The sequence below is a fragment of the Mustelus asterias genome, chromosome 3, assembly GCF_964213995.1.
Source record: "Mustelus asterias chromosome 3, sMusAst1.hap1.1, whole genome shotgun sequence".
Classification (NCBI taxonomy): Eukaryota; Metazoa; Chordata; class Chondrichthyes; order Carcharhiniformes; family Triakidae; genus Mustelus; species Mustelus asterias.
Genome location: NC_135803.1, coordinates 164062 through 452419, shown reverse-complemented (window position 1 = coordinate 452419; position 288358 = coordinate 164062). Strand labels below are relative to the sequence as shown.

General features: G+C 47.0%; 2 protein-coding genes across 7 annotated transcripts; both read left to right on the top strand.

Annotated features, from left to right (window-relative positions):
• The first annotated feature begins 64784 nt into the window (after positions 1-64784).
• On the top strand, positions 64785-154715 carry lrrc34 (leucine rich repeat containing 34). Its single transcript, XM_078203762.1, has 7 exons — positions 64785-64838; positions 65683-65811; positions 95571-95666; positions 111096-111250; positions 128497-128652; positions 137608-137734; positions 154434-154715. Exons 1-7 carry the CDS (start codon positions 64785-64787, stop codon positions 154713-154715), a joined length of 999 nt encoding a protein of 332 aa, XP_078059888.1.
• Positions 154716-160791: 6076 nt separating this feature from the next.
• LOC144482556 (leucine-rich repeat-containing protein 31-like) lies at positions 160792-281077 on the top strand. 6 transcript variants are annotated; one of them, XM_078201519.1, is made up of 11 exons: positions 160792-160972; positions 196432-196493; positions 205554-205769; positions 206519-206665; positions 228436-228603; positions 231177-231344; positions 251701-251868; positions 261153-261317; positions 263814-263981; positions 271211-271378; positions 280392-281077. In XM_078201519.1, exons 2-11 carry the CDS (start codon positions 196481-196483, stop codon positions 280709-280711), a joined length of 1701 nt encoding a protein of 566 aa, XP_078057645.1. In that variant the 5' UTR covers positions 160792-160972; positions 196432-196480; the 3' UTR covers positions 280712-281077. The 6 variants fall into 6 exon arrangements, with proteins under 6 accessions (XP_078057645.1, XP_078057646.1, XP_078057649.1 ...); XM_078201520.1 differs by lacking the exon at positions 160792-160972 and adding an exon at positions 160983-161056; XM_078201518.1 differs by lacking the exon at positions 160792-160972 and adding an exon at positions 173873-173940.
• Positions 281078-288358: the final 7281 nt, after the last annotated feature.

Here is a 288358-nt window from a genome sequence, read left to right as displayed (position 1 = left end):
CCCTCCCTTTCTGTCTCTCTCTGTCCCTCCCTTTCTGTCTCCCTCTCTGTCTTCCTCACTCCCTCCGTCCCTCTCTCGATCTCTCACTCCCTTTCTCTGTCTCTCCCTCCTTCTGTCTTCCCCACTGTCTCTCTCTGTCTCACTCCCTTTCCTCTCTCACTCCCTTTCTCTCTCTGTCTCTCGCTCCCTCTCTCTCTTTCTCTATCTCACTCCCTTTCTTCTCTGTCTTCCCCACTGTCTCTCACTCCCTTTCTCTCTGTCCCCCCTTCTCTGTCTCTCCCTCCCTCGCTCCCCCGGCAGTGTGCAGTGTTCTTGGTTCTGGGTTGTTGCTAGGGGTATTTGTTGCTGTTTGTCGGTCGCTGTGGGAACGGGGCAGGCAGAAGTGCGAGGATGGAGTTCGCAGCAGAGCGATCAGAATTACAGGTGAGAGAGGGAGAGACTCGGGGTGGAGGGAGAGAGGTGAGAAATGGAGAGAGGGGGAGAGAGTCAGAATGGAATAGAGACGGGAATGAGAAAGGAGAGGGAGTGGCAGCAGAGAGGATAGAGACAGGGCTTCGAGAACGAGAGGAGAGAGAGAGAAAGGGTGGAAAGAGAGAGAAAGGAGGAGAGAGAGAGAGAAAGGGGGGAGAGAGAGAGAAAGGGGGAGAGAGAGAAAGGTGGGGGGAGAGAGAAAGGTAGGAGAGAGAAAGGGAGAGAGAGAAAGGGGGCGAGAGAGAGAAAGGGGGGAGAGAGAGAGAAAGGGAGGAGAGAGAAAGGGGGAGAGAGAGAGAAAGGGAGGAGAGAGAAAAGGGGGAGAGAGAGAGAGAAAGGGGGAGAGAGAGAAAGGGGGGGAGAGAGAAAGGGAGGAGAGAGAAAGGGAGAGAGAGAAAGGGTGTGAGAGAGAGAAAGGGGAGAGAGAGAGAGAAAGGGGGGGAGAGAGAGAAAGGGGAGAGAGAGAAAGGGGGTGAGAGAGAGAAAGGGGGGAGAGAGAGAGAAAGGGAGGAGAGAGAAAGGGGGAGAGAGAGAGAGAAAGGGGGAGAGAGAGAGAGGCGGCGGGGGGGGGGGGGGGGGGGGAGAGAAAAGGAGAGAGAGAGAAAGGGGGGAGAGGCAGCAGGGACAGCCATTGAGGTTGCCGGCCTGTATCAGGTGATTGATATTTGTTGTGTTTTAGTCCAGAGTGAACAGCCCAGGACATCTGGTGGATCACTATCTCCATGCCTGTTATGATATGAAGCTACCCATCAACCAATACATTCATCAAGTGGCGCTCCAGATTGACCAGTTCCCACCAGGGTCAGTCTGCAGAATATTTACCCAAACAACTCGAACAAACTTGCAAGTAATATTCGGGCTAACAGTAAAAGCTTTCTAAATATGGATGACTAAACTGCATTATGGTCTAGCCCTAATGAAGTGAAGTTGCCCTGGAGTTCCAGTGACATAATATTACTGTACAACTAATCCAGAGGGTTGAACTAATAATTGAGAGTCAGCATTTCAGGAACTTAAATTCAATCAATTGAATAAATCTCAAATAAAAAGCCAGTCTCCCTAATGATGATGTACATAGAACATAGAACCATAGAACCATAGAAAATTACAGCTCAGCAACAGGCCTTTTGGCCCTTCTTGTCTGTGCCGAACAATTTTTTGCCCAGTCCCACTGATCTGCACTTGGACCATATCCCTCCACACCCCTCTCATCCATGAACCCGTCCAAGTTTTTCTTCAATGTTAAAAGTGACCCCGCATTTACCACTTTATCCGGCAGCTCATTCCACACTCCCACCACTCTCTGCGTGAAGAAGCCCCCACTAATATTCCCATTAAACTTTTCTCCTTTCACCCTTAACCCATGCCCTCTGGTTTTTTTCTCCCCTAGCCTCAGCGGAAAAAGCCTGCTTGCATTCACTCTATCTATACCCATCAAAATCTTATACACCTCTATCAAATCTCCCCTCAATCTTCTACGCTCCAGGGAATAAAGTCCCAACCTATTCAATCTCTCTCTGTAACTCAGCTTCTCAAGTCCTGGCAACATCCTTGTGAACCTTCTCTGCACTCTTTCAATCTTATTTACATCCTTCCTGTAACTAGGTGACCAAAAATGTACACAATACTCCAAATTCGGCCTCACCAATGCCTTATATAACCTTACCATAACACTCCAACTTTTATACTCGATACTCCGATTTATAAAGGCCAATGTACCAAAGGCACTCTTTACGACCCTATCCACCTGTGACGTCACTTTTAGGGAATTCTGTACCTGTATTCCCAGATCCCTCTGTTCAACTGCACTCTTCAGAGTCCTACCATTTACCCTGTACGTTCTTCTTTGGTTTGTCCTTCCAAAGTGCAATATCTCACACTTGTCTGTGTTAAATTCCATTTGCCATTTTTCAGCCCATTTTTCTAGTTGGTCCAAATCCCTCTGCAAGCTTTGAAAACCTTCCTCACTGTCCACTACACCTCCAATCTTTGTATCATCAGCAAACTTGCTGATCCAATTTACCACATTATCATCCAGGTCATTGATATAGATGACAAACAACAATGGACCCAACACAGATCTCTGCGGCACACCACTAGCCAGAGGCCTCCACTCAGAGAAGCAATCCTCCACAACCACTCTCTGGCTTCTTCCATTGAGCCAGTGTCTAATCCAATTTACTACCTCCCCATATATACCTAGCGACTGAACCTTCCTAACTAACCTCCCATGAGGGACCTTGTTAAAGGCCTTGCTGAAATCCAGGTAGACAACATCCACCGCCTTCCCTTCATCCACTTTCCTGGTAACCTCCTCGAAAAACCCTAATAGATTGGTCAAACATGACCTACCACGCACAAAGCCATGTTGACTCTCCCTAATAAGTCCCTGTCTATCCAAATATTTGTAGATCCTATCCCTTATCACACTTTCCAATAACTTGCCCAACACCGACGTCAAACTTACTGGCCGATAATTTCCCGGATTTCTCTTGGAACCTTTTTTAAACAACGGAACAACATGAGCCACCCTCCAATCATCCGGCACCTCCCCTGTGAATACTGACATTTTAAATATGTCTGCCAGGGCTCCTGCAAGTTCAACACTAGCTTCCCTCAAGGTCCGTAGGAATATCGTGTCCGATCCTGGGGATTTATCCACTCTGATTTGCCTCAAGACAGCGAGCACCTCCTCCCCTTTAATCTGTAAAAGGTTCCATGGCCTCCCTACCAGTTTGCCCTATTTCCGTAGACTCCATGCCCGTTTCCTCAGTAAATACGGATGCAAAAAAAACATTTAGTATCTCCCCCATCTCTTTTGGTTCCATACACAGTCTACCACTCTGGTCTTCAAGAGGACCAATTTTATCCCTCACTATCCTTTTGCTCCTAACATACCTATAGAAGCTCTTTGGATTTTTCTTCACTCTGTCTGCCAAAGCAACCTCATGTCTTCTTTTAGCCCTCCTGATTTCCCTCTTAAGTAGCTTCTTGCACTTTTTATACTCCTCGAGCATCTGATCTGTTCCTTGCTGCCTGTACATTTCATACGACTCTCTCTTCCTCTTAATCAGTGTTACAATCTCCCTCGAGAACCAAGGTTCCTTAGTCCTATTTACTTTGCCTTTAATCCTGACAGGAACATACAAACTCTGCACTCTCAAAATTTCTCCTTTGAAGGCCTCCCACTTTCCATTTACATCCTTACCAGAGAACAGCCTGTGCCAATCCACACTTCCCAGATCCCTTCTCATTTCATCAAATTTGGCCTTTTTCCAGTTCAGAACTTCAACCCGAGGACCAGATCTATCCTTATCCATGATCAGGTTGAAACTAATGGCATTATGATCACTGGATCCAAAGTGTTCCCTCACACTCACATCCATCACCTGCCCTAACTCATTTCCCAATAGGAGATCCAATATCGCAACCTCTCTAGTTGGCACCTCTATATACTGATGTAGAAAATTCTCCTGAACACATTTTACAAACTCTACCCTGTTTAAACCTTTAACAGTATGCGAGTCCCAATCTATATGTGGAAAATTAAAATCCCCCACTATCACAACTTTGTGTTTCTTGCAGTTGTCAGCTATCTCTCCGCTGATTTGCACCTCCAATTCTCGCTGACTATTGGGTGGTCTATAATACAAACCCATTAATGTGGTCATACCTTTCCTGTTTCTCAGCTCCACCCATAGGGCCTCTGAAGACAAGCTCCCTAATCTATCCTGCCTGGGTACCGCTGTAACATTTTCCCTGACCAACAATGCCACCCCCCCACCTTTTATCCCTCTGCCTCTATCCCGCCTGAAACATTGGAACCCTGGAACATTGAGCTGCCAGTCCTGCCCCTCCTGTAGCCAAGTTTCACTAATGGCTATAATGTCATATTTCCATGAGTCTATCCACGCCTTCAGCTCATCTGCCTTCCCCACAATACTCCTGGCATCGAAATAGACACACCTCAAAACATAGAACAGTACAGCACAGAACAGGCCCTTCGGCCCACGATGTTGTGCCGACCTTTATCTGAAACCAAGATCAAGCTATCCCACTCCCTATCATCCTGGTGTGCTCCATGTGCCTATCCAATAACCGCTTAACTGTTCCTAAAGTGTCTGACTCCACTATCACTGCAGGCAGCCCATTCCACACCCCAACCTGCGTGAAGAACCTACCTCTGAGATCCTTCCTATATCTCCCACCATGAACCCTATAGTTATGCCCCCTTGTAATAGCTCCATCCACCCGAAGAAATAGTCTTTGAACGTTCACTCTATCTATCCCCTTCATCATTTTATAAACCTCTATTAAGTCTCCCCTCAGCCTCCTCCGCTCCAGAGAGAACAGCCCTCGCTCCCTCAACCTTTCCTCATAAGACCTACCCTCCAAACCAGGCAGCATCCTGGTAAATCTCCTCTGCACTTTTTCCAGCGCTTCCACATCCTTCTTATAGTGAGGTGACCAGAACTGCACACAATATTCCAAATGTGGTCTCACCAAGGTCCTGTACAGTTGCAGCATAACCCCACGGCTCTTAAACTCCAACCCCCTGTTAATAAAAGCTAACACACTATAGGCCTTCTTCACAGCTCTATCCACTTGAGTGGCAACCTTTAGAGATCTGTGGATATGAACCCCAAGATCTCTCTGTTCCTCCACAGTCTTCAGAACCCTACCTTTGACCCTGTAATCCACAATTTAAATTTGTCCTACCAAAATGAATCACCTCACATTTATCAGGGTTAAACTCCATTTGCTATTTTTCAGCCCAGCTTTGCATCCTATCTATGTCTCTTTGCAGCCTACAACAGCCCTCCACCTCATCCACTACTCCACCAATCTTGGTGTCATCAGCAAATTTACTGATCCACCCTTCAGCCCCTTCTCTAAGTCATTAATAAAAATCACAAAGAGCAGAGGACCAAGCACTGATCCCTGTGGCACTCCGCTAACAACCTGCCTCCAATCCGAAAATTTTCCATCCACCACCACCCTCTGTCTTCGATCAGATATGATGTGGAGATGCCGGCGTTGGACTGGGGTAAGCACAGTAAGTTGTGAGACTTCTTACTTCGATCAGATAGCCAGTTACCTATCCAATCGGCCAACTTTCCCTCTATCCCACACCTCCTCACTTTCATCATCAGCCGACCATGGGGGACCTTATCAAACGCCTTAATAAAATCCATGTATATGACATCAACTGCCCTACCTTCATCAACACACTTAGTTAACTCCTCAAAAAATTCAATCAAATTTGTGAGGCACGACTTGCCCTTCACGAATCCATGCTGACTATCCCAGATTAATCCGCATCTTTCTAAATGGTCATAAATCCCATCCCTAAGGACCTTTTCCATCAATTTACCAACCACCGAAGTAAGACTAACCGGTCTATAATTACCAGGGTCATTTCTATTCCCTTTCTTAAACAGAGGAACAACATTCGCCATTCTCCAGTTCTCTGGCACCATCCCCGTGGACAGTGAGGACCCAAAGATCAAAGCCAAAGGCTCTGCAATCTCATCCCTTGCCTCCCAAAGAATCCTAGGATACATTTCATCAGGCCCAAGGGACTTATCGACCTTCAGTTTATTCAAAACTGCCAAGACATCCTCCCTCCGAACATCTATTTCCTCCAGCCTATTAGCCTGTAACACCTTCTCTTCCTCAAAAACATGGCCCCTCTCCTTGGTGAACACTGAAGAAAAGTATTCATTCATCACCTCGCCTCTCTCTACTGACTCCATACACAAGTTCCCACTACTGTCCTTGACCGGCCCTAACCTCACCCTGGTCATTCTTTTATTCCTCACATAAGAGTAAAAAGCCTTGGGGTTTTCCTTGATCCGACCCGCCAAAGACTTCTCGTGTCCCCTCCTGGCTCTCCTAAGCCCCTTTTTCAGCTCATTCCTTGCTAACTTGTAACCCTCAATCGAGCCATCTGAACCTTGTTTCCTCATGCCTACATAAGCTTCCCTCTTCCTTTTCACAAGACATTCCACCTCTTTCGTGAACCATGGTTCCCTCACTCGGGCATTTCCTCCCTGCCTGACAGGAACATACCTATCAAGGACACCCAGTATTTGTTCCTTGAAAAAGTTCCACTTTTCATTAGTGCCTTTCCCTGACAGTTTCTGTTCCCATCTTATGCCCCCTAATTCTTGCCTAATCGCATCATAATTACCTCTCCACCAATTGTAAACCTTGCCCTGCCGTACGGCCCTATCCCTCTCCATTGCAATAACAAAAGACACCGAATTGTGGTCACTATCTCCAAAGTGCTCTTCCACAACCAAATCTAACACTTCGACCGGTTCATTTCCCAGTACCAAATCCAATGTGGCCTCACCTCTTGTCGGCCTATCCACATATTGTGTCAGGAAACCCTCCTGCACACACTGCACAAAAACTGCCCCACCCGAACTATTTGACCTACAAAGGTTCCAATCAATAGTAGCTAGCAAATTGTCCCCATCTCATTGGTGAACGTCCTCTCAAGAATGAAACCTGCAATCCTTACTCTGGATACGTGGGACATGTGGTTGGATATTAACGGCCTCCTGAAAAGCCACTCGACTATCAGATGACTATAGAAAAAATAAGAATAAAACTGGGTGACTAACTCAACATTGACCAAGGCACCAGGAATGTTAGATTCTCTGTGACAGTATTCCTCAGGAAGAGGAATCTAACAAATTATCAGCAGAAATGGAGATAGTGGACAGCGTGAAAATTGAGAATTGGAAAGGCTGGCTATGTTTAAATTGGATAAATCACCGAGTCCTCATCTTCTGATTAGACATGTTACAGCCTTCTGGACAGGTCATTAAGTTCAACAACTTTAGGCTGTGAGCTTTCTCCTCCATCTTAAGCCCCTTTTTTGTCACATGTTCATTAGTTTTGTTTTCTCTGAGCATTGACCTTTGTTCTGCTGTTAACATTCTGATATCTTAGCTTTCGGCCACTCTCAGTACCTTCTTCAATCCTTAATGCCACCAGTAACGCTCCTTTTGTCTCTGTCAAGCTCTCCTTGACTCCAACCTATCGCTGACCTTCTATTCTGCCCTACCTGGAGTCATAGAGGTTTACAGCATGGAAACAGGCCCTTTGGCCCAACTTGTCCATGCCACCCAGTTTTTACCACTGAGCCCCAATTGCCCGCATTTGGCCTATATCCCTCTATACCCATCTTACCTATGTAACTATCTCAATGCTTTTTACCCTAGAACCATAGAACCATAGAAAATTACAGCTCAGAAACAGGCCTTTTGGCCCTTCTTATCTGTGCCGAACCATTTTTTGCCTAGTCCCGCTGACCTGCACTTGGACCATATCCCTCCACACCCCTCTCATCCATGAACCCATCCAAGTTTTTCTTAAATGTTAAAAGTGACCCCCATTGACCACTTTATCCGGCAGCTCATTCCACACTCCCACCACTCTCTGCGTGAATTGGAAATATTCCCTTTAAACTTTTCTCCTTTCACCCTTAACCCATGCCCTCTGGTTTTTTTTCTCCCCTAGCCTCAGCGGAAAAAGCCTGCTTGCATTCACTCTATCTATACCCATCAAAATTTTATACACCTCTATCAAATCTCCCCTCAATCTTCTACGCTCCAGGGAATAAAGTCCCAACCTATTCAATCTCTCTCTGTAACTCAGCTTCTCAAGTCCCGGCAACATCCTTGTGAACCTTCTCTGCACTCTTTCAACCTTATTTACATCCTTCCTGTAACGAGGTGACCAAAACTGTACACAATACTCCAAATTCGGCCTCACCAATGCCTTATATAACCTTACCATAACACTCCAACTTTTATACTCGATACTCCGATTTATAAAGGCCAATGTACCAAAGGCACTCTTTACGACCCTATCCACCTGTGACCTTTTAAAAGACAAAATTGTACCCATCTCTGCTACTACTTCTGGCAGCTTGTTCCAGACACTCACCACCTTCTGTATGAAATAATTAACCCTCTAGCCCTTTTTCTATCTCTCCCCTCTCACCTTAAACCTATGCCCTCTAGTTTTAGACTCCCCTACCTTTGGGAAAAGATGTTGACTATCTACCTCATCTGTGCCCCTCATTATTTTACAGGCCTCTATAAAATCACCCCAAAGCCTCTTACGCTCCAGGGGAAAAGGTCCCAGTCTATCCAGTCTCTCCTTATAACTCAAATCATCCAGTCCCGGTAGCATCCTAGTAAATCTTCTCTGCACTCTTTCTATTTTAATATTATCCTTTCTATAATAGGGTGACCAGAACTGTACACAGTATTCCAAGTGTGGCATTACCAATGTCTTGTACAACTTCAGCAAGACCTCCCATCTCCTGTATTCAGTGACCTGACCAATGAAACCAAGCATGCGGAATGCCTTCTTCACCACTCTGTCCACTTGTGACTCCACTTTCAAGAAGCTATGAGCCTCTATCCCTAGATCTCTTTGCTCAGTAACTCTTCCTAACACCCTACCATTAACTTAGTTAATCCTGCCCTGGTGCGATCTACCAAAATGCATCACCTCACATTTATCTAAATTAAACTCCATCTGCCATTCGTCAGCCCACTAGCCCAATTGATCAAGATCCCGTTGCATTCGGAGATAACCTTCTTCACTGTCCACTATGCCACCAATCTTGGTGTCACCACACACTGTCCCCCCCCCTCAGCTGGTGAATCTGTACTCCTTCATGTTGAATAACATTTGGAGGAAGCACTGAGAGGGGGAAGGGTGCAGAGTGTACTCTGGGTGGGGACTTCAATGTCCATCACCAAGAGTGGCTCAGTAGCAGCACCAGAGACCGAGCTGGCCGGGTCCTAAAGGACATCGCTGCTAGACTGGGACTGCGGCAGGTAGTGAGGGAACCAACAAGAGGGAAAAACCTACTGGACCTCATCTTTACCAATCTGCCTGTCACAGATATTTCTGTCCATGACAGTATCGGGAGGAATGGCCACCGCACAGTCTTTTTGGGGAAGCAGTCCCAACATTGCGGTCAGGACGTCCTTCATCATGCATTGTGGCATTACCACTGTGCTAAATGGGATAGATTTCAAAAGATCATAGCAACTCAAGACGGGAGATCCATGAGGCGCTGTGGGCCATCAGCAGCAGCAGAATTGTACTCGACCACAATCTGTAACCTCATGGCCCGGCATATCCCCCATTTTACCATTGCATTTTTCTACCATTACCAAAGGGTGGCACATTGGCATAGTGCTTAGCGCTGCTACCTCACAGCGGGTTCAATTCCTGGCTTGGGTCACTGTCTGTGTGGAGGTTGCACGTTCTCCCCGTGTCTGCGTGGGTTTCCTGCGGGTGCCCCGGTTTCCTCCCACATTCTGAAAGACGTGCTGGTAAGGAGCGTTGACCCGAACAGGCGCCGGACTCTGGCGACCAGAGGAATTTCACAGTAACTTCATTGCAGTGTTAATGTAAGCCTTACTTGTGACTAATAAATAAATTTTAACTTTAACTTTACCACTAAGGCAGGGAATTTTGATTTGATTTAAAAGGGGTCATGAAAAAGCATTGGCCAGCAGGATTAAGGAAAATCCCAAGGCTTTTTATACATATATAAAGGGCAAGAGGGTAGCCAGGGAGAGGATTGGCCCACTCAAGGACAAGGGAGGGAATCTATGCATGGAGCCAGAGGAAATGGGCGAGGTATTAAATGAGTACTTTGCGTCAGTACTCACCAAAGAGAAGGCGTTGGTGGATGATGAATCAGGGAAGGGGTGTGTAGATAGTTTGAGTCATGTTGAGATCAAAAAGGAGGAGATATTAGGGCTCTTGAGAAACATTAAGGTAGACAAGTCCCCAGGGCCTGATGGGATATACCCCAGAATATTGAGAGAGGCAACGGAGGAAACTGCTGGGGCCTTGAGAGAAATCTTTGTATCCTCACTGGCTACAGGGTAGGTATGATGTGGAGATGCCGGTGTTGGACTGGGGTAAACACAGTAAGAAGTCTCACAAGTCCAACAGGTTTATTTGGTAGCTCAACATATTCTCAACTTGCGCTAAGGATGCAGACCAGCTGCGAAACTCTGCCGAGCAGACAAGACAAAGGAACTCCGCCATCTACATGCACACCAAGAACAGGAAACTTGAGAAACTCGGCATCATCACCAGCAGCAACCAAGCCTCCCCCGTTACCACAGTAGAAAACAGTACCACTGCAGGGAAGTCCATTGTCAACTTGTCGGATTACACACTTCAACCAGATGAAATCAAAGTTCTCAGCCGAGGGCTCAATTTCTGCCCCACCACCAAAATAGACCCCATCAGTCTCGCAGCGGACACAGAGGAATTCATCAGGCGAATGAGGCTGCAGGAGTTCTTCCACAAACCCTAAGAGGCCAACAACGAACACAATGAGACAGCCAATGAACCGGAACAGCTGACAGAGAGGTCCGCGGTGCAGCAATCGAAGAGGAAAGAGTTGAATTGGACTCCTCCGGAAGGCCACTGTCCTCGACATGTATGCCCAAGCCGTCAGGAGGTGCGTCAATGCCAGATTCATCAGCCGCACTCACAAGACAGCCCCGAACATCACCCAAGCACAACGTAACGCCATCTGCGCTCTCAAGACCAATCGCAACATTGTCATCAAACCAGCAGACAAAGGAGGGGCCATCGTCAAACTGAACAGAATGGATTACTGCAAAGAAGAGTACCGACAACTGAACAATGAGGGACATTACAGACAGTTACCCGCAGATCTGACCAAAGAACACACCCGTCAAGTCAACAGACTGATCAAGACCTTTGATCCGGACCTTCAGATCACCCTCCGTGCTCCCATCCCACGTACTCCCCGCATTGGAGATCTCTACTGCCTCCCAAAGATACACAAGGTAAACACACCCGGCCGTCCCATCGTATCAGGCAATGGGACCCTGTGTGAGAACCTCTCCGGCTACGTCAAGGGCATCCTGAAACCCATTATACAAAGAACCCGCAGCTTTTGTCGCAACACTACGGACTTCCTACAGAAACTCAGCACACATGGAGCAGTTGAACCAGGAGCACTCCTCGTCACAATGGATGTCTCGGCACTCTACACCAGCATCCCCCACGACGATGGCATTGCTGCAACGGCCTCAGTACTCAACGCCGACAACTGCCAATCTCCAGATGCAATTTTACAACTCATCCGCTTCATGCTGGACCACAATGTTTTCACCTTCAACAACCAGTTCTTCATCCAGACACACGGAACAGCCATGGGGACCAAATTCGCACCTCAATATGCAACATCTTCATGCACAGACCTCTTCACCGCACAGGACCTTCAACTGATGCTATACACTAGATACATCGATGACATTTTCTTCCTTTGGACTCATGGTGAACAATCACTGAAACAACGATATGATGACATCAACAAGTTCCATCCCACCATCAGACTCACCATGGACTACTCTCCGGAATTGGTTGCATTCTTGGATACATGCATCTCCATCAAGGACGGTCACCTCAGCACTTCACTGTACCGCAAGCCCATGGATAACCTCAAGATGCTCCACTTCTCCAGCTTCCACCCTAAACACGTTAAAGAAGCCATCCCCTATGGACAAATCTTCCGTATACACAGGATCTGCTCAGATGAGGAGGATCGCAATAGACACCTCGAGACGCTGAAAGATGCCCTCATAAGAACAGGATATGTCGCTTGACACATCAATCGACAATTCCGACACGCCAAAACGAAAAACCGCACCGACCTCTTCAGAAGACAAACACGGGACACGGTGGACTGAGTACCCTTCGTCGTCCAGTACTTCCCCGGAGCGGAGAAGCTACGGCATCTCCTCCGGAGCCTTCAACATGTCATTGATGAAGACGAACATCTCGCCAAGGCCATCCCCACACCCCCACTTCTTGCCTTCAAACAACCGCACAACCTCAAATAGACCATTGTCTGCAGCCTTTAGGAGAACAGTGACCACGACACCACACAACCCTGCCACAGCAACCGCTGCAAGACGTGCCGGATCATTGACACGGATGCCATCATCTCACGTGAGAACACCATCCACCAGGTACACTGTACATACACTTGCAACACGGCCAACGTTATCTACCTGATACGCTGCAGGACAGGATGTCCCGAGGCATGGTACACTGGGGAGACCATGCAGACGCTACGACAACGGATGAATGAACACCGCTCGACAATCACCAGGCAAGAGTGTTCTCTTCCTGTTGGGGAACACTTCAGCGGTCAGGGGCATTCAGCCTCTGATCTTCGGGTAAGCGTTCTCCAAGGCGGCCTTCACGACACAGAGTCGCTGAGCAGAAACTAATAGCCAAGTTGTACACACATGAGGACAGCCTCAACCGGGATCTTGGGTTCATGTCACACTATCTGTAACCCCCACGACTTGCCTGGGCTTGCAAAATCTCACTAACTGTCCCAGCTGGAGACAATACACATCTCTTTAACCTGTGCTTAACCCTCTCTCCACTCAGTGTCTGTACCTTCAAGACTTGATTACCTGTAAAGACTTGCATTCCAACCATTATTTTGTAAATTGAGTTTGTGTCTTTATATGCCCTGTTTGTGAACTGAAATCCCACTCACCTGATGAAGGAGCAGCGCTCCGAAAGCTAGTGGCTTTTGCTACCAAATAAACCTGTTGGACTTTAACCTGGTGTTGTAAGACTTCTTACTACAGGGTAGGTCCCAGAGGATTAGAGAATAGCCAATGTTGTTCCTTTGTTTAAGAAGGGTAACAAGAATGATCCTGGTAATTACAGACCGGTGAGCCTTACATCAGGGGTAAGGAAATTATTGGAGAGGATTCTTCGAGACAGGATTAATTCCCACTTGGAAATAAGTGGATGTATTAGCGAGAGGCAACATGGTTTTGTGAAGGGGAGGTCGTGTCTCACTAACTTGATCGAGTTTTTCGAGGAAGTGACGAAGATGATTGATGAGGATAGGGCAGTGGATGTTGTCTACGTGGACTTCAGTAAGGCGTTTGACAAGGTCCCTCATGGCAGACTGATGCAGAAGGTGAAGTCGCATGGGATCAGAGGTGAGCTGGCAAGGTGGATACAAAACTGGCTCGGTCAAAGAAGACAGAGGGTAGCAGTGGAAGGGTGCATTTCTGAATGGAGGGCTGTGACAAGTGGCATTCATCAGGGATCAGTGCTGGGACCTTTGCTGTTCGTAATATGTATAAATGATTTGGAGGAAAATGTAACTGGATTGATTAGTAAGTTTGCAGACGACACAAAGGTTGGTGGATTTGCGGATAGCGATGAGGACCATCAGAGGATACAGCAGGATATAGATCAGTTGGAGACTTGGGCGGAGAGATGATAGATGGAGTTTAATCCGGACAAATGTGAGGTATTGCATTTTGGAAATTCTAATACAGATAGGAAATATACAGGAAATGGCAGAACCCTTAGGAGTATTGATAGGCAAAGGGACCTGGGTGTACAGGTACACAGGTCACTGAAAGTGACAATGCAGGTGGAGAAGGTAGTCAAGAAGGCATACGGCATGCTTGCCTTCATCGGCTGGGGCATTGAGTTTAAAAATTGGCAGGTCATGTTGCCGCTTTATAGAACCTTAGTTAGGCTACACTTGGAGTGTAGTGTTCAGTTCTGGTGGCCATACTACCAGAAGGATGTGGCGTTTTGGAGAGGGTGCAGAGGAGATTTACCAGGATGGTGCCTGGTATGGAGGGCATCAGCTATGAGGAGAGGTTGAAGAGGCTTGGTTTGTTCTCACAGGAACGACGGAGGTTGAGGTGCGACCTGATAGAAGTCTACAAGATCATGAGAGGCATGGACAGAGTGGATAGTCAGAAGCTTTTTCCCAGGTGGAAGAGTTAATTACTAGGGGGGCACGTGTTTAAGGTGCGAGGGGCAAGGTTTAAAGGAGATGTACGAGGCAGATTTTTTACACAGAGGGTGGTGGGTGCCTGGAACCCGTTGCCGGGGGAGGTAGTGGAAGCGGATACGGTAGTGACTTTTCAGGGGCGTGTTGATAAATACATGAATAGGATGGGAATAGAGGGATATGGTCTCCTGAAGGGTAGGGGGTTTTAGTTAAGTCGGGCAGCATGGTCAGTGCAGGCTTGGAGGGCCGAAGTGCCTGTTCCTGCGATGCAATTTTCTTTGTTCTTTGTTCTTATTATTGTCACATGTATTAGTATACAATGAAAAGTATTCTTTCTTGCGCGCTATACAGACAAAGCATACCATTCATCAAGAAGAAAAGGAGAGAGTGCAGAATGTAGTGTTAGTCATAGCTAGAGTGTAGAGGGTCTCGAGATCAACTTAATATGAGGTAGGTCCATTCAAATGTCTGATGGCAGCAGTGTTGAGGATGATTGTGGAGGAGGTGTTGTTGCTTATCCTTACTGATTGTAATCTGTGGGTTAGGAAGTCTGGGATCCAGTCGCAGAGGGAAGAGCCAAGCCCCTGGCCACGGAGTTTGGAGAGGAGTTTCGTAGGAATAATGGTGTTGAAGGCTGAGCTGTAGTCGATAAATAGGAGTCTGACACAGGTGTCCTTGTTATCCAGGTGTTCCAGGGTTGAGTGCAGACCAGGGAGATGGCATCTGCTGTGGACCTGTCGCGGCGGTAGGCAAACTGTAGTGGATCCAGGTCGTCCAGGAGGCTGGAATTGATTTGTGCCATGACTAACCTTTCGAAGCACTTCATAATGATGGATGTCAGAGCCACCGGCCGATAGTCATTAAGGCACGCTGCTTGGTTTTTTTAAAGTTTATTTATTAGTGTCACAAGTAGGCTTACATTAACACTGCAATGAAAATCTCCCAGTCATCACATGCCTGTTCGGGTACAATGAGGGAGAATTTAGCATGGTCAATTTACCTAACCAGCATGTCTTTTGGACTGTGAGAGCAAACTGGAGCACCCAGAGGAAACCCATGCAAAGACGGGGAGAACATGCAGACTCCACACAGACATAGAACATAGAACATAGAAAGCCACAGCACAAACAGGCCCTTCGGCCCACAAGTTGCGCCGATCACATCCCCACCTCTAGGCCTATCTATAGCCCTCATTGCCCCAAGCTGAGAATCGAACCCGGGTCCCTGGAGCTGTAAGGCAGCAATGCTAACCACTGTGCCACCTTCTTTTCTTTGGTACCGGGATGTTGGATAGGGGCATAGAAACATTGAAGATAGGAACAGGAGGAGGCCAATTAACCCTTTGAGCCTGCTCTGCCATTCATTATGATCATGGCAGATCATCCAACCCAATGGCCTAATCCTGCTTTTTCCCCATAACCTTTGATCCCATTCGCCCCAAGTGCTATATCCAACCGCAATGTTTTAGAACATAGAACATAGAACATTACAGCACGGTACAGGCCCTTCGGCCCTCGATGTTGCGCCGACCAGTGGAACCAATCTAAAGCCCCTCTAATCTACACTATTCCAATATCATCCATATGTTTATCCAATAATCATTTGAATGCTCTTAATGTTGACGAGTCCACTACTGCTGCAGGCAGGGCATTCCACGCCCTTACTACTCTCTTGAGTAAAGAACCTACCTCGAACATCTGTCCTATATCTCTCACCCCTCAATTTAAAACTGTGTTCCCCTGTGCTAGCCATCACCATCTGAGGAAAAAGGCTCTCACTATCCACCCTATCTAATCCTCTGATCATCTTGTATGCCTCTATTAAGTCACCTCTTAACCTTCTTCTCTCTAACGAAAACAACCTCAAGCCCCTCAGCCTTTCCTCATACAATTTTCCCACCATACCAGGCAACATCCTGGTAAATCTCCTCTGCACCCTTTCCAACACTTCCACATTTTTCCTATAATACGGCGACCAGAACTGTACGTAATACTCCAAATGCGGCCGCACCAGAGTTTTGTACAGTTGCAACATGACCTCCTGGCTCCGAAACTCAATCCCTCTACCAATAAAAGCTAACACACCGTATGCCTTCTTAACAACCCTATCAACCTGGGTGCCAACTTTCAGGGATCTATGCACATGGACACCCAGATCCCTCTGTTCATCCACACTACCAAGTATCTTACCATTAGTCCAGTACGCTGTATTCCTGTTACTCCTTCCAAAGTGAATCACCTCACACTTTTCCACGTTAAACTCCATTTGCCACCGCTCATTCCAGCTCTGTAGCTTATCTATGTCCCTCTGTAACCTGCCACTTCCCTCCGCACTGTCTACAACTCCACCGACTTTAGTGTCATCCGCAAATTTACTAATCCATCCTTCCACGCCCTCATCCAGGTCATTAATAAAAATGACAAACAGCAGTGGCCCCAAAACAGATCCTTGCGGTACACCACTAGTAACTGAACTCCAGGATGAATATTTCCCATCAACCACCATCCTCTGTTTTCTTACAGCTAGCCAATTCCTGATCCAAACCACTAAATCACCCTCAACCCCATGTGTCTGTATTTTCTGCAAAAGCTTACCATGGAGAACCTTATCAAATGCTTTGCTGAAATCCATATACACCACATCAACCGCTTTACCCTCATCCACCTCTTTGGTCACCTTCTCAAAGAACTCAATAAGGTTTGTGAGGCACGACCTACCCTTCACAAAACTATGCTGACTATCCCTAATCAAATTATTCCTTTCTAGGTGATTATAAATCCTTGGCATTAACTACTTCCTGAGGTAATGAATTCCACAGGCTCACCACTCTTTGGGTGAAGAAATGTCTCCTCACCTCCGTCCTAAATGGTCTACCTTAAATCTTCAGACTGTGACCCCTGGTTCTGGACTTCCCCCACCATTGGGAACATCCTCCCTGCATCTACCCTGTCTCGTCCTCTTAGAATTTTATAAGTCTCTATGAGATCCCACCTCATTCGTCTGAACTCCAGCGGAAACAATCCTAACCGAGTCAATCTCTCCTCATACATCAGTCCCGCCATCCGGAATCAGCCTGGTAAACCATCGCTGCACTCCCTCGAGAGCAAGAACATCCTTCCACAGAAAAGGAGACCAAAACTGCACACAATACTCAAGGTGTGGCCTCACCAACGCCCTGTATAGTTGCAATAACACATCCCTGCTCCTGTATTCGAAACCTCTCGCAATGAAGGCCAACATGCCATTTGCCTTCTTTACCGCCTGCTGCACCTGCATGCTTACCTTCAGTGACTGGTGCACAAGGACACCCTGGTCCCGCAGCACACTCACCTCTCCCAATTTACAGCCATTCAGGTAGTAATCTGCCTTCTTGTTTTTGCTGGTCACCCTGCAGCCATGTCTCCGTAATCCCAATTATATCGTACCCGTTTACATCTATCTGCGCGATTAGTTCATTTACTTTATTGCGAATGCTCTGCGCATTAAGGTACAGAGCCTTTAAGCTTGTTTTTAACATTGTTTGCCTTGCTCCCAGTACTTTTCTCTATAGCCCTGTTTGAACTTTGTCCTTGGTTTCTCTGCCTATCATTTTTCTTATTCCCTTTTCTACCTTTTGTTTTTGTCCTTGCTCATCCTCATCCACCTCTTTGGTCACGGGAGCGGGCAGTGGAGTGAGTGGGAAGCAGAGTGTGAGCTATAAGGCTTTGGCTCACAGGGCTTAGGCAGAAAGGGCGAGCAGGGGTTAGTTTAATTCATTTCTGCACTTTCTACCTGGTACTGGCAAGGTATCTAGAGGGGATGGGTGTGCAGGCAGTGCTATGTTCCTCTTGCACTATGTTTGAGGTGAGGGACGACGACAGTGTCCCTGCTGATTACACCTGTGGGAAGTGCACCCATCTGCAGCTCCTCCAAAACCGTGTTAGGGAACTGGAGCTGGAGTTGGATGAACTTAGGATCATTAGGGACGCAGAGGTGGCCATAGACAGAAGCTTTAGGGATACAGTTACTCCGAGGAATGAAAACAGATGGGTGACGGTGAGAGGGGCTGGGAGGAAGCAGTCCTTGCAGGGATCCCCGGTGGTCGTTCCCCTTAGCAACAAGTATTCCGCTTTGGATACGGTTGAGGGGGATGACATACCAGTGGTGAGCCGCAGTGAGAGGATCTCCAGCACTGTGTCCGTCTCTGTGGCTCGGGAGGGTAAGGGGCAGAGCGGGAGGGCAATAGTTATTGGGGACTTGCTAGTTAGAGGGATAGATAGGAGAATCTGTGGCAGCAAAAGAGACTCACGGATGGTATGTTGCCTACCGGATGCCAAGGTCTGTGACGTCTCGGACCGTGTTTTCCGGATTCTGAAGGGGGAGGGGAAACAGTCACAAGTCGTGGTACACATTGGCACCAATGACATAGGTAAGAGAAGGGACGGGGATTTAAAGCAGGAATTTCTGGAGCTGGGCTGGAAGCTGAGAGCCAAGACAAAACATGTGGTCATCTCTGGTACGTTGCCGGTGCCACGTGATAGTGAGTTGAGGAACAGGGAGAGAGTGCAGTTAAACATGCAGTTGCAGGGATGGCGTAGGAGGGAGGGTTTCAGATACGTGGATAATTGGAACACATTCTGGGGAAGGTGGGACCTGTACAAACAGGACGGGGTGCACCTGAACCAGAGGGGCACCAATATCCTAGGAGGGAAATTTGCTACGGCTCTTCAGGGGGGTTTAAACTAATTTGTCAGGGGAGTGGGAAAAGGAGTTGTAGTCCAGAAGTCAGTGAGGGTGGTGAGGTATTGGGGAAGGTATCAGGGTCAAGGGTGGGTACCGGTAGACAGGAAGGTGGGTTGAAGTGTGTCTACTTCAATGCAAGGAGCATCCGGAACAAGGTAGATGAACTTGGGGCATGGATTGGTACTTGGGACTACGATGTTGTGGCCATTACGGAGACGTGGGTAGAACAAGGACAGGAATGGTTGTTGGACGTTCCGGGGTATAGATGTTTCACTAAGTGTAGGGGAGCTGGTAAAAGAGGTGGAGTGGTGGCATTGTTAATCAAGGATAGTTAACGGCTGGGAAAGGCACTTCGAGGGGGATCTGCACACTGAGGTAATATGGGCTGAGGTTAGAAATAGGAAAGGAGCGGTCACGTTGCTAGGAGTTTACTATAGGCCCCCAAATAGTAATAGAGATGTGGAGGAAGAAATTGCGAAGCAGATTATGGATATGTGTGGGGGTCACAGGGTAGTTGTCATGGGGGACTTTAACTTTCCAAATATTGATTGGAACCTTTGTAGGTCAAATAGTTTGGATGGGGCAGTTTTTGTGCAGTGTGTGCAGGAGGGTTTCCTGACACAATATGTGGATAGGCCGACAAGAGGTGAGGCCACATTGGATTTGGTACTGGGAAATGAACCGGGCCAAGTGTTAGATTTGGTTGTGGGAGACCACTTTGGAGATAGTGACCACAATTCGGTGTCTTTTGTTATTGCAATGGAGAGGGATAGGGCCGTACGGCAGGGCAAGCTTTACAATTGGGGGAGAGGTAATTATGATGCGATTAGGCAAGAATTAGGGGGCATAAGTTGGGAACAGAAACTGTCAGAGAAAGGAACTAATGAAAAGTGGAACTTTTTCAAGGAACAAATACTGGGTGTCCTTGATAGGTATGTCCCTGTCAGGCAGGGAGGAAATGGCCAAGTGAGGGAACCATGGTTCACGAAAGAGGTGGAATGTCTTGTGAAAAGGAAGAGGGAAGCTTATGTAAGGATGAGGAACCAAGGTTCAGATGGCTCGATTGAGGGTTCCAAGTTAGCAAGGAATGAGCTGAAAAAGGGGCTTAGGAGAGCTAGGAGGGGACATGAGAAGTCTTTGGCGGGTCGGATCAAGGAAAACCCCAAGGCTTTTTACTCTTATGTGAGGAATAAAAGAATGACCAGGGTGAGGTTAGGGCCGGTCAAGGACAGTAGTGGGAACTTGTGTATGGAGTCAGTAGAGATAGGCGAGGTGATGAATGAATACTTTTCTTCAGTGTTCACCAAGGAGAGGGGCCATGTTTTTGAGGAAGAGAAAGTGTTACAGGCTAATAGGCTGGAGGAAATAGATGTTCGGAGGGAGGATGTGCTGGCAGTTTTGAATAAACTGAAGGTCGATAAGTCCCCTGGGCCTGATGAAATGTATCTTTGGATCCTTTGGGAGGCAAGGGATGAGATTGCAGAGCCTTTGGCTTTGATCTTTGGGTCCTCACTGTCCACGGGGATGGTGCCAGAGGACTGGAGAATGGCGAATGTTGTTCCTCTGTTTAAGAAAGGGAATAGAAATGACCCTGGTAATTATAGACCGGTTAGTCTTACTTCGGTGGTTGGTAAATTGATGGAAAAGGTCCTTAGGGATGGGATTTACGACCATTTAGAAAGATGCGGATTAATCCGGGATAGTCAGCACGGATTCGTGAAGGGCAAGCCGTGCCTCACAAATTTGATAGAATTTTTTGAGGAGTTAACTAAGTGTGTTGATGAAGGTAGGGCAGTTGATGTCATATACATGGATTTTAGTAAGGCGTTTGATAAGGTCCCCCATGGTCGGTTTATGATGAAAGTGAGGAGGTGTGAGATAGAGGGAAAGTTGGCCGATTGGATAGGTAACTGGCTATCTGATCGAAGACAGAGTGGTGGTCGATGGAAAATTTTCGGATTGGAGGCAGGTTGCTAGCGGAGTGCCGCAGGGATCAGTGCTTGGTCCTCTGCTCTTTGTGATTTTTATTAATGACTTAGAGGAAGGGGCTGAAGGGTGGATCAGTAAATTTGCTGATGACACCAAGATTGGTGGAGTAGTGGATGAGGTGGAGGGCTGTTGTAGGCTGCAAAGAGACATAGATAGGATGCAAGGCTGGGCTGAAAAATGGCAAATGGAGTTTAACCCTGATACATGTGAGGTGATTCATTTTGGTAGGACAAATTTAAATGTGGATTACAGGGTCAAAGGTAGGGTTCTGAAGACTGTGGAGGAACAGAGAGATCTTGGGGTTCATATCCACAGATCTCTAAAGGTTGCCACTCAAGTGGATAGAGCTGTGAAGAAGGCCTATAGTGTGTTAGCTTTTATTAACAGGGGGTTGGAGTTTAAGAGCCGTGGGGTTATGCTGCAACTGTACAGGACCTTGGTGAGACCACATTTGGAATATTGTGTGCAGTTCTGGTCACCTCACTATAAGAAGGATGTGGAAGCGCTGGAAAGAGTGCAGAGCAGATTTACCAGGATGCTGCCTGGTTTGGAGGGTAGGTCTTATGAGGAAAAGTTGAGGGAGCTAGGGCTGTTCTCTCTGGAGCGGAGGAGGCTGAGGGGAGACTTAATAGAGGTTTATAAAATGATGAAGGGGATAGATAGAGTGAACGTTCAAAGACTATTTCCTCGGGTGGATGGAGCTATTACAAGGGGGCATAACTATAGGGTTCGTGGTGGGAGATATAGGAAGGATATCAGAGGTAGGTTCTTTACGCAGAGAGTGGTTGGGGTGTGGAATTGACTGCCTGCAGTGATAGTGGAGTCAGACACTTTAGGAACATAGAACATAGAACAGTACAGCACAGAACAGGCCCTTCGGCCCACGATGTTGTGCCGAGCTTTATCTGAAACCAAGATCAAGCTATCCCACTCCCTATCATCCTGGTGTGCTCCGTGTGCCTATCCAATAACCCTTAAATGTTCCTAAAGTGTCTGACTCCACTATCACATGAGTGTTGTTTTGCCTCCAGCAACTTGAGATTGTTGTTGACTCTCTACTCTCTCCGAAACGTTTGGAGGTAATAACAAATCAAACAAAGTTCTTGACTTTCTCTTGAAGAGAGTTAATGCAGGTGAGCTTGGGTAGTCACATGATTGGTGTTTCTATAAGATGCCAACAGTCTATTCACACAATGTGATAATGAACCTTGTTCTTTTGAAGCTTTTAAAGAATGTATTTCGGTTTGTGCATATCTTTGGTTGGTGGATGATTAGGTACAGGCTTTCTCTGCTGAATAACATTTACTTTTGAGATAGTCCTCAAACCCTTGTGAAATAAACTGTGAACTATTATCACCAACAGTCTTCTCTAGTTTACCAAATCTTGCCAAAGTTTTTCAATGGGTTGTTCAGTTGTAGCGCGTTGAATGCACATCAGTTATGATGATGTGGAGTTGCCGGCGTAGGACTGGGGTGGGCACAGTAAATCATCTCACAACACCAGGTTAAAGTCCAACAGGTTTATTTGGAATCACGAGCTTTCGGAGTGCTGCTCCTTCATCAGGTTCTGGTCACTCTATTATAGAAAGGGTAGCAAGGAGTAAGAAGGGCTAAAAGGGGTCATGAGAAAGCATTGGCCAGCAGGATCAAGGAAAATCCCAAGGCTTTTTATATATATGTAAAGAGCAAGAGGGTAGCCAGGGAGAGGATTGGCCCAACCAATCCCCTTTGTTCTGTAACTCTCCCCAATGCCCTACCATTAACTGAGTAAATCCTGTGAAGATAGTTTGAGTCATGTTGAGATCAAAAAGGAGGAGGTAGTGGGGTTCTTGAGAAACATTAAGGTAGACAAGTCCCCAGGGCCTGATGGGATATACCCCAGAATACTGAGAGAGGCAAGGGAGGAAATTGCTGGGGGCTTGAGAGACATCTTTGTATCCTCACTGGCTACAGGGGAGGTCCCAGACGATTGGAGAATAGCCAATGTTGTTCCTTTGTTTAAGAAGGGTGGCAAGAATAATCCAGGTAATTACAGCCGGTGAGCCTTACATCAGTGGTAGGGAAATTATTGGAGAGGATTCTTCGAGACAGGATTTATTCCCACTTGGAAATAAGTAGACGTATTAGTGAGAGGCAACATGGTTTTGTGAAGTGGAAGTCGTGTCTCACAAACTTGATCGTGTTTTTCGAGGAAGTGACAAAGATGATTGATGAGGGTAGGGCTGTGGATGTTGTCTACATGGACTTCAGTAAGGCCTTTGACAAGGTCCCTCATGGCAGACTAGTGCAGAAGGTGAAGTCGCATGGGATCAGAGGTGAGCTGGCAAGGTGGATACAAAACTGGCTCGGTCAAAGAAGACAGAGGGTAGCAGTGGAAGGGTGCATTTCTGAATGGAGGGCTGTGACAAGTGGCATTCCTCAGGGATCAGTGCTGGGACCTTTGCTGTTTGCAATATATATAAATGATTTGGAGGAAAATGTAACTGGATTGATTAGTAAGTTTGTGGACGACACAAAGGTTGGTGGATTTGCGGATAGCGATGAGGACCATCAGAGGATCCAGCAGGATATAGATCAGTTGGAGACTTGGGCGGAGAGATGGCAGATGGAGCTTAATCCAGACAAATGTGAGGTAATGCATTTTGGAAGGTCTAATAGAGATAGGAAATATACAGTAAATGGCAGAACCCTTCAGAGTATTGATAGGCAAAGGGATCTTGATGTACAGGTACACAGGTCACTGAAAGTGGCAATGCAGATGGAGAAGGTAGTCAAGAAGGCATACGGCATACTTGCCTTCATCGGCCGGGGTATTGAGTTTAAAAATTGGCAAGTCATGTTGCCGCTTTATAGAACTTTAGTTAGGCCGCACTTGGAATATAGTGTTTAATTCTGGTCGCCACACTACCAGAAGGATGTGGAGGCTTTGGAGAGGGTACAGAAAAGATTTGCCCAGATGTTGCCTGGTATGGAGGGCATTAGCTATGAGGAGAGGTTGGAGAAACTTGGTTTGTTTTCACTGGAGCGACGGAGGTTGAGGGGAGACCTGATAGAAGTCTACAAGATTATGAGAGGCATGGACAGAGTGGATAGTCAGAAGCTTTTTCCCAGGGTGGAAGAGTCAATTACTAGGGGGCATAGGTTTAAGGTGTGAGGGGCAAGTTTTAAAAGAGATGTACGAGGCAGATTTTTTACACAGAGAGTAGTGGGTGCCTGGAACCCGTTGCCGGGGGGTGGGGGGGGGGGGGGGGGGGGGGTGGTGGTGGGGGAGGATAGTGGAAGCAGATACGGTAGTGACTTTTAAGGGGCGTCTTGACAAGTACATGAATAGGATGGGAATAGATGGATACGGTGCCCGGAAGGGTAGGGGGTTTTGGTTGACTTGGGCAGCATGGTCGATGCAGGCTTGGAGGGCTGAAGGGCCTGTTCCTGTGCTGTAATTTTCTTTGTTCTTTTTTCTTTGTCCTTCATGTTGTTGTTCAAGAAGTCTTCCACGCTGACTAGATGGAATGACCACTCAGATTCCCCACAATAGGCACCCACCTTGGACAGTCAACTCAAACTTTCTTGACACAAATGGTTTCAAAGCAGAATGCGGATGATGCATTCTGGCTATCGTTCCTTTCAATACCATATCCATAACCTTCCCCATTACAAGATCATTTCTGGTATGTTTCTGAACTTGAGAAGCTGTTACAGGCAAATAATCTACTCGTGAAAAATAAAGAACATTAGCAAAATCAGTTGTGGCATCTACTGAATAGGTAAAGGTAAGCGTGATAATGCATTAGCATGGTCCTTTGATGATATCTTATATTGTAAGAATGTGCAGATAAGATCAGTGACCATCTTTGCAATCGACTAGCAACTAATGGCAATATACCTTTATATGGCCTAAAAATAGTAGTTAAGGGTTGATGATCAGTCAATAATGTGAAGTAACAACCATATGATGAAACCTTTGTCCACCAAAAATTATACCCAATGATTCACTTTCTAACCGAGCATTATCTGGATGATAATGTGGTAAATTGGATCAGCAAATTTGCTGATGATACAAAGATTGGAGGTGTAGTGGACAGTGAGGAAGGTTTTCAAAGCTTGCAGAGGCATTTGGACCAACTAGAAAAATGGGCTGAAAAATGGCAGATGGAGTTTAATGCAGACAAGTGTGAGGTATTGCACTTTGGAAGGACAAACCAAGGTAGAACATACAAGGTAAATGGTAGGACACTGAAGAGTGCAGTAGAACAGAGGGATCTGGGAATACAGATACATAATTCCCTAAAATTGGCGTCACAGGTAGATAGGGTCGTATCGAGTGCTTTTGGCCTTTATAAATCAAAGTATTGAGTATAAGAGTTGGAATGTTATGGTGAGGTTGTATAAGACATTGGTGAGGCCGAATTTAGAGTAGTGTGTGCAGTTTTGGTCACCTAATTACAAGAAGGATATTAATAAGGTTGAAAGAGTGCAGAGAAGGTTTACAAGGATGTTGCCGGGACTTGAGAAACTGAGTTACAGAGAAAGGTTGAATAGGTTAGGACTTTATTCCCTGGAGCTTAGAAGAATGAGGGGAGATTTGATAGAGGTGTATAAAATTATTATGGGTATAGATAGAATGAATGCAAACAGGCTTTTTCCACTGAGGCTCGGGGAGAAATAAACTAGAGGACATGAGTTAAGGGTGAAGGGGGAAACGTTTAAAGGGAATATTAGGGAGGGCTTCTTCACACAGGGAGTGTGGAATGAGCTGCCAGATGAAGTGGTGAATGTGGGCTCACTTTTAACATTTAAGAAAAACTTGGACAGATACATGGATGAGAGGGTTGTGGAGGGATATGGTCCATATGCAGGTCAGTGGGACTAGGCAGAAAAATGTTCGGCACAGGCAAGAAGGGCCAAAAGGCCTGTTTCTGTGCTGTAATGTTCTATGGTTCTATGGTTCTAATCAAATTGACAAGAATGGGACCGGTTCTGGGGGAGGTGGGACCTGTACAAACAGGACGGGTTACACTTGGGCAGGATTGGGACTGATGTTCTTGAGCGGGTACTTGCTAGAGTGGTTGGGGATATGGCAGGGGGATGGGAACCATTGCAAGGATTAAGAACATTCTTTATCAAGGTGGATAGTGAGATGGATAGCTCTGAGAACAGGGTCCTGAATCTCAATAAAGGTAACTATGATGGTATGAGGCATGAGTTGACCATGATGGACTGGGAAACATTACTGAATGGAAAGGCAGTGGACAGGCAATGGCGGGCATTTAAAGAACGAATAGGTGAACTCCAGAAGTTGTTTATTCGCAAGAGTGGTAAGGGAATTGTGGCCAAATCATGGCTTACAAGGGAAATTAGAGATAGTATCAGATTCAAGGAAGAAGCACACAAATTGTCAAGAAAAAGCAAAGGCCTTGGGAGCAGTTTAAAATTCAGCAAAGGAAAACCAAGAGATTGGTTAAGAATGGGAAAATAGAGTATGAAAGTAAACCAGCGGGAAACAAATAAACTGATCATAAAAGTTTCTGTAGGTATGTAAAGAGAAAAAAAAAAAGATTGACAAAAACAAATGTAGGCCGCTTACAGTCAGAAACAGGAGAATTCATAACGGGGAATAAAGAAATGGCTGAGGAATTAAATTTGTACTTTGCTTCAGTCTTCACAAAGGAAGACATGAATAATGTGTCAAAAGTGCTGAGAGAAACATGTTTTAGTGAGGAGCTGAAGGAAATCAGCATTAGTAGAGAAATGGTTTTTGGGAAATTGATGGGATTGAAGGTGGATAAATCTCCAGGTCCTGATAATCTTCATCCCAGAGTACTTAAGGAAGTTGCCCTGGAAACAGTAGATCCATTGGTGGTTATTTTCCAAAATTCTTTGGACTCTGGACTGGTTCCTACAGATTGGAGGGTAGCTAATGTAAGCCCACTATTCAAGAGTGGAGGTAGAGAGAAAACAGGGAACTATAGACCAGTGAGACTAACGTCGGGACTGGGGAAGTTGCTAGAGTCTATTATCAAGGATTTCATAACTCAGCATTTGGAAGGCAGTGGTATAATCAGACAATGTCAGCATGGATTTGCAAAAGGGAAATCATGCTTGATGAATCTATTGGAATTTTTTGAGGAGGGGAGAGTTCCAGATCTATTTTTTGGGTGAGTTTTCAGGCCCAAACTTATGCACTCTGTCTCTGAAAAGATGGTAAGAAGTCTAACAACACCAGGTTAAAGTCCAACAGGTTTATTTGGTAGCAAAAGCCACTGGACTTCTTACTGTGTTAGAGTTCTTACTGTGTTTACCCCAGTCCAACGCCAGCATCTCCACATTCTGAAAAGATGGACAGGTCAGTTTCTAGCCAGAGAGGCTGTAGGTGGGGCCTAGCTCACCAGGGAGGCTGTGGGCAGGGTTTAGCTTGCCAGGGAGGCTGTGGGTGGGGCTTAATCACCAGACAGCCTGTAGAGGGAGGCATTGCGCATGTGCAGACCTCTAATGCTGCACATGCGCATTAACAGTAGCAGGGGTCTGACAGACAGAGAGAGAGCTGTCAGGCCCCTGCTACGGCAGGCAGCCTCAACAGCCTCAAACAGCAACCCCCCCCAACAATCGCAGGGGCCCACGGCCTGAGATGCAGCCCCTGCTGCACCTCCCACCGCTCCCCCGCCGCCCAAACTGATCGCGGTCCCCCTCCCTCCTCCACTGATTGCATGCAGAGTGGCAGCGGACCCCCTCCCCCATTGGCCCCCTGGATTGCACCCATTGGCCCCGCCCCCTGGCACTTCCCAGTGGGCATTACCCAGTTGCCAGAGTGCAACTGACCAAGGAGCACCCCTGCCTTGCCCTTAGCCTCCCCGGAGGGGCCTCAATGGTCTCCGGTTCCAATGGCGAGGCCAACACGACTGTTCCCGCTCATGGGGAGCAGGTGTTTTCCTCTCCAGAGAGACCCTCTCCCGGCGAGGCCATACAGGCAAGTGAGCCCTGACGATTGAGCGCCGGGTTCACTAAACACACGCAAATCAACATTGAAACAAATTTAAATAAATTAACCAGCATCTCGCCCATTTCCGGCGAGAGGCTGACTGCACCGGAAATCCAGGTGTCGTAAAAACCAGCGCCCTTCACACTAAGCGCTTTATGTCCGATTTTACATTTTCCTGGCGCAGAACGGGTGTAAAGTGGCAGTAAAATTCCACCCAAAGAGTGATGGTAGAAGGCTGTTTGAGTGACTGGAGTGACTGGAGGTCAGTGTCCAGTGGCGTAGCACAAGGATCAGTGCTAGGAGCCTTATAGAAACATAGAAAAACTACAGCACAAAACAGGCCCTTTGGCCCCACAAGTTGTGCCAAACATATCCCTACCTTTTAGGCCTACCTATAACCCTCCATCCTATTAAGTCCCATGTACTCATCCAGGAGTCTCTTAAAAGACCCTATTGAGTTTGCCTCCACCACCACTGACGGCAGCCGATTTCACTTGCCCACCACACTCTGTGTGAAAAACTTCCCCCTAACATCTCCCCTGTACCCACACCCCAGCACCTTAAACCTGTGTCCTCTCGTAGCAGCCATTTCCACCCTGGGAAAAAGCCTCTGAGAGTCCACCCGATCTATGCCTCTCAACATCTTATATACCTCTATTAGGTCTCCTCTCATCCTACATCTCTCCAAGGAGAAAAGGCCGAGCTCCCTCAGCCTATCCTCATAAGGCATGCAACTCAATCCAGGCAACATTCTTGTTATATTGTTATATTGTTATATATATAAATTATATCGATGAGAATGTGGGGGGACTGATAAGTAAGTTTGCAGATGACACCAAAATCGGTCAGTTGGCTAACAGTGAAGAAAGTTGTAGGCTACAGGATTGGTCAGATGGGCAGAGCAGTGGCAGATGGTATTTAACCCTGATAAGTGCGAGGTGATGCACTTTGGAAAACTAGGAAGAATTTAATGAATGGCAGGACACTATGTGGGTCAAGACTTCAGTCAATCCAGTTGAAAGACAGGCGCAGTCACTCCGGGGAGAAACCATGGAAACTTGGAGATTGTGGAAAGGGACGCAGAACCCCATCTGAACTGGCAACTCATCGACACACTCACTCTGGGGACAAACCACTCAGCTGCCCAGAACTTCCGACCTGCTGACACACAGAGAGTTCACACAGGGAAGAGACCATTTACCTGCGCTGAGTGTGGGAAGCACTTCACTTCTTCATCCACCCTGCTGACACATCAGTGAGCTCACAATGGGGGGATACCTTTTAAATGTCCAGACTGTGGGAAGTACTTTAAAAGTTCCTGGGAGCTGATGTCCCATCAATGTGTTCACAGTGCCCAGTGTCTATTCATGTGCTCTCACTGTGGGTCTGGGTTCAAGACATTATCTGATCTCACTGTACACTAGTGCGCTCACACTGTGGAGAGACCGTTCACCTGCTCTGAGTGTGGGAAGAGATTCACTCAGTTATGTAACCTGCTGACACATCAGCAAGTTCACACTGGGGAGAGACTTCATCTGCCCTGAATGTGGAGAGAAATTTGTTTATTTATCCAATCCACTGAGTCACCACCAAGTCCACAAGTAACTACATTGGGCAGGATTTTGCTGTTTGTCATATCCAGCACTGAGCAATGTTTATTGGGCCTGTTTCTACTGATATTAATAACTCCAGCCTTGCTTTAGGTATTAATATTTGGGATAAAGGTCACATAGATCATCTTTGTGTTAAATGCAATGTATTAAGTGTTTTAAACATCTCTTTATGCCAGTCAAAAAAAGGAAGCTCAGAGGAATAGATGAATCTTGGGGTAATTGTTCACAGCTCCCTGAAGGCGGCAGAGCAGGTGAATAGGATTGTGAATCAGGCATATCAGACACTGGCTTTTATCAGTCATGGTATAGAGATAAGAGCGAGGAGGTAATGTTGGAGTTGTACAGGGCGTTGGTTGGGCCACAGCTGGAGCACTGTGTGCAGTTCTGGTCACCTCACTATAGGAAGGATGTGATTGCACTGGAGGGGGTGCAGAGGAGGTTCACCAGGATGTTGCCTGGCCTGGAGCGTTTGAGCTATAAGGAGAGACTGGATAGGCTGGGATTGTTTTCTCTGGAGCAGAGAAGGCTGAGGGGGGACACGATCAAGGTGTATAAGATTATGAGGGGTATGGGGAGGGTGAGTAGGGAGCAGCTGTTCCTCTTGGTTGAGGGGTCAATCACGAGGGGGCAGAGTTTTAGGGTAAGGGGCAGGAGATTCAGAGGGGATTTGAAAAAAAACGTTTTGACTCAGACGGTGGTGGGAATCTGGAATGCGCTGCCTGGGAAGGTAGTGGAGGCCGGAAACCTTACAACCTTTAAAAAATATATGGATGAGCACTTGAAACTTCATAACATTCAAGGATATAGACTCATAGAGTCATAGAGGTTTACAGCATGGAAACAGGCCCTTCAGCCCAACTTGTCCATGCCACCCTTTTTTTTAAATCCTCAAGCTAGTCCCAATTGCCCGCATTTGGCCCATATCCCTCTATGCCCATCGTACCCATGTTACTATCTAAATGCTTTTTAAAAGACAAAATTGTACCCGCCTCTACTACTACCGCTGGCAGCTTGTTCCAGACACTCACCACCCTCTGTGTGAAAAAATTGCTTCTCTGGACACTTTTGTATCTCTCCCCTCTCACCTTAAACCTATGCCCTCTAGTTTTAGACTCCCCTACCTTTGGGAAAAGATATTGACTATCTAGCTGATCTATGTCCCTCATTATTTTAGAGACCTCGATAAGATCACCCCTCAGCCTTCTACGCTCCAGAGAAAAAAGTCCCGGCCTACCCAGCCTCTCCTTATAACTGAAACCATCAAGTCCCGGTCGCATCCTAGTAAATCTCTTCTGCACTCTTTCTAGTTTATTAATATCCTTTCTATAATAGGGTGACCAGAACTGCACACAGTATTCCAAGTGTGGCCTTACCAATGTCTTGTACAACTTCAACAAAATGTCCCAACTCTTGTATTCAATGTTCAATGATATGGGGCAAGTGCTGGAAAATAGGATTAGTATAACCATAGTAGTTATTGTTGCTGCAGACTCGATGGGCCAAAGGGTCTTTTCTGTGCTGTATGACTCTTGGGGGGCTGTCGCGGGATCCCTCTTTTTAACTCCACTGGGCTTATTTTAGGTTTGGTCCTCCGTCACCCAAAACCCCACCAATGCCCGAGTGATTCTCTCTCTTGCCGATGGAACAATGGCCACCTTGCGTCTACTTCACTAGAGTAGCGCTCCCAAGAGAGAGAAAAGGAAACTGCTGCCTATCCACTACCTGGCAGCCTTTCCTGAGTGGGCGGTTTCGAAGCGCCCAGGGTACCCTCAGTTCTAGACTCCGGAATTATGGTAAGGAATATTTCATATTGTGACTTGGTCAGAGATCATTGGTGAGAAATTGAAAAGATCAAAACGGACTCCAACGGAAGTCAAAGATATTAAAACATCAAGGTCAAAGGTCACCAAACACCAGGAAAACAACACACAATGCCTTATGCTCTATAAGACTATAACTATGGAAGGAATACTAAAATGGACACCACGAAATTCTTACTTTATACAAGTTTACCACGTCTTAAACTATGAAAGGTACATGCAAAAGCCCCCCCACTTTCCCCAAAGCCTCATCCACTATGATGATCTCGGGAACTTCGCGAATTACCAGGGGATACTCACGATCCTAGTTTAAATTGCTCAGTGGGCTTCGGGCTGCGTGCTGGAGACGAACGAGAGGCAGGAAACAGGAGAGGAGTGCTGTCATGCTGGTCCGAAGAGAAAAGAGGAAGAAATGGCCGGCCTGACCATCCTTTTATATTGTAAAACTTGAATTCTTTTCCTGCCAACTCCGCCCCCCTTCCAGCCGGCAGTTCCACAGACAAAGGCTTGCTCGTGTTATCTGCAGCTGCGATCTTACAGTCCATAGAGACCAGATGGTCCCATCCCAGGTGATAGGTCTCTTGCTGTCCTTTATTGTTCCATCGGAGATCGTTTAATTGTTTTCTCATTATGGAAATGGGCTTCTCCTCGCTCTGGGACAAGGCCATTATCACCTGTATTGAGTCCAGACCAGGTGTATTGTCTTGCTGCCGGCCTAGTCTGGTGATGTCGTCAGGTCCTTTTTGTGCTGCTGATAACCTAATCAGCAGTCTGTCTGGTTTCTGGCTGCTTGCAATTTTTGGACTGGGCCCCTTCACACACACACACACACACACACAGACACACAGGCTGGCTGGGCTCCCTGGGACATTTTTGGTCAAGTCCTGCGGCCAAGTGGGGCCACTTTCACAGTTCTTTAGGGTTCAAGTCCTTTTCCCAGCTCATAAAAAAGGCCTGAGTGGCCCGAAAAACTTACAGGGCACAGCCTCAGAATAAGGGGTAGGTCATTTAGGACTGAGGTGAGAAAGTTTTACTTTATTCAGAGGGTGGTCAATCTTTGGAGTTCTCTGTCCCAGAGCAGTATGGAAGCTCAGGCATTGAATATGTTAAAGACATGAATTGATAGATTTTTGCCAACATTGTACTCCACCTGCCAGACCCTTGCCCATTTACTTAGACTATCTCGATCCCTTTGCAGATTTTCAGCGTCCTCTGCACACTTTGCTCTGCTACTCATCTTAGTGTCATCTGCGAATTTTGACACATTACACTTGGGGCCCGATTTTACCATTGCAACGGGCGCAAAAATGGGTAAAGTCAGGCATGAGGCCATTAACGCGATTCGTGCCCACGTCCGCGCAGATGCCCACTTTACCAAGGCCCGAAAATGACCGTGATTTGCATGCATTTAAATTGAATTATTGGGCTGCCCGCCCAACTTCACCAACATTTCCCCCTTTACCATCGCGTTCGCACGTCCAGATTGGGCACAAAACAGACATGGTTCGCAAAGGTCTGTTTCGGGTGCTCCAGCTTCTGAGGAGGTAAATTCAGCGCTTCCAATGGCTCTTTGATTCAGATCGGTGGTTGCAGGGGGGGTGGGGTGGAGGGAGGCGGGCCAGATGTATCTCTGGTGGGAGTTTGGGGTGGGAGGGAGACCAGATCATTGTCTGATTGTGGGGTGGAGAGACAGGGGAGGGCAGGGGCAGAGGGGTCCGCTGCCACTCTGCGGGCGATCGGTGGGTGGGGGGAAGAGGGGCAGAGGATCGCAATTGGTCTGGGTAGCGGGGAGGTGGTGGGTGGATAAAGGGGAAAGTTATGTTGTGGGGTGGGGCAGTGTCTGTGGGTGCCATCGCTCCCGGGCCGCTTTAACCACTTTCTGTGGCCCGGGAGCGATGTGACAGCGGCATGTTTTTAAAAAATGTTTCTCACTGTGCACACGCAGTTCAGAGCTCCGATCGTTCCGGGCACTCTAAGCTCTATTCACAGCGCGATTCAGACTCGCGATTTGTTTTTCAGGCTAAGTGCGTATGGGGACGCCTGAAAGCAGATTTCCAAGTCGGATCTGAATTGCGCCCAGATTCAGCACTCAGAATGAAAATGGTAAAATCAGGCCCTTGGTCCCCAACTCCAAATCATCTATGTAAATCGTAAACAATTGCAGTTCCAACACTGATCCCTGAGGCACACCACTAGTCACTGATCGCCAACCAGAAAAACACCCATTTACCCCCACTTTTTGCTTTCTGTCAGTTAACCAATCCTCTATCCATGCTAATACATTACCCGTAACACTGTGCACCTTTATCTTAGTTGGGTTCGGTAAATAGCAGCATGAGGTTGAATTCCAAGTGGCTGGTAAACAGCAGAGCCAATAACCAATCACCCAGGGCCATTGGCTGAATTGTGTATCCTTTTCCTTCAGGACGATGTACGGGGGCTTCACAATGAATCTCAGTGGAAACACACGGCTTTTCAAAGCCCAGAAACTAACCGATGATGATGTTGCAATTCTGGTTCATCTCCTACAACGAAACACATACGTCACAGGTCAGTCCTCCTCAGTCTGAGCCAACTAACATTTGACCTTAATTTTATTTAAAACAGTTTACTTTATTCCATAAATTCCTCACCCTGCTTTCTTGACTGTATCATGGGGAGGTGGAGGAGTAGCATTGTTAATCAAGGATAGTTTAACGGCTGCGGAAAGGCACTTCGAGGGGGATCTGCACACTGAGGTAATATGGGCTGAGGTTAGAAATAGGAAAGGAGCGGTCACGTTGTTAGGAGTTTACTATAGGCCCCCAAATAGTAATAGAGATGTGGAGGAAGAAATTGCGAAGCAGATTATGGATATGTGTGGGGGTCACAGGGTAGTTGTCATGGGGGACTTTAACTTTCCAAATATTGATTGGAACCTTTGTAGGTCAAATAGTTTGGATGGGGCAGTTTTTGTGCAGTGTGTGCAGGAGGGTTTCCTGACACAATATGTGGATAGGCCGACAAGAGGTGAGGCCACATTGGATTTGGTACTGGGAAATGAACCGGGCCAAGTGTTAGATTTGGTTGTGGGAGAGCACTTTGGAGATAGTGACCACAATTCGGTGTCTTTTGTTATTGCAATGGAGAGGGATAGGGCCGTACGGCAGGGCAAGGTTTACAATTGGGGGAGAGGTAATTATGATGCGATTAGGCAAGAATTAGGGGGCATAAGTTGGGAACAGAAACTATCAGGGAAAGACACTAATGAAAAGTGGAACTTTTTCAAGGAACAAAGACTGGGTGTCCTTGATAGGTGTGTCCCTGTCAGGCAGGGAGGAAATGGCCAAGTGAGGGAACCATGGTTCACAAAAGAGGTGGAATGTCTTGTGAAAAGGAAGAGGGAAGGTTATGTAGGGATGAGGAAACAAGGTTCAGATGGCTCGATTGAGGGTTCCAAGTTAGCAAGGAACGAGCTGAAAAAGGGGCATAGGAGAGCTAGGAGGGGACATGAGAAGGCCTTGGTGGTTCGGATCAAGGAAAACCCCAAGGCTTTTTACTCTTATGTGAGGAATAAAAGAATGACCAGGGTGAGGTTAGGGCCGGTCAAGGACAGTAGTGGAAACTTGTGTATGGAGTCAGTAGAGAGAGGCGAGGTGATGAATGAATACTTTTCTTCAGTGTTCACCAAGGAGAGGGGCCATGTTTTTGAGGAAGAGAAGGTGTTACAGGCTAATAGGCTGGAGGAAAAAGATGTTCGGAGGGAGGATGTGCTGGCAGTTTGGAATAAACTGAAGGTCGATAAGTCCCCTGGGCCAGATGAAATATATCCTAGGATTCTTTGGGAGGCAAGGGATGAGATTGCAGAGCCTTTGGCTTTGATCTTTGGGTCCTCACTGTCCACGGGGATGGTGCCAGAGGACTGGAGAATGGCGAATGTTGTTCCTCTGTTTAAGAAAGGGAATAGAAATGACCCTGATAATTATAGACCGGTTAGTCTTACTTTGGTGGTTGGTAAATTGATGGAAAAGATCCTTAGGGATGGGATTTACAACCATTTAGAAAGATGCAGATTAATCCGGGATAGTCAGCACGGATTCGTGAAGGGCAAGTCGTGCCTCACAAATTTGATTGAATTTTTTGAGGAGGTAACTAAGTGTGTTGATGAAGGTAGGGCAGTTGATGTCATATACATGGATTTTAGTGAGGCGTTTGATAAGGTCCCCCATGGTCGGCTTATGATGAAAGTGAGGAGGTGTGGGATAGAGGGAAAGTTGGCCGATTGGATAGGTAACTGGCTGTCTGATCAAAGACAGAGGGTGGTGGTGGATGAAAATTTTCAGATTGGAGGCAGGTTGCTAGCGGACTGCCACAGGGATCAGTGCTTTGTCCTCTGCTCTTTGTGATTTTTATTAATGACTTAGAGGAGGAGGCTGAAGGGTGGATCAGTAAATTTGCTGATGACACCAAGATTGGTGGAGTAGTGGATGAGGTGGAGGGCTGTTGTAGGCTGCAAAGAGACATAGATAGGATGCAAAGCTGGGCTGAAAAATGGCAAATGGAGTTTAATCCTGATAAATGTGAGGTGATTCATTTTGGTAGGACTAATTTAAATTGTGTATTACAGGGTCAAAGGTAGGGTTCTGAAGACTGTGGAGGAAGAGAGAGATCTTTGGATCCATACCCACAGATCTCTAAAGGTTGCCACTCAAGTGGATAGAGCTGTGAAGAAGGCCTATAGTGTGTTAGCTTTTATTCACAGGGGGTTGGAGTTTAAGAGCCGTGGGGTTATGCTGCAACTGTACAGGACCTTGGTGAGACCACATTTGGAATATTGTTTGCAGTTCTGGTCACCTCACTATAAGAAGGATGTGGAAGCACTGGAAAGAGTGCAGAGGAGATTTACCAGGATGCTGCCTGGTTTGGAGGGTAGGTCTTATGAGGAAAAGTTGCGGGAGCTAGGGCTGTTCTCTCTGGAGTGGAGGAGGCTGAGTGGAGACATAATAGAGGTTTATAAGATGATGAAGGGGAGAGATAGAGTGAACGTTCAAAGACTATTTCGTCGGGTGGATGGAGCTATTACAAGGGGGCATAACTATAGGGTTCATGGTGGGAGATATAGGAAGGATATCAGAGGTAGATTCTTTACGCAGAGAGTGGTTGGGGTGTGGAATGGACTGCCTGCAGTGATAGTGGAGTCAGACACTTTAGGAACATTGAAGCGGTTATTGGATAGGCACATGGAGCACACCAGGATGATAGGGAGTGGGATAGCTTGATCTTGGTTTCAGATAAAGCTCGGCACAACATCGTGGGCCGAAGGGCCTGTTCTGTGCTGTACTGTTCTATGTTCTATGTTATTATTTGTTAAACCAACTAGGGATAAAGGTATATTAGATTGAATATTATGCAGTGTGGAAGTCAATTTGGGGTGGCACGGTGACACAGTGGTTAGCACTGCTGCCCCACAGCACCAGGGACCCGGGTTCGATTCCCCATTTGAGTCACTGTCTGTGTGGAGTCTGCACGTTCTCCCCGTGTCTGCGTGGGTTTCCTCCAGGTGCTCCGGTTTCCTCCCACGGTCTGAAAGATGCTTAGGGAGTTAGGTAGAAAGTTAAAAAGCAGGACCTCCAATGTTGTAATCTCAGGATTACTCCCTGTGCTAGTGAGGCTAGGAATAGGGAGATAGTGCAGCTCAACACGTGGCTAAACAGTTGGTGTAGGAGAGAGGGTTTCAGATGTCTGGACCATTGGGGTCTCTTCCGGGACAGATGGGACCTGTAAAAGAAGTTTGGGTTGCATCTAAACTGGAAGGGCATAAATATTCTGGCCGGGAAGTTTGCTGGTGTCACACAGGAGGATTTAAACTAGTTTGCCAGAGGGGGCTTGGAGGGGGGGGGGGGGGGGGGGGGTGGGGGGGAACCAAAGCAAAGGTGAATTAGCTGAAGGGGAACCAGAGAGTAGGGCCAGTAAGACTCAGAAACAGCAGGCAGGGTGGGATTGCTAATCAGAGAGGGTCTGGTGGACTGAAGTGCATTTGTTTCAATGTGAGAAGTGTAACAGGTAAAGCAAATGAACTTAGAGCTTGGATTAGTACTAGGAACTACGATGTTGTTGCCATTACAGAGGCTTGGTTAAGGGAAGGACAGGATTGGCAGCTTAACATTCCAGGATACAGTGCCCCCATACGCACTTAGCCTGAGAAAAAAAATCGCGAGTCTGAATCACGCTGTGGGCGGGGCTTAGTGCGCCCGAAACATAGAACATAGAACATAGAACATTACAGCGCAGAACAGGCCCTTCGGCCCACGATGTTGCACCGACCAGTTAAAAAAAAAACTGTGACCCTCCAACCTAAACCAATTTCTTTTCGTCCATGAACCTATCTACGGATCTCTTAAACGCCCCCAAACTAGGCGCATTTACTACTGATGCTGGCAGGGCATTCCAATCCCTCACCACCCTCTGGGTAAAGAACCTACCCCTGACATCGATTCTATAACTACCCCCCCTCAATTTAAAGCCATGCCCCCTCGTGCTGGATTTCTCCATCAGAGGAAAAAGGCTATCACTATCCACCCTATCTAAACCTCTAATCATCTTATATGTTTCAATAAGATCCCCTCTTAGCCGCCGCCTTTCCAGCGAAAACAATCCCAAATCCCTCAGCCTCTCCTCATAGGATCTCCCCTCCATACCAGGCAACATCCTGGTAAACCTCCTCTGCACCCTCTCCAAAGCCTCCACATCCTTCCTGTAATGTGGGGACCAGAACTGCACACAGTACTCCAAGTGCGGCCGCACCAGAGTTGTGTACAGTTGCAACATAACGCTACGACTCCTAAATTCAATCCCCCTACCAATAAACGCCAAGACACCATATGCCTTCTTAACAACCTTATCTACTTGATTCCCAACTTTCAGGGATCTATGCACACATACACCTAGATCCCTCTGCTCCTCCACACTATTCAAAGTCCTCCCGTTAGCCCTATACTCAACACATCTGTTATTCCTACCAAAGTGAATTACCTCACACTTCTCCGCATTAAACTCCATCCGCCACCTCTCGGCCCAACTTTGCAACCTGTCTAAGTCTTCCTGCAAACTACGACACCCTTCCTCACTGTCTACCACACCACCGACTTTGGTGTCATCAGCAAATTTGCTAATCCACCCAACTATACCCTCATCCAGATCATTAATAAATATTACAAACAGCAGTGGCCCCAAAACAGATCCCTGAGGTACACCACTTGTAACCGCACTCCATGATGAATATTTACTATCAACCACCACCCTCTGTTTCCTATCCGCTAGCCAATTCCTGATCCAATTTCCTAGATCACCCCCAATCCCATACATCTGCATTTTCTGCAGAAGCCTACCATGGTGAACCTTATCAAACGCCTTACTAAAATCCATATATACCACGTCCACTGCCTTGCCCCCATCCACCTCCTTGGTCACTTTCTCAAAAAACTCAATAAGGTTAGTAAGGCACGACCTACCTGCCACAAAACCATGCTGACTATCACCTATCAATTCATTACTCTCCAAATAACTATAAATCCTATCCCTTATAATTTTTTCCAACATCTTGCCGACAACAGAAGTGAGACTCACCGGTCTATAATTCCCGGGGAAGTCTCTGTTCCCCTTCTTAAACAATGGGACAACATTCGCTAACCTCCAATCTTCTGGTACTATACCAGAGGCCAACGACGACCTGAAGATCAGAGCCAGAGGCTCTGCAATCACTTCTCTTGCCTCCCAGAGAATCCTTGGATAAATCCCATCCGGACCAGGGGATTTATCTATTTTCAGACCCTCCAGAATATCCTGCACATCCTCCTTATCAACTGTAATACTGTCTATTCTACTCCCTTGCAACCCAGTGTCCTCCTCAGCTATATTCATGTCCCCTTGCGTGAACACCGAAGAGAAATATTGGTTCAATGCTTCACCAATCTCCTCCGGTTCCACACATAACTTCCCTCTGCCATCTATAACTGGCCCTAAACTTGCCCTAACCAACCTTCTGTTCTTGACATACCTATAGAACGCCTTAGGATTCTCTCTAACCCTATCCGCCAAAGTCTTCTCATGTCCCCTTTTAGCCCTTCTAAGCTCGCTCTTCAACTCCCTCTTAGCCAATCTAAAGCTTTCTAGTGCACTACCCGAGTGCTCACGTCTCATCCGAACATAAGCCTCCTTTTTCTTTTTAACCAACAAAGAAACTTTTTTGGTGCACCACGGTTCCCTAGCCCTACCAATTCCTCCTTGCCTGACAGGGACATACCTATCACAGACTCGCAGTAGCTGCTCCTTGAAAAAACTCCACATGTCAGACGTTCCCAGTCCCTGTAATCTCCTAGTCCAACCTATGTTTCCTAATTCTCTCCTAATAGCCTCATAATTACCCTTCCCCCAGCTAAAACCACTGGCCCGAGGTTCATGCCTATCCCTTTCCATCACTAAGGTGAACGTAACCGAATTGTGGTCACTATCACCAAAATGCACACCAACTTCCAAGTCTAGCACCTGGTCTGGCTCATTTCCCAGCACCAGATCCAATATAGCCTCACCTCTAGTTGGCCTGTCTACATACTGAGTCAAAAAACCTTCCTGCACGCTTTGAACAAAAACTGACCCCTCTAACGAGCTAGAGCTATAACAATTCCAGTCAATATTAGTCAAGTTAAAATCCCCCATAACAATTGCCCTATTACTTTCACTCCTAAGCAGGATTGACTCCGCAATCCTTTCCTCAACCTCTCTAGAACTTTTAGGAGGTCTATAAAAGACCTCCGAAACAATCGGAGCTCTGAACTGCACATACGCAGTGGGAAAAATTTTTTTAAAACGTGCCACTGTCACATCGTTCCTGAGCCGCAGAAAGGGGATAAAGCAGCCCGGGACCGATGGCACCCACAGACACTGCCCCATCCCCACAACATAACTTTCCCCTTTATTCGCCCACCCCCCCCCCCGCTACCCAGACCAATTGCGACCCTCTGCCCCGCTTCCCTCCCCCACCGATCGCCCGCAGAGTGGCAGCGGGATAGAGGGGGATGTAAAAGGGGTGGGAGAGTTGCACTACTGGTTAAGGAGAATATCACAGCTGTACTGCGGGAGGACACCTCGGAGGGCTCATACAGCGAGGCAATATTAATGATTTGGATGAGAATGTAGAGGGTATGGTTAGTAAGTTTGCAGATGACACCAAGATTGGTGGCATGGTGGACAGTGAGGAAGGTTATCTCCAATTGCAGCGGGATCTTGATCAATTGGGCCAGTGGGCTGACGAATGGCAGATGGAGTTTAATTTAGACAAATGCGAGGTAATGCTTTTTGGTCGATTGAACCAGGGAAGGACTTACTCAGTTAATAAGAACAAAGAACAAAGAACAATACAGCACAGGAACAGGCTCTTCGGCCCTCCAAGCCAGCGCCGCTCCCTGGTCCAAACTAGACCATTCTTTTGTATCCCTCCATCCCCACTCCGTTCATGTGGCGATGTAGATAAGTCTTAAACGTTCCCAGTGTGTCTGCCTCCACCACCTTGCCCGGCAGCGCATTCCAGGCCCCCACCACCCTCTGTGTAAAATACGTCCTTCTGATATCCGTGTTAAACCTCCTCCCCCTCACCTTGAATCTATGACCCCTCATGAACGTCACCACCGCCCTGGGAAAAAGCTTCCCACCGTTCACCCTATCTATGCCTTTCATAATTTTATACACCTCTATCAGGCCACCCCTCATCCTCCGTCTTTCCAGTGAGAACAACCCCAGTTTACCCAATCTCTCCTCATAACTAAGCCCTTCCATACCAGGCAACATCCTGGTAAACCTCCTCTGCACTCTCTCTAAAGCCTCCACGTCCTTCTGGTAGTGTGGCGACCAGAACTGGGCGCAATATTCCAACTGTGGCCGAACCAACGTTCTGTACAACGGCAACATCAGTCCCCAACTTTTATACTCTATGCCCCGTCCTATAAAGGCAAGCATGTCATATGCCTTATTCACTACCTTCTCCACCTGTGACGTCACCTTCAAGGATCTGTGGACTTGCACACCCAGGTCCCTCTGCGTATCTACACCCTTTATGGTTCTGCCATTTATCGTATAGCTCCCCCCCTACGTTAGTTCTACCAAAATGCATCACTTCGTATTTATCTGGTTTGAACTCCATCTGCCATTTCTTTGCCCAAGTTTCCAGCCTATCTATATCCTTCTGTTGCCTCTGACACTGTTCCTCACTACCTGCAAGCCCAGCCATTTTCGTGTCGTCTGCAAACTTACTGATCACCCCAGTGACACCTTCTTCCAGATCGTTTATATAAATCACAAACAGCAGAGGTCCCAATACAGAGCCCTGCGGAACACCACTACTCACAGGCCTCCAGCCGGAAAAAGACCCTTCCACTACCACCCTCTGTCTTCTGTGACCAAGCCAGTTCTCCACCCATCTAGCCACCTCCCCCTTTATCCCATGAGATCCAACCTTTTGCACCAACCTACCATGAGGGACTTTGTCAAACGCTTTACTAAAGTCCATATAGACGACATCCACGGCCCTCCCCTCGTCAACCATTCTGGTCACTTCTTCAAAAAACTCCACCAGGTTAGTGAGGCATGACCTCCCTCTCACAAAACCATGCTGACTATCGTTAATGAGTTTATTCCCTTCTAAATGCGCATACATCCTATCTCTAAGAATCCTCTCCAACAACTTCCCCACCACGGACGTCAAGCTCACCGGCCTATAATTTCCCGGGTTATCCTTCCTACCCTTCTTAAATAACGGGACCACATTAGCTATCCTCCAATCCTCTGGGACCTCACCTGTGTCCAGTGACGAGACAAAGATTTGCGTCAGAGGCCCAGCGATTTCATCTCTCGTCTCCCTGAGCAGCCTTGGATAGATTCCATCAGGCCCTGGGGATTTGTCAGTCTTTATATTCTCTAAAAAACCTAACATTTCCTACCTTGTAATGGAGATTTTCTCTAACGGGTCAACACTCCCCTCCGAGACACTCCCAGTCAATACATCCCTCTCCTTTGTGAATACCGACGCAAAGTATTCATTTAGGATCTCCCCTACTTCTTTGGGCTCGAAGCATAATTCCCCACTTTTGTCCCTGAGAGGTCCGATTTTTTCCCTGACAATCCTTTTGTTCCTAACGTATGAATAAAATGCCTTGGGATTCTCCTTAATCCTATCTGCCAAGGACATTTCGTGGCCCCTTTTTGCCCTTAAAATTCCTCGTTTGAGTTCTTTCCTACTTTCCTTGTATTCCTCCAGAGCTCCCTCCGCTTTTAGCTGCCTGGACCTAACGTACGCCTCTCTTTTCGTTTTGACCAATCCCTCAATTTCCCTGGTTATCCACCAGGTAGGGCGTTGGGGAGAGTTACAGAAAAAAGAGATCTCGGGGTACATGTTCAGAGCTCCTTGAAAGTAGAGTCACAGGTGGACAGAGTGGTGAAGAAGCCATTCGGCATGCTTGGTTTCATCGCTCAGAACATTGAATACAGGAGTTGGGACGTCTTGTTGAAGTTGTACAAGACATTGGTAAGGCTGCACTTGGAATACTGTGTGCAATTCTGGTCACCCTATTATAGGAAGGATATTATTAAACTAGAAAGAGTGCAGAAAAGATTTACTAGGATGCTACCGGGACTTGATGGATTGAGTTATAAGGAGAGGCTGAATAGACTGGGACTTTTTTTTCTGCAGCGTAGGAGGCTTTGACAAGGTCCCTCATGGGAGGTTAGTTAGGAAGGTTCAGTCGCTAGGTATACATGGGGAGGTAGTAAATTGGATTAGACACTGGCTTAATGGAAGAAGCCAGAGAGTGGTTGTGGAGGATTGCTTCTCTGAGTGGAGGCCTGTGACTAGTGGTGTGCCGCAGGGATCGGTGTTGGGTCCATTGTTGTTTGTCATCTATATCAATGATCTGGATGATAATGTGGTCAATTGGATCAGCAAGTTTGCTGATGATACAAAGATTGGAGGTGTAGTGGACAGTGAGGAAGGTTTTCAAAGCTTGCAGAGGAATTTGGACCAACTAGAAAAATGGGCTGAAAAATGGCAAATGGAATTTAACGCAGACAAGTGTGAGATATTGCACATTGGAAGGACAAACCAAAGAAGAACGTACAGGGTAAATGGTAGGACTCTGAAGAGTGCAGTTGAACAGAGGGATCTGGGAATACAGGTACAGAATTCCCTAAAAGTGACGTCACAGGTGGATAGGGTCGTAAAGAGTGCCTTTGGTACATTGGCCTTTATAAATCGGAGTGTCGAGTATAAAAGTTGGAGTGTTATGGTAAGGTTATATAAGGCATTGGTGAGGCCGAATTTGGAGTATTGTGTACAGTTTTGGTCACCTAGTTACAGGAAGGATGTAAATAAGATTGAAAGAGTGCAGAGAAGGTTCACAAGGATGTTGCCGGGACTTGAGAAGCTGAGTTAGAGAGAGAGATTGAATAGGTTGGGACTTTATTCCCTGGAGCGTAGAAGATTGAGGGGAGATTTGATAGAGGTGTATAAGATTTTGATGGGTATAGATAGAGTGAATGCAAGCAGGCTTTTTCCGCTGAGGCTAGGGGAGAAAAAAACCAGAGGGCATGGGTTAAGGGTGAAAGGAGAAAAGTTTAAAGGGAATATTAGGGGGGGCTTCTTCACGCAGAGGGTGGTGGGAGTGTGGAATGAGCTGCCGGATAAAGTGGTAAATGCGGGGTCACTTTTAACATTGAAGAAAAACTTGGACGGGTTCATGGATGAGAGGGGTGTGGAGGGATATGGTCCAAGTGCAGGTCAGTGGGACTGGGCAAAAAATGGTTCGGCACAGACAAGAAGGGCCAAAAGGCCTGTTTCTGAGCTGTAATTTTCTATGATTCTATGGTTCCATGGAGGCTGAGGGGTGTCCTTATAGAGGTCTATAAAATAATGAGGGGCATAGACAAGGTAGATAGTCAATATCTTTTCCCAAAGGTAGGGAGTCTAAAACTAGAGAGCATATATTTAAGGTGAGAGGGGAGAGATACAAAAGTATCCAGAGGGGCAATTTTTTCACACAGAGGGTGGTGAGTGTCTGGAACAACCTGCCAGAGCTAGTAGTAGAGGCGGGTACTATTTTTATCTTTTAAACAGCATTTAGATAGTTACATGGGTACGATGGATATAGAGGGATATGAGCCAAATGCGGGCAATTGGGATTAGTTTAGGGGTTTAAAAAAAAAAGGTCGGCATGGACAAGTTGGGCCGAAGGGCCTGTTTCCATGCTGTAAACCTCTATGACTCTATGACTCTAATATGGGTAGAGCTCAGGAATAGGAAAGGTGTAGTCACAATGTTGGGGATTTACTATAGGCTGCCCAACTGCCAGCGGGAGATTGAGGAACAGATATGTAGGCAGATTTTGGCAAGGTGTAAAAGTAACAGAGTTGTTGTGGTGGAAGATTTTAATTTCCCCGATATTGACTGGGACTCACTTAGTGCTAAGGACGTGGATGGGGCAGAGTTTGTAAGGAGCATCCAGGCGGGCTTCCTGAAACAGTATGTAGATAGTCCAACTAGTGAAGGGACCATACTGGGGAATGAGCCCGGCCAGGTGGTTGATGTTTCAGTGGGGGAGCAGTTCAGGAACAGTGACCACAATTCAGTAAGCTTTAAGGTACTGATGGATAAAGATAAGTGTAGTCCTCAGTTTAAGGTGCTAAATTGGGGGAAGGCTAATTACAACAATATTAGGCAGGAACTGAAGAGTGTAGATTGGGGGCAAATGTTTGAGGGCAAATCTACATCTGGTATGTGGGAGGCTTTCAAGTGTAAGTTGATGGGGATTCAGGACCGGCACATTCCTGTAAGGATGAAGGATAAGTATGGCAAGTTTTGGGAACCTTGGATAATGAGAGATATTGTGAGCCTAGTCAAAGAGAAAAAGGAAGCATTTGTCAAAGCTAGGAGGCTGGGAACACACAAAGCAAGTGTGGAATACAAGGAAAGTAGAAAGAAACTTAAGCAAGGAGTAAGAAGAGCTAAAAGGAGCCATGAAAAAACATTGGCCAGCAGGATTAAGGAAAATCCCAAGGCATTCTACAAGTATGTTAAGAGCAAGTAGATAAGATGTGAAGGAGTAGGACCTATCAAATTTGATGGTGGGAAAGTCTGTATTGAACCGGTAGAAATAGCAGAGGAAGTCAATGAATACTTTGCTTCAGTATTCACAGTGGAAAATGATCTTGGTAGTTGCAGTGCAGACTTGCAGTGGACTGAGAAGATTGAGCATGTGGACATTAGGAAAGAGGATGTATTGGAGCTTTTGAAAAGCATCAAGTTAGATAAATCGCCGGGACTGGATGGGATGTACCCCAGGTTATTGTGGGAGATGAGGGAAGAGATTGCTGAGCCTCTGGCGATGATCTTTGCGTCACCAATGGAGACGGGAGAGGTTTTGGAGGATTGGAGGATTGTAGATGTGGTTCCGTTATTCAAGAAAGGGAGAAGAGATAACCCGGGAAATTATAGACCAGTGAGTCTAACCTCAGTGCTTGGTAGTTGATGGAGAAGATCCTGAGAGAGGCAGGATTTATGAACATCTGGAGAGGAATAGTATGATCAGAAATAGCCAGCATGGCTTTGTCCAAGGCAGATCATGCCTTAAGAGCCCACTTGAATTTTTTGAAGATGTGACTCGACACATAGATGAGGGGAGAGCGATACATGTAGTTTATATGGATTTCAGCAAGGCGTTTGATAAGGTGCCCCATGCAAGGCTTATTGAGAAAGTGAAGGGACATGGGATACAAGGGGACATTGCTTTGTGGATTCAGAACTGGCTTGCCCACAGAAGGCAAAGACTGGTTGTAGATGGGCCTTATTCAGTATGGAGGTCGGTCACCAGTGGGGTGCCCCAGGGATCTGTTCTGGGACCCTTGCTCTTTGTGATTTTTATAAATGACCTGGATGAGGAAGTGGAAGGATGGATTGGCAAGTTTGCTGATGACACAAAGGTTGGTGGGGTTGTGGATAGTGTAGAGGGATGTCAGCAGTTGCAACGAGACATAGATAAGATGCAAGACTGGGCGGAGAAGTGGCAGATGGACTTCAACCCAGATAAGTGTGTGGTGGTTCATTTTGGCAGGTCGAATAGGATGGAAGAATATAATGTTAAGGGTAAGACACTTGGCAGTGTGGAAGATCAGAAGGATCCTGGGGTCCGGGTTCATAGGACGCTCAAGGCAGCGTCGCAGGTAGAGGCTGTGGTTAAGAAGGCGTATGGAATACTGACCTTCATCAATAGAGGAATTGAGTTTAGAAATTGGGAGATAATGCTGCAGCTGTATAGGACCCTGGTCAGACCCCATCTGGAGTACTGTGCCCAGTTCTGGTCGCCTCATTACAGAAAGGCTGTGGAAGCCATAGAAAGGGTGCAGAGGAGATTTACAGGGATGTTCCCTGGATTAAGTGGCATGCCTTATGAGGATAGGTTGAGAGAGCTAGGTCTTTTCTCCTTGGAGAAGTGAAGGATGAGAGGTGACCTGATAGAGGTGTATAAGATGTTGAGAGGTATTGATAGAGTGGATTCTCAGAGGCTTTTACCCAGGGCTGAAATGGTTGCCACGAGAGGTCACAGGTTTAGGGTGCTGGGGAATAGGTACAGAGGAGATGTTAGGGGTAAGTTTTTCACTCGGAGGGTGGTGGGTGCGTGGAATCGGCTGCCGGTAGTGGTGGTGGAGGCGGATTTGATAAGGTCTTTTAAGACACTTTTGGATAAGTTCATGGAAGTTAGTAAGTTAGAGGGTTATAGGTAAGCCTAGTAGGTAGGGACATGTTTGGCGTAACTTGTGGGCCGAAGGGCCTGTTTGTGCTGTAGCTTTTCAATGTTCTATGTTCTATTTAAAGAGCAAGAGGGTAGCCAGGGAGAGGGTTGGCCCACTCAAGGACAAGGAAGGGAATCGATGCGTGGAGCCAGAGGAAATGGGCGAGGTATTAAAAGAGTACTTTGCGTCAGTATTCATAAGAACATAAGAAATAGGAGCAGGAGTAGGCCATCTAGCCCCTCGAGCCTGCCCCGCCATTCAATAAGATCATGGCTGATCTGATGTGGATCAGTACCACTTACCCGCCTGATCCCCATAACCCTTAATTCCCTTACCGATCAGGAATCCATCCATCCGTGCTTTAAACATATTCAGCGAGGTAGCCTCCACCACCTCAGCGGGCAGAGAATTCCAGAGATTCACCACCCTCTGGGAGAAGAAGTTCCTCCTCAACTCTGTCTTAAACCGACCCCCCTTTATTTTGAGGCTGTGTCCTCTAGTTTTAACTTCCTTACTAAGTGGAAAGAATCTCTCCGCCTCCACCCTATCCAGCCCCCGCATTATCTTATAAGTCTCCATAAGATCCCCCCTCATCCTTCTAAACTCCAACGAGTACAAACCCAATCTCCTCAGCCTCTCCTCATAATCCAAACCCCTCATCTCCGGTATCTGGTTATTCACCAGAGAAGGACTTGGTGGATGATGAGTCTGGGAAAGGGTGTGTAGATAGTTTGAGTCATGTTGAGGTCAAAAAGGAGGTGGTATTGGGGTTCTTGAGAAACATTAAAGAAGACAAGTCCCCAGGGCCTGATGGGATATACCCCAGAATACTGAGAGAGGCAAGGGAGGAAATTGCTGGGGCCTTGAGAGAAATCTTTGTATCCTCACTGGCTACAGGGGAGGTACACACAGTAAGAAGTCTCACAACACCAGGTTAAAGTCCAACAGGTTTATTTGGTAGCAAAAGCCAGGAGCTTTCGGAGCGCTGCTCCTTCGACAGGTGAGTGGGAGTTCTGTTCACAAACAGGGCATATAAAGACACAAATTCAATTTACAAAATAATGGTTGGAATGCAAGTCTTTACAGGTAATCAAGTCTTAAAGATACAGACAATGTGAGTGGAGAGAGAGTTAAGCACAGGTTAAAGAGATGTGTATTTTCTCCAGACAGGACAGTTAGTGAGATTTTGCAAGCCCAGGCAAGTCGTGGGTGTTACAGATAGTGTGACATGAACCCAAGATCCCTGTTGAGGCCGTCCTCATGTGTGCGGAACTTGGCTGTCAGTTTCTGCTCAGCGACTCTGCGCTGTCGTGTGTCATGAAGGCCGCCTTGGAGAACGCTTACCCAAAGATCAGAGGCCGAATGCCCGTGACCGCTGAAGTGTTCCCCAACAGGAAGAGAACACTCTTGCCGACAACACGACAGATAGTTACCCACAGATCCGACCAAAGAACACACCCGCCAACTCAACAGACTGATCAATACCTTTGATCCGGACCTTCAGTGCACCCTCCGTGCTGTCATCCCACGTACTCCCCGCGTTGGAGAGCTCTACTGCCTCCTGAAGATACACAAGGCCAACACACCTGGCTGTCCCATCGTATCAGGCAATGGGACCCTGCGCGAGAACCTCTCCGGCTACGTCGAGGGCATCCTGAAACCCATTGTACAAAGAACTCCCAGCATTTGTCGCAACACTACGGACTTCCTACAGAAACTCAGCACACATGGAGCAGTTGAACCAGGAGCACTCCTCGTCACAATGGATGTCTCGGCACTCTACACCAGCATCCCCCACGACGATGGCATTGCTGCAACTGCCTCAGTACTCAACGCCGACAACTGCCAGTCCCCAGATGCAATTTTACAACTCATTCGCTTCATCCTGGACCACAATGTCTTCATCTTCAACAACCAGTTGAATCCCAGGGGGACCAATATCCTGGCGGGAAGGTTGGCTGGGGCCACTGGGGAGAGTTTAAACTAGATAGGTTGGGGGGAGGGGATCGAGACGAGGTGACTGGGAGCGAGGAGGTTAGCTCGCAAACAGAGAAGGATTATAGACAGTGGAAGAGGGAAGATGGACGGGGGATAGAGAAGGGGAGAGCTCAGACCAAAGGATTGAGATGTGTTTACTTTAATGCCAGGGGTACAGTGAATAAAGGGGATGCGCTCAGAGCGTGGATCGATGCCTGGAAGTGTGATGTGGTGGCCATTACGGAGACTTGGATATCTCAGGGTCAGGACTGGATACAACAGGTGCCGGGATTCAGATGTTTCAGGAAGGACAGGGAGGAAGGCAAGAGAGGGGGTGGAGTGGCACTGCTGATCAGGAATAGTGTCACGGCTGTAGAGGAGGTGTATGCTGTGGAGGGATTGTCTACAGAGTCTCTGTGGGTGGAAGTTCGGAGTGGGAAGGGGTCGATCACTTTGCTGGGAGTTTTCTATAGGCCGCCCAATAGTAGCAGGGAGGTGGAGGAGCAGATAGGGAAACAGATCCTGGAGAGTTGCAATAATAGCAGAGTTGTTGTGATGGGAGACTTTAATTTCCCAAACATAGATTGGAATATCCCTCGGGTAAGGGGATTGGATGGGGAGGAGTTCGTTAGGTGTGTTCAGGAGGGTTTCCTGACACAGCATGTGGACAAGCCTACAAGAGGAGAGGCTGTACTTGATCTGATACTGACCAATGAGCCAGGACAGGTGTCAGATCTCTCGGTGGGAGAGCATCTTGGGGATAGCGATCATAACTCTATCTCCTTTATGCTTGCATTGGAAAAAGAGAGGATCAGGCAAGCTAGGAAAGCGTTTATATGGAGTAAGGGGAAATATGAAGACATAAGGCAGCAAATTAGAGGAGTAAATTGGAAGGAGGTATTCTTGGGGAAATCTACTGAAGAGAGGTGGCAGTTTTCAAGGAATGTCTGTTTAGGGTTCTACAGGACAACGTTCCGAGCAGACAGGGAGGAGTTGGTAGGTTAAAGGAACCGTGGTGCACGAAAGCTGTGCGGGACCTAGTCGAGAAGAAAAGGAAAGCGTACATAAGGTTCAGAGAGCTTGGCGAAGATAGGGATCTGGATGAGTATACGGCTTGTAGGAAGGGACTAAAGAAGGAAATTAGGAGAGCCAGAAGAGGTCACGAGAAGGCCTTGGCAAGTAGAATATAGGAAAACCCTAAGGCGTTCTATAAATATGTGAAGAGTAAAAGGATGAGACGTGAAGGAATAGGGCCTATAAAAGGTGAAGGCGGGAAAATCAGTACGGAACCAGTAGAAATGGCAGAGGTGCTTAATGAGTATTTTGCCTCGGTTTTCACAGAGGAGAAGGACCTGGGTGGATGTACTGTGGGCTTGCGGTGGACTGAAAAGATTGAGTATGTGGACTTTAACAAAGAGGTTGTGCTGGAACCTTTGAATGGCATCAAGATAGATAAGTCGCCGGGTCCGGATGGGATGTACCCCAGGTTACTGTGGGAGACGAGGGAAGAGATTGCAGAGCCTCTGGCGATGACCTTTGCGTCGTCAATGGAGATGGGAGAGGTGCCGGAGGATTGGAGGATTGCGGATGTGGTTCCTATTTTCAAGAAGGGGAATAGGGATAGAACATAGAACATAGAACATTACAGCACAGTACAGGCCCTTCGGCCCTCGATGTTGCGCCGACCAGTGGAACCAATCTAAAGCCCCTCTAATCTACACTATTCCAATATCATCCATATGTTTATCTAATAACCACTTGAACGCTCTCAACGTTGACGAGTCCACCACTGCTGCAGGCAGGGCATTCCACGCCCTTACTACTCTCTGAGTAAAGAACCTACCTCTAACATCTGTCCTATATAGTTTACAATTGGGGTAGAGGTAATTATGATGCAATCAGGTGGGAATTAGGAAGCATAGGATGGGAACAAAAATTGTCAGGCAAAGGCACTAATGATAAGTGGAACTTTTTCAAGGAACAAATACTGCGTGTCCTTGATAGGTATGTCCCTGCCAGGCAGAGAGGAAATGGCCGAGTGAGGGAACCATGGTTCACAAAAGAGGTGGAATGTCTTGTCAAGAGGAAGAAGGAAGCGTATGTTAGGTTGAGAAAACAAGGTTCAGTTGGCTCGATGGAGGGTTACAAGTTAGCAAGAAATGAGCTGAAAAAGGGGCTTAGGAGAGCTAGGAGGGGGCATGAGAAGTCCTTGGCGGGTGGGATCAAGGAAAACGCCAAGGCTTTTTACTCTTATGTGAGGAATAAAAGAATGACCAGGGTGAGGCTGGGGCCGGTCAAGGACGGCAGTGGGAATTTGTGCATGGAGTCAGAAGAGATAGGAGAGGTGATGAATGAATATTTTTCTTTGGTGTTCACCAAGGAGAGGGGCCATGTTTTTGAGGAAGAGGAGGTGTTACAGGCTAATAGGCTGGAGGAAGTAGATGTTCAGAGGGAAGATGTACTAGCAATTTTGAATAAACTGAAAGTTGATAAGTCCCCTGGGCCTGATGAAATATATCCTAGGATTCTTTGGGAGGCAAGGGATGAGATAGAAGAGCATTGATCTTTGCGTCCTCACTGTCCACGGGGGTGGTGCCAGAGGACTGGAGAGTGGCGAATGTGGTTCCTCTGTTTAAGAAAGGGAATAGAAATGACCCTGGTAATAATAGGCCGGTTAGTCTTACTTCGGTGGTCGGTAAGTTGATGGAAAAGGTCCTTCGGGATAGGATTTACGACCATTTAGAAAGATGCAGCTTAATCCAGGTTAGTCAGCACGAATTTGTGAAGGGCACGTCTTGCCTCACAAATTTGATAGAATTTTTTGAGGAGGTAACTAAGTGTGTAGATGAAGGTAATGCAGTTGATGTCATATACATGGATTTCAGTAAGGCGTTTGATAAATTCCCCCACGGTTGGCTTATGAAGAAAGTAAGGATGTGTGGGATAGAGGGAAGTTTGGCCGATTGGATAGGTAACTGGCTATCTAACAGAAGACAGAGGGTGGTGGTGGATGGAAAATTTTTGGACTGGCAACCGGTTACCAGCGGAGTGCCACAGGGATCAGTGCTTGGTCCTCTGCTATTTGTAATTTTTATAAATGACTTAGAGGAGGGGGCTGAAGGGTGGATCAGTAAATTTTCTGATGACACCAAGATTGGTGGAGTAGTGGATGAGGTGGAGGGCTGTTGTAGGCTGCAAAGAGACATAGATAGGATGCAGAACTGGGCTGAAAAATGGCAAATGGAGTTTAACCCTGACAAATGCGAGGTGATTCATTTTGGTAGGACAAATTTAAATCATAGAAACCTTACAGTGCAGAAGGAGGCCATTCGGCCCATCGAGTCTGCACCGACCACAATCCCACCCAGGCCCTACCCCCACATATTTACCCGCTAATCCCGCTAACGTACAGATCTCAGAACTCTAAGGGGCAATTTTTAACCTGGCCAATCAACCTAACCCGCACATCTTTGGACTGTGGGAGGAAACCGGAGCACCCGGAGGAAACCCACGCAGACACGAGGAGAATGTGCAAACTCCACACAGACAGTGACCCGAGCCAGGAATCGAACCCGGGACCCTGGAGCTGTGAAGCAGCAGTGCTAACCACTGTGCTACCGTGCCGCCCCTAATGTGGATTACAGGGTCAAAGGTAGGGTTCTGAAGAATGTGGAGGAACAGAGAGATCTTGGGGTTCATATCCATAGATCTCTGAAGGTTGCCACTCAAGTGGATAGAGCCGTGAAGAAGGCCTATAGTGTGTTGGCATTCATTAACAGGGGGTTTGAGTTGAAGAGCCGTGGGGTTATGCTGCAACTGTACAGGACCTTGGTGAGACCACATTTGGAATATTGTGTGCAGTTCTGGTCACCTCACTACAAGAAGGATGTGGAGACACTGGAAAGAGTGCAAAGGAGATTTACCAGGATGCTGCCTGGTTTGGAGGGTAGGTCTTATGAGGAAAGGTTGAGGGAACTTGGGCTTTTCTCTTTGGAGCAGAGGAGGTTGAGAGGAGACTTGATAGAGGTTTATAAGATGATGAGGGGGATAGATAGAGTGAACATTCAAAGACTATTTCCTCGGGTGAATGGAGCGGTAACGAGGGGGCATAACTATAGGGTTCATGGTGGGAGATATAAGAAGGATGTCCGAGGTAGATTTTTTACTCAGAGAGTGGTTGGTATGTGGAATGGACTGCCTGCAGGGATAGTGGAGTCAGAAACTTTAGGAACATTTAAGAAGCTATTGGATAGGCACTTGGAGTACTTTGGGATGATAGGGAGGAAATAGCTTGATCTGGGTTTCAGACAAAGCTCGGCACAACATCGTGGGCCGAAGGGCCTGTTCTGTGCTGTACTGTTCTATGTTCTTGTTCTATGTTCTAAGAGGATAAGATGTGAAGGAGTAGGACCTATCAAATGTGACGGTGGGAAAGTCTGTATTGAACCGGTTGAAATAGCAAAGGTACTCAATGAATACTTTGCTTCAGTATTCACATGGTAAAGGATCTTGGTAGTTGCAGTGCAGACTTGCAGTGGACTGAGAAGATTGAGCATGTGGGCATTAGGAAAGAGGATGTGTTGGAGCTGTTAAAAAGCATCAAGTTAGCTAAATCGCCGGGACCGGATGGGATGTACCCCAGATTACAGTGGGAGGCGAGGGAAGAGATTGCTGATCCTCTGGCGATGATCTTTGCGTCATCAATGGAGACGGGAGAGATTCCAGAGGATTGGAGGATGGCGGATGTGGTTCCGTTATTCAAGAAAGGGAGAAGAGATAGCCCAGGAAATTATAGACCGGTGAGTCTAACCTCAGTGGTAGGTAAGTTGATGGAGAAGATCCTGAGAGGCAGGATTTATGAACATTTGGAAAGGAATAGTATGATCAGAAGTAGCCAGCACAGCTTTGTCCGAGGCAGATCATGCCTTACGAGTCTGATTGAGTTTTTTGAAGATGTGACTAGACACTTAGATGGGGGAAGAGCGGTAGATGTGGATTATATGGATTTCAGTAAGGCGTTTGATAAGGTGCCCGATGCAAGGCTTATGGAGAAAGTGAAGGGGCATGGGATACAAGGGGAGGTTGCTTTGTGGATTCAGAACTGGCTTGCCCACAGAAGGCAAAGAGTGGTTGTAGATGGGTCTTTTTCAGAGTGGAGATCGGTCACCAGTGGAGTGCCCCAGGGATCTGTTCTGGGACCCTTGCTCTTTGTGATTTTTATAAATGACCTGGATGAGGAAGTGGAAGGATGGGTTGGCAAGTTTGCTGATGACACAAAGGTTGGAGATGTTGTGGATAGTGTAGAGAGATGTCAGCAGTTGCAATGAGACATAGATAAGGTGCAAGACTGGGTGGAGAAGTGGCAGATGGACTTCAACCCAGATAAGTGTGTGGTGGTTCATTTTGGGAGGTCGAATAGGATGGAAGAATATAATATTATGGGTAAGATGCTTGGCAGTGTGGAAGAACAGAGGGATCTTGGGGTCCGGGTTCATAGGACGCTCAAAGCGGCGTCGCAGGTAGAGGCTGAACACCGCTCGACAATCACCAGGCAAGAGTGTTCTCTTTCTGTTGGGGAACACTGCAGCGGTCACGGGCATTCGGCCTCTGATCTTCAGGTAAGCGTTCTCCAAGGTGTCCTTCACGACACACGACAGCACAGAGTCACTGAGCAGAGACTGATAGCCAAGTTCCGCACACATGAGGACGGCCTCAACCGGCATCTTGGGTTCATGTCACACTATCTGTAACCGTCATGACTTGCCTGGGCTTGCAAAATCTCACTAACTGTCCTGGAACATAGAACATAGAACATAGAAAAGCTACAGCACAGACAGGCCCTTCAGCCCACAAGATGCTCCGAACAATTTCCTTACTCTCGAGGCTCATCTATAACCCTCTATCTTACTAACCTCCATGAACCTATCCAAAAGTCTCTGAAAAGACTCAATCGAATACACTTCCACCACCACTACCAGCAGCCGATTCCACGCACCCACCACCCTCTGAGTGAAAAACTTACCCCTCACATCTCCTCTCTACCTACTCCCCAGCACCCTAAATCTGCGGCCTCTCGTGACAACCATTTCAGCCCTGGGTAAAATCCTCTGAGAATCCACTCTATCAATACCTCTCAACATCTTATACACCTCTATCAGGTCACCTCTCATCCTTCACCTCTCCAAGGAGAATAGACCAAGCTCTCTCAACCTATCCTCATAAGACATACCACTTAATCCCAGCAACATCCTCGTAAGTCTCCTCTGCACCCGTTCTATGGCTTCCACATCCTTCCTGTAATGAGGCGACCAGAACTGGGCACAGTACTCCAGGTGGGGTCTGACCAGGGTCCTATACAGCTGCAGCATTATCTCCCGATTTCTAAACTCAATTCCTCTATTGATGAAGGCCAGTATTCCATACGCCTTCTTAACCACAGCCTCTACCTGCGACGCCGCTTTGAGCGTCCTATGAACCCGGACCCCAAGATCCTTCTGTTCTTCCACACTGCCAAGCATCTTACCCTTAATATTATATTCTTCCATCCTATTCGACCTGCCAAAATGAACCACCACACACTTATCTGGGTTGAAGTCCATCTGCCACTTCTCCACCCAGTCTTGCATCTTATCTATGTCTCGTTGCAACTGCTGACATCCCTCTACACTATCCACAACATCTCCAACCTTTGTGTCATCAGCAAACTTGCCAACCCATCCTTCCACTTCCTCATCCAGGTCATTTATAAAAATCACAAAGAGCAAGGGTCCCAGAACAGATCCCTGGGGCACTCCACTGGTGACCGACCTCCACTCTGAAAAAGACCCATCTACAACCACTCTTTGCCTTCTGTGGGCAAGCCAGTTCTGAATCCACAAAGCAACCTCCCCTTGTATCCCATGCCCCTTCACTTTCTCCATAAGCCTTGCATCGGGCACCTTATCAAACGCCTTACTGAAATCCATATAAACCACATCTACCGCTCTTCCCCCGTCTAAGTGTCTAGTCACATCTTCAAAAAACTCAATCAGACTCGTAAGGCATGATCTGCCTCGGACAAGGCCGTGCTGGCTACTTCTGATCATACTATTCCTTTCCAAATGTTCATAAATCCTGCCTCTCAGGATCTTCTCCATCAACTTACCTACCACTGAGGTTAGACTCACCGGTCTATAATTTCCTGGGCTATCTCTTCTCCCTTTCTTGAATAACGGAACCACATCCGCCATCCTCCAATCCTCTGGAATCTCTCCCGTCTCCATTGATGACGCAAAGATCATCACCAGAGGATCAGCAATCTCTTCCCTCGCCTCCCACAGTAACCTGGGGTACATCCCATCCGGTCCCGGCGATTTAGCTAACTTGATGCTTTTTAACAGCTCCAACACATCCTCTTTCCTAATGCCCACATGCTCAATCTTCTCAGTCCACTGCAAGTCTGCACTGCAACTACCAAGATCCTTTACCATGTGAATACTGAAGCAAAGTATTCATTGAGTACCTCTGCTATTTCAACCGGTTCAATACAGACTTTCCCACCGTCACATTTGATAGGTCCTACTCCTTCACATCTTATCCTCTTAGAACATAGAACAAGAACATAGAACAGTACAGCACAGAACAGGCCCTTCGGCCCACGATGTTGTGCCGAGCTTTGTCTGAAACCCAGATCAAGCTATTTCCTCCCTATCATCCCAAAGTACTCCAAGTGCCTATCCAATAGCTTCTTAAATGTTCCTAAAGTTTCTGACTCCACTATCCCTGCAGGCAGTCCATTCCACACCCCAACCACACTCTGAGTAAAAAACCTACCTCGGACATCCTTCCTATATCTCCCACCATGAACCCTATAGTTATGCCCCCTAGTTACCGCTCCATTCATCCGAGGAAATAGTCTTTGAACGTTCACTCTATCTATCCCCCTCATCATCTTATAAACCTCTATCAAGTCTCCTCTCAACCTCCTCAGCTCCAAAGAGAAAAGCCCAAGTTCCCTCAACCTTTCCACATAAGACCTACCCTTCAAACCAGGCAGCATCCTGGTAAATCTCCTTTGCACTCTTTCCAGTGTCTCCACATCCTTCTTGTAGTGAGGTGACCAGAACTGCACACAATATTCCAAATGTGGTCTCACCAAGGTCCTGTACAGTTGCAGCATAACCCCACGGCTCTTCAACTCAAACCCCCTGTTAATGAATGCCAACACACTATAGGCCTTCTTCACGGCTCTATCCACTTGAGTGGCAACCTTCAGAGATCTATGGATATGAACCCCAAGATCTCTCTGTTCCTCCACATTCTTCAGATCCCTACCTTTGACCCTGTAATCCACATTTAAATTTGTCCTACCAAAATGAATCACCTCGCATTTGTCAGGGTTAAACTCCATTTGCCATTTTTCAGCCCAGCTCTGCATCCTATCTATATCTCTTTGCAGCCTACAACAGCCCTCCACCTCATCCACTACTCCACCAATCTTGCTCTTCACATACTTGTAGAATGCCTTGGGGTTTTCCTTTATCCTGTCTGCCAAGGCCTTCTCATGTCTCCTCCTGGCTCTTCTAATTTCCCTCTTTAGTTCCTTCCTACTAGTCGTATACTCTTCTCGATTTCTAACATTACCTAGCTCCCTGAACCTTTTGTAGGCTTTTCTTTTCTTCCTGACTAAATCTGTTGCAGCTTTCGTGCACCACGGTTCCTGTAACCTACCATAACTCCCCTGTCTCATTGGAACATTGCCGTGCAGAGCTCCAGACAAATTTTCCTTGAAAATTTGCCACATTTCTTCCATACATTTCCCTGAGAAAACCTCCTTCCAATTTATGCCTCTAATTTTCTGCCTGATAGCATCATAGTTGCCCTTACTCCAGATAAACACTTTCCTAGCTCAGCTGATCCTATCTCTCTCCAATGCTGGTATAAAGGAGATAGAGTTATGATCACTATCCCCAAAATGCTCTTCCTCTGATAGATCTGACACCTGCCCAGGTTCATTCCCTAATATCAAATCAAGCACAGCCTCTCCTCTTGTAGGCTTATCCACATACTGTGTCAGGAAGCTCTCCTGAACACACCTAACAAACTCCTCTCCATCTAAACCCCTTACCCTCGGGATATTCCAATTGATATTTGGGAAATTAAAATCTCCCATCACGACCACTCTGTTGTTATCACATCTCTCCAGAATCTGCTTCCCAATCTGCTCCTCCACATCTCTGCTACTATTGGACGGCCTATAGAAAACACTCAGTAACGTTACCGTCCTGTCTGGAGACAATACACATCTCTTTAACCTGTGCTTAACGCTTTCTCCACTCACGTTGTCTGTACCTTTAAGACTTGATTACCTGTAAAGACTCGCATTCCAAACGTTATTTTGTAAATTGAGTTTGTGTCTTTATATGCCTTGTTTGTGAATGAAGGAGCAGCAAGCGCTCCGAAAGCTAGTGGCTTTTGCTACCAAATCAACCTGTTGGACTTTAACCTGGTGTTGTTAAACCTCTTACTGTGTTCACCCCAGTCCAACGCTGGCATCTCCTCATCATGACTACAGGGGAAGTCCCAGAGGATTGGAGAATAGCCAATGTTGTTCCTCTGTTTAAGAAGCGTAGCAAGAATAATTCAGGTAATTACAGGCTGGTGAGCCTTACATCAGTGGTAGAGAAATTATTGGAGAGGATTCTTTGAGACAGGATTTATTCCCACTTGGAGATAAGTAGCCGTATTAGTGAGAGGCAACATAGTTTTGTGAAGGGGAGGTCATGTCTCACGAACTTGATTGAGTTTTTCGAGGAAGTGACAAAGATGATTGATGAGGGTGGGGCAGTAGATGTTGTCTACATGGACTTCAGTAAGACCTTTGACAAGGTCCCTCATGGCAGACTGGTGCAGAAGGTGAAGTCGCATGGGATCAGAGGTGAGCTGGCAAGGTGGATACAAAACTGGCTCGGTCAAAGAAGACAGAGGGTAGCAGTGGAAGGATGCGTTTCTAAATGGAGGGCTGTGACAAGTGGTGTTCCTCAGGGATCAGTGCTGGGACCTTTGCTGTCTGTAGTATATATATAAATGATTTGGAGGAAAATGTAACTGGATTGATTCATAAGTTTGCGGACGACACAAAGGTTGGTGGATTTGCGGATAGCGATGAGGACCATCAGAGGCTACAGCAGGATATAGATCAGTTGGAGACTTGGGCGGAGAGATGGCAGAGGGAGTTTAATCCGGACAAATGTGAGGTAATGCATTTTGGAAGGTCCAGTGCAGATAGGAAATATGCAGTAAATGGCAGAACCCTTAAGAGTATTGATAGGCAGAGGGATCTGGGTGTACAGGTCGACACGTCATTGAAAGTGGCAATGCAGGCAGAGAAGGTAGTCAAGAAGGCATACGGCATGCTTGCCTTCATCGGCCGGGGTGTTGAGTTTAAAAATTGGCACGTCATGTTGCAGCTTTATAGAACCTTAGTTAGGCCGCACTTGGAATATAGTGTTCAATTCTGGTCGCCACACTACCAGAAGGATGTGGAGGCTTTGGAGTGGGTACAGAAAAGATTTGCCAGGATGTTGCCTGGTATGGAGGGCATTAGCTATGAGGAAAGGTTGGAGAAACTTGGTTTGTTCTCACTGGAGCGACGGAGGTTGAGGGGCGACCTGATAGAAGTCTACAAGATTATGAGAGGCATGGACAGAGTGGACAGTCAAGTGGAAGAGTCAATTACTAGGGGGCACAGGTTTAAGGTACGAGGGGCAAGGTTTAAAGGAGATGTACAAGGCAGATTTTTTCCACAGAGAGTAGTGGGTGCCTGGAACTCACTGCTGGCGGAGGTAGTGGAAGCGGTTACAGTAGTGACCTTTAAGGGGCATCTTGACAAGTACATGAATAGGATGGGAATAGAGGGATATGGTCCCCGGAAGGGTAGGGGGTTTTAGTTAAGTTGGGCAGTATGGTCGGTGTAGGCTTGGAGGGCCGAAGGGCTTGTTCCTGTGCTGTAATTTTCTTTGTTCTTTGTTCGATGTGCTGGTTAGGGTGCATTGGCCATGCTAAATTCTCCCGAACAGATGCCAGAGTGTGTTATAAATCAGACAAAGTCAGTATGGATTTACAAAAGGGAAATCATACTTGACGAATCTATTGGAATTCTTTGAGGATGTAACTAGTGGAGTTGATCGAGGAGAACCAGTGGATGTGATTTATTTAGACTTTCAGAAGGCTTTTGACAAGGTCTCACATAACAGACGATTATGTAAAGTTAAAGCAATGGGATTGCAGCTAATGTCTTGAGGCCAAACCGTTGTGTGATTTCAAGAAGAAATTAGATATCGCTCTTGGGGCTAAAGGGATCATAGAACATAGAACATAGAAAGCCACAGCACAAACAGGCCCTTCGGCCTAAAAGTTGCGCCGATCACATCCCCACCTCTAGGCCTATCTATAGCCCTCAATCCCATTAAATCCCATGTACTCATCCAGAAGTCTCTTAAAAGACCCCAACGAGTTTGCCTCCACCACCACCGACGTCAGCCGATTCCACTCACCCACCACCCTCTGAGTGAAAAACTTACCCCTGACATCTCCTCTGTACCTACCCCCCAGCACCTTAAACCTGTGTCCTCTCGTAGCAACCATTTCAGCCCTTGGAAATAGCCTCTGAGAGTCTACCCTATCCAGACCTCTCAACATCTTGTAAACCTCTATCAGGTCACCTCTCATCCTTCGTCTCTCCAGGGAGAAGAGACCAAGCTCCCTCAACCTATCCTCATAAGGCATGCCCCCCAATCCAGGCAACATCCTTGTAAATCTCCTCTGCACCCTTTCAATGGCTTCAACATCTTTCCTGTAATGAGGTGACCAGAACTGCGCGCAGTACTCCAAGTGGGGTCTAACCAGGGTCCTATAAAGCTGCAGCATTATCTCCCGACTCCTAAACTCAATCCCTCGATTAATGAAGGCCAGTACGCCGTACGCCTTCTTGACCGCATCCTCCACCTGCGAGGCCGATTTAAGAGTCCTATGGACCCGGACCCCAAGGTCCTTCTGATCCTCTACACTGCTAAGAATGGTACCCTTCATATTATACTGCTGCTTCATCCCATTGGATCTGCCAAAATGGATCACCACACACTTATCCGGGTTGAAGTCCATCTGCCGCTTCTCCGCCCAGTCTTGCATTCTATCTATGTCTCGCTGCAACTTCTGACATCCCTCCAAACTATCCACAACACCACCTACCTTGGTGTCGTCAGCAAACTTACCAACCCATCCCTCCACTTCCTCATCCAGGTCATTTATGAAAATGACAAACAGCAAGGGTCCCAGAACAGATCCCTGGGGATCAAGGGATATGAGAGGAAGGGGGGATCAGGATATTGAATTTGATGATCAGCCATGATCAAAATGAATGGCAGAGCAGGCTCGAAGGGCCGAATGGCTTCCCCTTGCTTCCAGTTTCTATGTTTCTATGTTTCTATATTGACTTTTATTGCAAGGAGACTGGAGTAAAAGAATAAAAGAAGTCTTGCTTTGCTGCGGCCACATCTGGAGCACCGAGTACAGTTTTAGTCATCATTTTTTAAGGAGGGATATACTTACACTGGAGGTTTCCTTGGATAAGAAGATTGACCTTTGATAAGAGGTTGAATAAATTCCCCCCATAATCCCTGGAGTTTGGAATAATGAGCAGTGATCTCACAGAAAAATAGAGGATTCTGCTGGGTTTTGGCAGGGCAGGTGCTGAATGTTTCCCCTGCTAGGGGAATCTAAAATATGGGGGCACAGTCTCAGGCTAAGGGAGTAGGGGGGCAATCATTGTGGACTGAAATGAGGAGAAATGTTTTCTTTCAAAGGGTTGTGAATCTTTGGAATTCTCTACCCCGAGGGGTGTGGATGCTCCATTGCTAAATGTATCTCTAGCTGAGGTAGATCATCAGTCTCTCAGAGAATAGGGGATATGGAGAGTGGTGGAAGTGTGGAGATGACACAGATGGCCAGCCAATGGTGGAACATGATTCGTGTGCCAAAGACCTGCTGCAGTTTCCTATCTTCTCAAGTTTGCTTCATGCTAAATGGTGACCTAGAAATCCAAAATGGCGTCACATGCATTATCAAAACTGAAAAATGGGGAATTAAGGTTAGTTAGTGGATTGATGCAGGGCTATGGGGAGAGCAGGTCACTGGGATTAGTTTGAGGATTGACACAGGGCTATGGGGAGAGAGTGGGGCAGTGGGATTAGTTTTGGGATTGATGCAGGGCTGTGGAGAGAGAGCGGGGCAGTGGGATTAGTTTGGGGATTGATATAGGGCTATGGGGAGAGAGCAGGGCACTGGAATTAGTTTGGGATTGATACTGGGCCATGGGGATAGAGCGGGGGTAGTGGGATTAGTTTGGGATTGATACAGGGCTATGGGGAGTGAGCGGGGCAGTGGGATTAGTTTGGGATTGATACAGGGCAATGGGGAGAGAGTGGGGCAGTGGGATTAGTTTGGGATTGATACAGGGCTATGGGGGGAGTGGGGCAGTGGGATTAGTTTGGGATTAATACAGGGCTATGGGGAGAGAGCGGAGCAGTGGGATAGTTTGGGATTGATACAGGGCTATGGGGAGAGAGCAGGACAGCGGGATTAGTTTGGGATTGATACAGGGCTATGGGGAGAGAGCGGGGCAGTGGGATTAGTTTGGGGATTGATACAGCGCTATGGGGAGAGAGCGGGGCAGCGGGATTAGTTTGGGACTGATACAGGGCAATGGGGAGAGAGCGGGGCAGTGGGATTACTTTGGGGATTGATACAGCGCTATGGGGAGAGAGCGGGGCAGCGGGATTAGTTTGGGATTGATACAGGGCAATGCGGAGAGAGCGGGGCAGTGGGATTAGTTTGGGACTGAAACAGGGCAATGGGGAGAGAGTGGGGCAGTGGGATTAGTTTGGGATTGATACAGGGCTGTGAGGAGAGAGTGGGGCAGTGGGATTAGTTTGGGGATTGATACAGGGCTATGGGGAGAGAGCGGGGCAGTGGGATTAGTTTGGGGATTGATACAGGGCTATGGAGAGAGAACGGGATTGTGGCATTTTTTGGGGATTCCTTCAATGATTTGATGATCTTTCTGAAACTGCAACTTGAAAAGGTCAAGGATGGTTTTAGATTCACTTGGAATTGGGGATTGAAGATGGAAATATCTCACAAAAGATCCTGAACTTTTTCCATTTTGATTGTATTTTTCAGGCCTTGATTTAAGATACAACAACATAACAAACTGTGGAGCAGAAATGATTAGCAAAATGCTTCTGGTATGTGTTAGGACTTTACAGGGATTAGTTTGGGGATTGATGCAGGGCTATTGGAAGAAAGCGGGGCAGTGGGATTAGTTTGGGGATTGATACAGGGCTGTGAAAAGAGAGTGGGGCAGTGGGATTAGTTTGGGGATTGATACAGAGCTGTGGGGAGAGAGTGCGGCAGTGGGATTAGTTTGGGGATTGATACAGGGCTGTGAGGAGAGAGTGGGGCAGTGGGATTAGTTTGGGGATTGATACAGGGCTGTGGGGAGAGAGTGGGGCAGTGGGATTAGTTTGGGGATTGATGCAGGGCTATTGGAAGAAAGCGGGGCAGTGGGATTAGTTTGGGGATTGATACAGGGCTGTGAGGAGAGAGTGGGGCAGTGGGATTAGTTTGGGAATTGATACAGGGCTATTGGGAGAAGGCAGGGCAGTGGGATTAGTTTTGGGATTGATACAGGGCTGTGGGGAGAGAGTGGGGCAGTGGCATTAGTTTGGGGATTGATGCAGGGCTATGGGGAGAGGGCGGGACAGTGGCATTAGTTTGGGGATTGATACAGGGCTGTGGGGAGAGAGCGGGACAGTGGGAATAGTTTGGGATCGGTACAGGGCTATGAGGAGAGAACGGGACATGGGGATTAGTTTTGGGATTGATACAGGGTTATGGGGAGAGAGCGGAGCAGTGGGATTAGTTTTGGGATTAATACAGGACTATGGGGATAGAGCGGGGCAGTGGGATTAGTTTGGGATTGATACAGGGCAATGGGGAGAGAGCGGGGCAGTGGGATTAGTTTGGGCATTGATACAGGGTTATGGGGAAAGAGGGGGCAGTAGGATTAATTTGGGATTGATACAAGGCTATGGCAATAGAGCGGGGCAGTGGGATTAGTTTGGGATTGATACAGGGCAATGGGGAGAGAGCGGGGCAGTGTGATTAGTTTCGGATTGATACAGGGCTATGGGGAGAGAGCGGAGGCAGTGGGATAGTTTTGGGATTAATACAGGGCTGTGGGGAGAGAGCGGGAGAGTGGGATTAATTTGGGATTAATACAAGGCTATGGGGAGAGAGTGGGGCAGGGATACTATTTTGGGATTGATCTAACAGAAGTAATGATTTGAATCTGCTCATCTGTTGCAAATATCTGTGGATAAATCATCTTTGTGTGGCTGTGTCTGGGGATTCTGTCCTGATTGTTATCCTGTTAATATCACACCTGAATCTTCACCTCCTAGGAATCCAGCACATTTACTGATCTCAATCTGATGTGCAATGACATTGGCCGTCATGGAGCTGAATGGTTGGCCAAAGGTTTGCAGGTGAGTATCTGAACTATGAGGATGGGTTTGGAACCAGTCCTGCCCTGGGGGCTCAATGGACACTTTGTCAGCCACAGCCAGACTGTGCATGTCACACAGCAGCCACTGATCCAACCCACTGGAAACAGCAGTTAACATCTAGAATCATATCATGGAATCCCTACACTGCAGAAGGAGGCCATTCAGCCCATCGAGTCTGCACCGACTCTTAAGCAGGTTTACCCAGTAACCCCACATATTTATGCCACTAACTTATATATCGAGGGACACTAAGGGGCATTCAGCATGGCCAATCCACCTAACCTGCATATCTTTGGAGTCTAGGACAATACCAGAGCAGCCAGAGGAAACTCATGCAGACACGGGGAGAACGTTCAAACTCCACAGAGTCACCCAAGCTGGAATTGAACCCAGGTCCCTGGTGCTGTGAGGCAACAGTGCTAACCACTGTGCCACTGTGCCGTACTGTCCAATGAAAACCCATGGCAGGAGGACAGGTTGTAGCTGGTTTGGGTGAGTTAGCCTTTCAATGGGGTCACAGGAAATAGAGCCGGTGTTTTGGGGATTATGTTTCTTTCTCTCTTGAGTGTTCCTCTGCGTTCCTTGTAAGGTTGGGAGAGGGAGAGATGGGGATGGATATTTTCCAAGCGAGCGAGGGATTTGAGCTGATTTGGGATTGGATGGTTCTTTCAAATGAGGTTAAAAGTGAAGATGTGCTGGGATTGGTGGGTAGTTTGGGTCCCAGAGTTGCATTGAGGGAGATAAAAAAGCTTTGAATTTAAATCTGTTGATTAAACTTTATTCCGAATCGCAAGGCCACAATCTCACTCCAATCTTAATGCAGTTGAACAGATCACTGAAGACTCTGAGGATGAATGGGAATAAAATTGGCAACTCGGGTGGAATGCACTTTGCAACAATGCTTCAGCTAAACAAGACATTGGAATCTCTGGATCTCGGTGACTGCGATTTGGTGAGTCGCTCAGTAAGATTTGTTAACACAAGCCAATCACTAATGGCCAGCAAGCAGTTTCTCCCAATTGCTGAGTCAGTGATGGTGTTTGGATTGTGTGATCGATGGATCACTGTGGAAACAGCCAGTGAAGCAAAAGTTGTTTCTGAGACCGAGGATGGTCCTATATAGGGGTATAAAAAGTGCAAGAAACTACTTAAGAAAGAAATCAGGAGGGTTAAAAGAAGACATGAGGTTGCTTTGGCAGACAAGGTGAAGGATAATCCTAAGAGCTTCTACAGGTATATTAAGAGCAAAAGGATAGTAAGGGATAAAATTGGTCCTCTTGAAGATCAGAGTGGTCGGCTCTGTATGGAACCAAAAGAAATGGGGGAGATATTAAATGGGTTTTTTGCATCCGTATTTACTAAGGAAACTGGCATGGAGTCTATGGAAATACGACAAACAAGTAGGGAGGTCATGGAACCTATACAGATTAAAGGGGAGGAGGTGCTTGCTGTCTTGAGGCAAATCAGAGTAGATAAATCCCCAGGACCGGACAGGGTATTCCCTCGGACCTTGAAGGAGACTAGTGTTGAAATTGCAGGGGCCCTGGCAGATATATTTAAAATGTCGGTATCCACGGGTGAAGTGCCAGATGATTGGAGGATAGCTCATGTTGTTCCGTTGTTTAAAAAAGGCTCAAAAAGTAATGTGGGAAATTATGGGCCGGTAAGTTTGACGTCAGTAGTAGGTAAATTATTGGAAGGAGTACTAAGAGATAGGATCTACAAATATTTGGATAGACAGGGACTTATTAGGGAGAGTCAACATGGCTTTGTGCGTGGTAGGTCATGTTTAACCAATCTATTAGAGTTTTTCGAGAAGGTTACCAGGAAAGTGGATGAAGGGAAGGCAGTGGATGTTGTCTACATGGACTTCAGTAAGGCCTTTGACAAGGTCCCGCATGGGAGGTTAGTTAGGAAGGTTCAGTCGCTAGGTATACATGGAGAGGTAGTAAATTGGATTAGACATTGGCTCAATGGAAGAAGCCAAAGAGTGGTTGTGGAAGATTGCTTCTCTGAGTAAATGTCAAGGTTCGTTTTCAGAAACCCTTATGTACTTGATACAAGAGCAAAACACTGATCTTTATAAGAAAGCCTAGTCCTTTATTTTCAAGCAAGTACAAGCTTTTTTGGAGGATCGCTTTTCTAACTCAGCAAAGTGTTCTGAGTCTAGCCGAGCGATATTCTCCGAAGAAAAGGGGCAGTCCCTCGTTTTATACTCTTTTTACAGCAGTCACGTACACAGTATTACTTCAGTATTACTTCAGTATTACTTCAGTATTACTTCACCCAAATCACGTGCTGAGCAACAGCAAGAAAAAAATACAGAGACAGTTAAAGAAAAAACATAAATATGTCGAATCCGCCCCCCCACCCCCAGTTGCCATAGAAACTACACGTCCATTGTTCCAGTGTGAGATAATAAACGTTTCCCATATATCTTGGGACTCTATTTTGCACATAGAACGAGTTTTATCTTTCAGAAACAAGGACACATTAGGAGTTGATATAGGGAATATGCTACCAGCACAAATTGTTCCAGACAACAAATGAATCAGTTTTTAGCTAAGAACTTACTTCACCTTATCTTGCAACAACCAGCTGTGTTTGCAAAGCTCAAAAGTACAAGCACACATTTCTTATATAAAAAAACCCCAAAATCATAGGCAATTCATGGGATGTTAACCCTTTAACATCTCATGGAGGCCTGTGACTAGTGGTGTGCCACAGGGATCAGTGCTGGGTCCATCGTTGTTTGTCATCCATAATCAATGATCTGGATGATAGAACATAGAACAGTACAGCACAGAACAGGCCCTTCGGCCCACGATGTTGTGCTGAGCTTTATCTGAAACCAAGATCAAGCTATCCCACTCCCTATCATCCTGGTGTGCTCCATGTGCCTATCCAATAACCGCTTCAATGTTCCTAAAGTGTCTGACTCCACTATCACTGCAGGCAGTCCATTCCACACCCCAACCACTCTCTGCGTAAAGAACCTACCTCTGATATCCTGCCTATATCTCCCACCATGAACCCTATAGTTATGCCCCTTGTAATAGCTCCATCCACCCGAGGAAATAGTCTTTGAACGTTCACTCTATCAATCCCCTTCATCATTTTATAAACCTTTATTAAGTCTCCCCTCAGCCTCCTCCGCTCCAGAGAGAACAGCCCGAGCTCCCTCAAATAATATAATGATAATGTGGTAAATTGGATCAGCAAATTTGCTGATGATACAAAGATTGGAGGTGTAGTGGACAGTGAGGAACGTTTTCAAAGCTTGCAGAGGGATTTAGGCCAGCTAGAAAAATGGGCTGAAAAATGGCAGATGGAGTTTAATGCAGACAAGTGTGAGGTATTGCACTTGAGAACATAGAACATAGAACATTACAGCGCAGTACAGGCCCTTTGGCCCTCGATGTTGTGACGACCAGTGGAACCAATCTAAAGCCCCTCTAATCTAAACTATTCCAATATCATCCATATGTTTATCCAATAACCATTTGAATGCTCTTAATGTTGATGAGTCCACTACTGCTGCAGGCAGGGCATTCCACGCCCTTACGACTCTCTGAGTAAAGAACCTACCTCTAACATCTGTCCTATATCTATCACCCCTCAATTTAAAGCTATGTCCCCTCGTGCTAGCCATCACCATCCGAGGAAAAAGGCTCTCACTGTCCACCCTATCTAATCCTCTGATCATCTTGTATGCCTCTATGAAGTCACCTCTTAACCTTCTTCTCTCGAACGAAAACAACCTCAAGCCCCTCAGCCTTTCCTCATACGATTTTCCCACCATACCAGGCAACATCCTGGTAAATCTCCTCTGCACCCTTTCCAACACTTGCACATCTTTCCTATAATACGGCGACCAGAACTGTACGCAATACTCCAAATGCGGCTGCACCAGAGTTTTGTACAGTTGCAGCATGACCTCCTGGCTCCGAAACTCAATCCCTCTACCAATAAAAGCTAACACACCGTACGCCTTCTTAACAACCCTATCAACCTGGGTGCCAACTTTCAGGGATCTATGCACATGGACACCCAGATCCCTCTGTTCATCCACACTACCAAGTATCTTACCATTAGCCCAGTACTCTGTATTCCTGTTACTCCTTCCAAAGTGAATCACCTCACACTTTTCCGCATTAAACTCCATTTGCCACCACTCAGCCCAGCTCTGCAGCTTATCTATGTCCCTCTGTAACCTGCCACTTCCCTCCGCACTGTCTAAAACAAGTGGACTTTAACAAAGAGGTTGTGCTGGAATCTTTGAATGGCATCAAGATAGGTAAGTCGCCAGGTCCGGATGGGATGTACCCCAGGCGGGTAACTATAGGCCGGTCAGCTTAACGTCTGTAGTAGGGAAAATGCTGGAATCCATTATTAAAGAGGAGATAGCAGGGCATCTGGATAGAAATGGTTCGATCAATCAGACGCAGCATGGATTCATGAGGGGAAAGTCGTGCTTGACGAACATGTTGGATTTTTATGAAGATGTGACTAGGGCGGTTGATGGAGGAGAACCGGTGGATGCGGTGTTTTTGGATTTCCAAAAGGCGTTTGATAAGGTGCCCCATAAAAGGCTGCTGAAGAAGATTAGGGCACACGGAGTTGGGGGTAGTGTGTTAAAGTGGATTGGGGACTGGCTATCCGACAGGAAGCAAAGACTCGGAATAAATGGGTGTTTTTCTGGTTGGAGGAAGGTAACTAGTGGCGTGCCGCAGGGATCGGTACTCGGGCCGCAACTGTTTACCATTTATATAGATGATCTGGAGGAGGGGACGGAGTGTAGGGTAACGAATTTTGCAGACGACACAAAGATAAGTGGAAAAGTGAATCGTGTGAAGGACGGAGAAGATCTGCAGAGAGATTTGGACAGGCTGAGTGAGTGGGCGAGGATATGGCAAATGGAGTATAACGTTGATAAATGCGAGGTTATACACTTTGGAGGAAATAATAACAAATGGGATTACTATCTCAATGGAAACAAACTAAAACATGCTACCGTGCAAAGGGACCTGGGGGTCCTTGTGCATGAGACGCAAAAGCCCAGTCTGCAGGTACAACAGGTGATCAAGAAGGCAAATGGGATGTTGGCCTATATTGCGAGGGGGATAGAATATAAAAGCAGGGATGTCTTGATGCACCTGTACAGGGCATTGGTGAGGCCGCAGCTGGAATACTGTGTGCAGTATTGGTCTCCTTATATGAGGAAGGATATATTGGCATTGGAGGGAGTGCAGAGAAGGTTCACCAGGTTGATACAGGAGATGAGGGGTTTGGATTATGAGGAGAGGCTGAGGAGATTGGGTTTGTACTCGTTGGAGTTTAGAAGGATGAGGGGGGATCTTATGGAGACTTATAAGATAATGCGGGGGCTGGATAGGGTGGAGGCGGAGAGATTCTTTCCACTTAGTAAGGAAGTTAAAACTAGAGGACACAGCCTCAAAATAAAGGGGGGTCGGTTTAAGACAGAGTTGAGGAGGAACTTCTTCTCCCAGAGGGTGGTGAATCTCTGGAATTCTCTGCCCACTGAGGTGGTGGAGGCTACCTCGCTGAATATGTTTAAAGCACGGATGGATGGATTCCTGATCGGTAAGGGAATTAAGGGTTATGGGGATCAGGCGGGTAAGTGGTACTGATCCACGTCAGATCAGCCATGATCTTATTGAATGGCGGGGCAGGCTCGAGGGGCTAGATGGCCTACTCCTGCTCCTATTTCTTATGTTCTTATGTTCTTATGTTCTTACTGTTGGAGACGAGGGAAGAGATTTCAGAGCCTCTGGCGATGATCTTTGCATCGTCGATGGAGACGGGAGAGGTGCCGGAGGATTGGAGGATTGCAGATGTGGTTCCTATTTTCAAGAAGGGGAATAGGGATAGCCCAGGAAATTACCGACCGGTGAGTCTAACCTCAGTGGTTGGTAAGCTGATGGAGAAGATCCTGAGGGACAAGATTTATGAGCATTTAGAGAGGTTTAGTATGCTCAAGAATTCTCAACATGGCTTTGTCAAAGGCAGATCATGCCTTACGAGCCTGGTGGAGTTCTCCGGAAATGTGACTAAACACATTGACGAAGGGAGAGTGGTAGACGTGGTTTATATGGATTTTAGCAAGGCGTTCGACAAGGTCCCCCATGCAAGGCTTCTAGAAAAAGTGAGAGGGCATGGGATCCAAGGGGCTGCTGCCCTGTGGATCCAGAACTGGCTTGCCCAAAGGAGGCAGAGAGTGTGTATAGATGGGTCTTTTTCTAAATGGAGGTCGGTCACCAGTGGTGTGCCCGGGGATCTGTTCTGGGACCCTTGCTGTTTGTCATTTTCATAAATGACCTGGATGAGGAAGTGGAGGGATGGGTTGGTAAGTTTGCTGACGACACAAAGGTTGGTGGGTTTGTGGATAGTCTGGAGGGATGTCAGAAGTTACAGAGGGACATAGATAGGATGCAAGACTGGGCAGAGAAGTGGCAGATGGACTTCAACCCAGATAAATGCGTAGTGGTCCATTTTGGCAGGTCAAATGGGATGAAGGAGTACAATATAAAGGGAAAGACTCTTAGTACTGTAGAGAATCAGAAGGACCTTGGGGTCCGGGTCCATAGGACTCTAAAATCGGCCCCGCAGGTGGAGGAAGTGGTTAAGAAGGCGTATGGTGTGCTGGCCTTTATCAATCGAGGGATTGAGTTTCGGAGTCCGGGGATAATGATGCAGCTATATAAGACCCTCGTCAGACCCCACTTGGAGTACTGTGCTCAGTTCTGGTCGCCTCATTACAGGAAGGATGTGGAAAAGATTGAAAGGGTGCAGAGGCGAGTTACAAGGATGTTGCCTGGATTGAGTGGCATGCCTTATGAGGATAGGCTGAGGGAGCTCGGTCTTTTCTCCTTGGAGAGACATAGGATGAGAGGAGACCTAATAGAGGTATATAAGATGTTGAGAGGCATAGATCGGGTGGACTCTGAGAGGCTTTTTCCCAGGGTGGAAATGGCTGCTACGAGAGGACACAGGTTTAAGGTGCTGGGGGGTAGGTACAGGGGAGATGTTAGGGGGAAGTTTTTCACACAGAGGGTGGTGGGCGAGTGGAATCGGCTGCTGTCAGTGGTGGTGGAGGCAAACTCAATCGGGTCTTTTAAGAGACTCCTGGATGAGTACATGGGACTTAATAGGATGGAGGGTTATAGATAGGCCTAAATGGTAGGGATATGTTTGGCACAACTTGTGGCGGCCGAAGAGCCTGTTTTGTGCTGTAGTTTTCTATGTTTCTATGTTTCTAACTCCACCGACTTTCGTGTCATCCACAAATTTACTAATCCATCCTTCCACGCCCTCATTTTATACACCTCTATCAAATCTCCCCTCATCCAGGTCACCAACTGCCAACCAGAAAAGCACCCATTTATTCCGACTCTCTGCTTTCTGTTAGATAGCCAATCCTCAATCCACGCTAACACTTTACCCCCAACTCCGTGTACCCCAACCTTCTGCAGCAACCTTTTGTGAGACACCTTATCGAATGCCTTCTGGAAATCCAAAAACACCACATCCACCGGTTCCCCTCTGTCAACTGCACTCGTTACATCTTCATAAAAATCCAGTAAATTTGTCAAACACGACTTTCCCTTCATGAATCCATGCTGCGTCTGCTTGATCAAACCATTTTTTTCCAGGTGTCCTGCTATTTCTTCTTTAATGATGGATTCCAGCAATTTCCCAACTACGGACGTTAAGCTAACCGGCCTGTAGTTACCCGCCTTTTGTCTACCTCCTTTTTTAAACAGTGGCGTCACATTAGCTGTTTTCCAATCAGCCGGCACTTCCCCAGAGTCCAGCGAATTTTGATAAATTGCAACCAACGCATCTGCTATTACTTCTGCCATTTCTTTCAGTACCCTGGGATGCATTCCATCCGGGCCCGGGGACTTGTCTACCTTTAGTCCCATTAGCCTACCAAGCACTACCTCTTTAGTAATAGTAATCGTTTTAAGGACCTCACCCCCTACAGTCCCACGACCGTCAATTTTCGGTAAGCTATTTGTGTCCTCTACCGTGAAGACCGACACAAAAACTTGTTTAAGGCCTCGGCCATTTCCTCGTTTCCCATTATTAAATCCCCCATCTCGTCTTCTAAGGGTCCAACATTTACTTTAGCTACTCTTTTCCTTTTTATATATTTGTAAAAACTTTTACTTTCAGTTTTTATATTTTGTGCTAGTTTAGTTTCATAATCTATCTTTCCTTTCTTTATTGCTTTCTTAGTAGTTCTTTGTTGTTTTTTAAAGCTTTCCCAATCTTCTAATTCCCCGCTAGTTTTGGCCACTCTGTACGCATCGGTTTTTAATTTAATACTCTCCTTTATTTCCTTAGTTATCCACGGCTGGTTATCCCTTTTCTTACATTCCTTCTTTATCACAGGAATATATTTTTGCTGATATACATGGATGAGAGAGGTGTGGAGGGATATGGTCCAGGTGCAGATCAGTGGGACTCGGCACAGGCAAGAAGAGCCAAAAGGCCTGTTTCTGTGCTGTAATGTTCTATGGTTCTATATGTGAGTGTGTCTCAACATGAGTATGTCTGATTGTCAGTGCGTACATGTTAGTGTGTGTTAGAGCATGTCAGTTTGCGGGGTAGAGCATCTCTGTGTATGAGTTAGAGCGTGTCAGTGTGTTACTGTGTGCATGTCTGTGTTCGTATGAGCATGTGTCAGATTGTGCCCAGGTGCATGTGCACGTCAGTTTGCATCTAATTGCATTAGTGGGTATTCATACATGTGCCTTAGAACATAGAACATAGAAAAGCTACAGCACAAACAGGCCCTTCGGCCTACAAGTTGCGCCGAACATGTCCCTACCTACTAAGCTTACCTATAACCCTCTATCTTACTAACTTCCATGAACTTATCCAAAAATCTCTTAAAAGACCCTATCAAATCCGCCTCCACCACCACTACCCGCAGCCGATTCCACGCACCCACCACCCTCTGAGTGAAAAACTTACCCCTGACATCTCCTCTGTACCTACTCCCCAGCACCCTAAACCTGTGACCTCTTGTGGCAACCATTTCAGCCCTGGGTAAAAGCCTCTGAGAATCCACTCTATCAATACCTCTCAACATCTTATACACCTCTATCAGATCACCCCTCATCCTTCGCCTCTCCAAGGAGAAAAGACCTAGCTCTCTCAACCTATCCTCATAAGGCATGCCACCTAATCCAGGCAACATCCTTGTAAATCTCCTCTGCACCCTTTCTATGGCTTCCACATCCTTTCTGTAATGAGGCGACCAGAACTGGGCACAGTACTCCAGGTGGGGTCTGACCAGGGTCCTATACAGCTGCAGCATTATCTCCCGATTTCTAAACTCAATTCCTCTATTGATAAAGGTCAGTATTCCATACGCCTTCTTAACCACAGCCTCCACCTGCGATGCTGCTTTGAGCGTCCTATGAACTCGGACCCCAAGATCCTTCTGATCTTCCTTTCTGGTCTTGTGCGTGGGTCTGTGTGACAGTGTGTGTGTGTAAGTCAGTGTCTGTGCATCTCAATGCATGTACATGTATCAGTAGTGTGGGTGTCAGTGAGTGTGCATGTTGGTGCAAATCTAATTGTGTTAGTACATTTTATGGTGGTGCATGCACTCACACTTGTGTAACCCAGAACACTCCACCTCACTGTTAACCACCCGGTTAATCTTTGTGTCATCCGCAAACTTACTAATCCTCACCCCCACTGCTAAGTGAGGTGGTTGAGACAGACACATTAGTGACATTTAAGATTTATCTGGATAGACATATAAACAGGCAGGGAATAGAGGGATACAAGCGGTTGGTCTCGATAGGACGACGTGATCAGCGCAGGTTTGGAGGGCTGAAAGGCTTGTTCCTGTGTTGTACTGTTCTTTGTTCTGTGTTCTGTTGTCATCAATGTCATTTATATAAATGATGAATAATAGGGGGCCAACACAGATCCCTGTGGTACGCCACTGGACACTGGCTTCCAGTCACTAAAGCAGCCTTCTGTCTTCACCCTCTGTCTCCTACCACTAAGCCAATTTTGAATCCACCTTGTCAGATCATCCTGTATCCCATGTGAATTTACCTTCTTTACAAATCTCCCATGTGGGACCTTGTCAAAGGCTTTGCTGAAATCCATATAAACTACATCGACTGCACTACCCTCGTCTCCACACCTGATCACCTCCTCAAACAATTCAATCAGATTTGTTGGGCATGACCTCCTTCTGACGAAGCCATGCTGACTATTCCTGCTCAAGCTTTGCCCCTGGAGATAGATGCTCTCCTTCAGAAGTTTCTCTAATAGTTTTCCTACCACTGACATGAGACTCACTGGTCTGTAGTTCCCTGGTTTGTCTCTACAACCCTTCTTAAATAGCGGAACCACATTAGCTGTTCTCCAGTCATCTGGCACCTCCACCGTGATGTGGAGATGCTGGCGTTGGACTTGGGTAAACACAGTAAGAAGTCTCACAACACCAGGTTAAAGCAGGTTAACACCAGGTTTAACCTGGTGTTGTGAGACTTCTTACTGTGATCTCCCCCGTGGCCAGAGAGCAACACCCTTTCCTGCGCACCAAAGGAAAGTGCCGTGCCAGCGGCGTACACTCAGGTAGCCTTCACCTCGGGACTTACAACATCGGGTCGGGCAAACTACTCCCACTGGCTCCCTCCCATTGGACAAGCTTTCATTCGCTCAGTAAGGAAGCTCATACTGTACCAAGCCCATGGGTAGATCTATTGATGATCCCCCGTGGCCTTTGTAATCATCATAACAGGCCAGATCCTGCCTTATTTTAATAAAATCTGCCTTCCCCCAATTTTGCAATCCATTTTTCCCTTTTTCCTAATAAACATAAATGACAATGTGCTGTGGTTTCTATGACTAAAATGCTCCCCACGGTCACATCAAATAACTGTCCAGCTTTGTTCCCCAGAATTCCCCTGCCCGTTTTGCCTAGGACACACACTGAGTGCTGTGCAGAGTTATACATGGTGCTGTTCAGATGATCCCACTTTGACACCACTCTCCAGCCATGGGCATTGTTGTCTGTAAGAGTCTGATTAATTCCTGGGTCAGTGGTATGCAATCCCAGATGATCTTTCTTCTGGGAGTGTAATAATTTCTTTGAGTGTAGCCTGATCTTGCTACACACCAGCAAGTGGTCAGTATCAGAGTCAAACCTGTGATAGCATTGAAGATGAAGACATTGTTGAGGGGGTGACTGTTGATGATCAGGTCGAGTAAAGCGAGTGACATGATCTTGGATGTGTCCAGGATATCTTTTGGCATAGCTGGATTTAGAAGTATCTGTACATCACAGTTCATGGTAACAGCATAACTCCCGCAACCTCTGTCCATTTTAATTTATGTTGCTAATTCCCTGATGCCTTGTGCACATTGGCTAAGCTGTGTAGTCGGTACCCATCCTTGCACAGACACATAGAAAACAGAAGCAGGAGGAGGCCATTCAGCCCCTCGAGCCTGCTCCACCATTCATTCTGGTCATGGCTGATAATCTAACTCAAAGCCTGATCCCACATTCACCCCCTGATCTCCTTCACCTCAAGTGCAATTTTTTTTAAATTCATTCGTGGGACATGGGTGTCACTGGCTGGCCAGGATTTATTATCCATCCCTAGTTGCCCTTGAGAAGGTGGTGGTGATGCGCTACTCAAACACGAGGCCTGAAGCTCAGTAAATGAAAGGCTTTTATTTACTGTAATGAAGCTGCCAGAACTTATATACACTATCCCAGACTGAAGGGGTCCCGGCCAGAGCAGGGACTCTTATACCTCTCCCAGGAGGCGGAGCCCGACTGGGATGTGCCACAACACTACAGTACAAAGGTGTAACAACCCCACCCTAACCCCAACAGCAACAATAGCACAACCCAACAGTAACATATGTACATCCTTGTAGTACTGGCCAGCCCCTGGCTCAGTACTATCCAGTGGGAACCAAAGATGGTTCACCACAGGTGGTGAGCTGCCTTCTTGATTCGCTCCAGTCTATGTGCTGTGGGTTGATCCACAATGCCATTAGGAAGAGAATTCCAGGATTTTGAGTTAGCGACTGTGAAGGAACAGATATTTCCAAGTCAGAAATATCTAACTCCTTCTTGAAAGTATTCAATGTTTTGGCCTCAACTGCTTTCTGTGAATTCCACAGGCTCACCACTCTCTGGGGGAAGAAATTTCTCCTCATCTCTGTCCTAAATGGCCTACTCCGTACCTGCAGACCGTGACCTCTGGTTCTGCTCTCCTCCACCATTGAAAACACCTTTCCTGCATTTACTCTGTCTAGTCCTGTTGGAATTTTATCGGTTTCTATGAGATTCCCCTCACTCTTCTGAACTCCAGTGAATATAATCCTAACCAACTCAATCTCTCCTCCCGCCATCCCAGGAATCAGCCTGATAAACCTACTCTGCACTCCCTCCAGAGCAAGAACATCCTTCCTCAGATAAAGAGACCAAAACTTCACATGATATTCCGGGTGTGGCCTCACCAAGGCCCTGCATAATTGCAGCAAGACTCCTGTACTCGAATCCTCTCGCTATGAAGGTGCACATACTATTTGCCCTCTTTATCTCCTGTGGCACCTGCATGCTTACCTTCAGTGACTGATGTACGAGGACATCCAAGTCTCGTTGCACATTCCCCTCTCCTAATTTATGGCCATTCAGATAGTAATCCGTCTTCCCGTTTTTGTTACCTCACATTTATAGAATAGAACAGAATATAAAGGTAAGGAAGTATCGTTGCAACTATACAAGACATTGGTGAGGCCGCACCTGGAGTATTGTGCACAGTTTTGGTCCCCGTATTTGAGGAAAGATGTAGTGGCATTGGAGGCAGTTCAGAGGAGGTTCACTAGATTGATTCCAGAGATGGGTGATTTGTCGTATGAAGAGAGATTGAACTGTTTAGGCCGATACTCTCTGGAATTTAGAAGAATGAGGGGAGATCAAATTGGGGTATACAAGATGATAAAAGGTTTGGATAAAGTAGACATGGGACGGATGCTTCCTCTGGTAGGGCATTCTAGGATGAGAGGTCATAGTCTTAGGATAAGGGGCAGCAAATTTAAAACAGAGTTGAGGAGAAACTACTTCTCTCAAAGGGTTGTGAATCTGTGGAATTCGCTACCCCAAAGTGTGGTGGATGCTGGGACAGTGAGTAAATTTAAGGAGGGGTTAAACAGATTTTTAATTAAGAATGGATTGAAGGGTTATGGGCAGAAGACAGGAAAACGGGGATGAGGAGCATATCAGACATGATGGAATGGCGGAGCAGAATCGATGGGCCGAATGGCCTAATTCTGCTGCTATGTCTTATGAACTTATTTATCCAAATTATACTGCATCTGCCATAGAGTCATAGAGGTCTACAGCATGTAAACAGGCCCTTCGGCCCAACTTGTCCATGCCACCCAGTTTTTATCACTAAGCTAGTCCCAATTGCCTGCGTTTGGCCCATATCACTCTACACCAATCTTACTCATGTAACATCTAAATGTTTTTTAAAAGACAAAATTGTACCCGCCTCTACTACTACCTCTGGCAGCTTGTTCCAGACACTCACCACCCTCTGTGTGAAAAAATTGTCCCTCTGGATCTTTTTGTATCTCTCCCGTCTCACCTTAAACCTATGCCCTCTAGTTTTAGACTCCCCTAGCTTTGGGAAAAGATATTGACTATCTAGCTGATCTATGCCCCTCATTATTTTATAGACTTCTATAAGATCACCCCTCAGCCTCCTACGCTTCAGAGAAAAAAGTCCCAGTCTATGCAGCCTCTCCTTATAACTAAAACCATCAAGTCCCAGTAGCATCCTAGTAAATCCTTTCTGCACTCTTTCTAGTTTAACAATACCCTTTCTATAATAGGGTGACCAGAACTGTACACAGTATTCCAAGTGTAGCCTTACCAATGTATTGTACAACGTTAACAAGACGTCCCAACTCTTGTATTTAATGTTCTGACCAATGAAACCAAGCATGTCAAATGCCTTCTTTATCGCCCTGTCCACCTGTGTCTCCACTTTCAAGGAGCATGTACCCCTAGATCTCTTTGTTCTATAACTCTCCCCAAAGCCCTATCAAAAACTGAGTAAGTCCTGTCCTGGTTCAATCGACCAAAATGCATCACCTCGCATTTGTCTAAATTAAACTCCATCTGTCATTTGTCAGCCCACTGGCCCAATTGATCAAGATCCCGTTGCAATCCTAGATAACCTTCTTCACTGTCCACTATGCCACCAATCTTGGTGTCATCTGCAAACTTACTAACCATGCCTCCTAAATTCTCATCCAAATCATTAATATAAATGACAAATAACAGTGGACCCAGCACCGATCCCTGAGGCACACCGCTGGTCACAGGCCTCCAGTTTGAAAAACAACTCTCTACAACCACCCTCTGTCTTCTGTCATTAAGTGGTAGTCATGATGGTAGTCGGGGCTTGGGGCTCCGAAAGCTTGTGTGGCTTTTACTACCAAATAAACCTGTTGGACTTTAACCTGGTGTTGTTAAGTGGTGGCATTATTTAAGAAGGGTAGGAAGGATAACCCAGGTAACTATAGGTCGGTGAGCTTGACGTCCGTGGTGGGGAAGTTGTTGGAGAAGATTCTTAGAGATAGGATGTATGCGCATTTAGAAAGGAATAAACTCATTAACGATAGTCAGCATGGGTTTGTGAGAGGGAGGTCATGCCTCACTAACCTGGTGGAGATTTTTGAAGAAGTGACCAGAATGGTTGACGAGGGAAGGGCCGTGGATGTCGTCTATATGGACTTTAGTAAAGCGTTTGACAAAGTCCCTCATGGTAGGCTGGTGAAAAAGGTTGGATCTCATGGGATAAAGGGGGAGATGGCTAGATGGGTGGAGAACTGGCTTGGTCACAGAAGATAGAGGGTGGTAGTGGAAGGACCTTTTTCCGGCTGGAGGCCTGTGACTAGTGGTGTTCCGCAGGGCTCTGTATTGGGACCCCTGCTGTTTGTGATTTATATAAACGATCTGGAAGAAGGTGTAACTGGGGTGATCAGTAAGTTTGCGGACGACACAAAATTGGCAGGACTTGCAGATAGTGAGGAGCATTGTCAGAAGCTACAGAAGGATATCGATAGGCTGGAAATTTGGGCAAAGAAATGGCAGATGGAGTTCAATCCAGATAAATGCGAAGTGATGCATTTTGGTAGAAATAATGTAGGGAGGAGCGATACGATAAATGGCAGAACCATAAAGGGTGTAGATACGCAGAGGGACCTGGGTGTGCAAGTCCACAGATCCCTGAAGGTGACGTCACAGGTGGAGAAGGTGGTGAAGAAGGCATATGGCATGCTTGCCTTTATAGGACGGGGCATAGAGTATAAAAGTTGGGGTCTGATGTTGCAGATGTATAGAACGTTGGTTCGGCCCCATTTGGAATACTGCATCCAGTTCTGGTCGCCACACTACCAGAAGGACGTGGAGGCTTTGGAGAGCGTACAGAGGAGGTTTACCAGGATGTTGCCTGGTATGGAGGGGCTTAGTTATGAGGAGAGATTGGGTAAACTGGGGTTGTTCTCCCTGGAAAGACGGAGGATGAGGGGAGACTTAATAGAGGTGTATAAAATTATGAAAGGCATAGATAGGGTGAACAGTGGGAAGCTTTTCCCCAGGTCGGTGGTGACGTTCACGAGGGGTCATAGGTTCAAGGTGAAGGGGGGGAGGTTTAACACAGATATCAGAAGGACATATTTTACACAGAGGGTGGTGGGGGCCTGGAATGCGCTACCAGGCAAGGTGATGGAGGCGGACACACTGGGAACGTTTAAGACTTATCTAGATAGCCATATGAATGGAGTGGGAATGGAGGGATACAAAAGAATAGTTTGGACCAGGGAGCGGCACGGGCTTGGAGGGCCGAAGGGCCTGTTCCTGTGCTGTATTGTTCTTTGTTCTTTGTTCTTAAGCCAATTTTGTCTCCAATTGGCTACCTCATCCAGGATCCTGTGAGATTTAATCTTATGTAACAGCCTATATATCGTACCTTGTCAAAGGCCTTGCTAAAGTCCATGCAGCCAACTTCAACTGCACTGCCTTCATCTACCTTCTTGGTTACCCCTTCAAAAAACTCAATCAAATTTGTGAGACATTATTTTCCATTCACAAAGCCATGCTGACTGTCCCGAATTATTCCTTGCCTCTCTAAATGCCTGTAGATCCTGTCTCTCAAAATACCTTCTATCAGCTTACCCACTACAGATGTGAGGCTCACCGGCTGGTAGTTCCCAGGCTTTTCCCTGCAGCCCTTTTTAAACAAAGGCACAACATTTGCTACCCTCCAATCTTCAGGTACCTCACCTGTGGCTGTTGATGATTCAAATATCTCTGCTCGGGGACCCGCAATTTCTCCCTAGCCTCCCACAACGTCCTGGGTTACACCTCATCAGGTCCCGGGGATTTATCTACCTTGATGCTCTTTAAGACTTCCAGCATCTCCTTCTCTGTAATGTGTACACTCCTCAAGACATCACTATTTATTTCCCCAAGTTCCCTAACATCCATGCCTTTCTCAACAGTAAATACTGATGAGAAATATTCATTTAGGATCTCACCCATCTCTTGTGGATCCGCACACAGATGATCTTGTTGATCCTTAAGAGACCCTATTCTCTCCCTTGTTACTTTTTTGCCCTTTATGCATTTGTAGAAGCTCTTTGGATTCTCCTTTGCCTTATCTGCCAAAGCAATCTCGTGTCCCCTTTTTGCCCTCCTGATTTCTCTCTTAACTCTACTCCTACACCCACTATACTCTTCAAGGATTCACTTGATCCCAGCTGCCTATGCATGTGCCTCCTTCTTCAATATCCTGAGTCATCCCGGGTTCCCTACTTCTACCAGCCTTGCCCTTCACTCTAAAAGGAATGTGTTTATCCTGAACCCTGGTTAACACACATTTGAAAGCCTCCCACTTACTGTTATGTTCGTTTTCATGAGACTCTTCTGTCCCTGATGCAAAGGCAAACACCAACTGTTGTCCGATTCAAAAGTTCTTTATTCTTCTTACATATGCAAGCTGGCAAACCTTTGCTACGTAACCTCCACTCAGTGCTGGGAGTCAGGTAGCAAAGGCATGCTGAATAATGGGACAGTCCCCCTTTATGTAGTCTTACAATCTTCATGGTCACATGCGGTCTGATACAATATAGCTAATCACAAGACACCCTTTGTTCGAGTCAGGTTAACCATATCTAAGGTCGTAATGTGGTTATGTTGAAAGAAAGAGAACTGTTAATGGGTAAGTTCGTTAATCACAGATGTCTTAAGCTTGTCATTTCAAAATCAACTCACAACAGCATGCGATATTTAACCCCATAATATCTCATTATCAGATGTCCCTTTGCCTGCCAACAGACTCCCCCAATCAAGTTTTGAAAGTTCCTGCCTGATATGATCAAAATTGGCCTTGCCCCAATTTAGAATTTTAACTATTGGGCCAGACCTATCATTTTCCATAGCTATCTTTAACCTAATGGAATTATGGCCACTGGTCCCAAAGTGATCCCTCACTAACACTTCTGTCACCTGCCCTTCCTTATTTCCCAAGAGGAAGTTAAGTTCTGCCCCCTCTCGAGTCAGGCTATCCACATACTGAATGAGAAATTCCTCCAGAATACACTCAACAAATTTCTCTCCATCCAATCCTCTAATACTATGGCTGTCCCAGTCAATGTTGGGAAAGTTAAAATCTCCGACTATTACCACCCTATTGTTCTTGGAGCTGTCTGTCATCTCCTTACATATTTGCTCCTCAATTTCCCGCTGACTATATGGGGGCCTATAGTACAACCCTATCAAAGTGATTTCCCCCTTCTTATTTCTCAATTCTACCCATATAGACTCATTAGGCAAACCCTCGGATATATCCCCTCTCAGTATTGCAATGATGTTCTCCCTAACCAAGAACACAACGCCCTCTCCTCTCTTACCTCCTGTTCTATCTTTTCTATAGCATCTGTACCCTGGAACATTGAGCTGCCAGTTCTGAACCCCCCCTTAGCCATGTTTCAGTAATTGCTATAATGTCCCAGTCCCACGTACCCATCCATGTCCTGAGTTCATCTGCCTTGCCCGTCAGTCCTCTTGCATTGAAATAAATGCAGTTTAATCAGGACTTCCCTTGCTCTCTGTCTTGCTTGGAGGTTAGCGAATGTTGTCCCATTGTTTAAGAAGGGGAACAGAGACTTCCCCGGGAATTATAGACCGGTGAGTCTCACTTCTGTTGTCGGCAAGATGTTGGAAAAAATTATAAGGGATAGGATTTATAGTTATTTGGAGAGTAATGAATTGATAGGTGATAGTCAGCATGGTTTTGTGGCAGGTAGGTCGTGCCTTACTAACCTTATTGAGTTTTTTGAGAAAGTGACCAAGGAGGTGGATGGGGGCAGGGCAGTGGACGTGGTATATATGGATTTTAGTAAGGCGTTTGATAAGGTTCACCATGGTAGGCTTCTGCAGAAAATGCAGATGTATGGGATTGGGGGTGATCTAGGAAATTGGATCAGGAATTGGCTAGCGGATAGGAAACAGAGGGTGGTGGTTGATAGTAAATATTCATCATGGAGTGCGGTTACAAGTGGTGTACCTCAGGGATCTGTTTTGGGGCCACTGCTGTTTGTAATATTTATTAATGATCTGGATGAGGGTATAGTTGGGTGGATTAGCAAATTTGCTGATGACACCAAAGTCGGTGGTGTGGTAGACAGTGAGGAAGGGTGTCGTAGTTTGCAGGAAGACTTAGACAGGTTGCAAAGTTGGGCCGAGAGGTGGCGGATGGAGTTTAATGCGGAGAAGTGTGAGGTAATTCACTTTGGTAGGAATAACAGATGTGTTGAGTATAGGGCTAACGGGAGGACTTTGAATAGTGTGGAGGAGCAGAGGGATCTAGGTGTATGTGTGCATAGATCCCTGAAAGTTGGGAATCAAGTAGATAAGGTTGTTAAGAAGGCATATGGTGTCTTGGCGTTTATTGGTAGGGGGATTGAATTTAGGAGTCGTAGCGTTATGTTGCAACTGTACACAACTCTGGTGCGGCCGCACTTGGAGTACTGTGTGCAGTTCTGGTCCCCACATTACAGGAAGGATGTGGAGGCTTTGGAGAGGGTGCAGAGGAGGTTTACCAGGATGTTGCCTGGTATGGAGGGGAGATCCTATGAGGAGAGGCTGAGGGATTTGGGATTGTTTTCGCTGGAAAGGCGGCGGCTAAGAGGGGATCTTATTGAAACATATAAGATGATTAGAGGTTTAGATAGGGTGGATAGTGATAGCCTTTTTCCTCTGATGGAGAAATCCAGCACGAGGGGGCATGGCTTTAAATTGAGGGGGGGTAGTTATAGAACCGATGTCAGGGGTAGGTTCTTTACCCAGAGGGTGGTGAGGGATTGGAATGCCCTGCCAGCATCAGTAGTAAATGCGCCTAGTTTGGGGGCGTTTAAGAGATCCGTAGATAGGTTCATGGACGAAAAGAAATTGGTTTAGGTTGGAGGGTCACAGTTTTTTTTTAACTGGTCGGTGCAACATCGTGGGCCGAAGGGCCTGTTCTGCGCTGTAATGTTCTATGTTCTATGTTCTATGTTCTATGCTTTTTCCTGATCTGTCTGGTACTTCGATTACTGTGATGTGAGATGCCGGCGTTGGACTGGGGTAATCCTGATAAGAAGTCACACAACACCAGGTTAAAGTCCAACAGGTTTATTTGGCAGCACAAGCCACTAGCTTTCAGAGCACTGCCCCTTCATCAGATGAGTGGGAGATGTGTTCAGAAACAGGGCTTATACAGACACAAACTCAATTTACAAGATAATAGTTGGAATGCGAGTCTTTACAGGTAATCAAGTCTTAAAGGTACAGACAATGTGAGTGGAGAGAGGGTTAAGCACAGGTTAAAGAGGTGCGTATATTCTCCAGCCAGGACAGTTAGTGAGATTTTGCAAGCCCAGGCAAGTCGTGGGGGTTACAGATAGTGTGACATGAACCCAAGATCCTGGTTGAGGCTGTCCTCATGTGTGCAGAACCTGGCTATTAGTTTCTGCTCAGCGATTCTGCGTTGTCATGTGTTGTGGAGGCCGCCTTGGAGAATGCTTTCCCGATGATCAGAGGCTGAATGCCTGTGACTGCTGAAGTGTTACCCGACTGGAAGGGAACACTCCTGCCTGGTGGTTGTCGAGCGGTGTTCATTCATCCGTTGTCATAGTGCCTGCATGATCTCCCCAATGTACCATGCCTCGGGACATCCTTTCCTGGAGCATATCAGGTAGACAACATTGACCGAGTCGCAAGAGTATGTATCATGTACCTGGTGGATGGTGTTCTCACGTGAGATGATGACATCCGTGTCGATGATCCAGCACGTCTTGCAGAGGCTGGATTGTGGCAGGATTGTGTGGTGTCGTGGTCACTGTTCTCCTGAAGGCTGGGTAGTTTGCTGCGGACAACGGAATATAGGAGGCATGGTTAGTAAGTTTGCAGATGACACTAAGATTGGTGGCATAGTGGACAGTGAAGAAAGTTATCTCCAATTTTTTTCTCTGGAGCGTAGGAGGCTGAGGGGTGACCTTATAGAGGTCTATAAAATAATGAGGGCATAGACAAGGTAGATAGTCAATAACTTTTCCCAAAGATAGGAGAGTCTAAAACTAGAGACATAGGTTTAAGGTGAGAGGGGAGAGATACAAAAGTGTCCAGAGGGGCAATTTTTTCACACAGAGGGTGGTGAGTGTCTGGAACAAGATGCCAGAGGTAGTAGTACAAAGAACAAAGAACAGTACAGCACAGAAAACAGACCCTTCGGCCCTCCAAGCCTGTGCCGCTCATTGGTCCAACTAGACCATTCGTTTGTATCCCTCCATTCCCAGACTGCTCATGTGACTATCCAGCTAAGTCTTAAACGATGCCAGCGTGTAGAGGTGGGTACAATTTTATCTTTTAAAAAGCATTTAGACAGTTACATGGGTACGATGGGTATAGAGGGATATGGGCCAAATGCGGGCAATTGGGATTAGCTTAGGGGTTTTTAAAAAAAAGTGCGGCATGAACAAGTTGGGCCGAAGGGCCTGTTTCCATGCTGTAAACATCTATGACTCTATGACTCTAATTGCAACGGGATCTTGATCAATTGGGCCAGTGGGCTGACGAATGGCAGATGGAGTTTAATTTAGACAAATGCGAAGTGATGCATTTTGGTAGATTGAACCAGGGCAGGACTTATTCAGTTAATGGTAGGACGTTGGGGAGAGTTATGGAACAAAGAGATCCAGGGGTACATATTCATAGCTCCTTGAAAATGGAGTCACAAGTGGACAGAGTGGTGAAGAAGGCATTCGCCATGCTTGGTTTCATCGGTCAGACCATTGAATACAGGAGTTGGGAGGTCTTGTTGAAGTTGTACAAGACATTGATAAGGCCACACTTGGAATACTGTGGGCAATTCTGGTCACCTATTATAGAAAGGATATTATTAAACTAGAAAGAGTGCAGAAAAGATTTACTAGGGTGCTACCGGGACTTGATGGATTGAGTTATAAGGAGAGGCTGGATAGACTGGGACTTTTTCCTCTGGAGCGTCGGAGGCTGAGGGGTGATCTTACAGGGGTCTATACAATAATGAGGGGCATAGATCAGCTAGATAGTCAATATCTGTTCCCAAAAGTAGGGGAGTCTAAAACTAGGGGGCATAGGTTTAATGTGCAAGGGGCAAGGTTTAAAGGAGATGTACAAGGCAGATTTTTTACACACAGAGTGGGTGCCTGGAACTCATTGCCAGGGGAGGTAGTGGAAGCAGATACGGTAGTGACTTTTAGGGGGCATCTTGACAAGTACATGAATAGGATGAGAATAGAGGGATATGCTCCCCGGAAGGGTAAGGGATTTTAGTTAAGTCAGCCAGCATGGTCGGTGCAGGCTTGGAGGGCCAAAGGGCCTGATCCTGTGCTGTAATTTTCTTTGTTCTTTGTTCTTTGTTCATAGATTTGAGGTGAGAGGTGAGAGAATCAAAAGTGTCCAGAGGGGCAATTTTTTCACACAGAGGGTGGTGAGTGTCTGGAACAAGCTGCCAGAGGTAGTAGTAGAGACGGGTACAATTTTATCTTTTAAAAAGCATTTAAATAGTTACATGGGTATGATGGGTATAGAGGGATATGGGCCAAATTGGGATTAGCTTAGGGGTTTTAAAAAAAAGGGTGTCATGGACAAGTTGGGCCGAAGGGCCTGTTTCCATGCTGTAAACCTCTATGACTCTATGATTCCATAGTCTGTTTGAGGTTGTGCGGTTGTTTGAAGGCAAGAAGTGGGGGCGTGGGGATGGCCTTGGCGAGATGTCCATCTTCATCGATGACATGTTGAAGGCTCCGGAGGAGATGCCGTAGCTTCTCCACTCCAGGGAAGTACTAGACGACGAAAAGTACTCTGTCCACCGTGTCCCGTGTTTGTCTTCTGAGGAGTTCAGTGCGGTTTTTCGCTTGGCGCGTCGGAACTGTCGATCAATGAGTCAAGCGCCATATCCTGTTCTTATCAGAGCGTCTTTCAGCGTCTGTAGGTGTCTGTTGCGATCCTTCTCATCTGAGCAGATCCTGAGAGTACGGAGGGCTTGTCCGCAGAGGATGGCTTCTTTAACGTGTTTAGGGTGGAAGCTGGAGAAGTGGAGCATCGTGAGGTTATCCATGGGCTTGCGGTACAGTGAGGTGCTGAGGTGACCGTCCTTAATGGAGTTGCATGTGTCCAAGAATGCAACCGATTCTGGAGAGTAGTCCATGGTGAATCTGATGGTGGGATGGAACTTGTTGATGTCATCATATCGTTGTTTCAATGATTGTTCGCCATGAGTCCAAAGGAAGAAAATGTCATCGATGTATCTAATATATAGCAACGGTTGAAGGTCCTGTGCGGTGAAGAGGTCTTGTTCGAACCTGTGCATGAAGATGTTGCATATTGAGGTGCGAATTTGGTCCCCATTACTGTTACGTACTTCTGGACAAAAAACTGGTTGTTGAAGGTGAAAACGTTGACCCGATTTTACCAAAATTTCACGCCCGTTTCCGGGCGCGAAATCGTGGTAAAGTTGGGCGTTGGGCCTAAAATGCGGTCCAGACCCGACCCAAGGCCAATCGCGCCATTACCAACGGCTGATCCGGGCGCCGATCCGGCGCGTGCAAGAATCGGCCAGCGGGCCGATTTAAATGCATTTGCATGCATTTAAATCGGCATAATGAAGCCCGCGCCCAACTTACCCAAGGATTCCCACTTTACGAGGCTCCGATCCGATCGGCGCCCACGCATTTACCGTGTTGCTGAATTCAAGTCCGATAGGGCTTCAACACAGCAACTGAACCGCCGAATCTCTTCCTTGAGGGGGGGGGGGGGGGGGAGCGGGGGGGGGGGTGTAGGGGGGGGATGTGACATCTCTTCCCTGAGGAGGGGGGGGGGGGGGGATGTGACGTCTCTTCCCTGAGGGGGGGTGGGGTAGGGGGGATGTGACGTCTCTGCCCCTGAGGGGGCGGAGACGTCACATATTTCCCCCCTCCCCCACCCCCCCAGGGAAGAGACGTCACATCACCCCCTGCCCCCCCCAGGGAAGAGACGTCATATCACCACCCTGCCCCCCCTCCCCCCAGGGAAGAGACATCACATCACCCCCCCCCCCCCCCTCCACCCCCAGGGAAAGTCAAAGGCAGCGCAGACAGCAGTACTGTCAGTGCTGCCTTTGACTTTCGCGCTCGGGCGCACTGAGTGCTGTCGGCTCCGGGCTGCGCATGCGCAGTTCGGTGCTCCGACAGATGCAAATGCGCTAGGCCCTGCCCCTGGACCCACGCCGAAAAAAGGCATATGGGGGCGCTGGAGCGCGGCTGCCGGGCACGGGTCTGATTTACGACCACACCCGGAACTTAGAGCCGATTTGATAAAATCGGCCCCGTTGTGGTCCAGGGTGAAGCGGATGAGTTGTAGAATTGCATCTGGAGGTTGGCAGTTGTCGGCATTGAGTACTGATGCAGTTGCAGCAATGCCGTCTTCGTGGGGGATGCTGGTGTAGAGTGCCGAGATATCCTTTGTGATGAGGAGTGCTCCTGATTCAACTGCTCCCTATGTGCTGAGTTTCTGTAGGAAGTCCATAGTGTCACAACAGGAGCTGGGGGTTTTTTGTACAATGAACATAAGAACATAAGAACATAAGAAATAGGAGCAGGAGTAGGCCATCTAGCCCCTCGAGCCTGCCCCGCCATTGAATAAGATCATGGCTGATCTGAAGTGGATCAGTTCCACTTACCCGCCTGATCCCTGTAACCCCAAATTCCCTTACCGATCAGGAATCCATCTATCCGTGATTTAAACATATTCAATGAGGTAGCCTCCACCACTTCAGTGGGCAGAGAATTCCAGAGATTCACCACCCTCTGAGAGAAGAAGTTCCTCCTCAACTCTGTCCTAAAGTGACCCCCCTTTATTTTGAGGCTGTGCCCTCTAGTTCTAGTTTCTAGTTTCCTTTCTAAGTGGAAAGAATCTCTCCACCTCTACCCTATCCAGCCCCTTCATTATCTTATAGGTCTCTATAAGATCCCCCCTCAGCCTTCTAAATTCCAACGAGTACAAACCCAATCTGCTCAGTCTCTCCTCATAATCAACACCCCTCTTCTCTGGTATCAACCTGGTGAACCTTCTCTGCACTCCCTCCAAAGCCAATATATCCTTCTGCAAATAAGGGGACCAATACTGCACACAGTATTCCAGCTGCGGCCTCACCAATGCCCTGTACAGATGCAGCAAGACATCTCTGCTTTTATATTCTATCCCCCTTGCGATATAGGCCCACATCCCATTTGCCTTCTTGACCACCTGTTGCACCTGCAGACTGGGTTTTTGCGTCTCATGCACAAGGACCCCCAGGTCCCTCTGCACAGCAGCATGTTGTAATTTCTTTCCATTTAGATAATAATCCAATTTGCTATTATTTCTTCCAAAGTGAATAACCTCGCATTTGTTAACGTTATACTCCATCTGCCAGATCCTCGCCCACTCACTCAGCCTGTCCAAATCTCTCTGCAGACCTTCTACGCCCTCCACACGATTCACTTTTCCACTTATCTTTGTGTCATCTGCAAACTTTGTTACCCTACAGTCAGTCCCCTCCTCCAGATCGTCTATATAAATGGTAAATAGTTGAGGCCCCAGTACCGATCCCTGCGGCACGCCACTAGTTACCATCTGCCAACCAGAAAAGCACCCATTTATTCCGACTCTCTGCTTCCTGTCGGATAGCCAATCCCCAATCGCCACGCTAACACCCGACCCCCAACTCCGTGTGACCCAATCTTCTTCAGCAACCTTTTGTGAGGCACCTTATCAAATGCCTTTTGGAAATCCAAAAACACCGCATCCACCGGTTCCCCTCCGTCAACTGCACTAGTCACATCCTCATAAAAATCCAACAAGTTCGTCAAGCACGACTTTCCCCTCATGAATCCATGCTGCGTCTGCTTAATCAAACCATTCTTATCCAGATCGCCTGCTATTTCTTTTTAATGATGGATTCCAGCATTTTCCCAACTACAGACGTTAAGCTAACTGGCCTGTAGTAACCCGCCTTTTGTCTATTTCCTTTTTTAAACAGCGGTGTAACATCAGCCGTTTTCCAATCTGCCGGCACTACCCCAGAATCCAACGAATTTTGATACATAACCACTAACGCATCCGCTATTACCTCTGACATTTCTTTCAGTACCCTGGGATGCATTCCATCCGGGCCCGGGGCTTGTCCACCTTCAGTCCCATTAGTCTACCAAGCACTGCCTCTCTGGTAACATTAATTGTATTGAGTACCTCTCCTCCTACCAACCCTCTATCGTTAATATTCGGTAAACTATTTGTGTCTTCCACCGTGAAGACCGACACAAAAAACTTATTTAAAGTTAAAGCCATTTCCTCATTTCCCACTATTAAATGGATTTCAGGATGCCCTCGACATAGCCGGAGAGGTTCTCACACAGGGTCCCATTGCCTGATACGATGGGACAGCCGGGTGTGTTTGCCTTGTGTATTTTTGGGAGGCAATAGAGATCTCCAATGTGGGGAGTACGTGGGATGAGAGCACAAAGGGTACTCTGAAGGTCCAGATCAAAAGTTTTGATCAGTCTGTTGAGTTGACGGGTGTGTTCTTTGGTCGGATCTGCGGGTAACTGTCTGTAGTGTTCCTCGTTGTTCAATTGTTGGGACACTTCTTTGCAGTAATCCATTCTGTTCAGTATGACGGTGGCCCCTCCTTTGTCTGCTGGTTTGATGACAATGTTGCGGTTGGTCTTGAGAGCACGGATGGCATTGCATTGTGCTTGGGTGATGTTCGGGGCTGTCTTGTGAGTGCGGCTGACGAATCTGGCATTGACTCACCTCCTGATGGCTTGGGCATGCATGTCAAGTCGAGGGCAACGAGCTTCCGGAGAAGTCCAATTCGACACTTTCCTCTTCAGTTGCTGCACTGCGGATCACTCTGTCGGCTGTTCCGGTTCATTGGCTGTCTCATTGTGTTCGCTGTTGGCCTCTTGGGGTTTGTGGAAGAACTCCCACAGCCTCATTCGTCTAATGAATTCCTCTGTGTCTGAGACCGATGGGTCTATTTTGGTGGTCAGGCAGAAATTGAGCCCTCGGCTGAGAACTTCGATTTCATCTGGTTGAAGTGTGTAGTCCAACAAGTTGACAATGGACTTCCCTGCAATGGTACTGTTTTCTACTGTGGTACCGGGGGAGGCTTGGTTGCTGCTGCTGGTGATGCCAAGTTTCTCAAGCTTCCTGTTCTTGGTGTGCATGTAGATGGCGTAGTTCCTTTGTCTCGTCTGCTTGGCAGAGTTTCGCAACTGGTCTGTGTCCTGAGCGCAAGTTGAGAATATGGACTCTATCTTGGTTTCCAGGCTGCGGCGTTTGCTATAGAGCTGGTGTATGAGGTGGTTGAGGAGTGTGAGAGATGTGCAATGGCAAAGTCTTTCAGCATAGTCTGTGTTGTACATTGACCTGAGTGATCTGTAGTCCTTTCAGAATCTTTTCTGCTTTCTTGCATCTTTGTAGAAACTTGATGTCTGTATCGATATGTGCGATATAGCCAAGGCCATCCCCACACCCCAACATAGATAGGATGCAAGACTGGGTGGACAAGTGGCAGATGGACTTCAACCCAGATAAATGCGTAGTGGTCCATTTTGGCAGGTCGAATGGGATGAAGGAGTACAATATAAAGGGAAAGACTCTTAGTACTGTAGAGGATCAGAAGGACCTTGGGGTCCGGGTCCATAGGACTCTAAAATCGACCCCGCAGGTGGAGGAGGTGGTTAAGAAGGCGTATGGTGTGCTGGCCTTTATCAATCGAGGGATTGATTTTAGGAGTCCGGGGATAATGATGCAGCTATATAAGACCCTTGTCAGACCCCACTTGGAGTACTGTGCTCAGTTCTGGTCACCTCATTACAGGAAGGATGTGGAAAAGATTGAAAGGGTGCAGAGGAGATTTACAAGGATGTTGCCTGGATTGAGTGGCATGCCTTATGAGGAAAGGCTGAGGGAGCTCGGTCTTTTCTCCTTGGAGAGATGTAGGATGAGAGGAAACCTAATAGAGGTATATAAGATGTTGAGAGGCATCGGGTGGACTCTCAGAGGCTTTTTCCCAGGGTGGAAATGGCTGTTACGAGAGGACACAGGTTTAAGGTGCTGGGGGGTAGGTACAGGGGAAATGTTAGGGGGAGGTTTTTCACACAGAGGGTGGTGGGCGAGTGGAATCGGCTGCCATCAGTGGTGGTGGAGGCAAACTCAATAGGGTCTTTTAAGAGACTCCTGGATAAGTACATGGGGCTTAATAGGATGGAGGGTTATAGGTAGGCCTAAAAGGTAGGGATATGTTTGGCACAACTTGTGGGGCCGAAGGGCCTGTTTTGTGCTGTAGTTTTCTATGTTTCTATGTTTCTTGCCTTCAAACACCCGCACAACCTCAAATCGACCATTGTTTGCAGCAAACTACCCAGCCTTCAGGAGAACAGTGACCACGACACCACACAACCCTGCCACAGCAACCTCTGCAAGATATGCCGGATCATCGACACGGATGCCATCATCTCACGTGAGAACACTATCCACCAGGTACACGGTACATACACTTGCGACTCGGCCAACATTGTCTACCTGATACACTGCAGGAAAGGATGTTCCGAGGCATGGTACATTGGGGAGACCATGCAGATGCTACAACAACACCGCTCGACAATCACCAGGCAGGAGTGTTCCCTTCCAGTCGGGGAACACTTCAGCAGTCACGGGCATTCAGCCTCTGATCTTCGGGTAAGCGTTCTCCAAGGCGGCCTCCACGACACACGACAACGCAGAATCGCTGAGCAGAAACTGATAGCCAAGTTCTGCACACATGAGGACAGCCTCAACTGGGATCTTGGGTTCATGTCACACTGTCTGTAACCCCCACGACTTGCCTGGGCTTGCAAAATCTCACTAACTGTCCTGGCTGGAGACAATACATATCTCTTTAACATGTGCTTGGCCCTCTCTCCACTCGCATTTTCTGTACCTTTAAGACTTGATTAGCTGTAAAGACTCACATTCCAACCATTATTTTGTAAATTGAGTTTGTGTCTTTATATGCCCTGTTTGTGAACACAAGTCCTCACTCACCTGAAGACGGAGCTTGAGGCTCTGAAAGCTAGTGCTGCCAAATAAACCTGTTGCCCTTTAACCTGGTGTTGTGAGACTTCTTACTAGGATTACTGACACTGCCTTTACTGTTTAATGTGCTCTCTTTAACTTCTATGCTGTCTTCGACCTTTTCTTCTGTCACCCTACTGCTTTGGGTTCCATCCCCCTGCCAAACTAGTTTATCCCTACACACTCAGCCTGTCCAAATCACACTGAAGGATCTCTGCATCCTCCTCTCAGCTCACCCTCCACAAAGCTTTGTGTCATCTTTAAATTTGGAGATATTATATTTAGTTTCCTCATCGAGTCATGAATATATATAGTGAATAGCTGGGGTCCCACCACTGACCCCTGCGGTATCTACCAGTCACTGCCTGCCATTTGGAAAGAGACCCATTTATTCCTACTCTTTACTGTTTGCCAACCAGTTTTCTGTCCATTTCAATGCACCACCCTCAGTCCCCTCATTCACAATGTTTATACACTGGCCAGCAATGAACACTGACACAGTGAACAAGAGGCAAAGAGCAGATTGGGCAGAACGGTTAAACATTTAGTGCACCATCGAACAGAGAGACACAGCTAGGATTCTCCAACCCTCCTCCCACCCCCAAAACTAATCTAATCTTCTCCACCTTCCCCCACCCTCCCCCACCCTCTCTCCCCAACTTCCCAAAACTAACCTAATCCCCCCACCCTCCCCCATCCTCCCCTCACCCCCAAAACTAACCTAATCCCCCTTCACCCTCCCCCACCCCCAAAACGAATCCCCCCCCCCTCCCCCCGCCGCTCCCCTGGCATTGTTTTAAACTTTTGGCCAGATGAACAGTATTCACTCATTTCAAATTTGGCTGGAACAGAGACCTGGAGATAGGGCGGCACAGTGGTTAGCACTGCTGCCAAACAGCGCCAGGGAGCCAGATTCGATTCCTGGCTCGGGTCACTGACTGTGTGGAGCTTGTACGTTCTCACCGTGTCTGCATGGGTTTCCTCTGGGTGCTCCAGTTTCCTTCCACAGTCCAAAGATGTGCGGGTTAGGTGGATTGGGCATGCTAAATATTCCCTTACTGTCAGGGCGACTAGCTCGGATAAATGCATGGGGTTATGGGGATAGGGCCTGGGCGGGATTGTGGTCAGTCCAGATTCGATGGGCTGAATGGCCTCCTTCTGCACTGTAGAATTTTATAATATATTACACAAATCACTGAAGGTGGCAGGGCAGGTTGGGGAAGTAATTAAAAAGACATTTAGAAACCCCAAATTTATAAATAGAAGAATAGAGAACAAAAGCAAGGCAATTAAGCTAAACCTTTATAAGACAAGGTCTTCAGTCCGAGGCATGACTTTACAGAAGGGTTGTCAATATCTTGGAGATGGTGCAGAGAAGATTCAACAGATTCTTTCCAGATATGAGGAACTTTACACATGGAGCGACAGCAGCATCTCTGATTATTCTACTTGATCAGTGAAGGTTGAAGAGAGACTCAGTTGAGGTGTTCAAAGTTATGAATGATTTGATAGAGTAATTAGAAATTGTCCAGAAGACAAAAATTGAAAGATAATTGGCAAAAGAGCCAGAGGGAGATTTTCACTGTAAATTATTGTCACCTGGAATGTTCTGTCTGATTGAAGATTAACATTCAGAAGGGAAATGGATAACGAGATAATGATGAGAAACTTGCAGGACTATTGGGCTAGGGAATGGAGTGCAACTAATTGGGGAGTTGGCAGAGGAACAGAACGACCTTCATGTGAACTCTCTTTTTCTAGAATCTCTTCTAACATTTCCAAACTGCTCATTTCTCACTGAAATATAAAAATTTAAATTAAATTCAAACCTTCTGACAAATATTTTGTCATAAAAACCATCAATCTTTAAAGTCGGTTCAAGTGCTTTTTCTCTCGGTTTGAGTTACAGGACAGTTTTGGTATTTTTCCTGCAGAATTTATGATATTTTTCAATGTGTTTTCAGGAAATTCAAAGCCTGATTGCTTTTGCAACGGTTCTACACAACAACAAAAGTCTCAAAGCCCTTGATGTTGGTCGGCCTATCCTTTACACCATTCAGGTACTGATTGGAGAATAGCCAATGTTGTTCCTTTGTTTAAGAAGGGTAGCAACAATAATCCAGGTAATTACAGGCCGGTGAGCCTTACGTCAGTGGTAGGGAAATTATTGAAGAGGATTCTTCGAGACAGGATTTACTCCCACTTGGAAATAAGTGAACTTATTAGTGAGAGGCAATCTGGTTTTGTGAAGGGGAGGTCGTGTCTCGCTAAGTTTTTCGAGGAATGTGATGAAGATGATTGATGAGGGTAGGGCAGTGGATGTTGTCCACATGGACTTCAGTAAGGCCTTTGACAAGGCCCCTCATGGCAGACTGGTGCAGAAGGTGAAGTTGCATGAGATCAGAGGTTAGCTGGCAAGATGGATTCAGAACTCGCTCAGTCATAGAAAGAAGCCTAACAACACCAGGTTAAAGTCCAACAGGTTTATTTGGTAGCAAAAGCCACTAGCTTTCGGAACAGGCTGTCCCTTTCACCCACCTGACGAAGGGACAGCCTGTTCCGAAAGCTAGTGGCTTTTGCTACCAAATAAACCTGTTGGACTTTAACCTGGTGTTGTTAGAGTTCTTACTGTGTTTACCCCAGTCCAACGCCGGCATCTCCACATCATAAGAACATAAGAACATAAGAAATAGGAGCAGGAGTAGGCCATCTAGCCCCTCGAGCCTGCACTGCCATTCAATAAGATCATGGCTGATCTGATGTGGATCAGTACCACTTACCCGCCTGATCCCCATAACCCTTAATTCCCTTACCGATCAGGAATCCATCCATCCGCGCTTTAAACATATTCAGCGAGGTAGCCTCCACCACCTCAGTGGGCAGAGAATTCCAGAGATTCACCACCCTCTGGGAGAAGAGGTTCCTCCTCAACTCTGTCTTAAACCGACCCCCCTTTATTTTGAGGCTGTGTCCTCTAGTTTTAACTTCCTTACTAAGTGGAAAGAATCTCTCCGCCTCCACCCTATCCAGCCCCCGCATTATCTTATAAGTCTCCATAAGATCCCCCCTCATCCTTCTAAACTCCAACGAGTACAAACCCAATCTCCTCAGCCTCTCCTCATAATCCAAACCCCTCATCTCCGGTATCAACCTGGTGAACCTTCTCTGCACTCCCTCCAATGCCAATATATCCTTCCTCATATAAGGGGACCAATACTGCACACAGTATTCCAGCTGCGGCCTCACCAATGCCCTGTACAGGTGCATCAAGACATCCCTGCTTTTATATTCTATCCCCCTCGCGATATAGACATCAGTCATAGAAGACAGAGGGGTAGGAAGGTGGAAGGGTGTGTTTCTGAATGGAGGGCTGTGACAAGTGGCGTTCCTCAGGGATCAGTGCTGGGACCTTTGCTGTTTGTAATATATATAAATGATTTGAAGGAAAATGTAAGTGGTTTGATGAGTAAGTTTGCGGACAACACAAAGGTTGATGGATTTATAGATAGCGATGAGGACCATCAGAGGATACAGCAGGATATAGATCGGATGGAGACTTGGGCGGAGAGATGGCAGATGGAGTTTAATCCAGACAAATGTGAGGTGATGCATTTTGGAAGGTCTAATACAGATGGGAAATATACAGTAAATGGCAGAACCCTTAAGAGTATTGATAGGCAGAGGGATCTGGGTGTACAGGCACACAGGTCACTGAAAGTGGCACCGCAGGTGGAGAAGGTAGTCAAGAAGGCATATGGCATGCTTGCCTTCATCGGCCGGGGCATTGAGTTTAAAAATTGGCAAGTCATGTTGCAGCTTTATAGAACCTTAGTTAGGCCGCACTTGGAACATAGTGTTCAATTCTGGTCGCCACACTACCAGAAGAATGTGGAGGCTTTGGAGAGGGTACAGAAAAGATTTTCCAGGATGTTGCCTGGTGTGGAGGGCATTAGCTATGAGGAAAGGTTGGAGAAACTTGGTTTGTTCTCACTGGAGCGACGGAGGTTGAGGGGTGACCTGATAGAAGTCTACAAGATTATGAGAGGCATGGACAGAGTGGATAGTCAGAGGCTTTTTCCCAGGGTGGAAGAGTCAATTACTAGGGGGCATAGGTTTAAGGTGCGAGGGACAAGGTTTAAAGGAGATGTACGATGCAAGTTTTTTACACAGGGAGCAGTGGGTGCCTGGAACCTGCTGCCAGGGGAGGTAGAGGAAGCAGATACAATCGTGATTTTTAAGGAGCGTCTTGACAAATACATGAAACATAGAAACATAGAAAAACTACAGCACAATACAGGCACTTCAGCCCACAAAGTTGTGCCGAACATGTCCCTACCTTAGTGATTACTAGGCTTGCCTATAACCCTCTATCTCACTAAGTTCCATGTACTTATCTAAAAGTCTCTTAAAAGACCCTATCGAATCCGCCTCCACCACCGTTGCTGGCAGTCCATTCCACGCACCCACCACCCTCTGAGTGAAAAACTTACCCCTGACATCTCCTCTGTACCTACTCCCCAGCACCTTAAACCTGTGTCCTCTTGTGGCAACCATTTCAGCCCTAGGAAAAAGTCTCTCACTGTCCACTCGATCAACATCTTATACACCTCTATCAGGTCACCCCTCATCCTTCGTCTCTCCAAGGAGAAAAGACCGAGCTCACTCAACCTATCCTCATAAGGCATGCTCCTCAACCAGGCAACATCCTTGTAAATCTCCTCTGCACCCTTTCTATGGCTTCCACATCCTTCCTGTAATGAGGCGACCAGAACTGAGCACAGTACTCCAAGTGTGGTCTTACCAGGGTCTTATATAGCTGCAACATTATCTCATGACTCCTAAACTCAATTCTTTGATTGATGAAGGCCAGTACACCATATGCCTTCTTAACCACAGCCTCAACCTGCTCAGCTGCTTTGAGCGTCCTATGAACTCGGACCCCAAGATCCATCTGATCTCCCACACTGTGTCATCAGCAAACTTACCAACCCATCCCTCCACTTCCTCATCCAGGTCATTTATAAAAATCATAAAGAGTAGGGGTCCCAGAACAGATCCCTGGGGCACTCCACTGGTGATCGACCTCCATGCAGAATATAACCCATCTATAACCACTCTTTGCCTTCTGTGGGCAAGCCAGTTCTGGATCCACAAAGCAATGTCCCCTTGGATCCCATGCCCCCTCACTTTCTCAATAAGCCTTGCATGGGGCACCTTCTCAATTGCCTTGCTGAAGTCTATATATACTACATCTACTGTTCTTCCTTCATCAATGTGTTTAGTCACATCCTCAAAAAGTTCATTCAGGCTCGTAAGGCATGATCTGCCTTTGACAAAGCCATGCTGACTATTCTTAATCATATTATACCTCTCCAAATGTTCATAAATCCTGCCTCTCAAGATCTTCTCCATCAACTTACCAACTACTGAGGTTAGACTCACTGGTCTATAATTTCCAGGGCTATCTCTACTCCCTTTCTTGAATAAAGGAACAACATCCGCAATCCTCCAATCCTCCGGAACCTCTCCCATCTCCATTGATGACGCAAAGATCATCGCCAGAGGCTCAGCAATCTCCTCCCTCGCCTCCCACAGTAGCCTGGGGTACATCTCATCCGGTCCCGGCGACCTATCTAACTTGATGCTTTTCAAAAGCTCCAACACATCCTCTTTCTTAATATCTACATGCTCAAGCTTTTCAGTCCGCTGCAAGTCTGCATTACAACCACCAAGATCCTTTTCCATAGTGAATACTGAAGTAAAGTATTCATTAAGTACCTCTGCTATTTCTTCCGGTTCCATACAAACTTTCCCACCGTCACACTTGATAGGTCCTATTCTTTCACGTCTTATCCTCTTACTCTTCACATACTTGTAGAATGCCTTGGGATTTTCCTTAATCCTGCCTGCCAAGGTCTTCTCATGACCCCTTCTGGCTCTCCTAATTTCCTTCTTAAGATCCTTCCTATTAGCCGTATACTCTTCTAGATCTCTAACATTACCTAGCTCCGTGAACTTTTTGTAAGCTTTTCTTTTCTTCTTGACTAGATTCATTACAGCCTTTGTATACCATGGTTCCTGTAACTTACCATAACTTCCCTGTCTCATTGGAATGTTGCTATGCAGAACTCCAGACAAATAGTCTCTGAAAATTTGCCACATTTCTACCGTACATTTCCCTGAGAAAACCTCTTTCCAATTTAAGCCTCCAATTTCCTGCCTGATAGCCTCATAATTCCCCTTACTCCAATTAAACACTTTTCTAACTTGTCTGATCCTATCTCTCTCCAATGCTATTGTTAGAACTTTGATCAAAGAATAAAGAACAAATAACAAAGAACAGTACAGTACAGGAAACAGGCTCTTCGGCCCTCCAAGCCTGTGCCGCTCCTTGGTCCAACTAGACCAATCGTTTGTATCCCTCCATTACCAAGCTGCTCATGTGACTATCCAGGTCATGTCACTATCTCCAAAATGCTCTCCCACTGAGAGATCTGACACCTGACCAGGTTCATTTTCCAATACCAAATCAAGTACAGCCTCTCCTCTTGTAGGCTTATCTACATACTGTGTCAAGAAACCATCCTGAACACACCTAACAGACTCCTCCCCATCTACACCCCTTACTCTAGGGAGATTCCAATCAATATTTGGGAAATTAAAATCTCCCATCACGACATTTCTGTTATTATCACATCTCTCCAGGATCTGTTTCCCTATCTGCTTCTCAACATCCCTGTTACTATTGGGCGGCCTATAGAAAACACCCAGTAAAGTTATTGACCCCTTCCTGTTCCTAACCTCCACCCACAGAGACTCCGTAGACAATCCCTCCATGGTGTACATCTTTTCTGCAGCTGTGACACTATCTCTGATCAACAGTGCCACTCCCCACCTCTTTTGCCTCCCTCCCTGTCCCTTCTGAAACATCTGAAACCCGGCACTTGAAGTAACCAGTCCTGTCCCTGAGATAACCAAGTCTCTGTAATGGCCACCACATCATATTTCCAAGTAGTGATCCACACTCTAAGCTCATCCACTTTGTTCACAACACTCCTTGCGTTAAAATAGACACATCTCAAACCTTCGGTCTGAGGGCTCCCCTTCTCCATCACCTGCCTGTCCTCCCTCTCACACTGTCTACAAGCTTTCTCTATTTGTGAGCTAACCTCCTCTCTCCCAGTCACTTCAATTTGATTCCCACCCCCCAACCTGAATGAATAGGATGGGAATAAAGGGTTATGTTCCCCAGAAGGGTCGGGGGTTTTAGTTCAGTCGGGCAGCATGGTCAGTGCAGGCTTGGAGGGCCGAAGGGCCTGTTCCTGTGCTGTAATTTTCTTTGTTCTTTGTTCTTCTTTGTTATTAGCAAGGCTATAAAGTCACATGACCAGAGGATGGAGAGAGAGAGAGAGAGTTCTATGTCGAGCCTCATGCTAAGACTGTATAGTGTTCAATTAAAAGCAGGGTTTACCAAAAGCCTTTCTCCCAGTATTATCTGCATAAGTCAGTGCAGTCAAGATGAGGACAGTAATTAGCCGCTTGAAGGCTTCCAGAGGCCCAGTGATGAGCGAACTGCCCGATCCCTCCACTGCCCAGATAAAGGAGCTTTTATCTAGACTATAAAGATGATGTAGGAAATAATTTCCCTTCCTATCCAATACTTTTTGTCAGTACTTCAGACTGGAGTTTTGTCACATTAGCTGATGCAATCTTCATGGGTACCAGGGACAAACTCTCCGCTGGAGTCATACCTGGTACATAGGAAGATGGTTGTGGTTGTGGAGGGTCAGTCACCTCAGCTCCAGGATATCTCTGCAGGAGTCCCTCAGGGTAGTGTCCTCGGCCCAACCATCTTCAGCTGCTTCATCAATGACCTTCCCTCCATCATTAGGTCAGAAGTGGGGAAGTTCGTCAATGATTGCACAATGTTCAGCACCATTCGCGACTCCTCAGACACTGAAGCAGTCCATACAAAGAACAAAGAAAATTACAGCACAGCAACAGGCCCTTCGGCCCTCCAAGCCTGCACCGACCATGCTGCCTGACTGAATTAAAACCCCCTACCCTTGCAGGGACCACATCCCTTTATTCCCATCCTAGTCATGTATTTGTCAAGACACCCCTTAAAAATCACTATCGTATCCGCTTCCACTACCTTCCCCGGCAGCGGGTTCCAGGCACCCACCACCCTCTATATCAAAACTTGCCTCGTACATCTCCTTTAAACCTTGCCCCTCGCACATTAAACCTGTGCCCCCTAGTAATTGACTCTTCCACCCTGGGAAAAAACTTCTGACGATCCACTCTATCCACTCAATGCCCCTCATAATCTTGTAGACTTCTATCAGGTCGCCCCTCAACCTCCGTCGTTCCAGTGAGAACAAACCAAGTTTCTCCAACCTCTCCTCATAGCTAAATCCCTCCATACGAGGCAACATCCTGGTAAATCTTTTCTGTACCCTCTCCAAAGCCTCCACATCCTTCTGGTAGTGTGGCGACCAGAATTGAACACTATATTCCAAGTGCGGCCTAACTAAGGTTCTATAAAACTGCAACATGACTTGCCAACTTTTAAACTCAATGCTCCGGCTGATGAAGGCAAGCATGCCGTATACCTTCTTGACTACCTTCTCCACCTGCATTGCCACTTTCAGTGACCTGTGTGCCTGAACGCCCAGATCCCTCTTCCTATCAATACTCTTAAGTGTTCTGCCATTTACTATATATTTCCTACCTTTATTAGATCTTTCAAAATGTACAGCCTCACATTTGTCTGGATTAAACTCCATCAGCCATCTCTCCGCCCAAGTCTCCAACCAATCTATATCCTGCAGTATCCTCTGACAGTCCTCATCGCTATCCGCAAATCCACCAACCTTTGTGTCGTCCGCAAACTTACTAATCAAACCACTTACATTTTCCTCCAAATCATTTATATATATATTACAAACAACAAAAGTCCCAGGACTGATCCCTGAGGGACGCCACTTGTCACAGCCCTCCATTCAGAAACACGCTCTTCCACAGCTACCCTCTGTCTTCTATGACTGAGCCAATTCTGTATCCATCCATCCACTGAGCAAGCTGAGAGGGGTGATTGAAGGCAGCAGTGCTGGTGAGAGATTAATTGAATTGTTTATTTATTTAATTAGTCAGCTAGTGTGTGTATTTTTTTGGCCTTTACTTTAACAGCAGTTTTTCAAGTTTAAAGTGAAAACTAGAAGTGGGCAGCAAAGGAGTCTGGGAAGGGTTTTTATTTTAACTTTAAAAGTCAGTTACCTGGGAGGTTCCCCCTCATTGATCCACTGGAGCAAGCTGAGAGGGGTGATTGAAGGCAGCAGTGCTGGTGAGAGATTAATTGAATTGTTTATTTATTTAATTAGTCAGCTAGTGTGTGTATTTTTTTGGCCTTTACTTTAACAGCAGTTTTTCAAGTTTAAAGTGAAAACTAGAAGTGGGCAGCAAAGGAGTCTGGGAAGGGTTTTTTAAGCGCGTGAAGTATAAAAGGTAGGCTGCAGTATACAGCGGGCAGCGTCGGGAGCGGGCAGTGGAGTGTGTGGGAAGCAGAGTGTGAGCTATAAGACTTTGGCTCACAGGGCTTGAGTGTGTGGGAAGCAGAGTGTGAGCTATAAGACTTTGGCTCACAGGGCTTAGGCTGAAAGGGCGAGTAGGGGTGAGTTGAATTCATTTTTGCACTTTCTACCTGGTACTGGCAAGGTATCTAGAGGGGATGGGTGTGCAGGCAGTGCAATGTTCCTCTTGCACTATGTTTGAGGTGAGGGACGACGACAGTGTCCCTACTGATTACACCTGTGGGAAGTGCACCCATCTGCAGCTCCTCCAAAACCGTGTTAGGGAACTGGAGCTGGAGTTGGATGAACTTAGGATCATCAGGGACGCAGAGATGGCCATAGACACAAGCTTTAGGAATACAGTTACTCCGAGGATTGAAAACAGATGGGTGACGGTGAGAGGGGCTGGGAGGAAGCAGTCCGTGCAGGGATCCCCGGTGGTCGTTCCCCTTAGCAACAAGTATTCCGCTTTGGATACGGTTGAGGGGGATGACATACCAGTGGGGAGCCGCAGTGAGAGGATCTCCAGCACTGTGTCCGTCTCTGTGGCTCGGGAGGGAAAGGGGGAGAGCGGGAGGGCGATAGTTATTGGGGACTCGTTAGTTAGAGGGATAGATAGGAGGTTCTGTGGCAGCAAAAGAGACTCACGGATGGTATGTTGCCTACCGGATGCCAAGGTCCGTGATGTCTCAGACCGTGTTTTCCAGATTCTGAAGGGGGAGGGGAAACAGTCACAAGTCGTGGTGCACATTGGTACCAATGACATAGGTAAGAGAAGGGACGGGGATTTAAAGCAGGAATTTCTGGAGCTGGGCTGGAAGCTGAGAGCCAAGACGAAACATGTGGTCATCTCTGGTACGTTGCCGGTACCACGTGATAGCGAGTTGAGGAACAGGGAGAGAGTGCAGTTAAATATGTGGTTGCAGGGATGGTGTAGGAGGGAGGGTTTCAGATACGTGGATAATTGGAACACGTTCTGGGGAAGGTGGGACCTGTACAAACAGGACGGGGTGCACCTGAACCAGAGTGGCACCAATATCCTCGGAGGGAAATTTGTTACGGCTCTTCAGGGGGGTTTAAACTAATTCGTCAGGGGAGTGGGAAAGGGAGTTGTAGTCCAGAAGTCAGTGAGGGTGGTGAGGTATTGGGGAAGGTATCAGGGTCAAGGGTGGGTACTGGTAGACAGGAAGGTGGGTTGAAGTGTGTCTACTTCAATGCAAGGAGCATCCGGAACAAGGTAGATGAACTTGGGGCGTGGATTGGTACATGGGACTACGATGTTGTGGCCATTACGGAGACGTGGGTAGAACAAGGACAGGAATGGTTGTTGGACGTTCCGGAGTATAGATGTTTCACTAAGTGTAGGGAAGCTGGTAAAAGAGGTGGAGGAGTGGCATTGTTAATCAAGGATAGTTTAACGGCTGCGGAAAGGCACTTCATGGGGGATCTGCACACTGAGGTAATATGGGCTGAAGTTAGAAATAGGAAAGGAGCGGTCACGTTGCTAGGAGTTTACTATAGGCCCCCAAATAGTAATAGAGATGTGGAGGAAGAAATTGCTAAACAGATTATGGATATGTGTGGGGGTCACAGGGCAGTTGTCATGGGGGACTTTAACTTTCCAAATATTGATTGGAACCTTTGTAGGTCAAATAGTTTGGATGGGGCAGTTTTTGTGCAGTGTGTGCGGGAGGGTTTCCTGACACAGTATGTGGATGGGCCGACTAGAGGTGAGGCCACATTGGATTTGGTACTGGGAAATGAACCGGGCCAAGTGTTAGATTTGGTTGTGGGAGAGCAATTTGGAGATAGTGACCACAATTCGGTGTCTTTTGTTATTGCAATGGAGAGGGATAGGGCCGTACGGCAGGGCAAGGTTTACAATTGGGGGAGGGGTAATTATGATGCGATTAGGCAAGAATTAGGGGGCATAAGTTGGGAACAGAAACTGTCAGAGAAAGGAACTAATGAAAAGTGGAACTTTTTCAAGGAACAAATACTGGATGTCCTTGATAGGTATGTTCCTGTCAAGCAGGGAGGAAATGGCCGAGTGAGGGAACCATGGTTCACAAAAGAGGTGGAATGTCTTGTGAAAAGGAAGAGGGAAGCTTATGTAGGGATGAGGAAACAAGGTTCAGATGGCTCGATTGAGGGTTACAAGTTAGCAAGGAATGAGCTGAAAAAGGGGCTTAGGAGAGCTAGGAGGGGTCATGAGAAGTCCTTGGCGGGTCGGATCAAGGAAAACCCCAAGGCTTTTTACTCTTATGTGAGGAATAAAAGAATGACCAGGGTGAGGTTAGGGCCGGTCAAGGACAGTAGTGGGAACTTGTGTATGGAGTCAGTAGAGATAGGCGAGGTGATGAATTAATACTTTTCTTCAGTGTTCACCAAGGAGAGGGGCCATGTTTTTGAGGAAGAGAAGGTGTTACAGGCTAATAGGCTGGAGGAAATAGATGTTCGGAGGGAGGATGTCTTGGCAGTTTTGAATAAACTGAAGGTCGATAAGTCCCCAGGGCCTGATGAAATGTATCCTAGGATTCTGTGTGAGGCAAGGGATGAGATTGCAGAGCCTTTGGCGTTGATCTTTGGGTCCTCGCTGTCCACGGGGATGGTGCCAGAGAACTGGAGAATGGCGAATGTTGTTCCTCTGTTTAAGAAAGGGAATAGAAATGACCCTGGTAATTATAGACCGGTTAGTCTTACTTCGGTGGTTGGTAAATTGATGGAAAGGGTCCTTAGGGATGGGATTTACGACCATTTAGAAAGATGCGGATTAATCCGAGATAGTCAGCACGGATTCGTGAAGGGCAAGTCGTGCCTCACAAATTTGATAGAATTTTTTGAGGAGGTAACTAAGTGTGTTGATGAAGGTAGGGCAGTTGATGTCATATACATGGATTTTAGTAAGGCGTTTGATAAGGTCCCCCATGGTCGGCTTATGATGAAAGTGAGGAGGTGTGGGATAGAGGGAAAGTTGGCCGATTGGATAGGTAACTGGCTGTCTGACCGAAGACAGAGGGTGGTGGTCGATGGAAAATTTTCGGATTGGAGGCAGGTTGCTAGCGGTGTGCCGCAGGGATCAGTGCTTGGTCCTCTGCTCTTTGTGATTTTTATTAATGACTTAGAGGAGGGGGCTGAAGGGTGGATCAGTAAATTTGCTGATGACACCAAGATTGGTGGAGTAGTGGATGAGGTGGAGGGCTGTTGTAGGCTGCAAAGAGACATAGATAGGATGCAAAGCTGGGCTGAAAAATGGCAAATGGAGTTTAACCCTGATAAATGTGAGGTGATTCATTTTGGTAGGACAAATTTAAATGTGAATTACAGGGTCAAAGGTAGGGTTCTGAAGACTGTGGAGGAACAGAGAGATCTTGGGGTCCATATCCACAGATCTCTAAAGGTTGCCAGTCAAGTGGATAGAGCTGTGAAGAAGGCCTATAGTGTGTTAGCTTTTATTAACAGGGGGTTGGAGTTTAAGAGCCGTGGGGTTATGCTGCAACTGTACAGGACCTTGGTGAGACCACATTTGGAATATTGTGTGCAGTTCTGGTCACCTCACTATAAGAAGGATGTGGAAGCGCTGGAAAGAGTGCAGAGGAGATTTACCAGGATGCTGCCTGGTTTGGAGGGTAGGTCATATGAGGAAAGGTTGAGGGAGCTAGGGCTGTTCTCTCTGGAGTGGAGGAGGCTGAGGGGAGACTTAATAGAGGTGTATAAAATGATGAAGGGGATAGATAGAGTGAACGTTCAAAGACTATTTCCTCAGGTGGATGGAGCTATTACAAGGGGGCATAACTATAGGGTTCGTGGTGGGAGATACAGGACGGATATCAGAGGTAGGTTCTTTACGCAGAGAGTGGTTGGGGTGTGGAATGGACTGCCTGCAGTGATAGTGGAGTCAGACACTTTAGAAACATTTAAGCGGTTATTGGATAGGCACATGGAGCACACCAGGATGATAGGGAGTGGGATAGCTTGATCTTGGTTTCAGATAAAGCTCGGCACAACATCGTGGGCCAAGGGCCTGTTCTGTGCTGTACTGTTCTATGTTCTATGTTCTATCTTGCCAGCTCACTCTGATCCCATGCGACTTCACCTTCTGCACCAGTCTGCCATGAGGGACCTTGTAAAAGGCCTTACTGAAGTCCATGTAGATAACATCCACTGCCCTACCCTCATCAATCATCTTCGCCACTTCCTTGAAAAACTCAATCAAGTTAGTGAGACACGACCACCCCTTCACAACACCATGTTTCCTATCACTAATACGTTCACTTAGCTCCAAGTGGGAGTAAATCCTGTCTCGAAGAATCCACTCCAATAATTTCCAATAATTTCATGTTCAAATGCATCAAGATCTGGACAATATCCAGGCTTGGGCTGACAAGTGGTAAGGAACATTCACAACACTCGAATGCCAGGCAACAACCATCACCAATAAGAGACACTCTAACCACTGCCCCTTAACATTCAATGGTGTAACCATCACTGAATAAATGTGAGATTATTCACTTTGGAAGCAAAAACAAGGCGGCAGATTACTACCTGAGTGGCTGTAAATTGGGAGAGGGGAGTGTGCAGCGGGATCTGGGTGTCCTTGTGCACCAGTCGCTGAAGGTAAGCATGCAGGTGCAGCAGGCGGTAAAGAAGGCAAATGGCATGTTGGCCTTCATTGCGAGAGGTTTCGAATACAGGAGCAGGGATGTGTCATTGGAATTATACAGAACCTTGGTGAGGCTACTGTGGTGAACCATCGTTGGTTCCCACCAGGTAGTACTGAGCCAGGGTCTGGCCAGTACTATGAGTCTGTATATATGTTGCTGTTGGGGTTAGGGTTGGGTTGTTCTACTTGTTACTGTTGGGGTTAGGGTTGGGCTGTTCTACCTGTATTATAGTTATTATGGTACATCCCAGTCGGGCTCCGCCTCCTGGGAGAGGTATAAAGGTCACTGCTCTGTCTGGGACCCCTCAGTCTGGGATCGTGTACTATATATGGTAGCTCTATTGTAATAGTTAATAAAATTGATGCGCGATATAACTCACGAGGCTAGGGATGCTCGAGGAAATAAAGGCTTTTATTAACTATTACAATAGAGCTACCATATATAATACACGATCCCAGACTGAGGGGTCCCAGACAGAGCAGTGACCTTTATACCTCTCCCAGGAAGCGGAGCCCGACTGGGATGTACCATAATAACTATAATACAGGTAGAACAGCCCAACCCTAACCCCAACAGTAACAAGTAGAACAACCCAACCCTAACCCCAACAGCAACATATATACAGACTCATAGTACTGGCCAGACCCTGGCTCAGTACTACCTGGTGGGAACCAACGATGGTTCACCACAGCTACACCTAGAGTATTGTGTGCAGTTTTGGTCTCCTTTTCTGAGGAAGGATGTTCTTGCTCTCGAAGGAGTGCAGCGAATGTTTACCAGGCTGATTCCGGGGATGGTGGGACTGATGTATGAGGAGAGATTGACTAGGTTAGGATTGGTTTCACTGGAATGAATGAAGTGAATGAAGGGGGATCTCAGAGACTTGTAAAAGTCTAACAGGATATATAAATGATTTGGAAGAAGGTGTAACTGGTGTTATCAGCAAGTTTGTGGATGAAACGAAGATGGCTGGACTTGCGGATAGCGATGAACATTGTCGGACAATACAGCAGGATATAGATAGACTGGAATATTGGGCGGAGAAATGGCAGATGGAATTTAATCCAGATAAATGCGAAGTGATGCATTTTGGAAGAAATAATGTAGGGGGGAGTTATACAATAAATGGCAGAGCTATCAAGAGTATAGAAACACAGAGGGACCTAGGTGTGCAAGTCCACAAATCCTTGAAGGTGGCAACACAGGTGGAGAAGGTGGTGAAGAAGACATATGGTATGCTTGCCTTTATAGGATGGGGTATAGAGTATAAAAGCTGGAGTCTGATGTTGCAGCTGTATAGAACACTAGTTAGGCCACATTTGGAGTACTGCGTCCGGTTCTGGTCGCTGCACTACCAGAAGGACGTGGAGGCTTTAGAGAGAGTGCAGAGAAGGTTTACCAGGATGTTGCCTGGTATGGAGGGTCTTAGCTATGAGGAGAGATTGGGTAAACTGGGCTTGTTCTCCCTGGAAAGACGGAGAATGAGGGGAGACCTAATAGAGGTGTACAAAATTATGAAGGGTATAGATAGGGTGAACAGTGGGAAGCTTTTTCCCAGGTCGGAGGTGACGATCCTGAGGGGTCACAGGCTCAAGGTGAGAGGGGCGAGGTATAACTCAGATATCAGAGGGACGTTTTTTACACAGAGTGGTGGGGGCCTGGAATGCGCTGCCAAGTAGGGTGGTGGAGGCAGACACGCTGGCATCGTTTAAGACTTACCTGGATAGTCACATTAGCAGTCTGGGAATGGAGGGATACAAACGAATGGTCTAGTTGGACCAAGGAGCGGCACAGGCTTGGAGGGCCGAAGGGCCTGTTTCCTGTGCTGTACTGTTCTTTGTTCTTTGTTCTTTGTTCTAGGACTAGACAGGGTAGATGCAGGGAGGATATTCCCAATGGTGGGGGAGTTCAGAACCAGGGGCCTGAGGATTCAAGGTAGACCATGAAGGACGGAGGTGAGGAGACATTTCTTCACCCAAAGAGTGGTGAGCCTGTGGAGTTCATTACCACAGGAAGTAGTTGATGCCAAAACACTGAATGTATTCAAGAGGCGGCTGGATATAGCACTTGGGGCGAATGGGGTCAAAGGTTAAGGGGAGAAAGCAGGATGAGGCTATTGAGTTGGACAATCAGCCATGATCGTGATGAATGACGTAGCAGGCTCGAAGGGCCAATGGCCTCCTCCTGCTCCTATCTTCCATGTTTCTACCAATCCCCCACTGTCAGCATCCTAGGGGTTACCATTGACCAGAAACTCAACTGGATCCACTGCATAAACCTACACGAGCAGGTCAGAGGCTAGGAATACTGTGGCAAGTAACTCACCTCCTGACTCCCCAAAGCCTATCCACTATCTACAAGGCACAAGTCAGGATTGTGATGGAATGGTTGCCACTTGCTTGGATGTGTAAAGCTCCAACAACACTCAAGAAGCTTGACACCATCCACTTGATTGGCATCACATCAACCAACATTCAATCCCTCCACCACTGACGCTCAGTAGCAGCAGTGAGTACTGTCTACAAGATGCACTGCAGCAATTCACTAAAGATCCTTAGACAGCACCTTCCAAACCCACGACCACTTCCATCAAGAAGGACTAGGGCAGCAGATACATGGGAACACCACCATAGAATAGAATAGAATTCCTACAGTGCTGAAGGAGGCCATTTGGCCCACCAAGTCTGCACCAACCACAATCCCACCCAGACCATATCCCCGTAACCCCTGTATTTTTCCTGCTAACCCCCCTGACACTAGGGTCAATTTAATATGGCCAATCCACCAAACCCGCACATCTTTGGACTGTAGGAGGAAACCTGAGCACCCAAAGGAAAACGACGCAAACACGGGGAGAACGTGCAAACTCCACACAGACAGTGACCCAAGCTGGGAATCGAACCCAGGCGCTGTGAGTCAGCAGTGCTAACCACCGCCTGCAAGTTCCCCTCCAAGCCACTCATCATTCTGACTTGGAAATATATCGCCGTTCCTTCCCGGTCTCTGGGTCAAAATCCTGGAATTCCCTTCCTAACGGCATTGCGGGTCAACCCACAGAACATCGACTGCAGCGATTCAAGAAGGCAGCTCACCACCACCTTCTCAAGGGCAACTAGGGATAGGCAATAAATGCTGGCCAGCCAGCGACGCCATGTCCAACAAATGAATAAATAAAAATGTGCAGTAATTTACAACTGTCAAATGTCATTGGCATCAGACACAAATGCAGATTTTGTTGTTCATGCTTTTTTAGGAAGAGGCAATTGTGCACATGTCCTACATGCTTCAGGCCAATCAAACTCTTCAGGAGCTGCACCTGGCGAAAATGGCAATGGGAAACTTTGGCGTACAGCGACTCTGTGAAAAGTTAGCTCACAACCAGAGTCTCTGCCTCCTCGATCTCCACTGGTAAATAGTATTTATATTATTTCATTCTGTTACCAAGCTTCATGATGGGCTGAATGGCCTCCTTTGCTGGATGCTTCTATAATTTGGGTTTGCAGAATGGTGATGGAAGGCAGTTAAGAAAAGAAGGGGGGGGAGGGGGGGAGGAAGCGGGGAGGGGGGGGAGGGGGAGAGGGGGGGAGAGGGGGGGAAGAGGGGGGGAGAGGGGAGGGGGGAGGGGGGAGGGGAGGGGGGAGGGGGGGAGAGGGGAGGGGGAGGGGAGAAGGGGCGGGGGAGAGGGGGGGAGAGAGGGGGAGAGGGAGGGGAGGGGGAGAGGGGAGGGGAGGGGAGGGGGGAGGGGGGGAGAGGGGAGGGGGAGGGTAGGGGGGAGGGGAGGCGGAGGGGAGGGGGGAGGGGGGAGAGGGGGGAGGGGGAGAGGGGAGGGGGAGGAGGGGAGGGGGGAGGGGAGGGGGGAGGGGGGAGAGAGGGGGGGAGGAAGGGAGAGGGGGGAGGGGGAGAGGGCGGGAGGGGAGGGGAGGGGGGAGGGAGGGGGGAGAGGGGGAGGGAGGGAGGGTGGAGGGGGTGAGGGGGGAGGAGGGGAGGGGGAGGGGGGAGGGAGGGGGAGGGGGGAGGGGGTGGGAGAGGGGAGGGGGGAGGGGAGGGGGGGATGGAGGGAGGGGGGGAGAGGGAGGGGAGGGGAGGGGGGAGAGGGGGGGAGGGGGAGGGGAGGGGGGAGGGGATGGGGAGAGGGGGGAGAAGGGGGGAGGGGAGTGGGGGAGAGGGGGAGAGGGGGGCAGGGGAGGGGGGAAGGGGGGAGGGGAGGGGGGGTGGGGGGAGAGGGGGGGGGAGAGGGAGGGAGGGGGGGGGGGGGAGGAGCGGGGGTGGGGGGGAGGGAGGGAGGGGAGGGGAGGGGGAGGGGAGGGGGGGAGGGGAGGGGGGAGTGCATCTGCTTCAATGCGAGGAGCGTAACGGGTAAAACAGACGAACTTAGGGCCTTAATGCTTGTGCGGAATTTGGATGTGGTTGCGGTGACGGAAACTTGGTTAAAAGAAGGACAGGACTGGCAGCTGAATATTCCGGGGTATAAGTGTTTTAGGCGAGACAGAGGAGGGGCTAAAAAAGGTGGGGGAGTAGTGATATTAGTTAAGGAGCATATTACCGCGGTGCAGAGGGTAGACAACTTAGAGGGGTCATGTACTGAATCACTGTGGGTGGAACTCAGAAACAGGAAGGGTGCAGTCACTATGCTGGGGGTGTACTACAGACCACCCAACAGCCCACGGGAAGTGGAGGAAAGGATATGTCAGGAGATTCTGGATAGGTGCAGAAAACATAGGGTTGTTGTAGTGGGGGACTTTAATTTCCCTGGCACAGACTGGAAAGTGCTTAGAGCTGGGGATCCGGACGGGGAGGAATTTGTAAAATGCATACTGGAAGGTTCTTTGGAACAGTATGTAGATAGCCCGACTAGAGAGGGGGCTATACTGGACCTAGTTCTGGGAAATGAGCCCGGTCAGGTCGTCAAAGTTTCGGTAGGGGAACATGTGGCAAATAGTGACCACAACTCTGTTAACTTTAGGATAGTAATGGACAAGGATGAGTGCTGTCCTACGGGCAGGGTGCTAAATTGGGGGAAGGCTGACTATAGCCGGATTAGGCAGGAATTGGTGGATGTTGATTGGGAGAGGATGTTCGAGGGTAAGTCCGCGTCTGGCATGTGGGAGTCTTTTAAGGAACTATTGATAAGGCTGCAGGATAGGCATGTGCCTGTAAAAAGGAAAGATAGGAAAGGTAGGATTCGAGAGCCGTGGATAACCAGGGAAATTGAGGATCTGATTAAAATGAAAAGGGAGGCGTACGTTAAGTCCAGGCAACTGAAAACTGATGGAGCTCTAGAGGAATACAGAGAGATTAGGAAAGATCTCAAACGGGGAGTTAGAAGGGCAAAAAGAGGGCACGAGATGTTCTTGGCAGGCAGGATTAAGGAGAATCCTAAGGCATTCTATTCATACGTTAGGAACAAAAGAGTTGTCAGGGAGAAAATCGGACCTCTCAGGGACAAAGGAGGGGAATTATGCTTAGAACCCAAGGGAATAGGGGAGATCCTAAATGAATACTTTGCATCGGTATTCACGAAGGAGAGGGGCGTGTTAACCGGGAGTGTCTCGGAGGGAGGTGTTGACCCGTTAGAGAAAATCTCCATTACAAGAGAGGAAGTGTTAGGTTTTTTAGGGAACATTAAAACTGACAAAGCCCCAGGGCCTGATGGCATCTATCCTCGACTGCTCAGGGAGGCGAGAGATGAAATTGCTGGGCCTCTGACAGAAATCTTTGTCGCTTCTTTGGACACGGGTGAGGTCCCTGAGGATTGGAGGATAGCGAATGTGGTCCCGTTGTTTAAGAAGGGTCGCAGGGATAACCCAGGAAATATAGGCCGGTGAGCTTGACGTCCGTGGTAGGGAAGTTGTTGGAGAGGATTCTTAGAGACAGGATGTATGTGCATTTAGAACGAAACAATCTCATTAGTGACAGACAGCATGGTTTTGTAAGAGGGAGGTCGTGCCTTACAAATTTGGTGGAGTTTTTTGAGGAAGTGACAAAAACGGTTGATGAAGGAAGGGCCGTGGATGTCGTCTATATGGATTTCAGTAAGGCATTTGACAAAGTCCCACATGGCAGGTTGGTTAAGAAGGTTAAGGCTCATGGGATACAAGGAGAAGTGGCTAGATGGGTGGAGAACTGGCTTGGCCATAGGAGACAGAGGGTAGTGGTCGAAGGGTCTTTTTCCGGCTGGAGGTCTGTGACCAGTGGTGTTCCGCAGGGCTCTGTACTGGGACCTCTGCTATTTGTGGTACATATGAATGATTTGGAAGAAGGTGTAACTGGTGTAATCAGCAAGTTTGCGGATGACACGAAGATGGCTGGAATTGCGGATAGCGAAGAGCATTGTCGGGCAATACAGCAGGATATAGATAGGCTGGAAAATTGGGCGGAGAGGTGGCAGATGGAGTTTAATCCGGATAAATGCGAAGGGATGCATTTTGGAAGAAATAATGTAGGGAGGAGTTATACAATAAATGGCAGAGTCATCAGGAGTATAGAAACACAGAGGGACCTAGGTGTGCAAGTCCACAAATCCTTGAAGGTGGCAACACAGGTGGAGAAGGTGGTGAAGAAGGCATATGGTATGCTTGCCTTTATAGGACGGGGTATAGAGTATAAAAGCTGGAGTCTGATGATGCAGCTGTATAGAACGCTGGTTAGGCCACATTTGGAGTACTGCATCCAGTTCTGGTCGCCGCACTACCAGAAGGACGTGGAGGCATTGGAGAGAGTGCAGAGAAGGTTTACCAGGATGTTGCCTGGTATGGAGGGTCTTAGCTATGAGGAGAGATTGGGTAGACTGGGGTTGTTCTCCTTGGAAAGACGGAGAATGAAGGGAGATCTAATAGAGGTATACAAGATTATGAAGGGTATAGATAGGGTGAACAGTGGGAAGCTTTTTCCCAGGTCGGAGGTGACGATCACGAGGGGTCACGGGCTCAAGCTGAGAGGGGCGAAGTATAACTCAGACATCAGAGGGACGTTTTTTACACAGAGGGTGGTGGGGGCCTGGAATGCGCTGCCAAGTAGGGTGGTGGAGGCAGGCACGCTGACATCGTTTAAGACTTACCTGGACAGTCACATGAGCAGCCTGGGAATGGAGGGATATAAACGATTGGTCTAGTTGGACCAAGGAGCGGCACAGGCTTGGAGGGCCGAAGGGCCTGTTTCCTGTGCTGTACTGTTCTTTGTTCTTTGTTCTTTGTTCTATGTTCAACACAGACAGTGACCCAAACCAGGAATCAAACATGGGTTCCTGACGCTGTGAGGCAGCAGTTCGAACCACTGTGCCACTGTGCCGTTCATAAAGAAGGAAATGAGAGAGTGCAGAATGTAGTGTTACAGTCATAGCTAGGTTGTAGAGAAAGATCAGCTTAGTGCGGGGTACGTCCATTCAAAAGTCTGATGGCAGCAGGGAAGAAGCTGTTCTTGAGTCAGTTGGCACGTGTCCTCAGATTTTGTATCTTTTTCCCGACTGAAGAAGGTGGAAGAGGGGATGTCCAGGGTGCGTGGGGTCCTTGGCTGCTTTTCCGAGGCAGCGGAAAGTGTAGACAGGGTCAATGGATGAGGCTGGTTTGAGTGATGGACTGGACTTCGTTCACGACTCTTTGTAGTCTCTTGCGGTCTTGGGCAGAGCAGAAGCCATACCAAGCTGTGACACAACCAGAAGAAATGCTTTCTATGGTGCATCTGTAAATGTTGGTGAGAGTCGTAGCTAAGTTCTTTGAAAATGTGACTAAACACATTGACAAAGGAAAAGCGGTAGATGTGGTTTACATGGACTTCAGCAAGGCGTTCGATAAGGTCCCCCATGCAAGGCTTCTCGAGAAAGTGAGAGGGCATGGGATCCAAGGGGCTGTTGCCTTGTGGATTCAGAACTGGCTTGCCTGCAGAAGGCAGCGAGTGGTTGTAGATGGGTCTTTTTCTGAATAGAGGTCAGTCACCAGTGGAGTGCCCCAGGGATCTGTTCTGGGACCCTTGCTGTTTGTCATTTTCATAAATGACCTGGATGAGGAAGTGGAGGGATGGGTTGGTAAGTTTGCCGATGACACGAAGGTTGGTGGTGTTGTGGATAGGTTGGAGGGATGTCAGAAGCTGCAGCGTGACATAGATAGGATGCAAGACTGGGCGGAGAAGTGGCAGATGGACTTCAACCCTGATAAATGTGTAGTGGTCCATTTTGGCAGGTCAAATGGGATGAAGGAGTATAATATCAAGGGTAAGACTCTTAGCAGTGTAGAGGATCAGAAGGACCTTGGGGTCTGGGTCCATAGGACTCTTAAATCGGCCTCGCAGGTAGAGAAGGTGGTTAAGAAGGCGTATGGTGTGCTGGCCTTCATCAATCGAGGGATTGAGTTTAGGAGTCGGGAGATAATGATGCAGCTTTATAAGACCCTCGTCAGACCCCACTTGGAGTACTGTGCTCAGTTCTGGTCACCTCATTACAGGAGGGATGTGGAAATGATTGAAAGGGTGCAGAGAAGATTTACACGGATGTTGCCTGGATTGGTTGGCATGCCTTATGAGGATAGGCTGAGGGAGCTGGGTCTTTTCTCCTTGGAGAGACGAAGGATGAGAGGTGACCTGATAGAGGTGTACAAGAGGTTGAGAGGTATAGATGGGGTGGATTCTCGGAGGCTTTTTCCCAGGGCTGAAATGGCTGTTACAAGAGGACACAGGTTCAAGGTGCTGGGGAGTAGGTACAGAGGAGATAGAACATAGAACATAGAACAGTACAGCACAGAACAGGCCCTTCGGCCCACGATGTTGTGCCGACCTTCATCTGAAACCAAGATCAAGCTATCCCACTCCCTACCATCCTGTTGTGCTCCATGTGCCTATCCAATAACCGCTTAAATGTTCCTAAAGTGTCTGACTCCACTATCACTGCAGGCAGTCCATTCCACACCCCAACCACTCTCTGCGTGAAGAACCTACCTCTGATATCCTTCCTATATCTCCCACCATGAACCCTATAGTTATGCCCCCTTGTAATAGCTCCATCCACCCGAGGAAATAGTCTTTGATGTCAGGGGTAAGTTTTTCACTCAGAGGGTGGTGGGTGAGTGGAATCGGCTGCCGTCAGTGGTGGTGGAGGGAAACCCGATAGGGTCTTTTAAGAGACTTCTGGATGAGTACATGGGACTGAATAGGATTGAGGGTTATAGGTAAGCCTATATATAAGAACAAAGAACAAAGAACAATACAGCACAGGAACAGGCCCTTCGGCCCTCCAAGCCCGTGCCGCTCCCTGGTCCAAACGAGACCATTCTTTTGTATCCCTCCATTCCCACTCCGTTCATATGGCTATCTAGATAAGTCTTAAACGTTCCCAGTGTGTCCACCTCCACCACTTTGCCTGGCAGCGCATTCCAGGCCCCCACCACCTTCTGTGTAAAATATGTCCTTCTGATATCTGTGTTAAACCTCCCCCCCTTCACCTTGAACCTATGACCCCTCGTGAACGTCACCACCGACCTGGGGAAAAGCTTCCCACCGTTCACCCTGTCTATGCCTTTCATAATTTTATACACCTCTATTAAGTCTCCCCTCATTCTCCGTCTTTCCAGGGAGAACAACCCCAGTTTACCCAATCTCTCCTCATAACTCAGCCCCTCCATACCAGGCAAAATGCTGGTAAACCTCCTCTGTACTCTCTCCAAAGCCTCCACGTCCTTCTGGTAGTATGGCGACCAGAACTGGACGCAGTATTCCAAATGCGGCCGAACCAACGTTCTATACATCTGCAACATCAGACCCCATACTCTATGCCCCGTCCTATAAAGGCAAGCATGCCATATGCCTTCTTCACCACCTTCTCCACCTGTGACGTCACCTTCAAGGATCTGTGGACTTGCACACCCAGGTCCCTCTGCGTATCTACACCCTTTATGGTTCTGCCATTTATCGTAATGCTCCTCCCTACATTATTTCCACCAAAATGCATCACTTCGCATTTATCAGGATTGAACTCCATCTGCCATTTCTTTGCCCAAATTTCCAGCCTATCTATATCCTTCTGTAGCTTCTGACAATGCTCCTCATGATCTGCAAGTCCTGCCAATTTTGTGTCGTCCGCAAACTTACTGATCACCCCAGTTACACCTTCTTCCAGATCGTTTATATAAATCACAAACAGCAGAGGTCCCAATACAGAGCCCTGCGGAACACCACTAGTCACAGGCCTCCAGCCGGAAAAAGATCCTTCCACTTCCACCCTCTGTCTTCTGTGACCAAGCCAGTTCTCCACCCATCTAGCTACCTCCCCTTTTATCCCATGAGATCCTACCTTTTTCACCAGCCAACCATGAGGGACTTTGTCAAACGCTTTACTAAAGTCCATATAGACGACATCCACGGCCCTTCCCTCGTCAACCATTATGGTCACTTCTTCAAAAAACTCCACCAGGTTAGTGAGGCATGACATCCCTCTCACAAAACCATGCTGACTCTCGTTAATGAGTTTATTCCTTTCTAAATGCGCATACATCCTATCTCTAAGAATCCTCTCCAACAACTTCCCCACCACGGACGTCAAGCTCACCGGTCTATAATTTCCCGGGTTATCCTTCCTACCCTTCTTAAATAACGGGACCACATTAGCTATCCTCCAATCCTCTGGGGCTTCACCTGCGTCCAGTGACGAGACAAAGATTTGCGTCAGAGGCCCAGCGATTTCATCTCTCGTCTCCCTGAGCAGCCTTGGATAGATTCCATCAGGCTCTGGGGATTTGTCAGTCTTTATATTCTCTAACAAACCTAACACTTTCTCCCTTGTAATGGAGATTTTCTCCAACGGTTCAACACTCCCCTCCGAGACACTCCCAGTCAACACATCCCTCTCCTTTGTGAATACCGACGCAAAGTATTCATTTAGGATCTCCCCTACTTCTTTGGGCTCCAAGCATAATTCCCCACTTTTGTCCCTGAGAGGTCTGATTTTTTCCCTGACAACCCTTTTGTTCCTAACGTATGAATAAAATGCCTTGGGATTCTCCTTAATCCTGTCTGCCAAGGATATTTCGTGACCCCTTTTTGCCCGTCTAATTCCCCGTTTGAGTTCTTTCCTACTTTCTTTGTACTCCTCCAGAGCTCCCTCTGTTTTTAGCTGCCTGGACCTAACATACGCCTCTCTTTTCTTTTTGACCAGTCCTTCAATTTCCTTGGTTATCCACAGTTCTCGAATCCTACCTTTCCTATCCTTCTTTTTTACAGGCACATGCCTGTCCTGCAGCCCTAACAACTGTTCCTTAAAAGACTCCCACATGCCAGATGTGGATTTCCCCTCAAACAGCCTCTCCCAATCAAGAGCTGCCAATTTCTGCCTAATCCCACTAAAGTTAGCCTTCCCCCAATCCAACACCTTACCCTTGGGACACCGCTCATCCTTTTGAATCACTATCCTAAAGCTAACAGAATTGTGGTCACTATTTGCTACATGTTCCCCTACCGAAACTTTGAAGACCTGACCGGGCTCATTCCCCAGTACTAGGTCCAGTATAGCCCCCTCTCTAGTCGGGTTGTCTACATATTGTTCCAAAGAACCCTCCTGTACACATTTTACAAATTCCTCCCCATTCAGAGTCCCTGCTCTCAGCGATTTCCAGTCTATACCAGGGAAATTGAAGTCTCCCACGACAACAACCCTATTTTTTCTGCACCTATCCAGTATCTCCTGACATATCCGTTCTTCCACTTCCCTTGGGCTGTTGGGGGGCCTGTAGTATACCCCCAACATAGTAACTGCGCCCTTCCTGTTTCTAAGCTCCACCCAGAGTGACTCATTACACGACCCCTCTGAATTGTCCTCCCTCTGTACTGCTGTAATATGCTCTCCAACTAATACTGCTACTCCCCCACCTCTTTTGGCCCCTCCTCTGTCTCACCTAAAACACTTGTACCCCGGAATATTCAGCTGCCAGTCCTGTCCCTCTTTCAACCAAGTCTCTGTCACCGCAACCACATCCAAATTCCTCGTGAGCATTAAGGCCCTAAGTTCGTCTGTCTTACCTGCTACGCTCCTTGCATTGAAGTATAAGCACTCCAGGCCTCCAGGCCCAGTGAGGTCATCCTCCCCCAGAGTGCTCTTCTTCTTTGCCAGCCTTGTCCCAGCCCCAAGCTCGTCCCCAGCTTCTACACTTGTCGACCTAATGTTTTGATCCCCACCCCCCTGCCATACTAGTTTAAACCCCCCCGAACTGCACTAGCAAAACTCCCAGCCAGGATATTCGTGCCCTTCCAACTTAGTTGTGACCCGTCCTTCTTGTACAGGTGCCATCCTCTCCTGAAAACTTCCCATTGATCTAGGAAAATGAAGCCCTCCCTCCTGGACCAGTCCTTTAGCCAAGCATTCAATTGTACTAACTCCCTATTCTTAGCCTCACTGGCACGAGGCATTGGGAGCAGCCCAGAGATGGCCACCCTGGAGGCCCTACTTTTTAGTCTATTTCCCAACTCCCTGAATTGCTCTCGTAGGATCCCCCTGCTCTTCCTATCTACGTCATTTGCACCAATGTGTACAATGACATCCGTTTCTTTATCTTCCCCTTTTAAGATGCCTCCTATCCGCTCGGTGACATCCATTACCCCAGCACCAGATAGGCAGACTACCATCCTGGAGTCCCGTTTGCACCCACAGAATCGCCTGTCCGTGCCTCTAACCGACGCATCCCCCACCACTATTGCTCTCCTAACCCCTCCCTTTCCGGGCCACAGAGCCTGACTCTGTGCCAGTGACCTGGTCACTGTGGCTTACCCCTGGAGAGTCATCCTCCTCCACACTATCCAAAACAATATACTTGTTTTGGAGTGAGACAACCACAGGTGACCCCTCCACTAATTGCTCACTCCCCTCCCCTCTCACGCCTGTCGCCGAGCCCTTCCTATTATGAGAGACAGCCACTGGAGTACTCTCTGGTACATTACCCTTATATAAGCATAGGTAGGTACGGACATGACCGGCGCAACTTGTGGGCCGAAGGGCCTGTTTGTGCTGTATTTTTTCGATGTTCTATGTTCTAACATGCCAAATTTCCTTAGTCTTCTGAGAAAGTAAAGGCGTTGGTGAGCTTTCTTAACTATAGTGCCGGCATGGGGGGACCAAGACAGGTTGTTAGTGATCTGGACACCTAAAAACTCGAAGCTCTTGACACTTTCTACTTCATCCCCACTGATGTAGACAGGGACATGTCCTCGACTATGCATCCTGAAGGCGATGACTATCTTCACACCTGGAAACTTGAAGCTCTCTATTAATGCTTGTAACAGTTTAAGTAAGATTAATTTGAGAAGTTAGGAGCCAACTTGAAAGTCGAGGTGTAAAAGGCAGAGTTTGTTGAAGCATTGACGTAGAACTTCTACCTGGTGGAGGGAGAGGTGCGGGGCGGGGGTGCCGGGAGACTCAAGCAGAGGCCATTTAGTGGGCTTCCCGCTGGACGTTACGGCCTCCGTGAGAAATCGGACCGGAGCCGCAAAATTAGGATTTGCTTCCTATTCGTGGGCCCAGGACTGAAGTCTCCTGGCCCGCTAGCCCCCGCCCCCACCCCGCCTGCCTGGAGTGTCTCACTCCAGACGGGTTTACTATAGCTCCCCACTCGCGGGGATCCAGTGGTCCAATCCCACTGGAGTGAAGGTGGGCCATTGAGAACCTCCAGGACTAATGGGGGGGTGACCCTTGGGCATTGCCAGCTTGGCAGTGCCAGCCTGGCTTCCGGCACTGCCCGAGGGGCAAGGTGCCAATGCCCAAAGGGCACCTTGGCACTGCCCACTGGGCATCAGGCACAGCCAAGGGGGCGGTGCCAAGGGGGATGGGGCCTATAGGGGAGAGGCCGTGGGGGGACATAATTGTGGGGGTAGGGAGTCCCGCTGCTACTCTGCACTGGGACCAGTGACAGAGGGAGGGAGGCCATCGTTTGGGGTTGGTCATCTGGGTGGGGGGGAGTTCAGCCTGCCGGGTAAGTCGTGACTGCAGTGGGGGGGGTGGGGGGGATATGGGAGTGGGAGTGCTTGGGACTAGGGGGGGTGGTCAGGGCTGCTGGTGGGGTGGGGGGGGGAAGATCTGGACTGCCGGGGCAGGGGTGCCGGGGGGGTCACCGGGGGATCCAAGGCTGGCCCAGACATGTCCGGGAGACCAGTGATCAGAGAGTCGGGGAGGGGGTGGTAACATGGCCAGCGATGCAGGGTCATGGGGCTGGCCAGTGATTGGGAGCCGGCAGTGTGGGGCTATTGCGCATGGACTGTTCTTGGCTCAGTGGCTCGCTCAGCGCTGTGCTGCCGATCTCTCCAATGGGAATAGGCTCTGCCCTGTGACGTTTCAGTGGGATTCACATTGGGACACTCTGCAGCACTCAGAGTGTGGGATATTCATTCTGAAAATCCCACTGAAAAAACAGCGCCAGTTACTCCAGCTTTTGTGTGAATTCGACACACTGGATTTGTTTGGGAGAATCCCACTCGCGAGGTCTGTAATATTCACATTCAATGAATTGGACTTCAAATACAAATGAAAAGATTTGACTTGGAGAGTCGAAAGGTCAATTACCCGGGGGCAGAGGTTGAAAGTGAGAGGGGAAGAAAATTTAAAAGTGATGTAAGGGGCAAGTTTTTCACACAGAGGATGGTGAATGCCTGGAACGTGCTGTCGGAGGAGGTGGTGGAAGCAGATTCTATAACAACGTTCAGGAGGCATCTGGATAGATACATGAATAGGCAGGGAATAGAGGGATATAAGAACATAAGAACATAAGAAATAGGAGCAGGAGTAGGCCATCTAGCCCCTCGAGCCTGCCCCGCCATTCAATAAGATCATGGCTGATCTGACGTGGATCAGTACCACTTACCCGCCTGATCCCCATAACCCTTAATTCCCTTACCGATCAGGAATCCATCCATCCGCGCTTTAAACATATTCAGCGAGGTAGCCTCCACCACCTCAGTGGGCAGAGAATTCCAGAGATTCACCACCCTCTGGGAGAAGAAGTTCCTCCTCAACTCTGTCTTAAACCGACCCCCCTTTATTTTGAGGCTGTGTCCTCTAGTTTTAACTTCCTTACTAAGTGGAAAGAATCTCTCCGCCTCCACCCTATCCAGCCCCCGCATTATCTTATAAGTCTCCATAAGATCCCCCCTCATCCTTCTAAACTCCAACGAGTACAAACCCAATCTCCTCAGCCTCTCCTCATAATCCAAACCCCTCATCTCCGGTATCAACCTGGTGAACCTTCTCTGCACTCCCTCCAATGCCAATATATCCTTCCTCATATAAGGGGACCAATACTGCACACAGTATTCCAGCTGCGGCCTCACCAATGCCCTGTACAGGTGCATCAAGACATCCCTGCTTTTATATTCTATCCCCCTCGCAATATAGGCCAACATCCCATTTGCCTTCTTGATCACCTGTTGTACCTGCAGACTGGGCTTTTGCGTCTCATGCACAAGGACCCCCAGGTCCCTTTGGGGGTCCTTGTGCATAATATGGACCTCATTACAGGAAGGATGTGGAAAAGATTGAAAGGGTGCAGAGGAGATTTACAAGGATGTTGCCTGGATTGAGTGGCATGCTTTATGAGGATAGGCTGAGGGAGCTCGGTCTTTTCTCCTTGGAGAGACGTAGGATGAGAGGAAACCTAATAGAGGTATATAAAATTTCTTTCTTTTCCCAACTCTCCAAGTCAAATGAAGTCCAATTAATTGAACGTGAATATTACAGAACTCGCAAGTGGGATTCTCCCAAAAAATCCAATGTGTCGAATTCACACAAAAGCTGGTGTAACTGGCGCTGTTTTTTCAGTGGGATTTTCAGAATGAATATCCCACACTCTGAGTGCTGCAGAGTGTCCCAAAGTGAATCCCACTGAAACGTCACAGACCAGAGCCTATTCCCATTGGAGAGAACGGCAGCACAGCGCTGAGCGAGCCACTGAGCCAAGAACAGTCCATGCACAATAGCCCCACACTGCCGATCACTGGCCAGCCCCATGACCCTGCATCGCTGGCCGCGTGACCACCTCCTCCCCGACTCTCTGATCACTGGTTTCCCGGACATGTCTGGGCCAGCCTTGGATCTCCCGGTGACCCCCACTCGGCACCCCCGCCCCGGCAGTCCCGATCTTCCCCCCCCCCACCAGCAGCCCAGACCACCCCCCCACAGTCCCAAGGACTATCCACTCTATCCAAGCCTGTTATAATCTTGTAAACCTCTATCAGGTCCCCCCTCATCCTCCGACGCGCCAAGGAAAATAATCCAAGTTTACTCAACCTTTCTTCATTGTCCATATCCTCCAAACCAGGCAACATCCTGGTAAATCTCTTCTGCACCCTTTCCAATGCATCAATATCCTTCTGGTAGTGCGGCGACCAGAACTGTACACAATACTCCAAATGTGGCCTAACCAAAGTCTTATACAGCTGCAACATGATTTTCCAATTCCTATACTCAATGCCCCGACTGATGAAGGCCAGCATGCCATATGCCTTCTTGACCACCTTGTCCACCTGAGTTGCCACCTTCAGAGAACTGTGGATCTGCACACCTAGATCCCTCTGTATGCTAATATTTCTCAGGGCTCTACCATTTACTGGATGCTTTCCTTCTGCAGTAGACCTTCCAAATCGCATCACCTCACATTTGTCCGAGTTAAATTCCATCTGCCATCCTTTGGCCCAGGTCTCCAGCCGATTTATATCCTGCTGTATCCTCTGACAATCCTCCTCACTATCTGTACTCCCCCAATTTTTGTATCATCTGCAAATTTACTAATCAGGCCACCTACATTTTCCTCCAAATCATTTATATATATTACAAACAACAGAGGCCCCAGCACTGATCAAAAGAACAAAGAAAATTACAGCACAGGAACAGGCCCTTCGGCCCTCCAAGCCTGCACCGACCATACTGCCCGACTTAACTAAAACCCCTTACCCTTCTGGGGACCATATCCCTCTATTCCCATCCTATTCATAGAACATAGAACATAGAACATAGAAAGCCACAGCACAAACAGGCCCTTCGGCCCACAAGTTGCGCCGATCACATCCCCACCTCTAGGCCTATCTATAGCCCTCAATCCCATTAAATCCCATGTACTCATCCAGAAGTCTCTTAAAAGACTTCATGTACTTGTCAAGACGCCCCTTAAAAGTCACAATCGTATCCTCTTCCACTACCACCCCCGGCAACGAGTTCCAGGCACCCACCACTCTCTGTGTAACAAATCTGCCTCGTACGTCTCCTTTAAACCTTGCTCCTCGCACCTTAAACCTATGCCCCCTAGTAATTGACTCTTCCACCCTGGGAAAAAGCTTCTGACTATCCACTCTGTCCATGCCTCTCATAATCTTGTAGACTTCTATCAGGTCTCCAGTGGGAACAAACCAAGTTTCTCCAACCTCTCCTCATAGCTAATGCCCTCCACACCAGGCAACATCCTGGTAAGTCTTTTCTGTCCCCTCTCCAAAGCCTCCACATCCTAAATAGTGATGTCTTGAGGCGTGTACATATTACAGAGAAGGAGGTGCTGGAAGTCTTAAAGCGCATCAAGGTAGATAAATCCCCAGGACCTGATGAAGTGTATCCCAGGAGATTGTGGGAGGCTAGGGAGGAAATTGCGGGCCCCCGAGCAGAGATATTTGAATCATTGATAGTCACATGTGAGGTGCCTGAAGATTGGAGGGTGGCAAATGTTGTGCCTTTGTTTAAAGGGGCTGCAGGGAAAAGCCTGGAACTACAGGCCGGTGAGCCTCACATGTGTGTGCGTAAGTTGTTGGAAGGTATTTTGAGAGACAGGATCTACAGGCATTTAGAGAGGCAAGGACTGATTAGGGACAGTCAGCATGGCTTTGTGAGTGGAAAATCATGTCTCACAAATTTGATTAAGTTTTTTGAAGAGGTAACCAAGAAGGTAGATGAGGGCAGTGCAGTTGATGTTGTCTACAGGGACTTTAGCAAGGCCTTTGACAAGGTACCGCATGGTAGGTTGTTGCATGAGGTTAAATCTCACAGAATCCAGGGTGAGGTATCTAAATGGATACAAAATTGGCTTGATGACAGAATAACAGTTTTAACAACACCAGGTTAAAGTCCAACAGGTTTATTTGGTAGCAAATGCCAATCGCTTTCGGAGTGCTGCTCCTTCGTCAGATGGAGTGGAAATCTGCTCTCAAACAGGGCACAGAGACACAAAATCAAGTTACAGAATACTGATTAGAATGCGAATTTCTACAGCCAACCAGGTCTTAAAGATACAGACAATGTGAGTGGAGGGAGCATTAAGCACAGGTTAAAGAGATGTGTATTGTCTCCAGACAGAACAGCTAGTGAGATTCTGCAAGTCCAGGAGACAAGCTGTGGGGGTTACTGATAATGTGACATAAACCCAACATCCCGGTTTAGGCCGTCCTCATGTGTGCGGAACTTGGCTATCAGTTTCTGCTCAGCGACTCTGTGCTGTCGTGTGTCGTGAAGACCGCCTTGGAGAACGCTTACCCGAAGATCAGAGGCTGAATGCCCGTGACCGCTGAAGTGCTCCCCCACAGGAAGAGAACAGTCTTGCCTGGTGATTGTCGAGCGGTGTTCATTCATCCGTTGTCGTAGCGTTTGCATGGTTTCCCCAATGTACCATGCCTCGGGACATCCTTTCCTGCAGCGTATCAGGTAGACAACGTTGGCCGAGTTGCAAGAGTAGGTACCATGTACCTGGTAGATGGTGTTCTCAGGTGAGATGCTGGCATCCGTGTCGATGATCCAGCACGTCTTGCAGAGGTTGCTGTGGCAGGGTTGTGTGGTGTCGTGGTCACTGTTCTCCTGAAGACTGGGTAGTTTGCTGCGGACAATGGTCTGTTTGAGGTTGTGCGGTTGTTTGAAGGCAAGAAGTGGGGGTGTGGGGATAGCCTTGGCGAGATGTTCGTCTTCATCAATGACATGTTGAAGGCTCCAGAGGAGATGCTGTAGCTTCTCCGCTCCGGGGAAGTACTGGACGACGAAGGGTACATTGATGACAGAAGCCAGAGAGTGGTTCTCAAGGGTTGTTTTACAAACTGGAGGCCTGTGACCAGTGGTGTGCCTCAGGGATCAATGCTGGGTCCACTGTTATTTGTCATTTCTATTAATGATTTGGATGAGAATTTAGGAGGCATGGTTAGTAAGTTTGTAGATGACACCAAGATTGGTGGCATTGTGGACAGTGAAGAAGGTTATCTAGGGTTGCAATGGGATCTTGATCAATTGGGCCAGTGGGCTGACGAATGGCAGATGGAGTTTAATTTAGATAAATGTGAGGTGATGCATTTTAGTAGATTGAACCAGGGCAGGACTTACTCAGTTAATGGTAGGGCGTTGGGGAGAATTACATAACAAAGAGATCCAGGGGTACATGTTCATAGCTCCTTGAGAGTGGAGTCACAGGTGGACAGAGTGGTGAAGAAGGCATTCGGCATGCTTGGTTTCATTGGTCAGAACATTGAATACAGGAGTTGGGACGTCTTGTTGAAGTTGTACAAGACATTGGTAAGGCCACATTTGGAATACTGTGTACAGTTCTGGTCACCCTATGAGAGAAAGGATATTATTAAACTAGAAAGAGTGCAGAAAAGATTTATTAGGATGCTACCGGGACTTGATGGATTGAGTTATAAGGAGTGGCTGGATAGACTGGGACTTTTTTCTCTGGAGCATAGAAGGCTGAGGGGTGATCTTATAGAGGTCTATAAAATAATGAGGGGCACAGATCAGCTAGATCGTCAATATCTTTTCCCAAAGTTAGGGGAGTCTAAAACGAGAGGGCATATGTTTAAGGTGAGAGGGGAGAGATACAAAAGTGTCCAGAGGGGCAATTATTTCACACAGAAGGTGGTGAGTGTCTGGAACAAGCTGCCAGAGGTAGTAGTTGAGACGGGTACAATCTTATCCTTTAAAAAGCATTTAGACAGGTACATGGGTACGATGGGTATAGAGGGATATGGGCCAAACGCAGGCAATTGTTACTAGCTTAGGAGTTTAACAAGGGCGGCATGGACAAGTTGGGCCGAAGGGCCTGTTTCCATGCTGTAAACCTCTATGACTCGATGCCAGCTCATCTGCTGCTGAAATCTTCATCCACGTTTTCTTTCCCTGAATGTCTCCTGTCCAAGTGCTCAATTTGCACCTTCTGTAAATTGAAGCTTATCTAAAGCTCTGCTGCTTACACAACAACACGCAGCATTCCATCTGGTCACTGAGTCAAATTGGCTTCTGATCTGACAACACTTCAGATTTAAAGTATTTTCATTGTTGAGGTTGAATTGCTCCAAGCTCTCACTCCCCCCCTGTCTTTGTAACCTCATTCCATTCTCTAACACTCTGAGATATACACGCTCTTCCAAATTTGGCTTATCAGGCATCCTCATTTTATTCTCTGCATCCTTAGTGGCCAAGACATCAGCTGCCTGGGCCCAATGCACTGGATCTCCCTCCCTCTACCTCCCCCTCTCTATCTCACTCTTCCTTGGGCTGGCTAAGTAGGTAATGGGGTGAGGGGGTGGTGTGGGGTGGCGGTGGCAGAGCAGCGGGGGGGGGGGGGGGGGGGGGGTGGCGCAGAGGTGGGCACTTGCCCTAAGACTGATATGAAAGAATATCCTGTGAATTTATCTGAATGTGCAATGAAGACAAATGATTGGATGTGTTGTGTCAGTAACCAGATCTCCTCAGACGGAGCAAAGTCATTGGCTGAGCTGCTGAAACTAAATACTCCATTGAAGATTCTGGATCTGGCGGCAAACAGAATTGAAGATGATGGATTGGTTTACATCAGTGAAGCCATTCGCTACATGAATGACCAGCTGTTAGCGTGAGTCCCTGAGCTCTCTGATCTAATCTCTGCAAACTCTAATGTGATAAACAGAATGATTCGGGACAAATGGGAAGCAGTGGTGAAGAGGTATTGTCATTGGACCAGTAATCCAGGGCAAGATCTGGGGGCCAGGGTTTAAATCCTGCCAGGGCAGATGGTGAGATTTGAATTTAATAAAAAATCTGGAATTTAAAGTCTAATGATCGTTGTCATAAAAACCCATCTGGTTCACTGATGCCCTTTTGGGAAGGAAATCTGCCATCCTTACCTGGTCTCCTTATATGTGATTCCAGACCCACACCAATGTGGTTTACTCTGAAAGGGAGGGCAATTAGGGATGGGCAATAAATGCTGACCCAACCAGCGATGCCCATGTCCCATAAAAATAATTCTTAAAACCCTCCGATTCACAATTCACTAACTTAGGAAAATAATTTTTCCCACAAACCACTAATAAATGTTTGTTTTAACACCTGGAGCTTATTCCAGGAAAAGTAAACCAGCTAGGTTTTACATGTTTCCCTTGCCGAGGGATCACTCTCACCAACTGCAGAACTGAATGTAAAACTCCCAAGGACAGGGTGAGTGGGCGAGGAATGGGGTTTGCGAGGAGGGGATTGCCAGCAATGTCGGGGCATTGGGGGGGGGGGGGGGGGGGGGGGGGGTGGTGCAGTGTGATTGGAGGCAAAAATGGGATGTTAAACAATGCCAGCTATGACAATAGGGTAGAGAATGCTCACCCTGCGTGGCCACAGGTAAAGCTGATAGGGTTTGGTGGGTGGTCTTCAGGAGGAGTGGAGAACCCTCAGTAACTCAGAACATCCTGAATTCTGGTGGGTTTGGATAATTGGTGTGAAATGACTCACAGAATCATCGAGGTTTACAGCATGGAAACAGGTCTTCCAGCCCAACTTGTCCATGCTGCCCCTTTTTTTAACCCCTAAGCTAGTCCTAATTGCCCGCATTTGGCCCATATCCCTCTATACCCATCTTACTCATGTAACTGTCTAAATGCTTTTTAAGACAAAATTATACCTGCCTCTATTACTACCTCTGGCAGCTTGTTCCAGACACCACCCTCTGGGTGAAAAAATGGCCTCTCTGGACACTTTTGTATTTCTCCCCTCTCACCTTAAACCTATGCCCTCCAGTTTTAGACTTCCCTACCTTTGGGAAAAGACATTGACTATCTAGCTGATCTGTGCCTCTCATTATTTTATAGATCTCTATAAGATCACCCCTCAGCCTTCTATGCTCCAGGGAAAATAGTCCCAGTCTATCCAGCCTCTCCTTATAACTCAAACCATCAAGTCCCGGTAGCATCCTAGTAAATCTTTGCTGCACTCTCTCCAGTTTAATAACATCCTTTCTATAATAGGGTGATCAGAACTGTACACAGTATTCCAAGTGTGGCCTTACCAATGTCTTGTACAACTTCAACAAGATGTCCCAAATCCTGTATTCTGATCAATGAAACCAAGCATGCTGAATGCCTTCTTTACCACTCTGTCCACCTGTGACTCCGCTTTCAAGGAGCTATGAACATGTACCCCTAGATCTAGTGTCCTGAGATGAGTAGGTTAGAGGGATTAGCGGGTAAAATATGTACAGATATGGGGGTAGGGCCTAGGTGGGATTGTGGTCGGTGCAGACCCGATGGGCCGAATGGCCTCTTTCTGCACTGTAGGGTTCTATGATTCTATGATCTCTTTGTTCTGGAACTCCCCCCAACGCCCGACCATTAACTGAGTAAGTCCTGCCCTGGTTCAATCTACCAAAATGCATCACCTCGCATTTGTCTAAATTAAACTCCATCTGCCATTCATCAGCCCACTGGCCCAATTGATCAAGATCCCGTTGCAATCGGAGATAACCTTCTTCACTGTCCACAATGCCACCAATCTTGATGTCATCTGCAAACTTACTAACCATGCTTCCTAAATTCTCATCCAAATCATTAATATAAATGACAAATAACAGTGGACCCAGCACCAATTCCTGAGGCACACCGCTGGTCACAGGCCTCCAGTTTGAAAAACAACCCTCTACAACCACCCTCTGTCATCAGCCAATTCAAGCTCATTAATCAGTCTAATTCACATCTGCCATCAATAGGCAGGAATTCCACATCGAGACCTTCTCACCCCCAAATTAACCATGAAGAATCTTCCTGGCATTGATGCTGAGGTAAATCTGCTACCCGATTCACCCGGTGCTGGGAGTGGCAGGTTCTACTATGTTCCACTCTCCATTTCTCATAGATTGGAAGAACATTAGAGGGGAGGGCACCATGTTCAGCTTGGACCAGTTGGGCTGAAGGGCCTGTTTCCGTGCTGCATTGCTCTATGATTCTATAACAAGTTTGAGGAGCTTTTTTCTGTTCCATTGTCTTATGCTGCTTTCAGGATTAGCGCGAGTGAACTCAATCATATCAGGCTATTGATATCAGCCATGATCATAATGAATGACAGAACAGGCTCGAAGGGCTGAATGGCCTCCTCCTGTGCCTATATTCTATATTGCAACAATATGAAAACTGGTTTATCTGGAGCAGGTGTGACAATCATAAATTTTATGTAACCAAAGCCCCGAAATCAGTTCACAACAATATCCTGCCCTGGGATTTGTAGGTTGGTCCAGTCAGTCCTGAGGCTGCAGACAACCCTGAGAATCACACAGAGGCTCAGGATTCAATCCCACACATTATAGATTTCCAACAGTTACATTCCCCACTTGTGGCTGAGACCAGAACTGAGGGCCATAAATATAAAATAGTCATGAATAAACCTAACAGAGAAGACAGGAAAACCTCTGTAACCAGAGACAGATGTGGAACAGGCAATATTTAGATGTTGCCTTTTAGGGGAAACTAAATAAACACAAGAAGGAGAAATGATGCAAGGGATAAGAGTGAGGAGATGAGGAAGGACGCTCATGTGCAGCATAAATTCAGCTGGGCTGAATGGCCTATTTCTGTGCCATTTCAAATCAATAAACAAAAGCCATGGATGCTGGATGTCAATCAAAATGTTTAAGAGTGAAATCAGTAGATCTTTGATTGATTAGGTTATCAAGGAATATGCAACTAATGTCCAAACACCATCCCAGCGGTAGTCCTGAGGAATTGTACTCCAGAATGTCCCATGCCCCGAGCCAAGCTGTTCCAGTACAGCTACAACACTAGCATCTACCTGGCAATGTGGAAAATTGTCCAGATATGTCCTGCAGCCAAGAAACAGGGTAAATCCAACCGGGTCAATTAGCACCCAATCAGTCTACTCTCGATCATCAGCAAGTAGTATTGACAGTGCTACCAAGCGGCACTTACTCAGCAATAGCCTGCTCCGTGACGCCCAGTTTGGGTTTCGCCAGGGTCACTCAGCTCCTGACCTCATTCCAACCTTGGTTCAAACTTGGACAAAAGAGCTGAATGTCAGAGGTGAGGTGAGAGTGACAGCCCTTGACATCAAGGCCGCATTCGACCGAGCGAGGAACCCAAGCGAAACTGGAGTCAATGGGAATCAGGGAAAACTCTCCGCTGGCACAAAGGCAGATGGTTGTGGTGGTTGGAGGTCAATCATCTCAGCTCCAGGACATCTCTGCAGGAATTCCTCAGGTTAGTGATCGAGGCCCAACCATGTTCATCAATAAATTTGTTCATCATCAGGTCACAGCGGGGATGTTCACTGCTAATTGCTCCATTCTCATCTTACATATTGGACTGGTGCAGGCCTACATACAGTCACACTTGGACAACATCCTGGCTTGGGCAAACAAATGGAAAGTAACATTCATGTTAAGTGCCAGGCAATGACCATCTCCAGCAAGAGAGAAACCAAGCAGACCTTCATAATATTAAATAGAATTACCAAATCCCCGAAAATATCATAAGTTAAACCAGAAAATGCTGGATTATATCAGCAGGTCTGGCTGAAGGAGATAGTCATCAACTTCAGGAAGCATGGGGGAGGACATGCCCCTGTCTACATCATTGGGGAAATGGTCGAGAGCTTCAAGTTTCTAGGTGTCCAGATCACCAACAACCTGTCCTGGTCCCTCCACGCCGACACTATAGTTAAGGAAGCCCACCAACACCTCTACTTTATTAGGAGGCTAAGGAAATTCGGCATGTCTGCTATGACTCTCACCAACTTTTACAGATGCACCATAGAAAGCATTCTTTCTGGTTGTATCACAGCTTGGTATGGCTCGTGCTCTGCCCAAGACCGCAATAAACTACAAAGGGTCGTGAACGAAGCCCAATCCATCACTCAAACCAGCCTCCCATCCATTGACTCTGTCTACACTTCCCACAGCCTTGGCAAAGCAGCCAGTGTAATTAAGTACCCCCACGCACCCCGGACATTCTCTCTTCCACCTTCCTCCATCGGGAAAAAGATACCAAAGTCTGAGGTCACGTACCAACCGACTCAAGAACAGCTTCTTTCCTCTGCCATCAGACTTTTGAATGGATGCATTTTGGTAGAAATAATGTAGGGAGGAGCTATACGATAAATGGCAGAACCATAAAGGGTGTAGATACGCAGAGGGACTTGGGTGTGCAAGTCCACAGATCCTTGAAGGTGGCGTCACAGGTGGAGAAGGTAGTGAATAAGGCATATGGCATGCTTGCCTTTATAGGACGGGGCATAGAGTATAAAAGTTGGGGTCTGATGTTGCAGATGTATAGAACGTTGGTTCGGCCGCATTTGGAGTACTGCGTCCAGTTCTGGTCGCCACACTGACAGAAGGACGTGGAGGCTTTGGAGAGAGTGCAGAGGAGGTTTACCAGGATGTTGCCTGGTATGGAGGGGCTTAGTTATGAGGAGAGATTGGGTAAACTGGGGTTGTTCTCCCTGGAGAGGCGGAGGATGAGGGGAGACTTAATGGAGGTGTATAAAATTATGAAAGGCATAGATAGGGTGAACGGTGGGAAGCTTTTCCCCAGGTCGGTGGTGACGTTCACGAGGGGTCATAGGTTCAAGGTGAAGGGGGGGGAGGTTTAACACAGATATCAGAAGGACATATTTTACACAAAGGGTGGTGGGGGCCTGGAATGCGCTGCCAGGCAAGGTGGTGGAAGCGGACACACTGGGAACGTTTAAGACTTATCTAGGTAGCCACATGAACGGAGTGGGAATGGAGGGATATAAAAGAATGGTCTAGTTTGGACCAGGGAGCGGCACGGGCTTGGAGGGCCGAAGGGCCTGTTCCTGTGCTGTATTGTTCTTTGTTCTTTGGACCTACCTTGCATTAAGTTGATCTTTCTCTACACCCTAGCTATGACTGTAACACTACATTCTGCACTCTCTCATTTCCTTCTCTATGAACAGTATGCTTCATCTGTATAGTGCACAAAAAACAATACTTTTCACTGTATACTGTTGTAATTCAGGTCAGAAACTCCAAAGTATTTTATGAAGTCTGCCTAGATCATAAGTTTTGCAATTTGAATTTGGCTAGGGTAAGCATGAGATGCTTCACTTCAGGCATGATTCAAATGACCCACTAGGAAGCTTTACCAAACAAAGTTTATTTAAGTATACAGTTAACATGTATAGAAAGAAAATTAACAATAACTTTTATCCATGATAAACAAAAAAACAATTGGGATATTGTATAACCCTTAATGAATATGGGAAATGTTCCAATCAAACAGACTTCCCGATACAAAACCCTTGCCACAGGTTTAGCACAGAAAATACAAATGCTCACGCGATGCTGAAACTCTGACTTCATTTTCCCAGTCCTGTAACTTCCAGTAGCTCTCTGGATGTACACACCGACCAGCTTGAAGTCAGAGAAGCTTCCCAAAACACCAGGGAGAGAGAGAGAGACTCTAGCCAGACACCAATAGCAGATTTTTTCCACTCCTGGAAGGCCAGGAATCTTGTTTTCAGCTCGCCAGCAGAATTTCCAATACCAGGGAGAGAGAAACACAGCTTTTCAGTCTGATGTCCGCCCCCTTCATTACTAAAACTGAAAATGAATCCTTAGATTTTTCTGGGGAGGAACCATCTGACTTTGACTTGTCAATCAGTCTTCCCTCTCACAATGCAGGGTCATAAAAGATCCCAGAAAGTACCTGAGGCCCAGAGTAAAAATAAACAAAACCCCATTTAATTCACTGAAGCAGCAATAAAAGGACTTCTAACCAGACAACCCGGCAACAATAAAAAAAACCAAAGCTGTTTAACGGCAGAGAACATGATTTAAGAAAAATATGTTTCTTCAAGGTACACTAGCATCACAAGACTAATACATGTGACAATAATAAATCAAATCAAATATACTCACCTGTAGAGAGAGAAACATTTTGGCTGGATTTTCTGGCCACGCTCGCCCCAAAGCCGAAAAATCCCACCTGAGCTCAACAGACCTTTGCAAGATCCCACCCCCCCCCCCGGCACCCACCGCCCCCCCCCCCAAACCGCCCCCCCCCACCCCCCGCACAAACCACCCCCACCCCCCCCCCCCCCGCCCGCTACAATTCCCATGGCAGACAGGAAGAGGAAATTCCTCCCTTTGAGTCTGAATGACTCTTCTTCAGAGCTAAGAGGGAGAAGTGTGATGGATTTTATTCTGTAGAACAGAGGATGGAGCCTGATCCCGCTTTCCCCCCATATACCATGATCCCTTTCACCTCAAGAGCTATACCTAACTCCTTCTTTAAAACATTCACTGTTTTGGCCTCAAAACAGAGTCGCTGAGCAGAAACTGATAGCCATGTTCCGCACACATGAGGACGGCCTAAACCGGGATGTTGGGTTTATGTCACACTATCAGTAACCCCCACAGCTTGCCTCCTGGACTTGCAGAATCTCACTGGCTGTCCTGTCTGGAAACAATACACATCTCTTTAACCTGTGCTTAATGCTATCTCCACTCACATTGTCTATATCTTTAAGACCTGGTTGGTTGTAGAGGTTCGCATTCTAATCAGTATTCTGTAACTTGATTTTGTGTCTCTGTGTGCCCTGTTTGAGAGCAGATATCCACTCCATCTGACGAAGGAGCAGCACTCTGAAAGCTAATGGCATTTGCTACCAAATAAACCTGTTGGACTTTAACCTGGTGTTGTTAAAACTCTTTCTGTGTTCACCCCAGTCTAACGCCGGCATCTCCGCTTCTTGACAGAAACCAGAGGGTGGTTGTACAGTGGTTGTTTTTCAAACTGGAGGCCTGTGACCAGCGGTGTGCCTCAGGGATCGGTGCTGGGTCCACTGTTATTTGTCATTTATATTAATGATTTGGATGAGAATATAGGAGGCATGGTTAGTACGTTTGCAGATGACACCAAGATTGGTGGCATAGTGGACAGTGAAGAAAGTTATCTATAATTGCAATGGGATCTTGATCAATTGGGCCAGTGGGCTGATGAATGACAGATCGAGTTTAATTTAGATAAATGCGAGGTGATGCATTTTGGTAGATTGAACCAGGGCAGGACTTACTCAGTTAATGGTAGGGCGTTGGGGAGAGTTACAGAACAAAGAGATCAAGGGGTACATGTTCATAGCTCCTTGAAAGTGGAGTCACAGGTGGACAGAGTGGTGAAGAAGGCATTCGGCATGCTTGGTTTCATCGGTCAGAACATTGAATACAGGAGTTGGGAAGTCTTGTTGAAGTTGTACAAGACATTGGTAAGGCCACACTTGGAATACTGTGTGCAATTCTGGTCATCCTATTATAGGAAGGATATTATTAAACTAGAAAGAGTGCAGAAAAGATTTACTAGGATGCTACTGGGACTTGGTGGATTGAGTTATAAGGAGAGGCTGGATAGACTGGGACTTTTTTCTCTGGAGCGTAGGTGGCTGAGGGGTGACCTTATAGAGGTCTATAAAATAATGAGGGGCATAGATCAGTTAGATAGTCAATATCTTCTCCCAAAGCTAGGGAGTTCTAAAACTAGAGGGCATAGGTTTAAGGTGAGAGGGGAGAGATACAAAAGTGTCCAGAGGGGCAATTTTTTCACACAGAAGGTGGCGAGTGTCTGGAACAAACTGCCAGAGGTAGTAGTAGAGGCGGGTACAATTTTGTCTTTTAAAAAGCATTTAGATAGTTACATGGGTACGATGGGGACTGAAGGATATGGGTCAAATGTGGGCAATTGGGATTAGCTTAGGGGTTTTAAAAAAGAAAGGGTGGCATGGACAAGTTGGGCCGAAGGGCCTGTTTCCATGCTGTAAACCTCTATGACTCTAATGAAGAGCCAGTGGGCTTGTAATGAATATTGGTGGTCAGTGTATCATCAGAAATGGTATCAGAGAAGTCAAGGAAGAGAAGGGAAGTTTTGGAGATGGACCATGTGAAGGTGAAAGAGGGGTGCGAATTGGAAGCAAATTCAATAAATGCTTCCAGGTCCAGACAAGACCCTGGTGGTGAATGGGAATTGCTTGGGTCTCTGTTCAAGGGGCAAACGGAGAGCCCTTAGACTGTCCTGGTGGGGTTTGGGGGTGGAGAGGGATTGGACATCAATAGTGAAGAGGAGACGTTTAAGGCCAAGAAAGTGGAAATTGTTGCTCTGATGAAGTACATCAGAAGAATTGCAAATGTAGGTGGGAAGAGACTGCCCAAATGGAGAGATAATGGAATCAAGATCAGAAGAAATGAGTTGTATGGGTCAGGAAAAGGCTGATACAACGTGTCTATGAGGACAGTCCTGTTTGTGTTTTTAGAAACATAGAAACTAGAAGCAGGGGGAGGCCATTCGGCCCCTCGAGCCTGCTCCGCCATTCATTTTGAGCATGGCTGATCATCAAATTCAATATCCTGATTCCCCCCCTCCCCCCATATCTCTTGATCCCTTTAGCCCCAAGAGCTATATCTAATTTCTTCCTGAAATCAGACAATGTTTTGGCCTCTGTGATAGTTGTTTAGTTACTTAAGTAATGATGCTCAGAGATTTCAAACCCAGTTACTGAATTCATTGATAATTTTTCCCACCAGATTGTCTGTGCCCAGGAACAACATCTCTGGCATTGGTCTGGTGGCTCTTGCAAATGCCTTGAAATCCAACAGCACTTTAGTCAATGTCTATGTCTGGGGCAATAACTTTGACGAATCAGCCTGCTTGGTAAGAGAAATCTTTTCTTTTTGAAATTAATCATTGAGCTTCAACACAACTAATACAAGTGATTGGGAAGCTGATGGTTTTGTGGTTTTCATAGAATCATGGAATCTCTACAGTGCAGAAGAGGCCATTCAGCCCATATGCTGGAATTCTACTGCCTCGCCCACCATGGAATTGGAATGGGCAAGGGGTGGACAATAGGAATGTCCGTTGACCTCAGGCGGGAATTTCCAGGCTAAATTTCTGCCCATTGAGTCTCTGACAGAGTATTTTATCCAGGCCCTCTCCTCCAACCTATCCCTGTAACCCCACACATTTACTAAGGCTAATCCACCTAACCTAGACATCTTTGGAGTGTGGGAGGAAACCGGAGCACCCGGAGAAAACCCATGCAGGCACATTCTCACCCATGCTGGGTCCCTGGAACTGTAAGGCAGCAGTGATAACTACTGTGCCACCGTGCCACCTTCACTGCATTGTCACTGGACTAGTATTCCAGAGTAAGAATTCTCACAACACCAGGTTAAAGTCCAACCAGTTTATTTGGAATTACGAGCTTTTGGAGTAGCAGTCCATGGGAGCAAAACTGATGATTCCAAATAAACCTGTTGGACTTTAACCTGGTGTTGTGAGACTTCTTACTGTGCTTATCCCAGTCCAACACCGACATCTCCACATCATTGTATTCCAGAGACTCAAAATAACACTGGGGACCCTGGTGTTTAAAAACCACATGGCACTTGGTGCAATTTGAATTCAATAAAACTCTGGAATTAAAAATCTAATAATAACAATGAAACCATTGTCGATTGTTGTAAAAACCCATCTGGTTCACTAATGTCCCTTTAGGGAAGGAAATCTGCTGTCCTTACCTGGCCTGGCCCATATGTGACTCCAGATCCATAGCAATGTGGTCGACTCTGAACTGCCCCCTAAATGGCTCAGTTCGAGGGCAATTAGGGATGGGCAACAAATGCTGACCAGCCAGCAATGCCCACAACCCATGAATGAATAAAAAGGGAATAAAGGATTAGGCCATTCAGCGATTCGAGTCTATTCTGCTATTTAATTAAACCGTGGTGAGCTGTATCCTAATTTCATTGGCCCCTTTTGGTCCCATAACTCTCACATCCTCTGCCTAATACAAGGTCTGTCCACCTCAGCTTTGGAATTTGCAATTCAGCCCCAGCCTCAGAGGCTTTTAGAGAAATGCAGTTCCAATTTCCACATCTTTGTGAGAATAAAATCAGAATATTCTGGAGAAACTCAACAGATCTTGCAACAAGACCGAGAAAGACCGAGTCAGTATTTTCAGAAAGGCTACTTTTTGGCTTTGTTTTGCTTGAGGGGGGTTTGGAAAGTGATGGTGTTAGGCTGGTGAACAAGTCGGGGGGGGGGGGGGGGGGGCAAGCGGAGCAAAAGAGAAGGTCAGGGAGGTCAGAGGTAGGCTCAAAGGCGGGGAAAATTAAATGACATGTTTCATGGAACCAAAGGTCAAAGGCGTGGTAATGACAGTAAAAAAACTCTAAAGCTTTGATTCAGAGTTGTGTTAACAGCAGAATAAAGGTGAGCACAGTCTGACAGCAAATTAGTAGAATATATGAATAGAAAAAGATGCAGACTGGCATGAAGGTGTGATGCGCGATTAATTCACTCGGGAGGCTGGATCGTACCCGGGAAATAAAGGCTTTTATTAGCAACAAGAATAGAGCATACTGCTTAACAATACAATCCCAGACTAAAGGGTCACTAGGAAGTGCAGTGACCTTTATACTCCTATAGGAAGGCGGAGCCAACCGGAGTGTACCACAGAACAATACCAACAGGTAGAACAGCCCAACCCTAACCCCAACAGTAACAAGAGTAACATATGTACAAGTACCCATAGTGATAACCATCTATCCAGAACTGGCTTGCCTGCAGAAGGCAGAGAGTGGCTGTGGAGGGGTCTTTCTCTGCATGGAGGTCAGTGACCAGTGGAGTGCCCCAGGGATCTGTTCTGGGACCCTTGCTGTTTGTCATTTTCATAAATGACCTGGATGAGGAAGTGGAGGGATGGGTTGGTAAGTTTGCTGACGACACCAAGGTAGGTGGTGTTGTGGATAGTTTGGAGGGATGTCAGAAGTTGCAGCGAGACATAGATAGAATGCAAGACTGGGCGGAGAAGTGGCAGATGGACTTCAACCCAGATAAGTGTGTGGTGATCCATTTTGGCAGATCCAATGGGATGAAGCAGCAGTATAATATGAAGGGTACCATTCTTAGCAGTGTAGAGGATCAGAAGGACCTTGGGGTCCGGGTCCATAGGACTCTTAAATCGGCCTCGCAGGTGGAGGATGCGGTCAAGAAGGCGTACGGCGTACTGGCCTTCATTAATCGAGGGATTGAGTTTAGGAGTCGGGAGATAATGCTGCAGCTTTATAGGACCCTGGTTAGACCCCACTTGGAGTACTGCGCGCAGTTCTGGTCACCTCATTACAGGAAAGATGTTGAAGCCATTGAAAGGGTGCAGAGGAGATTTACAAGGATGTTGCCTGGATTGGGGGGCATGCCTTATGAGGATAGGTTGAGGGAGCTTGGTCTCTTCTCCCTGGAGAGACGAAGGATGAGAGGTGACCTGATAGAGGTTTACAAGATGTTGAGAGGTCTGGATAGGGTAGACTCTCAGAGGCTATTTCCAAGGGCTGAAATGGTTGCTACGAGAGGACACAGGTTTAAGGTGCTGGGGGGTAGGTACAGAGGAGATGTCAGGGGTAAGTTTTTCACTCAGAGGGTGGTGGGTGAGTGGAATCGGCTGACGTCGGTGGTGGTGGAGGCAAACTCGTTGGGGTCTTTTAAGAGACTTCTGGATGAGTACATGGGATTTAATGGGATTGAGGGCTATAGATAGGCCTAGAGGTGGGGATGTGATCGGCGCAACTTGTGGGCCGAAGGGCCTGTTTGTGCTGTGGCTTTCTATGTTCTATGTTCTATGTTCTATGGTTCACCACATTCACCCCTCCTTTAAAAACAAAGGCCGGTGGGGCAAAAAAACAGTACGAACTGTCCATATATTCACAAGTTCAGTCGTATCAGAGGTCCGCACCGTCTCTGCGACCTCCGCAGCACTGGCGGTAGCGCCGGTTCTGGTGACCGTGGTGACCCTCTCTCCAAGGTGGTGTCCAGTGACTCCTCCAGTTCCTCACGGACGGGTGGACCTCGAGGTGGCGACAATCTCCTGGACTCAGGCAAGCCTCGAGGTGGCGACAATCTCCTGGACTCAGGCAAGCTGTACACGGGAATAAGAGGATTAAGTGGAGGTCCCGATACTGCCCGCGCCGTGTCAGGAGGGGAGAGAATGGGCAAAGGAACCCTAACCAGGGGTGCGGGAGCGACAGGGGTTTCCAGGTCCCCTGCAGGCGCCAGATCTCTGATAGAGACCGTGTCCTCTCGCCCGTCAGGATATGCTACATAGGCATATTGAGGGTTGGTGTGGAGGAGATGGACCTGTTCAACCAAAGGGTCGGACTTGCGGCTCCTAACATGCCGCCGCAGGAGGACAGGTCCTGAGTATGTCAACCAAGAGGAAGACGTCCTAGGGAAGGTAAACATCCGCTCATGTGGGGTAGCGTTGGTTGCCGTACACAGGAGGGACCGGATTGAATGGAGCGCATCAGAAAGTACCTTTGCCAACGGGAGACTGGAAGACCCCTAGACCTCAACACCAGTAAGACAGCCTTCCAGACTGTAGCGTTTTCTCTTTCGACCTGCCCATTACCCCTGGGGTTGTAACCCGTAGTCCTACTTGAGGCAATTCCTTTAGAGAGCAGGTATTGCCTCAAGTCGTCACTCATAAACGACAAACCCCTATCACTGTGGATATAACTGGGGTAGCCGAACAGGGTAAAAAGACTCCACAGGGCTTTGATGACCGTGGCAGCAGACATATCAGAACAGGGAATGGCAAAAGGGAATCGGGAGTACTCGTCAACCACGTTGAGGAAATACACATTCCGATCTGTCGAAGGAAGGGGGCCCTTGAAATCAATACTCAGTCGTTCAAAAGGGCGAGTGGCCTTAATGAGGTGTGCCCTGTCAGGTCGGTAGAAGTGCGGTTTGCATTCAGCACATACCTGGCAGCTTCGAGTTATTGACCTGACATCCTCTATGGAGTAGGGCAGATTCCGGGCCTTTACAAAATGGAAAAACCGAGTGATCCCCGGATGGCAGAGATCATTGTGGAGGGCCTATAGCCGGTCCTCCTGCACACTGGCACATGTTCCACGCGACAGGGCATCTGAGGGCTCATTGAGCTTCCCCGGACAGTACATGATATCATAGTTGTAGGTGGAGAGTTCGATTCTCCACCTCAAGATTTTATCATTCTTGATTTTTCCCTTTAACGTGTTGTTGAACATGAAGGCCACGGACCGCTGGTCCGTGAGCAGGGTAAATCGTTTTCCAGCCAAATAATGGCGCCAATGCCGTACAGCCTCCACAATGGCCTGAGCCTCTTTTTCCACAGAGGAGTGCCGAATTTCAGGGCCTTGGAGGGTGCGAGAGAAAAAGGCGACGGGCCTGCCCGCCTGGTTAAGTGTGGCGGCCAGGGCGAAATCAGATGCATCACTCTCCACCTGGAAGGGGATAGACTCATCGACAGCGTGCATCGTGGCTTTCGCGATGTCAGCTTTTATCCCTTCAAAGGCTAAACGAGCCTCTGCTGCCAGGGGAAAAGAGGTAGATTTTATGAGCGGACGGGCTTTGTCCGCATAATTGGGAACCCACTGTGCGTAATACGAGAAGCAGCCTAAGCATCTTCTCAGTGCTTTGATGCTAGTGGGTAGGGGAAGTTCAAGGAGGGGACGCATACGGTCTGGATCGGGGCCGATGACCCCGTTTTCCACCACGTATCCAAGGATTGCTAGGCGGTGCTTGCTGAATACACACTTCTCCCTGTTATAGGTCAGATTCAGGCGAGACGCAGTGCGTAAAAACTTCAGGAGGTTGGCGTCGTGGTCCTGCTGGTCATGGCCGCAGATAGTGACGTTGTCCAGGTACGGGAAGGTAGCCCGTAGCCCGTTTTGGTCCACCATTTGGTCCATTTCACGCTGGAAGACCGAGACCCCATTAGTGACGCCAAAAGGGACCCTTAAGAAGTGGTAGAGATGGCCATCCGCCTCAAAGGCCGTGTATTTTCGGTCCTCTGGGCGAATGGGGAGCTGGTGGTAGGCTGACTTCAAGTCGATGGTGGAGAACACCCGGTACTGCGCAATCTGGTTGACCATGTCAGATATGCGCGGGAGAGGGTATGCGTCCAGCTGCGTGTATCTATTAATGGTCTGACTATAGTCTATGAGCATCCGGGGCTTGTCTCCAGTCTTAACCACCATGACCTGCGCTCTCCATGGGCTAGTGCTAGGTTGAATGATCCCTTCCCTGAGGGGCCGCTGAACCTCAGATCGAATAAAGATCCGATCCTCAGCGCTGTAACGCCTGCTCTTAGTTGCGATGGGCTTGCAGCCTGGCACGAGATTTTCAAATAAAGAAGGCGGGGTGATTTTGAGTGTCGAGAGACTGCACGTGGAGCGCGCTGGGCAATTTGGAGGCTGCTGTTCTCCCACTGAAAGTGGAGGGAGTGGCCCATCGTGCTGCAGGGTCACACTCCATAAAGTCTAGTCCTAGGAGTATCGGAGCGCAAAGGTGCGGTAACACGAGGAGCCTGAAGTTCTCATAAACTGTGCCCCGCACCGTTAGAGTTACCATGCAGCTCCCAAGAACGGTAACAGATCGGAACCTCGACGCCATCGAGATTGTCTGCCTGACAGTTTGTACTCGGAGAGCGCACCGTTTCACGGTATCCGGATGAATGAAACTCTCCGTGCTCCCGCTGTCAAACAGACAATGTATCAGGCGTCCGTTTACCTCTATGTCCATCATGGACTTGTCGAGTCTGTGAGGCTTGGCCTGCTCCAGGATGATTGACGCCACTGTTGGATCCCGAGTGCAACTGCAGGCAGCTGAGATGGTCGATGATGAGGACCCCTGCTGGTCGTCTGCGGCCGGTGTCGACCAAAATGGCTGCGCCCATGGATCGCACGTGGTCGATGGCGTTGAAAGTGGCGGCAATCGCAAGTCGCACATGTCTTGCGTCGTCGTCTTCAGGAATGGCGGCACCCGTGAATCGCACGTGGTTGAAGACATCGACGAAGCTGGAGACGAGGAGACGGATCCTGGGGAGTCACACGCAGCACTGCTTGGCTTCGAAGGGGGCTTCGCTCGGCACACTTTAGCATAGTGCCCTTTCTTTCCACAAGCGGAGCAAAATACCGTCCTGGCCGGACATCTCTGGCGAGGGTGCTTCGCCAATCCACAGAAATAGCACCGTGGGCCTCCTGGAGCTGCCGCAGCCGTCAGGTCCAAGATTGAAAGCACGATCGCGCAGTTCCTAGGAGCCGCTGGGTAGAGTTGAGTCGGTGGCTGTACTTGTCACGATGTTCCCACGTGGTCGGTGGGGTAAGTTTCAAGACTTCTGGAGGCCGTTTCCATCGCATCAGCCAATTCCACCATCTTAGCTAGGTCCAAGTTACCTTGCTCCAGCAGCCGCAGGCGAATATAGGATGAGCCGATTCCCGCCACGAACGCATCTCGGATCAGATCGTTAGTGTATTAAGTAGCCGACACTGGCTTGTAATTGCAGGCTCTGGCTAGCTGCTGAAGTTCGCGCAGGTACTGTCCCGTCGTTTCGCCGGGCTGCCGCCGTCAAGTGGCTAGTAGGTGACGAGCATGAATCTCGTTTGGCGGTTTGTTGTACAGCTTCTTGAGTAATTCGATGGCCTCTTTGTAGTCTTGGGAATCGCGGATTGTTGCATACACAGTGTCGCTTACCCTTGCGTGGAGGACCCGCAATCTGTTGGCGTCGTTTTGGACTGCTGTTGAGATGTTGATATGATCCTGGAAACACTTCAACCAATGGTCGAAAGTGTTCGACGCTCCAGCGGCACGCGGATCTAAGGTAAGCCGATCGGGTTTTAACATTTGCTCCATGTTTTTTTTTCAAAACAAAAATTGTTGCTAATAAAATTGATGCGCGATTAATTCACTTGGGAGGCTGGATCGTACCCGGGAAATAAAGGCTTTTATTAGCAACAAGAATAGAGCATACTGCTTAACAATATAATCCCAGACTAAAGGGTCACTAGGAAGTGCAGTGACCTTTATACTCCTATAGGAAGGCGGAGCCAACCGGAGTGTACCACAGAACAATGCCAACAGGTGGAACACCCCAACCCTAACCCCAACAGTAACAAGAGTAACATATGTAAAAGTACCCATAGTGATAACCATCTATGGTTCAGTACCCATAGTGATAACTATCTATGGTTCACCACAAGGTGATAAGGTCAAAATTGGGGCCTGAAGTATTTGAACCATGCTGAATCCAGAAGTCTTTAAAGTGTCCAATCAGAAGTTGGGGTCCTGTCCCTCTGGCTTGTCTTATGCTTTGCTGGACATTAAAACAGGTTAAGATCAGAAATGTGACGATGAGAGAAAGGTGGTGAGTTGAAATGGCAGCAACAGGAAGCCCAGGGTCATGCTTGCAGACTGAGTGGAGGTCTGCAAAGTGGTCACTCAGTTTGTATTTGGTCTCCCCAATGGAAAGGAGACTTCACTGTGGACAGCAAATACAGGAAACTAAAGTGAAAGGACTGCGATAATCACTGCTTCACCTGGAACCAGTGTCTGGGATGATGGATGGTGAGAAGGGAACAGTGAATCAGGCAGGTGTTAAACCTCCTGCGATTGCATGGCAAGGGGATGAGATGTTGGGGTTGATAGAGGAGTGGGGTAGGAGGTCATGGAGGGAATGGTCCCTTCATAATGCTTACCACAAGTGTCAGTCTGCGTCTTGTTTTCATGTTTTTGCTTTCAGACAGAGCTGTCCCTTAAAATCCTAGAATCTTAGAATCCTACAGTGCAGAACAGTAAAGGAATTAAGGGTTATGGTGAGCAGGCGGGTAAGTGGAGCTGAGTCCACGAAAAGATCATGGGCGGCACGGTAGCACAGTGATTAGCACTGCTGCTTCACAGCTCCAGGGACCTGGGTTCGAATCCCGGCTCGGGTTGCTGTCTGTGTGGAGTTTGCACATTCTCCCTGTGTCTGCGTGGATTTCCTCCGGGTGCTCCGGTTTCCTCCCACAGTCCAAAGATGAGTGGGCTAGGTTGATTGGCCATTCTAAATTGCCCCTTAGTGTCCCGGGATGCATAGGTTAGAGGGGTTAGTGGGTAAATATGTAGGGGTATGTGGATAGGGCCTGGGTGGGATTGTGGTCGGTGCAGACTCGATGGGCCAAATGGCCTCTTTCTGCACTGTAGGATTCTATGATTCTATTAATCATCTACTTTATGATCTTATTGAATGGCGGAGCAGGCTCGAGGGGCCAGATGGCCTACTCCTAGTTCTTACGTTTTTAGAAGGAGGCCATTCAGCCCATCGAGCCTACACTGACCACAATTCATCCCAGGCCCTTTCCCTGCAACCCCACGTATTTACCCTGTTAATCCCACTGACACTAAGGGACAATTTAGCATGGCAAATCAACCTAACCTGTACATCTTTGGAGTGTGGGAGGAAACCGGAGCACCCGGAGGAAACCCACGCAGACACAGGGAGAACATGCAGACTCCACGCAGATAGTGACCCAAGCCGGGAATCGAACCTGGGTCCCCGGTGTGAGTCAGCAGTGCTAACCACTGAGCCACTGTGCTACCCTATTCTGCTATTAAAACATTCTGCTATTTTGCTTTCAGACAGCGCTGACCATTATTCTGCTATTCACACATGCTGTGCTTAATCCTATGGGCAGAACTTTCCCATAGTTTGTCAAGAGTGTCAGATTCTGACTGAAAACCGGCGACTATCTCTCCAGATTCACCACTGAGTTTTCAGACCAGATTTTCTGGCACCCTGCCACAAAAGCCCCGGGGGGGCGGGGGGGGGGCGTGGTTTACAGTGCTAATCCGGTGGAGCGGGACCTTATAGAACCGGCAAGGTCGAGGCATCCTCTTTCAAGGACATCTTCATCAGCCGAGAGTTGAAACTTACCCCAGCTGCCCCCCATCCCCACCACGATGGTGTCAGGTGCACTCCTCCCTCAACAGCACGGTGATTGGGGGCTCTCACCCTCACCCCATGTCACAGTCACCAGGGGCATCCCCCTGCACCCCCCCCCCCCCCCCACCCTCCCGCCACTTCCAAGGATAACAGCCAATGTGGCAGTATCACTGACGCTCCCTCCTGTAATGGCAGATCCAATATGTACCCAATAGGCGGAAATGTCGGAGCAATAAGTTCAGGGAACCCTGGATGTTGAGGACAATTCAGGACTGGATAAGGAAGAAGAGAAAGGCTTTTAGCAAATCCAAAGGGAGCAATTCAGCTGCGGCCCTAGAGGAATATAGGAAATGCAAGAGAGAATTTAAAGCAATTAGAAGAGCAAAAAGGGGGATGAAAAAGGACTTGCAAACAAAATTAGAGAGAATCCTAAAATATTCTACAAATACATTAAGGGATGAGGTGAACCAGGGAAAGAGTAGGGCCCATTAGAGACCAAGGGGGCAATCTGTGTGATGCTGCAGGGCATTGGAAGGGTGTTAAATGAATACTTCTCATTGGTTTTCACTCAGGGAAAGGGGAATATAGGTATGGAATTCAGGAAAAGGGACTGTGAGGAACTTGCACAGTTTTACACAGGAAATGAGGAGGTGTTGGAGGCTCTGACGGGCTTACAAATGGACAAATCCCCAGGCTCGGATGAATTGTGCCCTAGGCTGCTGTGGGAGGCAAGGGAGGAGATTGCAGGGGCTTTGACCCAAATTTTCAATTCCTCTCTGGCCACGGGGAAGATGCCAGATGACTGGAGAACAGCTACTGTGGTTCCACAATTTAAGAAAGGCTGTCGAGATAAGCCAGAGAAGTACAGACCAGTGAGTCTCACGCCATTGGTAGCGAAACTACTGGGGAAAATTCTGCAATTCTGAGAATTAATTTCCATTTGGAAAGACATGGGTTGCTCGGGGATAGTCAGCATGGCTTTGTCAGAGGGAGGTCACGTCTAACAAATTTGATCGAATTTTTCAAAAATGTGATTGAGTGTGTAGATGAGGGGAGTGCAGTCAATGTCGTTTATATGGATTTTAGCAAATCCTTTGACAAGGTCCCACATGGGAGATTGATTGAGAGAGTTAAACCACATGGAATTGGGAAACTTGGCGAGATGGATCAGAAACTGGCTCAGTAATAGGACACAAAGGGTTGTGGTAGAAGGCTGTTTGAGTGACTGGAGGCCGGTGTCCTGTGGCGTACCACATGGTTCAATGCTGGGTCTCTTATCTATATTATTTAGTCCAACAATGTGCGGGAAATGATAAGTAAGTTTGCAAATGACACCAAGATTAGTAGTTTGGTTAATAGTGAAGAAGAATGTCCAGGCTACAGGAAGGTATAAATGGGCTGGTCAGATGGGCAGAGCAGTGGCAGATGGTATTTAACCCTGAAAAGTGTGAGGTGATGCACTTTGGAAGAAGAAACAAGACGAGGGAGTATTTAATGAATGACAGGACTCTGGGATGCTCAGAGGAACAGATGGATCTTGGGATAATTATTCACAGATCCCTGAAGGCGGCAGAGAAGGCAAATAGGGTAGTTAAGCAGACATATGGGACATTGGCTATTATCAGTCGTGGCATAGAGTATAAGCGCAAGGAGGTAATGTTGGAATTGTACAGAGTGCTGGTTAGGCCACAGCTGGAGCACTGTGTGCAGTTCTGGCACCAGGCAGTGCCAAGGAGGTGGGGCCAACTCAAAGGGCAGGGGGACGCTGTGCACTCTGCAGCCAAGATCGGTCAGTCTGTGCGGGGGGTGGGAGGGTGGTGGTGGTAGAAGAGGGGGGGGTGGTTGGGCAATGGGTCCGTGCAAGGCAGACTGGATGGGCAATTGATCAGTCCATGTAGCAGGGGGTGGGGACGGGGAATCAGCCGAGGAGAGCAGCTACAGCCAGGGGGAAGGTGCCTGACAGATCTCTGCTATTGAGAGATCTGCGTGTGCGTAATGGCGCCCTCTGCTGCCATCTGTCAGCTTTCGGCAATCTCAGGCCCCACTCCCTCCCCCTGCTGGCGGGAAACAGGTTCTGCTTCATTTTTTCTTCAAAGTGAAGGAAGATTTGATTTTAACTCGTCCAAACTTTGTCGTTTTCACGCTCATTCGGCACTTGGAATTTTTTTGGCAAGATATTGGTAAGTGTCTATCTTGCATATATTGTTGTAGAATCTTGTCTGATCTTCTGAAATGGGAAGGGGCCGGATTCTTCAACCTTGCCTTCGCTGGGATTCTCCCGGTGCGGGGAGTGCCGAATTCTCCGCAGGCACGAATGGCTGGAGGATTCCGGTCCAGGTAATGTGTGAGGGTCGGATAATTGCACAATTACATTACACAAAGAACAAAGAACAGTACAGCACAGGAAACAGGCCCTTCGGCCCTCCAAGCCTGTGCCGCTCCTTGGTCCAACTAGATCAATCATTTGTATCCCTCCATTCCCAGGCTGCTCATGTGACTATCTAGGTAAGTCTTAAACAATGTCAGCGTGTCTGCCTCCACCACCCTACTTGGCAGCGCATTCCAGGCCCCAACCACCCTCTGTGTAAAAAACTCTAATACCTGAGTTATACTTCACCCCTCTCACCTTGAGCCCGTGACCCCGCGTGATCGTCACTTCTGATCTGGGAAAAAGCTTCCCACCATTCACCCTATCTATCCCTTTCATAATCTTGTACACCTCTATTAGATCTCCCCTCAATCTCCGTCTTTCCAGGGAGAACAAGCCCAGTTTACCCAATCTCTCCTCATAGCTAAGACCCTCCATACCAGGCAACATCCTGGTAAACCTTCTCTGCACTCTGTGGCCTGACCAGCGTTTTATACAGCTGCAACATCAGACTCCAGCTTTTATACTCTATACCCCATCCTATAAAGGCAATCATACCATATGCCTTCTTCTCCACCTTCTCCACCTGTGTTGCCACCTTCAAGGATTTGTGGACTTGCACACCTAGGTCCCTCTGTGTTTCTATACTCTTGATGGCTCTGCCATTTATTGTATAACTCCTCCCTACATTATTTCTTCCAAAATGCATCACTTCGCATTTATCTGGATTAAATTCCATCTGCCACCTCTCCGCCCAATTTTTCAGCCTATCTATATCCTGCTGTATTGCCCGACAATGCTCATCGCTATCCGCAAGTCTAGCCATCTTTTTGTCATCCGCAAACTTGCTGATAACACCTGTTACACCTTCTTCCAAATCATTTATATATATCACAAATAGCAGAGGTCCCAGTACAGAGCCCTGCGGAACACCACTGGTCACAGACCTCCAGCCGGAAAAAGACCCTTCGACCGCTACCCTCTGTCTCCTATGGCCAAGCCAGTTCTCCACCCATCCAGCCACTTCTCCTTGGATCCCATGAGCCTTAACCTTTTTAACCAACCTGCCATGTGGGACTTTGTCAAATGCCTTACTGAAATCCATATAGACGACATCCACGGCCCTTCCTTCATCAACCGTTTTTGTCACTTGCTCAAAAAACTCCACCAAATTTGTAAGGCACGACCTCCCTCTTACAAAACCATGCTGTCTGTCACTAATGAGATTGTTCCGTTCTAAATGCACATACATCCTGTCTCTAAGAATCCTCTCCAACAACTTCCCTACCACGGACGTCAAGCTCACAGGCCTATAATTTCCTGGGTTATCCCTGCTACCCTTCTTAAACAACAGGACCACATTCGCTATCCTCCAATCCTCAGGGACCTCACCTGTGTCCAAAGAAGCGACAAAGATTTCTGTCAGAGGCCCAGCAATTTCATCTCTCGTCTCCCTGAGCAGTCTAGGATAGATGCCATCAGGCCCTGGGGCTTTGTCAGTTTTAATGTTCCCTAAAAAACCTAACACTTCCTCTCTTGTAATGGAGATTTTCTCTAGCGGGTCAACACCTCCCTCCGAGACACTCCCGGTTAACACGTCCCTCTCCTTCGTGAATACCGATGCGAAGTATTCATTTAGGATCTCCCCTATTCCCTTGGGTTCGAAGCATAGTTCCCCTCCTTTGTCCCTGAGAGGTCCGATTTTCTCCCTGACAACTCTTTTGTTCCTAATGTATGAATAGAATGCCTTAGGATTCTCCTTAATCCTGCCTGCCAAGAACATCTCATGACCTCTTTTTGCCCTTCTAACTCCCCGTTTGAGATCTTTCCTACTCTCTCTGTATTCCTCCAGAGCTCCATCAGTTTTCAGTTGCCTGGACTTAACGTACGCCTCCCTTTTCATTTAAGAACATAAGAACATAAGAACATAAGAAATAGGAGCAGGAGTAGGCCATCTGGCCCTTCGAGCCTGCCCCGCCATTCAACAAGATCATGGCTGATCTGAAGCGAATCAGTTCCACTTACCCGCCTGCTCCCCATATCCCCTAATTCCCTTATCGATCAGAAAACTATCTACCCATGATTTAAACATATTCAGCGAGGAAGCCTCCACCACTTCAATGGGCAGAGAATTCCAGAGATTCACTACCCTCTGAGAGAAGAAGTTCCCCCTCAACTCTGTTCTGAACCGGCCCCCCCTTATTTTGAGGCTGTGCCCTCTAGTTCTGGTTTCCCTTCTAAGTGGAAAGAATCTCTCCACCTCTACCCTATCCAGCCCCTTCATTATCTTATATGTCTCTATAAGATCACCCCTCATCCTTCTAAACTCCAACGAGTACAGACCCAATCTGTTTAATCTCTCCTCATAAACTACACCCCTCATCTCCGGTATCAACCTGGTGAACCTTTTCTGCACTCCCTCCAAGGCCAATATATCCTTTCGCAAATAAGGGGACCAAAACTGCACACAGTACTCCAGTTGCGGCCTCACCAGTGCCTTGTACAGTTGCAGCAAGACCTCCCTGCTTTTATATTCTATCCCCCTCGCGAAAAAGGCCAACATTCCATTTGCCTTCTTGATCACCTGCTGCACCTGCAGACTGAGTTTTTGCGATTCGTGCACAAGGACCCCCAGGTCCCTCTGCACAGTCGCACGATGTAATTTTTCTCCATTTAAATAATATTCCAATTTACTATATTTTATCCAGATCCTCAATTTCCCTGGTTATCCACGGCTCTCGAATCCTACCTTTCCTATCTTTCCTTTTTACAGGCACATGCCTATCCTGCAGCCTTATCAATTGTTCCTTAAAAGACTCCCACATGCCAGATGTGGACTTACCCTCGAACATCCTCTCCCAATGAACGTCCACCAATTCCTGCCTCATCCGGCTATAGTTAGCCTTCCCCCAATTTTGCACCCTGCCCGTAGGACAGCACTCATCCTTGTCCATTACTATCCTAAAGTTAACAGAGTTGTGGTCACTATTTGCCACATGTTTCCCTACCGAAACTTTGACGACGTGACCGGGTTCATTTCCCAGAACTAGGTCCAGTATAGCCCCCTCTCTAGTCGGGCTATCTACATACTATTCCAAAGAACCTTCCAGTATGCATTTTACAAATTCCTCCCTGTCCGGAACCCCAGCTCTAAGCACTTTCCAGTCTATACCAGGGAAATTAAAGTCCCCCCTATTTTTTCTGCACCTATCCAGAATCTCCTGACATATCCTTTCCTCCACTTCCCGTGGGCTGTTGGGTGGTCTGTAGTACCCCCCCAGCATAGTGACTGCACCCTTCCTGTTTCTGAGTTCCACCCACAGTGACATGACCCCTCTAAGTTGTCTACCCTCTGCACCATGGTAATATGCTCCCGAACTAATATTGCTACCCCCCCACCATTTGTAGCCCCTCCTCTGTCTCGCCTAAAATGCTTATACCCCGGAATATTCAGCTGCCAGTCTTGTCCTTCTTTTAACCAAGTCTCCGTCACCGCAACCACATCCAAATTCCGCGTAAGCTTTAAGGCCCTAAGTTCGTCTGTTTTACCCGTTACGCTCCTCGCCTTGAAGCAGATGCTCTCCAGACCTCCATGCTCACTCAGGTCATCCTCCTCCAGAGTGCTCCTCTTCTTAGCTAGCCTTGGCCTGTCCCCCAGCTCAACCCCAGCCGCAGTACTTACTGACCTACTGTTTTGTTCCCCACCCCCCTGCTACACTAGTTTAAATCCTGCCGAAACACTCCAGCAAAACTTCCAGCCAGGATATTTGCTCCCTTCCAGTTAAGGTGTAACCCATCCTTTCTGTACAGTTGCCATCCTGACTTGAAGACTTCCCAGTTATCTATGAATTTGAAATCCTCCCTCTTGCACCAGTCCTTTAGCCATGCGTTCAACTGTAGAATCTCCTTGTTCCTAGCCTCACTTGCACTAGACACCGGGAGCAGTCCAGAGATTGCTACCCTGGAGGCCTTACTTTTTAGCCTAGCACCCATCTCCCTGAATTTCTCTCGTATGACCCCCCTGCTCTTCCTACCTGCATCATTTTCACCAATGTGTATAATTACGTCCGTTTGACTACCTTCCTTTTTTAATATGCTTCCTACCCCCTCGGAGACATCCAGTACCCCGGCACCAGGGAGGCAGACTACCATCCTGGATTCTCGTTCACTCCCACAGAACCGCCTGTCCGTGCCTCTAACCATTGCGTCCCCCACCACTATCGCTCTCCTAAACCCCTTCTTTCCCTTCCGGACCCCTGAGCCTGTCTCCGTGCAGGCGATCTGGTCCTCGTGGCTTACCTCTGGAGGGTCATCACATCCAAGACATGAAGAGACTGATCAGTTTGTGTCAAAGGGCTTGGGCAGAACCCAGAATTTCATAATGTGGAGATGCCGGAGGATCACCTGATGAAGAGGCAGCGCTCTGAAAGCTCGTGGTTCCAAATAAACCTGTTGTACTTTAACCTGGTGTTGTCAGAATTTCATATCCTTTAATGAGTATTAATTAATTTGATTACATCAACTCTAAAGGAGTGTAGTGGGAAAAATCACAAAGATGGGTACCTGACACACAAAATGGTTGCCTGGAAAGAGACATTAAGCAGGCACTGACTTTTAGCACAGACAGCTACTTAAAATTAAAACATGCAGCAGAGACAGTTATTTAAAGTTAAACATGCAGGGAACAAATACTGCAGGAAGCCAGTAAGAGCTTGAGGCACTTTAAAGATAAGAACAGACCCAGGACAATAAGGTCTGATAAAGAGATTAGCCATAGATGGGAACACAAATACATAAATGCAGCAAAACCATAGACCGAAACTAGTCATTGATAGAGGAAATGTATCCATTCTATGAAACAATGCGATGTTAAATGCCCATGTCTATATCTGTCTGATTGTAACGATGTGTTAACTATCGATCACCATAATCTGTCTACTCAACTGTAACGATGTGTTAAATGGCTAATGTCCGGACTATCCATTGTATGAAAAGTATAAAAATGCTCAACTGCTATTGTATTAGTGAGAAGGTAACTGCCAAGTACTGCGGAGTACCAGTGCTTTCTCCCTTGAAGCTTTGTGTCCGAAATAAAGCTGTATTGTTGAACCTCCAGTCTGACTCCGGTGGTAATTTTCCCACAACAGGAGCACGGCAAATTAGAAATACTTTATTTGGGAGCAGCAGCTGAATGGAAATTCTGTAGATTCTTGGCCTTTAATTCGGCTCATTTAATATTTCAGGATTTTGCAAATCTATTAAAGACTGGACGTTTGAAAGAGAAGAGAACAGACATCAGCCCGTACTGGATTGATGGGCGGGTTTACCTGGCTGAACTTGCTCACGGGCTGCAGATGAATTATTATTGGGCTCCCACGTATGGCGAGAGGGATGGTGCAGCTTTAAATGCCAACACGTACCTGCTGAAAGAGCCCCAGACTTCCATAAGCCAGATCGATATAGAAGAATCGACAGATGCTTCCAGCACTGAAGGAGGAATTTACTTCTCTGCTAGTTCCATTTAACAGTTATCCAGACAATTCCATTCTCTAATTCCCTTTGAAAATTATTACCGAACCAACTGGCACCTCCCTTTCAGACAGCACATTCCAAATCATAATAGCTCACTGTGTCAAAGATATTCTCACCTCCCATCTGATTCTTTTGCCAATTACCTTAAATTCACACCCTTTTATTATTGGCCCCTCAACCAGTTATTTCCTTATTTACCCCATCAAAACCCTTCAAAATGTTTAACACTTCTATCAAATCTCATCACCTTTGTTCGGCGGAGAGCAATCCTAACTTTTCCAATCTCGCCAAATAACGGAAATCCCAAATCCCTGAAAACATTCTCATCAATCCCATTCCTAAAATGTGGTGCTCGGAATTGAACACCATACTGCAGCTTGAACCAGTATTTACGATAATGTCCTTGGTTTGTACTTTGTGCTTTGATTCAAATATTCCATAACCTTTTTAACACCTTAATCTTGGCATCTTCAAGAATTGGTGTTTGTGAATCCCCAGGTCGCAGTTCATATATCCACTGTTAAATTTAACCATTTAGACATACGAAATCTCAGACTGTTTGAAGAAAATAGTTGTGTCAAATAAATATTTAACCTAATTATCAATTGTATCAATGTGGTATTTCTGTCCCTGCTAATTGTCGTGTTTAGTTTTGCTCTGACTCTCACTCAATGAAGATCTGAATGTCTTGTATTCAATGTTCGAACCAATGAAACCAAGCATGCTCAATGCCTTCTTCACCACCCTGTCCACCTGTGACTCCGCTTTCAAGGAGCTATGAACCAGTACCCCTAGATCTCTTTGTTCTAAACTCTCCCTGAGGCCCTACCATTAAACTGAGTATTGACATTGAGGGCAGCATGGTGGCACAGTGGTTAGCACTAATGCCTCACAGCTCCAGGGACCTGGGTTTGATTCCTGGTTTGGGTCACTGTCTGTGTGGAGTTTGCACATTCTCCCCGTGTCTGCGTGGGTTTCCCCCAAGTGTTAGGGAACTGGAGCTGGAGTTGGAGGAACTTAGGATCATTAGGGATGCAGAGATGGCCATAGACAGAAGCTTCAGGGATACAGTTACTCCGAGGAATGAAAATAGATGGGTGACGGTGAGAGGGGCTGGGAAGAAGCAGTCGGTGCAGGGATCCCCTGTGGTCGTTCCCCTTAGCAATAAGTATTCCGCTTTGGATACGGTTGAGGGGGACGACATACCAGTGGTGAGCCGCAGTGAGAGGATCTCCGGCACTGAGTCCGTCCCTGTGGCTCAGGAGGGTAAGGAGGAGAGCGGGAGGGCAATAGTTATTGGGGACTCGTTAGTTAGAGGGATAGATAGGAGGTTCTGTGGCAGCAAAAGAGACTCGAGGATGGTTTGTTGCCTACCGGATGCCAGGGTCCGTGACGTCTCGGACCGTGTTTTCCGGATTCTTAAGGGGGAGGGGAAACAGTCACAAGTCGTGGTACACATTGGTACCAACGACATAGGTAAGAGAAGGGACGGGGATTTAAAACAGGAATTTCGGGAGCTGGGCTGGAAGCTGAGAGCAAAGACAAAACATGTGGTCATCTCTGGTACGCTACCGGTGCCACGTGATAGCGAGTTGAGGAACAGGGAGAGAGTGCACTTAAACATGTGGTTGCAGGGATGGTGCAGGAGGGAAGGTTTCAGATACGTGGATAATTGGAACACGTTCTGGGGAAGGTGGGACCTCTACAAACAGGACGGGGTGCACCTGAACCAGAGGGGCACCAATATCCTGGGAGGGAAATTTGCTACGGCTCTTCAGGGGGATTTAAACTAATTTGTCAGGGGAGTGGGAAAAGGAGTTGTAGTCCGGAAGTCAGTGTTGAGGGTGGTGAGATATTGGGGAAGGTATCAAGGTCAAGGGTGGGTACCGGTAGACAGGAAGATGGGTTGAAGTGTGTCTACTTCAATGCAAGGAGCATCCGGAACAAGGTGGATGAACTTGGGGCGTGGATTGCTACTTGGGACTACGATGTTGTGGCCATTACGGAGACGTGGGTAGAACAAGGACAGGAATGGTTGTTGGACGTTCCGGGGTATAGATGTTTCAGTAAGTGTAGGGAAGCTGGTAAAAGAGGTGGAGGAGTAGCATTGTTAATCAAGGATAGTTTAACGGCTGCGGAAAAGCACTTTGAGGGGGATATGCACACTGAGGTAATATGGGCTGCAGTTAGAAACAGGAAAGGAACGGTCACGTTGCTAGGAGTTTACTATAGGCCCCCAAATAGTAATAGAGATGTGGAGGAAGAAATTGCTAAGCAGATTATGGATACGTGTGGGGGTCACAGGGTAGTTGTCATGGGGGACTTTAACTTTCCAAATATTGATTGGAACCTTTGTAGGTCAAATAGTTTGGATGGGGCACTTTTTGTGCAGTGTGTGCAGGAGGGTTTCCTGACACAATATGTGGATAGGCCGACAAGGGGTGAGGCCACATTGGATTTGGTACTGGGAAATGAACCGGGCCAAGTGTTAGATTTGGTTGTGGGAGAGAACTTTGGAGATAGTGACCACAATTCGGTGTCTTTTGTTATTGCAATGGAGAGGGATAGGGCGGACGGCAGGGCAAGGCTTACAATTGGGGGAGAGGTAATTATGATGCGATTAAGCAAGAATTAGGGGGCATAAGATGGGAACAGAAACTGTCAGGGAAAGGCACTGATGAAAAGTGGAACTTTTTCAAGGAACAAATACTGGGTGTCCTTGATAGGTATGTCCCTGTCAGGCAGGGAGGAAATGGCCGAGTGAGGGAACCGTGGTTCACAAAAGAGGTGGAATGTCTTGTGAAAAGGAAGAGGGAAGCTTATGTAGGGATGAGGAAACAAGGTTCAGATGGCTCGATTGAGGGTTACAAGTTAGCAAGGAATGAGCTGAAAAAGGGGCTGAGGAGAGCTAGGAGGGGACATGAGAAGTCCTTGGCGGGTCGGATCAAGGAAAACCCCAAGGCTTTTTACTCTTATGTGAGGAATAAAAGAATGACCAGGGTGAGGTTAGGGCCGGTCAAGGACAGTGGTGGGAACTTGTGTATGGAATCAGTAGAGATAGGCGAGGTGATGAATGAATACTTTTCTTCAGTGTTCACCAAGGAGAGGGGCCATGTTTTTCAGGAAGAGAAGGTGTTACAGGCTAATAGGCTGGAGGAAATAGATGTTCGGAGGGAGGATGTCTTGGCAGTTTTGAATAAACTGAAGGTCGATAAGTCCCCTGGGCCTGATGAAATGTATCCTAGGATTCTTTGGGAGGCGAGGGATGAGATTGCAGAGCCTTTGGCTTTGATCTTTGGGTCCTCGCTGTCCACGGGGATGGTGCCAGAGGACTGGAGAGTGGCAAATGTTGTTCCTCTGTTTAAGAAAGGGAATAGAAATGACCCTGGTAATTATAGACCGGTTAGTCTGACTTCGGTGGTTGGTAAATTGATGGAAAAGGTCCTTAGGGATGGGATTTACGACCATTTAGAAAGATGCGGATTAATCCGGGATAGTCAGCACGGATTTGTGAAGGGCAAATCGTGCCTCACAAATTTGATAGAATTTTTTGAGGAGGTAACTAGGTGTGTTGATGAAGGTAGGGCGGTTGATGTCATATACATGGATTTTAGTAAGGCGTTTGATAAGGTCCCCCATGGTCGGCTTATGATGAAAGTAAGGAGGTGTGGGATAGAGGGAAAGTTGGCCGATTGGATAGGTAACTGGCTATCTGATCGAAGACAGAGGGTGGTGGTGGATGGAAAATTTTCGGACTGGAGGCAGGTTGCTAGCGGAGTGCCGCAGGGATCGGTGCTTGGTCCTCTGCTCTTTGTGATTTTTATTAATGACTTAGAGGAGGGGGCTGAAGGGTGGATCAGTAAATTTGCTGATGACACCAAGATTGGTGGAGTAGTGGATGAGGTGGAGGGCTGTTGGAGGCTGCAAAGAGACATAGATAGGATGCAAAGCTGGGCTGAAAAATGGCAAATGGAGTTTAACCCTGATAAATGTGAGGTGATTCATTTTGGTAGGACTAATTTAAATGTGGATTACAGGGTCAAAGGTAGGGTTCTGAAGACTGTGGAGGAACAGAGAGATCTTGGGGTCCATATCCACAGATCTCTAAAGGTTGCCACTCAAGTGGATAGAGCTGTGAAGAAGGCATATAGTGTGTTAGCTTTTATTAACAGGGGGTTGGAGTTTAAGAGCCGTGGGGTTATGCTGCAACTGTACAGGACCTTGGTGAGACCGCATTTGGAATATTGCGTGCAGTTCTGGTCACCTCAGTATAAGAAGGATGTGGAAGCGCTGGAAAGAGTGCAGAGGAGATTTACCAGGATGCTGCCTGGTTTGGAGTGTCGGTCTTATGAGGAAAGGTTGAGGGAGCTGGGGCTGTTCTCTCTGGAGCGGAGGAGATTGAGGGGAGACTTAATAGAGGTTCATAAAATGATGAAGGGGATAGATCGAGTGAACGTTCAAAGACTATTTCCTCGGGTGGATGGAGCTATTACAAGGGGGCATAACTATAGGGTTCATGGTGGGAGATATAGGAAGGATATCAGAGGTAGGTTCTTCACGCAGAGAGTGGTTGGGGTGTGGAATGGACTGCCTGCAGTGATAGTGGAGTCAGACACTTTAGGAACATTTAAGCGGTTATTGGATAGGCACATGGAGCACACCAGGATGGTAGGGAGTGGGATAGCTTGATCTTGGTTTCAGATGAAGGTCGGCACAACATCGTGGGCCGAAGGGCCTGTTCTGTGCTGTAATGTTCTATGTTCTATGTTCTATGCTCCGATTTCCTCCCACAGTCCTAAAGACATGTAGATTAGATGAATTGGCCATGGTGAATGTGTGGGGTTATAGGGCTAGGGCGTAGGTAAGATACTCTCTCAGAGTCGGTGTTGACTCGATGGCCGAATAGCCTCTTCTGCACTGTAGGGATTCTATGCCTGCCTTGAAAAAAACCATTGCTGTCAGCCACAAATCAGTCAACAGTGAGAACTGGTAGTTCCCCAAAGGAGAATAGTCCTGGCCGTCTGGAACAATGGAGTGGGATGCACTTTCCTTTCTGCTCCCTCTCTCCGACGTGGCAATGCCTGTGTGTGTGTGTGTGTGTGGTCACCCCAGCGAGGGGCACAGGTCAGGCTAAAGGTCAGACAGAAGAGGGTGTGAGTGACCATTGTGACCCTCTGCCCCACGCCAGCAAGAAGAGCAGCTTCTGACCCCAATCTGCATGAACATCATCAGTGTTGTGTTTTAAACTGAAGCGACATATTTCAGATCAGAGTGAGAATGGAGACTGGGACTGTCTGGGCTGTCAGACTGAGACTGAGCAGAGACAGGGAGTGTCTGGGCTGTCAGACAGGGAGTGTCTGGGCTGGGAGTGTCTGAGCAGAGACTGGGAGTGTCTGGGCTGGGACTGTCTGGGCTGTCAGACTGGGACTGTCTGGACTGCCAGACAGGGAGTGTCTGGGCTGGCAGAGTCTGGGCTGGGACTGTCTGGGTGGCAGGGTGTGTCTGGGCTGGGAGTGTCTGCACTGTCAGACAGGGAGTGTCTGAGCTGGCAGAGTCTGGGCTGGGAGTGTCTGGGCTGGTAGAGTCTGGGCTGTCAGACTGAGTCTGGGCTGGGAGTGTCTGGGCTATCAGACAGGGACTGTTTGGGTTGTCAGACAGAGACTGTCTGGGCTGGGAGTGTCTGGGCTGTCAGTCAGGGAGCGTCTGGGCTGGGACTGTCTGGGCTGGGAGTGTGTGTGCTGTCTGACAGAGACTGGACTGGAGTGTCTGGGCTGTCAGACTGAGTCTGGGCTGGGAGTGTCTGGGCTATCAGACAGGGACTGTTTGGGTTGTCAGACAGAGACTGTCTGGGCTGGGAGTGTCTGGGCTGTCAGTCAGGGAGAGTCTGGGCTGGAACTGTCTGGGCTGGGAGGGTCTGAGCTGTCAGACTGGGACTGTCTGGGCTGTCAGACAGGGAGTGTCTGGACTGGGTTGTCAGGCAGGGAGTGTCTGGGCAGAGTCTGGGCTGTTGTGAGCAGTTTCTGTCTGTTGGGTGGGGTTTTATTGATTGTTCCGGGGGGAGGAGCGGGATCGGGACTGATCTCTGCTGCTCACTCATTCCGGAAACTTCCAGCAGCGACTCCGAGAATCCGGCTCCCGTCCCCGGGGCTCCAGCCTCCCCGTCCCCGGAGCTCCAGCCTCCCCGTCCCCGGGGCTCCAGCCTCCCCGTCCCCGGGGCTCCAGCCTCCCTCTCCGGCTCCTCTCCTGGAAGGTCAGTAACTCCGGGTTTTTCTCTGAATTCTCTGCTTTTCTCCTGAAGTTTTCTCCAATCCCGGGAAACCGCAGCAAAGTTTTAGTGAGAATTTAAACCGGAATTTTCGGGATTTGTTCATGTTTAAAATGATTAATTTTTATTAAAGTTGCAAAGGGAAAATCTTTATCCAGCGCCTCGCTTCAAAACTCCAATTCCATTGAATCCAATTCTCGGTTCCGAGCTGCTGGGTTTGCTCTTTCCAGTCCCTCCCCATTCTCAGCTCCTTCCAGACCCGCTGGGATTTTCCAGCCTTTCCTCTTTGGATTTCAGGTTCCAGCATCCTAGGAATTTGCTTTGCCCTCACCATCCTGACTGGGAAATATATCCCATTCCCATAGGGTGGCACAATGGTTAGCACTGCTGCCTCACAGCGCCAGGGACCCGGGTTCGATTCCCGGCTTGGGTCACTGTCTGTGCGGAGTCTGCACATTCTCCCCGTATCTGTGTGGGTTCCTCCGGGTGCTCCGGTTTCCTCCCACAATCCAAAGATATGCAGGTTAGATGGATTGGTCATACTAAATTTCCCCTTGGTGTCAGAGGAATTAGGGTTAAATATGTGGGGTTAAGGGGATAGGACCTGGGTGGGATTGTTGGCAGAGCAGATTTGATGGGCTGAATGGCCTCTTTCTGCACTGTAGGATTCTATGATTCCCGCACTGTCACTGGGTCAAAATCCCTCACTAACAGCACTGTGGGTGTACCTACATCACACAGACCACGACGACCCGCGAGTAATTAGAATCCCTACAGTGCAGAAAGAGGCCATTCGGCCCATCAGGTCTGTACCAACCACAATCCCACCCAGGCCTAGGATGGACAATAGAGGCTGGCCTCACCAGTGACTCCCACATTCTGTAACTGAATAAAAGCAGCTGAAATATTTTCCCATTGTTGCACTGGTGACTTTTCAAACATTTTTCCTTTAAGTGAATAACAGTTTGATTTTTGGTGAAATGCGACCGTTTATCTTTTTACTGACAATTCTGTGCCTGCTTTGAGGAACTGGAAGAATCTACTTTTGATTTGCTGACAGAATGTTGGACCTTGAGTATTATCTGAATAATTTGGGCCAGAATTTACAGTTACACCCGCCCTGCGGTAAATTAAGTTTTCTGTAGTTTTATACTGGGAGTTGCTGCGAGTGAGTCAATGCCCTCAACAGAAAATCTGAGACTGTTTAAATGTTGCATTCTGAACTGGAAGAGTCTCAAATAGTGAATTTAATACAAATCAGCTGCAGAAAATGAAAGATTGGGGCAAAGAAAAATTGGATTGTGAAAGGGGAAAACTGAGAGCAAGAAAAAATAAAACAAGCTAGTAATCTTATGATTGCTCCCAGTGCCACATGCCAGTGAAATCAGAATAGTAAAACAAATCGCGTCGGTTACAGGCACGGACAGGCGATTCTGTGGGTGCGAACAGGACTCCAGGATGGTAGTCTGCCTACCTGGTGCTGGGGTACTGGATGTCTCCGAGCGGATAGGAGGCATATCAAAAGGGGAGGATAAAGAAACGGATGTCATTGTACACATTGGTGCAAATGACGTAGATAGGAAGAGCAGGGGGATCCTACGAGAGCAATTCAGGGAGTTGGGAAATAGGCTAAAATGTAGGGCCTCCAGGGTGGCAATCTCTGGGCTACTCCCAATGCCTAGGGCCAGTGAGGCTAGGAATAGGGAGACAGTACAATTGAATGCTTGGCTAAAGGACTGGTCCAGGAGGGAGGGCTTCATATTCCTGGATCACTGGGAAGTTTTCAAGAGAGGATGGCACCTGTACAAGAAGGATGGGTCACAACTAAATTGGAAGGGCACGAATATCCTGGCTGGGAGTTTTGCGAGTGCAGTTCGGGTGGGTTTAAACTAATATGGCGGGGGGTGGGGATCAAAAAATTAGGTCTACAAGGGTAGAGGCTGGGGATGAGCTTGGGGCCAGGACAAGGCTGGCAAAGAAGAAGAGCACTCTGGGGGATAATGACCTCACTGGGCCTGGATGTCTGGAGTGCATCTACTTCAATGCAAGGAGTGTAGCAGGTAAGACAGACGAACTTAGGGCCTTAATGCTTACGAGGAATTTGGATGTGGTTGCGGTGACAGAGACTTGGTTGAAAGAGGGACAGGACTGGCAACTGACTATTCCGGGGTACAAGTGTTTTAGGCGAGACAGAGGAGGGGCCAAAAGAGGTGGGGGAGTAGCAGTATTAGTTAGAGAGCATATTACAACGGTGCAGAGGGAGGATAATTCAGAGGGGTCGTGTAATGAGTCAGTGTGGGTGGAGCTCAGAAACAGGAAGGGTGTCGTCACTATGTTGGGGGTATACTACAGGCCCCCCAACAGCCCAAGGGAAGTGGAAGAACGGATATGTCAGGAGATAATGGATAGGTGCAGGAAAAATAGGGTTGTTGTCGTGGGAGACTTCAATTTCCCTGGTATAGACTGGAAATCGTGTAGGGCTGGGAGTCTGAATGGGGAGGAATTTGTAAAATGCGTACAGGAAGGTTCTTTGGAACAATATGTAGATAGCCCGACTAGAGAGGGGGCTATACTGGACCTAGTACTGGGGAATGAGCCCGGTCAAGTCTTCAAAGTTTCGGTAGGGGAACATGTGACAAATAGTGACCACAATTCTGTTAGCTTTAGGATAGTGATGGAAAAGGATGAGTGGTGTCCCAAGGGTAAGGTGTTGGATTGGGAGAAGGCTAACTTTATGGGATTAGGCAGAAATTGGCAGCTGTTGATTGAGAGAGGCTGTTTGAGGGTAAATCCACATCTGGCACGTGGGAGTCTTTTAAGGAACAGTTGTTAGGGCTGCAGGATAGGCATGTGCCTGTAAAAAAGAAGGATAGGAAGGGTAGGATTCGAGAACCATGGATAACCAGGGAAATTAAGGGATTGGTCAAAAAGAAAAGAGAGGCGTACGTTAGGTCCAGGCAGCTAAAAACAGAGGGAGCTCTGGAGGAATACAAAGAAAATAGGAAAGAACTCAAACGAGGAATTAGAAGGGCAAAAAGGGGTCACGAAATGTCCTTGGCAGACAGGATTAAGGAGAATCCCAAGGCATTTTATTCATACGTTAGGAACAAAAGTGTTGTCAGGGAAAAAATCGGAACTCTCTGGGACAAAAGTGGGGAATTATACTTGGAGCCCAAAGAAGTAGGGGAGATCCTAAATGAATACTTTGCGTCGGTATTCACAAAGGAGAGGGATGTGTTGACTGGGAGTGTCTCGGAGGGGAGTGTTGACCCGTTAGAGAAAGTCTCCATTACAAGGGAGGAAATGTTAGGTTTTTTAGGGAATATAAAGACTGAAAAATCCCCAGGGCCTGATGGAATCTATCCAAGGCTGCTCAGGGAGACGAGAGATGAAATCGCTGGGCCTCTGATGCAAATATTTTTCTCATCACTGGACACAGGTGAGGTGATGTGGAGATGCCGGCGTTGGACTGTGGTAAACACAGTAAGATGTTTTAACCTGGTGTTGTTAAACTTCTCACAGGTGAGGTCCCAGAGGATAGCTAATGTGGTCCTGTTATTTAAGAAGGGTAGGAAGGATAACCCGGGAAATTATAGGCCGGTGAGCTTGACGTCCGTGGTAGGGAAGTTGTTGGAGAGGATTCTTAGAGATAGGATGTATGCGCATTTAGAAAGGAATAAACTCATTAACGATAGTCAGCATGGTTTTGTGAGAGGGAGGTCATGCCTCACTAACCTGGTGGAGTTTTTTGAAGAAGTGACTAGAATGGTTGACTAGGGAAGGGCCATGGATGTCGTCAATATGGACTTTAGTAAAGCGTTTGACAAAGTCCCTCATGGTAGTTTGGTGAAAAAGGTTGGATCTCATGGGATAAAGGGGGAGGTGGCTAGATGGGTGGAGAACTGGCTTGGTCACAGAAGATAGAGGGTGGTAGTGAAAGGGTCTTTTTCCGGCTGGAGGCCTGTGACTAGTGGTGTTCCACAGGGCTCTGTATTGGGACCTCTGCTGTTTGTGATTTATATAAACGATCTGGAAGAAAGTGTAACTGGGGTGATCAGTAAGTTTGCGGACGACACAAAATTGGCAGGACTTGCAGATAGTGAGGAGCATTGTCAGAGGCTACAGAAGGATATAGATAGGCTGGAAATTTGGGCAAAGAAATGGCAGATGGAGTTCAATCCTGATAAATGCGAAGTGATGCATTTTGGTAGAACTAATGTAGGGAGGAGCTATACGATAAATGGCAGAACCATAAAGGGTGTAGATACGCAGAGGGACCTGGGTAATGTAGGGAGGAGCTATACGATAAATGGCAGAACCATAAAGGGTGTAGATACGCAGAGGGACCTGGGTGTGCAAGTCCACAGATCCTTGAAGGTGACGTCACAGGTGGAGAAGGTGGTGAAGAAGGCATATGGCATGCTTGCCTTTATAGGACGGGGCACAGAGTATAAAAGTTGGGGTCTGATGTTGCAGATGTATAGAACGTTGGTTTGGCCGCATTTGGAATACTGCGTCCAGTTCTGGTCACCACACTACCAGAAGGATGTGGAGGCTTTGGAGAGAGTACAGAGGAGGTTTACCAGGATGTTGCCTGGTATGGAGGGGCTGAGTTATGAGGAGAGATTGGGTAAACTGGGGTTGTTCTCCCTGGAAAGATGGAGGATGAGGGGTGACCTAATAGAGGTGTATAAAATTATGAAAGGCATAGATAGGGTGAACGGTGGGAAGCTTTTCCCCAGGTCGGTGGTGACGTTCACGAGGGGTCATAGGTTCAAGGTGAAGGGGGGGGAGGTTTAACACAGATATCAGAAGGACATATTTTACTCCGAGGGTGGTGGGGGCCTGGAATGCGCTGCTGGGCAAGGTGGTGGAGGCGGACACACTGGGAACGTTTAAGACTTATCTAGATAGCCACATGAACGGAGTGGGAATGGAGGGATACAAAAGAATGGTCTAGTTTGGACCAGGGAGCGGCACGGGCTTGGAGGGCCGAAGGGCCTGTTCCTGTGCTGTATTGTTCTTTGTTCTTTGAGAGACTAGGGCTATATTTATTGGAATTCAGAAGAATGAGGGGAGATCTTATAGAAACATATAAGATTATGAAGGGAATAGATAAGATAGAAGCAGGGAAGTTGTTTTCACTGGCGGGTGAAACTAGAACTTAGGGGCATAGTCTCAAAATAAGGGGAAGCAGATTTAGGACTGAGTTGAGGAGGAACTTCTTCACCCAAAGTGTTGTGAATCTGTGAAATTCCCTGCCCAGTGAAGCAGTTGAGGCTACCTCATTGAATGTTTTTAAGGCAAGGATAGATAAATTTTTGAACAGTGAAGGAATTAAGGGTTATGGTGAGCGGGCGGGTAAGTGGAGCTGAGTCCACGAAAAGATCAGCCATGATCTTATTGAATGGCGGAACAGGTCCGAGTGGCCAGATGGCCTATTTCTGCTCCGAGTTCTTATGTTCTTATAAAAATAGAATTTAAATGGATTTAAATACCTTATTCAGCCTTGCGTCGGAAATGGGCTGAATGCTCCAGAGATCCAAAGATGTGTGGGTTAGGCTGATTGGCCATGCTAAATTGACCCCAGTGTCAAGGGCTTTAGCAGGGTAGATGAGGGTTGCGGGGGTAGGGCCTGGTTGGAATTGCGGTTGGTGCAGACTCGATGGGCCAAATGGCCTCTTTCTGTACTGTGGGGATTCTATGATTATATGATATGGTGCCGGTAAAATCGCTGAGGCGAGAAATCGGGGGCGAGCCTGATTTCTCGGTGTTCTCACGATCTTACCAGCTTGCCCCACCCATCAGCATTTGAGGAGCAATGGTAAGATTGCCCCTGATGTTCCAAAAGGTGATGCCGGCGTTGGACTGGGGTAAACACAGTAAGAAGTTTAACAACACCAGGTTAAAGTCCAACAGGTTTATTTGGTAGCAAAAGCCACACAAGCTTTCGGAGCTGCAAGCCCCTTCTTCAGGTGAGTGGGAATTCTGTTCACAAACAGAGCATATAAAGACACAAACTCAATTTACATGAATAATGGTTGGAATGCGAATACTTACAACTAATCAAGTCTTTAAGAAACAAAACAATGTGAGTGGAGAGAGCATCAGGCTCACCATAGACTACTCTCCGGAATTGGTTGCATTCTTGGACACACGCATCTCCATTAAGGACGGTCACCTCAGCACCTCGCTGTACCGCAAGCCCACGGATAACCTCACGATGCTCCACTTCTCCAGCTTCCACCCTAAACACGTTAAAGAAGCCATCCCCTACGGACAAGCCCTCCATATACACAGGATCTGCTCGGATGAGGAGGATCGCAACAGACACCTCCAGATGCTGAAAGATGCCCTCATAAGAACAGGATATGGCGCTAGACTCATTGATCAACAGTTCCAACGCGCCACAGCGAAAAACCACACCGACCTCCTCAGAAGACAAACACGGGACACGGTGGACAGAGTACCCTTCGTTGTCCAGTACTTCCCCGGAGCGGAGAAGCTACAGCATCTCCTCCGGAGCCTTCAACATGTCATTGATGAAGACGAACATCTCGCCAAGGCCATCCCCACACCCCCACTTCTTGCCTTCAAACAACCGCACAACCTCAAACAGACCATTGTCCGCAGCAAACTACCCAGCCTTCAGGAGAACAGTGACCACGACACCACACAACCCTGCCACAGCAACCTCTGCAAGACGAGCCGGATCATCGACACAGATGCCATCATCTCACGTGAGAACACCATCCACCAGGTACACAGTACATACTCTTGCAATTCGGCCAACGTTGTCTACCTGATACGCTGCAAGAAAGGATGTCCCGAGGCATGGTACATTGGGGAAACTATGCAGACGCTGCGACAATGGATGAATGAACACCGCTCGACAATCACCAGGCAAGACTGTTCTCTTCCTGTTGGGGAGCACTTCAGTGGTCACGGGCATTCGGCCTCTGATATTTGGGTAAGCGTTCTCCAAGGCGGCCTTCGCGACACATGACAGCGCAGAGTCGCTGAGCAGAAACTGATAGCCAAGTTCCGCACACACGAGGACGGCCTCAACTGGGATATTGGGTTCATGTCACACTATTTGTAACTCCCACAGTTGCGTGGACCTGCAGAGTTTCACTGGCTGTCTTGTCTGGAGACGATACACATCTTTTTAGCCTGTCTTGATGCTCTCTCCACTCACATTGTTTTGTTTCTTAAAGACTTGATTAGTTGTAAGTATTCGCATTCCAACCATTATTCATGTAAATTGAGTCTGTGTCTTTATAAGCTCTGTTTGTGAACAGAATTCCCACTCACCTGAAGAAGGGACTTAGAGCTCCGAAAGCTTGTGTGGCTTTTGCTACCAAATAAACCTGTTGGACTTTAACCTGGTGTTGTTAAACTTCTTACTGTGTTCCAAAAGGTGTTCAGGGATATGGGGAGAATGCAGGTGTGGAGACAGCGAATCAGCCATGATCATATTGAATGGTATAGCAGGCTCGAAGGGCTGAATGGTCTCCTGGTGCTCCCAGCTTCTTTTGTTTCCAAGCGTTAAATAGTAATTGAGAGCTGCCGGAAGGGAATTCCAGAGTTGTAATCGTTAATGGTGCCAGAGGGAGATTGGTAATGATTAAGATCCGACATGCTATTGAAAGGGATTGAAATGGGAAATCTCTGTAGAGAGTTTAGTACATAAGACATAGAACATAGAACATAGAACAGTACAGCACAGAACAGGCCCTTCGGCCCACGATGTTGTGCCGACCTTCATCTGAAACCAAGATCAAGCTATCCCACTCCCTACCATCCTGGTGTGCTCCATGTGCCTATCCAATAACCGCTTAAATGTTCCGAAAGTGTCTGACTCCACTATCACTGCAGGCAGTCCATTCCACACCCCAACCACTCTCTGCGTGAAGAACCTACCTCTGATATCCTTCCTATATCTCCCACCATGAACCCTATAGTTATGCCCCCTCGTAATAGCTCCATCCACCCGAGGAAATAGTCTTTGAACGTTCACTCGATCTATCCCCTTCATCATTTTATAAACCTCTATTAAGTCTCCCCTCAATCTCCTCCGCTCCAGAGAGAACAGCCCCAGCTCCCTCAACCTTTCCTCATAAGACCGACACTCCAAACCAGGCAGCATCCTGGTAAATCTCCTCTGCACTCTTTCCAGCGCTTCCACATCCTTCTTATACTGAGGTGACCAGAACTGCACGCAATATTCCAAATGCGGTCTCACCAAGGTCCTGTACAGTTGCAGCATAACCCCACGGCTCTTAAACTCCAACCCTCTGTTAATAAAAGCTAACACACTATATGCCTTCTTCACAGCTCTATCCACTTGAGTGGCAACCTTTAGAGATCTGTGGATATGGACCCCAAGATCTCTCTGTTCCTCCACAGTCTTCAGAACCCTACCTTTGACCCTGTAATCCACATTTAAATTAGTCCTACCAAAATGAATCACCTCACATTTATCAGGGTTAAACTCCATTTGCCATTTTTCAGCCCAGCTTTGCATCCTATCTATGTCTCTTTGCAGCCTACAACACCCCTCCACCTCATCCACTACTCCACCAATCTTGGTGTCATCAGCAAATTTACTGATCCACCCTTCAGCCCCCTCCTCTAAGTCATTAATAAAAATCACAAAGAGCAGAGGACCAAGCACCGATCCCTGCGGCACTCCGCTAGCAACCTGCCTCCAGTCCGAAAATTTTCCATCCACCACCACCCTCTGTCTTCGATCAGACAGCCAGTTACCTATCCAATCGGCCAACTTTCCCTCTATCCCACACCTCCTTACTTTCATCATAAGCCGACCATGGGGGACCTTATCAAACGCCTTACTAAAATCCATGTATATGACATCAACCGCCCTACCTTCATCAACACACCTAGTTACCTCCTCAAAAAATTCTATCAAATTTGTGAGGCACGATTTGCCCTTCACAAATCCGTGCTGACTATCCCGGATTAATCCGCATCTTTCTAAATGGTCGTAAATCCCATCCCTAAGGACCTTTTCCATCAATTTACCAACCACCGAAGTCAGACTAACCGGTCTATAATTACCAGGGTCATTTCTATTCCCTTTCTTAAACAGAGGAACAACATTTGCCACTCTCCAGTCCTCTGGCACCATCCCCGTGGACAGCGAGGACCCAAAGATCAAAGCCAAAGGCTCTGCAATCTCATCCCTCGCCTCCCAAAGAATCCTAGGATACATTTCATCAGGCCCAGGGGACTTATCGACCTTCAGTTTATTCAAAACTGCCAAGACATCCTCCCTCCGAACATCTATTTCCTCCAGCCTATTAGCCTGTAACACCTTCTCTTCCTGAAAAACATGGCCCCTCTCCTTGGTGAACACTGAAGAAAAGTATTCATTCATCACCTCGCCTATCTCTACTGATTCCATACACAAGTTCCCACCACTGTCCTTGACCGGCCCTAACCTCACCCTGGTCATTCTTTTATTCCTCTCATAAGAGTAAAAAGCCTTGGGGTTTTCCTTGATCCGACCCGCCAAGGACTTCTCATGTCCCCTCCTAGCTCTCCTCAGCCCCTTTTTCAGCTCGTTCCTTGCTAACTTGTAACCCTCAGTCGAGCCATCTGAACCCTGTTTCCTCATCCCTACATAAGCTTCCCTCTTCCTTTTCACAAGACATTCCACCTCTTTTGTGAACCACGGTTCCCTCACTCGGCCATTTCCTCCCTGCCTGACAGGGACATACCTATCAAGGACACCCAGTATTTGTTCCTTGAAAAAGTTCCACTTTTCATCAGTGCCTTTCCCTGACAGTTTCTGTTCCCATCTTATGCCCCCTAATTCTTGCCTAATCGCATCATAATTACCTCTCCCCCAATTGTAAGCCTTGCCCTGCCGTCCGGCCCTATCCCTCTCCATTGCAATAACAAAAGACACCGAATTGTGGTCACTATCTCCAAAGTTCTCTCCCACAACCAAATCTAACATTTGGCCCGGTTCATTTCCCAGTACCAAATCCAATGTGGCCTCACCCCTTGTCGGCCTATCCACATATTGTGTCAGGAAACCCTCCTGCACACACTGCACAAAAAGTGCCCCATCCAAACTATTTGACCTACAAAGGTTCCAATCAATATTTGGAAAGTTAAAGTCCCCCATGACAACTACCCTGTGACCCCCACACGTATCCATAATCTGCTTAGCAATTTCTTCCTCCACATCTCTATTACTATTTGGGGGCCTATAGTAAACTCCTAGCAACGTGACTGCTCCTTTCCTGTTTCTAACTGCAGCCCATATTACCTCAGTGTGCATATCCCCCTCAAAGTGCTTTTCCGCAGCCGTTAAACTATCCTTGATTAACAATGCTACTCCTCCACCTCTTTTACCAGCTTCCCTACACTTACTGAAACATCTATACCCCGGAACGTCCAACAACCATTCCTGTCCTTGTTCTACCCACGTCTCCGTAATGGACATAGGAGCAGAATGAGGGCATTCGGCCTATCGAGTCTGCTCCGCCATTCAATCGTGGCTGATATAATAGTCACAGTGCAAGTGCAGGAATCTGAAACCATTCAGAACAGTTGATTGGAAGGAAGGCAGGAAAATGCTGATGTCACGCATTTAGAACATAGAAAAACTACAGCACAAACAGGCCCTTCGGCCCACAAGTTGTGCCGAACACATCCCTACCTTCTAGACCTACCTATGACCCTCCATCCTATTAGGCTCCATGTACTCATCCAGGAGTCTCTTAAAAGACCCTATTGAGTTCGCCTCCACCACCACTGACGGCAGCCGATTCCACTCACCCACCACCCTCTGTGTGAAAAACTCACCCCTAACATCTCCCCTGTACCTACCCCCAGCACCTTAAACCTGTATCCTCTCGTAGCAGACATTTCCACCCTGGGAAAAAGCCTCTGAGAGTCCACCCGATCTATGCCTCTCAACATCTTATACACCTCTATTAGGTCTCCTCTCATCCTTCGTCTCTCCAAGGAGAAAAGACCGAGCTCCCTCAGCCTATCCTCATAAGGCATGCCACTCAATCCAGGCAACATCCTTGTAAATCTCCTCTGCACCCTTTCAATCTTTTCCACATCCTTCCTACAGTGAGGCGACCAGAACTGAGCACAGTACTCCAAGTGGGGTCTGATGAGGGTCTTATATAGCTGCATGATTATCCCCGGACTCCTAAACTCAATCCCTCGATTGATAAAGGCCAGCACACCATACGCCTTCTTAACCACCTCCTCCACCTAAGGGGCCGATTTTAGAGTCCTATGGACCCGGACCCCAAGGTCCTTCTGATCCTCTCCAGTACTAAGAGTCTTTCCCTTTATATTGTACTCCTTCATCCCATTTGACCTACCAAAATGGACCACGACGCATTTATCTGGGTTGAGGTCCATCTGCCACTTGTCCGCCCAGTCTTGCATCCTATCTATGTCCCTCTGTAACTTCTGACATCCCTCCAGACTATCCACAACCCCACCAACCTTCGTGTCGTCGGCAAACTTGCCAACCCATCCCTTCACTTCCTCATCCAGGTCATTGATGAAAATAACAAACAGCAAGGGTCCCAGAACAGATCCCTGGGGCACACCACTGGTGACCGACCTCCATTTAGAAAAAGACCCATCTATACCCACTCTCTGCCTCCTTTGGGCAAGCCAGTTCTGGATCCACCGGGCAGCAGCCCTTTGGATCCCATGCCCTCTCACTTTTTCTGGAAGCCTTGCATGGGGGGCCTTATTGAACGCCTTGCTAAAATCCATATAAACCACATCTACCGCTTTCCCTTCGTCAATGTGTTTAGTCACATTTTCGAAGAACTCCACGAGGCTCGTAAGGCACGTTCTGCCTTTGACAAAGCCATGATGAGTATTCTTGAGCATACTAAACCTCTCTAAATGCTCATATATCCAGTCCCTCAGGATCTTCTCCATCAGTTTACCAACCACTGAGGTTAGACTCACCAGTCGGTATTCCCGGAGGAATGACAAATCTGGGACAATAAATTCCAGATTTCTGTATTAATATGTGCTTTTCAGAGATGCAATGGAAATCCGAGATGCCTTGTCAGAAAGGATCACCTCTGTTTCCTGTCGCTCGGCCAATTTCTTATCCAAAGAACAAAGAAAATTACAGCAGAGGAACAGGCCCTTTGGCCCTCCAAGCCTGCACTGACCATGCTGCCCGACTGAACTAAAACCCCCTACCCTTCCGGGGACCATATCCCTCTATTCCCATTCTAAAAGAACAAGTGCCAACTTTCCCATTATTCCATCACTGGAATTTTGTTCACCAGTCAGTTGTGTGGGACTGTATCAAACTCTTTTTCAAAATCCATATAAACCACATCAACAGCATTGCCCTGATTAACCTTCTCTGTTACCTCCTCACAAACCTGCAATTAATTAAACATGATTTTTCCTTCATGAATCCATGCTGACTTTCCTTAATTATCCTGAACTTGTCTAAATTGCTATTGATTCTGTCCCAAACTATAGTTTCCAGAAGCTTCCATACCATTGAAGTCAAACTAACTGGTCTGTAGTTGCCTGGGTGGCAGCTTCCTGCTTTGAAAAGACAAATATAAAGCACTTGTTTAATGTATTTTTGATCCCTAATCAGCCTAACTCTCTTTATTTAATCGCCCTGTTATTAAAAAGTAAAAGTTTATTTATTAGTCACAAGTATGGCTTGCATTAACACTGCAGTGAAGTTACTGTGAAATTCCCCTAGTTGACAGAGTCCGGCACCTGTTTGGGTCAATGCACCTAACCAGCACGTCTTTCAAACTGTGGGAGGAAACCGGAGGAAACCCACGCAGATACGGGGAGAACATGCAATCTCCACACAAACAGTGACCCAAGCCGGGAATTGAACCCAGGTCCTTGACGCTGTGAAGGAGCAGTGCTAACCACTGTGCCACCATGCCGCCCCAGTACGGTAAATAAGCATTATTTACATGCTTATAGATCACCTTGAGATTCCCTTTGATGTTTAGCTGCCAGTTTGGGAACATAGTGCTGCCAAAAATGATTTTGGACACACTCCAGGAACTCTCCCTGCTCTTGTCCCTTTGTGCTATTCCTATCCCTGTCTATAATTGGATAATTTAAGTTTCCCATCATAATTACTCTAGAATTCTGGCACACAAAGAACAGTACAGCACAGGCCCTTCAGCCCATCAAGCCCATGCTGACACATGACAACTTTCTAAACTAAAGACCTTTTACCTCTTCGCGGTCTGTATCCCTCGATTCGCTGCATATTTGGCATCTGTCAGGGTGTCTATTAAGCATTGCTATTATCATCTCTCTGTAATTTATTTGTAAATTTGTTTCTCCACATCCTTTACACTAATTCATGGTCTGCACACCACTCTGATCAATTTTACTGCACCATTTTCACAAAAACATAGAAACTAGGAGCAGGAGTAGGCCGTTTGGCCCTTCAAGTTTGCTCTGCCATTCGTTATGATCATGACTGATCATCCAATTCAATATCCTGATTCCCCCCTTTCTCCCCATATCCTATGATCCCTTTAGCCACAAGAGCTATATCTAATTTATTCTTAAAAACATATAATGTTTTGGCCTCAGCTACTTTCTGTGGTAGTGAATTCCACACATTCACCACCCTCTGGGTGAAGAAATTATTCCTCATCTCAGTCCGAAAAGGTTTACTTCTTATCCATAGACTGTGACCCCTGGCTCTGGGCTCCCCCACTATCGAACGCCCGTCTTGCTTCTATTTTCTATATGAACATCCATCCTCAGATAAGGAGACCAAAACTGCACACTATTCCAGGTGTGGCCTCACAAAAGCCCTGCTCCTGTACTCGAATGAAGGCCAATATACCATTTGCCGCCTTTACTGCCTGCCGTACCTGTCCGCTTACTTTTAACGACTGATGCACGAGGACACCAAGGTCTCATTGAGTATTCGCCTCCTTCAATTTAGATAATCTGTCTTCCAGTTTCTCCTACATAACCTCACATTTATCCACATTATACTGCATCTGCCATGCACTCAGCCTGTCCAAATCACACTGAAGCATCTCTGTATCCTCCTCACAGCTCACCCTCCCACCCAAATTTGTGTCATCTGCAAATTTAGTGATAATACATTCAGTTCCCTCTTCCAAATCATGAATAAATATTGTGAATAGCCGACAAGGTCTCACATAACAGACTACTATGTAAATTTAAAGCACATGGGATTGCAGGTGATGTCTTGAGATGGAAATAAATTTCTGGAGTGCATACGGGATGGTTTTCTGGAGCAATAAATTGAGGAACCAACAAGGAAGCCAGCCATCTTGGACTGGGTGTTCTGTAATGAGAAAAGGTTAGTTGGCAGTCTAGTTGTGTGGGATAGAGGGAAAGTTGGCCGATTGGATAGGTAACTGGCTGTCTGATCGAAGTCATGATGTGGAGATGCCGGCGTTGGACTGGGGTAAGCACAGTAAGAAGTCTCATAACACCAGGTTAAAGTCCAACAGGTTTATTTGGTAGCAAATACCAAATAGCAAATACCTGGTATGCTCCATGTGCCTATCCAATAACCGCTTAAATGTTCCTAAAGTGTCTGACTCCACTTTCACTGCAGGCAGTCCATTCCACACCCCAACCACTCTCTGCGTAAAGAACCTACCTCTGATATCCTTCCTATATCTCCCACCATGAACCGTATAGTTATGCCCCCTTGTAATAGCTCCATCCACCCGAGGAAATAGTCTTTGAACGTTCACTCTATCTATCCCCTTCATCATTTTATAAACCTCTATTAAGTCTCCCCTCAGCCTCCTCCACTCCAGAGAGAACAGCCCTAGCAGCACTCCGAAAGCTTACGGTATTTGCTACCAAATAAACCTGTTGGACTTTAACCTGGTGTTGTGAGACTTCTTACTGTGTCTGATCGAAGACAGAGGGTGGTGGTGGATGGAAAATTTTCGGACTGGAGGCAGGTTGCTAGCGGAGTGCCACAGGGATCAGTGCTTGGTCCTCTGCTCTTTGTGATTTTTATTTTGACTTAGAGGAGGGGGCTGAAGAGTGGATCAGTAAATTTGCTGATGACACCAAGATTGATGGAGTAGTGGATGAGGTGGAGGGCTGTTGTAGGCTGCAAAGAGACATAGATAGGATGCAAAGCTGGGCTGAAAAATGGCAAATGGAGTTTAACCCTGATAAATGTGAGGTGATTCATTTTGGTAGGACTAATTTAAATATGGATTACAGGGTCAAAGGTAGGGTTCTGAAGACTGTGGAGGAAGAGGGAGATCTTGGGGTCCATATCCACAGATCTCTAAAGGTTGCCACTCAAGTGGATAGAGCTGTGAAGGCGGCCTATAGTGTGTTAGCGTTTATTAACAGGGGGTTGGAGTTTAAGAGCCGTGGGGTTATGCTGCAACTGTACAGGACCTTGGTGAGACCACATTTGGAATATTGTGTGCAGTTCTGGTCACCTCACTATAAGAAGGATGTGGAAGCGCTGGAAAGAGTGCAAAGGAGATTTACCAGGATGCTGCCTGGTTTGGAGGGTAGGTCTTATGAGGAAAGGTTGAGGGAGCTAGGGCTGTTCTCTCTGGAGCGGAGGAGGCTGAGGGGAGACTTAATAGAGGTTTATAAAATGATGAAGGGGATAGATAGAGTGAACGTTCAAAGACTATTTCCTTGGGTGGATGGAGCTATTACAAGGGGGCATAACTATACGGATCATGGTGGGAGATATAGGAAGGATATCAGAGGTAGGTTCTTTACGCAGAGAGTGGTTGGGGTGTGGAATGGGCTGCCTGCAGTGATAGTGGAGTCAGACACTTTAGGAACATTTAAGCGGTTATTGGATAGGCACATGGAGCACACCAGGATGATAGGGAGTGGGATAGCTTGACCTTGGTTTCAGATAAAGCTCGGCACAACATCGTGGGCCGAAGGGCCTGTTCTGTGCTGTACTGTTCTTTGTTGTATAACCCTTGGGGATGAATAATATGATAGAATTCTTTATCAACTTGGATTGTGATGTAGTTGATTCGGAGACCATGGACCTGAATCTCAAATTATTTATTTATTTGATTTATTATTGTCACATGTATTGGTACACAGTGAATAACATTGTTTCTTGAGTGCTATACAGACATAGCATACCGTTCATAGAGAAGGAAAGGAGAGAGTGCAGAATGTCATGCTACTGTCATAACTAGGGTGTAGAGAAAGATCAACTTAATGTGAGGTAGGTCCATTCAAAAGTCTGATGGCAGCAGGGAAGAAGCTGTTCTTGAGTCGGTTGGTACGTGACCTCAGAGTTTTGTATCTTTTCCTGACGGAAGGTGGTGGAAGAGAGAATGGCCGGGCTGCATGGAGTCCTTGATTATGCTGGCTGCTTTGCCAAGGCGGTGGGAAGTGCAGACAGAGTCAATGGATGGGAGGCTTGTTTGCGTGATGGACTGGGTTACATTCACGACCTCTTGTAGTTCCTTGCAGTCTTGGGCAGAGCAGGAGCCATACCAAGCTGTGATACAACCAGAAAGAATGCTTTCTATGGTGCATCAGTAAAAGTTGGTGAGAGTTGTAGTTGACATGCCAAATTTCCTTCGTCTTCTGAGAAAGTAGAGGCGTTGGTGGGCTTTCTTAACTATAGTGTTGGCATGGGGTACTGAAGGTAATTATGATGGTGTGAGACATGAATTGGCCATGATGGACTGGGAAACATTACTGAAAGGAAAGACAGTTGAAGGCATAGTTGTTAAATTCGTAAATAGGTGGGAAAGTAAATTGTGAAGTGGACCTAAGGAGGCTACAAAAGGATAATGGATTGGTCAAGTAAGTGGGAATCTGGCAAATAAAATATAATATGGGCAGATGTGAAATTGTCCATGTTGTAGGGAGAATAAAAAAGAGTGCAGAGGGATCTGGGTGTCCTGGTGCATGAATTACAAAAGATTAGTGTACAGGTGCAGCAAGTAATTAGGATAGCGGATAGAATTATATTGTTTATTGTGAGGTTTATTGTTTATTGTGAGGCTGTTCTCTGGTAAGGATGTAAATGGAAAGTGGGAGGCCTTCAAAGGAGAAATTTTGAGAGTGCAGAGTTTGTATGTTCCTGTCAGGATTAAAGGCAAAGGAAATAGGAATAAGGAACCTTGGTTCTCGAGGGAGATTGTAACACTGATTAAGAGGAAGATAGAGTTGTATGAAATGTACAGGCAGCAAGGAACTGATCAGATGCTCGAGGAGTATAAAAAGTGCAAGAAGCTACTTAAGCGGGAAATCAGGAGGGCTAAAAGAAGACATGAGGTTGCTTTGGCAGACAGAGTGAAGGAAAATCCAAAGAGCTTCTATAGGTATGTTAGGAGCAAAAGGATAGTGAGGGATAAAATTGGTCCTCTTGAAGACCAGAGTGGTAGACTGTGTATGGAACCAAAAGAGATGGGGGAGATACTAAATGGTTTTTTTGCATCCGTATTTACTGAGGAAACGGGCATGGAGTCTACGGAAATAGGGCAAACAGGTAGGGAGGCCATGGGACCTTTACAGATTAAAGGGGAGGAGGTGCTCGCTGTCTTGAGGCAAATCAGAGTGGATAAATCCCCAGGACCGGACAGGGTATTCCCACGGATCTTGAGGGAAGCTAGTGTTGAACTTGCAGGGGCCCTGGCAGACATATTTAAAATGTCAGTATTCACAGGGGAGGTGCCGGATGATTGGAGGGTGGCTCATGTTGTTCCGTTGTTTAAAAAAGGTTCCAAAAGAAATCCGGGAAATTATAGGCCAGTAAGTTTGACGTCGGTGGTGGGCAAGTTATTGGAAGGTGTGATAAGGGATAGGATCTACAAATATTTGGATAGACAGGGACTTATTAGGGAGAGCCAACATGGCTTTGTGCGTGTTAGGTCATGTTTGACCAATCTATTAGAGTTTTTCGAGGAGGTTACCAGGAAAGTGGATGAAGGGAAGGCGGTGGATGTTGTCTACCTGGATTTCAGCAAGGCCTTTGACAAAGTCCCTCATGGGAGGTTAGTTAGGAAGGTTCAGTTGCTAGGTATACATGGGGAGATAGTAAATTGGATTAGACACTGGCTCAATGGAAGAAGCCAGAGAGTGGTTGTGGAGGATTGCTTCTCTGAGTGGAGGCCTGTGACTAGTGATGTGCCGCAGGGATTGGTGTTGAGTCCATTGTTGTTTGTCATCTATATCAATGATAGAACATAGAACATAGAACATAGAACATTACAGCGCAGAACAGGCCCTTCGGCCCACGATGTTGCACCGACCAGTTAAAAAAAAAAAATGATCTGGATGATAATGTGGTAAATTGGATCAGCAAGTTTGCTGATGATACAAAGATTGGAGGTGTAGTGGAGAGTGAGGAAGGTTTTCAAAGCTTGCAGAGGGATTTGGACCAACTAGAAAAATGGGCTGAAAAATGGCAAATGGAATTTAACGCAGACAAGTGTGAGATATTGCACTTTGGAAGGACAAACCAAAGAAGAATGTACAGGGTAAATGGTAGGACTCTGAAGAGTGCAGTTGAACAGAGGGATCTGGGAATACAGGTACAGAATTCTCTAAAAGTGACGTCACAGGTGGATAGGGTCGTAAAGAGTGCCTTTGGTACATTGGCCTTTATAAATCGGAGTATCGAGTATAAAAGTTGGAGTGTTATGGTAAGGTTATATAAGGCATTGGTGAGGCCGAATTTGGAGTATTGTATACAGTTTTGGTCACCTAGTTACAGGAAGGATGTAAATAAGGTTGAAAGAGTACAGAGAAGGTTCACTAGGATGTTGCCAGGACTTGAGAAGCTGAGTTACAGAGAGAGATTGAATAGGTTGGGACTTTATTCCCTGGAGTGTAGAAGATTGAGGGGATATTTGATAGAGGTGTATAAGATTTTGATGGGTATAGATAGAGTGAATGCAAGCAGGCTTTTTCCGCTGAGTCTAGGGGAGAAAAAAACCAGAGGGCATGGGCTAAGGGTGAAAGGAGAAAAGCTTAAAGGGAATATTAGGGGGGGCTTCTTCACGCAGAGAGTGGTGGGAGTGTGGAATGAGCTGCTGGATAAAGTGGTAAATGCGGGGTCACTTTTAACATTTAAGAAAAACTTGGATGGGTTCATGGATGAGAGGGGTGTGGAGGGATATGGTCCAAGTGCAGGTCAGTGGGACTAGGCAAAAAATGGTTCGGCACAGACAAGAAGGGCCAAAAGGCCTGTTTCTGAGCTGTAATTTTCTATGGTTCTATGAAATGGTTACAAAAGTACAGACGTTATGTTTCAGTTGTACAGGCCATTGGTGAGATCAGATCTGGAGCATTGTGCACAGTATTGGTCTCCTTATTTAAAGAAAGATGCATATGGTATGCTTGCCTTCATAGGACGGGATATAGAGTATAAAAGCTGGAGTCTGATGATGCAGCTGTATAGAACGCTGGTTCGGCCACATTTGGAATACTGCGTCCAGTTCTGGCCGCCGCACTACCAGAAGGACGTGGAGGCATTGGAGAGAGTGCAGAGAAGGTTTACCAGGATGTTGCCTGGTATGGAGGGTCTTAGCTATGAGGAGAGATTGGGTAGACTGGGGTTGTTCTCCTTGGAAAGACGGAGAATGAGGGGAGATCTAATAGAGGTATACAAGATTATGAAGGGTATAGATAGGGTGAACAGTGGGAAGCTTTTTCCCAGGTCGGAGGTGACGATCACGAGGGGTCACGGGCTCAAGCTGAGAGGGGCGAAGTATAACTCAGACATCAGAGGGACGTTTTTTACACAGAGGGTGGTGGGGGCCTGGAATGCGCTGCCAAGTAGGGTGGTGGAGGCAGGCACGCTGACATCGTTTAAGACTTACCTGGATAGTCACATGAGCAACCTGGGAATGGAGGGATACAAACGATTGGTCTAGTTGGACCAAGGAGCGGCACAGGCTTGGAGGGCCGAAGGGCCTGTTTCCTGTGCTGTACTGTTCTTTGTTCTTTGTAAATGCGTTAGAAGCAGATCAGCAAATGTTTACTAGGAATGGGCGGGTTGTCTGAGGAAGGGTTGGACAGGCTGGGCTCGTATCCACTGGAGTTTAGAAGAGTAAGAGGTGACTTGATCAAAACCTTTAAAATCCTGAGGTGTATTGACAGGGTGGCTGTGGAGAGGCTGTTTCCTCTTGTGTCGGGTTGGGGGGGGGGTCACTGTTTAAAAATGAAGGGTCACTCATTCCAGACACAGATAAGGTGAATTTGTTTCTCAGAGGGTGGTGAGTCTCTGGAACTCTTCCTCAAAAGGCAGTGGAAGCAGAGTCTGAATATTTTTAAGGCAGCGATAGATTCTTGATTAACAAAGGGGTGAAAGGTTATTGGGGTCGGCAGGAATGTGGGGTTAAAGTTACAAGCAGATCATCCATGATCTTATTGAATGGTGGTGCAGGCTCGATTGGCCTTATTCCTGCTTCTAATCCCAACTTTGTATAATCATCCATTCTGAGTTTATTGAAAGAAGCATGACCAAGATCTCTTTTATTATACATCTAACTGTAGCGAAGGTAAATAATTGGCCATTTGGGGAATGAATAAAACTTTTTAAGCTAAATGTGCAACCTGTGCAATCGTGGGAGCAAGTTAATCGCATGCTCGCATTCTCATAAACATCTGTAATATGTCTACTTTGCAACTTGATAAAAGCATTAATCATCAAACTGAAATTCAGCTAAATGGTTAAAAACATTGTATAAGATGTGTTCTCCCTTGCAGCATCCAAACTTCAATTCATAATCATCTCATTTATATTAATTAATTATTTGGTCCTGTAATTATAAACTCTACATACGTGAGATAATGCAGATCCATGGATGGATCTGAAGGTTTGTCAAAAATGTTTCCCACCACCTTCGCTTGGGATTGGACTTCACCTTTCGCTGAATGAACCTGTTCTGCGTTTGTCTTTTCTAGAGCCTTCTCCTGGATTGTTCTGTTTCTTTCCCAATTGCTGTCTGTGGCCAGGGACAGAGGGATATCATACCCAAACCTTTTGATGTATTTCCTGAATAACTTTGAAGTTCATCTTCTGGCCTTGACTTTATCATGTTGTGATGGTAAATATTAACCAGCTCACGGATTCCCAGCCTGACTGACCCTTCTGGGCTAAAACAGAAAGTCGTCTTGAGTAACATGACGAGCGACATCCTACAAAGCCTTTCTCTTGTGTTCCATTCCAATTGTCTTTCCACACCTAGTCGTCTGTTTCCATAGCTGCTAATTCCCATAACAGGTCACTCGCCTATTGTCGTTATTTATTACTCAATTTTTACATTATTAATTTATTGTTATGATTTGTTTTCCTCAGCGAGTTGTTCCTTTTTACACATCAGCTTTGTTTTTGAAATTTGTGTTGTGCCAAATCTTATTTTTGAAATGTTCTTCTCAGCTGCAGGAAACAATTGGAATGTGCTTGCCTGGTTTGTAAGTTGGAGTGCCTGGTGGAGACTGTTCGGCTCACCTTATCTGCAATGTTGTACAGAATTTTGTAAAGGGGCAGAAACACTGCCACCCTTGCATAGTTTCACACCTTTAACTGAGCACTTCTGCAGCTGCAGAGGGTGGGACTCGCAATGTCGTCACCACTGCCTTTCTTTTAGCCACAAAGACTTTGGCAAAAACTCTGGCTGTTCTGAGCTGGGTTTTTGCTACCAGAAAAATATCCGAATCTCTCTTTCAACTCCTTTTGGTTTTAGATTCTGTGATGTATTTTTTCCAACAAACTTCTCCGATTTCAGAACATTCTGCTGAATATTTTAAATTACTTTTCCAATTTTTTCAAAATTCCAAGCTCTCTCAAATCAAACTGACAAAAGCATTTCACTAAGCCAGACAAACCTGTTTTACACTTCAACAAAGAAAGTCTTTAAAAACTTTCATCAAATTCCTTTTCCTAACTGTCAAAACAAGGACTCCTCCCCAGAAATATTGAGTTTCTATAAAAGGTCATGAACCCAAGACCAAACTAGCGCAGGATTAATGGTAATCTCTATCAACAAAACAACCCTATTCTCATGTGTGAATTTTATCATAGAATCCCTACAGTGCAGAAAGAGGCCATTCAGCCCATCAAGTCTTCACCGACCACAATCCCCCCCAGGCCCTATCTCCATAATCCTAATTAATTACCCTGGCTACTCCCCCTGACACTAAGGGGCAATTAGGCATGGCCAATCAACCTAACCTGCACATCTTTGGAGTGTGGGAGGAAACCGGAGCACCCAGAGGAAACCCACACAGACATGGGGAGAACGTGCAAACTCCACACAGACAGTGACCCAAACCGGGAATTGAAACTGGGTCCCTGGCGCTGTGAGGCAGCAGTGCTAACCACTGCCACCGTACCGCCCACAGATTAAAATTCCCACATGAAAATATCTTGGAATGGACTGCTAAGTGAGGTGGTTGAGGCAGACACGTCAGCGACTGATGCACGTCAATTGAACTCAAGGCACGAAGCTTCGGTAACAGAAGGCTTTTATTGTCTAACAATGGAACTAATAGAACGTAAGTACACCATCCCAGACTGACGAGGTCCCGCCCGAGCAGGGGGTCTTATACCTCTCCCAGGAGGCGGAGCCCGACTGGGATGTGCCACAACAGTAACAACCACAGGTGTATTAATCCCACCCTAGCCCAACAACAACATTAGAACAATCCCACAGTGTGAACACCCTAGCCCAACAACAACATTAGAACAATCCCACAGTGTGAACACCCTAGCCCAACAACAACATTAGAACAACCCCACAGTGGGAACCAACGATGGTTCACCACATTCACCCCTCCTTTGAGAACAAAGGCCGGCGGGGTACGAAAACAGACTAAAAAAAAAGTCAACAGATTATAAGTCCAGACGGTCTGGAGGACCGCACCGTCGTTGTGACCTCCTCAATACCGGCGGTGACACCGGAGTAGGTGCTTGCGGTGGCGTTCTCCCCAAAACAGCGTCCGGCTGTCCTCCCATGGACTCACAGGCCGGTTGACCCTGATGAAACGGTAGTGCAGGGGATCCCGGTACATTCTGCGATGGCGCCGATCTCCGGGGCTCAGGCAAGCTGTGCATTGGAGTATAACTGTTAAGCACTGGTCCCGGTGCTGACCGCGCCACGTCCGGGGGAGAAATAAGGGATAAGGGATTCGTCACTGGGGGTATGGGAGCGACAGGAGTTGCTACGTCCCCTGCGGGCGCCAGGTCTCGGATCGAGACTGTGTCCTCTCGCCCGTCAGGATATGCCACATAGGCATACTGAGGGTTGGCGTGGAGGAGGTGGACCTGTTCGACCAAGGGGTCGGACTTGCGGGCCCTTACATGTCGCCGCAGAAGGACGGGTCCTGGGTACGTCAACCAGGCTGGTAAAGATATCCCCGAGGACGACTTCCGAGGGAATGAGAACATCCTCTCATGGGGAGTAGCATTGGTTGCCGTACACAGGAGGGAGCGAATGGAGTGAAGCGCATTTGGGAGGACCTCCTGCCAATGGGAGACTGGAAGGCCTTTGGACTTCAGCGCCAATAGGACAGCCTTCCAGACTGTAGCATTCTCTCTTTCCACCTGTCGATTACCCCTAGGGTTGTAACTCGTGGTCCTACTAGAGGCAATCCCGTATGAGAGCAGGAATTGCCTCAAGTCATTACTCATGAACGACGAGCCCCTGTCGCTATGGATATAGCTGGGGTACCCGAACAGGGTAAAAAGATCACGGAATGCCTTGATCACCGTGGCAGTCGACGTGTCCGCGCAGGGGACAACAAACGGGAACCGGGAGTACTCGTCTATTATGTTCAGAAAGTACACGTTCCGATCTGTTGAGGGAAGGGGGCCCTTAAAATCCACACTCAGCCTCTCGAAGGGGCGAGTGGCCTTGACCAAATGTGCCCGGTCAGGTCGGTAAAAGTGCGGTTTGCATTCCGCGCAAATCCGACAGCTCCTTGTCACCGACCTGACGTCCTCCACCGAGTAAGGCAGGTTGCGGGCTTTGATAAAGTGGTAGAGCCGAGTGACCCCAGGATGGCACAGGTCATTATGGAGGGCATTCAAGCGATCCTCCTGCATAGTAGCGCATGTTCCGCGCGAGAGGGCATCCGAGGGCTCATTGAGTATCCCTGGACGATACATGATATCGTAGTTATAGGTGGAGAGTTCAATTCTCCACCGCAAGATCTTGTCATTCTTGATCTTGCCCCTCTGCGTGTTGTTGAACATGAACGCCACGGACCGCTGGTCCGTGATCAGGGTGAACCGCTTCCCCGCCAGGTAATGGCGCCAGTGTCTGACGGCCTCCACAATGGCCTGGGCCTCCTTTTCCACCGCTGAATGCCGAATTTCGGGGCCTTGGAGGGTGCAGGAAAAAAACGCGACGGGCCTGCCCGCCTGGTTTAGTGTGGCGGCCAGGGCGAAATCAGATGCATCGCTTTCCACCTGAAAAGGGATGGATTCATCTACCGCGTGCATCGTGGCTTTCGCAATGTCGTGTTTCAATGCCTTGAAGGCCAATTGGGCCTCTGGCGTGAGTGGAAAAGTCGTGGACTTAATAAGCGGACGGGCTTTGTCCGCGTAGTTGGGGACCCACTGCGCATAATAGGAGAAGAAGCCTAGGCATCTCCTCAGTGCTTTTGCGCTAGCGGGCAAGGGAAGTTCAGCAAGGGGGCGCATACGGTCGGGATCAGGGCCAATGACCCCGTTTTCCACCACGTATCCCAGGATGGCTAACCGGCGCGTACGGAATACACACTTCTCCCTGTTGTAGGTCAAATTCAGGCGAGATGCAGTGCGTAAAAAGTTCTGGAGATTTGTGTCATGGTCCTGCTGATCACGGCCGCAGATGGTGACATTATCCAGGTACGGGAAGGTAGCCCGCAGCCTGTTCTGGTCCACCATTCGGTCCATAGCACGCTGGAAGACCAAGACCCCATTGGTGACACCAAATGGAACCCTAAGAAACTGATACAGACGACCATCTGCCTCAGAAGCCGTGTAGTGTCGGTCCTCTGGGCGAATGGGGAGTTGGTGGTAGGCGGACTTAAGGTCTATGGTGGAGAACACCCGGTACTGCGCAATCTGATTGACCATATCAGATATGCGCGGGAGAGGATACGCATCCAGCTGCGTATATCGATTAATGGTCTGACTGTAATCAATGACCATCCGGGGTTTGTTCCCGCTCTTGACCACCACAACCTGTGCTCTCCACGGACTAACACTGGGCTGTATGATCCCTTCTTTGAGGAGTCGCTGAACCTCAGATCTGATGAAGATCCGATCTTCAGCGCTGTAACGCCTACTTTTAGTAGCGATGGGCTTGCAGCCTGGTACCAGATTCTTGAATAAAGAGGGTGTGGTGATCTTTAATGTAGAAAGATTGCATGCGGGGCGCTTTGGACAATTTGGAGACTGCAGTTGTTCCCCTACTGTCAGCGAAGGGAGTGGCCCACCGTACTGTAGGATCACACTCTTCATGTGGACCATAAAGTTTAGTCCGAGGAGAATTGGTGCGCAAAGATGCGGCAACACAAGGAGCCTGAATCGCTCGTAAATTGTGCCTTGCACTTTCAGAGTTACCACACAACGTCCTTGAACAGGGACAGACCGGGACCTTGATGCCATAGAGATTGTCTGTTTGGCAGGTTGAATCTGGAGTCCACACCTCTTTACAGTGTCAGGGTGAATAAAGCTCTCAGTGCTCCCGCTGTCAAACAGACAATAAATTGCACGACCATTTACCTCTATGTCCATCATTGAACAGTCAAGCCTGTGGTGCTTAGCCTGGTTCAGGGTGATCGACGCCACCGTTGGTCCTTGAACGTCACTGCAGGCAGCTGAGGTCGATGCTGAGGACCCCTGCTGGTCGCTCCTGGTCGTCGTCGACCAAAATGGCCGCCCCCATGAATCGCACATGGTTGAGGGCGCCAAGCGTAGCGACTCCTGGTGGTCATCCTCCTCCGACTCCGTCGACCACAATGGCGTCGTCCTGGACTCGCACGTGGACGAACCCCGTGGGTACTTCGACGTCGATGGTGACGATCCCCGTTCCGAAGGGTCACAGGCTGCACTGCCGTTCTTGGGCTTCGATCTACACACCTTCGCATAGTGCCCCTTTTTACCGCATTGGTTACAGACCACCGCTTTAGCGGGACACTTTTGTCGTGGATGCTTGGCTTCTCCGCAGAAGTAGCACCGCGGGCCGCATGGGGCTGCAGCCGTCGTCAGGTCTACATGGGAGCACGCCATAACACTGCACTTCGAGCCCGTGGGGCGAGGAGGGATTTGCGACTGCTCCTGCCACGTTGTCTCCACGTGGTCCTCCGGATACAGGACCAAGCTCTTCGAAGCCGCCTCCAGCATTTCAGCCAATTCCATAGCTTGGGTCAGGTTGAGATTCCCCTTTTCTAGCAGCTTGAGACGGATGTACGAAGACCCTACCCCTGCCACAAACGCATCTCGGGCGAGGTCATACATATACTGCTCAGCCGACACAGCTTTGCAGTCGCAGCCCCTGGCAAGCTGCAAGAACTCATTGGCGTAATCCTCCATGGTTTCGCCCGACTGCCGACGTCGTGTAGCGAGGAGGTAACGAGCGTGGATCTCGTTGGGAGGTTTCGTGTAGCGCTTTTTTAAAAGCTCGAGGGCCCTCGGGTAAGTGGTGGCCGCACGGATCGCGAGGTAGACTGTGTCGCTTACCCTCGCATGGAGGACCCGGAGTCTGTCATCACCTGTGGTGACCGCTGTGGAGGCTGCCAGGTAGTCCTCAAAACACTTCAGCCAGTGGTCGAAGGTGTTAGAGGCGCCGACCGCACGTGGATCCAGCGTCAGACGTTCTGGCTTTAAGATTTGCTCCATACTCTCCTTTCCGTCGAGAGCTTAGTGTTAGACAATAAAATTGATGCACGTCAATTGAACTCAAGGCACGAAGCTTCGGTAACAGAAGGCTTTTATTGTCTAACAATGGAACTAATAGAACGTAAGTACACCATCCCAGACTGACGAGGTCCCGCCCGAGCAGGGGATCTTATACCTCTCCCAGGAGGCGGAGCCCGACTGGGATGTGCCACAACAGTAACAACCACAGGTGTATTAATCCCACCCTAGCCCAACAACAACATTAGAACAACCCCACAGTGGGAACCAACAATGGTTCACCACAGCGACATTTAAGACTTATCTGGATAGACACATGAACAGGCGGGGAATAGAGGGATATAAGCGGTTGGTCTAGATAGAACAACGTAATTGGCACAGGCTTGGAGGGCCGAAGGGCTTGTTCCTGTGCTGTACTGTTCTTTGTTCTTTTTTGGAATCAGCCATTACTGCAGGTTCAATTTTGGGAAAGAGTTACTAGAATTAGTTACACACCCTTTTGTTACTTTTTGAACTTAAAGAAATATTGCCACAAAATCGCAATTTTGGGATGGAAAACACACGAGCTCAAAACACACAAATATCATCCACACAAAAATCTGTTTATTATGCACACGTGCACGCATGTGAACAAAGAAAATTACAGCACAGGAACAGGCCCTTCGGCCCTCCAAGCCTGCACCAACCATGCTGCCTGACTGAACTAAAACCCCCTACCCTTCTGGGGACTATATCCCTCTATTCCCATCCTATTCATGTACTTGTCAAGACGCCCCTTAAAATTCACTATTGTATCCGCTTCCACTACCTCCCCCGGCAGCGAGTTCCAGGCACCCACTATCTGTGTAAAAAATTCTGCTTCGTACATCTCCTTTAAACCTTGCCCCTCGCACCTTAAACCTGTGCCCCCTTGTAATTGACTCTTCCACCCTGGGAAAAAGCTTCTGACTATCCACTCTGTCCATGCCCCTCATAATCTTGTAGACTTCTATCAGGTCGCCCCTCAACCTCCATCGTTCCAGTGAGAACAAACCAAGTTTCTCCAACCTCTCCTCATAGCTAATGCCCTCCATGCCAGGCAACATCCTGGTAAATCTTTTCTGTACCCTCTCCAAAGCATCCTCATCCTTCTCGTAGTGTGGCGACCAGAATTGAACACTATATTCCAAGTGCGATCTAACTAAAGTTCTATAAAGCTGTAACGTGACTTGCCAATTTTTAAACGTGCTTTAAAATAACAAATGACATTACCTGCCCCTTTTTAAACTTCTGGACTGCCTGTAATTAAAAATTAAAACCGTTAATTCCAACATTTTTAGCTTAATTGCATCAAGGAACGGTGTAATCAATGCTTAACCTCAGGCAGCAGTCTCTACAACCACCGTTTAGTTTCAGATTCCCTGTAGTTCCTCTCTTATCTGGGAGTGAGGTAATTCCAACACTGATAACTTGTGGATCCAATGTGGAGTAATCAGTCATAATATTAAATTGACACATGGTACATTTACTAATCACACTGTTACAATACCAGTTGGTGTTACAATTGGGTCGCAGGGCAGCCAATCAGCTTTTAACAACAAAAAACAATTATTGAACTGGAAGAGTTTGACTAAATATTCCTTTGCTCCCACTTATCTTAACAAAGGCACACGGATTTAAAGAGGAGCTGGAGTTACAAATATACCTTATGCCATAATGGTCTCAGGAAATGCACAGTCCCTTTTAAGCCCACAGGCTGACAGTGGTCAGACACACTCCAATCTAAAACTGAATGAAGAAAGCCTACCTATGCCTCTACTTTCTCAGGAGACTAAGAAAATTTGGCATGTCTGCTACGACTCACCAATTTTTACAGATGCACTACAGAAAGCACCCCAGCTTGGTATGGCTGCTGCATTTTATTATCCATTCGTGGGACATAGGCATCACTGGCTAGCCTGCATTTATTGCCCATCCCTACTTGCTCTTGAGAAGTTGGTGTGAGCTGTCTTCTTGAACCGCTGCAGTCCATGTTCTATGGGTTGATCCACAATGCCATTAGGGAGGGAATTCCAGGATTTTGACCCAGTGACTGTGAAGGAACGGTAATATGTTTCCAAGTCAAGACAGTGAGTAGCTTGGAGGGAACTTCCAGGTGGTGGTGTTCCCATGTATCTGCTGTCAAAGAACAAAGAACAATACAGCACAGGAACAGGCCCTTCGGCCCTCCAAGCCCGCGCCGCTCCCTGGTCCAGACTAGACCATTCTTTTGTATCCCTCCATTCCCACTCCGTTCATATGGCTGTCGAGATAAGTCTTAAATGTTCCCAGTGTGTCCGCCTCCACCACCTTGCCTGGCAGCGCATTCCAGGCCCCCACCACCCTCTGTGTAAAATATGTCCATCTGATATCTGTGTTAAACCTCCCCCCCCCCCCCCCCCCCCCCTTCACCTTGAACCGATGACCCCTCATGAACGTCACCACCGACCTGGGGAAAAGCTTCCCACCGTTCACCCTATCTATGCCTTTCATAATTTTATACACCTCTATTAAGTCTCCCCTCATCCTCCGTCTTTCCAGGGAGAACAACCCCAGTTTACCCAATCTCTCCTCATAACTAAGCCCCTCCATACCAGGTAACATCCTGGTAAACCTCCTCTGTACTCTCTCCAAAGCCTCCACATCCTTCTGGTAGTGTGGCGACCAGAACTGGACGCAGTATTCCAGATGCGGCCAAACCAACGTTCTATACATCTGCAACATCAGACCCCAACTTTTATACTCTATGCCCCGTCCTATAAAGGCAAGCATGCCATATGCCTTCTTCACCACCTTCTCCACCTGTGACGTCACCTTCAAGGACCTGTGGACTTGCACACCCAGGTCCCTCTGCGTATCTACACCCTTTATGGTTCTGCCATTTATCGTATAGCTCCTCCCAACATTAGTTCTACCAAAATGCATCACTTTGCATTTATCAGGATTGAACTCCATCTGCCATTTCTTTGCCCAAATTTCCAGCCTATCTATATCCTTCTGTAGCTTCTGACAATGCTCCTCACTATCTGCAAGTCCTGCCAATTTTGTGTCGTCCGCAAACTTACTGATCACCCCAGTTACACCTTCTTCCAGATCGTTTATATAAATCACAAACAGCAGAGGTCCCAATACAGAGCCCTGTGGAACACCACTAGTCACAGGCCTCCAGCCGGAAAAAGACCCTTCCACTACCACCCTCTGTCTTCTGTGACCAAGCCAGTTCTCCACCCATCTAGCCACCTCCCCCTTTATCCCATGAGATCCAACCTTTTTCACCAGCCTACCATGAGGGACTTTGTCAAACGCTTTACTAAAGTCCATATAGACGACATCCACGGCCTTTCCCTCGTCAACCATTTTGGTCACTTCTTCAAAAAACTCCACCAGGTTAGTGAGGCATGACCTCCCTCTCACAAAACCATGCTGACTATCGTTAATGAGTTTATTCCTAGCTAAATGTGCATACATCCTATCTCTAAGAATCTCCTCCAACAACTTCCCCACCACGGACGTCAAGCTCACCGACCTATAATTACCCGGGTTATCCTTCCTACCCTTCTTAAATAACGGGACCACATTAGCTATCCTACAATCCTCTGGGACCTCACCTGTGTCCAGTGACGAGACAAAGATTTGCGTCAGAGGCCCAGCGATTTCATCTCTCGTCTCCCTGAGCAGCCTTGGATAGATTCCATCAGGCCCTGGGGATTTGTCAGTCTTTAAATTCTCTAACAAACCTAACACTTCCTCCTTTGTAATGGAGATTTTCTCCAATGGTTCAACATTCCCCTCCGAGACACTCCCAGTCAACACATCCCTCTCCTTTGTGAATACCGACGCAAAGTATTCATTTAGGATCTCCCCTACTTCTTTGGGCTCCAAGCATTGAAGTATAAGCACTCCAGACCTCCAGGCCCAGTGAGGTCATCCTCCCCCAGAGTGCTCTTCTTCTTAGCCAGCCTTGTCCCAGCCCCAAGCTCGTCCCCAGCCTCTACACTTGTAGACCTAATATTTTGATCCCCTCCCCCCTGCCATACTAGTTTAAACCCCCCCGAACTGCACTAGCAAAACTCCCAGCCAGGATATTCGTGCCCTTCCAACTTAGTTGTGACCCGTCCTTCTTGTACAGGTGCCATCCTCTCCTGAAAACTTCCCATTGATCTAGGCAAATGAAGCCCTCCCTCCTGGACCAGTCCTTTGGCCAAGCATTCAATTGTACTAACTCCCTATTCTTAGCCTCACTGGCACGAGGCATTGGGAGCAGCCCAGAGATGGCCACCCTGGAGGCCCTACTTTTTAGCCTATTTCCCAACTCCCTGAATTGCTCTCGTCGGAATGTCTTTGTCCTTCTAGATGGAAGTGGTCATGGGTTTGGAAAGTGCTGTCTAAGGGTCTTTGGTGACCCACTGGAGGGAGCTGAGATGGATCATCAATGTCAACAAAATGAAGGAGATCGTCCTCAACTTCAGGAAACGTCTAAATGCTTTTTAAAAGACAAAATTGTACCCGCCTCTACTACTACCTCTGGCTATATCAATGGGGAAGAAGGAGAAAGGGTCGAGAGCTTCAAGTTTTTAGGTGTCCAGATCACCAACAACCTGTCCTGGTCCTCCCATGCTGACACAATAGTTAAGAAAGCCCACCAATGCCTCTACTTTCTCAGAAGACTAAGGAAATTTGGCATGTCAGCTACGACTCTCTCCAACTTTTACAGATGCACCATAGAAAGCATTCTTTCTGGTTGTATCACAGCTTGGTATGGCTCCTGCTCTGCCCAAGACCACAAGGAACTACAAAAGGTCGTGAATGTAGCCCAATCCATCACGCAAACCAGCCTCCCATCCATTGATTCTTTCTACACTTCCCGCTGCCTCGGCAACGCAGCCAGCATAATTAAGGACTCCACGGACCCCGGACATTTTCTCTTCCACCACCTTCCATTGGGAAAATGATACAAAAGTCTGAGGTCACGTACCAACCGACTCAAGAACAGCTTCTTCCCTGCTGCTGTCAGACTTTTGAATGGACTTTCCTTGCATTAAGTTGATCTTTCTCTGCACCCTAGCTATGACTGTAACACTACATTCTGCACTCTTTTGTTTCCTTCTCTATAAACGGTATGTTTTGTCTGTAGTGTGCAAGAAACAATACTTTTCACTGTATGTTAATATGTGACAATAAATCAAATTAAATCATCCACTCGGCACTTCTGGCTGAAGATTGCTGAGAATGCTTCAGCCTTATCTTTCACACTGATGTGCTGGGCTCCCCAGTCATTGAGGATGGGGATATTTGTGGAGCCGCCTCCAGTGAGTTGTTTAATTGTCCACCACCATTCACAGCTGGATGTGGCAGGACTGCAGAGCTTAGATCTGATCCGTTAGTTGTGGGATCGCTTAGCTCTGTCTATCACTTGCTGTTTATGCTCTGTCCAAGACCACATGAAACTACAAAAGGTCATGAATGTAGCCCAATCCATCACGCAAACCAGCCTCCCATCCATTGACTCTGTCTACACTTCCCACTGCCTTGGAAAAGCAGCCAGCATAGTTAAGGACCCTGGACATAATCTCTTCCATCGGGAAAAAGATATGAAAGTCTGTGATCACTTACCAACCAACTTAAGAAAAGCTTCTTCCCTACTGCCACCAAGAGACCTTACAAGAGAGGCTCCTAATCTGCCCCAGAACTTTCAGATCATTTATTAAAGTGTTATAGAAACTGCAATTGCTGTAAAATAAATAATGAACATAGAAACATAGAAGATAGGAGCAGAAGGAAGCCATTTGGCCCTTCGAGCCTGCTCCGCCATTCATTACGATCATGGCTGATCATCCAACTCAAGAGCCTAATCCTGCTTTCTCCCCATAACCTTTGATCCCATTTGCCCCAAGTGCTAAATCCAGCCGCCTCTTGAATACATTCAATGTTTTAATGGGGATATGGGGGCAGGGCCTGGGTGGGATTGTGGTCGGTGCAGACTCGATGGGCCGAATGGCCTCTTTCTGTACTGTAGGGTTTCTATGATTTCTATGAACTACTTCCTGTGGTAATGAATTCCACAGGCTCACCACTCTTTGGGTGAAGAAATGTCTCCCCACCTCCGTCCTAAATGGTTTACCCCGAATCCTCAGACTGTAAACCCTGGTTCTGGACTCCCCCACCATTGGGAACATCTACCCTGTGGAGACCTGTGAGGATTTTATAAGTCTCTATGAGATTCCCTCTCATTCGTTTGAACTCCAGCAAAAACAATCCCAACCTAGTCAATCTCTCCCCATACATCAGCCCCATCATCCCCGGAATCAGCCTGGTAAATCTTTGCTGCACTCCCTCGAGAGCAAGAATATCCTTCCTCAGCAAAGGAGACCAAAACTGCACACAGTACTCTAGGTGTGGCCTCACCAAGGCCCTGTATAATTGCAACAACACATCCCTGCTCCTGTACTCAAAATCTCTCGCAATGAAGGCCAACATGCCATTTGCCGCCTTTACCGCCTGCTGCACCTGCATGCTTACCTTCAGTGACTGGTACACAAGGACACCCAGGTCCCGCTGCACACTCCCCTCTCCCAATTTACAGCCATTCAGGTAGTAATCTGCCGCCTTGTTTTTGCTTCCAAAGTGAATAATCTCACATCGAACATAGATAGAACATAGAACAGTACAGCACAGAACAGGCCCTTCGGCCCACGATGTTGTGCCGAGCTTTATCTGAAACCAAGATCAAGCTATCCCACTCCCTATCATCCTGGTGTGCTCCATGTGCCTAGCCAATAACCGCTTAAATGTTCCTAAAGTGTCTGACTCCACTATCACTGCAGGCAGTCCATTCCACACCCCAACCACTCTCTGCGTAAAGAACCTACCTCTGATATCCTTCCTATATCTCCCACCACGAACCCTATAGTTATGCCCCCTTGTAATAGCTCCATCCACCCGAGGAAATAGTCTTTGAACGTTCACTCTATCTATCCCCTTCATCATTTGATAAACCTCTATTAAGTCTCCCCTCAGCCTCCTCCGCTCCAGAGAGAACAGCCCTAGCTCCCTCAACCTTTCCTCATAAGACCTACCCTCCAAACCAGGCAGCATCCTGGTAAATCTCCTCTGCATTCTTTCCAGCGCTTCCACATCCTTCTTATAGTGAGGTGACCAGAACTGCACACAATATTCCAAATGTGGTCTCACCAAGGTCCTGTACAGTTGCAGCATAACCCCACGGCTCTTAAACTCCAACCCCCTGTTAATAAAAGCTAACACACTATAGGCCTTCTTCACAGCTCTATCCACTTGAGTGGCAACCTTTAGAGATCTGTGGATATAGACACCAAGATCTCTCTGTTCCTCCACAGTCTTCAGAACCCTACCTTTGACCCTGTAATCCACATTTAAATTAGTCCTACCAAAATGAATCGCCTCACATTTATCAGGGTTAAACTCCATTTGCCATTTTTCAGCCCAGCTTTGCATCCTATCTATGTCTCTTTGCAGCCTACAACAGCCCTCCACCTCATCCACTACTCCACCAATCTTGGTGTCATCAGCAAATTTACTGATCCACCCTCCAGCCCCCTCCTCTAAGTCATTAATAAAAATCACAAAGAGCAGAGGACCAAGCACTGATCCCTGCGGCACTCCGCTAGCAACCTGCCTCCAATCTGAAAATTTTCCATCCACCACCACCCTCTGTCTTCGATCAGACAGCCAGTTACCTATCCAATCGGCCAACTTTCCCTCTATCCCACACCTCCTCACTTTCATCATAAGCCGACCATGGGGGACCTTATCAAACGCCTATGCAAATTATACTGCATCTGCCATTGATTTGCCCACTCGCCCAACCGATCCCTGTGGCACCCTACTAGTTACTGCCTGCCAATTTGAAAAGCACCCATTAATTCCTACTCTTTGTTTCCTCTCTCCAACCAGTTTTCTATCCATCTCAATACACTTCCTCCAATCCCATGTGCTTTAATCTAGCACGATAATCTCTTGTGCGGGACTTTTTAAACGCTTTCTGAAAGTCCAAATATACCACATCTACTGGTTCCCCCTTGTCAATTCTACTGGTTACATCTTCAAAGAATTCCAACTGATTTGTCAAGCATGATTTCCCCTTCATAAATCCATGCTGTCTCTGTCTGATCCTGCCACCGCTTTCTAAATGCTCCGCTATAAAGTCCTTGATAATGGATTTGATACTGGTCTATAATTCCCTGTTTTCTCTCTACCTCCTTTTTTGAATATTGGAGTGACATTCGCTACCGTCCAATCTGCAGGGTCTGTTGCAGAGTCTATAGAATCTTGGAAGATGACCACCAATGCATCCACTATTTCTAGAACCACTTCCTTAAGTACTCTGGGATGTAGATTTTCAGGCCCTGGGGATTTATCCACCTTCAATCCCATCAATTTTCCCAGCACCATTTCTCTACTAATATTGACCTCCCTCAGTTCTTCCCTCTTACTAAATCTTGCATTCCATTAGACTTTTCTATTAAATCTTTACATTGCTGAAATAATGAATATTTTTCAGGTTTAAGGGAGGAATCGTGTGGCCCAGGATCCGCGCACTTGAACGTAGGATGGAGAGTGCAGGTATTGTTTGATGATTATTGTCTAAATGGAACAGGATTAATCTACAGCTCTGCCAGACAGCCGGCACCTGTAATGATGGACTGAATGTGCTGTGTGATTTTATCATAACATTGTTCTCCAGAAATCAAACTCTTCTTGCAAATGATCAGAATTACTTAGGCCTGGTGATTCAATGGTCAGTAAACTGTATATAAAACTCTGGAATCATTGAATCCTGGAGAATAATCCTCTCCTCTCCAAAGCTTCATTCTTCCTGTGCCGAATAAGGTCTAAGCAGTGTCATTGCTTTTGTACTCTATTCCTCAATTTACAAAACACAACAGCCAGTGTGTCTTCACAACAGCTTTCTCAACTTTCTCAGGGACAGGACTGGGTGCTTCAGGTGCCGGGTTTTAGATGTTTCAGGAAGGACAGGGAGGGAGGCAAGAGAGGGGGGGGAGTGGCACTGTTGATCAGGGATAGTGTCACGGCTGTAGAGAAGGTGGACGCCGTGGAGGGATTGACTACGGAGTCTCTGTGGGTGGAGGTTAGGAACAGGAAGGGGTCGGTAACGTTGCTGGGTGTTTTCTATAGGCCGCCCAATAGTAACAGAGATGTTGAGGAGCAGATGGGGAAACAGATCCTGGAGAGATGTAGGAATAACAGAGTTGTCGTGATGGGAGATTTTAATTTCCCAAACATAGATTGGTATATCCCTAGGGCTAGGGGTTTGGATGGAGAGGAGTTTGTTAGGTGTGTCCAGGAGAGTTTCCTGACACAGTATGTGGATAAGCCTACTAGAGGAGAGGCTGTACTTGATCTGGTGCTGGCTAATGAACCTGGACAGGTGGAGGATCTCTCGGTGGGTGAGCATCTTGGGGATAGCGATCATAATTCTATCTCCTTCACGATAGCATTGGAAAGAGATAGGATCAGGCAGGCTAGGAAAGTGTTTCTCTGGAGTAAAGGGAAATACAGTGTCATCAGGGAGGAAATTAGACGGGTAAATTGGAAGGAGGCATTCTTGGGGAAAAGTACCGAAGGAAAGTGGAGGATTTTCAAGGAATGTTTGTCTGGAGCTCTGCATGACAACGTTCCGATGAGACAGGGGGGTGTTGGTAGGGTACGGGAACCGTGGTGCACGAAGGTTGTGATGAACCTGGTGAATAAGAAAAGAGAGGCGTACAGAAGGTTCAGGGAGCTAGGAGGTGTTAAGGATTTAGAGGAGTATACGGGATGTAGGAAGGAGCTTAAGAAGGAAATTAGGAGAGCGAGAAGGGATCATGAGAAGGCCTTGGCGGGTAAGATTAAGGAGAATCCCAAGGCTTTCTACAAATATGTCAAGAGTAAAAGGATGAGATGTGAAGGCATAGGACCCTTAAAAGGTGAAGGGGGAAAAGTTTGTGCGGAACCGTTAGAAATGGCGGAGGTGCTTAATGAATACTTTACCTCGGTATTCACGGTGGAAAGGGATCTGGGTGGTTGTACTGCTGGTTTGCGGTGGACAGAAAGGATCGAGCATGTGGACATAAAGAAACAGGATGTGTTGGAACTATTGAATGGCATCAAGGTTGGTAAGTCGCCGGGACCGGATGGGATGTACCCCAGGTTATTGTGGGAGGCGAGGGAGGAGATTGCGGAGCCTTTGGCGATGATCTTTGCATCGTCGATGGAGACGGGAGAGGTTCCGGAGGATTGGAGGATTGCAGATGTGGTCCCTATATTCAAGAAAGGGAACAGGGACAGCCCGGGAAATTACCGACCGGTGAGTCTAACCTCAGTGGTTGGTAAGTTGATGGAGAGGATCCTGAGAGACAGGATTTATGATCATCTAGAGAAGTTTAGTATGATCAAAAGTAGTCAGCACGGCTTTGTCAAGGGCAGGTCGTGCCTTACGAGCCTGGTTGAGTTCTTTGAAAATGTGACCAAACACATTGACGAAGGAAGAGCGGTGGATGTGGTCTATATGGACTTCAGCAAGGCGTTCGATAAGGTCCCCCATGCAAGACTTCTTGAGAAAGTCAGAGGGCATGGGATCCAAGGGGCTGTTGCCTTGTGGATCCAGAACTGGCTTGCCTGCAGAAGGCAGAGAGTGGCTGTGGAGGGGTCTTTCTCTGCATGGAGGTCAGTGACCAGTGGAGTGCCCCAGGGATCTGTTCTGGGACCCTTGCTGTTTGTCATTTTCATAAATGACCTGGATGAGGAAGTGGAGGGATGGGTTGGTAAGTTTGCTGACGACACCAAGGTAGGTGGTGTTGTGGATAGTTTGGAGGGATGTCAGAAGTTGCAGCGAGACATAGATAGAATGCAAGACTGGGCGGAGAAGTGGCAGATGGACTTCAACCCGGATAAGTGTGTGGTGATCCATTTTGGCAGATCCAATGGGATGAAGCAGCAGTATAATATGAAGGGTACCATTCTTAGCAGTGTAGAGGATCAGAAGGACCTTGGGGTCCGGGTCCATAGGACTCTTAAATCGGCCTCGCAGGTGGAGGCTGCGGTCAAGAAGGCGTACGGCGTACTGGCCTTCATTAATCGAGGGATTGAGTTTAGGAGTCGGGAGATAATGCTGCAGCTTTATAGGACCCTGGTTAGACCCCACTTGGAGTACTGCGCGCAGTTCTGGTCACCTCATGACAGGAAAGATGTTGAAGCCATTGAAAGGGTGCAGAGGAGATTTACAAGGATGTTGCCTGGATTGGGGGGCATGCCTTATGAGGATAGGTTGAGGGAGCTTGGTCTCTTCTCCCTGGAGAGACGAAGGATGAGAGGTGACCTGATAGAGGTTTACAAGATGTTGAGAGGTCTGGATAGGGTAGACTCTCAGAGGCTATTTCCAAGGGCTGAAATGGTTGCTACGAGAGGACACAGGTTTAAGGTGCTGGGGGGTAGGTACAGAGGAGATGTCAGGGGTAAGTTTTTCACTCAGAGGGTGGTGGGTGAGTGGAATCGGCTGACGTCGGTGGTGGTGGAGGCAAACTCGTTGGGGTCTTTTAAGAGACTTCTGGATGAGTACATGGGATTTAATGGGATTGAGGGCTATAGATAGGCCTAGAGGTGGGGATGTGATCGGCGCAACTTGTGGGCCGAAGGGCCTGTTTGTGCTGTGGCTTTCTATGTTCTATGTTCTATGTTAACTCATCCTGTCACCTTCAAGGATTTTGTGTCAGAGTCATACAGCACAGCAATAGCCCCTTCGGCCCACTGTGTCTATACTGACTATCAAATGCCAATCTATACTAATCCTGTTTGCCAACACTTGGACCATGGCCTACTTTGCCTTGTCTCTTTGTTCCCAAAAACACTTTAAATTCTGCCATTTAGTTCATATAGTCTCTTGTCAATTCTCTTTGCAAAATGAATCACTTCATACACCTCTGTGTAAAATTGTTTTTTTTAATTCTTCCATGGAATGTGCATGCTGCTTTGTCAGCATTTTGTTACTCATTGCTAATTGCCTTTGAGAAGCTGTTGGTGAAGGGAATGTAGACAGGCTGAGTGAGTGAGCAAGAACATGGCAGGTGGAATATTATGTGGGAAAAACCTTTTAGGAGGGAAAACAGAAATGGTGAGAAATTAGAGTGTTGATGCTGAAAGGGACTTGGCTGTCACTGAAATCTAACATGCTGATGTAGAAAGCAATTAGTAATGCAAATCTTGTGTCCTTAATTGCAAGAGGATCTGAGTGTAAGACTCAATATGCCTAATTGCAATTATGGAGAGCCTTGGTGAGACCACACCTGGAACTCAAACTACTGTTTTGCTGTTACACATGAAACGTTTGCAGTCTTTCAAATGAATCAGGAACTCTAGAAATCTATCTTGAACATTCTTCATTACCGAGCCTCTAGCGCTCTGATAGAGAATTCTAAAGATTCACTATCCTCCTTGAAGACATTTCTCCTCATCTCCATCCTGAATGGCCTCACATTGTTAAATTTAATAACACTTTTTGAGGAGATAACCAGGAGTACTGATGAAGGTAATGCATTTGATGTGATCTATATAGACTTTTAGCAAGGCCTCTGAGAACATCCCTCATGGGAATCGAAATGAGGGGACTGAGAGCGAGGAGGTTAGCTCGCAAATAGATAAGGAATGTAGACAGGGTAAGAGGGAGGTTAGACGAGTGATGGAGAAGGGAAGTGCTCAGGCTGAAGGTCTGAGATGTGTCTATTTTAATGCCAGGAGTGTAGTGAATAAAGTGGATGAGCTTAGAGCGTGGATTGCTGCTTCGAACTGTGATGTGGTGGCCATTACGGAGACTTGGATGTCTCAGGGACAGGACTGGGTGCTTCAGGTGCCAGGTTTTAGATGTTTCAGGAAGGACAGGGAGGGAGGCAAGAGAGGGGGGGGAGTGGCACTGTTGATCAGGGATAGTGTCACGGCTGTAGAGAAGGTGGACGCCGTGGAGGGATTGACTACGGAGTCTCTGTGGGTGGAGGTTAGGAACAGGAAGGGGTCGGTAACTTTGCTGGGTGTTTTCTATAGGCCGCCCAATAGTAACAGAGATGTTGAGGAGCAGATGGGGAAACAGATCCTGGAGAGATGTAGGAATAACAGAGTTGTCGTGATGGGAGATTTTAATTTGCCAAACATAGATTGGAATATCCCTAGGGCTAGGGGTTTGGATGGAGAGGAGTTTGTTAGGTGTGTCCAGGAGAGTTTCCTGACACAGTATGTGGATAAGCCTACTAGAGGAGAGGCTGTACTTGATCTGGTGCTGGCTAATGAACCTGGACAGGTGGAGGATCTCTCGGTGGGTGAGCATCTTGGGGATAGCGATCAAAATTCTATCTCCTTCACGATAGCATTGGAAAGAGATAGGATCAGGCAGGCTAGGAAAGTGTTTCTCTGGAGTAAAGGGAAATACAGTGTCATCAGGGAGGAAATTAGACGGGTAAATTGGAAGGAGGCATTCTTGGGGAAAAGTACCGAAGGAAAGTGGAGGATTTTCAAGGAATGTTTGTCTGGAGCTCTGCATGACAACGTTCCGATGAGACAGGGGGGTGTTGGTAGGGTACGGGAACCGTGGTGCACGAAGGTTGTGATGAACCTGGTGAATAAGAAAAGAGAGGCGTACAGAAGGTTCAGAGAGCTAGGAGGTGTTAAGGATTTAGAGGAGTATACGGGATGTAGGAAGGAGCTTAAGAAGGAAATTAGGAGAGCGAGAAGGGGTCATGAGAAGACCTTGGCGGGTAAGATTAAGGAGAATCCCAAGGCTTTCTACAAATATGTCAAGAGTAAAAGGATGAGATGTGAAGGCATAGGACCCTTAAAAGGTGAAGGGGGAAAAGTTTGTGCGGAACCGTTAGAAATGGCGGAGGTGCTTAATGAATACTTTACCTCGGTATTCACGGTGGAAAGGGATCTGGGTGGTTGTACTGCTGGTTTGCGGTGGACAGAAAGGATCGAGCATGTGGACATAAAGAAAGAGGATGTGTTGGAACTATTGAATGGCATCAAGGTTGGTAAGTCGCCGGGACCGGATGGGATGTACCCCAGGTTACTGTGGGAGGCGAGGGAGGAGATTGAGGAGCCTTTGGCGATGATCTTTGCATCGTCGATGGAGACGGGAGAGGTTCCGGAGGATTGGAGGATTGCAGATGTGGTCCCTATATTCAAGAAAGGGAACAGGGACAGCCCGGGAAATTACCGACCGGTGAGTCTAACCTCAGTGGTTGGTAAGTTGATGGAGAGCATCCTGAGAGACAGGATTTATGATCATCTAGAGAAGTTTAGTATGATCAAAAGTAGTCAGCACGGCTTTGTCAAGGGCAGGTCGTGCCTTACGAGCCTGGTTGAGTTCTTTGAAAATGTGACCAAACACATTGACGAAGGAAGAGCGGTGGATGTGGTCTATATGGACTTCAGCAAGACGTTCGATAAGGTCCCCCATGCAAGACTTCTTGAGAAAGTGAGAGGGCATGGGATCCAAGGGGCTGTTGCCTTGTGGATCCAGAACTGGCTTGCCTGCAGAAGGCAGAGAGTGGCTGTGGAGGGGTCTTTCTCTGCATGGAGGTCAATGACCAGTGGAGTGCCCCAGGGATCTGTTCTGGGACCCTTGCTGTTTGTCATTTTCATAAATGACCTGGATGAGGAAGTGGAGGGATGGGTTGGTAAGTTTGCTGACGACACCAAGGTAGGTGGTGTTGTGGATAGTTTGGAGGGATGTCAGAAGTTGCAGCGAGACATAGATAGAATGCAAGACTGGGCGGAGAAGTGGCAGATGGACTTCAACCCGGATAAGTGTGTAGTGATCCATTTTGGCAGATCCAATGGGATGAAGCAGCAGTATAATATGAAGGGTACCATTCTTAGCAGTGTAGAGGATCAGAAGGACCTTGGGGTCCGGGTCCATAGGACTCTTAAATCGGCCTCGCAGGTGGAGGATGCGGTCAAGAAGGCGTACGGCGTACTAGCCTTCATTAATCGAGGGATTGAGTTTAGGAGTCGGGAGATAATGCTGCAGCTTTATAGGACCCTGGTTAGACCCCACTTGGAGTACTGCGCGCAGTTCTGGTCTCCTCATTACAGGAAAGATGTTGAAGCCATTGAAAGGGTGCAGAGGAGATTTACAAGGATGTTGCCTGGATTGGGGGGCATGCCTTATGAGGATAGGTTGAGGGAGCTTGGTCTCTTCTCCCTGGAGAGACGAAGGATGAGAGGTGACCTGATAGAGGTTTACAAGATGTTGAGAGGTCTGGATAGGGTAGACTCTCAGAGGCTATTTCCAAGGGCTGAAATGGTTGCTATGAGAGGACACAGGTTTAAGGTGCTGGGGGGTAGGTACAGAGGAGATGTCAGGGGTAAGTTTTTCACTCAGAGGGTGGTGGGTGAGTGGAATCGGCTGACGTCGGTGGTGGTGGAGGCAAACTCGTTGGGGTCTTTTAAGAGACTTCTGGATGAGTACATGGGATTTAATGGGATTGAGGGCTATAGATAGGCCTAGAGGTAGGGATATGATCAGCGCAACTTGTGGGCCGAAGGGCCTGTTTGTGCTGTGGCTTTCTATGTTCTATGTTCTATGGCAGGCTGGTTAAGAAAATAAGGGCCCATGGGTTCCAAGACAGTGTCACATTGGGCCCAAAATTGGCTGAAAGGGAGAGTTGGGGGGGTGGGGGGGGGTCGGCAGAACTTGGGGGCTGGGGTCTTTGCTTTTTGTGGTGTACATTAATGATTTGAACTTAAGTTTAGTGGGTATGATTAAACGGTTTACAGATGACAGAAATTGTTCGGGTGGTAAACAGTGAGGAGGATAGCGTAGACTGCAGGAGGATATCAATGGACTGGTCAGGTGGGCAGAGCAGTGACAAATGGAATTAAACTTGGAAAGGTGTGAGGTAATGCACTTGGAGAGGACTAACAAGGCAAAGGATTACACTATGAATGTAAGGACCCTGAAGATCAGAGGGAGCTTGGAGTGTATATCCACAGATCCCTGATGGACAGGTCGAGAAGGTGATTCAGAAGGCATATGGAATACTTGCCTTTATTAGCCGAGGCATAGAATATCCACTCGCCTGATGAAGGGGCAATGCTCCAAAAGCTCGTGCTACCAAATAAACCTGTTGGACTTTAACTTGGTGTTGTGAGACTACTTACCATAGAATATAAGAGCAGGGAGGTCATGCTGGAACTGTATAGATGTTGGTTACGTTAACCACATTTAAGACCTATCTTGACAGGCACATGAACAAACGGGGAATAGAGGGATATAAGCGGTTGGTCTCGAGAGGACAATGTGATCGGCACAGGCTTGGAGGGCCGAAGGGCCTGTTCTTGTGCTGTACTGTTCTTTGTTCTTGAAGTAACAACTGGAGTAGAGTGTGCCGTTCTGATCACCACGTCTTTGGAAAGATGTGATTGTGCTGTAGAGGGTTCAGAGGAGATTTATCAGATGCTGTCGCGGCTGGAAGGTCTGAGGTATAAGGAGATTCCTCAGCCAGGGGAACATCCTTCTTGCACCTACCCCGTCATGCCCTCTAAGAAGTTTGTAAGTTTCAATGAGATCACCTCTCATTCTTCAAAACTCTGGAGAATATAGGCCCAGATTCTTCCAGTTTCTCCATGTGGAATAATCCTGCCATCTATGGAATCAGTCTGGTGAACCTCCCAGGAAAATTAAATCTGCCATCTTTACCCAGTCTGGCCTACATGTGACTCCAGAGCCACAGCAATGTGGTTGAATCTCAACTGTCCTCTAAGGGCAACTGGGGTTGGGCAATAAATGCTGGCCAGCCAGCGATGCCCAAGTCCCATGGATCAATAAAAAAAGTTCTAATGGCTTTCTCAGTACCGTTTTCCTGGTGATTGACAGTCACCCCCTGATTCACAATTATCTCTTAGATGTTGATTGTATCAAAGAACAAAGAACAGTACAGCACAGAACAGGCCCTTCGGCCCTCCAAGCCTGTGCTGCTCCTTGGTCCAACTAGAACATAGAACAGTACAGCACAGAACAGGCCCTTCGGCCCGCCAAGCCTGTGCCGCTCCTTGGTCCAACTAGACCAATCATTTGTATCCCTCCATTCCCAGGCTGCTCATGTGACTATCCAGGTAAGTCTTAAAAGTATCCTGTACAGTGAAGACTGATGCAAAATATCTGTTCAATTCATTCACCATTTCCTGATTTTCCTTTATTAATTCCCCATTCTCACACTCTCGACGACCAACATGCAATGTAGAAACTTCTTGAAAATGTTACTCTGTTTTTATCTCACTAGTGAGCTTTCTCTTGTAATTTCTCCCTCCATATTCATCTTTTAGTCATTCTTTATTGTTCTGATCTACCTCTCATCCTTGTGCGATAATGCCCTCTTCTTTTAACTTGATTCTCTGGTGCATCCTTCCTTTCGATTCTTTCTCATTGGAAACACCCACCTCCAGTCCCAATCCCCACAAAAACATTCTTTGAATGCGTGCAGATATTTAGGGTGAACGACATTGAACTGAATGGGACTTGACAAGCTTGCCTGATCTTCCCCTCCTGTCCTTCCCTGAGTGTTGAATGGAAGTGTAAGAAGAAAATGTTTTTGGACAGCGTGGTGAATCTTTAACATCATTGTATTTTTTTGGTAGGTTCCAAACCACACCGCAATGAACTCAGTACAAAGTCTCCCTTTGACTTGATTGTGAACCAGATCTGGAGGAGTAAGTCCTCCGCAGACAGACTGCCACAGTCTCCAGTCTCTCGCTTCTTTAAGGGGTCTGACAATTCTATTGAAGCTGTCACAGAAAAATGGAAACTGCGGAAAACATCACTGGATTCAGAAAATAAAGTTTCAAATATATCAGGTAACCATAAATATAGCTATTTTCTAATCCGAGGACTTGATGGTTTAAAAAGGATGAAAATAAAATCACCTGGCAGGAATGAGCTTTCCTGTGGTTGAAACTGGAAGAACACTGTGTTGACAGAAGATTCTCTGTATGTTTGGAAGCCAATACCTGCAATGCCTCTAATCAACATATTCTGTCCATTGAATCTCCCCTGTATCTCTTTAAAAACCTTAAATCCGTGTTAGCATCTCATTTTTAGATATGCCCGATGTTGCACCTGGCATCTCCTCCTGCACACTCTATTGAACCAGGATCCGTCCCTGATTTGATGGAAACCACGAGACAGACTGTGGTTGGTTACGGTACAGGGGTTGTTGATGCTCCCAAGAGCCTCATGAATGTTTTGAGTTGTTTGATTTCATTTAGTGCAATGTTAGCATCCTCCAGTCCTCTGGCACCTCACCTGTGGTCATAGAGGATTTGAATATTACTGTCAGTCTCCTTAATATCTCCTCCCTTGCCTCCTTCAACAGCCTGGGACACATCTCATCCAGGCCTGCAGATTTATCCACTGAGGCTGTTAGTACCTCCCCTCTCTCTCTAATTTCCTCTCATATCTACATAAATATCTACAGAAATTAATTGGCAGCTTTTTACGTTTACTGATGTGTGTGCATTAGCGGAACGGTTTAAGTGCTCCTGCTTGGATCGATTCACATTAAAATCAGTTTGACCCTCCCATTGATTTCTGTTTTTGCATCAAGATGAATTGAAGTCCGCAGACGTTGACAACAGCTCCAGCAAATGGGAGCAAGTCGCTGAGTTCATGGAAAGGTTGGGGAAGAAGCCAGACCAGAGATGTCTCAATCTCAATAATAGTCGACTCACTGCTAATGATGCCGTTCAGTTGGGTAAGTTCAACCAATATTATAAACCATTGGGCTGAAGTTAGCACATAAATCGTTAAGGGTAAAATATCATGCCAAGCTCAGTAAGAATCATTAACATGAGGGTGTAAATGGAAAAAAACATAAATAGCAAATTTAAAATGGGTATTAACGACGCTTGCTGAACCTTGAAGAAAATCGGCCAAGCTGGGTATTGAGGGAAAAGCCTGGGACTTGTCCAATTATAACTAGGTTGCATAAGGAGAAATCTGTCAGCTTTCTTGAGTTGCATGTCCAATGTTACTGAATTGCTAACTTACTTACTGGTCAGTGTCCTTCCATCAACCAATTTAATTTCTGGAGGAAAATATTCCAATGTATTTCACAGACAAATAAGGAGATATCCAATAGGGAAGAGAAGAGTCTTAAAGGCTGAGCAGGATGTTGGGAGGTGGACAGGGTCTAAATGGTAAAGGGATTACTTGGGTAATTAAAGACTGGAAAATCTCAGCAGGATTGACAGCATCTGTGGAGAGAGAACAGAGCCAACGTTTTGAGTCTGGATGACTCTTCACTTCTATCCATTTCTAAAAGAGATATGCAGTCTTCGGCCCATTAAGTTTTGTCAGTTTTTGAAGAACTCTGCAATTAGTGCCACTCTGCTGCTTTTTCCCCCCCAAGAGTCTTTTTCAAATATTTATTAAATTCTCTTCTTTAAGGTTGCTACTGAACATGCTCCCAGTGCAGGCATTCCAGATCCTAATATCTCATGATGCAAAAACATCTCTCTCGCAATTGAATGGTTTTGCAATTATTTTAAATCCATACCCTCTGGCTGCTGACTCCGATGTGATTTCCCTTTCTCACTATCTACTCTCCTCAATTTTGACTGTCTGTTAAAATCATCCCTTAACTTGCGCTGCCATCAAGAAAACAATCCCAACTTCAGATCCAGCATAAAAATGGGTCTTTCTGCCCAACAGGTCAATCTCATGCACCACAAGTCCCGTCTTCATCTTGCTCCATCGCACCCTATCAACATATCCTTCTGTTCCCCTTTCCCTCATGTGCTTATTGAACACCCCTTCCACAAATTGCCCTGGGATCTTTTACAGGCAGTCTCTTTTGCAGTATTTTGAAAATGGATAATTTTAAGTTGTTTTGGAGGAATGTTAATGTTCTGAGTATAACTGAGGGTCTTTGTGGAATATGAACTGTGGGCGGTACAGTGGTTAGCGCTACTGCCTCACAGCGCTAGGGACCCAGGTTCGATTCCTGGCTTGGGTCACTGTCTGTGTGGAGTCTGCACGTTCTCCCTGTGTCTGTGTGGGTCTCCTCCGGGTGCTTCGGTTTCCTCCCACAGTCTGAAAGACATGCTGGTTAGGGTGCATTGGCCGTGCTAAATTCTTCCTCAGTGTATCTAAACAGGCACTGGAGTGTGGCGACTTGGGGATTTTCACAGTAACTTCATTGCAGTGTTAATGTAAGACTTAGTTGTGACTAATAAATAAATTTTTATTTTATAATATTTGGCCCAAAAGGCCTTGTTCTTTGACCTATGATTCCTCAATCTGTTTCTTTCTCCACAAGTGTATCTTATTATCTCGTGAATCTCCAAGTGTGGGGCTATCCACTTTGGAAGGAATAATAGTAAAATGGACTATTATTTAAATGGTGAAAAATTACAACATGCTACTGTGCAGAGGGACCTGGGGGTCCTTGTGCATGAATCGCAAAAACTCAGTTTGCAGGTGCAGCAGGTGATCAAGAAGGCAAATGGAATGTTAGCCTTTATCACGAAGGGGATGGAGTATAAAAGCCGGGAGGTCTTGCTGCAATTGTACAAGGTACTGGTGAGGCCGCAACTAGAGTACTGTGTGCAATTTTGGTCCCCTTATTTGCGGAAGGATATATTGGCCTTGGAGGGAGTACAGAGAAGGTTCACCAGGTTGATACTGGAGATGAGGGGGTTAGCTTATGAGGAGAGATTGAGTAGATTGGGCCTGTACTCGTTGGAGTTTAGAAGGCTGAGGGGAGATCTTATAGAGACATATAAGATAACGAAGGGGCTGGATAGGGTAGAGGCAGAGAGATTCTTTCCACTTAGAAAGGAAACAGCCTCAAAATAAGGGGGAGTCAGTTTCGAACAGAGTTGAGGAGGAGCTTCTTCTCAGAGGGTAGTGAATCTCTGGAATTCTCTGCCCATTGAAGCAGTGGAGGCTACCTCGTTAAATATGTTTAAGTCACAGGTAGATAGATTTCTGATCATTAAGGGTTATGGGGAGCGGGCGGGTAAGTGGAACTAAACCACTATCAGATCAGCCATGATCTTATTGAATGGCGGGGCAGGCTCGAGGGGCTAGATGGCCTACTCCTGCTCCTATTTCTTATGTTCTTATGTTCTTTTACACTGAGTGAATATCACAGAATGAAGCCATTTACATGAACTGATCTGAGCTGATGTTTTTATAGAAACATAGAAAACTACAGCACAAAACAGGCCCTTCGGCCCCACAAGTTGTGCCGAACATATCCCTACCTTTTAAGCCTACCTATAACCCTCCATCCTATTAAGTCCCATGTACTCATCCAGGAGTCTCTTAAAAGACCCTATTGAGTTTGCCTCCACCACCACTGACGGCAGCCGATTCCACTCACCCACCACCCTCTGTGAAAAACTTCCCCCTAACATTTCCCCTGTATCTACCCCCCAGCACCTTAAACCTGTGTCCTCTCGTAGCAGCCATTTCCACCCTGGGAAAAAGCCTCTGAGAGTCCACCCGATCTATGCCTCTCAACATCTTATACACCTCTATTAGGTCTCCTCTCATCCTACGTCTCTCCAAGGAGAAAAGACCAAGCTCCCTCAGCCTATCCTCATAAGGCATGCCACTCAATCCAGGCAACATCCTTGTAAATCACCTCTGCACCCTTTCAATCTTTTCCACATCCTTCCTGTAATGAGGTGACCAGAACTGAGCACAGTACTCCAAGTGGGGTCTGACGAGGGTCTCATATAGCTGCATCATTATCCCCGGACTCCTAAACTCAATCCCTCGATTGATAAAGGCCAGCACACCATACACCTTCTTAACCACCTCCTCCACCTAAGGGGCCGATTTTAGAGTCCTATGGACCCGGACCCCAAGGTCCTTCTGATCCTCCACAGTACTAAGAGTCTTTCCCTTTATATTGTACTCCTTCATCCCATTTGACCTGCCAAAATGGACCACTACGCATTTATCTGGGTTGAAGTCCATCTGCCACTTCTTCGCCCAGTCTTGCATCCTATCTATGTCCCTCTATAACTTCTGACATCCATCCAGACTATCTACAACCCCACCAACCTTCATGTCGTCGGCAAACTTACCAACCCATCCCTCCACTTTCTCATCCAGGTCATTTATGAAAATGACAAACAGCAAGGGTCCCAGAACAGATCCCTGGGGCACACCACTGGTGACCGACCTCCATTTAGAAAAAGACCCATCTATACCCACTCTCTGCCTCCTTTGGGCAATCATGATGTGGAGATGCCGATAGATTGGGGATTATGATACTTGCTACCAAATAAACCTGTTGGACTTTAACCTGGTGTTGTGAGACTTCTTACTGTCCTTTGGGCAAACCAGTTCTGGATCCACAGGACAGCAGTCCCTTGGATCTCAGGCCCTCTCACTTTATCCCATTACATCCTCGCCTACATTAATTACTTCTTTACATCCTGTCCCTTTATACCAATCTCCCTTGCACATGTATTAAACCTTCCCTGAACTGAGTTGGTGTCCTTTGCTTCAACTAGTCCACGTGGCAATCAGTTCTGCATTCCCAGCACTGAGGGAATTCTTCTTCAATTCTTTACTTCACCTAGGAACATAGGAAAAGAAGGAGACCATTTGGCCCTTCAAGCCTGCTCTATTTGGCATGTCAGTGGCAACTCTCACCAACGTTTACAGATGCACCATAGAAACCATTCTTTCTGGTTGTATCTCAGCTTGGTATGGCTCCTGTTCTGCCCAAGTTTGCAAGAAATTACAAAAGGTCGTGAGTGCAGCCCAATCTATCACGCAAACCAGCCTCCCATCCATTGACTCTGTCTACACTTCCTGCTGCCTCGGCAAAGCAGCCAGCTTAATTAAGGACCTCATGCACCCCGGACATTCTCTCTTCCACCACCTTCTATTGGGAAAAAGATATAAAAGTCTGAGGTCACATACCAACCGACTCAAGAACAGCTTCTTCCCTGCTGTCAAGAACAAAGAACAAAGAACAAAGAACAGTACAGCACAGGAAACAGGCCCTTCGGCCCTCCAAGCCTGTGCCGCTCCTTGGTCCAACTAGACCAATCGTTTGTATCCCTCCATTCCCAGGCTGCTCATGTGACTATCCAGGTAAGTCTTAAACGATGTCAGCGTGCCTGCCTCCACCACCCTACTTGGCAGCGCATTCCAGGCCCCCACCACCCTCTGTGTAAAAAACGTCCCTCTGATGTCTGAGTTATAATTCGCCCCTCTCAGCTTGAGCCCGTGACCCCTCGTGATCGTCACCTCCGACCTGGGAAAAAGCTTCCCACTGTTCACCCTATCTATACCCTTCATAATCTTGTATACCTCTATTAGATCTCCCCTCATTCTCCGTCTTTCCAAGGAGAACAACCCCAGTCTACCCAATCTCTCCTCATAGCTAAGACCCTCCATACCAGGCAACATCCTGGTAAACCTTCTCTGCACTCTCTCCAATGCCTCCACGTCCTTCTGGTAGTGCGGCGACCAGAACTGGACGCAGTACTCCAAATGCGGCCTAACCAGCATTCTATACAGCTGCATCATCAGACTCCAGCTTTTATACTCTATACCCCATCCTATAAAGGCAAGCATACCATATGCCTTCTTCACCACCTTCTCCACCTGTGTTGCCACCTTCAAGGATTTGTGGACTTGCACACCTAGGTCCCTCTGTGTTTCTATACTCCTGATGACTCTGCCATTTATTGCATAACTCCTCCCTACATTATTTCTTCCAAAATGCATCACTTCGCATTTATCCGGATTAAATTCCATCTGCCACCTCTCCGCCCAATTTTCCAGCCTATCTATATCCTGCTGTATTGCCCGACAATGCTCTTCGCTATCCGCAATTCCAGCCATCTTTGTGTCATCCGCAAACTTGCTGATTACACCAGTTACACCTTCTTCCAAATCATTTATATATATCACAAATAGCAGAGGTCCCAGTACAGAGCCCTGCGGAACACCACTGGTCACAGACCTCCAGCCGGAAAAAGACCCTTCGACCACTACCCTCTGTCTCCTATGGCCAAGCCAGTTCTCCACCCATCGAGCCACTTCTCCTTGTATCCCATGAGCCTTAACCTTCTTAACCAACCTGCCATGTGGGACTTTGTCAAATGTCTTACTGAAATCCATATAGACGACATCCACGGCCCTTCCTTCATCAACCGTTTTTGTCACTTCCTCAAAAAACTCCACCAAATTTGTAAGGCACGACCTCCCTCTTACAAAACCATGCTGTCTGTCACTAATGAGATTGTTCCGTTCTAAATGCACATACATCCTGTCTCTAAGAATCCTCTCCAACAACTTCCCTACCACGGACGTCAAGCTCACCGGCCTATAATTTCCTGGGTTATCCCTGCTACCCTTCTTAAACAACGGGACCACATTCGCTATCCTCCAATCCTCAGGGACCTCACCCGTGTCCAAAGAAGCGACAAAGATTTCCGTCAGAGGCCCAGCAATTTCCTCTCTCGTCTCCCTGAGCAGTCGAGGATAGATGCCATCAGGCCCTGGGGCTTTGTCAGTTTTAATGTTCCCTAAAAAACCTAACACTTCCTCTCTCGTAATGGAGATTTTCTCCAACGGGTCAACACCTCCCTCCGAGACACTCCCGGTTAACACGCCCCTCTCCTTCGTGAATACCGATGCAAAGTCGTCAGACTTTTGAATGGACCTACCTCGCATTAAGTTGATCTTTCTCTACACCCTAGCTATGACTGTAACACTCTCCTTTCCTTCTCTATGAACGGTATGCTTTGTATAGCGTGCAAGAAACAATACTTTTCACTATGTTAATACATGTGACAATAATAAATCAAATCACCATTCAATGAGAATTTGGCTGATCTGATTGTGGTCTCAGCTCCACTTTCCTATCTGCCTCCCTAACCTTTGACCTCCTTGTCAATCAAAAGTCTGTCTAATTCAGCCTTAAATGAATTAAAAAACCCAGCTGCCGCTACTTTCTGGGTTAGAGAATTCCACATGTCAGCCACCCTTTGGGCAGGAAAAAAGTTTCTCCTCATCTCTGCCTTAAAAGGAAGACATCTTATTTTCAAACTGAGCCCTCTAGTTTTAGTCTCTCCTAGGAGAGAAATCCTCCCATTATCCACCTCATCGAGTCTCCTCAGGATCTGAGTGGGTAAAGATTTATAAAATGGAGGATAATATGGGAAAATGTGAAATTGTCCATTTTGGCAGGAAGAATAAAAAAGAAACTTATCAAAATGGTGAGAGATTGCAGAGCTCCGAGGGTCAGAGGGATCTGGGTGTCCCATAAGACCATAAGACCATAAGACATAGGAGCGGAAGTAAGGCCATTCGGCCCATCGAGTCCACTCCACCATTCAATCATGGTTGATTTCAACTCCATTTACCCGCTCTCTCCCCATAGCCCTTAATTCCTCGAGAAATCAAGAATTTATCAATTTCTGTCTTGAAGACGCTCAACGTCTCGGCCTCCACAGCCCTCTGTGGCAATGAATTCCACAGACCCACCACTCTCTGGCTGAAGAAATTTCTCCTCATCTCTGTTCTAAAGTGACTCCCTTTTATTCTAAGGCTGTGCCCCCGCGTCCTAGTCTCCCCTGTTAATGGAAACAACTTCCCTACGTCCATCCTATCTAAGCCGTTCATTATCTTGTAAGTTTCTATCAGATCTCCCCTCAACCTCCTAAACTCCAATGAATATAATCCCACGATCCTCAGACGTTCATCGTATGTCAGGCCTACCATTCCTGGGATCATCCGTGTGAATCTCCGCTGGACCCGCTCCAGTGCCAGTATGTCCTTCCTGAGGTGTGGGGCCCAAAATTGCTCACAGTACTCCAAATGGGGCCTAACCAGTGCTTTATAAAGCCTCAGAAGTACATCCCTGCTTTTGTATTCCAAGCCTCTTGAGATAAATGACAACATTACATTTGCTTTCTTAATTACGGACTCAACCTGCAAGTTTACCTTTAGAGAATCCTGGACTAGGACTCCCAAGTCCCTTTGCACTTTAGCATTATGAATTTTGTCACCGTTTAGAAAATAGTCCATGCCTCTATTCTTTTTTCCAAAGTGTACGACCTCGCACTTGCCCACGTTGAATTTCATCAGCCACTTCTTGGACCACTCTCCTAAACTGTCTAAATCTTTCTGCAGCCTCCCCACCTCCTCAATACTACCTGCCCCTCCACCTATCTTTGTATCATCGGCAAACTTGGCCAGAATGCTCCCAGTCCCGTCATCTAGATCGTTAATATATAAAGAGAACAGCTGTGGCCCCAACACTGAACCCTGCGGGACACCACTTGTCACCGGTTGCCATTCTGAGAAAGAACCTTTTATCCCAACTCTCTGCCTTCTGTCTGACAGCCAATCGTCAATCCATGTTAGTACCTTGTCTCGAATACCATGGGCCCTTATTTTACTCAGCAGTCTCCCGTGAGGCACCTTGTCAAAGGCCTTTTGGAAGTCAAGATAGATAACATCCATTGGCTCTCCTTGGTCTAACCTATTTGTTATCTCTTCAAAGAACTCTAACAGGTTTGTCAGGCACGACCTCCCCTTACTAAATCCATGCTGACTTGTCTTAATCCGACCCTGCACTTCCAAGAATTTAGAAATCTCATCCTTAACGATGGATTCTAGAATTTTGCCAACAACTGAGGTTAGGCTAATTGGCCTATAATTTTCCATCTTTTTTCTTGTTCCCTTCTTGAACAGTGGGGTTACAACAGCGATTTTCCAATCCTCTGGGACTTTCCCTGACTCCAGTGACTTTTGAAAGATCATAACTAACGCCTCCACTATTTCTTCAGCTATCTCCTTTAGAACTCTAGGATGTAGCCCATCTGGGCCCGGAGATTTATCAATTTTCAGACCTTTTAGTTTCTCTAGCACTTTCTCCTTTGTGATGGCAACCATATTCAACTCTGCCCCCTGACTTTCCTGAATTGTTGGGATATTACTCATGTCTTCTACTGTGAAGACTGACGCAAAGTACTTATTAAGTTCCTCAGCTATTTCCTTGTCTCCCATCACTAGATTACCAGCGTCATTTTGCACTTTCCCAGTGCAGGAATCACACAACACTGGGGTGCAGGCACAGGCAAGTAAAGAGGAAACTTTATAGAATGCTATTGTTTATTTTCTGGAGGTTATGGTTGAGTTGTATAAGGCATTGGTGAAATCACACCTCATGGAATCATAGAAACCCTACAGTGCAGAAAGAGGCCATTCGGCCCATCGAGTCTGCACCGACCACAATCCCACCCAGGCCCTACCCCCATATCTCTACATATTTTACCCGCTAACCCCTCTAACCTATGCATCTCAGGACACTAAGGGGCAATTTTAGCATGGCCAATCAACCTAACCCGCACATGTTTGGACTGTGGGAGGAAACCGGAGCAACCGGAGGAAACTCACGCAGACACGAGGAGAATGTGCAAACTCCACACAGACAGTGACCCAAGCCGGGAATCGAACCCAGGTCCCTGGAGCTGTGAAGCAGCAGTGCTAACCACTGTGCTACCGTGCCGCCCACCTGGAGCAGTGTGTTCAGTATTGGCCTCCTTATTTAAGGAATTATTTAATTGCACGAGCAGCCATTCAGAAAAGGTCTACCAGACCAATGGCAGGAATTGGCGGGTTGTCTTATGAGGAAAGGTTGGACAGGCCGGGGTTGTATCCGCTGGAGTTTAGACAAGTAAGAGGCGGCTTGATTGAAATGTGACCGAGAGGGATATAAGAACGTAAGAAATAGGAGCAGGAGTAGGCCATCTAGCCCCTCAAGCCTGTCCCGCCATTCAATAAGATCATGGCTGATCTGAAGTGGATCAGTTCCACTTACCCGCCTGATCCCTATAACCCCTAATTCCCTTACTGATCAGGAATCCATCTATCCATGATTTAAACATATTCAACGATGTAGCCTCCACCACTTCAGTGGGCAGAGAATTCCAGAGATTCACCACCCTCTGAGAGAAGAAGTTCCTCCTCAACTCTGTCCTAAAGTGACCCCCCTTTATTTTGAGGCTGTGTCCTCTAGTTCTAGCTTCCTTTCTAAGTGGAAAGAATCTCTCCACCTCTACCCTATCCAGCCCCTTCATTATCTTGTAGGTCTCTATAAGATCCCCCCCTCAGCCTTCTAAATTCCAACGAGTACAAACCCAATCTGCTCAGTCTCTCCTCATAATCAACACCCCTCATCTCTGGTATCAACCTGGTGAAGCTTCATCTCTGGTATCAACCTGGTGAACCTGACAGGGTGAATGTGGAGAGGATGCTTCCTCTTGTGGGAGATGCTTAGTTTATTTCTTAGTGTCATGAGTAGGCCTAGATTAACACTGCAATGAAGTTACTGTGAAAATCCCCTTGATCTAGAGCTAGTGGTCATGGTTTAAAAATGATTTTAAGCCCGTTTAAGATGAGGTGAAATCTTTTGACTCAAGGGTCTTGGCTCTCTGGAATTCTCTCCCTAAAAGGTTTGTGGAACCAGAGTCTTTGAATTATTTTAAGACAGAAGTAGATAAATTCTTGGTAGGCAAGAGGGTTAGAGTCATAGAGTCATAGTGGTTTACAGAATGGAAACAGGCCCTTTGGCCCAATTTGTCCATGCTGTCCAGTTTTTACCACTAAGCTAGTCCCAATTGCCCGCATTTGGCCCATATCACTCGATACCAATCTTACCCATGTAACTGTCTAAACCCTTTTTAAAAGACAAAATAGTACCTGCCTCTACTACTACCTCTGGCAGCTTGTTCCAGACACTCACCGCCCTCTGTGAAAAAATTGCCTCTCTGGACCCTTTTGTATCTCTCCCCTCTCACCTTAAACCTATGCCCTCTAGCTTTAGACTCCCCTACCTTTGGGAAAAGATATTGACTATCTACCTGATCTATGCCCCTCATTATTTTATAGACCTCTATAAGATCACCCTTCAGCCTCCTACGCTCCAGGGAAAAAAGGCCCAGTCTATCCAGCCGATCCTTAAAACTCAAACCATCAAATCCCGGTAGCATCCGAGTAAATCTTTTCTCACTCTTTCTAGTTTAATAATATCATTTCTATAATAGAGTGACCAGAACTGTACACAGTATTCCAAGTGTGGCCTTACCAATGTCTTGTACAACTTCAACAAGACATTCCAACTCCTGGATTCAATGGTCTGACCGACGAAACCAAGCATGCCGAATGCTGCCTTTATCACCCTGTCCACCTGTGACTCCACTTTCAAGGAGCTATGAACATGTACCCCTAGATCTCTTTGTTCTGTAACTCTCCCCAATGCCCTACCATTAACTGAGTAAGTCCTGTCCTGGTTCAATCTACCAAAATGCATCACCTCGCATTTGTCTAAATTAAGCTCCATCTGCCATTCGTCAGCCCACTGGCCTAATTGATCAAGATCCCGTTGCAATCGAAGATAACTTTCTTCACTGTCCACTATGTCACCAATCTTGGTGTCATCTGCAAACTTACTAACCATGCCCCCTATATTCTCATCCAAATCATTAATATAAATGACAAATAACAGTGGGCCCAGCACTGATCCCTGAGGCACACCGCTGGTCACAGGCCTCCAGTTTGAAAAACAACCCTCTACAACCACCCTCTGGCTTCTGTCATCAAACCAATTTTGTATCCAATTGGCTACCTCACCCTGGATCCCGTGAGATTTAACCTCATGGGGACAGGCGATGTGCCGGAGCTTCGTCGTGTGAGAGCTGATAGATCCCATTGCGAGCTGCCACATCTGCAGCTGCCACATCGTGACCACATCTGCAGCAAGTGTTCGCAGCTCGAGGAACTCCGGCTCAGTGTTGCTGAGCTGGAGTCTGAGCTTCAGACACTACGGCACATCCGGGAGGGGGAGAGTTACCTGTTTCAGGAGGCAGTCACACCGCTTAGATTAAATATCTCCAATTCAGCCATTGGTCAGGGACAGCAGGGTGTGACTGCAAGTGAGGCAGGTAGAGGGATCCGAAATTCAGGAATGGAGGAGACTCAGTTCTTGACCTTGTCCAACAGGTATGAGGTACGTGCCCCCTGTGTGGATGAGGAAGAGGGCTGTAGGGAGGATGAGCTAGCTGACCACTGCTCCGTGGTACAGGAGGCCATTCAAGCGGGGGGAGCAAAAAGAAGCATGGTAGTGGTAGGGGATTCCGTAAATAGAACATAGAACATTACAGCGCAGTACAGGCCCTTCGGCCCTCGATGTTGCGCCGACCAGTGGAACCAATCTAAAGCCCCTCTAATCTACACTATTCCAATATCATCCATATGTTTATCCAATAACCATTTGAATGCTCTTAATGTTGATGAGTCCACTACTGTTGCAGGCAGGGCATTCCACACCCTTACTACTCTCTCAGTAAAGAACCTACCTCCAACATCTGTCCTATATCACTCACCCCTCAATTTAAAGCTATGTCCCCTCGTGTTAGCCATCACCATCTGAGGAAAAAGGCTCTCACTATCCACCCTATCTAATCCTCTGATCATCTTGTATGCCTCTATTAAGTCACCTCTTAACCTTCTTCTCTCTAACGAAAACAACCTCAAGCCCCTCAGCCTTTCCTCATACGATTTTCCCACCATACCAGGCAACATCCTGGTAAATCTCCTCTGCACCCTTTCCAACACTTCCACATCCTTCCTATAATGCGGCGACCAGAACTGTACGCAATACTCCAAATGCGGCCGCACCAGAGTTTTGTACAGTTGCAGCATGACCTCCTGGCTCCGAAACTCAATCCCCCTCCCAATAAAAGCTAACACACCGTACGCCTTCATAACAACCCTATCAACCTGGGTGACAACTTTCAGGGATCTATGCACATGGACACTGAGATCTCTCTGTTCATCCACACTACTAGATAGCATCCTTTGTAAGCAGGATTGAGAGTCCCGCATGTTTTGTTGCCTGCCCAGTGCCAGGATGAGGGACGTCTCTAACCGGCTTGAAAGGATATTGGAGTAGGAGGGGGAGGATCCAGTTGTTGTAGTCCATGTTGGGACAAACAACATAGGCAGGATGACCTGTTTGGGGAATATCAGGAACTAGGAACCAAATTAAAGAAGGTCCTCGGGTTATAATCTCTGTATTATTACCCGAGCTACTTGTGAATTGGCAGAGGGAGAAGAGGATGATGGAGTGGCGAAAGGAGTGATGTGGTGTTGCGAAGTTGGGGAGAGCAATTGTAGATTGGGAGGTAGGAAGTTAGAATTTGGTGTTTGTAGGAATGGTAAAATTGTAAAATGCTCGGGGGGAAAGCATTGCGGGGTCCCTGTACAAGCATCAGCTTTTCTGTGCTTAGAGAGTTAAAAAAATGCAAGTACACAGAGACCCAAACTGAAACATCAGAACAAGGAGCAGGAGTAGGCCATCCGGCCCCTCCAGCCTGCTCCGCCATCCGGCCCCTCCAGCCTGCTCCGCCATCCGGCCCCTCCAGCCTGCTCCGCCATCCGGCCCCTCCAGCCTGCTCCGCCATCCGGCCCCTCCAGCCTGCTCCGCCATCCAGCCCCTCCAGCCTGCTCCGCCATCCGGCCCCTCCAGCCTGCTCCGCCATCCGGCCCCTCCAGCCTGCTCCGCCATGCAATAAGATCATGGCTGATCTTTTCGTGGACTCGGCTCCACTTACCCGCCCGCTCACCATAACCCTTAATTCCTTTACTGTTCAAAAATTTATCTATCCTTGCCTTAAAAACATTCAATGAGGTAGCCTCAACTGCTTCACTGGGCAGGGAATTCCACAGATTCACAACACTTTGTGTGAAGAAGTTCCTCCTCAACTCAGTCCTAAATCTGCTCCCCCTTATTTTGAGGCCATGTCCCCTAGTTCTACGGGCTTGGAGGGCCGAAGGGCCTGTTCCTGTGCTGTATTGTTCTTTGTTCTAGTTTCACCCGCCAGTGGAAACAACTTCCCTGCTTCTATCTTATCTATTCCGTTCTTAATCTTATATGTTTCCATAAGATCTCCCCTCATTCTTCTGAATTCTGATGAGTATAGCCCCAGTCTACTCAGTCTCTCCTCATAAGCTAATCCTCTCAACTCCGGAATCAACCTCGTGAATCTCCTCTGCACCCCCTCCAGTGCCAGTATATCCTTTCTCAAGTAAGGAGACCAAAACTTTACGCAGTGATGCGCTATCAATAAGGTGAAAGACTACCGGTGTGCCAATACAAGTGTAGGCTTTTATTCACAACAGAATCAGGAGCAGATCCCAACAAATAACCGACATGGACTGAACAAGGGGGAGGAGACAGCCACCTTTATACTAGGTGCCGAGGGGAGGAACCAAACTGGAAGGGGATGTGTCCAGGTATGACAAGCACACACGACGGTGGTCCATATAGGACAATGGCACAACTGAGGTCAACCACACACAGGTGTGGCCTCACCAGCACCTTATACTGCTGCTACATAACCTCGCTGTTTTTAAACTCCATCCCTCTAGCAATGAAGGACAAAATTCCATTTGCCGCCTTAATTACCTGCTGCGTCTGCAAACCAACTCCTTGTGATTCTTGCATAAGGACACCCAGGTCCCTCTGCACAGCAGCATGCTGCAATTTTTTACCATTTAAATAATAGTCCATTTTGCTGTTATTCCGACCAAAATGGATGACCTCACATTTACCAACATCTGCCAGACCCTTGCCCACTCACTTAGACTATCTAGCAGAATTTCAGCGTCCTCTGCACACTTTGCTCTTCCACCCATCTTAGTGTTATCTGCGAATTTTGACACACTACACTTGGTCCCCAACTCCAAATCATCTGTGTAAATCATAAACAATTGTGGTCCCAACACTGATCCCTGAGGCACACCACTAGTCACTGATCGCCAACCAGAAAAACACCCATTTACCCCCACTCTTTGCTTTCTGTGAGTTAACCAATCCTCTGTCCATGCTAATACATTACCCGTAACACTGTGCACCTTTATCTTACAGCAAAGAACAATACAGCACAGGAACAGGCCCTTCGGCCCTCCAAGCCCATGCCACTCCCTGGTCCAAACTAGACCATTCTTTTGTATCCCTCCATTCCCACTCCGTTCATATGGCTATCTAGATAAGTCTTAAACGTTCCCAGTGTGTCCGCGTCCACCACTTTGCCTGGCAGCGCATTCCAGGCCCCCACCACCCTCTGTGTAAAATATGTCCTTCTGATATCTGTGTTAAACCTCCCCCCCCTTCACCTTGAACCTATGACCCCTCGTCACCACCGACCTGGGTAAAAGCTTCCCACCGTTCACCCTGTCTATGCCTTTCATTATTTTATACACTTCTATTAAGTCTCCCCTCATTCTCCGTCTTTCCAGGGAGAACAACCCCAGTTTACCCAATCTCTCCTCATAACTCAGCCCCTCCATACCAGGCAAAATGCTGGTAAACCTCCCCTGTACTCTCTCCAAAGCCTCCACATCCTCCTGGTAGTGTGGCGACCAGAACTGGACGCAGTATTCCAAATGCGGCCGAACCAACGTTCTATACATCTGCAACATCAGACCCCAACTTTTATACTCTATGCCCCATCCTATAAAGGCAAGCATGCCATATGCCTTCTTCACCACCTTCTCCACCTGTGACGTCACCTTCAAGGATCTGTGGACTTGCACACCCAGGTCCCTCTGCGTATCTACACCCTTTATGGTTCTGCCATTTATCGTATAGCTCCTCCCTACATTAGTTCTACCAAAATGCAACACTTCGCATTTATCAGGATTGAACTCCATCTGCCATTTCTTTGCCCAAATTTCCAGCCTATCTATATCCTTCTGTAGCTTGACAATGCTCCTCACTTTCTGCAAGTCCTGCCAATTTTGTGTCGTCCGCAAACTTACTGATCACCCCAGTTACACTTTCTTATATAAATCACAAACAGCAGAGGTCCCAATACAGAGCCCTGCGGAACACCACTAGTAAGAAGTTTAACAACACCAGGTTAAAGTCCAACAGGTTTATTTGGTAGCAAAAGCCACACAAGCTTTCGAGGCTCTGAGCCCCTTCTTCAGGTGAGTGGGAATTCTGTTCACAAACAGAACTTATAAGACACAGACTCAATTTACATGAATAATGGTTGGAATGCGAATACTTACAACTAATCCAGTCTTTAAGAAACAAAACAATGGGAGTGGAGAGAGCATCAAGACAGGCTAAAAAGATGTGTATTGTCTCCAGACAAGACAGCCAGTGAAACTCTGCAGGTCCACGTAACTGTGGGAGTTACAAATAGTGTGACATAAATTCTGATTCTAGGATCGCATGATAAAGACTCAGGAGGAAAAAAGCAGAAATATTTATGTGAAATAGTGTGACATAAACCCAATATCCCGGTTGAGGCCGTCCTTGTGTGTGCGGAACCTGGCTATCAGTTTCTGCTCCGCGACTCTGCGCTGTCGTGTGTCGCGAAGGCCGCCTTGGAGAACGCTTACCCGAATATCAGAGGCCGAATGCCCGTGACCGCTGAAGTGCTCCCCAACAGGAAGAGAACAGTCTTGCCTGGTGATTGTCGAGCGGTGTTCATTCATCCGTTGTCGCAGCGTCTGCATAGTTTCCCCAATGTACCATGCCTCGGGACATCCTTTCTTGCAGCGTATCAGGTAGACAACGTTGGCCGAGTTGCAAGAGTATGTACCGTGTACCTGGTGGATGGTGTTCTCACGTGAGATGATGGCATCTGTGTCGATGATCCGGCACGTCTTGCAGAGGTTGCTGTGGCAGGGTTGTGTGGTGTCTTGGTCACTGTTCTCCTGAAGGCTGGGTAGTTTGCTGCGGACAATGGTCTGTTTGAGGTTGTGGCACAACCTCAAACAGACCATTGTCCGCAGCAAACTACCCAGCCTTCAGGAGAACAGTGACCAAGACACCACACAACCCTGCCACAGCAACCTCTGCAAGACGTGCCGGATCATCGACACAGATGCCATCATCTCACGTGAGAACACCATCCACCAGGTACACGGTACATACTCTTGCAACTCGGCCAACGTTGTCTACCTGATACGCTGCAAGAAAGGATGTCCCGAGGCATGGTACATTGGGGAAACTATGCAGACGCTGCGACAACGGATGAATGAACACCGCTCGACAATCACCAGGCAAGACTGTTCTCTTCCTGTTGGGGAGCACTTCAGCGGTCACGGGCATTCGGCCTCTGATATTCGGGTAAGCGTTCTCCAAGGCGGCCTTCGCGACACACGACAGCGCAGAGTCGCGGAGCAGAAACTGATAGCCAGGTTCCGCACACACAAGGACGGCCTCAACCGGGATATTGGGTTTATGTCACACTATTTCACATAAATATTTCTGCTTTTTTCCTCCTGAGTCTTTATCATGCGATCCTAGAATCAGAATTTATGTCACACTATTTGTAACTCCCACAGTTGCGTGGACCTGCAGAGTTTCACTGGCTGTCTTGTCTGGAGACAATACACATCTTTTTAGCCTGTCTTGATGCTCTCTCCACTCCCATTGTTTTGTTTCTTAAAGACTGGATTAGTTGTAAGTATTCGCATTCCAACCATTATTCATGTAAATTGAGTCTGTGTCTTATAAGTTCTGTTTGTGAACAGAATTCCCACTCACCTGAAGAAGGGGCTCAGAGCCTCGAAAGCTTGTGTGGCTTTTGCTACCAAATAAACCTGTTGGACTTTAACCTGGTGTTGTTAAACGTCTTACTGTGTTTACCCCAGTCCAACGCCGGCATCTCCACATCACACCACTAGTCACAGGCCTCCAGCCGGAAAAAGACCCTTCCACTACCACCCTCTGTCTTCTGTGACCAAGCCAGTTCTCCACCCATCTAGCCATCTCCCCCTTTATCCCATGAGATCCAACCTTTTTCACCAGCCTACCATGAGGGACTTTGTCAAACGCTTTACTAAAGTCCATATAGACGACATCCACGGACCTTCCCTCATCAACCATTTTGGTCACTTCTTCAAAAAACTCCACCAGGTTAATGAGGCATGACCTCCCTCTCACAAAACCATGCTGACTATCGTTAATGAGTTTATTCCTTTCTAAATGCGCATACATCCTATCTCTAAGAATCCTCTCCAACAACTTCCCCACCACGGACGTCAAGCTCACTGGCCACAACATGTGACTCCAGACCCACAGCAATGTGGTTGACTCTCAACTGCCCTCCCTGGGCAATTAGCGATGGGCAATAAATGCTGGCCAGCCAGCGATGCCCATGTCCCACAAATTAATAAAAAACAAAGCTTATTGATGCGTTGGCAGCCTTTATTCAAAGCCTTTTATGGGATGAGCATCAATAGAAATGCCAGTGTTTGTGGCTCATACTTCATTGTCCAATAATGATGGTGAGCTGCCCTCTTGAACCTGCTGTAGGTTCTCCCACAGTGATGTTCGGGAGGGAATTCCAGGATTTTCATCCAGCGGCATTGAAGGAATGGCAATATATTTCCAAGTCAGATGGTGAGTGACTTGGAGGGGAACCTCCAGGTGGCGGTGTTTGCAGGAATCTGTTGTTCTTGTCCTTCTGGACAGTAGAGTTTTGGAAGAAGTTATTGGAGTAATCTTGCTGAGCTGCTTTGAGCGGTCTGATTTATTGCTGCCAAGGATTAAATTCTGTATTTTTCTCTCTCATCATGCGCTTCAGTGTTGGGAATATTGACAGGATAATGACTGATCCTGTACAGTTGAATATTTTGATGGTGTAGTTGGGATATTTTCACAGGACGGAAAGTATTTTTCCTCTAGTCAGTGCGGCAGACAGAGGTTCAATCCGGTCGGTCAACAGGCATCTTATCAGGCATCCCAAAACTTGGAAGGACAAAATAAAAATGGGTCTCACCCTGGAAAATTAAATCTCCATAGAATAATTCGGTGCAGAAGAGGCCCTTCGGCCCATTGAGTCTGCACTAACACGCGAGAAATACCTGACCTCTCACCTAATCCCATCTACCAGCACTTGGCCCATAGCCCTGAATGTTATAAAGAACAAAGAGCAATACAGCACAGGAACAGGCCCTTCGGCCCTCCAAGCCCGCGCCGCTCCCTGGTCCAAACTAGACCATTCTTTTGTATTCCTCCATTCCCACTCCGTTCATGTGGCTATCTAGATAAGTCTTAAACGTTCCCAGTGTGTCCGCCTCCATCACCTTGCCCGGCAGCGCATTCCAGGCCCTCACCACCCTCTGTGTAAAATACGTCCTTCTGATATCCGTGTTAAACCTCCCCCCGCCCCCCTCACCTTGAACCTATGACCCCTCGTGAACGTCACCACCGATCTGGGAAAAAACTTCCCACCATTCACCCTATCTATGCCTTTCATCATTTTATATACCTCTATTAGGTCACCCCTCATCCTCCGTCTTTCCAGTGAGAACAACCCCAGTTTACCCAATCTCTCCTCATAACTAAGCCCTTCCATACCAGGCAACATCCTGGTAAACCTCCTCTGCACTCTCTCTAAAGCCTCCACGTCCTTCTGGTAGTGTGGTGACCAGAACTGGACGCAGTATTCCAAATGCGGCCGAACCAACGTCCTATACAACTGCAACATCAGACCCCAACTTTTATACTCCATGCCCCGTCCTATAAAGGCAAGCATGCCATATGCCTTATTCACTACCTTCTCCAACTGTGACGTCACCTTCAAGGATCTGTGGACTTGCACACCCAGGTCCCTCTGCGTATCTACACCCTTTATGGTTCTGCCATTTATCGTATAGCTCCCCCCTACGTTAGTTCTACCAAAATGCTTCACTTCGCATTTATCTGGATTGAACGCCATCTGCCATTTCTTTGCCCAAATTTCCAGCCTATCTATATCCTTCTGTAGCCTCTGACAATGTTCCTCACTATCTGCAAGTCCAGCCATTTTCGTGTCGTCCGCAAACTTACTGATCACCCCAGTTACACCTTCCAGATCGTTTATATAAATCACGAACAGCAGAGGTCCCAATACAGAGCCCTGCGGAACACCACTAGTCACAGGCATCCAGCCGGAAAAAGACCCTTCCACTACCACCCTCTGTCTTGTATGACCAAGCCAGTTCTCCACCCATCTAGCCACCTCCCCCTTTATCCCATGAGATCCAACCTTTTGCACCAACCGACCATGAGGGACTTTGTCAAATGCTTTACTAAAGTCCATATAGACGACATCCACGGCCCTTCCCTCGCCAACCATTCTAGTCACTTCTTCAAAAAACTCCACCAGGAGTTATGATGTGCCAAGTGCTCATCCTAGTACTTTTTAAAGGATGTGACGCATCCCGCCTCCACCACCCTCCCAGGCAGCGCATTCCAGACTGTCACCACCCTCTGAGTAAAAATGTTTTTCCTCACATCCCCCCCTAAACCTCATACCCCTCACCTTGAACCTATGTCGCTTCGTAACTGACTCTTCAACTAAGGGGAACAGCTGCTCCTTATCCACTCTGTCCTTGTCTCTCATAATCTTGTACACCTCGATCTGGTCGTCCCTCAGTCTTCTCTGCTCCAACGAAAACGCGCAAACCTACTCAACCTCTCTTCATAACTTAAATGTTCCATAGAACCATAGAAAATTACAGCTCAGAAACTGGCCTTTTGGCCCTTCTTGTCTGTGCCGAACCATTCTTTGCCTATCCCTCCACACCCCTCTCATCCATGAACCCGTCCAAGTTTTTCTTAAATGTTAAACTTTACCACTTTATCTGGCAGCTCATTCCACACCCCCACCACTCTCTGCGTGAAGAAGCCCTCACTAATATTCCCTTTAAACTTTTCTCCTTTCACCCTTAACCCATGCCCTCTGGTTTTTTTCTCCCCTAGCCTCAGCGGAAAAAGCCTGCTTGCATTCACTCTATCTATACCCATCAAAATCTTATACACCTCTATCAAATCTCCCCTCAATCTTCTACGCTCCAGGGAATAAAGTCCCAACCTATTCAATCTCTCTCTCTAACTCAGCTTCTCAAGTCCCGGCAACATCCTAGTGAACCTTCTCTGTACTCTTTCAACCTTATTTACATCCTTCCTGTAACTAGGTGACCAAAACTGTACACAATACTCCAAATTCGGCCTCACCAATGCCTTATATAACCTTACCATAACACTCCAACTTTTATACTCGATACTCCGATTTATAAAGGCCAATCCTTTATAAAGACCCTATCCACCTGTGACATCACTTTTAGGGAATTCTGTACCTGTATTCCCAGATCCCTCTGTTCAACTGCACTCTTCAGAGTCCTACCATTTACCCTGTACGTTCTACTTTGGTTTGTCCTTCCAATGTGCAATATCTCACACTTGTCTGCTTTAAATTCCATTTGCCATTTTTCAGCCCATTTTTCTAGTTGGTCCAAATCCCTCTGCAAGCTTTGAAAACCTTCCTCACTGTCCACTACACCTCCAATCTTTGTATCATCAGCAAACTTGCTGATCCAATTTACCACATTATCATCCAGATCATTGATATAGATGACAAACAACAATGGACCCAACACCGATCCCTGCGGCACACCACTAGTCACAGGCTTCCACTCAGAGAAGCAATCCTCCACAACCACTCTCTGGCTTCTTCCATTGAGCCAGTGTCTAATCCAATGTACTACCTCCCCATGTATACCTAGCGACTGAACCTTCCTAACTAACCTCCCATGAGGGACCTTGTCAAAGGCCTTGCTGAAATCCAGGTAGACAAAATCCACCGCCTTCCCTTCATCCACTTTCCTGGTAACCTCCTCCAAAAACTCTAATAGATTGGTCAAACATGACCTACCTCGCACAAAGTCATGTTGACTCTCCCTAATAAGTCCCTGTCTTTCCAAATATTTGTAGATCCTATCCCTTATCACACCTTCCAATAACTTGCCCACCACCGACGTCAAACTTACTGGCCTATAATTTCCCGGATTTCTTTTGGAACCTTTTTTAAACAACGGAACAACATGAGCCACCCTCCAATCATCCGGCACCTCCCCCGTGAATACTGACATTTTAAATATGTCTGCCAGGGCCCCTGCAAGTTCAACACTAGCTTCCCTCAAGGTCCGTGGGAATACCCTGTCTGGTCCTGGGGATTTATCCACTCTGATTTGCCTCAAGACAGCGAGCACCTCCTCCCCTTTAATCTGTAAAGGTTCCATGACCTCCCTACCTGTTTGCCCTGTTTCCGTAGACTCCATGCCCGTTTCCTCAGTAAATACGGATGCAAAAAAACCATTTAGTATCTCCCCCATTTTGGTTCCATCATGCATTGCTTTCTATCACTGGCTCGTGGAATGCTGGCCCCTGCTCTTTGGGCCCAACATTATTTATTCCATGTCCAAATTAATGATGTGGAAACTAACGTGGTCTGTAACTGATTCCTTCTTGATTATCTCCAATCCTCTCCTCCAAACTCCCCGTCCTTGACCCAAAATCTCGGAAATCCACAGACATGGTCCACATCTGGTGCTGGGATACAGGATCAGGGATTGTGTATGTTTTGTAGCCCAGTAGCAAGAATTAAAATATCCGTCCATTCTTATCTTCAGCGACATTGTTGCCAAACTTATCAAACTTGGAGGAGTTGGATCTTTCTTGGAACGAGTTAATTGGTGGAACACTCAAACTGCTGACAAATCCTTTGCAACAGCTGTCCCAGCTGAAGGTGCTTGTGCTCGGCAGCTGCAGACTTGTGGAGCCAGATGTTTCTGCCCTTGGTACGTGCATTTAATTCTTGTGCCTCCTCCAGTCTCAGAGCATTATCATTGAGCTGATTTCTATATAATGGCCACATTTCTTTTCTCCGATCTCTCCCTTGCATGAAAACATTGGCTTTTGATGGGAACAGTTCCTGAAGGTGCTGACTCTGACTGGGATACAGTTCCTGAAGGTGCTGACTCTCACTGGGATACAGTTCCTGAAGGTGCTGACTCTCACTGGGATACAGTTCCTGAAGGTGCTGACTCTGACTGGGATACAGTTCCTGAAGGTGCTGACTCTCACTGGGGTACAGTTCCTGAAGGTGCTGACTCTCACTGGGATACAGTTCCTGAAGGTGCTGACTCTCACTGGGATACAGTTCCTGAAGGTGCTGACTCTCACAGGGATACAGTTCCTGAAGGTGCTGGCTCTCACTGGGATACAGTTCCTGAAGGTGCTGACTCTCACTGGGATACAGTTCCTGAAGGTGCTGACTCTCACTGGGATACAGTTCCTGAAGGTGCTGACTCTGACTGGGATACAGTTCCTGAAGGTGCTGACTCTGACTGGGATACAGTTCCTGAAGGTGCTGACTCTCACTGGGATACAGTTCCTGAAGGTGCTGACTCTCACTGGGATACAGTTCCTGAAGGTGCTGACTCTGACTGGGATACAGTTCCTGAAGGTGCTGACTCTCACTGGGATACAGTTCCTGAAGGTGCTGACTCTGACTGGGATACAGTTCCTGAAGGTGCTGACTCTGACTGGGATACAGTTCCTGAAGGTGCTGACTCTCACTGGGATACAGTTCCTGAAGGTGCTGACTCTGACTGGGATACAGTTCCTGAAGGTACTGACTCTCACTGGGTTACAGTTCCTGAATGTGCTGACTCTCACTGGGATACAGTTCCTGAAGGTCCTGACTCTCACTGGGATACAGTTCCTGAACGTACTGACTCCCACTGGGGAACAGTTCCTGAAGATGATGACTCTGACTGGGATACACATCCTGAAGGTGCTGACTCTCACTGGGATACAGTTCCTGAAGGTGCTGACTCTCACTGGGATACAGTTCCTGAAGGTGCTGACTCTCACTGGGATACAGTTCCTGAAGGTGCTGACTCTGACTGGGATACAGTTCCTGAAGGTGCTGACTCTCACTGGGATACAGTTCCTGAAGGTGCTGACTCCCACTGGGGAACAGTTCCTGAAGATGCTGACTCACTGGGATACAGTTCCTGAAGGTGCTGACTCTCACTGGGATACAGTTCCTGAATGTGCTGACTCTCACTGGGATACAGTTCATGAAGGTGCTGACTCTGACTGGGATACAGTTCCTGAAGGTGCTGACTCTCACTGGGATACAGTTCCTGAAGGTACTGACTCTCACTGGGATACAGTTCCTGAAGGTGCTGACTCTCACTGGGATACTGTTCCTGAACGTACTGACTCCCACTGGGGAACAGTTCCTGAAGATGCTGACTCTGACTGGGATACAGTTCCTGAAGGTGCTGACTCTCACTGGGATACAGTTCCTGAAGGTGCTGACTCTGACTGGGATACAGTTCCTGAAGGTGCTGACTCTGACTGGGATACAGTTCCTGAAGGTGCTGACTCTCACTGGGATACAGTTCCTGAAGGTGCTGACTCTCACTGGGATACAGTTCCTGAAGGTGCTGACTCTCACTGGGATACAGTTCCTGAAGGTGCTGACTCTCACTGGGATACAGTTCCTGAAGGTGCTGACTCTCACTGGGATACAGTTCCTGAAGGTGCTGACTCGGACTGGGATACAGTTCCTGAAGGTGCTGACTCTCACTGGGATACAGTTCCTGAAGGTGCTGACTCTCACTGGGATACAGTTCCTGAAGGTGCTGACTCTCACTGGGATACAGTTCCTGAAGGTGCTGACTCGGACTGGGATACAGTTCCTGAAGGTGCTGACTCTCACTGGGATACAGTTCCTGAAGGTGCTGACTCTGACTGGGATACAGTTCCTGAAGGTGCTGACTCTCACTGGGATACAGTTCCTGAAGGTGCTGACTCTCACTGGGATACAGTTCCTGAAGGTGCTGACTCTGACTGGGATACAGTTCCTGAAGGTGCTGACTCTCACTGGGATACAGTTCCTGAAGGTGCTGACTCTCACTGGGATACAGTTCCTGAAGGTGCTGACTCTCACTGGGATACAGTTCCTGAAGGTGCTGACTCTCACTGGGATACAGTTCCTGAAGGTGCTGACTCTGACTGGGATACAGTTCCTGAAGGTGCTGACTCTCACTGGGATACAGTTCCTGAAGGTGCTGACTCTCACTGGGATACAGTTCCTGAAGGTGCTGACTCTCACAGGGATACAGTTCCTGAAGGTGCTGGCTCTCACTGGGATACAGTTCCTGAAGGTGCTGACTCTCACTGGGATACAGTTCCTGAAGGTGCTGACTCTCACTGGGATACAGTTCCTGAAGGTGCTGACTCTGACTGGGATACAGTTCCTGAAGGTGCTGACTTTCACTGGTTCATGTGATAAATAGCTATTTTGGTAATTAATCCGATACTTGAATAGAATGGTAATTGAGGAATTGCTTTGCAGGTGACTGCATTCAACATTTGCCAAACCTTGAAGAGATTGATTTATCCTGGAACAGTGACTTAGGAGGGAATCTATCGCTCATCACTCGAAAGTTGAAGCCAGTCAGTAAACTCAAGGTTGTAAAGCTGATTGATTGTAACCTAACTCCAGAAGATGGGAGAGCCTTGGGTAATAATTACTTCCCAAAACTTATATTAGCTGCTTGGTTTAGAGTTTGTTAAAACTTGTCTTATTCATCGTGAGAATGTGAACTATTATCTGTCTCTGTTAGAAGAATGTGATTGAAGTTTAATCATTTGTTTCTGTTTAAGGAGATTTGTGTTGTTTCACTGCGGACCATTTCACCAAACTGGTCAATGTTTCTGCCCTCCTGGGTCTCCTCCCACTCCTCTCCGTCTCACGCAGTCAGCACTGGCTTCTGTTCCTCACTCCCTTCAATCCATCTCATTAAATGCACCAATAGTTTTCACCTCGCATATTCCTCGTGGTAATAACTTCTGCGCTGTAGCCACTCCTTGGTTCGAGTTTTCCTCCTAAATAATTGAATTTGTTAGCTATCCTCTTGTATTCATAGCTTCATTTTTGTCCCCTCCCGAAAGCGGGAGAATTTGTTTTGAGAGTTATCAGATCTCGTCAGTCTCCCCCCCCCCGCCCCCACCCCCCAACCTCCTGGAGAAAAGAGCAACAACAATCATTTTTTTCAGATGCACTGAACCTCCCGGTTCCAGTTGAGTAAATAATTTTCCACCTCCGCAAATGCCTCCATCATCCTTTAATAATCTGGGAACCAAAACTGTTCACAGGACTGTGTGTGATCTAAAGTTTAACATCTTTAGATTTCTATTCTGTTCTCAAGAAATGAATCACAATGCCTGATTTGTATTTTTCTTAGCCTCATGAACCTGCATTGTTACATTTAATATTTGTGGATCTATGTCCCTTAGCCTGCTGCTACTTTCCTCCATTTAGCCGTTTATTTTCCAAAACAATATGATGGGTGGAATCTTCCGATATTTGGATAATTGATGAGGGAAGGGCTGTGGATGAAGTTTATATGGACTTTAGTAAAGGCGTTTGACAAGGTCCCACATGGCAGATTGGTACAAAAACTAAAATCACATGGGATTCAGGGTGGGCTGGCTGGATGGATACAGAACTGGCTTGGTTATAGAAGACAGAGTAACGGTGGAAGGGTGTTTTTCAGAATGGAGATCTGTAGCTGGTGGTGTTCCGCAGGGACCAGTGCTGGGACCTCTGTTGTTTGTGGTATATATAAATAATCTGGAGGAAAATGTGGGTGGTCTGATTAGTAAATTTGCGGATGACATGAAGATTGGTGGAGTTGCTGATAGTGCCGGGGATTGTCAGAGGATACAACAGGATAGAGATAGATTGGAGACTTGGGCACAGAAATGGCAGATGGAGTTTAGAACATAGAACATTACAGCACAGAACAGGCCCTTCGGCCCACGATGTTGTGCTGAGCTTTATCTGAAACCAAGATCAAGCTATCCCACTCCCTATCATCCTGGTGTGCTCCACTCCTCTCTTTAATCCGGACAAATGTGAGGTGATGCATTTTGGAGGATCAAATTTAGGTGTGAGTGGCAGAACCCTTTGGAACATTAACATAGAAACATAGGAGATAGGAGCAGGAGGAGGCTATTCAGCCCTTCAAGCCTGCTCCACCATTCATTATGATCATGGCTGATCATCCAACTCAATAGCCTAATCAAACAAAGAACAAAGAACAATACAGCACAGGAACAGGCCCTTCGGCCCTCCAAGCCCGCGCCGCTCCCTGGTCCAAACTAGACCATTCTTTTGTATCCCTCCATTCCCGCTCCGTTCATATGGCTATCTAGATAAGTCTTCAACGTTCCCAGTGTGTCCGCCTCCACCACCTTGCCCGGCAGCGCATTCCAGGCCCCCACCACCCTCTGTGTAAAATATGTCCTTCTGATATCTGTGCTAAACCTCCCCCCCTTCACCTTGAACCTATGACCCCTTGTGAATGTCACCACCGACCTGGGGAAAAGCTTCCCACCGTTCACCCTATCTATGCCTTTCATAATTTTATACACCTCTATTAAGTCTCCCCTCATCCTCCGTCTTTCCAGGGAGAACAGCCCCAGTTTACCCAATCTCTCCTCATAACTAAGCCCCTCCATACCAGGCAACATCCTGGTAAACCTCCTCTGTACTCTCTCCATGCTTTCTCCCCATAACCTTTGATCCCATTCACCCCAAGTGCTATATCCAGCCGCCTCTTGAATACATTCAATGTTTTGGCATCAACTACTTCCTGTGGTAATGAATTCCACAGGCTCACCACTCTCTGGGTGAAGAAATGTCTCCTCACCTCAGTCCTAAATGGTCTACCCTGAATCCTCAGACTGTGACCCCTGGTTCTGGATTCCCCCCCCCCCCCCCCCGCCCTGCCCCGCCACCATTGGGAATATCCTCCCTGCATCTATCCTGTGTAGTCCTGTTAGAATTTCATAAGTCTCTATTAGATCCCCCCTCATTCGTCTGAACTCCAGTGAAAACAATCCTAACCTAGTCAATCTCTCCTCATACATCAGTCCCGCCATCCCCGGAATTAGCCTGGTAAACCATCGCTGCACTCCCTCGAGAGCAAGAACATCCTTCCTCAGAAAAGGAGACCAAAACTGCACACAATACTCTAGGTGTGGCCTCACTAAGGCCCTGTATAATTGCAACAACACATCCCTGCTCCTGTACTCGAAACCTCTCGCAATGAAGGCCAACATGCCATTTGCCTTCTTTACCGCCTGCTGCACCTGCATGCTTACCTTCAGTGACTGGTGCACAAGGACACCCAGGTCCTGCTGCACACTCCCCTCTCCCAATTTACAGCCATTCAGGTAGTAATCTGCCGCCTTGTTTTCGCTTCCAAAGTGAATAACCTCACATTTATCCAAATTATACTGCATCTGCCATTGATTTGCCCACTCACCCAACCTGTCCAGATCATTCTGAAGGATCTCTGCATCCTCGTCACAGTTCACCCTCCCACCCAACTTGGTATCACCTGCAAACTTTGAGATGTTACATTTTGTTCCTTCATCCATATCATTAATATATATTGTGAATAGCTGGGGTCCCAGCACTGATCCCTGTGGCACCCCACTAGTTACTCCAGTCAATTTGAAAAGCTCCCATTAATTCCTACTCTTTGTTTCCTCTCTGCCAACCAGTTTTCTATCCATCTCAATATACTTCCCCCAATCCCATGCGCTGTAATCTTGCACAATAATCTCTTGTGCAGGACTTTGTCAAACACTTTCTGAAAGTCCAAATATACCACATCTACTGGTTCCCCCTTGTCAACTCTACTAGTTATATCTTCAAAGAATCCCAACAGATTTGTCAAGCATGATTTCCCCTTCATAAATCCATGCTGGATTCATATGGATTTCAGTAAGGCATTTGACAAAGTCCCACATGGCAGGTTGGTTAAGGCTCATGGGATACAAGGAGAAGTGGCTAGATGGGTGGAGAACTGGCTTGGCCATAGGAGACAGAGGGTAGTGGTCGAAGGGTCTTTTTCCGGCTGGAGGTCTGTGACCAGTGGTGTTCCGCAGGGCTCTGTACTGGGACCTCTGCTATTTGTGATATAAATAAATGATTTGGAAGAAGGTGTAACTGGTGTTATCAGCAAGTTTGCGGATGACACGAAGATGGCTGGAATTGCGGATAGCGAAGAGCATTGTCGGGCAATACAGCAGGATATAGATAGGCTGGAAAATTGGGCGGAGAGGTGGCAGATGGAGTTTAATCCGGATAAATGCGAAGTGATGCATTTTGGAAGAAATAATGTAGGGAGGAGTTATACAATAAATGGCAGAGTCATCAGGAGTATAGAAACACAGAGGGACCTAGGTGTGCAAGTCCACAAATCCTTGAAGGTGGCAACACAGGTGGAGAAGGTGGTGAAGAAGGCATATGGTATGCTTGCCTTTATAGGATGGGGTATAGAGTATAAAAGCTGGAGTCTGATGATGCAGCTGTATAGAACGCTGGTTAGGCCACATTTGGAGTACTGCGTCCAGTTCTGGTCGCCGCACTACCAGAAGGACGCGGAGGCATCGGAGAGAGTGCAGAGAAGGTTTACCAGGATGTTGCCTGGTATGGAGGGTCTTAGCTATGAGGAGAGATTGGGTAGACTGGGGTTGTTCTCCTTGGAAAGACGGAGAATGAGAGGAGATCTAATAGAGGTATACAAGATTATGAAGGGTATAGATAGGGTGAACAGTGGGAAGCTTTTTCCCAGGTCGGAGGTGACGATCACGAGGGGTCACGGGCTCAAGCTGAGAGGGGCGAAGTATAACTCAGACATCAGAGGGACGTTTTTTACACAGAGGGTGGTGGGGGCCTGGAATGCGCTGCCAAGTAGGGTGGTGGAGGCAGGCACGCTGACATCGTTTAAGACTTACCTGGATAGTCACATGAGCAACCTGGGAATGGAGGGATACAAACGATTGGTCTAGTTGGACCAAGGAGCGGCACAGGCTTGGAGGGCCGAAGGGCCTGTTTCCTGTGCTGTACTGTTCTTTGTTCTGACTCTGTCTGATCCTGCCACTGCTTTCTAAATGCTCTGCTATAAAGTACTTGATAATGAACATAGAACAGTACAGCACAGAACAGGCCCTTCGGCCCACGATGTTGTGCCAAGCTTTCTCTGAAACCAAGATCAAGCTATCCCACTCCTTATCATCCTGGTGTGCTCCATGTGCCTATCCAATAACCGCTTAAATGTTCTTAAAGTGTCTGACTCCACTATCACTGCAGGCAGTCCATTCCACACCCCAACCACTCTCTGCATAAAGAACCTACCTCTGATATCCTTCCTATATCTCCCACCATGAACCCTATAGCCCCCTTGTAATAGCTCCATCCACCCGAGGAAATTGATGGATTCGAGAATTTTCCCTACTACAGTGTTAAGCTTAACTGGTCTATAATTCCCTGTTTTCTCTCTACCTCCCTTTTTGAATATTGGAGTGACATTAGGTACCCTCCAATCTGCAGGGACTGTTCCAGAGCCTAGAGAATCCTGGAAGATGACCACCAATGTATCCATTATTTCTGGAGCCACTTCGTTAAGTACTCTGGGATGTAGATTATCAGGCCCTGGGGATGTATCCACCTTCAATTCCATCAACCTTCCCAGCACCATTTCTCTACTAATACTGATCTCCCTCAGTTCTTCCCTCTCACTAAATCTTGCATTCTCCAACAGTTCTGGCATCTGATTTGTGTCCTCTTTTGTGAAGACAGAACCAAAGTATGTATTCAGTTGCTTGGCCATTTCTTTTTCCCCTATTATGCATTCCCCCATTTCTGTCTGAAGGGGACCTACATTTGTCTTCAACCTCCCTCTCTTCACGTACCTATAGAAACTCTTGGTGTCAGTCTTTATGTTCCCTGCAAGTTTACTTTCGTACTGTATTTTCCCCTTAATCAATCCCTTGGTCCTTCTTTGCTGAATTCTAAACTGCTCCCAATCCTCAGACCTATTATTTTTCTTGGCCAATCTGTGTGCTTCTTCCTTGGATCGGATACTCTCTCTAATTTCCTTTGTAAGCCATGGATTGGCCCTCTTACCCATTTTGCTTTGGTGCCAGACAGGAATAAACAGTTGCTGCAGTTCCCCCATGCGTTCCTTGAATGTTTGCCATTGCCTATCCACTATCATCCCTTTAAGTAACTCTCCCCCATCTATCAAGGCCAGACATACAGAGGGAGCTGGGCATGCAGTTCCACAGTTCCCTAAAAGTGGCAACACAGGTGGCCAAGGTGATTAAGACAGCATATGGCATGCTTGCCTTCATCAGCTGGGGCATTGAGTACAGGAGTTGGGAAATCATGTTGCAGCTATATAAAACCTTGGTTAAGCTGCATTTGGAGTATTATGTGCAGTTCTGGTCACCATATTATCAAAAGGACGTGGAAGCTTTGGAGAGAGTGCAAAGAAGCTTCACCAGGATGTTGCCTGGTCTCGAGGGTGTCGGCTATGAGGAGAGGTTGAATAAACTAGGATTGTTTTCACTGGAAAGATGGAGGCTGAGGGGAGACCTGATAGAGATCTACAAAATTATGAGGGGCGTAGACAGGGTGGATAGTCAGAGGCTTTTTCCAAGGGTGGAAGTGTCAATTACACAGGGCACAGGTTCAAGGTGAGGGGGGAAAGTTTAAGGGAGATGTGTGGGGGAAGTTTTTCACGCAGAGAGTGGTGGGTGCCTGGAACGCGCTGCCAGAGGAGGTGGTGGAAGCAGGAACATTAGCAACATTTAAGAGACATCTGGATGGGTCCATGAATAGGGAGGGAATAGAGGGATACGGACTGAGTAAGGGCAGAAGGGTTTTTTAAAGTTAGGGCATCATGATGGGCACAGGCTTGGAGGGTCGAAGGGTCTGTTCCTGTGCTGTAGTTTTCTTTGTTCTTTGAATGTTCCCGGCCGTGCAGCTGAAGTTTCTCACCAGATTATCCAGCGTTCTTTACACACAGAATCCGGAGCCTGGTTCCAGCAGGGCGGGGCCTGTGGATTGGGGCACTCTTTAAAAATAAAAATAAGCATCAGAAATAACCTCCCCACTCCCCCAACAAGCACCACCCCCACATAAAGGGAACCTTCCCCCCCCCCCCCCCATGGGTCTCCCAAGAGGACTCTCTCCTGGCTCTGCACCCCCCCCCCATGCCAAGAGGGGCACTGCCAGAGGGTAGTGACATGGGCATGTTCCCCTCCTCCCTGGGGCTATACTTTGTGTCCTTGGTGGGGGGACGGGGGTGGGGGGATCAGTAATTCCCATCACTGAAACTGGGGATTTGAAAATACACGGGAGATGATCATCATGGGGGAATTTAGAAAGAGAATTCCAGTAACCGTCGCAGCTGCTGCTTTAGCTGAGCTGATAACCCACGGTCTGTGTGAAATATACGTGAGTCAGCAAGGAAATTGGAGAATATAGAAAACTTTGGTAAAAGTGCCAGTAAAAAGAAGCAGATGGTCTATTAAAGCTGTCCAGGTAGAAAGTCGATGTGAAGGGAAAAAGTTAATGTTACCTTTGCAACATGGCTGCAAATAGGAGGTTGAATTGCTGGAAGTTAAATGGGAGACTGGTCGCAGTGATAGGAACTTGACGAGTTCAGTTAATAAAAGTGTTTTGGAATTTGAATCCCAAGTGAGAGAAATACCAAGTGAATTCATAGAGAAAAATCAAAATTAGCCAGAGGTCGAAATATGTTCTTGACCGTACCGAAGGGCAGGTTAAAGAGATTGTTTTATAATGTGAGGGGTAAAGATATCACTGATGCTGCGATACTGCCATCTTCTGTCCAGAGGGGTTATTGCAGGAGAAATTATTAGTCAAATATACGAGGAATTTAAATCTACCTCACTATACAAAATTGGCTTTTTGACAGAAGCCAGAGGGTGGTTGTACAGGGTTGTTTTTCAAACTGGAGGCCTGTGACCAGCGGTGTGCCTCAGGGATCAGTGCTGGGCCCACTGTTATTTGTCATTTATATTAATGATTTGGATGAGAATATAGGAGGCATGGTTAGTAAGTTTGCAGATAGAAACATAGAAAAACTACAGCACAAACAGGCCCTTCAGCCCACAAGTTGTGCCAAACACATCCCTACCTTCTAGACCTACCTATAACCCTCCATCCTATTAAGCTCCCTGTACTCATCCAGGAGTCTCTTAAAAGACCCTATTGAGTTCGCCTCCACCACCCCTGACGGCAGCCGATTCCACTCACCCACCACCCTCTGTGTGAAAAACTTACCCCTAACATCTCCCCTGTACCTACCCCCCAGCACCTTAAACCTGTGTCCTCTCGTAGCAGCCATTTCCACCCTGGGAAAAAGCCTCTGTGAGTCCACCCGATCTATGCCTCTCAACATCTGATATACCTCTATTAGGTCTCCTCTCATCCTTCGTCTCTCCAAGGAGAAAAGACCGAGCTCCCTCAGCCTATCCTCATAAGGCATGCCACTCAATCCAGGCAACATCCTTGTAAATCTCCTCTGCACCCTTTCAATCGTTTCCACATCCTTCCTGTAATGAGGCGACCAGAACTGAGCACAGTACTCCAAGATGACACCAAGATTGGTGGCATAGTGGACAGTGAAGAAAGTTATCTCCAATTGCAACGGGATCTTGATCAATTGGGCCAGTGGGCTGATGAATGGCACATGGAGTTTAATTTGGACAAATGCGAGGTGATGCATTTTGGTAGATTGAACCAGGGCAAGACTTACTCTGTTAATGGTAGGGCGTTGGGGAGAGTTACAGAACAAAGAGATCTAAGGGTACATGTTCATAGCTCCTTGGAAGTGGAGTCACAGGTGGACAGAGTGGTGAAGAAGGCATTTGGCATGCTTGGTTTCATCGCTCAGAACATTGAATACAGGAGTTGGGACGTCTTGTTGAAGTTGTACAAGACATTGGTAAGGCCACACTTGGAATACTGTGTGCAATTCTGGTCACCCTATTATAGAAAGGATATTATTAAACTAGAAAGAGTGCAGAAAAGATTTACTAGGATGCTACCGGGACTTGATGGATTGAGTTATAAGGAGAGGCTGAATAGACTGGGACTTTTTTCTCTGGAGCGTAGGAGGCTGAGGGGTGACCTTATAGAGGTCTATAAAATAATGAGGGGCATAGACCAGGTAGATAGTCAATATCTTTTCCCAAAGGTAGGGGAGTCTAAAACTAGAGGGCATAGGTTTAAGGTGAGAGGGGAGAGATACAAAAGTGTCCAGAGGGGCAATTTTTTCACAGAGGGTGATGAGTGTCTGGAACAAGCTGCCAGAGGTAGTAGAACAAAGAACAAAGAACAGTACAGCACAGGAAACAGGCCATTCGGCCCTCCAAGCCTGTGCCGCTCATTGGTCCAACTAGACCATTCGTTTATATCCCTCCATTCCCAGACTGCTCATGTGACTATCCAGGTAAGTCTTAAACGATGCCAGCGTGTCTGCCTCCACCACCCTACTTGGCATCGCATTCCAGGCCCCCACCACTCTCTGTGTAAAAAACATCCCTCTGATATCTGAGTTATACCTCGCCCCTCTCACCTTGAGCCTGTGACCCCTCAGGATCGTCACCTCCGACCTGGGAAAAAGCTTCCCGCTGTTCACCTTATCTATACCCTTCATAATTTTGTACACCTCTATTAGGTCTCCCCTCATTCTCCGTCTTTCCAGGGAGAACAAGCCCAGTTTACCCAATCTCTCCTCATAGCTAAGACCCTACATACCAGGCAACATCCTGGTAAACCTTCTCTGCACTCTCTCTAAAGCCTCCACGTCCTTCTGGTAGTGCGGCGACCAGAACTGGACGCAGTACTCCAAATGTGGCCTAACCAGCGTTCTATACAGCTGCAACATCAGACTCCAGCTTTTATACTCTATACCCCGTCCTATAGAGGCAAGCATACCATATGTCTTCTTCACGACCTTCTCCACTTGTGCTGCCACCTTCAAGGATTTGTGGACTTGCACACCTAGGTCCCTCTGTGTTTCTATACTCTTGATGACTCTGCCATTTATTGTATAACTCCCCCCTACATTAGTTCTTCCAAAATGCATCGCTTTGCACTTATCCGGATTAAATTCCATCTGCCATTTCCCCGCCCAGTTTTCCAGCCTATCTATATCCTGCTGTATTGTCCGACAATGCTCATCGCTATCCGCAAGTCCAGCCACCTTCGTATCATCCGCAAACTTGCTGATAACACCAGTTACACCTTCTTCCAAATCATATATATATATCACAAATAGCAGAGGTCACAGTACAGAGCCCTGCGGAACACCACTGGTCACAGACCTCCAGCCGGAGGCGGGTACAATTTTATCTTTTAAAAAACACTTAGATAGTTACATGGGTATGATGGGTATAGAGGGATATGGGCCAAATGTGGGCAATTGGGATTAGTTTTGGGGTTTTAAAAAGGGTGGCATGGACAAGTTGGGCCAAAGGGCCTGTTTCCATGCTGTAAACCTCTGACTCTATACAGAGGAAAATTGAAACATAATTTGAAAACAGGAAAGCTAATTGTTAGTGGCTAAAAAAATGTCCATTGTAGGAATTCAGTTAATTTTAGATTGGATCTCGATCCTGACCACTCCCAAGGTGAGGGCGATAGAGAAACCTATTCAAATACAATCAACATTCGCTTTACATTCTGCATTGTTTCCAGACTGCGTGGTGCAAGATCACAGGCTAACAAACCTAGACAGCAAGGGGAAGAACCGAAAAGATGGGGGTGGGGTTGAACCTCAGTTGACTGGTTCTATTGTTGAAAAGAATGCCAGGAGTAGGTTAGAGAGAATGCGGATGGAGTGTTTAGCCCATTAAAGATAGAGGAGTTACAACAGAGCATGCTGAATGGTCTGGACACAGTGGACAAGGTGGAAAGGATGTTTCCTCTTGTGGGTGAGTCCAGAACTAGGGGGGGCACTGTTTTCAAATTAGGTGTCGCCCTTTTAGAACAGAGATAGAAACATAGACAAAGAAAAACTACAGCACAAAATTGGCCCTTTGGCCCCACAAGTTGTGCCGAACATATCCCTACCTTTTAGGCCATAGAAACATAGAGGAGAATTTTTTACTCAGAGGGTTTGTTTGATTTTGGAACTCTCTGCCTCAGAAGACAGTGAAACGGGTCACTGGATATTGTTAAGGCAGAGGTAGATAGATTCTTGTTAGGTAATGGAGACAAAGATTATCGGGGGTAGATGGGAATGTGGAAATCGGAACGCAAGTATGTCAGCCATGATCTTATTAAATGGTGGAATGTTCTCAAGGAGCCGAATGGCCTACTTTTGCTCCTGTTTCTTGTATGAGTCTGTATGTAATTAAAAAAGCTACATCAGATAGCTTTTCTGAAACCTGGGCAGAATACATTCCAGAGTGTAATTATCTAAAGGCAATGTGCTAATGCAAAGATGGAAATGGCCTCAAATCTCTGTCAAGGAAATGTGGGCAGTGGTGCGCACCGAGTGGGCATTCCATCTGGATACAGGATTGAAATTAAGCGAGTGGTCTATGATTCTGCTATGTATTTTTTAACTGACATCTTGGCTGGACATTTGGGGAGTTAGAAAAACACAAGCTAAGATGCAAAAAGGTCAAATAGTTTGGATGGGACAGTTTTTGTGCAGTGTGTGCAGGAGGGTTTCCTGACACAATATGTGGATAGGCCGACAAGAGGTGAGGCCACATTGGATTTGGTACTGGGAAATGAACCGGGCCAAGTGTTAGATTTGGTTGTGGGAGACCACTTTGGAGATAGTGACCACAATTCGGTGTCTTTTGTTATTGCAATGGAGAGGGATAGGGCCGTACGGCAGGGCAAGGTTTACAATTGGGGGAGAGGTAATTATGATACGATTAGGCAAGAATTAGGGGGCATAAGATGGGAACAGAAACTGTCACTGGATATTGGCACGAATGAAAAGTGGAACTTTTTCAAGGAACAAATACTGGGTGTCCTTGATAGGTATGTCCCTGTCAGGCAGGGAGGAAATGGCCGAGTGAGGGAACCATGGTTCACGAAAGAGGTGAAATGTCTTGTGAAAAGGAAGAGGGAAGCTTATGTAGGGATGAGGAAACAAGGTTCAGATGGCTCGATTGAGGGTTACAAGTTAGCAAGGAATGAGCTGAAAAAGGGGCTTAGGAGAGCTAGGAGGGGACATGAGAAGTCCTTGGCGGGTCGGATCAAGGAAAACCCCAAGGCTTTTTACTCTTATGTGAGGAATAAAAGAATGACCAGGGTGAGGTTAGGGCCGGTCAAGGACAGTAGTGGGAACTTGTGTATGGAGTCAGTAGAGATAGGCGAGGTGATGAATGAATACTTTTCTTCAGTGTTCACCAAGGAGAGGGGCCATGTTTTTGAGGAAGAGAAGGTGTTACAGACTAATAGGCTGGAGGAAATAGATGTTTGGAGGGAGGATGTCCTGGCAGTTTTGAATAAACTGAAGGTCGATAAGTCCCCTGGGCCTGATGAAATGTATCCTAGGATTCTTTGGGAGGCAAGGGATGAGATTGCAGAGCCTTTGGCTTTGATCTTTGGGTCCTCACTGTCCACGGGGATAGTGCCAGAGGACTGGAGAGTGGCAAATGTTGTTCCTCTGTTTAAGAAAGGGAATAGAAATGACCCTGGTAATTATAGACCGGTTAGTCTTACTTCGGTGGTTGGTAAATTGATGGAAAAGGTCCTTAGGGATGGGATTTACGACCATTTAGAAAGATGCGGATTAATCCGGGATAGTCAGCACGGATTCGTGAAGGGCAAGTCGTGCCTCACAAATTTGATAGAATTTTTAAGTGTGTTGATGAAGGTAGGGCAGTTGATGTCATATACATGGATTTTAGTAAGGCGTTTGATAAGGTCCCCCATGGTCGGCTTATGATGAAAGTGAGGAGGTGTGGGATAGAGGGAACGTTGGCCGATTGGATAGGTAACTGGCTGTCTGATCGAAGACAGAGGCTGGTGGTGGATGGAAAATTTTCGGACTGGAGGCAGGTTGCTAGCGGAGTGCCACAGGGATCAGTGCTTAGTCCTCTGCTCTTTGTGATTTTTATGACTAACTTAGAGGAGCGGGCTGAAGGGTGGATCAGTAAATTTGTTGATGACACCAAGATTGGTGGAGTAGTGGATGAGGTGAAGGGCTGTTGTAGGCTGCAAAGAGACATAGATAGGATGCAAAGCTGGGCTGAAAAATGGCAAATGAAGTTTAACCCTGATAAATGTGAGGTGATTCATTTTGGTAGGACTAATTTAAATGTGGATTACAGGGTCAAAGGTAGGGTTCTGAAGACTGGAGGAACAGAGAGATCTTGGGGTCCATATCCACAGATCTCTAAAGGTTGCCACTCAAGTGGATAGAGCTGTGAAGAAGGCCTATAGTGTGTTAGCTTTTATTAACAGGGGGTTGGAGTTTAAGAGCCGTGGGGTTATGCTGCAACTGTACAGGACCTTGGTGAGACCACATTTGGAGTATTGTGTGCAGTTCTGGTCACCTCACTATAAGAAGGATGTGGAAGCGCTGGAAAGAGTGCAGAGGAGATTTACCAGGATGCTGCCTGGTTTGGAGGGTAGGTCATATGAGGAAAGGTTGAGGGAGCGAGGGCTGTTCTCTCTGGAGCGGAGGAGGCTGAGGGGAGACTTAATAGAGGTTTATAAAATGATGAAGGGGATAGATAGACTGAACATTCAAGGACTATTTCCTTGGGTGGATGGAGCTATTACAAGGGGGCATAACTATAGGGTTCATGGTGGGAGATATAGGAAGGATATCAGAGGTAGTTTCTTTACGCAGAGAGTGGTTGGGGTGTGGAATGGACTGCCTGCAGTGATAGTGGAGTCAGACACTTTAGGAACATTTAGGCGGTTATTGGCTAGGCACATGGAGCACACCAGGATGATAGGGAGTGGGATAGCTTGATCTTGGTTTCAGATAAAGCTCAGCACAACGTCGTGGGCCGAAGGGCCTGTTCTGTGCTGTACTGTTCTATGTTCTATCTAAAACCTTTCCATTGGTCTAGATGCATAAAGATGTGGTTAAATGTTGACATACACGCCGCACTCTCAAATGGTCGGAAAATCGCCAGCAATAATTAAACCTTCCCACTGAATTTCTATTCCAGTGTTTGAGTAACTGTTTAACAGAGTCCTGATTGATTGTGTAGGATGCCCCTCCACCCTCCACGATTATGTCAGTATTTACTGACAATCGTGGATGTGTTTACGAGGGATTCCTTGAAGAAAATTCACAGCAAAGCTGGTGGTGGAAGAGTTGACTAAAATCTTTACAAGATATGGATTACCAAACAAAATACAATCTGATAAAATTTCATGTCAAGATCGAAAAGTGTCCAGAGAGGCAATTTTTTCACAGAGGGTGGTGAGTGCCTAGAACAAGCTGCCAGAGGTAGTAGTAGAGGCGGGTACAATTTTGTCTTTTAAAAAGCTTTTAGATAGATACATGGGTAAGATGGGTATAGAGGGATATGGGCCAAATGTGGGCAATTGAGACTAGCTTAGGGGTTTAAAGAAAAGGGCTGCATGGACAGGTTGGGCCGAAGGGCCAGTTTCCATAGAACATAGAAAAACTACAGCACAAACAGGCCCTTCGGCCCACAAGTTGTGCCGAACACATCCCTACCGTCTAGACCTATCTATAACCCTCCATCCTATTAAGCTCCATGTACTCATCCAGGAGTCTCTTGAAAGACACTATTGAGTTTGCCTCCACCACCACTGACGGCAGCCGATTCCACTCGCCCATCACCCTCTGTGTGAAAAATTTACCCGTAACATCTCCCCTGTACCTACCCCCCAGCACCTTAAACCTGTGTCCTCTCGTAGCAGACATTTCCACCCTGGGAAAAAGCCTCTGAGAGTCCACCCAATCTATGCCTCTCAACATCTTGTACACCTCAATTAGGTCTCCTCTCATCCTTCGTCTCTCCAAGGAGAAAAGACCGAGCTGGACTTGCGGATAGCGAAGAGCATTGTCGGGCAATACAGCAGGATATAGATAGGCTGGAAAATTGGGCGGAGAGGTGGCAGATGGAGTTTAATCCGGATAAATGCGAAGTGATGCATTTTGGAAGAAATAATGTAGGGAGGAGTTATACAATAAATGGCAGAGTCATCAGGAGTATAGAAACACAGAGGGACCTAGGTGTGCAAGTCCACAAATCCTTCAAGGTGGCAACACAGGTGGAGAAGGTGGTGAAGAAGGCATATGGTATGCTTGCCTTTATAGGATGGGGTATAGAGTATAAAAGCTGGAGTCTGATGATGCAGCTGTATAGAACGCTGGTTAGGCCACATTTGGAGTACTGTGTCCAGTTCTGGTCGCCGCACTACTAGAAGGACGTGGAGGCATTAGAGAGAGTGCAGAGAAGGTTTACCAGGATGTTGCCTGGTATGGAGGGTCTTAGCTATGAGGAGAGATTGGGTAGACTGGGGTTGTTCTCCTTGGAAAGACGGAGAATGAGGGGAGATCTAATAGAGGTGTACAAGATTATGAAGGGTATAGATAGGGTGAACAGTGGGAAGCTTTTTCCCAGGTCGGAGGTGACGATCACGAGAGGTCACGGGCTCAAGGTGAGAGGGGCGAAGTATAACTCAGATATCAGAGGGACGTTTTTTACACAGAGGGTGGTGGGGCCTGGAATGCGCGGCCAAGTAGGGTGGTGGAGGCAGGCACGCTGACATCGTTTAAGACTTACCTGGATAGTCACATGAGCAGCCTGGGAATGGAGGGATACAAACGATTGGTCTAGTTGGACCAAGGAGCGGCACAGCTTGGAGGGCCGAAGGGCCTGTTTCCTGTGCTGTACTGTTCTTTGTTCTTTGTTCTCCCTCAGCCTATCCTCATAAGGCATGCCACTCAATCCAGGCAACAGCCTTGTAAATCTCCTCTGCACCCTTTCAATCTTTTCCACATCCTTCCTATAGTGAGGCGACCAGAACTGAGCACAGTACTTCAAGTGGGGTCTGACGAGGATCTTATATAGCTGCATCATTATCCCCGGACTCCTAACCTCAATCCCTCGATTGATAAAGGCCAGTACACCATACGCCTTCTTAAGCACCTCCTCCATCTTCGGGGCCGATTTTAGAGTCCTATGGACCCGGACCCCAAGGTCCTTCTGATCCTCTACAGTACTAAGAGTCTTTCCCTTTATATTGTACTCCTTCATCCCATTTGACCTACCAAAATGGACCACGACGCATTTATCTGGGTTGAGGTCCATCTGCCACTTGTCCGCCCAGTCTTGCATCCTATCTATGTCCCTCTGTAACTTCTGACATCCCTCCAGACTATCCACAACCCCACCAACCTTTGTGTCGTCGGCAAACTTACCAACCCATCCCTCCACTTCCTCATCCAGGTCATTTATGAAAATGACAAACAGCAAGGGCCCCAGAGCAGATCCCTGGGAACAGATCCCTGGGGCACACCACTGGTGACCGACCTCCATTTAGAAAAAGACCCATCTATACCCACTCTCTGCCTCCTTTGGGCAAGCCAGTTCTGGATCCACCGGGGAGCAACCCCTTGGATCCCATGCCCTCTCACTTTTTCTAGAAGCCTTGCATGGGGGACCTTATCGAACGCCTTGCAAAAATCCATATAAACCACATCTACCGCCTTCCCTTCGTCAATGTGTTCAGTCACATTTTCGAAGAACTCCCCCAGGCTCGTAAGGCACGATCTGCCCTTGACAAAGCCATGCTGAGTATTCTTGAGCATACTAAACCTCTCTAAATGCTCATATATCCTGTCCCTCAGGATCTTCTCCGTCAGTTTACCAACCACTGAGATTAGACTCACCGGTCGGTAATTACCTGGGCTATCCCTATTCCCCTTCTTGAAGATCGGAACCACATATGAGGAAAATAGGAAACACTTATGAGGAAAGGTTGAGGGAACTTGGGCTTTTCTCTTTGGAGCGGAGGAGGTTGAGAGGAGACTTGATAGAGGTTTATAAGATGATGAGGGGGATAGAAAGAGTGAACGTTCAAAGACTATTTCCTCGGGTGAATGGAGCGGTAACTGGGGTGCATAACTATAGGGTTCATGGTGGGAGATATAGGAAGGATGTCCGAGGTAGGTTTTTTACTCAGAGAGTGGTTGGGGTGTGGAATGGACTGCCTGCAGGGATAGTGGAGTCAGAAACTTTAGGAACATTTAAGAAGCTATTGGATAGGCACATGGAGTACTTCGGGATGATAGGGAGGAAATAGCTTGATCTGGGTTTCAGACAAAGCTCGGCACAACATCGTGGACCGAAGGGCCTGTTCTGTGCTGTACTGTTCTATGTTCTCTATGTTCTATCCGCAATCCTCCGGCACCTCTCCAGTCTCCATCGACGACGCAAAGATCATTGCCAGAGGCTCTGCAATCTCTTCCCTCGCCTCCCACAGTAACCTGGGGTACATCCCATCCGGACCCGGCGACTTATCTATCTTGATGCCATTCAAAGATTCCAGCACAACCTCTTTCTTAAAGTCCACATACTCAATCCTTTCAGTCCACCGCACTCCCACAGTACATCCACCCAGGTCCCTCTCCTCTGCGAAAACCGAGGCAAAATACTGATTGAGCACCTCTGCCATTTCTACTGGTTCCGTACAGACTTTCCCGCCTTCACCTTTTATAGGCCCTATTCCGTCACATCTCATCCTTTTACTCTTCGCATATTTATAGAACGCCTTAGGGTTCTCAATCCTACCTGCCAAGGCCTTCTCGTGACCCCTTCTGGCTCTACTAATTTCCTTCTTTAGTCCCTTCCTACACGCCGTACACTCTTCTAAATCCCTATCTTCACCAAGCTCTCTGAGCCTTTTGTACGCTTTCCTTTTCTTCTCGACTAGGTCCCGCACAGCTTTCGTGCACCATGGTTCCTTTAACCGACCAACACCTCCCTGTCTGCTCAGAACGTTGTCCTGTAGAACTCTAGACAGACATTCCTTGAAAAACTGCCACCTCTCTTCAGTACATTTCCCCGAGAATACCTCCTTCCAATTTACTCCTCTAATTTGCTGCCTTATGTCTTCATATTTCCCCTTACTCCATATAAACGCTTTCCTAGCTTGCCTGATCCTCTCTTTTTCCAATGCAAGCCTAAAGGAGATAGGGTTATGATCACTATCCCCAAGATGCCTTCCCACTGAGAGATCTGACACCTGTCCAGGTTCATTGGTCAGTATCAGATCAAGTACAGCCTCACCTCTTGACGGCTTGTCCACATGCTGTGTCAGGAAACCCTCCTGAACACACCTAATGAACTCTCCCCCATCCAATCCCCTTACCCTAGGGATATTCCAATCTATGTTTGGGAAATTAAAGTCTCCCATCACAGCAACTCTGCTATTACTGCATTTCTCCAGGATCTGTTTCCCTATCTGCTCCTCCACCTCCCTGTTACTATTGGGCGGCCTATAGAAAGCTCCCAGCAAAGTGACCGGCCCCTTCCCACTCTGAACTTCCACCCACAGAGACTCGGTGGACAATCCCTCCACAGCATACACCTTCTCTACAGCTGTGACACTATCCCTGATCAGCAGTGCCACTCCACCCCCTCTCTTGCCTCCCTCCCTGTCCTTCCTGAAACATCTGAATCCCGGCACCTGGAGTATCCAGTCCTGTCCCTGAGAAATCCAAGTCTCTGTAATGGCCACCACATCACACTTCCAGGCATCTATCCACGCTCTGAGCTCATCCCCTTTATTCACTAGACTCCTGGCATTGAAGTAAACACATCTCAATCCTTTGGTCTGAGCTCTCCCCTTCTCTATTCCCTGTCCATCCGTCCTCTTGCACTGCCTATAACCCTTCTCTGTTTTCGAGCTACCTTCCTCACTCTCAGTCACCTCATTTTGATCCCCTCCCCCCAACCTATCTAGTTTAAACTTTCCATGCTGTAAACCTCTATGACTCTAATGTTGAGAAAGTTGAAATCACTGAATATAATAACCCTATTGTTTTTGCTTTTACACGCTTCGACAAACTGAGCACAGATTTGCTCCTCAATATCCCTCTGTCTATCTGGGGGTCTATAATGAACACCTAACAATGTGGCTGCCACTTTTTATTCCTAAGCTTTACCCACAAAGCTTCATTTGATGCCCCCTCCATAGTCACATGAGCAGCCTGGGAATGGAGGGATACAAACGATTGGTCTAGTTGGACCAAGGAGCGGCACAGGCTTGGAGGGCTGAAGGGCCTGTTTCCTGTGCTGTACTGTTCTTGGTTCTTTGTTCAATGTATCATCTCTCCTTACTACAGCAACTAACGCAAAAGAACAAAGAAAATTACAGCACAAGAACAGGCCCTTTCGGCCCTCCAAGCCTGCACCAACCATGCTGCCCGACTTAACTAAAACCCCCACCCTTCCGGGGACCATATCCCTCTATTGTCATCCTATTCATGTATTTGTCCAGACGCCCCGTAAAAGTCACTACCGCATCAAAGACTATTTCCTCGGGTGGATGGAGCTATTACAAGGGGGCATAACTATAGGGTTCGTGGTGGGAGATACAGGAAGGATATCAGAGGTAGGTTCTTTACGCAGAGAGTGGTTGGGGTGTGGAATGGATTGCCTGCAGTGATAGTGGAGTCAGACACTTTAGGAACATTTAAGCGGTTATTGGATAGGCACATGGAGCACACCAGGATGATAGGGAGTGGGATAGCTTGATCTTGATTTCAGATAAAGCTCGGCACAACATCGTGGGCCGAAGGGCCTGTTCTGTGCTGTACTGTTCTATGTTCTATGTTCTATGTATCCACTTCCACTACCTCCCCCGGCAACACCACCCTTTGTGTAAAAAAAAACTTGCCTTGTACATCTCCTTTAAACCTTGCCCCTCACACCTTAAACCTGTGGCCCCTAGTAATTGATGCTTCCACCCCAGGAAAAAGCTTCTGACTATCCACTCTGTCCATGCCTCTCATAATCTTGTAGACTTCTATCAGGTCGCCCCTCAACCTCCATTGTTCCAGTGGGAACAAACAAAGTTTCTCCAACCTCTCCTAATAGCGAATGCCCTCCATACCAGGCAACATCTTGGTAAATCTTTTCTGTACCCTCTCCAAAGCCTCCACATCCTTCTGGTAGTGTGGCGACCAGAATTGAACACTATATTCCAAGTGCGGCCTAACTAAGGTTCTGTAAAGCTGCAACATTACTTGCCAATTTTTAAATACCCCGGCCGATGAAGGTAAGCATGCCATATGCCTTCTTGACTATCTTCTCCACCTGCGTTGCCACTTTCAGTGACCTGTGTACCTGTACACCCAGATCCCTCTGCCTATCAATACTCTTAAGGGTTCTGCCATTTACTGTATATTTCCTATGTGTATTAGACCTTCCAAAATGCATTACTCAATTAATAATGCAATGCCTCCTCCTCTCTTACCTCTGGCAAGGTGGCACAGTGGTTGGCACTGCTGCCTCACAGCTCCAGGGACACGGGTTCAATTCTGGCCTCAGGTCACTGTCTGTGTGGAGTTTGCATGTTCTCCTGTGTCTGTGTGGGTTTCCTCCGGGTGCTCCAGTTTCCTTCCATAGTCCAAAGATGTGTGGGTTAGGTTGACTGGCCATGCTAAATTAGCTCTAGTGTCAGGGGGATTAGGAGGGTAAATACATGGGGTTATTGGGATAGGGCCTGGATGGGATTGTAGTCGGTGCAGACTCGATGGGCTGAATGGCCTCCTTCTGCACTGTAGGGATTTTATGATTCTCCTGCCCTGTCTCACCTGAAGATTCTATATCCCGGAATGTTGAGTTGCCAATTGTCCTTCCTTCAACTCTGTGCAGTGAGATTGCAGAGCAACTGCTGGAGACATTGGTTCCAAACTTCACCCACGATTGTTAATTGGTTGAATTGGTGAATACAGATATTAACAATGTTACTATGTCTCCTTGTGTCATAACTTGTTTTGTTTTCCCTTCTGAAGGAAAGGCGTTGTCATCAACAACAGGACTGGAAGTTCTGGATCTCTCCATGAATAAAGATGTGGGAAGTGGTCTGGGAATCTTATTTCAGGAGTTAAAGCACGTACCTCATCTGCAAGTGTTAAAGTTGCACCTCTGTGGCTTGACAAAGGACAATTTCTCTGATTTAGGTAATTACTCTAAGGTGGCAATTGGCCATGGTGGATTGAGAAAATAAAAAGATTTGGTAGTAAGCAGGCTAGTATTTAAAGAAATAGGCCAAGGTCTACGATGTATATTACTTATCCACGATACAAACACAAAGGAAAAAGTAAATCAACTGTAATTAAATCAAATTAAGTGACTTACTACTTTTTCTGGCAAACTTATAAACCTGAGGATTGGGAGTAATTTAGAATTCAGCAAAAGAGAACCCAGAAACTGATAAAGAAAGGGAAAAGAGAGCACGAGTGCAAGCTAGCGAGGAAAGATGGGCAATTTCAGCTTCTTTAGATATGTGAAAATGAAAATATCAGCTAAGACAAATGTGGATCCTCAACAGGTGGGGACAGCAGAATTTATAGTAGAGAACGGGGACTGGAAGGGAGACTGAACAGTTAGTGAGATCTTCTGGTCCCATTGAAGGTGATCACCGTGGCAGAAGCGGGAATAAATCATCCTTCAGTTATCTCCGTCACGTAGTCGACAAGGATGGTCTCTACAAAGAACGTAAGCAAATTAGTGATCCTCAATATGCCAAGACCACAGATCGTGTCAAGGTTGCCATTTTTAGGGCTAATTGATTATTATGATAAGTTCAGCCCAAACCCTGCAACATGATTAAATGGGAATGAGAAAAATATCAGCCATGATTGAATGGCGGAGCAGACTCGATGGACCGAGAGGCCTAATTCTGCCCCTATGTCTTATGGTCTTATAGAACATAGAAAAAATACAACACAAACAGGCCCTTCGGCCCACAAGTTGCGCCAGTCATGTCCCTATCTACCTAGGCTTATATAAAGGCTTACCTGTAGCCCTCAATCCTATTAAGTCCCATGTACTCATCCAGATGTCTCTTAAAAGGCCCTATCGAGTTTGCCTCCATCACCACTGACGGCAGCTGATTCCACTCACCCACCACCCTCTGAGTGAAAAACTTACCCCTGACATCTCCTCTGTACCTACTCCCCAGCACCTTGAACCTGGGTCCTCTCGTAACAGCCATTTCAGCCCTGGGAAAAAGCCTCCGAGAATCCACCCCATCTATACCTCTCAACCTCTTGTACACCTCTATCAGGTCACCTCTCATCCTTCGTCTCTCCAAGGAGAAAAGACCGAGCTCCCTCAACCTATCCTCATAAGGCATGTCAACCAATCCAGGCAACATCCTTGTAAATCTTCTCTGCACCCTTTCAATCATTTCCACATCCCTCCTGTAATGAGGCGACCAGAACTGAGCACAGTACTCTTAAGTGGGGTCTGACGAGGGTCTTGAAAGCTGCATCATTATCTCCCGACTCCTAAACTCAATCCCTCGATTGATGAAGGCCAGCACACCATACGCCTTCTTAACCACCTCCTCTACCTGCAAGGCCGATTTTAGAGTCCTATGAACCATAGAACCATAGAAAATTACAGCTCAGAAACAGGCCTTTTGGCCCTTCTTGTCTGTGCCGAACCATTTTATGCCTAGTCCCACTGACCTGCACTTGGACCATATCCCTCCACACCCCTCTCATCCATGAACCCGTCCAAGTTTTTCTTAAATGTTAAAAGTGTTTTCTTAAGTGTTAAAAGCATTTACCACTTTATCCGGCAGCTCATTCCACACTCCCACCACTCTCTGCGTGAAGAAGCCCCCCCTAATATTCCCTTTAAACTTTTCTCCTTTCACCCTTAACCCATGCCCTCTGGTTTTTTCTCCCCTAGCCTCAGCGGAAAAAGCCTGCTTGCATTCACTCTATCTATACCCATCAAAATCTTATACACCTCTATCAAATCTACCCTCAATCTTCTACGCTCCAGGGAATAAAGTCCCAACCTATTCAATCTCTCTCTGTAACTCAGCTTCTCAAGTCCCGGCAACATCCTTGTGAACCTTCTCTGCACTCTTTCAGTCTTATTTACATCCTTCCTGTAACTAGGTGACCAAAACTGTACACAATACTCCAAATTCGGCCTCACCAATGCCTTATATAACCTTACCATAACACTCCAACTTTTATACTCGATACTCCGATTTATAAAGGCCAATGTACCAAAGGCACTCTTTACGACCCTATCCACCTGTGACGTCACTTTTAGAGAATTCTGTACCTGTATTCCCAGATTCCTCTGTTCAACTGCACTCTTCAGAGTCCTACCAATAACCCTGGACATTTACTATGGACCCGGACCCCAAGGTCCTTCTGATCCTCTACACTGCTAAGAGTCTTACCCTTGATATTATACTCCTTCATCCCATTTGACCTGCCAAAATGGACCACTACACATTTATCCGGGTTGAAGTCCATCTGTCACTTCTCCGCCCAGTCTTGCATCCTATCTACGTCACGCTGCAGCTTCTGACGTCCCTCCAAACTATCCACAACACCACCAATCTTCATGTCGTCGGCAAACTTACCAACCCATCCCTCCACCACCTCATCCAGGTCATTTATGAAAATGACAAACATCAAGGGTCCCAGAACAGATCCCTGGGGCACTCCACTGGTGACCGATCTCCATTCAGAAAAAGACCCATCTACAACCACTCTCTGCCTTCCGCAGGCAAGCCAGTTCTGGATCCACAAGGCAACAGCCCCTTGGATCCCATGTCCTCTCACTTTCTCGAGAAGTCTTGCATGGGGGACCTTATCGAACGCCTTGCTGAAGTCCATGTAAACCACATCTACCGCTTTTCCTTTGTCAATGTGTTTAGTCACATTTTCAAAGAACTCCACCAGGCTCGTAAGGCACGATTTGCCTTTGACAAAGCTGTGCTGACTACTTTTGAGCATACTAAACTTCTCTAAATGTTCATAATTCCTGTCCCTCAGGATATTCTCTATCAACTTACCAACCACTGAGGTTAGACTCACTGGTCGGTAATTACCTGGGCTATCCCTATTCCCCTTCTTGAAAATAGGAACCACATCCCCAATCCTCTGGAACCTCTCCCATCTCCATTGATGACGCAAAGATCATCGCCAGAGGCTCTGCAATCTCTTCCCTCGCCTCCCACAGTAACCTGGGGTACATCCCATCCGGTCCCGGCGACTTATCTATCTTGATGCTATTCAAAATTTCCAATGCATCCTCTTTCTGAATATCCACATACTCAATCTTTTCAGTCTGCCGCAATCCTGTAGTACAATTGGGTGGATTGGGGATTGGCTATCTAACAGGAAGCAGAGAGTTGGGATAAATGGGTTCTTTTCTGGTTGGCAGTTGGTGACCAGTGGTGTGCCGCAGAGATCGGTGTTGGGGCCTCAATTGTTTACCATTTACATAGATGATCTGGAGGAGGGGACTGAATGTAGGGTATTCAAGTTTGCTGATGACACGAAGGTGAGTGGGAAAGCGAATTGCGTGGAGGATGCGGAAAGTCTGCAGAGAGATTTGGATAGGCTGAGCGAGTGGGCGAGGATCTGGCAGATGGAATATAACGTTAGCAAATGTGAGGTTATCCACTTTGGAAGAAATAATAGTAAATTGGAATATTATTTAAATGGAGAAAAATTACATCGTACGACTGTGCAGAGGGACCTGGGGGTCCTTGTGCACGAATCGCAAAAACTCAGTCTGCAGGTGCAGCAGGTGATCAAGAAGGCGAATGGAATGTTGGCCTTTATCGCGAGGGGGATAGAATATAAAAGCAGGGAGGTCTTGCTGCAACTGTACAAGGCACTGGTGAGGCCGCAACTGGAGTACTGTGTGCAGTTTTGGTCCCCTTATTTGCGAAAGGATATATTGGCCATGGAGGGAGTGCAGAGAAGGTTCACCAGGTTGATACCGGAGATGAGGGGTGTAGCTTATGAGGAGAGATTAAACAGATTGGGTCTGTACTCGTTGGAGTTTAGAAGGATGAGGGGTGATCTTATAGAGACATATAGGATAATGAAGGGGCTGGATAGGGTAGAGGTGGAGAGATTCTTTCCACTTAGAAGGGAAACCAGAACTAGAGGGCACAGCCTCAAAATAAGGGGGGGCCGGTTCAGAACAGAGTTGAGGGGGAACTTCTTCTCTCAGAGGGTAGTGAATCTCTGGAATTCTCTGCCCATTGAAGTGGTGGAGGCTTCCTCGTTGAATATGTTTAAATCACGGGTAGATAGTTTTCTGATCGATAAGGGAATTAGGGGATATGGGGAGCAGGCGGGTAAGTGGAATTGATTCGCTTCAGATCAGCCATGATCTTGTTGAATGGCGGGGCAGGCTCGAAGGGCCAGATGGCCTACTCCTGCTCCTATTTCTTATGTTCTTATGTTCTTACAACCACCCAGGTATTTTTCCACCGTGAATACCGAGGTAAAGTATTCGTATTATGACTAAAGCCACTTCATATTTTACTGTGTGCTAATTAATAATAGAGTTGGACGAAGGAGTGTGAAAGTGTGTACAAAGCAGCTAAAGACGTATTCCAGCAATCTGAGGTACTTCGACCCAGAATTGAAAATTCAACTAGCTGTGAAGTATCCCCCAATGGGTGGCAACTGTGGGAGGAGCAGCTAATAGCGTTTGCAACACTAAACCCTATCAAGCGTAGAACAGCTTGAGAAGTGCTCGAGGTAACTTTGGCATTAAACAATTTCCCCAATACCTGAATGGCAGAAGATTTACTTTATTGACCAACCACAGGTCGTTGAGAACCATTTTTGGTCCATACCAGGAATTCCATCATTAACTGGAAGATGGGCATTGCTATTATCAGCACACAATCATAAACCAAGTATCGGAGATCAGAACAGCATGACAACACAGATGTCTTATCGAGATTGCCACTTCAGGATAAAACGGAATCACGAGACAGCTACATCATCATATTGTGTTTCTGCCAGGTAGAGAATGTTCCAGTGATGTCATCTCAGATGCAATTCCTACAAACATTTCACCCGTGAGATTGGCCAAAACAACCCTGTAAGAAGTTTAACAACACCAGGTTAAAGTCCAACAGGTTTATTTGGTAGCAAAAGCCACACAAGCTTTCGGAGCTGCAAGCCCCTTCTTCAGGTGAGTGGGAATTCTGTTCACAAACAGAGCATATAAAGACACAAACTCAATTTACATGAATAATGGTTGGAATGCGAATACTTACAACTAATCAAGTCTTTAAGAAACAAAATAATGTGAGTGGAGAGAGCATCAAGACAGGCTAAAAAGATGTGTATTGTCTCCAGACAAGACAGCCAGTGAAACTCTGGGGGGGGTTACAAATAGTGTGCCATGAACCCAATATCCCGGTTGAGACCGTCCTCGTGTGTGCGGAACTTGGCTATCAGTTATCAGTTTCTGTTCAGCGACTCTGCGCCGACGTGTGTCGCGAAGGCCGCCTTGGAGAACGCTTACCCGAATATCAGAGGCCGAATGCCCGTGACCGCTGAAGTGCTCCCCAACAGGAAGAGCCTGGTGATTGTCGAGCGGTGTTCATTCATCCGTTGTCGCAGCGTCTGCATAGTTTCCCCAATGTACCATGCCTCGGGACATCCTTTCTTGCAGCGTATCAGGTAGACGACGTTGGCCGAGTTGCAAGAGTATGTACCATGTACCAGGTGGATGGTGTTCTCACGTGAGATGATGGCGTCTGTGTCGATGATCCGGTACGTCTTGCAGAGGTTGCTGTGGCAGGGTTGTGTGGTGTCATGGTCGCTGTTCTCCTGAAGGCTGAGTAGTTTGCTGCGGACAATGGTCTGTTTGAGGTTGTGCGGTTGTTTGAAGGCAAGAAGTGGGGGTGTGGGGATGGCCTTGGCGAGATGTTCGTCTTCATCAATGACATGTTGAAGGCTCCGGAGGAGATGTCGTAGCTTCTCCACTCCAGGGAAGTACTGGACAACGAAGGGTACTCTGTCCACTGTGTCCCGTGTTTGTCTTCTGAGGAGGTCGGTGTGGTTTTTCGCTGTGGCGCGTTGGAACTGTTGATCAATGAGTCGAGCGCCATATCCTGTTCTTATGAGGGCATCTTTCAGCGTCTGGAGGTGTCTGTTGCGATCCTCCTCATCCGAGCAGATCCTGTGTATTCGGAGGGCTTGTCCGTAGGGGATGGCTTCTTTAACGTGTTTAGGGTGGAAGCTGGAGAAGTGGAGCATCATGAGGTTATCCGTGGGCTTGCGGTACAGTGAGGTGCTGAGGTGACTGTCCTTAATGGAGATGCGTGTGTCCAAGAATGCAACCGATTCCGGAGAGTAATCTATGGTGAGTCTGATGGTGGGATGGAACTTGTTGATGTCATCATAGAGTTGTTTCAGTGATTGTTCACCATGAGTCCAAAGGAAGAAAATGTCATTGATGTATCTAGTGTATAGCATCGGTTGAAGGTCCCGTGCGGTGAAGAAGTCTTGTTCGAACCTGTGCATGAAGATGTTGGCATATTGAGGTGCGAATTTGGTCCCCATGGCTGTTCCGTGTGTCTGGATGAAGAACTGGTTGTTGAAGGTGAAGATATTGTGGTCCAGGATGAAGCGGATGAGATGTAAAATTGCATCTGGAAACTGGCAGTTGTTGGCGCTGAGCACTGAGGCCGTTGCAGCAATGCCATCATCATGGGGGATGCTGGTGTAGAGTGCCGAGACATCCATTGTGACGAGGAGCGCTCCTGGTTCAACTGCTCCATGTGTGCCGAGTTTCTGTAGGAAGTCCGTCGTGTCGCGACAAAAGCTGGGGGTTCTTTGTACAATGGGTTTCAGGATGCCCTCGACATAGCCGGAGAGGTTCTCGCACAGGGTCCCATTGCCCGATACGATGGGACGGCCGGGTGTGTTTGCCTTGTGTATCTTCGGGAGGCAGTAGAGATCCCCAACGCGGGGAGTACGTGGGATGAGAGCACGGAGGGTGTTCTGACGGTCCGGATCAAAGGTCTTGATCAGACAATCACCAGGCAAGACTGTTCTCTTCCTGTTGGGGAGCACTTCAGCGGTCACGGGCATTCGGCCTCTGATATTCGGGTAAGCGTTCTCCAAGGCGGCCTTCGCGACACACAATGGCGCAGAGTCGCTGAGCAGAAACTGATAGCCAAGTTCCGCACACACGAGGACGGCCTCAACCGGGATATTGGGTTTATGGCACACTATTTGTAACCCCCCCAGAGTTTCACTGGCTGTCTTGTCTGGAGACAATACACATCTTTTTAGCCTGTCTTGATGCTCTCTCCACTCGCATTGTTTTGTTTCTTAAAGACTTGATTAGTTGTAAGTATTCGCATTCTAACCATTATTCATGTAAATTGAGTTTGTGTCTTTATATGCTCTGTTTGTGAACAGAATTCCCACTCACCTGAAGAAGGGGCTTGCAGCTCCGAAAGCTTGTGTGGCTTTTGCTACCAAATAAACCTGTTGGACTTTAACCTGGTGTTGTTAAACCTCTTACTGTGTTTACCCCAGTCCAACGCCGGCATCTCCACACCAAAACAACCCTGACAGAGGACACATTGACTTAGCAAGACCTAGTGAAGGCAACGTGTTTCTCCTATGGATGAGCTTTCAAGATGGTCCAAAGTCAGGATGATCCAATCCATCGAGGAGTTGGATGAGTTGTTTGTGAGATTTGGATGGCCCAAACAACTAATCAGCGATAATAGGACACAATTCATACCCCGGTAATTTGTAGATTACTTGAAGAATAATGGTATATAACATGAAAGGACTATCCCATATCCTCCCATCCACTAACAGATTGGTGGAGAGGTTAGTACAGTCCCTGAAACATGCCATCAAAGTGTCAAATGATGAAGTTTAAATTTATTTATTAGTCACAAGTGGGCTTACATTAACACTGCAATGAAGTTACTGTGAAAATCCCCTAGTGGCCACATTCCGGCGCCTGTTCAGGTACATTGAGGGAGAATTCAGCAAGGCCAATGCACCTAACCAGCATGTCTTTCAGACTGGGAGGAAACCGGAGGAAACCCACGCAGACATGGGGAGAACATGCAGACTCCGCATGGACAGTGACCCAAGCCGGGAATTGAACCTGGGTCCCTGGTGCTGTGAGACAGCAGTGCTAACTACCGTGCTGCCCTTTTAGCAAAGTTTTGCTATCCAGGAGTGTAAACAAATTCCTCGTGTCCTTTTGGAACGTGGCTCATGCCACCATACACAATTCACTGGGAAAGTTGTTCCTGCAAATGGTGCTTTTTCAAGATGGATAGAAAACTGGTTGGCAGACAGGAAACAAAGAGTAGGAATAAATGGGTTTTTTCCCAAATGGCAGGCAGTAACTAGTGGGGTGCCACAGGGATCAGTGCTGGGACCCCAGCTATTCACAGTATATATGAATGATTTGGATGAGGGAACTAAATGTAATATCTCCATATTTGCAGATGGCACAAAGTTGGGTGGGAGGGTGAGCTGTGAGGAGGGTGCAGAGATGCTTCAGCATGATTTGGACAGGCTGAGTGAGTGGGCATCTGCATGGCAGATGCAGTATAATGTGAATAAATGTGATGTTATCCACTTCGGCAGCAAGAACAGGAAGGCAGATTATTATCTGAATGGCTACAGATAGAGAGAGGGGAATATGCAACGGGACCTGGGTGTCCTCGTACATGAGTCTCCTCGTACATGGTGGCACAGTGGGTTAGCGCTGCTGCCTCACAGCACCAGGGACCCGGATTCAATTCCGGGTGCTCCGGTTTCCTCCCACAGTCCACAGATGTGCAGGTTAGGTGGATTGGCCATGCTAAATTGCCTCTTAGTATCAGGGGGACTAGCTAGGGTAAATGCATGGGGTTACAAGGATAGGGCCTGGGTAGGATTGTTGTTGGTGCAGACTCGATGGGTCAAATGGCCTTCTGCATGTGGTATTCATTGGTATACCTAAGAACTTGCACAATCAGTGGTCATCACAGTGACTGGAGTTCATTATCAGCCCCGGTTATGTAATTTTAATTGAATAAGCCTCCTTTAACGTTTGTTTTTATTACAGTGCCACTTTAATGGTGGTTAATTTGACTGCAGTGCTTCAAGAAGGCAGCTCACTGCCTCCAGTTGGGCAATAAATGCTGGTCTGCTAGTGACACCGACATCTCATGAATAATTTTTAAAAACCGGCTGGTTACTTGAATTTCAAAAATGCATAAACCGACAGTTATGGACACTGGTTGTGGGTTGTAGAATTACGAGCTATACGTTTGTAATGTTTAACTTTTTGAATAAAGGTAAAGATGACTTCTGGTTACCCCCTTCATCAATGGAGTTTAACAGCACGCTCTTTGCCAATTTATCTAAATTGTCCCAAGCTGTCTTCGATCAGTTTATAAAGAGGTTTGTGTGAACACCTGCAGGTGATGCACTGGAACAGATACCTGGTGTGAAGAAGTTGGTTTTCTCCTGCAATGACATTGGAGGCGGCTTCAAGGACACAGCTGTCCATTTATTGACCTTCAAACAGCTTCAAGTGTTCGATGTCCATCAGTGCTCACTGACTGAAGAAGATCTTTCTGCTTTTAGTGAGTAAAGTTCCATTCTCTTATAATTCTTAACCCTGGAGAAACTCAATACACCTTCAAGAGTAAAGTCTTCAGAGTGAATGTGTTCTGAGGAGTGAGAATTTGTGTTCAGCAAGAAAAGTAGTAGCAGAAGATGGAACTTCTTCCTTCTTTTATTTCCATGTCTATATTATTGACCCTCGGATGGGGTGTTGCACTTGTAGTCTCAGATGGAGTCCAGAACTAGGGGCCATAGTTTGAGGATAAGGAGTAAACCTTTTAGAACTGAGGTGAGAAAAAATTTCTTCACCCAGAGGGCGGTGAATGTATGGAATTCACTCCCACAGAAAGTAGTTGAGGCCAAAACGTTGTGATTTTGAGAAGAAATTAGATATAGCTCTTGGGGCTAAAGGGATCAAGGGATATGGGGGAAAGGGGATTGAGGATATTGAATTGGATGATCAGCCTGATTGAAATGAATGGTGGAGCAGGCTCAAAGGGCCGAATGGCCTACCCCTGCTTCTAGTTTCTATGTTGGGCGGAGAGGTGGCAGATGGAGTTTAATCCGGATAAATGCGAAGTGATGCATTTTGGAAGAAATAATGTAGGGAGGAGTTATACAATAAATGGCAGTCATCAGGAGTATAGAAACAGAGGGACCTAGGTGTGCAAGTCCACAAATCCTTGAAGGTGGCAGCACAGGTGGAGAAGGTGGTGAAGAAGGCATATGGTATGCTTGCCTTTATAGGACGGGGTATAGAGTATAAAAGCTGGAGTCTGATGATGCAGCTGTATAGAACGCTGGTTAGGCCACATTTGGAGTACTGCATCCAGTTCTGGTCACCGCACTACCAGAAGGACGTGGAGGCTTCAGAGAGAGTGCAGAGAAGGTTTACCAGGATGTTGCCTGGTATGGAGAGTCTTAGCTATGAGGAGAGATTGGGTAAACTGGGGTTGTTCTCCCTGGAAAGACGGAGAATGAGGGGAGATCTAATAGAGGTGTACAAGATTATGAAGGGTATAGATAGGGTGAACAGTGGGAAGCTTTTTCCCAGGTCGGAGGTGACGATCACGAGGGGTCACGGGCTCAAGGTGAGAGGGGCGAAGTATAACTCAGATATCAGAGGGACGATTTTTACACAGAGGGTGGTTGGGGCCTGGAATGCGCTGCCAAGTAGGGTGGTGGAGGCAGACACGCTGACATCGTTTAAGACTTACCTGGATAGTCACATGAGCAGCCTGGGAATGGAGGGATACAAACGATTGGTCTAGTTGGAGGCTTGGAGGGCTGAAGGGCCTGTTTCCTGTGCTGTACTGTTCTTTGTTCTTTGTTTGTTCTTGTTCTTTGTTTCTATATTTCCCCACACACAAAACACCAACTCAGCTCAACATCCCTCCCCTCGTATCCTTTTCTCCTTTCATCTTCAGTTCCATTGCTCTCAGCACTTCGTTGAACTTCTCTCAAATACAAAAATCTTTCATGTCTTTCTTATTGGTCCCACTTTTGGAATCAAATGAAATTTACGAACCTCCTTTGTTTACTAATGAAACCTTTGCCAGCTGTAAAAGCTGTTCCCTCCGCTTGAAAATTAACAGCTGAAAAATTAAATCCCTCTCTATCTCCCAATGCAAATTTCTAAACTTTATTTAATTATATATATCTCCACGTTCCGAGCTTCATTAAAAATGCATGTATTTAAGACCTTCAACTCTTTCAGTCAACTAACCTCATGCCAACTTAATTAGATAATTCACGTGCACGCGCGCACATGTGAACACGCACATTCACACATTCACGCACGCACATTCGCGCGCACACGCACAGTCGCTGGTGTACGCACACACTCACACAGACTCGCTCTTTGGCACAGACTCGCTCTTTGGCGCAGACTCGCGCGCGCGCGCGCACACGTACACACACGAATAACCAATTATTCCCAAAAAATTCATTCTGATACCAATGAACATTTATTGAGGGAAAACCGATTGATCTAAACAGGGAATCATGAAATTGCCCAGAAAAAAGATAGTGTGGCAATAGTGTTGTTCTGGGCTCAATTCAGGAGAAAAAACCTGAACCCCTGTCAACTCCCTATTTGTGATGTGGAGAGGCTGGCGTTGGACTGGGGTAAGCACAGTAAGAAGTCTCACAACACCAGGTTAAAGTCCAACAGGTTTCTTTGGTAGCAAATACCATAAGCTTTCGGAGCGCTGCCCCTTCGTCAGATGGAGTGGTTATCTGGATATATTGAATGGATATATTGAGTGGATATATTGAAAATTACAGCACAGGAACAGGCCCTTCGGCCCTCCAAGCCTGCACCGACCATGCTGCCAGACTGAACTAAAACCCCCTACCCTTCCAGGGACCATATCCCTCTATTCCCAAACTTCACCTCTTCCCGTCCCAAGGCTGGGTTTCCACCCGGCTGGTGATTTAAGGGATTCAAATCTTCATTCTTGACCTGAAGAAGCAGCTATCATTTAAATTAGGTTATTGCTTTTTTTTGCTTGCAGCCCAGATCATCCCCTTGCTATCCAGTCTACAAGTGCTGAATTTCGCCTTGAATAAGAGTTCAGGAAATTCAGTACGGCACCTGATTTCTCGACTGCGTTTTTTACCAAGATTGAAAAGTCTTGTTGCCAACAATTGTAACTTAACCAAAGAATCCATTGTGGAATTAGGTGAGTGAATTGCTTCCTTCATTCAAGAAGTCTCTGTTCTTTCTTTTTTTTCAAACTTTGGTGTTTTATTCAGATCAGAAAGAAACCAGAGAGGGTGAGAAATGGTTCATTTAAGGTAGGAATCAGCAGCAGTGAGATGCTCTGGATCAGCTGATCTTTATGTCAGTGGAAGGATAGGAGCTTGGCCACGATTCCCTTCATATTTGTAACAGAATATGTAACAGAATCTTTACAGAAGGAAGCCATTCAGTCCATCAAGTCTGCACTGACCCTCTGAAAGAGCATTCAATTTAATCCCACTCTCCTGTCTAACCCACAACTTTACATATTTATTTTCAGATAGCAATCCAATTCCCATTAGAATACCTTGATTTGGTTTGATTTATTATTGTCACATGTATTATCATACAATGAAAAGTATTGTTTCTAATGCACTTTACAAACAAAGCATATCATTCATAGAGAAGGAAAGGAGAGAGTGCAGAATGTCGTGTTAGTCATAGCTAGAGTGTAGAGAAAGATCAACTTAATGCAAGGTAAGTCCATTCAAAAGTCTGACGGCAGCAGGGAAGAAGCTGTTCTTGAGTTGGTTGGTACGTGACCTCAGACTTTTGTATCTTTTTCTCGATGAAAGAAGGTGGAAGAGAGATTGTCAGGGATCCGTGCGGTCCTTGATTATGCTGGCAGCTTTGCCGAGGCAGTGGGAAGTGTAGACAGAATCAATGGGTGGGAGGCTGGTTTGCGTGATGGATTGGGCTACATTCACAACCTTTTGTAGTTCCTTGCGATCTTGGGCAGATCAGGAGCTATACCAACCTGTGATGCAACCAGAAAGAATGTTTTATATGGTGCATCTGTAAAAGTTGGTGAGAGTCATAGCTGACATGCCAAATTTCCTCCTCCTGAGAAAGTAGAGGCATTGATGGGCTTTCTTAAGTATAGTGTCAGCATGGGGGAACCAGGACAGGTGGTTGGTGATCTGGACACCTAAAAACGTGAAGCTTTCAACCATTTCTCCTTCGTCCCTGGTGATGTAGACAGGATGTGGAGATGCCGGCGTTGGACTGGGGTAAACACAGTAAGAAGTTTAACAACACCAGGTTAAAGTCCAACAGGTTTATTTGGTAGCTTTTGTGTGGCTTTTGTGTGGCTTTTGCTACCAAATAAACCTGTTGGACTTTTGCTACCAAATAAACCTGTTGGACTTTAACCTGGTGTTGTTAAACTTCTTACGATGTAGACAGGGGCATGTTCTCCACTATGCTTCCTGAAGTCGATGACAATCTCCTTCGTTTTGTTGACATTGAGGGAGAGATTATTGTTGCCCCACCAGTTCACCAGATTCTCTATCTCATTCCCATACTCTGTCTCATCATTGTTTGAAATCCGACCCACCACGGTAACCCTAGTCCTAACCTTGATTGAACCTGCCTCCACCACCCTCTCGGGAAGTTTTTCCAGACTCCAACCACCCTCTGGGTGAAAACATTTTTCCTCGTGTTTCTCCTCCTTTCTCCCATTATCTTCAAATCTGTGTCCCCTCGTTCTTAATGTGATTTATTCTTAACTACACCCTAAAATAATTGAACCAGCCACTCAGTTCAAGGGCAATTAGGAATGGGCAATAAAAGCTTGCCCAGCCTGCAATAATCGCATCCCATGAATGAATGTGTTTTAAAAAGTTCCCTCGAGTAGGAACAATTTTTTGCTATTTTCCCTGTCCATACCCCTCAGGATCTGGAATCCTCTATTAAGTCTTCCCTTGGTCTTCTTTTCCCCAAGGAAAACAGACCCAACCTCTTCAATCTATCCTGTCAACGACAGCTCTTTTTTCTGGAATATTCTTATGAATCTTCTGTGCTCTCTCCTTTTCTTTCTCAAATATGGTGCTCAGAACTGGATGCAGTCTCCAGATAAGGCCTAACTAACTAGTGTCTTATGCAGGTTCATCATGGTCCCCTTACTCTTGTACTCATTGCCTCTATTGATAAAGCCAAGGATGCGATATGTTTTATTCACTGCTCTCTCAACCAGCCTGTCACTTTCAATGTCCAGACGGCCCTTTGTCAAAGCGAAGAGGCACAGGAATTGGGAGATATTTATACTGCAGGGTGAGGGAATGAAAGATGAGTCATAGCCACAAAAACAAGGGGAAAGGCTGCTAATGGCAGCCCACAGAGAGAATAAAGGGTGTGAATGGCCAAACGGCAGAGAAGCTGAAATCAGAGGGTGAACTGTGACAGATGAAGAGGGGCAGTGGGGGGATGGGTGGGAGAGAGGTAAAATTTGGGAAAAGGGAGAGGAGGGGGCAAAGGGGGGAAAAAAAGGTAACGAAAGGGGGTTTGGGGGGGAAGAAAAATGAAGAAAGACAATAAAGAAATAAAAGGCCGAGAACAGTAAAAAATAAAATAGAATGAAAACAAAGGGGTGGAGGTGGGATAGAGCTAATCATCTGAAGTTGTTGAATTCGATGTTGAGACCGGAAGGCTGTAAAGTGCCGAGCCGGAAGATGAGATGCTGTTCCTCCAGTTTGCGTTGAGCTTCACTGGAACATTGCAGCAGGGCCAAGGACAGACATGTGGGCATGGGAGCAGGATCGTGTGTTAAAATAGCAGCAACCGGAAGGTCTGGGTCCTGATTGCGCACAGACCGAAGGTGCTCAGCAAAGCGATCACCCAGTCTACGCTTGGTCTCTCCGATATAGAGGAGACCACATTGGGAGCAGAGAATGCAATAGACCAAATTGAAAGAGGTGGAAGTGAAACGCTGCTTAACCTGGCACACTGTTGAGGGCCCTGTCGACAACTGTAGATGGGAATCCACGGTTGAGGAAGAAGGAGCACATATTAGAAGCACCACTTTGGAAAGTGGCATCATCGGAACAAATGCGACGGAGGTGAAGGAGCTGAGAGAAAGGGATGGAGTCCTTACAGGATGTGGGGTGTGAAGAGCTGTAGTCCAGATAGCTGTGGAAGTCAGTGGGCTTGTAATGGATATTGGTAGATAGTCTATTGCCAGAAATTGAGACAGAAAGGTCAAGGAAAGGAAGGGAAGTGTCTGAGACCAGGTGGAGGGGTGGAAACTGGAAGCAAAGTTGATGAATTTTTTGAGGTCTGGACGAGAGTATGAAGCAGCACCAAAATCGTCATCGATGTACCGGTAAAGGGGACCTGGGTAGACCTGGAACAAGGAATGTTCCATATACCCCATAAAAAGACAAGCGTAGCTAGGATCCATGTGGGTATCCATTGCTACTCCTTTGATTTGAAGAAAGTGGGATGTGTTAAAGGAGAAGTTGTTGAGAGATAGAACGAGTTCAGCCAGGCGGAGGAGAATGGCGGTGGATGGGAATTATTCAGGCCTCTTTTCAAGAAAGAAGCGAAGAGCTCTTGGGCCGTCCTGGTGTGGGATGGAGGTGTAGAGAGATTGCACATCCATGGTGAATGGGAGGCGGTTAGGGCCTGCGAACTGGAAGCTGTCAATATGATGCAGGGCATCAGAGGAATCCTGGATGTGGGGTGGGGGTGGGTGGCGCGCGGGGGGAGGGAATGGACCAGGGGAGTGAGGATGGCGTCAAGATAAGAGGAAATAAGTTCAGTAGGGCAGGAGCATGCTGACACAATGAGCCTACCAGGACAGTCCTTTTTGTGAATTTCTCCCCCTCCCCCCACATCCTCATCTGTCACAGCTTACCCTCTGATTTTAGCTTCTCACACCTTTTATTCGCTCTATGGGCTGCCACAAGCAGCCTTTTCCCCTGGTTTCTGTGGCTATGATTCATCTTTCATTCCCTCACCCTGCAGTATAAATATCTCCCACTTTCTCTGCCTTTTAGCTTTGGCAAAGGATCATCTGGACTCAAAACATCAGCTCTTTTCTCTCCTCACAGATGCTGCCAGACCTGCTGAGATTTTCCAGCATTTTCTCTTCGAACCATAGAGCCATAGAAAATTACAGCTCAGAAACAGGCCTTTTGGCCCTTCTTGTCTGTGCTGAACCATTTTTTGCCTAGTCCCACTGACCTGCACTTGGACCATATCCCTCCACACCCCTCTCATCCATGAACCCGTCCAAGTTTTTCTTAAATGTTAAAAGTGACCCCGCATTGACCACTTTATCTGGCAGCTCATTCCACACTCCCACCACTCTCTGCGTGAAGAAGCCCCCCCTAATATTCCCTTTAAACTTTTCTCCTTTCACCCTTAACCCATGCCCTCTGGTTTTTTTCTCCCCTAGCCTCAGCGGAAAAAGCCTGCTTGCATTCACTCTATCTATACCCATCAAAATCTTATACACTTCTATCAAATCTCCCCTCAATCTTCTACGCTCCAGGAAATAAAGTCCCAACCTATTCAATCTCTCTCTGTAACTCAGCTTCTCAAGTCCCGGCAACATCCTTGTGAACCTTCTCTGCACTCTTTCAACCTTATTTACATCCTTCCTGTAACTAGGTGACCAAAACTGTACACAATACTCCAAATTCGGCCTCACCAATGCCTTATATAACCTTACCATAACACTCCAACTTTTATACTCGATACTCCGATTTATAAAGGCCAATGTACCAAAGGCACTCTTTACGACCCTATCCACCTGTGACGTCACTTTTAGGGAATTCTGTACCTGTATTCCCAGATCCCTCTGTTCAACTGCACTCTTCAGAGTCCTACCATTTACCCTGTACGTTCTACTTTGGTTTGTCCTTCCAATGTGCAATATCTCACACTTGTCTGCGTTAAATTCCATTTGCCATTTTTCAGCCCATTTTTCTAGTTGGTCCAAATCCCTCTGCAAGCTTTGAAAACCTTCCTCACTGTCCACTACACCTCCAATCTTTGTATCATCAGCAAACTTGCTGATCCAATTTACCACATTATCATCCAGGTCATTGATATAGATGACAAACAACAATGGACCCAACACCGATCCCTGCGGCACACCACTAGTCACAGGCCTCCACTCAGAGAAGCAATCCTCCACAACCACTCTCTGGCTTCTTCCATTGAGCCAGTGTCTAATCCAATTTACTACCTCCCCATGTATACCTAGCGACTGAACCTTCCTAACTAACTTCCCATGAGGGACCTTGTCAAAGGCCTTGCTGAAATCCAGGTAGACAACATCCACCGCCTTCCCTTCATCCACTTCCCTGGTAACCTCCTCGAAAAACTCTAATAGATTGGTCAAGCATGACCTACCACGCACAAAGCCATGTTGACTCTCCCTAATAAGTCCCTGTATATCCAAATATTTGTAGATCCTATCCCTTATCACACCTTCCAATAACTTGCCCACCACCGACGTCAAACTTACTGGCCTATAATTTCCCGGATTTCTTTTGGAACCTTTTTTAAACAACGGAACAACATGAGCCAACCTCCAATCATCCGGCACCTCCCCCGTGAATACTGACATTTTAAATATGTCTGCCAGGGCCCCTGCAAGTTCAACACTAGCTTCCCTCAAGGTCCGTGGGAATACCCTGTCCGGTCCTGGGGATTTATCCACTCTGATTTGCCTCAAGACAGCGAGCACCTCCTCCCCTTTAATCTGTAAAGGTTCCATGACCTCCCTACCTGTTTGCCCTATTTCCGTAGACTCCATGCCCGTTTCCTCAGTAAATACGGATGCAAAAAAACCATTTAGTATCTCCCCCATCTTTTTTGGTTCCATACACAGTCTACCACTCTGGTCTTCAAGAGGACCAATTTTATCCCTCACTATCCTTTTTCTCTTCACATACCTTTGGATTCAGATTCTGAATCCAAAATTCTTCTGGTTTCAGATTCCAGCATCCGCAGTAATTTGCTTTTTCTGCCATTTTCCATGACTGATCTACAAATGCATGGAGATTCCTCTGTTCCTGCACCTTCTCAGCACTTTACACTGTCTCTCCACAAACTTCCTGCCAGAATGAATCACCTCACACTTCTCTGCCCAATCTACCAATATGAACTCTGATGAAGGGTCATCCAGACTCGAAACGTTGGCTCTATTCTCTCTCCACAGAGGCTGTCAGACCTGCTGAGATTTTCCAGTATATTTTTGTTTTTGTTTCAGAATCTAGAATCAGCAGTATTTTGCTTTTATCACCAATATGTCCATGTCCTTTTAAAGTCCAAGACTATCCTCCCCATTCGTGTCAAAGTTTGCAGATGACACTGAGATGAGTGATAGAGCAAAGTGTGCAGAGGACACTGAAGGTCTGCAAAGGGATATAGAGTGGGCAAGGATCTGGCAGATGGAGTACAATGTTGGTAAATGTGAGGTCATCCATTTTGGTAGGAATAACAGCAGAATGGACTATGCCTAGCCCTATTTCCCAACAGTAGGTCAAGTTTTGCCCTTTCCCGAGTAGGACCCTCCACATGTTGCTGAGGAAACTTTCCTGAATGCACTTAACAAACTCCATCGCATCTAAGCCCCTAACACGATGGCAGTCCCAGTCTAAGTTAGGAAAATTAAAATCCCCGACTGTGATAACCCTATTACTGCTGCAAGTCTCCCTGCATATTTGTTCTTCTAATTCCTGTTGACTATTTGGGGGCCTGTAGTACAACCCCAATCACTTAACTTTTTTTAATTCATTTTTACGGGATATGGGCATTGCTGGCTGGGCCAGCATTTATTGCCCATCCCTAACTACCCCCGAGATCAGAGGGCATTTGAGAGTCAACCACATTGCTGTGGATTTGGAGTCACATATAGGCCAGACCGGGTAAGGACGGCAGATTTCCTTCCCTAAAGGACATTAGTGAACCAGATGGGATTTTTTATAACAATCGACAATGGTTTTATGGTCATCTTTGATTCCAGATTTTTATTGAATTCAAATTTATTGCCATGGTGGGATTCGAACCCGGGTCCCCAGCACATTACCCAGTGATAATTCCACTATGCCACTGCCTCCCCAATTCCTGGACTTCAGCCTATACATCTCACTATGTCCACTACCTCTCAGACCATTGTTTGTTTCGTCAAAGGTGAGCGGGGGAATTTGGTGCAGTGAAATGTTGCTTAATCCCACCTTCAGCGCTGTGACCATTCCATGATTCAATTCTGAGATTTATAAACAGACCAATTCTCCCTGAAAATTCCAGCTGCAATCTACAGTTCTTAAATTGTTGCGTTCTCCAGCTTTTGTTCTGGAGGCTCGATTAAGTTTGTCGTCTTCGTTGTTGAGAGGTTTCATGAAGACATAAAGAAAAATATTGCATTGAATTTTGCAGCTGACACAATCCCAAACCTGACGGAGCTGGAAATCTTGGATCTATCCTGGAATAAATGCCTTGGTGGAAATCTTGGAGTACTTTTCCGAATGTTGCAAAGTAACACCCGTCTCCAGGTTCTGAAGCTGAGTAGCTGTAATCTGACCAGCCGGGATTTGGCATCTCTTGGTAATCACATTATTGTTCGTCCAGAGTTAATGGAAATGTTCCAGACTGGGATAAATGGCATTGTGTCTAGGGATATGAATCAAAGACAGGACAATGGAGTTGAGAAATGGAGCAGATAAAGGGATAATGTGGTAAAACAATTGGCTAAGAGACCAAACATGGTGAATGGTTGTTTTACAGACTGGAGAGAAATCTAAAGTGATAGTCTGCGTGAGTTTCCTCCGGATACTCCGGTTTCCTCCCACAGTGCAAAGATGTGCGGGTTAGGTGGATTGACCACGCTAAATTTCCCCTTAGTGTCAGGGGGACTAGCTAAGGTAAATGCATGGGGTTATGTAGATAGCACCTGGGTGGGATTGTGGTCGGTGCAGGCTTGATGGACCGAATGGCCTCCTTCTGCACTGTAGGATTCTATGATTCTATCTCAGAAGTTGGTATTAAGAACACCACTGTTTTCATTTATAATAACGACTTGGCATCACTTCACAGTTTGCGGATAATAGGAAAGTAGGAATGTAGTAAACAATAAGAAGGATCTTAATCATACAGCACCGGGGAAGACCACTTATATCATATTGTGTCATTTATTACATGATCATTTTGTGTGGTTTGCCACCTTTGTCTATGTATCTGTGTATCCTATCTTCTATGTTTCTATAGGCATTAGTTTCCTCACCTAAACTGAATAAAATCTGCTTTCTAATTATAAATAAAAGCAGAAAATGCTGGAAAAATTCAGCAGAGTAAAAGATTACTATGAACTCGAAAGGTTAACTCTGTTTCTCTCTCCATAGAATCTGTCAGAACTGCTGAGTTTTTCCAGCATTTTCTGTTTTTATTTCAGATTTTCAGCATCCGCAATATTTTGCTTTAATTTCTAGTTGCTCCTCTCTCCGTGTATTCGGTCAACGTGTTTACATCAAATCTCTCTTTCTCAAACACTTTCTTTCAGGAAAATAACAACTGGCTTGAATGGGTTGAGTCTTTTTGAAAAGCAAAGTGAAGTGTTTGGTCTGTGACATTGGGCTGATAAATTAAATGTTACCACATTTGCGGTAACCTGTAATTAAAAAGCACAAAGGTTTATCCAGCTCGATGCTGAATGAATTAATTCGGCCGTCTGAACGATTAAGCTGTCAGTGCAAAGTTTACACTCTGCTGCTGTAAATGATACGGTGATCGATGATGTCACCTCTTGGCACTGTCACCTTCTCTATTTCCTTAAAGTAAAAATGATGAATCTTTTAAACAATTATCTTCAACTATTCCCAAATTTTGAACAAATTCCAATTATTTCAAAACTTCTTAACACTTTTTAAGATTTTTCTAGACTGAGATTAATCCAACTCCGTTTGTTTCAAAATTCTAATTTGTGCTGAAACATTAAAACTGCCCCTTTCTCGCAGGAAAATTATATCCAGATAAAATTCCCACATCTGAGGAGAAATTTCTTCACCCAGAGGGTGGTAAATGTGTGGAATTCACTCCCACAGAAAGTAGTTGAGGCCAAAACATTGTCTGATTTCAAGAAGAAATTAGATATAGCTCTTGGGGCTAAAGGGATCAAGGTTCACGAGGGGTCATAGGTTCAAGGTGAGGTGGGGGGAGGTTTAACACGGATGTCAGAAGGACGTATTTTACACAGAGGATGGTGGGGGCCTGGAATGCGCTGCTGGGCAAGGTGGTGGAGGCGGACACACTGGGAACGTTAAAGACTTGCCCAGATAGCCACATGAACGGAGTGAGAATGGAGGGATACAAAAGAATGGTCTAGTTTGGACCAGGGAGCGGCACGGGCTTGGAGGGCCGAAGGGCCTGTTCCTGTGCTGTATTGTTCTTTGTTCTTTGTTTATCTCTGCTGCCAATTCCTTTAATACCCAAGGAATTAGGGTAGTGGGCCTTGTTAGAGAGACATAGAGGTTTACAGCATGGAACAGGTCCCTCGATCCAACTTGTTCATGCCGCCCTTTTTTTTAACCCCCAAGTTAGTCCCATTACAAGAGAGGAAGTGTTAGGTTTTTGAGGGAACATTAAAACTGACAAAGCCCCAGGGCCTGATGGCATCTATCCTCGACTGCTCAGGGAGACGAGAGATGAAATTGCTGGGCCTCTGACGGAAATCTTTGTCGCTTCTTTGGACACGGGTGAGGTCCCTGAGGATTGGAGGATAGCGAATGTGGTCCCGTTGTTTAAGAAGGGTAGCAGGGATAACCCAGGAAATTATAGGTCGGTGAGCTTGACATCCGTGGTAGGGAAGTTGTTGGAGAGGATTCTTAGAGACAGGATGTATGTGCATTTAGAACAGAACAATCTCATTAGTGACAGACAGCATGGTTTTGTAAGAGGGAGGTCGTGCCTTACCAATTTGGTGGAGTTTTTTGAGGAAGTGACAAAAACGGTTGATGAAGGAAGGGCCGTGGATGTCGTCTATATGGATTTCAGTAAGGCATTTGACAAAGTCCCACATGGCAGGTTGGTTAAGAAGGTTAAGGCTCATGGGATACAAGGAGAAGTGGCTAGATGGGTGGAGAACTGGCTTGGCCATAGGAGACAGGGGATAGTGGTCGAAGGGTCTTTTTCCGGCTGGAGGTCTGTGACCAGTGGTGTTCCGCAGGGCTCTTTACTGGGGCCTCTGCTATTTGTGATATATATAAATGATTTGGAAGAAGGTGTAACTGGTGTAATCAGCAAGTTTGCGGATGACACGAAGATGGCTGGACTTGCGGATAGCGAAGAGCATTCTCGGGCAATACAGCAGGATATAGATAGGCTGGAAAATTGGGCGGAGAGGTGGCAGATGGAGTTTAATCCGGATAAATGCGAAGTGATGCATTTTGGAAGAAATAATGTAGGGAGGAGTTATACAATAAATGGCAGAGTCATCAGGAGTATAGAAACACAGAGGGACCTAGGTGTGCAAGTCCACAAATCCTTGAAGGTGGCAACACAGGTGGAGAAGGTGGTGAAGAAGGCATATGGTATGCTTGCCTTTATAGGACGGGGTATAGAGTATAAAAGCTGGAGTCTGATGATGCAGCTGTATAGAACGCTGGTTAGGCCACATTTGGAGTACTGCGTCCAGTTCTGGTCGCCGCACTACCAGAAGGACGTGGAGGCGTTAGAGAGAGTGCAGAGAAGGTTTACCAGGATGTTGCCTGGTATGGAAGGTCTTAGCTATGAGGAGAGATTGGGTAAACTGGGGTTGTTCTCCCTGGACAGACGGAGAATGAGGGGAGATCTAATAGAGGTGTACAAGATTATGAAGGGGATAGATAGGGTGAACAGTGGGAAGCTTTTTCCCAGGTCGGAGGTGACGATCACAAGGGGTCACGGGCTCAAGGTGAGAGGGGCGAAGTATAACTCAGATATCAGAGGGATATTTTTTACACAGAGGGTGGTGGGGGCCTGGAATGCGCTGCCAAGTAGGGTGGTGGAGGTAGGCACACTGACATCGTTTAAGACTTACCTGGAAAGTAACATGAGCAGCCTGGGAATGGAGGGATACAAACGATTGGTCTAGTTGGACCAAGGAGCGGCACAGGCTTGGAGGGCCGAAGGGCCTGTTTCCTGTGCTGAACATAGAACAGTACTGCACAGAACAGGCCCTTCGGCCCACGATGTTGTGCCGAGCTTTATCTGAAACCAAGATCAAGCTATCCCACTCCCTATCATCCTGGTGTGCTCCATGTGCCTATCCAATAACCGCTTAAATGTTCCTAAAGTGTCTGACTCCACTATCACTGCAGGCAGTCCATTCCACGCCCCAACCACTCTCTGCGTAAAGAACCTACCTCTGATACCCTTCCTGTACCTCCCACCACAAACCCTTTAGTTATGCCCCCTTGTAATCGCTCCATCCACCCGAGGAAATAGTCTTTGAACGTTCACTCTATCTATCCCCTTCATCATTTTATAAACCTCTATTAAGTCTCCCCTCAGCCTCCTCCGCTCCAGAGAGAACAGCCCTCGCTCCCTCAACCTTTCCTCATAAGACCTACCCTCCAAACCAGGCAGCATCCTGGTAAATCTCCTCTGCACTCTTTCCAGCGCTTCCACATCCTTCCTATAGTGAGGTGACCAGAACTGCACACAATACTCCAAATGTGGTCTCACCAAGGTCCTGTACAGTTGCAGCATAACCCCACGGCTTTTAAACTCCAACCCCCTGTTAATAAAAGCTAACACACTATAGGCCTTCTTCACAGCTCTATCCACTTGAGTGGCAACCTTTAGAGATCTGTGGATATGAACCCCAAGATCTCTCTGTTCCTCCACCATCTTCAGAATCCTACCTTTGACCCTGTAATCCACATTTAAATTAGTCCTACCAAAATGAATCACCTCACATTTATCAGGGTTAAACTCCATTTGCCATTTTTCAGCCCAGCTTTGCATCCTATCTATGTCTCTTTGCAGCCTACAACAGCCCTCCACCTCATCCACTACTCCACCAATCTTGGTGTCATCAGCAAATTTACTGATCCACCCTTCAGCCCCCTCCTCTAAGTCATTAATAAAAATCACAAAGAGCAGAGGACCAAGCACTGATCCCTGCGGCACTCCGCTAGCAACCTGCCTCCAATACGAAAATTTTCCATCCACCACCACCCTCTGTCTTCGATCAGACAGCCAGTTACCTATCCAATCGGCCAACTTTCCCTCTATCCCACACCTCCTCACTTTCATCATAAGCCGACCATGGGGGACCTTATCAAACGCCTTACTAAAATCTATGTATATGACATCAACTGCCCTACCTTCATCAACACACTTAGTTACCTCCTCAAACAATTCTATCAAATTTGTGAGGCACGACTTGCCCTTCACGAATCAATGCTGACGATCCCGGATTAATCCGCATCTTTCTCAATGGTCGTAAATCCCATCTCTAAGGACCTTTTCCATCAATTTACCAACCACTGAAGTAAGACTAACCGGTCTATAATTACCAGGGTCATTTCTATTTCCTTTCTTAAACAGAGGAACAACATTCGCCATTCTCCAGTCCTCTGGCACTATCCCCGTGGACAGCGAGGACCCAAAGATCAAAGCCAAAGGCTCTGCAATCTCATCCCTTGCCTCCCAAAGAATCCTAGGATATATTTCATCAGGCCCAGGGGACTTATCGACCTTCAATTTATTCAAAACTGCCAGGACATCCTCCCTCCGAACATCTATTTCCTCCAGCCTATTAGCCTGTAACACCTTCTCTTCCTCAAAAACATGGCCCCTCTCCTTGGTGAACATTGAAGAAAAGTATTCATTCATCACCTCTCCTATCTCTACTGACTCCATACACAAGTTCCCACTACTGTCCTTGACCGGCCCTAACCTCACCCTGGTCATTCTTTTATTCCTCACATAAGGGTAAAAAGCCTTGGGGTTTTCCTTGATCCGACCCGCCAAGGACTTCTCGTGTCCCCTCCTAGCTCTCCTAAGCCCCTTTTTCAGCTCATTCCTTGCTAACTTGTAACCCTCAATCGAGCCATCTGAACCTTGTTTCCTCATCCCTACATAAGCTTCCCTCTTCCTTTTCACAAGACATTCCACCTCTTTTGTGAACCATGGTTCCCTCACTCGGCCATTTCCTCCCTGCCTGACAGGGACATACCTATCAAGGACATCCAGTATTTGTTCCTTGAAAAAGTTCCACTTTTCATTAGTTCCTTTCCCGGACAGTTTCTGTTCCCAACTTATGCCCCCTAATTCTTGCCTAATCGCATCATAATTACCTCTCCCCCAATTGTAAACCTTGCCCTGCCGTATGGCCCTATCCCTCTCCATTGCAATAACAAAAGACACCGAATTGTGGTCACTATCTCCAAAGTGCTCTCCCACAACCAAATCTAACACTTGGCCCGGTTCATTTCCCATTACCAAATCCAATGTGGCCTCACCTCTTGTCGGCCTATCCACATATTGTGTCAGGAAACCCTCCTGCACACACTGCACAAAAACCGCCCCATCCAAACTATTTGACCTACAAAGGTTCCAATAAATATTTGGAAAGTTAAAGTCCCCCATGCCAACTACCCTGTGAACCCCACACATATCCATAATCTGCTTAGCAATTTCCTCCTCCACATCTAAGTTTCTCCTTATCTCACTCCGAGCTCTCTTGCTGACCATCTGGAAATTGTGACCCCTCGTCACTGACATACCAACTGGTGGAAGCAGAATACCCTTTCCCTTGTCAAAATTGTTCAGAATTTTGAACACCTTGATAAAGTCACCTCTTAATCTTCTCTGCTCCAAGGAGAAAAGGCCCAATTCTCTAATCTTTCCTTGGTATCCCTCCTTAAAAAAGGTGCCCAGAACTGAACACAATACTCCAAATGTGGTCTGACCAATGTAGAGATGTAGCATTAGTTCCTTGTTTTTGTACTCTGTTTCTATTTATAAAGTAAGAAGTTTAACAACACCTGGTTAAAGTCCAACAGGTTTATTTGGTAGCAAAAGGCTACCAAATAAACCTGTGTTTACCCCAGTCCAACGCCGGCATCTCCACATCATGTCTATTTATAAACCCAAGGATCATATCTGCCTCCTTAACTGTTTCAACCTGCCTGGCCATCTTCAGAGAATGATGCACTTGAACCCCGAGGTCCCTCTGCTCCTGTACTCCCCTCAAAGTTGGACCATTTAGCCTGGATCGTCTCCTCATATTTCTTCTACTAAAATGCATTACCTCACATTTTGCTGCATTGAAGTTCACCTGCAAGTTGTCTGCCCATTTGGCCAACTTGGTAACATCCCTCTGAAGTCACTCAGCATCATCCTCTCAATTCACTTATTTCATTAGTATTTAATTTGTTTTTAATTTTTCACTGGTTTTTAGGTTCTTGATCTGTAAAATATTTTTCCTCCTTACCTTTAATCCGAAAGGAACTTTGAATAGGTCATTCAAACTAGCAGTTACTTACCAACCAACTATTGCTTTCCTGTGATGACACCCTGGTTGCATTTCAAACTCTGTCCACTGGATAGTCAGAAGCTTTTTCCCAGGGTGGAAGAGTCAATTACTAGGTGGCACAGGTTTAAGGTGTGAGGGGCAAGGTTTAAAGGAGATGTACGAGGCAAGTTTTTTTATAGAGGATGGTGAGTGCCTGGAACTCGCTGCCGGGGGATGTAGCGGAAGCAGATACGATAGTGACTTTTAAGGGGCACTTTGACCAGTACATGAATAGGATGGGAATAGAGGGATATGGTCCCTGGAAGGGTAGGGAGTTTTAGTTGTGGGGCAACATGGTCGATGCAGCGTTGGAGGGCCGAAGGGCCTGTTCCTGAGCTGTAATTTTCTTTGTTCTTTGTGCAATGTCCCAGTATGGTGACCCTCGTAGGTCCGGCTGTCAACACTCCCGAGAAAGTCAAGCCTCATTTTACGGGATGTAGGTTTCGCTAGCTAGGCCAGCATTTATTGCCCATTCCTAGTTGTCCTTCAGAAGGTGGTGGTGAGCTGCCGTCTTGAACTGCTGCAGTCCCTGAGGTGTAGGTACACCCATAGTGCTGTTAGGAAGGGAGCTCCAGGATTTTAACCCAGCAACAATGAAGGGACGGTGATATATTTCCAAGATTTGGGTGGGGAGGAATCTCCAGGTAGTATTCCCAGGTACCTGCTGCTCTTGTCCTTCTAGATGGTAGTGGTCGTGGTTTGCAAGCTGCCTCCTAAGGAACCTAAAGCATATAGCAAAAGGAAAGAAGAAATCCATTTTTTTCTGAAGCACGAACACTAACCCCAATCTGGTCCGTGCTATAATAGTGCCCCAAAATGAATATCCTCCAATTGAGCTGTCCCATGACAGCTCCCTAAATTGGTGCATATGTTACCATCCCCTTGGTGCATACAACTCGCTGAGTAACCTTGAGGGTGGGCACCTTCAGGACTGTGGTCAGTCACTCTATTCCTGGCACTTCCTCCCATCTTCAGTAGTGACTATATCTCTATGGCAGCAGCAGTCCTGAATGCAGCATTCCTTTCCTGGCTCCATCCCAGCATATTGAGGCCTCCGTTCTTATCAATGTTTCTCGTAGACATGGAAAGGACAAGATAGAAAACCCTTCAATGCAATGTATATGATATGGTGCCAATTATAGAATTATGCTCATGTACGCAGGGATCCTCAGGAGATTGAATGACTTCTTTATTGCTTTTATTATTGTCTCAGCAAGAAAAGTCTCCAAGGAACCTCTTGTGTTTGTACCTTTTGCATAGGTCTAATTGTTCTAATAATGCCATTTCATTGTTTCATTAATGTCCCTTCAGTAAGACTGCACAATACCTCCTGTTTATTCACTAAAGACAAACTGCCTTGACTCTTCAAGTACCTAACACAAATCCCATCAAGATCATTTCACCTCTCCACACTTTACTGACGGATTATATTTCTCAATTTCTTCTTCTAGAGGGTTAATGAAATTATATCTCCACTTCTGCAGGTGTGAGCTTGTTTCATTTCTGCATCGTAAGTTCTGACACGGACATCTATCAGATTAGATTTCTCCATTAGGAGGCTTTTGGAAGAACTTATTTTCTGTAGCCTAGAAAGTGGAGGCTTTCATCAGCTGCAGTGGAATATTAATTCCATGTGGCCTGTGACGGCAAGTTTATTTATTAGTCACAAGTAAGGCTTACATTAACACTGCAATGAGGTTACTGTGAAATTCCCCTTATCGCCACACTCCAGTGCCTGTTCGGGTCAATGCACCTAACCAGCACGTCTTTCAGACTTTGGGAGGAAACCGGAGCACCCGGAAGAAATCCACGCAGACACGGGGAGAATGTGCAAACTCCACATAGTGACCCAAGCTGGGAATTGAACCCGGGTCCCTGGAGCCGTAAGGCAGCAGTGCTAACCACTGCCACCCATAAGGATTCATTGTAGTGTATTCTTTATCTAATGATCAAAGCTGCATTCTGTCACAGAATCTATCACATCTCCTTAAAGAAGAGACAAAATGAGGATGTAACTCATGTTGGTGCGAAAGCTCATCATCATTCCTTTGTTCTTTTCAGTGGCAGTTTCGTCTACTGGATTTCTGGAAAGCCTCAAGAAGCTGGATTTAACATACAACAATACTATTGATGATGAATCTTGGGTAATGTTTTTCCAGGAAGTAAGTGGCCTAAAGGAGCTCTCGGAGTTGGATATTGGTGTGCGACCTTTGACTCACCGAGAATGTGGCCTTTGGTTGATGGTTCTTCTGGATAGCCTGTCTCGATATCCCTTGCTCATAGAGTTAGGGATGAGTAACTGGGTTCTTAGTGCTTCACAACGAGACCTTCTGGACACTTTCAACAAGGACAATAAGAGGAACATCCATTTTGCCTATTAGTTATCCAGCACATGCTGAGCTCACAACGCAGGTCATTTTTAATATCATTTTCATTTAAGGCATTTCTTACCCACCCAGTATGGTTCCAGGCTAACTCCAGTCTCCCTTTCACACCTCAGCACCTTTGTGCACTGACTGAGTATGATCTGTCAGTATCTTAAAACACGCTGAATGTTTATGGTCAAAGACGGGATGATTGACATGAGTTGGTGATTGTGAAGGGAATGGATTGCTTCCTGTCAGCTGGTTCTCAGACACTGAGCTGCTTCAATTTGCACAGTCAGCACGCTGATGTTTGTTAACGTAATTGTTGATTTTGATTAATTGTTTGCACTCAAGATTAAATGCCAGCCTATTTTCAACATTTCTCTGCTTTTTTTCCACTGTTTTTTTTTCCAAAGGCACTTACCATAAAGAACAATACAGACTGCTTCCTTTCAGTACAGGAGTTCATAGAATCATAGAAACCCTACAGTGCAGAAAGAGGCCATTTGGCCCATCGAGTCTGCACCGACCACACTCCCACCCAGGCCCTACCCCCATATCCCTAGATATTTACCCGTTAATCCCTCTAACCTACGCATCTCAGGACACGAAGGGGCAATTTTAGCATGGCTAGTCAACCTAACCTGCACATCTTTGGACTGTGGGAGGAAACCGGAGCGCCCAGAGGAAACCCACGCAGACACGAGGAAAATGTGCAAACTCCACACAGAAAATGACCCAAGCCGGGAATCGAACCCAGGTCCCTGGAGCTGTGAAGCAGCAGTGCTAACCACTGTGCTACTGTGCCGAGTTGTCTCGCTAGATTTGCCACTTACAGCTTACCTTTACAATGAATACTTGCATTCCATGTGGAATATTCTCTGACCTATTCGCCCTGTGGTTTTACAATTACCAGGCCCTCTGTGCCAATGCAGAAAGCATTAGAAAGCACGCCCCCCCCCCCCCCCCCCCCGATTCTTGGCTGTCAGCCCACCTTCCATTTCTTTCCGATTGTCCCAGGTTAGTCTGAAGAGAATCTTCTGTTCCAGCCAGAGACAGAAGTCACGAGCAAAGTCCCGATGCATTGTTACCTGACTGAATGTCTGAGAGTCTCATACCTGAGCTCGGTCTCAACACAAAGCTCCACCACCCCCCCCCCCCCCCCCAGGCAGCAGAATCTCAGAGAAAAGCTTATTTCCGAGCAGATTCCAGTCTCCAGACTTCAGAGAGAGCAAGAGATACAGAGAAAGTGACCTCTCTCTAAAGATCCCAAAATGCAGACTTCCCTCCCCTAGTCACTTGACCATAGAACCATAGAAAATTACAGCTCAGAAACAGGCCCTTTGGCCCTTCTTGTCTGTGCCGAACCATTTTTTGCCTAGTCCCACTGACCTGCACTGGGACCATATCCCTCCACACCCCTCTCATCCATGAACCCGTCCACGTTTTTCTTAAATGTTACCACTTTACCACTTTATCCGGCAGCTCATTCCACACTCCCACCACTCTCTGCGTGAAGAAGCCCCCCCTAATATTCCCTTTAAACTTTTCTCCTTTCACCCTTAACCCATGCCCTCTGGTTTTTTTCTCCCCTAGCCTCAGCGGAAAAAGCCTGCAATTTTTAGCACAGTGGGATTGGGGAATTGCCCCCAAAGAACTTTTGCAGTTTTGCTCGAGTTTTCCTTATTCCCAAATGACCTCCTGCTGGTACCTCATTTCCAATCGCAACACCTCATCTCTATAACCCACTGGTAATACAACTTAGAGTCTTCGAGTCATAGAGGTTTACAGCATGAAAACAAGCCCTTCAGCCCAACTTGTCCATGCCGCCCTTTTTAAAAAAAAAAATACCCCTAAGCTAATCCCAATTGCCCGCATTTGGCCCATATCCCTCCATACCCATCGTACCCATGTAACTATCTAAATGCTTTTTAAAAGACATAATTGTACCTGCCTCTATTACTACCTCTAACAGCTTGTTCCAGACACCACCCTCTGTGTGAAAACATTGCCCCTCTGGACACTTGTGTATCTCTCCCCTCTCACCTTAAACCTATGCCTCTAGTTTTAGACTCTTCTACCTTTGGGAAAAGATATTGACTCGCTGATCTGTACCCCTCATTATTTTATAGACCTCTATAAGATCACCCCTCAGTCTCCTACGCTCCAGAGGAAAACAGTCCCGGTCTATCCAGCCTCTCCTTATAATTCAATCCATCAAGTCCTGATAGCATCCTAGTAAATCTTTTCTGCACACTTTCCAGTTTAATATCCTTTCTATAATAGGGTGACTAGAACTGTACAGAGTATTCCAAGTGTGGCCTTACCAATGTCTTGTACAACTTCAACAAGACATTCCAACTCCCGTATTCAATGTTCTGACCAATGAAACCGAGCATGCCGAGTGCCTTGATGAACTTCTGTCTATTTTTCATCTGCCTGAATATGTAAAGATCTCCACTTTTCCTCATTCAGGCATAATTTTAAAGGTAATAACATTCCAGTATACACTCAGATTCTTCTTTTGTATTGCTTTCTGAACCAACTGCTTTATCTCTGTATCTCATTGTTATAATTCTGCTAACTTTCTTGAACTAAAAATATCCACTTCATCCTCCACCTGTTCTTGTTCTTTCTCAATCATCTGGAAGAATGATTTCTGCTTCATTGAAGTTCAACTTTTTTATCTCCACTCTTTGATTTCTCCTCTTGTCTTAACCTGTGGCTTTGTGATCCTGTTACCACACAGTCAGGGAAAATCCCAGGATATGCTTCTTTTAACAACTCAGTTGTTTGATTCTCCACTGGCTTTTCAACCACAGTAGGCATCAGTTCCATCTGTGATCCAGCTATGTCGTTACCCAAGATAAACTGTATTCCTGGACAAGACACTTTCTCCATTATTCCCACTACCGCCACCAATCTTCACTGGACTCTCCAACCTCACCTTGTATAATGGAACACTATTCTTGTCACTCTGAATTCCACACATTCCCACCTTTTCTGACAGTACTCCTCTCAAACTACACAACTCCTCATCTCTCACCATCAAAGATTGACTTGCTCCTGTATCTTTGAAAATCTTAACCTTTTGACCTACTCTTCCTGGTACGCATATGTAAACTTTACCCACACATAAATTCTTTGAAATGTACAGTGCTGAAGAGGCCCTTCGACCCATCAAGTCTGCACTGGTACATTAGAAGCACCTGAACTCCCACCTAATCCCAACATTATAGTGATGCTCTAAGGAAAACAGTTATTTTGGACAGCAGAGCCCTGAATCTCTTTAAAGAGATCTGGCACTCACTTATCAACCAATCCCAGACCAGGCTGTACATTCTTTTGCATCTCTTTAGCTTCAACTAAGCAGTCAGGAGACAGAAGAGAAGTTTGAGGACAGCACAGAAGTTAAAGAGAGCACATTAATTAGTAAAGGCAGTGTCAGTAATCCTAGTACCAGACAGATCATGCAAAAGTAAGAGAGAGCAAGGGAAGTCCAGATTAAACTGCATTTATTTCAATGCAAGAGGCCTGATGGGAAAGGCAGATGAACTCAGGACATTGATGGGTACGTGGGACTGGGATATTATAGCAATTACTGAAACATGGCTAAGGGAGGGACAGGACTGGCAGCTTAATGTTCCAGGGTACAGATGCTATAGGAAAGATAGAACAGGAGGTAAGAGAGGAAGGGGAGTTGCACTTTTGATTAGGGAAAGCATCACGGCCGTACTGAGGGGGGAGAATCCGAGGGTTCGGACACACAGTCTATATGGGTAGAATTGAGAAATACGAAGGGGGAAATCACTTTGATAGGGTTGTACTATAGGCCCCCAAATAGTCGGTGGGAAATTGAGGAGCAAATATGTAAGGAGATTACAGATTGCTCCAAGAAAAATAGGGTGGTAATAATCAAAGATTTTAACTTTCCCAACATTGACTGGGACAGCCATAGTATTAAAGGGTTGGATGGAGAGAAATTTGTTGAGTGTATTCAGGAGGAATTTCTCATTCAGTATGTGGATGACCCGACTAGAGAGGGGGCAAAACTTGACTACCTCTTGGGAAATAAAGAAGGGCAGGTGACAGAAGTGTTAGTGAGGGATCACTTTGGGACCAGTGACCATAATTCTACTAGTTTTAAGATAGCTCTGGAGAATGATAGGTCTGGCCCAAAAGTTAAAGTTCTAAATTAGGGCAAGGCCAATTTTGATGGTATCAGGCAGGAACTTTCAAAGTTAATTGGGGGAGTCTGTGGGAAGGCAAAGGGATGTCTGGTAAGTGGCACGCTTTCAAAAGTGTGTAAACCAGGGTTTTTCGCTGTGGCGCGTTGGAACTGTCGATCAATGAGTCGAGCGCCATATCCTGTTCTTATGAGGGCATCTTTCAGCGTCTGGAGGTGTCTGTTGCGATCCTCCTCATCCGAGCAGATCCTGTGTATACGGAGGGCTTGTCCGTAGGGGATGGCTTCTTTAACGTGTTTAGGGTGGAAGCTGGAGAAGTGGAGCATCGTGAGGTTATCCGTGGGCTTGCGGTACAGTGAGGTGCTGAGGTGACCGTCCTTAATGGAGATGCATGTGTCCAAGAATGCAACCGATTCCGGAGAATAGTCTATGGTGAGCCTGATGGTGGGATGGAACTTGTTGATGTCATCATGATGTCATCATCAATGTCATCACAAACCGCACCGACCTCCTCAGAAGACAAACACGGGACACAGTGGACAGAGTACCCTTCGTTGTCCAGTACTTCCCCGGAGCGGAGAAGCTACGGCATCTCCTCCGGAGCCTTCAACATGCCATTGATGAAGACGAACATCTCGCCAAGGCCATCCCCACACCCCCACTTCTTGCCTTCAAACAACCGCACAACCTCAAACAGACCATTGTCCGCAGCAAACTACCCAGCCTTCAGGAGAACAGTGACCATGACACCACACAACCCTGCCACAGCAACCTCTGCAAGACGTGCCGGATCATCGACACAGATGCCATCATCTCACGTGAGAACACCATCCACCAGGTACACGGTACATACTCTTGCAATTCGGCCAACGTTGTCTACCTGATACGCTGCAAGAAAGGATGTCCCGAGGCATGGTACATTGGGGAAACTATGCAGACGCTGCAACAACGGATGAATGAACACCGCTCGACAATCACCAGGCAAGACTGTTCTCTTCCTGTTGGGGAGCACTTCAGCGGTCACGGGCATTCGGCCTCTGATATTCGGGTAAGCGTTCTCCAAGGCGGCCTTCGCGACACACGACAGCGCAGAGTCGCTGAGCAGAAACTGATAGCCAAGTTCCGCACACACGAGGACGGCCTCAACCAGGATATTGGGTTCATGTCACACTATTTGTAACTCCCACAGTTGCGTGGACCTGCAGAGTTTCACTGGCTGTCTTGTCTGGAGACAATACACATCTTTTTAGCCTGTCTTGGTGCTCTCTCCATTCACATTGTTTTGTTTCTTAAAGACTCGATTAGTTGTAAGTATTCGCATTCCAACCATTATTCATGTAAATTGAGTCTGTGTCTTTATAAGCTCTGTTTGTGAACAGAATTCCCACTCACCTGAAGAAGGGGCTTAGAGCTCCGAAAGCTTGTGTGGCTTTTGTTACCAAATAAACCTGTTGGACTTTAACCTGGTGTTGTTAAACTTCTTACTGTGTTTACCCCAGTCCAACGCCGGCATCTCCACATCTTGATGACAGAAGACAGAGGGTGGTTGTAGAGGGTTGTTTTTCAAACTAGAGGCCTGTGACCAGCGATGTGCCTCAGGGATCGGTGCTGGGTCCACTGTTATTTGTCATTTATATTAATGATTTGGATGAGAATTAAGGAGGCATGGTTAATAAGTTTGCAGATGACACCGAGATTGGTGGCACAGTGAAGAAGGTTATCAAGGATTGCAGTGGGATCTTGATCAATTGGGCCAGTGGGCTGATGAATGGCAGGTTTAATTTAGATAAAAGTGAGATGATGTATTTGGTAGATTGAACCAGGGCAGGAGTTACTCAGTTAATGGTAGGGCGTTGGGGAGAGTTACAGAAGAAAGAGATCTAGAGGTACAGATTCATAACTCCTTGAAAGTGGAGTCACAGGTGGACAGAGTAGTGAAGAAGGCATTCGGCATGCTTGGTTTCATTGGTCAGAACATTGAATACAGGAGTTGGGACGTCTTGTTGACGTTGTACAAGACATTGGTAAGGCCACACTTGGAATACTGTGTACAGTTCTGGTCACCCTGTTATAGAAAGGATATTATTAAGCTAGAAAGAGTGCAGAAAAGATTTACTAAGAGGGATATGGGCTATACGCAGGCAACTGGGACTAGCTTAGTGGTTAAAAACAAAGTGACAGCATGGACAAGTTGGGTCAAAGGGCCTGTTTCCATGTTGTAAATCTTTATGACTATGAGTTTATTAAGCAGGGAGAGATCAGCCATGGTCTGATTGAATGGCAGAGCAGGTCGAAAGGCCGAATGGCCCACTCCTGCTTCTAGTTTCTATGTTTCTCTGAATGGCAGAGCAAGCTCGAAGGGCTGAACTTGTCGACTTCTGTTCTTATGTTAGTCGTCCATCAGCTTTTTGAAGACCTGATATATTCAGGCACAATGTTACCATTGTCTATTCTAAATTGCTTTTAAGAATTTAAGGTATTTGGTTGAATACAATTGTTTTCATGGATCTTGCAATCAACAGAATTCCATTGTGTTTGCTTTAGCTCGAGATGAAATAATATTGCTCATGTTTTCCTTTTAGAAATAACATTTGGTAACAAACATATATTTGTTAACAAATGTTAACCATATTAAAGAAGCTTCTTTCCAATTTACAGCAATCAACTTGGCAACTCAAAAAACGCACATCTGATGTCCAGCCACTAGGGTCCACTGCCTTTCAGTTAAAATGAGTTTTTAAAGCAGTCATTTAAAAACATGAAATGTGTGCCCTCTGGATCTCAATATTTCCATTCTATTTCTGACGAGACCAGTTACTGAGTCACAGCACATTGTTTCACAAATGCTGTTGTCAATGACCAAGAGTTAAATGTAAAGTGTCCATGGGGCGGTCATTCTGTAATTACAGGGCACGGAGCAGAGGTGACAGGAAATTTCTGTCCGATATTAGGATCTTTGAACATCCAGTCTGTTCCTTGAGTTATTCTATCTCTAATCATAACCTTTGAACATAAACCTCAACGACCCAATAACTGGGCAATTCGAATAGTCCTTGAATGTTTGACAGGAAATTGGTCTTCAGTGAAAGCATGAAATGAGTTAATAACCAATCAGCAACTTTAATCAGCTCGTTGTAATTTGCTAATTGCCTGTTTTGCATTATTCCAGAAATTTAATCAGTTTTCAAAATTCAGATAATTCGATTGAGGATGTCCTCCGGGGGGGGGGGACCCTCCCTTTGGGGGGGGGGGGGAGTTACGTCCCTCGGGGGAACCTCCCTTTGGGGGGGGGGGGGGGAACCGCCCTTTGGGTGGGGGCGGGGAGAACCTCCCTTTGAAATCTTAGAAACCCTACAGCACAAAGAGGCCATTCGGCCCATCGAGTCTGCACCGACCACAATCCCACCCAGACCCTACCCCCATATCCCTACACATTTTACCCACTAATCCCTCTAACCTACGCATCCCAGGACAC

Coding starts and splice junctions, on each gene's coding strand:
- LOC144482556 (XM_078201518.1), top strand. Junction 261,318..263,813: donor AGAAGATCTTTCTGCTTTTA/GTGAGTAAAGTT, acceptor TTTTGCTTGCAG/CCCAGATCATCCCCTTGCTA. Junction 263,982..271,210: donor AGAATCCATTGTGGAATTAG/GTGAGTGAATTG, acceptor TGAATTTTGCAG/CTGACACAATCCCAAACCTG.
- lrrc34 (XM_078203762.1), top strand. CDS start 64,785: ATGTGCAATGACATTGGCCGTCATGGAGCTGAATGGTTGGCCAAAGGT. Junction 111,251..128,496: donor TGCCTCCTCGATCTCCACTG/GTAAATAGTATT, acceptor GTGTTGTGTCAG/TAACCAGATCTCCTCAGACG. Junction 137,735..154,433: donor TTGACGAATCAGCCTGCTTG/GTAAGAGAAATC, acceptor TTAATATTTCAG/GATTTTGCAAATCTATTAAA.